Source organism: Dipodomys spectabilis, unplaced genomic scaffold (genome assembly GCF_019054845.1).
Source record: "Dipodomys spectabilis isolate Male_0828 unplaced genomic scaffold, ASM1905484v1 ptg000329l, whole genome shotgun sequence".
In the NCBI taxonomy this organism is placed as follows: Eukaryota; Metazoa; Chordata; class Mammalia; order Rodentia; family Heteromyidae; genus Dipodomys; species Dipodomys spectabilis.
The window spans coordinates 292,212-569,141 of record NW_024871006.1 but is presented as its reverse complement, the minus strand read 5'-3'; the positions used below and the strand labels follow the sequence as shown (position 1 = coordinate 569,141).

The 276,930-nt window shown below is 39.9% G+C and overlaps 2 protein-coding genes across 5 annotated transcripts; one reads left to right on the top strand and one right to left on the bottom strand.

Moving 5' to 3' along the window:
* Positions 1–9,460: 9,460 nt before the first annotated feature.
* Abca5 (ATP binding cassette subfamily A member 5) lies at positions 9,461–84,936 on the bottom strand. 2 transcript variants are annotated; one of them, XM_042702708.1, is made up of 39 exons: positions 84,818–84,930; positions 70,535–70,654; positions 68,917–69,121; positions 66,587–66,748; positions 64,072–64,160; positions 62,917–63,146; positions 61,169–61,310; positions 59,702–59,890; positions 57,903–58,050; positions 56,645–56,813; positions 55,130–55,188; positions 49,063–49,173; positions 47,454–47,629; positions 46,786–46,905; positions 44,912–45,050; positions 42,685–42,775; positions 42,360–42,499; positions 39,748–39,867; positions 37,190–37,391; positions 34,271–34,440; positions 31,633–31,760; positions 31,165–31,302; positions 27,764–27,877; positions 22,567–22,737; positions 21,077–21,190; positions 20,550–20,684; positions 19,541–19,615; positions 18,820–18,911; positions 18,211–18,337; positions 17,546–17,663; positions 17,360–17,451; positions 16,414–16,589; positions 15,647–15,722; positions 15,429–15,523; positions 14,154–14,273; positions 12,934–13,083; positions 12,277–12,356; positions 10,477–10,532; positions 9,461–9,765 (listed from the first exon to the last, which is right to left on the bottom strand). In XM_042702708.1, exons 2-39 carry the CDS (start codon positions 70,634–70,636, stop codon positions 9,658–9,660), a joined length of 4,929 nt encoding a protein of 1,642 aa, XP_042558642.1. In that variant the 5' UTR covers positions 70,637–70,654; positions 84,818–84,930; the 3' UTR covers positions 9,461–9,657. The 2 variants fall into 2 exon arrangements, with proteins under 2 accessions (XP_042558642.1, XP_042558643.1); XM_042702709.1 differs by lacking the exons at positions 9,461–9,765; positions 10,477–10,532; positions 12,277–12,356; ... (2 more) ...; positions 15,429–15,523; positions 15,647–15,722 and having other exon boundaries at positions 16,502–16,589; positions 17,360–17,453; positions 17,547–17,663; positions 84,818–84,936.
* Positions 84,937–121,844: 36,908 nt separating this feature from the next.
* Map2k6 (mitogen-activated protein kinase kinase 6) lies at positions 121,845–235,718 on the top strand. Of its 3 annotated transcripts, none has more exons than XM_042702686.1 (12): positions 121,845–122,170; positions 198,847–198,913; positions 205,862–205,910; positions 207,115–207,228; positions 210,845–210,964; positions 211,233–211,349; positions 212,242–212,293; positions 214,587–214,714; positions 217,223–217,300; positions 219,187–219,326; positions 228,930–228,975; positions 234,967–235,718. In XM_042702686.1, the coding sequence occupies exons 1-12, from the start codon at positions 122,155–122,157 to the stop codon at positions 235,042–235,044; spliced, it is 1,005 nt and encodes a 334-aa protein (XP_042558620.1). In that variant the 5' UTR covers positions 121,845–122,154; the 3' UTR covers positions 235,045–235,718. The 3 variants fall into 3 exon arrangements, with proteins under 3 accessions (XP_042558620.1, XP_042558619.1, XP_042558621.1); XM_042702685.1 differs by lacking the exon at positions 121,845–122,170 and adding an exon at positions 122,454–122,582; XM_042702687.1 differs by lacking the exon at positions 121,845–122,170 and adding an exon at positions 195,113–195,190.
* Positions 235,719–276,930: the final 41,212 nt, after the last annotated feature.

Genomic DNA, 276,930 nt, shown 5'->3' with positions numbered 1-276,930 from the left:
ATCAGATTGGGGGATTACAGTCAGGTCTTTATTAACAAAAACCTTTTCTGAAGCTTTTCTTTCACTATCTTGGCTCAACCCTCTTCCAGTTATTAACAAAACTTTCTTTGGGGATGAGGAGATGGTAACAGGTTTTTCTATCATTTGGAGATCTGAAAAGTTTCAGAAGACTCCTTATCAAAAGAAGCCAGGTGCTGGTAGCTCATGTCTATAATCCTAGCTACTCAGGAGGCTGAGCTCTAATGATCATGGTTACAAGCCAGTCCAGACAGGCAAGTCCATGAGACTCTTCATCTCCAATAAACTGCTCAAAAAAAACCCTGAAAGTGGCACTGTGGCTCAAATGGTAGAGTGGTAGCCTTAAGGGAAAAAAAAAGCTTGGGACAGTGCCCAGGCCCTGAGTTCAAGCCCGGGGACAGGCAAACCATTTCTGTCCTTCAGAACTTCTGGCTGTTTGCCTTCTTAAGTTTCACAAGTAGTTAACAAGTAATTGGAGCTATCTTCTGGCCCACTCTGCATTGTGTGTCTTTCATTTTGATCCCATGGACTCTGATACGAAATGGCAAATGATTTCCCAAGTGAACTAGTAATTGAGCGACCATTTCATTCGATAGAGTTCAGCCTTTGGCTTCCCAGAGGCTACCTTGCTGGTTCTGCCACAGTTTCAGCCGCCCCACGGTCCTTTCTGGGACTGACAGTCCTCTGCTGACATCTTGTGGTCAGAGCATTTCAACCATTTCTTACCCCAGCCTCTGCCAAGGCCTGGAGCTTGTACTAAGTAGGCTTCCCCTTGACAGGATTAGAAACATTTCCACGGCCTCTGAGCCTTTTTCTTAAAAGACAGACTTTATTTGTAAAGTATTTGTAAATAACCTTGTCACAGACAATGGTAATGACATTCATTCTCCCTAGCACAGGGCTCTAAATTCAAATTGGAAATTATCATGGTAAATCCTTTTGATTTTCAATCAGACAAAAAGGCCAAAAACCTTTAAATGGTTTTCTACATGATTTAGTTCACTTTTTGTCTGTAGTCTGCTGAATGTGTTTTGTTTACTCAGCTACATGGGAACATCCATGAAGACCAAAGTAGTACTGGGGTGTGTATCTTACAAAAATATATGTGATTATTTTAATGGCCAAAAGTCAATCAGATAGTGCCAATGTTTGTTGGTGATGGGTTTAAATTCTTAGCCTCTAGCTTACCAGGTAAACACTCTTACTACAGACATGACTCTAGTCCTGCTTTGCTGATTATTTTTTAAAGTCTTGCTTCCTGCCCAGGCTTGTACCTGGGCACACTTGAGACAGATGCAGACTCATTGAAAGACATTTAGGGAAGTACAATTGACATGGTACTGCCTCTTCCTTTTAGAAACCTATTTCTTTCTCTGAAATAGAATGTAGATACAAGAATTAACTCAGATCCAGAAACTAGGTCAGTGACCATGACAATTTATTGAGGCAATTGCTTTTAATCTACTCTTACATTTATAAAAGAAAGAACCACCCCTGCTGACCTACTCATTTGATACCCCTCCCCAAGGTTAGTGTTCATCCATTATCTCTGTAACTGTACAGGTCCTACTTTCTACTTCCCACAACCTACCTGTTGTCAAGGTAAGTATGGCCTCATATTAAAGCAGATAATACAATTTGATTTGGTAAATACCAATAGTATAAGAAAGAAGAGAGTTCCTTTCCAACCTGTACAGAGGTGATTTAGATGTTAAGGGGAGAGAGGTTCAGCAGTTGAAGAAGTAGAGAAGTATAAAGAGGTGCTCAGTGTGTGTGTTTGATTAGGCCACCTGTGTTTGGCAGCTGGCAATTACTAAAATTAGGATATCCTCCCAGAGCCTGGGAGGCAGAAGCTTTGTCTTCTGTAGTATTTATATTTAAAAGAAATGGTTCTCAGGTCTGTGAGAAGCACCTGAGCTGCTAGCAATGTACTTTCTAGGAAAGTATTGAGCTTTCTCTTGTTATGGAAGGCTGGAGTCATCCTACAAGTATGTGGTTTTGTTGCTAGAAGCTATACTAGTTTACCAAGTACAAAACTGTTGTCCATCAGTGTTCATTACAATAATTGTATCCATGTGGTTTGGGGTTGTTAAGCACTGCCAGCTAGCCAGAATTAGTCAAAACTGTCATTGCCTTTATTGTGAGTCCAATACCATGCCACCACTGAATTCAGCGATGCTAGTGTATTCCCAGTGCATTCATTGTTGCTTGGCATTTTAGTCATCTTTGTTTTCCAGCCTTATGTAGCATACCCACTTGTCAGCATGCCCAGTTTTCCAAGTTTATTCATCCTTTTTTCTCTACTGCATGCCATTTTTATGTGGCATTGTGTGGGCCATGGCCTCTTGTGCTTTTAGCCATGTTCACTCCATCTCCTAGGTTCTGGCCAAGAAAAATCCTGCATACCACAATAGTGCTTCCTAGTAAATTAGTCCCTTGCTCAACTTTATTTTCTGCATTACCTGATCAAGCACCCTCAGATCCAGTCCCAAGCACGTTCTCCAAGCTCATGTAGGTAGCTAGGAGTTGGTCAGGACCACACTGCATCTTTTGCTCTATTGTTCAGTTACCTGTTAACTCAGTTATGAGTTCGGAGACACTAGGTCTTCAGCTCTGGTATGATAGTCCCTTTCCCTAGGCAAGACTAGTAGAATTTTTACCAATGTCTATGACTTATCCCTTATTGTTGGGCTAATGGCCAGGATGGGAAGTTGGAGTAGTTTCTGGAAGAGAGCTTGGATTCCTAAAGGTGCCCTAGGGAGTTGAAAGCTGAAATCTTGTTTGCTGGGAGTGCTCTCAGAAGCTGGAGGGAAAAAAGTTTATTTCTGAAAGGGAATGCAGATGGCTCATTCTAGCATCCATTACCACTAACAACAGTGGGCCTTTCTCTGGACCATATGACAGAAAAGAGAGTTTAGAGTGACTAACTCAATGTCCCAACTATAGCACTCTTCAGTTGGTACAGTGAAATGCAATTTCTTTTGTAAACAACAGCATATGGGGAAATTTTTCATGGTTTGTTGTCTGTGATGTTTTTGTAGAACTCTGGCTACCTAGTTTGTGTGTTACCATGGATGGCTTTCCTTCCAAAGTTGTCTTTCTAGTCCACACAAGGACCTCAAAAAAACCATCTGGGCTAGTGCACATTACGATTTCTTTCCTTTCAACTCCTTAATAGCTAACATTTTTGTTCAGTTTCTCAGATCAGTTCTTAGGAGTTGCGGACAGACTCTTGCTTTCTTGACAGTTTCCCTCAGCTGATGTTATCTCCCTCACTTATTGTCAGGGCCACACTACACACTTTGCTTTACTGTTCCGTTACCTATTTACTCAGTTATAAGTGGACTCCAAAGCTAACAGCATCTGCTGTTTATTTCCTGTTTATTTCCTTTGTCCACTGGACATCTCTACTTGGATAAGCATCTCAAACTTAATAAATCCCAAACTGAATTCCTGATCTTGCATTCACATCCTAAAACCAACTTCCTCATCTTCATCTACTTGATGATACTGGTAGAAGATGGAGTTAGACACAAAACAATTGATGATAATTCTACCCTGTTAGTAGTTGAGACAAAAACAAAGCAGAGTCAATGAATATTTTCCCTCACCCCATCTTCCTCCAAAACATTCAGAATCTGACCGCTTCCTACTACTTTACTGGTTTAATTCATCATCTCCTCAAATCAAATGCGGTAACCTTCTAACAGATCTTCCTTACAACACCCCTACACTCTTCCTGGCAGATGATATCACACTCCTCAGAACCCTCCAATCACTTCTGTTTTGATTCAAATTTCATAAAATTTCCATAAGGACCCCTCTGTTGTCTTCCTATCTTATCTTCTCCTAGTATCTATCCTTGATCAGTTCACTCAAGTCTCACTAGTCTAAAATGAGCAAAAAAACAGTAATGGTAACAACAGAGTTTAGGGTTGCTTATCAATTTAAGCTTGACTAAAATTATTAATTTTAGTCCTATTCAGTTACAAACTTGATTTCACTTATAATAATGTTTGAGGATTCAAAGAAAAGTCAATAAAACTATACAGTAATTACAAGTGGGCCGGAGGTATAGCTCAATGATTAAGTGTTTCTTTAACATAAAGCCTAGGTTCAATACCCTGCACAATATAAACAGTAATAGACTATGTAGTAATTATATAAAATATCAGACCATAACTGGGCCCAATAAATTACTAGTGAACAAATAACTAGTACTCAGGATCTTTTCCTTTATGTGACTCATATATGTATATTAATAACAAATAGATAAGGGAACCTCAAACAATAATGGCATCATTCTATCAAGAATATAAACCATAGCATTATGGTTCATGACAGTTATAAGAATTAAAAGAGGTCCAAGGCACCTCTTTTAGTGGTACAGTGTATTTTCGTATGCACAAAGCCCCAGTTTAACTTCCTAGAACCAAGAAAAAAAGAATTGCAGTAGACAGCAGAATTATTACATTATGTTCCATAAATCAGCAGTTACTATGTGTTAAAAATAATTTTAAGCAAAATTCTAAAAGTAAAACTGTAACCTCAAGTAAGGAATTCATTTAGCTATTCTTTAAAATTATGCTACAGCAAGAACACAGAACTTGAAAAATTCTATTTAATAAAGCTAATTGATATCTTGTCTGTAGGTAAAAAAATAATGAGCTGCAAAAACCTGAAACTGAGATTGCTTCCATCACAGTTGCAAGCATAAATATAAAAGTCTGAATAAACAGGAAAGGCTAGCCCAACAACTGACAACTGAGAGCCAAGATTCTGAAGGTAGATCCAGTTTATGTTTATCCTACTATTTACTTCACAGATAGCTCAATTTGACCCAATGATTAACTAAGCAACTTCATTAGGACCTATTTTTTGCTCTCAGGTATGGAAGAAGTAGATTTTGGTGTTTAACAGATCACCTTTCATTATCAAAAGTCTAACATGGGAAAGCATATGATAGATATAGGTGAAAAAAATAATTATTCTGATATACTGGCACTGTGATAATGCAAAAATCCTCTATCTTGATAGTAAATCTTATAATTGGTTAGTTTGTATATATTATCTAGTTGTACGTGCTTGAAATTCTTGAGAACTTGATTTGCTTAATTTTAAAAAGCAATTGCTATGATTCACTAAAGTTGTTTATGTGCTTGTAGAGCATGTGGTCACTAAATTAAAAATATTGCCTAAATGTTTGAAAAAAATAGATTTTAAAATTCTAAGGAAAGAGTAAGTAGTGCTAAATAAATGGAAATAATTGTTAAATGTAATAAAGTATACGGGAATAACTTTCATATTTGTACAAAAATTGAAATCTATAACTTATAAAAAGATCTGTAAGTTTATAGTATGAAAATGAATTAAAACTCACTTATTGTCAATGTTCTAATACTTCAAAAGTCTCCCCAATACTTAAAAAAAAACTACTAACAAATTTCATGCCAGGGTTTTGCTTCAATTTTAATATGAGCCACTCTCCCAAATATCAATGCTAAATAACAAAGAATCTATTTCAGTATACAAAATGAAGAGTTTGTCTTAATTTTCAGGTCTTAAGAGATTATTAACAGTATAAGCATATTCATTTTTCTTAAAGGACAGCATTGTGAATTGCACATAACACATTGTGAATAAAAATAAGTAATTTTTAAAATAGCTGATATAAAAATAATTCACCTGAGAATAAATTCATTCATTGTAATATACATTTTCAGAAAAGAAAATGTAAAACCAATGGGAACAATATTAAAAACATATAAGGAATAAGTAGTTATAAAGCTTATCTAGTTACAGAAAAATATAGATGTTATTTTAACCAACTCAAAGCACAAAATATTGATCGACCAACAGAATCACAATAAAAACAAAGGCAATGCTCACCGTAGATGGAATAATTGTACCCCTACAAAATACTATTAGTACTACTTGCAAAGCATTCATCACAGTATAGCTAGTTAAATGAGAATCTATCTTCTGTCTGCTGGATTTTAAGATCTTACAAGGCCAAACTGAAGAACCTATTGCTAGAAATACAATCACTGAAATGTTTGCTGAATTAGAAAAGCTACTCCAAAAATGTTTTAATGAATCAAAAACACTGACTTAAGACGTTTTGCTAATTTAAAAGGAAAAAATGCTTTTCAAGAAAATTATAGCCTTGGGCTGGGAAGGTGGCTCAGTGGTAGAGTGCTTGCCTTGCATGCATGAGACCCTGGGTTCGATTCCTCAGCACCACATAAGCAAAAAGAAAAAAGCCGGAAGTGGCGCTGTGGGCCAAGTGGTAGAGTGCTAGCTTTGAGCTGAAGAGCTGAGGGACAGAGCCCAAACCCAGAGTTCAGGCCCTATGACTGGACCCTCCCCCCCCAAAACACAACAAAACAAAACAAAAACTATAGCCTTTTACAGAGAATAAACTAGAAAAACAATAAAAGGTACACTCAAAATGTTTTTCAGTGTTACCGAGTGGTTCCAAATGCAGCAGAGCCTTATTAATGATCAGCCATTCAGCAAAGCCCAGTCTTTACTCCACCTTTACAATCTGATTGTGACTGGACAATACAGAGTAGATAAGTAATGCTGGGTGTTTTTTTCCATCTCTTGCCTAAAATATGTATCCATTTATTTACTTTCACTTATAAGAACATTACTAAGGTTAGTAAGTTAACCCATTTTAAAATAAAGACAAGGAACAATACATATTGAACACAATAAATAATAAGCTTCTATTTGACTTTTTGTCTTTTCCCCTCAGCTCACTTACCCATGCTTTCTTAAGAATTATGTAAGTTACACCTGAGTTAGAACGACATTGTCACATTACAAAGAGGAACTGAACATCCCTACAAATATCTTAATTCATGACCAAAATACATTCCCTCTGAACATATAAACCTAAAAAAATAATTTAAATGTCTTATGTAAAATGCTTACAAGAGTATGTATTCATATACAAAACAGTAAAAGAACTGAGCCTAAGCATTAAGAACATGATTAGTCAGCATAATTGACTTTCATTTTGTAGGAAAATAATTTACTTTGTACTGGTCACAGATTCACAAAATGTTAATAGTTTCCAAGTCTACATGAAAGCAAAAAAATGTTCTATGTTAGTCATGCTGCTCTATTTTATAAACACATTGTAAGCCAGGCACAGAGGCTCAATCCTAGCTACTTGGGAGGCAGAGATCAGGGAAAGCTATTTGAGACCAGCCTACAAATGAAAATTCAAGAGACTATCTTACTCAGTGGCTAGGTCTAGTGCATCTATTCTCCCAGCTTATTAAATAAACACTATGGCTTGGCTCAGTGGTGCACATCTGTTATCCTCAGTGACATGGGGAAGTCCAAGTAGGAGGATCAAAACTCAGACTCATCTAGGTATAAATCGAGACTTTATCTTGAAAATAACCAAGGCTAAAAGATACTGTGGGCATGGATCGGGTGTCAGAGCACCTGCCTACCATGTCTGAGGCCCTGAGTTCAATTGCCAGTACCTCTAAAAAATAAAGTGAGTAAAGTAACATTTCATTTTTTTTAGAAGAGCCAGGTACTTGGGGGAAAATATTTTCCAGTGACTGCTCTAGCAAACAATGAGTATACACTTTTGTTTCATATACTGAGTATACATGCTCAAGGTAATATATAATCACAAAATCACACCCAAAGGAAGGCCCCTAGGTGCTTATATAAGTACTGAATATTAAAGGCTATCTCTTTAGATTTATGGCACCATTTAGCAATGACTTGCTTAGAAAATATAATGTGCTATTTATTAATTTATCCACCAAGGTAAAGTTTCTGTAGTAAATGTGTCTTGATTGTGTTCTTCATGCAGTAGTATTAACTAGATGTAAAAGTAAGATTCTCGGGTAAAGAATCCAAAATTACAGTTTGGTTTCATGAAGCAAGTGCCTGCCAACTAAATCTTGTAAGGTGGAAACTTAGCTATAGGCTGTAAAATCCAAGTAGAGCCTTGTAAGATGATTCATTTAGAGGAGAGTACCTTTGTAACAGTAAGTATCTTTAGGAATTGCTAAAGCAATTGTGAGAAATATGAGTTGTGTGCTTTGTGCTGAGATAAAAGCACTATTTTAAATCAGTTGCTATAGTCTGAAATCATGGATATTGTATTATACATTAGAGACAAAGAATTAATAACTTCACTGAAGAGGCTGTCTATTTAAAGAAAGTAAGTTCCACATCTTTCTGTTGTCAATATTGTTTTCTAATGCACTATTCACATTCCCTATATACTTTTTGAAAAGACAGTACTTTTATACACCTGGTTAGAATATAATACCAATGAAAATTATTTATGTTATAGCAATGGTACATAAATTGGCTATGTAAGTAAATATTTCTAAGACTATATTACCCATATCTTATTTCAACTCTTATCACAGAGTGAATTTCTGGTTCTTATTAAATAAATTTATATATATTCTAGTTCCAACTTTTTTATCATGAGATATTAAATAAATCTACAGGTTGATTAAGTTTAAAACTATAGAAGAGAAATTTGAATAATAAAATTTACCAAGATAAATGGTGATCCAATAAATTATCCAAAAATAAAATTAGATGTACCCTTTGTGAAGAAGAGAATAAAAAACTTCTATCTTCCATGAAGGGTTGGGGAGAAAGTCTTCAACCTCAATCATTGCAGCAGAGAATCATACTGCTGCATAATAACTGAAACATCTATTAATTTTACTATAAGCAAAAGAAATATAACTTCTAAAACCTAATGTCTAAAATCACCTTCTGGACCAACATTTCACCTAATGCATTGTGACTGATGACTGCCACCTAGTGGATGTAACTTCTCTCAGTTTGCTACATTGAGAGTTTTATGGCTTACAAATTAGGATTTGGTGGGGACAGGGAGGGGAAGGAGCAGGGGAGTTGGTCCTGGGGCTTGAACTCAGGGACTGGACGTTGTCCCTGAGCTCTTTTGCTCAATGCTAGTGCTCTACCACTTCGAGATCCACTTCTGGTTTTCTGGTGGTTAATTGGAGATAAGGTCTCATGGACTTTTCTGCCTGGGCTGGCTTTGAACTGCAATCTCAGATCTCAGCCTTCTGAGTAGCAAGGGTTACAGGCATTAGCCACCAGCACCTGGCTACACATTAGGTTTTAAAAGGTGAGAACTTCCACTAAAAGTTCCTTTCCAAATTTAAAAGTGGAAAATTAAAAACTTTTTCAATGCCTTAGTTATTCTCTCTATGTATTAGTTATGTACTTATTTTTATTTAGACTGGGATGTTACATAGTTATGTAAAAAAGGGTACAGACTTTCAAAGATACCTATATAATGTGAAATTATTCTATTACTATTTCTTTAAATCATAAATTCAGAAACACTATTTTTCCAAAAGTGTAAAGGATGATATACAGACTACATTCAATATACTCCAAGATATAAACATGCAGGTTCACTTAATTATATATCAGTTTTATTTAGAGAAAAGTAAAATACACAACCACAAAATATTAATGAAAGAACTTAGGAAAATCCCAAATACTTTCATGTTTCTCTAGTTATTATTCAAATAATAAACTTTTAAATCAACATTAAAATAAAGTGAAGAAATAAGTTCAGTATCATTAATCAAAGTGAGCAACACAAACTCAAAATACTACTCTGTCTTCCTGTGTTCTTTCCCACCAAAGTGTGCTATTTAAAGTGCCACAATTATTGTCTTCTTCCTCTTGCTCTTTGGTGAGTTCAACAAAAACCTAGATGAAAGGAAATAAATGAATAAAGCATTACATATCTCAAAGAACTTTTAACTAAATTAGAAATGGTATAAGGTCATGTCTAATTATACTAACAAGTACCTTTAATACTATTCAAACAAAGTAAATTTCTTCCTTAACTACATATGTGTGAAGATGAGTGGTTCTTTAGAAGACTAATAGATTATTCCCCTAGTTAATATGTCATGTATGATTTGCATAAAAATAATACATTTAGACAATTTTAGATGTTTTAATATGAAATACCATCATCATGAATTATTTTCTTTAACAAGCTGCAAGCTCAGCTATTCTTAGTAAGCAAATGAAAAGTAACTTCAATTATTCAATATTATATAAATTGCCCACTGCACCCCATAAATATATAGATATGATTTTCCAATTTAAAGTATTTTCAAAAAAAAACAGAAAAAAGAACAAAATAAGCAAAAAGAGAACCTAAAGTGAGGTGTGGTGGCTAAGTCTGTAATCCCAGCTACTTGGGACATGGAGACAGTTTGAAGCCACCTAGGGTAACGCACAAGACCCTATCTGAAAACTAAATGAAAAGCAGAAAGGACTAAGGGTGTGGTTCAAGTTACAGGCTCTGAATTCAAGCTCTAGTACACTAATACAGCTCCCCCAAAAGATTATTCTACATAAATTCTTTAATATGAAATAAAATATTTTTTGTAATTAATGATGTGGTACCTGTTCCAATGTTGCTTGAGAAAAACTATATTCTTCAATGGCAAAAGTATGTTTAGCTATTAAAACATAAAAACAGTATTACTTATCAATATTTTTAATGAATAAAATGGTAGTAACTACTAGGGTAGCAAACAATGTTTTAAATGACTCATTTAAACTATAAGTGGCCAAAGCAGTGCTCAGTCCTACTCTTCTTTCTTCCCCATGTTGGCTACTCCTCTGAAGCCCAAAGCACTTTTAAGTAAAACTTAATTGTCCTACTTCATCTATTTTCACTATGTCTAAGACTTTTCCTCCTTTTGTCCTTTTCCCTCATCCCTGTTATTTTCTTTCATTTTTTTCTTTGTCTCTTTCTCTTTTTTTTATCCGAAACCAAGATTCAAACATGGTATCTGATGCTTTGACTCATTAGCTGTTCTCTAATACCTGAGACATACTTCTGACCTAGCATATCTTCTTTTACTTCCTGTTCCCTACCTCCCATTCCACAACTTCAGTAGCCTGTTCTTGGTTCTTGAAATTCTTAATATTAGATCCACTTTTCTATATTACAGATCTTTTTGCAATCTAATAACATATGTTATTACAATTACTGCCTTCATCTTAAGTAGCTCAGCTGTTTTTTTAATCATAAAATCCCCAGGAAAGCAGGTACTTTACATAACTATGCAATTGCATAGTCAGGTCCAAAAGTAATTAATTGGTGCTCTTAGGCTGAAAGATATTATGCTAAAAGACATAGCTATTATGGGGATTTGTGAGATATAGGGAAATATTTTTGTATTCAGCACTTGAAAAAGTAATAATCAAAGAAGTTTTATATTTATGATACAGGTAGATACAGGTTGGTTTTCTACTTACAAATGTTATAAAATAACCTGTATATGAAACTAGCACAGGCCAGGAACTTACCCCTTTCAACTGCTACCTGCATATATTTATTGTATCTACCATTTGGGGAGTGGTTTTGTTGTTTTTGTTTTTTGTGTTGGTCCTGGGGCTTAAACTCAGGGCCTGGGCACTGTCCCTGAGTGTTTTTACTCAAGGCTAGTGTTCTACCACTTGAGCCACAGCTCCACTTCTGGCTTTTTGCTGGTTAATTCGAGATAAGAGTCTCAAGGTCCTGTGTAACTTGTTTTTTATTTTTTTTTTCTTTTGTCGGTTGTGGGGCCTGAACTCTGGGCCTGGGCGTTGTCTCTCAGCTCTTCAGCTCAAGGCTAACGCTCTACTACTTGAGCCACAGCGCCACTTCCAGCTTTTTTCTTTTTGCTTATGTGGTGCTCAGGAATCGAACCCAGGGCCTCATGCATGCAAGGCAAGCACTCTACCACTGAGCCACCTTCCTAGCCCCACTATCACTTGTTTTTTAATGCTAAATTTCAACACACTTCTTTAAAAACTTAGTGCCTATTTCCTGCACTATGAATTCTTTCCTCTGTCTTACTACCATTAGAGGCTTGATACGATTGCTACTTAAATGGCCCAGTAGGAATCAAGGATTCAGTAACATAATGCTCCTGGCTACTGTAATGAAGTGCTATGAGACTAGCTAATCCTTCCTATGGGCTCTAGTTGTGATCAGCTGTAGCACTGTCCACTAAACATTCCAGGTTTAGATCAGAATATAGGAGTTTTAAGAAGTCACTGACATTTGTTATCTCTGTCTTAGTCAAACAAAAGTTTATTTCTTAGATGTCACAGTTTCAACAATAAGAATGATTATCCAGTTTTAAACTTTCTAAACAAAAGATTTTATTAAATTGAGAGCTATCTCTTACAATATTGCCAAATACTACTTACCTTCTTCCAGTTTAGAAAAACATTGCGAAAGAGACTGAACATCTTCCTTAGGAATTTTATATGCCAGAATAGAGGAAAAACTGAAAACGAAGATAAAAAAGAGGAAAATTCAAAAGCTGTTATTACTATATTCCAGGCTAGTTCAATTTTCTTAATTCAAAATGAAACTCTACTAATCTCTTTGTATTTATTTAAATAAAGTGTGAAATGAAGAATAAATCCATGGATAGTAAAATAATTATCATTCCTATTAAGTAAGAGCTAAATAAGAACTATCAGAGATAGCACTTAAGTTTTTTACTAACTCTAAAGATATAACTCTAAATACAAAACTTTATTTATTAGATTTCATTAGTTCTATATTAGATAGATGACAGATATGGTGGAAGTGGGGCTGTGGGTTAAGGTAGTGGAGCACTAGCCTTTAGTAGAAAACTCAAGGACAGCATCTAGGCCCTGAGTTCAAGTCACAGGATCAACAGAAACACAAACAAATAAAAAGATAGATATGTTCATCATGTAAGACATATAGAGATATAGATACAACCTGTGACTGAAAAGACCTTTTTCCCAATCCTTAATATAACCTTTTATGATTACAGCTGTATAAAGAAAAATAAGCACATTTTAAAAGTTGTGTGTGTATGTGTTTTTTACCTTTCCTGACGGCTTGCATTTGGGAAAATATATTGAATTTCTCTTTGAAGACGATCTATTTCTATGTTTTCTATCCAGTCTTTTAATTTAATTTCCAAAAAGTAGCCTTTTCCAAATTTACTCTTTAGATGTTGTACTGTCCCAATGCATCTAAAGTAATTTTTAAAAGAAAGATTAGATATAATATGGGTTGACAGTTTCAAAGCATGATTTCTCTTTTTTTTAAGATACAACTATGTTGGGAAACTTTACACTTCTAGGAAAGTTGCAAAAGTAATCCAGCATCCCATATGCCTTATCAAGTTTTAGTTTCTCTACTATTTTCATTTTATATCCCTATTGTAAACTTGCTAGAATCAAGAAACCAGTAATATTACATGAGCATGAACTAAACTTTAGGCTATGTTTTCCTCTAGCATTCTTGCTTCAATTCTAGGATTCTGTTTCACATTGTACTTAGTTATGTTTCTTAGTTTTCAACTGTCTGATAATTTCTTACTCATTTCTTTGTCTTAACTGCATACTTTTGAGAAGTACTAGTGTGATGCTCTTTTGCAATGTTCTTCATTTTGAGTTTGCCTAATAGTTTTCTCCAGATTAGAATAGGTTGTGAATTTTGGACATGATACTACACCACCATGTACCTACACTTCTTATCCAATAATATCATATTAAGGAGAACATGATATATATTCAATGTTGCTTAGTTAAGGCATTTGTCAGGTTTCTCAACTGTTAAGTTGGCATACTTCCTTTTCCATATTAAAAACCTCTAAGTGCAGCACAAACATGGAATTGGGGAAGATTAAACTTTCCCTTTTTGAGTGGCCAGTATCTACATATATATTTAGAATCATTCTGGAAGGCAAACTGCCTCTTGCCTCTACTAATCATTGACTGATTCATTCATTCAAGCACTGTGTATGTAAAAACTCTGATAAATCCAAAACGCCTAACTACTTTTAAAAATAACAAGTATTAAACCTTAAAGTGACATTCTAAGTTATTGCCAGTTACAAATGACGTAACCAGCCATATTTTTGAAAAATTAATATATTTCTAACAAATTCTAAAGGGAATTAACTAGTTCAAAAATCTTTAAATAACCCTCTTTTTAACATTGAAATAGTAAATATTTTTTTTAAATGTTACTGAAAGGACCACATTCAAAATGAACCTCCACTCTCTTTCCCTGAAGGACGTGCTGTTTAGACATCTACCTTAACTGCCCAGACACCATAATAGCCACTCGGTCACAGACAGCCTCTGCTTCTTCCATATAATGTGTGGTCAGAATAGCAGCCCGTTTTTTGTTTTTAAAAGCAGTTCGAATTGCTCGCCTACAAAAGAGAAATAAAACCAGAAGAAGAGGAGCACAAATATACGTTAATGAAAATAATGCTTTGAGTTTTTTAATTTTTCTCTCAGTCCTAGGACTTGAACTCAAAAGCCTAAGCTCTGTCTATGACCTTCTTTATTTTTTTTGCCAGTCCTGGGGCTTGGACTCAGAGCCTGGGCAATGTCCCTGAGCTTCTTTTTACTCAAGGCTAGCACTCTACCACTTGAGCCACAGCACCACTTGTGTGGCTTTTTCTGTTTATGTGGTACTAAAGAATCAAACCCAAGGGCTTCATGCATGCTAGGCAAGCACTCTACTACTAAGCCACATTCCCAGCCTCCTGAGCTAGTTTTGTTCAAAGCTAATGGTCTACCACTTGAACCCCAGTCTACTGCCAGCTTTTTTGGAAGGTTAGTAGAAATAAAAGTTTCATGGATTTTTCTGCTCAAGATGGCTTCTAATAATGATCATCTCAGCCTCTTGAGTAGCTAGGATTACAGGTGTGAGCCACCAGCATTCAGCAAATCATGCTTTTATTTAAAACCAGTTCTTTCACTAAAACTTACAAACATTAGTTGCTACAGCTATTATATTAATTATATGTTATATAGCATACTACATATTCTATAATATATATTAATATTACACATTATATATTATATATTATTTAATTTTTCCATTCTAATTTATTTTTTGTACATTTGAATAGCTGACAAATATCTCATGATTTCAAATGTTTATGAGTTAAAAGTATAGTAAGTGGGCTGAAGTACAACTCAGAGGTAGATCACTTGCCTACCATGTGCAAGGCCCTGGTTTCAATGCCTAGCACCACAAAATAAACAAACAATAACCAGTATTTTTCAGAGAGAAGAATCACATATTTTAATAATTATTCATATACTAGTTTCTTCTCTGGAATATATAAAATACTATGAACACTTCAGCGAAAATAGGATAAAATTTAAAAGGTCAAGGAAATAATTTTATAAATCTAAATTTTTAATTATTATTTTGTCAGTTATATAGAATTTTAAATCAAGATGTACACTTAACTAATGTACAACTACTAGATAAACTAAAAGACACTATTCTCTTCCTCTACAGGATAACAAAAGACAATATTTTTGTCAAGTGTTTATAATACTATACTCACCACATGTGTTGTTTGGCTTTAGGGTCCATGCCTGTAGATGGTTCATCTAACAGAGTAACTGAAGGATTCCCAAGCATGCTTAGAGCAAAGCATAACTAGATGGGAAGGAAAAAGAGAGAGATGAATGGGTAAGGATTCAATGTAACAAGTCTTATCAACTATTAGTTACAGGCACTGAAGTATCAATATAATTGATACATTACTAGTTTAAGAAGTACCTTTCGCTTAATTCCTGAAGGTAGTTTCTTTATGGTTTTCTGAAGATGTTCTTTTATATCAAGAGCATTTGTTATTCTGCAAAGTGAGTAATAAAAAACAAATTCACCATAACATATCTATATATATATAAATTAAATACAAATTAAATGATCATTTAAATGAATTAATGATTCACAAAAAAATGATTCACTTTAAAATATGGTTCACAGACAAGCATAGTGGTACATATCTGAAATTACAGCTACTCAGAAGAATGGTGAGTAAATGCAATTGACTTAAGGGTAGAGAAGGGAGGAAGTAAATGGAGGAGAACAATTGAAGGAGAAAGTTGATCAAGATTCATTGTACTCATAACCTAACATACAGAATGTTAATCTCATTCTACAATTACTTATATTTTTTCAGGCAGAGGCAGGAGGATTGCACTTTGAGAATAGCTTCAGAAAAAGAGCAGGAAGAAGTCGTCTACAAAAGTAAAATAATAACTATACTGGGGAAGAAGCTCAAGTGGTAGAGTGCTTGCTTAGGCTACTATGCAAGTACTGGGATTCAGTCTCTAGTAACAGAAAATAAAATCACAAAAATTTACTGACATGTTCATTTTATAAGTGAAAGTAGAAAAAGTGCCTTTTCATTATCATCACAGTTTTGTAAAGAATATAGTAAAAAGTATGTTTAATGAAAATGATTCAGAAATGTCAGAAGTTAGAAAATTGTGGTATAAACCTTCCCAAGTACAAAAGGAATCTAATGAAAATTACTTTACCGACTTATTACTTCTTTCATGTCACTGGCACTCATTCCTTTCACAGCTCCATAAACTTCAAAATGTTCCTGCAATGTAATATCTGGCCACAATGGGTTTATTTGAGGACAGTAACCCATACACTTAATGTAATTATCATCTTCAGTTGTGTCTGGAGTATAATCTCCCAGAAATACCTACAGAAATACAAACCAATTTCTAGTGAACATTTCTGCTTAGTTTCTATTGTGAAAGGAATAGGAAGTAGAGAAACTAGAGTATTATCAGGTCAGATTTCCACTGCTTTCTGATGATGGAAGATAAGCTGCAGTTCAGTGACATGGATGGAAACAGTGACTATACTGCAATTCTATGTAGGAAAGCAAGCCACCCTTGTAACTAGGAAGATCAGACGTCCTCAGCATCATATATCTGAGCCATGGAGTTAAGGGCATTTAGTCATTTAAATTTCTTAGGAATGAGATAGATATATAGGAAACAACCAAGGTCAAATCTAAAAGAAAATATCATGTCTGTTATTGTCCAGGAAATTAAAAGGGAAAGAGATGAGAAATAGGACCAGGATAGTTTTGTGAAAATTTTACCTAATGGTAAGTGACTGTCTTATAAGTAGAGACTAACAGATGGGTCAAGGCTAGTTTCCCTTATTTCCTAAAATATAATTGCTTCTCCCATTAAATAAGTAAATAAATTACTCATATGTAGTAATTACAGAAGCAAAAATGTCAATATATGTGTATGTTTGCAATGTGGGAGTAAAAACTTCACTGTATGTATTTTCACAGAGCAAAAAGATTAATAATTTATCAAGCTACACTAAAAATGGTGAAAATACAAAGCTTGAGCATCAAAACCTTAGTCTGCCATGAATTAATTTATCTTAATTAAGCCTATAAGTCATATTAAACAAACCTTACACATATATACATATATGCATATGTCATACCTGGCCTGAAGTTGGCTCGACATCACCAACTAGAATATTAATAATTGTGCTTTTTCCTGCACCATTTGGACCTAACAGTCCCAAGATCTCTCCTATAAGAATTGATAGAAAAAAGTTAATATTCAGATCAAACTAAAAATTGAAATTACTCTTCTGAAAGTTATTTCAAGAAAAAGAAATGCCAACCTTTTTTCACACAGAAAGAGATGTATCTAGTTGCCACTTTCTTTACTTTCCTTGAATGCAGGAAATCTTTCTTGTCATCATATTCTTTATGCAAATTGCTAACCATGATGGCTGGCTTCTAACAAAGGAGAGAATTTTAAGAGACATAAAATAGGTACACATCATTTCATGACCCTGTTCATACCTCATGTCTGTATCATGAGAATTATTTCACTTAGAGGTAGTGTACCAAAAATCTTCCACTTAAGATTTAAACCAGCCGGGCGCCAGTGGCTCACGCCTATAATCCTAGCTACTCAGGAGGCTGAGATCTGAGGATCAAGATTCAAAGCCAGCCCAGGCAAGAAAGTCCATGAAACTCTTATTTCCAATAAACCACCAGAAAACCAGAAGTGGCACTGTATCTCAAGCGGCAGAGTGCTAGCCTTGAGCTAAAGAGCTGAGGGACAGCGCTCAGGCCCAGAGTTCAAGCACCAAGACCGACAAAAAAAAAAAAGACTTAAACCATAGCCTATTAAGAAGTATGCTCACAAAAGCATTTATTCCATGAGTGACTGTTTTCAGACTGATTCATATGCAAAGAAAAACATTCTTCAGACTAATTCCTATACACTGACAACTTATTTTCACACTTAATATAAGTTAGGCAAAAATAACTAAATTACCTCTTCACAGCACTGGCAACTCATCAGTTCTTTGACCTTCAGTCTTTCAGCTCTAACATCTTCATCTTCATCCTCATTATTTGGAGGATCTGGAAACTTCTTGTTTTTGGACTTTCTGGAAAATGTCCTAAATACATAAAAATAGTATATCTTGAAATGAAATAGTAAGTTTAAAAGCATTACATAGAGAAAAGATTTTTAAAAGTACATCAACATGAAAGTTGGAGATATTGCTGAAAGTTGAAATTAAAAGAGACACTTTTCACGGATTTTGGCAGTTTAATTATATGATATAAATCTATCCAATAGTCATCATTAAATGCTCTGAATAATTGATACCTCCCAGAGGCATATGACAAAATATATGCTCAGACAGTATAGATTATATAATTCCAGTTGCATGAAATGTTTTTAGAATAGGAAATCTCAAAGAAAGATAAGATAGATTTGCTGGTTACTAAAGGCAAGAGCATGAGGAGACAGAGAAGTGACTGTTAATGGGTACAATTTTGTTTAGGAGTGCTAGAATTTTTTAAATTATGTTATGCTGATAGTTGCACAATTGTGGAGATACTAAAGAAAAAACATTAAGGGAAAAAAACACCTGACCTGAAAAAGGGATCCTGCCTTATTGATCTGCCTCCATGTTTTTTCTCATAATATTGCAGGAGGAAAATCCACAGAATACACTGAAGGTAAGGCTAAAAGAAAAGCATGTAACAGTTCATGACTGAATGTGACTAAAGTGCATTTTAATTTCCCCAACAGTGCCAACAGTATTTAGAAAACATACATTATGTTCCTTACCATCACCAAGTAAATTTTTAATAAGAATTATGTTATGTTTACCATGACTAATTATAATTAAAGATATTCTGAGATGGGGTTTTGTTTTGTTTTGGTGCTTTGTATTAAACCCAAAAACCTCATATATGTAAGCACATTCTCTACCACTGAATTATATCCAGACCTAAATTTTAATACAAACTAAATTTAGTTTTAATAAAATTATCCTTCACATATTTTCTACCTCTGTAATGTTCATGTGCTATCAGTTTCATAAAATATAATCAAACACAAAAGCCTTGCTTTTGCCTTTATGAATGACAGAATTGTAATTAATCAGAATTTATATTATGAAAATTCTAGGTACATAAAAGTGAACAGAGTAAATGAAAGATATTATCAGTGAAATGCAGATTAGGTAGCAATATTTCTTAGGTACCTTGTTTTTTATGCAATAGATAAAGACAAACGTAACTAAAACCAGACAAACTAGTCATTCTTAAGGTTGCATGTTAATATACAAAACCATTGATTTTTTTCTTACCATTATAACTGCTACTAAAAGCCTATCCCATGGATTGAAAGTCTTCTCATGTTTTGGTATTGTCTTCCAAGAAACCTAAAACAAAAGTTTTAAGTGTATATACTATATATGTAGAAATATTTGGATTAAAGTAAATTTTTTTCAGCAAATCAGTACTCTCCAAAAGTTATATCCATAGTAATAAGCTTTATTTTGAATCTAAATTAAATTTTCTTTGCCATAATATATGATGGCAGGTATAAATTAAACATATCATACTGAAGAAAAACAGTAACAAAATGGGGTTGAGCAATAAATAGTAATAAATAATCCTAAATTAAGAATTTGGGTAGACCTCAGTGGTTCACACCTATAATCCTAGCTACTCAGTAGCCTGACAGCTAAAGATTGCAGTTCAAAACTAGTCCAGGCAGGAAAGTCTGTGAGACTCTTATCTCCATTTAACTACCAGAAAACTGGAAGTGGTGCTCTTGCTCAAAATGGCAGAGTTCTAGCATTGAGTGAAAAAGTTTAGGGATAGCATCTAGGCCCTGTGGTCAAGCCTCATGAATGACCAAAAAAAAACAAAACAAAACCGGAATCAATAACTTTTTTCCCCTAATCACATGTAAATTTCTTTCAATTATCCAGTTTTACTAAAATTAATTTTTTTGTTTTCTTGGGGAAAAAAACCTATCTTACTCTTTGTTTTCTTACATCCCTTTATAGTATTACACATTATTTGATGCTGCAAAAACTTTTACAAACACTGGGAGACATCAGATCCTATTTATATTTATCTGCATCATTCTGAGCATCAAAGGATGCATATGAACAAAATTCTTCTCTTTTGACAATCTGTATCTAGACATATTTGAAAAGATCCACAATTACTTTTAATTGCTAAATTATAACTATTCAAGTACTAACAGTTAACTTGACTCATTTTACTTCTTTAGTATAAGTACTAAGATCTCAAAGATCATACAATATGTACTTATACTTTTATAATAAAATATGTAAAACTTACCTTTATAAAAGAAATGAGGCAACCCAGAAGTGGATAGATTGGAATGGCTATACAAAAAGTGTAATGAAAAACAGCTGTAACTGTATATCCCATGAAGAAGGTTATTTCAGTGATTACAATACAAGTCAATGCTGTCTGAAGAAAAGCAATGAGAAAACAAGTAAGAAAGATTTAAAAACTACATACACACTTACTTGTAAACTGCTGATTCAGCATTTACTGTTTCAATCTAATGAAACATAAAGCCAAGAATCCTTAACCAGGAAGCATCAGCTGGCTAGGCCCAATAGTTTGTAGCCACTTTTTTTTTTAGTTAAGTCCTAGTTAAGGACTTTTGGTAACCCCTTCCCCCCCACCCCACATCCCCACCCCCCATTTCTGGAATGGATTATGTGGGAGATAAACACACAAGATGTCACCAGTTCACTCTCTAAATTCTACACTTACACACTGAGTATGATCATGAGAGTTCATGCCTCTTAAATAAGATGCAATAAGAAATTGAAATAATAGGAAATGTCACTTACCACAGAATAGATAAATGACCAAAATTCTTTGGTATTTAAAATTTTCTTAAAGGTAAAAGAAGCAATGTAAGTGAATAGAATAACTGATGGAACATAACCAATAAGGCAAAAAACCTGCAAAGTAGAAGTGTGTACATTTCTGTAAAAATATCAATTGCTAGCAACATTTAGCATATATTAGCTAATAACTAATCTTCACATTTTATTCCTCCACAAATCATGATAACGCCTAGAAACTGGTTACTTGAAGAGTTATCACATTTTACTCAGTCAGTAAAAACCATGCTTTTAATATGATAATAATACAACATTGAAATTATAATTTAAGATAAATACTATTTTCATTTTGAGAAAGTTTTTTTGGCATTACTGGGGATCACACCCATGGCCAAGTCTACCTGAGATTATACATTATACAAGCCAGTCCTACTTTTGCTTCATATACCAAGTAAAATGCTATCTTTTCATTGTTTTATTAGGAAAAGAAAGTGTGGCTGGTTACAATTGTGTCTCTCAACTATTAGCTATTTTACTGTAACAAACTCCATGTATTAGCATGACTTCTGCTTGTTTTTTTTTGCTGGTAGATCTCACACTCGCTTGTCTTGCTCCACTGGCGTTCTATCAATTGAGCTATACTTCCAGGCCATCTTTTTGCTGGTTATTTTGGAGATGGAGTCTTCTGGATTTTTCTGCCCAGGCTGACTTTGAACCATGATATTCCAGATCTCAGCATCCTGAGTAGCTAAGAGTACAGGCACAAGCTGCTGGTGCTAAGCTTCTTAGTATAGCTTTATATATGGCAGAAACTAATATATCAGGGAAAAAGTGATAAGCATTCTTTCAGTACTAACATCACTTAGCCATTCTGTCTAGAGCAAAAAAGCTCTGGGACAGAACCCAAACCCAGGACTGGTACAAAAAGAAAAAGAAAGAATCTGTATAAGAAAGACCACTATTTTCAAGGAATTATTCTTAAATATTGTTACCGTTTTAAAAGATCACATTATGAGGCTGTAGGCTTGACTTAGCTAATGCCTGCCTAACAAGCACAAGACAGAGTTCAATCCCCAATCTGCCAAAAAATAATCACTGTTAGCAATAGCAACTGAACTGACTTAAAGTATCACATACAGCTGGGCATTGTTGGCTCATGCCTATAATCCTAGCTACTCAGGAGGCTGAGATTGGAGGATCGTAGCTCAAAGCAAGCTCTAGCAGGAAAGTCCTTGAGACTCTTATCTCCAATTACACAGAGCTGTGGCTCAAGTGGTAGAGTGCTTGACTTGAGCTGAAGAGCGCCCAGCCCAGAGTTCAAGCCCCATGACCAACAACAACAACAACGAAAAGTATCACATACAAATAAACAGTGCAGTGGCTCCTATTTTCTTAAAATAAAAAAGAATGTCCATATTACTCAACCAGACAGCTCTCATATAACTAGTTTTCTAAAAATGATTCCTATAAATTGCATGAATATAACAACTTACCACAGCAAGAAATTTTACAGCATAAAAATATAGTCCATGATGAAATGCAAATAAGCTTCCTAGCATCAAAATGAGAACAACAAAAAATAAAGGGATATCAACAATTGCTTGTCCAATCCAATATGCAGATGGCAAAAGACCTGAAAGTTTAAGTTGCGTATAAGCTTTGATCTAAAAGAAAAAAAAAAGGAGAAAAGTATCACAACTTTAAACATTTATCAAAGAAGAGTTAGAAAATTCAATAAATTATTGTAGAGCTTTTAATTATATATCAACAAAACAAAAAAGTCACAATTCAGGTGCATAGATAGTAGAAGTACTCCTGACACTATTCATTCTACACTATTCATTCTACATTGAAACCAGGCATGATGGCACACATCTATATTCTCAGCAGTAGAGAGGCAGAAGGAAGAGGATGATTTTGAGGAAGCCTAAGCTATGTAGTGAGATCCAAGTCAACTTGGGCTCTAAAAACGGACTATCTCACAAAAACAACAACAAAAAAGAAAATTGTGGATAACAGATGGAAAAATGTATTTTAAAAAATAAACCTGTAACTAAAATATTAATAAATTACCATATACCCTCTGGATTTACATAAGACTTCAATGTGAAAGTTTGTGTAGAGGTGATATATTTGGAAGCCTTTTGCCTAAGGTGGTATAGTACATCGTGTAACACATTCTCACTACTGCAGTAAACAGCATTTCCACATTAACATGGAGCTCATTTAAGAGATCTCATGAGAGACTGCCAATCTCTTGCTTTTAAATTTTAAATCATTCACAAGTCTGAATACCTAACAATCTTCTTCAGTTTATTTCTGTCATTCATAAAAATTTCTATTTCTGATGATTATGTGTTATATAAATGAGCAGGCAAAGGAAACTAAGAAATAAACTAAGAAATAAAGGTTCCAAGGGAACCTACAAATAAAGAGGCTAAGAAAAGGGGAAATGTACATATTTATTGTTCAATGAATGAATTACAGGAACATCAGACATGTCTAACATCCAATATGAGCATGAAAACATAAACCAAGTCAATACAATTATTTTGGTTTTGTTCATTCACACATTGCTGGTAGAAATATAAAAGTATTTCAGAAATAATTTGGCAATTTCTTATATTTATTTATTTATTATATTTTTGGTCAGTTGTGGGGCCTGAACTCTGGGCCTGGGCACTTTCCCTCAGCTCTTCAGCTCAAGGCAAGCGCTCTGCCACAGCACCACTTCTGGTTTTCTAGTGGTTTATTGGAGATAAAGAGTATCACGGACTTTCCTGCCCAGGCTGGCTTTGAACCATGGCTCAGATCTCAGCCTCCTAAGTAGCTAGGATTACAGGCATGAGCCTCCAGCACCTGGCTGGCAATTTCTTATAAAACTAAATATGAAACCATTGTTTAGCCTTTTCTGAGCATTTATCCTAGAGAAATGAAAATTCATGTTCACCCTAACACCTTTGTGCAAATGTTCATAGCAACTTTATAACAGTGAAAATGTCAAATATCCCAGATATTTCTAAACAAATGTCTAAACAAACTATGACATATCTATACCCTTGAACAATACCTCTACAATAAAAAAGGGATATTAATACATACAATTTTCAAAAGCATTAGGATAATAAGGGGAAAAGCCAATCTCAAAGAACTATAATGGAATTTTATATTTACACATAATAGAAATATGAAAGTTATTTCAAGGGAGACAAGATCGTCACCAGACCTCACTTAGAGGTCAGTTAGAAGACTGTAGTGAAGTTATGTGGCTATGAAAGAGCAACAGTAGCAATCTCTGTACTCAACTGTGTCAGTATTAGTACTTGTGACACCACACTAGAATTTAACAAGATTATCACTGGGTTAAAAGGAGTAAAAAGTACTTGGCTCTCAGTGTACCTGGACTCACAATGAAAATATTATCTACAAAAGCATTTCCAAATTGGAAGAAAAAAACATAGAAACACCAGAAGAATGGCAAGTTCAAGAAGCTTAATTCTCACAGAAAATAACTAGGCAGTAGAGCAGATAATGAAGGACCTAAAAGAAAAGATAGTTCTCAAGTGCTTTAAAAACACTATTGTCAGGTGCCAGTGGCTCGCCCCTGTAATCCTAGCTACTCAGGAGGCTGAGATCTGAGGATCACAGTTCAAAGCCAGAAAAGTCTGTGAGACTCTTATCTCCAATAAACCACTAGAAAACCAGAAGTGGCGCTATGGCTCAAGCGGTAGAGCACTGGCCTTGAGCTGAAGAGCAGAGCAGAGGGGCAGTGCCCAAGCCCAGAGTTCAAGCCCCACAACCAACAAAAAAAGAGAGAGAGAGAAGCCATCAAAAATGATGAATTAGAAGGCAGAGAAATAAAAAACAAAACAAAGTCTTGATGATAGATGATATAGAAGATGGTTTCATGAACCAAGGACAGATTAGATTTAATAAAGAAGAGACAATTATCCAGAACCAATCCAAGAAACAAGAGAAAGCTTGCAAGAACCTAAGGAATAAATCAGAAAACATAATTTAAGAATGGTAAGTTTTGAGGAATAAGAAGAGAAGGCAAATAAAGTGAAAAGACACACATTTAACAGAATTCTAACAGAGAACTTCATGAACATCTAAAACAGTAAGGCTGTTCACATATAAAAACCATTAGAACTCCAAACAGACCAGAAAAGAGCATCACAATGACACATTGTAATCCACACAGGATCAACAGAGACCAATGAAAGGATACTTAAAGACGTCAGTGAAAAAGACTATACTTTGTCAGATTTCTCAGCTAAGACTATAAAAGCAAGGAAAGCCTAGTGGCAAGTACCAAGTCCTAAAGGGAAACAACTACCACCCAAGAACACTATGCCTAGCAAAGATCTCCTCATAACCCAAGGACAAATAAAAACTTTCCATAACAAAGAAAAGTTGAAACAATTTATCTCCACCAAACCAGCATTACAGAAGATACTTAAAGAACGTCCTCCATATAGAAAACCAACAAGAACACAATATTGGCAGAGAAAATGCCCCTTAACTAGAGAACCAGATAAATGCCATCAAAGAAATACTACTTAACCTAAAAACACACATAGATCCAAACACATTGATTGTTGGTGACTTCAACATATCACTGTCTCCCCAGGATAGATCATCCTGGCAAAAACTCAACAGAGAAACGTCAGATCTAAATAACTGCTTTGACCAACTAGACTTAACAGATATTTACAGAATATTTCACACAGAAACATCAGACATTCTTTCCAGCAGCAAATGGAACATTCTCCAAAACAGGTAATATTTTATGTCACAAAGTAAACCTGGGCATTTTTTTTTTAACTGAAACGATTCCCTGCATCCTGTAAGACCAAGGGAATCAAATTAGAGTTCAACAGCAAAAGACATCACAGAAAATTCTCTAACTCATGGACACCAAGCAACACATTGTTGAATGATCAGTGGATCACTGAAGAAATTCAAAATTCAAATGTTCACAGAATTTAACAAAAATGAACACACAAAATACCATATACTTTTGGACACAGCCAAGACAGTACTCAGAGGAAAATTCATAGCTCTGGAACCTACCATCAAGAGAAGAGAAATCTCAAATCAACACTTTAATGATGCACACACCTCAAGTTCCTTGAGAAACAGGAACAAGCCAAACCCCAAACCAGTAGATGGAAATAAATAATTAAAACTGAATCCAAAATAAATGAACTAGAGACTAAAAAAACACAGAATCAACAAAACAAGAATCGGTTCTTGAAAATTTGACAAAATTGATAGATGCTTAGCAAACCTGACCAAAAAAAGAAGACAATATACTCCAAAAAAAGAAATTAAAGACAAAAATGGGGACATAGTGACAGAAGCAAGCAAGATTCAGAACATTATAAGGGAACACTTTCCAAACTTCTATGCCCCATTCATAAGGAAATGGAAAGATTTGGAAAAGTTATATGAAGTGAAGTAAATAATACCCAAAGAAAAAAGAAACTACATAGTTTTCCTCATTTGTAGTCATTAGAATCTGTTTTGAAGAGGATAAAGGGGAGCACAGAAATGGTGGACAAAAGGTGAACTAATGCAACAGTGATACTCATGAGACACTATGTTGAAAATTATCTATACAACTTGCGGGGAAAGGGGGTTAGGAGGGAGAAAATGAGAGAAGAAATGACACTGTTCCAAAAGAAATATATTCATTATTGATTTATGTAACTATAACCCCTCTGTATATCACATTTACAAAAAAAAAATCTCTAGTAATTTCAAAGCTTAATTTACGAACATTTAAATTAAACGTAAGTTTTAGCATTATGTGATGGGTGATGTTGTTTTTTTTTACCATCTTTATATTTTTTGATATTTTCTATATCTCTAAAATAAATGTATACACTAGATTTCTTTTTCTTAAATCCAAGACACATATATTACTTCTATGCTAAACAAATTTTCAATAAAAATCAAATTAGATTAGAATTATTGAAATGAATTACTGAAATAAATTATGACCTATTTTTATTAAAATTTTACCAAAAATTTCAAATAACTTTATTCTTATTTTATAAGCTAATTTAGATAAACTTGCTTCTGGATATCTTTCATAAAAAAAACTAGAATTTTAATTAAAGGAGTTAAATACAATTTCAGTACAGGGAAGAGTAGAAGATGAGAAGGGTTAAATATAGAAAGATAAGGAATACCAGAGAAACTCTGCACAAGTTGCAATCACTCCTGGATAGAGTGATGGCAATTATTTTCTATTGATTTGTTTTTATGAATATGAATCAAGTGTTCTGTACATTCATTTACTAAGTTTACTAAAGGCTAATGGGGAGAGGCAGGTTAGTGTGCCAGTTAAGAACATATGTACTATATATAGTCAGCTCCCAGATAAACTATTTAAGCAGTTGAAGTCAAACATTTCATTCATCATTTCCTTAACTATTAAGTAGATGAATGAAACTTACATTACAATGTTATAAGGGTAGAGAACACAATTTTTAAGGCATTCGGCAAGTGCTCAAGTAACAATTGTCAGGACGATTATAATAGTGAATATATTTATACTCCATTTACTTACCCCTGACATAATAATGAAACTTAAGATAGGCAACCATGCATATGTTGCAACCATGCATGTTATTTTTGTATATTTCATATGGTACACCATACCATTTTTTCAGGTATTACCTTATGATTCTCTGCATTTTCCATTGCAAAGTAAGGAGGCATTGCAGTAACAATGATTCCAAGCAAAGCTGCTTGAAAGTACAGCTCAATTTTAAACACTATGTCAGTAATTTCCTGAAAGACAACCACAGAAAGAGAAATGGAACTTAGAATCACTTTATATTACCTTAGTATGTCCTAAGAGTACCAAAGACTCTGAAGGATATTGACCCCAGGCATAGTCTATATGAAAGAACAGGGTCAGGTTTATTAATAGATAGTAGTTGACTAAATCAGCTCTGCTACTAATTAAATAACTATGTGATCCTAAAAAAAAGTCATTGTATGCTTTTTTATTAGCTGAAAAAATAACATGGAACAATTTGGCATGTAAGTTAAGCTTCATCATTTAGTAAGAACAATAGTATGTATTATAGGCAATTAGATGCCTACCCATGGACCTACACAGTAAATAATAAGATTATTACTATCTATTTATTAGTTGTTTAGACTATGCCAGCTGGGTTCATGAGCCTTTCTTCTCTCCCTGGGAAAAGCTGTATCTGAGCTCAGGTTCTTATGAAACCAGGAGCTTCTCCCAGATAGTCAAGACTTTAACTCCCACATGTCAACCAAGAATCAGTCAGCTAACTTCCCCAGACAATGTAGCAACTAGCTGGTATTCCAAATACCCATTACCTGAAAGCAAGGTTACTATTTTACCCATTACCACCATCAATGCCATTTTCCTATCCTGACTCTATAGAAACACAGATTCATGGTGAAAGGAAGGCATTCTGCACTAGAACCCAATTCCATGTCTAGCAGACACTTTGGTCTACCACATCTCTCCATAGAATCCTATGGTAATAGTGTCACCTAGTCTCCTGAAATTTGCTGTTTGAAAGCAAGGCCAATTTCTTGATTCATGACAAATAATTTTGCAGAAGTTTAAAATTTAAAACTGACTAGAGGCTGGGAAGGTGGCTCAGTGGTAGAGCGCTTGCCTTGCAATGCATGAGGCCCTGGGTTCGATTCCTCAGCACCACATAAGCAAAAAAAGAAAAAAGCCAGAAGTGGCGCTGTGGCTCAAGTGGTAGAGCACTAGCCTTGAGCTGAAGAGCTGAGGGACAGCGCCCAGGCCCAGAGTTCAGGCCCCACAACCGGACCCAAAAAAAATTTTTTTTTAAAAAATTAAATAAAACTGACTAGAAATAATCTATAATTTTGGTAATTTCAACATCATCTATGTAGTGGTCACTTAAAACTACTTATTTCTTGTCCACAAATTTCTCTAGATTCAAAATGCTTACTAAAGCCTACCAAGAAAATGCCACAGGATAATCAATAGGTTAAAACTGAAATGACTGTTTCCATTTCAACAAAACAAAAATCTCTCTATGTTTTTTAGAATATACCATATCACATAAAACTCTAAGAAATCCAAGGTTTTTTCCTTTCAACTCTTGTTATTTTTAGAATCCCCACAGCACTCTTGCTTCTCAAAATACTGATTATCCCTTCTGATATATTTATTATTACTATATTGCAATGCTTGGAATCAAGCTAAGTGCCTTGCACATGTTAACCAAGCACTCTATCACTGACCTATTCTCAGTCTTTGTCTCACTACATAGTGTAGGCTAGTATAGAGCTTGCTAAGTAGTCCAGGCTGGTCTTGACTTCATGATTTTCCTACCTCAGCTTTCTGTGTTTTAGGATTATAGGGTGTAACACCATACTTGGCTGGCAACTAGATTTCCATAACTAAAAGAATTACAGTATGATCATATATCACAACTGAAGTCCTAACTTCTAACGAAAATGTAGGAATAAGCTCTTTTTTAAAAGTTGGCATATTTCTTGCTATGATACCCAAAGTGCAAACAATAAAAGAAAAAAATAAAATTTCATCAAAATTGAACAACTGTACTTCAAAGGGACCTGAAGACAGGAAGAATGTATCTGATGAGGGTCATGTACATAGGATATATAAAGAGTCCAGCCCACTCATAAGAAGATAAATAATGCAGTTTAAAATACACAAGTATCTGAACATTTTTCAAAGAACATATAAGCAAATGAAGTGAATCTCAAACATGTCAGCCATTAGGAAAATAAAATAAAAATGAAAGTAAGACACTTCTTTATACACACTAATAGTGGGAATGGAAAATGCCATAACTACTTTGGAAAACAGTCTGATATTTCCACAAAGTGTTAAGAGTTACTACATATCTAGCAATTCTACCCAAAATATACCATCGAGAAAAGTAAAAACATACTTTTCTACAAAAACTTATATTTGAAATATCATAGCATTATTCATAAGCCAAAAAGTAGTAACAATGCAAATATCTAACCAAGAATAATAGATAAAGAGAATGGTTCCATGTACCCTTCATATAGTCTGTACAATGGAATACTGCTAGGTAGTAAAACAAAGCCAAGTACTAATACATGCTGCACATGTAAGACACTAGAAGGCAGGTAAAAACATGCATACTATATGACTCTATTAGATAAAATGATTAGAATAAATCAGTCCACAGAGACAGAAAATAGATTAGTGGTTGCCAAGGATTAGGACTAGGTATGGGAGGAAGGAGCATTTACTAATAAGAGGAGGAGCTTGGAGAACAGTAATAAAATTCCTAAAATTGTAGCAATGGTTATAAAGTTCCATGAACACAATAAAAGTAACAAGTGTATACATTATATAAGTCAGTAAAAATTTATTTCAATAAGACTGTTAAAAACTATGGAAAAATTATGACACTAGGAAATCTTAAAAATGTCATTATAAATATTTGTCCTAAGGCTGGGAATGTGGTTTAGTGGTAGTGTCCTTGCCTAGCATGCATGAAGACCTGGGTTCGATTCCTCAGTACCACATAACCAGAAAATGCTGGAAGTGGCACTGTGGCTCAAGTGGTAGAGTGTTAGCCTTGAGCAAAAAAGAAGCTCAGAGACAGTACCAAGGCCCTGAGTTCAAGTCCCAAGACTGGCAAAACAAAAAAACCAAAAACCAAACATGTCCATTTATTTTTCAGTATACTGTATAAAAAATCCAAGGACTAAATTTAGGGAAACAATGTTAAGTATTTTTTTGAAGTTGATCTGTTATTAACCATTCATTCAACTGTCCTACCTAGAATGAATTCTCAATGTTTTTTCCCCATACTCTTCAATATCCAGATTTGAAATAAAAATATTTTTAAATACTCTTATATATTCTCCTATTATCAATACAAAAAATAATTAGTTTAACACACACACACACACACAGTGCATTGCTAAATCCTGAAGCAAATCAATCCTGGAGATTCCTAAACGTTGATATAAACCATTTATCTCCCACTCAAGTTTTAAGCTTAGGAGATACTGAAAGATGAATTGTACCTATGTATATGTTTGCTTACCTGAAAGAATGGGGTATTCCAAACCTGGATAGTTTCTGTCACATTTAAATGATAAAGGTAGTAGTTACTGATAATATTCATCAATACTGGTAAAGAATAAACCATAGTACTGTTGAAAACAGCTGTGAAAACATAGTCCTATAATAGAAAAGTTATTGTATATTTGAAATAAATGGAAGTGGTTATGTCCTTGTCATGTATCAAACTTTTCTTGTCTATTAACCTAATCCTCATTAATGATACAGAAAAGTTACTTCAACAAATCATTGAACTATACCAATGGTAGTTAAAGATAACTGACTTGCAATGTAGAGATATCTGATAAATAAAAATATAAAAGATAATACACCATAAAAACAGCTAGTTATCTCTAAAAGTAAATTCTAATTTCCAACTAATGAAATCAGTTCAGATATCTTAATCTTTACAACTCTTACGGGGATATTCATTTTTATGCAACACTCTTACCTTTTCTGAACGGACCACATTTAAAGCTGCACTATGGGGAGCAGCAGATACATAGTCACTGTCGTTAAACATTGTCACCATTATGTCTTGGTATGTGAAAAAGTTAATAACATCACTGATATCTGAGTCTAGTATTAGAAAATAAAGAAATAATAAAGAATCAGTTTAAATAGGAAATAGAGACTTTTGAAAACACTGTAAAGACTACTCTCTATAGAAATATTTTTTCTTCAACAGCCAATAATTAAGAACATGTGTTCTCAAGCCAATCAGCTTGGATCTGGATCCAAATTATATTATTTACACTATTTGTCTACTGCTCTTGACTTCTTTTGTAAAGCACAGACAATAAATATATTTACCTTATCTATATGGTAGTCATAAGAATTCATGACTGAATATATAAACAGTAATGGATATATTCATGAAAAAATACAGGCATATAATGAAAATTTCATCTGCTACCACATTAGTAGTACTGTTGATATTTGGTCTAAAAAGCAAAAATAAAAGGCTACTTTGCAATTTTAGGTAACAAGATAAAGGTAGTGACTAGGGTATAAAAGTATCACTTCCTAGAGAAATTCTGTATGCTTTGAGAAGACAAATTTTATAAAATGTCAATTGCAGTAAATAAGTCAAAGTATTCACTTAATGAAGACAATATGCATAGTCTCTAAAAGGCCTTAAGCCTAAGAAGAGATTCTGAATTCTGTCTGAGGTTCAAATCTATACAAACATGCCTGATGAAGACAGTAACTTCCTATCATCACAAAAATGAAGGTCCAAGAAGGACAAACATGACTGAGAGATATCCAAATCCTAAGAAGAAAAATATATTAACCTCTTTTTTTAGCATGACAGGGTGGACTACTCATATCACTAAATTTGAATATCATAAATGTGGTACTTTTAGGTACACAATGAAATTACATTTAATCCTAACCTAGTTCCTTAACTTATCTTTTATCTCAAGTGTGCCAGAATGGCAATGTAGTCCAAGGACAGAGTTTACTATAACTGAAGTAACTATAGCGCTTAGGCACTGCAAGAAGGCTAAGAAATCTTCCAATATAAACACACAGAGAACACCGTGATTAATAAAGAAAAAGTGGTTTCCTTTGGATCAGGAATAGAGCCTAGGAAAATATAGCACACATAATCAAGAAAGTTTAAGAAAGAACACCAAAGAATAAGGGGAAAAAAAACAAACCTTGAAAACACTAGAAATTCTACAAATGAGAATGAAATCAAAGCAGAAAGAATGGAGATACACATGCAATTTCCCAGATACATTTTGAAAACTTCAAAAGATGGGATTCTATAAACAATTATATTTTAATTCATAAAATGTATATTAAAACTAAAGTCAAAATTCTAAATGTTCCACTCCTGGGCATTTATTCAAAAGATCAAAAACCAGGTTTACAGTTAAGCCACCAGCACAACTATGTTCATTAAAGCACTAGACATCATAGCCAAGATATGAAATCAGCCCAGATGCTCTTCATGGATGAATGTATCAAGAAAATATAGTATATATACACACATGGAATTTTAATCATCCATTAAGAATACTTTATCACTTGTAAAGAAATGTAAAAGTTTGGAAAATGTTATATTAAATGAAGTGAGTTGAGCCCAGACAAAGAATTTATGGTTTCTTCATATGTGGAAAATAAAATTAGTTATAAACCTACAAGTAAACATGTTGGGAAGCATGCAAGAAGATACAAATATATTAAATAAAATATGGTAGATTGAAGGGAGAACTCTAATAGTATAATTCATTAGAAAGGCAAAGTCCAAGCCCAATAAAATAAGTAGCAGGATGTGGGTACTTGCAAGATGTGTATGTATGAGTGTGTATATATATGTGCGTATATATGCACATATATATGTGAATTCATATGTGTATACATATATACATATACATATATGTATATGCGTGCATATATGTATCTGTGTGTGCATACATGTATACATATATGCAGCACTGATATATACACATATGTGATATATAGCATATATGTACTTGTATATATTTACAGCCATGTACAGTTATGTATATATACACTTACATATAAATATATTATATATAGTCTAAATGAAAGAATAAAATTCAAAATATCCTATATTTTGTGTTCATAAGTAATATCTGCCTTATGTGCCTCTTCCCTAGAGAAAAAATGAAGGTCATGTAATATATTTATCACCAAAATTTAACAGTAATGATTTTAAAAAGAATTTATCATCTTTTTAAGATTATTAAAATATATGTAAATATGTAAGTGCATATATATTTTATATAGTAACACTAAAGAAAAATTTATGTCTCAATTTTGCTCATCAACAACTGATAAAAAACAAGAAAGCTGTTACTTTTTTAAAGAACTTAATGATCACAGACAGTATAAACTATAATTTTTTAAAAAAATATCAATTATATGTTAGCCAAAATTTCATTTCTGTAATATATCATGTTCAAAATAGGTAATATAAACATGTACTTCTTTTTAAGTTAATTGATCATGTCTTTACCTTAAATATATTTCTAATTCCAAATCTCTGAATTGTATCTACCCCTCTACCCTGTGCTCCAACCAACACACATTCACAGACCTTCACACACTCTCACCAGTAGAATTTTGAAGAAGCAGGCTTGTTTTGTACTTATGGTGTTTCTCTCCAGGCTTTAGTAAATATAAGTCTGGAACAAGTTTGATGGGAACCACAGCATTTTTAAAAGAGTGATGTACCAAAAACATAAAAATCTGAACTGCAAAAAATATTAAAAGCAGAAGTAACCTGAAAAAAATAATATAGAGATTGAGGTACATTAACATACAACTGTAATCTTCCTTGGCCATTGGTGTAGATTTAAACCTGAAACAGGTTAAAAGTAATTATTGAACAAAACAAAGAACAAAACAACTCTCAAAAAGAAAAAAACAGAAAAAAATTAGTTAAAAATACTACTCCCTAGAATGATATTGTCCCATTTGTTAGGAAATGGAAAGGCTTGGAAAAAATTCTATTAAGTGAAGTAAGCCAGGCCCAAAGAAACATAGGTCCCATGGTTTCCCTTATTTGCAATATCTAGTATATGTCTGAGTCAAGCAGAAAAGGTCAGATAAGGTGATGTTAGGGAAATGAACCCTAAGATATGTATTCAAATGTTTTTCTTCTTTCATGCGATCGTTTCTAACACATTTATAAGATTATTTCTTTGTTGCTGTATATGTCCCTCCCCCACAGTATAACCCCTGCTTTCACTGTATTTGATGTCGGTATAATTTGTGGAGGGAAAGAGGAAAAACAAATCATTTAAATAGGGATACAGGTGAACCCATTGCAACAATGAGATGTACAAGTTGTTATGTTGAAAAACGAACTTTACAACTTTGGTACGGGGAGGGGAGGAGAGTGGGGGGTGGAAAAGAGGATTGGGGGGGTGGGGGGAGGAGGGGAAGGGATGGGAAGGGGAAACAAAGGAGGAGGCTACAATGCTTGATAAGAAATATACTCATTATCTTTTTTTTTTGGGGGGGGGGGTCCGGTGGGGCCTGAACTCTGGGCCTGGGTGCTGTCCCTCAGCTCTTCAGCTCAAGGCTAGTGCTCTACCACTTGAGCCACAGCGCCACTTCCGGCTTTTTTTCTTTTTGCTTATGGGGTTCTGAGGAATCGAACCCAGGGCCTCATGCATTGCAAGGCAAGTGTTCTACCACTGAGCCACCTTCCCAGTCCCTGTACTCATTATCTTGTCCATGTAATTGTAACCCCTCTGTACAGTATTTTCACAATAAAAATAAATAAATAAATAAAAAGAAATGTACTCATTATCTTGCCCATGTAATTATAACCACTCTGTACAGTATTTTCACAATAAAAAAAAATTCTTCTCCCCAAAACTGACTTTAGGACATCACTGGAAAGAAAGCCAATATTGAATGACAAAATTAAAAACTTGTAAAAGTCAAGAAAAGGAGGAGAAAAAATGTTATGAAAGTATATTTCAAATCAGAGTCACCCTTAAATTACTTCAGGGTATATAAACATGTATTTATAATTATTAAAACCCTAGACATACTTACAAATATTAATTTCTATGCTCTTAAAGGAACTTTTTCCTGCTCATTCTCTATTGTAAACATTATTTTCTATATACTCATAAAAATACTTAACAACAGTGAAGAAAATAAAAGTACAGTGAAATTTTAAATCTTTTAGATTGCAACCTAATGACAATTTAATTATGTAAACTTCCACTGCTCCCCTCATGTACTATACCCCCTAATGTCCTTCATTATATACAACTAAGCATCACAAATACTGTAGAGCTTGTGATGGAATGAGTGCCCTTATGAAAGAGATAGCAAGAATGCACCAGTCACATGGGCACATAGTGAACTGTACTCTTCTGCTAGGCAAGAAGACAGTTTTCACATTCTGACTCTAAACTCAGACTTGCAGCTTCTAAACTCATAGTTAAAAAGAAAAGAAAACATATACTAGTTAGAAACAGTCAGATAAGTTGATGTTAAGCAAAATGAACCCCAAGATAAGGACTCAAATATTTTTTCTTTCTTGATTGTTTCTAACATAGTTATAAGATGATTTCTTTGTTGCTATGTATGTCCCTGGCCCATGATATAACCCATTTTCACTGAATTTGATGTTGGTATAATTTGTGGAGGGGAAGGGAAAAAACAAAATGTTTAAATAGGGATACAGGTGGACCCATTGCAACAATGAGAGGTACAAGATGTTATGTCGAAAAACGAACTTTACAACTTTGGCGTGGGGGAGAGGGGCTTGCTGAGCAGGGGACTGGGTGGGGGGGAGATGGGAAGGGATGAAAAGGGGAAACAAAGGAGGAGGCAACAATGCTTGATAAGAAATGTACTCATTACCTTGCCCATGTAATTGTAACCCCTCTGTACAGTATTTTCACAATAAAAAAAAGAAATCTCTGTTGTTTAAGCTACCTAGTCTGTGTCAAATTGCTATACCAGTCTGTGTTGTTTTCCAGAGAGTAGTTTATCAGAATGGTATTCAAATAAATAAACTGAACAAACACTTTTCTTTCAGTAACACTGACGGAAATAACTGATTTACTTTTGATGCTACATGAACTGAGTCAAAAAAAGCAAATAGAGTCAATCTAATTCAAGTATATAGCAATACTCATTCTTGATTATTTTTTTCCTACGACCATTTTGTGTTTATTATTGTAAGTATATAGTAAATGAAAGTAAGAATATTATTTCCAATAAATCAATTAGAACCCTAAGAAGATAGGGTGATGACAGAAGTTAAACTCAGAGAATATCCATTTTAATGCCAGATCAATTAGTTATATAGTCTTCTTTTATATTTTAATATCTTCATTTGATACATAGAGATAAAACCTTTACTGCTACTTACAAAAGGCTGTTCTAAAAATTAACTAATGTATACAAAAATTAATGAGTTCAATCCCCACAAAGAATAAAAGAGGGGAGAATGAAAGGGAGGAGGTCAATTTCTTAGGCAGAAGAATGATAATTATACTTACACTGATCTCACTGATTTACTTTCACGTTTCAAGTTAAGGAAATGAAACTTTGCTATTGTAGACACCTGCTGTTTCCAAAGACTCATGGTATTCACTAGAGAAGCTTTGGTTTCAGAAAGAATAAGTAAGCTCTGTTCCACTTCATCAAAAGATTTTGAATCCATTTCTTCCTCTGGTGGCTGCTGTGTAAATACACTGTAATCTATTTGCCAAAACAAAACAAGAAGGATACTGTGGTAAATTCCTTAACAAAGACAACAACCTTTTAAAACATGTCAATTTTAAAGAAACACATGTGGCAGTGATGTTGAACAAACAGAATGCATATATAAGTTTGTACTATCTATTAAAGCTGAACATATGCATAATTAATGATACAGGAAACCTATCTCAACAGGGCTCACCAAAACACATGTACAATAATGATCACAGTAGAGCTCTATTCAAACTTTTCACTAACTAGAAAGAATCATCTGTCAACAGGTGAATAATAGTTATAAAATATGCCTGTAATCAATGATATGAAGCAAAAAAATGACTGTTTAGCTACACATAATGAACAAATGACGGTTTAGCTACACATAACGATAGGGTCTAAGTATCACACACAATGGTGAGTCAAAGAAGCCAGAAGCAAAGAAAACTGTATGATTTCACCATCAAAAAAAAAAAAAGACTGGATACAAACTCACAATAAAGATTTTGTTTTTCCTACAACTGTATATTATGGGTTTTGGGGGTTTGTTTTTGTTGTTGTTGTTGTTGTTTTGTTGGTCATGGGGCCTGACCTCTGGGCCTGGGCGCTATCCCTCAGCTCTTCAACTCAAGGCTAGCACTCTACCACTTGAGCCACAGTGCCACTTCCGGCTTTTTCTGCTTATGTGGTGCTGAGGAATCGAACCCAGGGCCTCATGGATGCAAGGCAGGCACTGTACCACTGAGCCACCTTCCCAGCCCTAGATATTAGTTTTTATGTGAACTTTTCCTTTCTGATTACAAGTAAATATCAAGTTCTCAACAAACACTTGGGATCTTGCTTTTCTCCTTAACCATCCTTTCCTGCTTTACAGGATTTGTCAAGTTTACCACTATTTTTGACACTTCCAAATTCATGTCTTACAATGTTTCAAAAGCTTGATGTTCTGCCTTCATTTTTCACCAACAAAGAACTAAGAACTTTCCACATCCTCTCCTAAAACATTCATTCTCTTTTGTACCTCCATTCTTTCTTTCATGAATAAAGAAAAAATAATCATTATTCCTTCTCAGCCTGTTTGGATTCCTTTTCCACAACTCACCATCAAGTTCTGCCCCTTGACTCTTATTCATATTCTCTCCTTAAATGACTTTACCCAGTTCTACAGCACATGACTATGTAACTTCAACCCCAACATCTTCACTTAGTTCCAGATACATCTCAAATAATACAACCAAAATTCCTGTCTGCTTCCTCATGGTCACAAACCTATTTTCCTATTCTCTGGAAATGGTAACCCCATTCTCAGGTTTCAAACAAAAAGCTTAGGACTAATTCCTGACTTCTTTCTTTCCTGAAGCCCAAAAAATTGTCAGCTAGTCAGCATCACTACAGCTTATTAGCTTATTAGATTTTATTAAATTCCCAGATTTCATTACCATCCCAGTTTAAGACTAAAATGAATAATTTCCTAACTGTACTTTCTGCATCTGCTTTTCTTTAAAAATACTCTCAACATTATTGAAACTGGAAAGAAAAAAAATTATGTTCCTCTTTTCCATTAAAACTTTCTGATAGCTTAATATGACAGTATGAGAACAAATTAAACTCTTCCAAATATTCAAAGACAAACAGGATCAAGCATTTTACAGACCCTCTGCTAAGCTGGTACACTAGACTGGAAGTACTCTACCACTGAGCCCTGCCACTGAGCAACACCTACTTGTTTTACACACCCTTTGACTGGACTGTTTGTTACCTCTCATGACTCCAGCATCAGAGGCCTTTTTTTTTTTCTGTCCCTTAAAGATATCAAACTATTTTCTCAATTAGCATTATCTGTAGTAGCAGTTTTTTCCTGGAAAGTTTAGTCCTAAAATCTTGGCATGTCTGAACTTTTCTTACAGCAAATTTCTTCCCAAAAAATTCTGACAGGGCTGGGAAGGTGGCTCGGTGGTAGAGCGCTTGCCTTGCTTGCCTGAGACCCTGGGTTCAATTCCTCAGCACCACATAAGCAAAAAGAAAAAAGCCGGAAGTGGTGCTGTGGCTCAAGTGGTAGAGCGCTAGCCTTGAGCTGAATTGCTGAGGGACAGCGCCCAGGCCCAGAGTTCAGGCCTCACAACCGGACCCAAAAAAAAAAAAAAAATTCTTCTGATAATACAATCTATAGTCACTTCATTCCAAGAACATTTATTATTTCCTTCACTACCCCAAGAGTAAACACCTCATTTACTTACTTACCTGTTTATTTCTGCCCTTCATTCCATGGAATCATTTAAAGTTCACATGATTATAAAATTACAGGACTTGTTAACCACCTGTCTATTCATTGCGTAAAATGTTTTGTTATTTCTCACTTTACCTGCTTGGTCAATCTCCGCTTCAACTTCTAGTTTTAAGAATACATCTTCTAAAGTCGTCATGGAAACACCGTAAGAAATAACACCCAAATTTGAATGAATGTCTAGAGCAGAAAATAAACCTAGTAGGACCAAAAAAGATAAAGCAAACTATGATAAATTAGTCTAAAATATTTAAAAGCAGGATCTAAGTACAGTGATTCTCAAACATCTGTCTCAAGACATTTAACATTCTTATAAATTGCTAAAGACCCAAAGGAAATTTTGTCTATGTAGATATATTCATCACTTATTTATCACATTATCAATTAAAACTAAGAGCTACTTCACTGTGCTTGAAATTAAAATTGAGGGTGTTACTGGAACAGAATTATATTAGAAAACATAAAACACCAAATTATTCTTTTTTTTTGTCAAATTATTCTTTTTAAAATAACAAAAATAACCCTATTACATTAACATTTTATTTTTAAGAAACACTATTTTCCAGGACAAAAAAATTTAGTGATGACGTGTGTGTGTGTATGTGTGTGTGTGTGTGCGCGTGTGCACGTCTGTGCGTGTGTGCATGTGCACTCCTGCACTGGTCTTGGGGCTTGAGCTTGAACTCAGAGCCTGGGCGCTGTCCCTGAGCTCTTTTACTCAAGACTAGTTTTCTGCCATTTGAGCTACAGCTCTGTTTCTGGCTTTCTTTGGTGGAGTCTCAAGGACTTTCTTGCCCGGACTGGCTTTGAACCACAATACTCAGGTCTTAGCCTCCAGAGTAGTTAGGATTATAGGCATGAACCACCAGCACCCAGCTAGGAAGATTTTTTTTTTTTTTTGCCAGTCCTGGGACTTGAACTCAGGACCTGCACAATGTCCCTGAGTTTCTTTTGCTCAAGGCTAGCACACTACCACTTGAGCCACAGCACCACTTCTGGCTTTTTCTCTTTAAGTGGTACTGAGAAATAGAATGAACCCAGGGCCTCATGCATACACGAAGCATGTTACCTACTGAGCCAACTTCCCAGCCAGACAGAAGTCTTAACCTCATGAATTCCTTCAAGAAACCTTAAGGTAATTGCCCTGGAGAACTTAAACACCTTTGAAATACAGTGAAACGGTGTGACAATTTGTCAAATCAAGAAAGGAGATAACAAGGGCTGGGAAGGTGGCTCAGTGGTAGAGCGCTTGCCTTGCATGCATGAGGCCCTGGGTTTGATTCCTCAGCACCACATAAGCAGAAAAAGCCGGAAGTAGCACTGTGTCTCAAATGATAGAGTGCTAGCCTTGAGCTGAAGAGCTGAGGGACAGTGCCCAGGCCCAGAATTCAGGCCCCACAACCAACCTAAAAAAAACAAAATGAAACAAAACAAAAAACAAGGAAAGGAGATAACAAGGTAAAGAACATGACTTCTTCATTTCCCACTTATTACTTCTGTGAGTTCCTTAAATCTATCTATACTCCATTTCCTTGTTTAGAAATAAAAGCAGTAATAGTATTTATCTGATGTACATTTTTAAATATTGTGAAGAGTAAATTAAAGAATCATGAAAAGCACAGGACAGAATCTGGCACAAAATAAACACCACACATAAGTTTTGGAACAGTAAGAGAAGGAAGAGTGTAAGAGGACAGAACAATAAGCAAGCTGCATAAAACTAATACATGTATATCAATATGGTTTATCAGTAATTTCTTTAAAAGAAAAAAAAAAAAGAATCAGGGAAGAGGTGTTGTGGCTCAAGTGGTAGAGTGCTTGCCTTGAGCTGAAGAGCTCAGGGACAGTGCCCAAGCCCAGCGTTCAAGCCCCACAACTGACCAAAAAAAAAAAACAACAACAGTTAAATTGCTATAGAAAATATGTTTCTACTTATAAGATAAAAGCTATCAGAATTCTTTATAACATACCTGTACTAATAATACCCTTAGCCTATTAGATGACTCTTTAAACACAGAGACTGAATGTAAGTTCCTCATCATTATAAACTTGAAAAATAGGGCTGGGAAGGTGGCTCAGTGGTAGAGCGCTTGCCTTGCATGCATGAGGCCCTGGGTTCGATTCCTCAGCACCACATAAGCAAAAAGAAAAAAACCCAGAAGTGGTGCTGTGGCTCAAGTGGTAGAGCGCTAGCCTTGAGTTGAAGAGCTGAGGGACAGCACCCAGGCCCAGAGTTCAGGCCCCATAACCAGACCCAAAATAAATAAATAAATAAATAAACTTGAAAAGTAATCTTAAAATTATTAACAATTCTTCAACAAATATAACTTATAATCTAGAAAGCATGAGAACAAACAAAAACAAGTATAATACATGCCTTTTTGTATATATAATATAAACTTGGTACAATTTCTTCTTTCTATACAACAAAGCAAAGGTGATTTTAAGTATTAAATCAAAATTTTAAGATTATTAGTCTCATGGATACTGTTTTTAAAAAATAAACCTACAGTAACTGAGTTACCTATAGTAACTCAGGTTTTCAAAAACAAAATAAAGTAGCAGAAATAGAACATTAACCCTAACCTCCTGAGAACTCTGAAATATTACATATACAAATATAAAAAAGAGAAATTAAAACCTATTTGCAATGAAAAATTCTTATTTAACCAAAAAGTTAAAAATAATACCTGAAAATTTGTCCATGTCTTTGAAAGGCAAGCTATATACAAGCTGTTGGTCATTCTGCTGTAATAAAGTAGCTCCAGGTATGTGTTGTCTGACCAATGAAGAAAGAGATTCAGTGGCACAGTATCTGTCTATGTACATGCTAGGGAAAACCAGAAATCATACTTTAATGGTAATTCAACAAATAACCAAAAGTAAACTGTATGTTTTAAATTAAATTTAGCATCATAAAAATGGTCATGATACACAGTATGGCAAATCCTAAAGATATTAAAAGCAGATCAAGGATAAATATGAAGAATCAAGTCAATAAGGAATGAATGATACCTGAGGCGATAGCCGATCCCCCATTTACTTTTGAGGAAAATTGAAGAGCCAACACATTTCAACATGCCTTGTGATATGACAGCTTTCCTATCTGTAAATAGATTTAAATTCCAATGTCTTAGTACCAGCATTAATATTGAGCATTTATGTTATGGATTATCACAATAATCCCATGTGTTATCTTCCTAATCACAACAACCCTCTGTACTAGATGATCATCACCTGAGAAGACTGAAGTAATAAGAATATAGACTGATTACAGTTTCACACAGCTACTGTGAAACAAGCCAGTAACTGTGCCCAGGCAGGTTTACTCTTCAGGCAGTTTTCTTTAATACTACTCCAAATAGTTCAGATGTGTCTTAAAACCATTGCTAATGCAGCAGCTTCCACCGATTTCCGTTTTTTTTTTTTTTTTTTTGGGGTCCGGTCGTGAGGCCTGACTTCTGGGCCTGGGCGCTGTCCCTCAGCTCTTCAGCTCAAAGCTAGTGCTCTACCACTTGGGCCACAGCGCCACTTCCGGCTTTTTTCTTTTTGCTTATGTGGTGCTGAGGAATCGAACCCAGGGCCTCAGACATGCAAGGCAAGCGCTCTACCACTGAGCCACCTTCCCAGCCCTCCACTGATTTCCTTTACAACCAAATGTACCAAAAAAAAAAAATCAGACCAAACAATAAATATTAGTTCATTGGTAGCCTTTTAACAAAGAGACTACTAATGAGATAAATGATTTATCCAGTTTATTGTACTAAAAGCTTGAAAAGAATCTCCAGAATTTCAAATTCCTGAATTTATCATAGGTATTAAATATCATGTGTTAACATAAATCTGAATTCTTTGTATGTGTGTATGTGTACAAAATTGTGCAAAAGCCCTACTAACACAGCAAGCCTTAAAATGCTACCTTTATAATGGCTTATTTACGTGAATGGCCTTTGGCCTGTATTTGGGCTGTATTTAGAAACATCTTTGTGAGGAGGGATCCCAATATTCTCAAAACAAACTGTACAACAAACTGCCTAAACTGTACAAACAATGTGGGTCATATTGAACACCTGCTTTTCTTCCAAAAGGCTGAAATTTTGGCTCAAGCTAGTCAGAGAAGACCCATATGATCAGCACCCAGTAAGAATTCAGGACACTGAATCTCCCTAGAAGACAGTGTTTCACATAGGGGAGATGCTATCCAAAAAGAAATAAACTCTTCATCTGACATGTACATAATTGTAAGCCCTCTGCACTTCACCTTTATAATAACAAAAGTGAACAAATGCAGCAGTGGTACTCATAGATACTATGTTGAAAATGAACTATATAAAATGTGGGTAAAGATGAGAAGGAAAAATGGGAGAAAGCAAGGGAAGGGGTAACACTATCAAAAAGAAATGTACTCTTTATCTTACTTATAAAACTATAACCCTTTTGTACATCAGCTCTATAAAAATAATTTAAAAATTAAATTTAAAATTTTAATTAACAGCATGACATCCTGTGTGACATCATTGGGAGTGGGTTCTAGGTAGACTGCTCCTGCTTTCCTCCAGACTTTGCCCAATACAACTTATGCCTTGCTAATTTTGCTTTCTATCCTTTTGCTGAATCAGATTCATGAACAATGAACATGACTGCTGTGAGTTCTTCTAGGAAACCACTGAACCTCGGGGTGGTCTGGGAAACATCCAACACAAAAATATAGAAGTTTCAATGTTTTCAAAGCATTCTGCACAGACAGGTGCTAGTAGCTCATACTTACAACCCTAGTTTCTAGTCTAGAGGTATGGCTCCAAGTGGTACAGCACCAGCCAAGAAACTTGACTAAGTATAAAACCTTGAATTCAAACTTTAATACCAGGACTGGGAATGTGGCTTAGTAGGAGAGTGCTTGCCTTGAATGCATGAAGCCCTGGATTCCATTCATCAGTACCACATACACAGAAAAAGCCAGAAGTGGTGCTGTGACTCAACTGGTAGAGTGCTAGCCTTGAGCAAAAGAAACTCAGGGAGAGTGCCCAGGCCCTGAGTGCAAGCCCTAGAACTGGCAAAAAAAAAAAAACACACACACAAAAATCTTCAATATCAGTGAAGGAAAAAACAAAACAACAACAATAAAAACTATTAGATATCGGTTTTTCTAGTCACTCCTTAGGATTTAGCTGTTAAAAAAAAAAAACAAAACCTATGTCCCTCCTGGGTCCATGGCCTTATCTTTAAAATGAAGCATTCTCACCCGCAAGAATGTCAGCTTCATCCATGAAGTGAGTGCTAAGCACAGTCACTCGGCTGGCTTTTCTGTACTTTAAAAGATTCCAAACAATATGGCGAGAACAGGGGTCCATTCCAGCTGTTGGCTCATCTAGCAGCAATATCTGTGAGAAAAGATTGATGTATTATTTAAATTTTATGTGGACTCTGTAAAGCTTCTCCATTTAAAATTATAATTTTCTTTTTTCTTTTTAATTATTTTTTTTTCTTTTTGGTCAATTGTGGGGCTTGAACTCAAGGCATGGGTGCTGTCCCTGAGTTTTGTTATGGGTTTTTGTTTTTTGTTTTGCTCAAGGCTAGTGCTCAACTACTAGAGCCACAGATCCACTTCTGGTGTTTTGGTGGTTAATTGGAGATAAGAGTCTCAAACTTTTCTGCCCAAGTGGGCTTCAAATCACAATCCTCAGACTTCAGCTTCCTGAGTAGTTAGGATTACACATGTGAACCAGCAGTGCCTAATCATTTTTTATTATATTTAAGTAGTTGTACAAAGGAGTTTCAATTCAAATCTTAATCAATGTCACCCCTTCATCATTCTCCCATCTTTCCCAACACAAATATTTTTAATTGGAGCTATATTCAATCCTATTTTAAAATAAATTTCAAAAATCATAAATATTTTCCTTGGCATAATTTTTAAAAAGTAATGTCTGAAATATGGAAGATCAATAAACTGAAAAGCAAAATATTAAATATATTGTTGTTCTTAGTTAAAACTTAAAAACCTAACAATTGCTTTTTATAAAATGATCTACATTACTATTAGGGTAACAATTTCTTCCAATACTATTTTTAAATTTTGTAAAAGTGGTATTGGAGTTTGAACTCAGATCAACAATCTTCCTACCCATGTTTCAGGTGTGTAACAATCGTTTTTTACAGAATAATCTGCGTTAGTCTTAGGATAACAATTTCTTTCAATACTATTTTTAAATTCTGTAAAAGTGGTATTGGAGTTTGAACTCAGGCCACGATCTTCCTACCTATACTTCCCAAGTAGCTGGAGTTACACCCATACCCACGATACCCATCTTGTTGGTTGAGATCAAGTCTTATTGACTTTTTGCCCACGATTCCCTCAAATTGCAATCCTCCTAATTTTAGCTTCCCAGGTAGCTGAGATTATAATGTGTACCATCCAAAAGAAATATTGATGGGAGCTAGAAGGAAGATGAATTCAGTCAACTCAAGTTACAGTAGAAAGTATTACAGCAGGATAGAAAACATCAATGAGGATCCTAACTGCAGACATATAAATTAGGTATTCTAGCATTCTGCAATGAAGAAGATCAGCTGCATATGTTTCTATGGGCTGGCAAACAGAACAAAGCAAACACATGCAAAAATAAAGCAGCAAGGCAGTGACAAACTGAACTATGACAAATACATAAAAAAAACTATAGAAAATAATAGACAAGGGTTATAACACCATTCAAATATGTCATTTTTGCCATTTTTTCTTCTTTTTTTTTTTTCTTTTTTGAAGATCTCACTGTGAAGTCCATGCTGGTCTTGAACTTGTGGACTTAAGAATCTACTTGCCTCAGCCTGGAACTGCAGTCATATGTCACAGTACACAGTCAGATTTAACTAGAACTGCAGTCATATGTCATAAGCACCCAGCCAGATTTTTTTGAAAGAAATGAAACACTGCAGATTGTAACTGAATTCCATTGTCTCCATTTCCTAGCATCACAATATTAATATTTCGGATATACCCATAATACAGATTATCTTGTGTATATTTAAACATTACAACATGTATTATGTATTTTTTCACAACTGGATTTTATATTCAATTAAAAATGATCTTACCCATGAAAATACTGTTTTATTTACCTTTGGATTCCCAAGAACAGCAATTCCTAAAGACAGTTTTCTTTTTTGACCACCACTTAATTTTTTAGCTTGGTTATCTTTGATGGCCTGCATGTCTAAATCTAATAAAACCTTTTGTACCTGTCAAAATAAAAACATTATTTTTAATATCACATCAATTACCAATATTCAGCTAAATATTTTAAGTTCTGAATTATTACTTATTATAACTTAGTGCTTTAACTATTTTTAATATTAACTTTTAAAAATCTTTAATTTCATATGGAACTTAATGTTTAAAAATATTCATATACAATTCTGAAAGATGACAAGTACCAAGATTCTTGAAAGCAAGTCTGTTTTATTTTTGTGTCTTTCTGAGAAGTGGAGAAGGAAACAGATAGAATAAGCAAGCAGGTGTATTGGGGGTGGGGGGAGTGAGAGGAAAGTGAGGAAGGGGAAACGGAGCAGAGAGAGAGGGAAGAGGGGAGAAGCAAGTATCTTCCAGATGAAACAAGGAGTATTTATGTATGCTAAAATATTTATTCTGAATTCTAAGTCTTTGTAATAATTTTCTGTTAATGGCTCAGAACAGGTTTTATATATAGATTTTCAAGCATATTTTATTGTGCAAGTAATTACCAAAGCTTATAGAACATATAGTGACAGTTTCTATATTAGTAACATACTTCTTGTATTATATTGTTAGCTGGTATTCCTTTGATTGAAGCCAAGATTGATAAATTTTCTTCTACTGTCAAAACATCAAAATGTATATCTAATTGTGGACAAATGCCAATCATTTTTCTTGCTTCAAACATCTCATCTATTTCTGAGACTCTGTATCCATATATAGATGCAAACCCTAAAAGCAAAATATTTAAAGTAAAAGTAATTTTAAAACGCATATGATTTAATACATCATAATAACTTAATGATGTGGTTGCAATAGATACATAAAGTAGGAATACAAATTTGGAAGACAGAATAGCCCTCACTTCCATATTATTGTGATATGCTTCCACTTAAGATTTCAATCTCATTTTCCTTCACTGTAAACTGTATTACATAGTGGAGAGATTAAGGAGCTACAGACTTAACACTAAATATAAACAACATTCAATACATTACGTACACTTACATTCCAGTAATGATTTTCCTTTACTTCTGGATATGATGCAAAAATATAGATATAATAGAACTACAAGTTTTATCCTAGTTAGCTATGTGAACAAATCATCTCTGAAATCCACCTTTTCCTTATATAAACTGAATATATTATTTCATTATGTTTACATATTTTTATTATATATTATTTTATTATATTTAATATATTCCACTGAAGAATTGTTAAACTAATGAAATAATGTGTGAAGAACTTTAACATCAGATACACTTAAGGGAAGATGTTATCACTAATATCAAAGAATGGCAACAAGTAGGGAGAAAGAACAAATTCTAACTTTAAAAATTAATCCAAGCTGGGCACCAGTGGCTCACGCCTATAATCCTAGCTATTTAGGAGGCTGAGATCTGATGATCATGGTTCAGAGCCAGCCCTGACAAGAAAGTCCTTGAGACTCTTATCTCCAATTAACCACCAGAAAACCAGAAGTGGAGCTGTGGCATAAGTGGTAGAGTGCTCGTCTTGAGCTGAAGAGCACAAGGACAGTGGCCAGGCCCAGAGTTCCAGACCCATGACTGACCAAAAAAAAGAAAAAAAAGTTAATCCACGTTTAAAGCGTTAAAATGCAGATTCAATACAGCTTGATTCTTTCATAAGGTAAAACATTTTCTTTCCACACTATTCAGGTAATATAGAAACATAGGCATCCGTACTGAATTTTCACTGATCAAAATTATACCATTGAGGTACTGGTCTTCAACTCTTATTTTAGGAGATGGTGCTGATATTTTGCATTCTTTCCTCTTGAACTAGGATTGTATACTTAGAAATCTGAATTTATTTTCTCAATGTGAAATAATCTATGCTCTAATTTAATTTCCTATTAGTTACTGATTTATCCTTCCTTAAAATAAAGAATAAAACCAAATTAGATTATTTTTACATTACTAAACATGGTGGGCTCATTTTTATTTCCTATGAGAAACAACCAAATATGTACAGTTAAAAAAAAAAGTAAATACCTTTGCAGAACCAAAGATTGATCCCAACTCATAAGCAAAGTCACTCAGAATACATTTAAAATGGAAAATACTTGCCATACATTATGATATTTTGGTTAATAATAATAATACAATAATGTAAGACTCTTTTTTAAGTTAGAGAAGTCTCACCATCAGAAGGCGGGCATAGTCCACAAAGAATATTCATCAATGTACTCTTTCCTGTTCCACTATGGCCAAGTAATGCAGTGATCTGACCTTCATAGATGTCAAATGACAAATCTAGTTCAGGAAAAAAGAAGACTCAAGTGTGATTTTTATTCTATTCAGCTGTACAAGGTAATTCATAATACTGAAACAACCTTTAAGTAAGACAATAAATTTCAAGAAAGGTGTTAATGTATTTTAGAGGTTAAATCACTTCTTTGTTATAGACAATGGAATGGAGATTAACAATAAAAAATAAATTTTCATAGATTACTTTCATACATTAACATACAGTGTACACATAAAGTATGTGATGGTCTCAAGAATAAAGAAGAAACAGACATTGGGAGGGAGAAAGGGTACTGTAATATAAAATGAGGAGAAAGCCTTAGATGGTCAATCAGTAATCCAAGTCAAAAGAAAAGGAAATGGCAAAGAGAAATAGGATGCAGGAAGATACTGAAGACCTTGAATTATTACCTCACGAGAGGTAATAATAATTAATAATAATAATAATGACACACTAATACACTGTGCCCACACACATATAGTTCAGTGAAGTATCCTCTTGAGGTTTAATTGCTTTACAGAACAAAGTATATGAATAAGCTGAAATAAATTCTATAACCCAAGAAAAAATAAGATTCATTTTCTGACACCTCTGTATAAGAGGAAAAATAATAAATGAATATTTATTGTCCACATTCTTGATATTCATATTGTCATTCTCATTCAAGAATGAGATGGAATCTCAATAAAGTTTCAATTTCTTTTATGGCCAAAGATGGTGAGCATTCTTCATGTATTTGTTAGCCATTTGTACTTGTAAAAAGTATGTTTAGCTCCTTTTATATTCTAGTAATTAGACTCTTGTCAGAAGTATAGTTAGCAAAGATCTTCTACCATTTCACTGTGCATAAGCTATTTATTTAACTTGATGAAATTCCACTTTTCCATTTACTTTCTTATCTGCTGAGCCTCTGGAATTCCAGTCAGAAGTTACTGAATATGTCAATAAGTTCCAGTATTTTCTCTACTCTTTCCTACAGTAGTTTCAAGGTTTTAAGTCTTACATTGAGATCCTTGATCTAAATACTTTAAACTATTATTAGGACACCTTAACACACAATAGAAGATCCAATTTCAGTCTTTCGCACATATATGTTGTTTCCCTACCAAGGTACTTTGAATAGGCCATCTTTTTTCCAACATATATAGTTAGCATCTTTGGCTTCATTTCTGTGTCTTCTAATCTGCTCCACTGGTTTTCAGGTTGTTTTTGTGCCACCATCAAGCTGTTTTTGTTACGATGGCTCTGTAGTAAAACTTAAAGTCTGGAATTGTGATCCTTCCAACATTTTTTTTTCCCTCAGAATTGCTTTGGCTATTCAAGACCTTTTGGATTGATTTTTCTATCTATGAAGAATGATGGGATTTTGATAGCTTTTGTTGTAGAAACTGTACATTGCCTTTTGCAAAACAGCCTTTTTGTGTTGAGCGCCCATCCTGAGGCTTGAGTTTTGCTCAAGACTAGCACTCTACAACTTGAGCCACACACAGCTCCACTTCTAGCTTTTAGGGTTTAATTGGAGATAACAATCTTACAGACTTTTTTGCCTAGACTGACTTTAAGCCAAAATCCTCAGATCTCAGCCTCTCAAGTAGCTAGGATTATAGGCGTGAGCCACTAGCACCAGTCAATACAGTTATTTTTACAATATTAATTCTACAATCCATGAACACCGAACTTTTTCCTTCTCTTGCTGTCCTCTTCAATGTTTCTTCAAAGATTTCACTGTATAGGTCCTTTACATGTTGGAGCAGATTTATTCCTTAGCATTTTTATGCTACTGTGAAAGGGAACTTTCTCCTAATTTTCTTATCTACCAACATTGGTTGGTATACAAAAAAGCTACTAATTTTTGTGTGATTTTATATTATGCTATTGTACCAAAAGTTTTTAGTAGGAGTTTTGGGTGGAGTCTTCAGGATCCTTTAGATAAAGAATAATATCATCTGAAAATAGGGATAGCTTGACTTCTTTCCCTAGTTAGATCCCTGTTATTTGTCTTATTGCTCTGGCTAGGAATTCCACTACTGTATTTAAAAAGGTGGAGAGAGTAGACACTATTGTCTTGTTTCTGATTTTAGAGGAAATAGTTCCAGTTTTTCTCCATTTGGTACGATGAAGGCTATAGGTATATCTTTCTTACATTGCAGTATCATCCTTTTATTCCTAACTTCTCAAAGATTTTATCAGAAAAGAATGCTGGATTTTGCCAGAGGCCTTTTCTACATCTATTGTGAGGATCATGTGGTTCTTATCCTTGATTTTAAGTGCTATATTATGTTTATTGATTCACAAATGTTGAACTAGCCTTGCATGTACCTGCGATGAGACCAACTTGATCATGATGGACTTTTTTTTTTTTTGGGGGGGGGGTCCAGTCATGGGGCCTGAACCCTGGGCCTGGGCACTGTCCCTCAGCTCTTCAACTCAAGGCTAGTGCTCTACCACTTGAGCTACCTTCCCAGCCCCATGATGGATATTTTTATCAGTTCCAATCTGGTTTGCAAATGTTTTATTGAAGAGTTCTACATCTATGTTCACCAGAGAGATTCGTCTATACTTCTCCTTTCATGTTTTGTACTTGTCTAGTTTTAGGTTAAGTATAATGTTGGCTTTGCTTCCCTGAATGAGTTTAGTAGGTATGTGTGTGGTATGTTTTTTGTTGTGGTTTTGTTTTCAGGGGGGTGTTTTATTTTGTTGAGATATGATCTCATTATGTATCCAGGGAGGCCCTAAAATTTGCTATGTATCCTGACCTGAATTTAAACTCAAGATCTTTTGCCTCACCTTACCAAGGGCTGGGATTATATCCATGTGGTATTACTCAGTTTCCTTCACATAACATGTTTTTGAGGTTCACCTATGCTGTAGCATATACTAATGGTCCATTCCTTTTAATTGCTCAATAGCATTTCACTGTATTTATGTATTATATTTCTTTTATCCATTCATCTGCAAGGCATTTGGTCAATAATCTATTTTTGTCTTGAACTCAGAGCCTTGGGCTCTTGGCTTGGCTTGCTTGGCAGTCACTCTATCACTCGAGCCACATACCTCCAAGACTGATCATTTTTCTTCCCTGAAAAAGATTCTGTTTAAGTATTTTGTCCATTTACAAACTGAGCTGGTTTCTCATTGAGACCTTTATAATTGTAAATACAAGTCCTCTGTTAGTTATATGATATACAAATATTTCCTTTAAGTCCGTTTTTTTAAATTCACTTAATATTTACCAAGGGCAGAAAACTTTATTTTTAAAAAGCCCAATTTGGGGACTGGGAAGTTGGCTCAGTGGTAGAGCGCTTGCCTTGCATGCCTGAGTCCCTGGGTTCGATTCCTCAGCACCACATAAGCAAAAAGAAAAAAGCCGGAAGTGGCGCTGTGGCTCAAGTGGTAGGGCACTAGCCTTGAGTTGAAGGACAGCGCTCAGGCCCAGAGTTCAGGCCCCACGACCGGACCAAAAAAAACCAAAAAACAAAAAACTACCAAATAAAAAGCCCAATTTGTCAATTAGTTATATATGATTTGGTTTTCGGTACTATATTTTAGAAACATTTATCTAATCCAAAACCTTAAAGGAGTTCTCCTATTTTGTCGTTTAAGTTTCATAGGCTTAGATTTTACATTTAGGCATAAGACCCATTTTTCTGTATCTTTTTGTATATAACGGACCACAACTCACTTTTTTTTTTAAGTTGTTTTTTTTTTTACATGTCCATGTGATTGTTTCAACATTTTCTAAACTGTCTATTAAATTATTTGCATATTTGTTATATGAGTACTGTATATTCTCCATTTCAAAGCTAAAACTACAGTGACTTTATTATTGTAGCATTTCTCTGAAGTCTTGAAACAAGGCAATTTAGTATTCTAACTCTGTTTTGCCTTTTTCAAAATTGTTTTGGTGATTCTAGTTCCTCTGCATTTACATATAAATTTGAGGATTTGTTTGTCAAAATTAGCATAATAAATAAGTCAGTAACTCTTAGTAGGATTTTGCCTGAGACTGAATCTACTACAATTTGAGGAGATCACATTCATTCATTCATTTGTTTATTTAGCAGCAGTGAGGTTTGAACTAAGAGTCTTGCATTTGCTAAGCAAGCCCTGTACCCTAGTCATACCCAAGACATACCCTAGTCTTTTCTGCTTCTACTTATTTTTCAAATAAAGTATCAGATTTTTTGCAAAGGGCCAGCCTTAGTGGTCTTCCTAGCTCTACCTCCTGCTGAGGTGAGATTACAAATGTGTATAATAATGCCCAGACTATTTTATGACATAAGGTTTTTACTAACTTTTCTGCCCAAACTAGCCTCCAACCAAGATCCTCCGATCTCCACCTCCCCCTTCATTGTGATTACCGGCATGTCTACCACACCCAGTCTTAGAGATCATATCTGAACATCTATTGCAGTTTAGGTAGAACTCACATCTAAACACTGAGTCTTCTAACCCATGAACATGGTATTTCTCTTCATTTGTCTACTTCCTCTTTAACTTCTCTCAGCAATGTTTTGTACTTTTCAAGATGCAAGTCTTCTATATCTTTTGTCTGATTTATCTGTAAGTATATAATATTTTTGATGCTATAATAAATGCTTTTGAAATTTTTACTTCTGTTGGTAATAAATATATTATTGATTTTTCTTTATCTTGTCACCTTTCTAAACTCACTCTTAACTACACTATCTTTAATGTAGAGATCTAATGAATTTTTTAAAATAAATGATCATGTCAACAGTTTCACTGCTTCATTTCCAATCTGGATGCCCTCTCTTTCTCTTTCCTCTTTGTATTGGTAGTAATTTCCTGTTGAATATCCACACTGGAAACTATATATAAACCTCCAATTTTAAATAAAACAAGACTTAAGCCACTGTAACCTAGTAAGTTGGACTTCACCAAGAACTTGTGCTCATCAAAGGACATTACCAACAGAATGAAAAGGCAAGCTTCAAATTGGGATATTTGAATACATTTATCTAACAAAAGTCCTGAATCCAAAATGTACAAACCTCTTAAAAATAGGTAGCTTCAGGAAAAAGAATATCCACATGCCAATAATCATATAAAAAGTTGATCAATAGCATTATTAGGCAAATGCAAATTAAAATCAAATTAACACATCACTCTACACTATACAACAGAATAAAGTTGAAAGGACTATTGCTGTTATTGGGTGAAGTGATTCCTAATGCTAAAATCACTACAATTCTCATGATGATTCCTCACTACAAAAAAATTTTCAAGCCTAAAGCATCAGTAGTGATGAAGCTGAGACTCCCTATGTTAAGCCCAAAAGCATTTTTAAAAAATAAAATAAAAAAGAGGAAATTAGGGCTGGGAAGGTGGCTCAGTGGTAGAGCACTTGCCTTGCATGCCTGAGGCTCTAGGTTCGATTCCTCAGCACCACATAAGCATAAAGAAAAAAGCAGGGGGGGGGGGGAGGGGGGAGGCTGGGAAGGGAGGTGAAGGGTAAACAAAGGAGGAGGCTGCAATGCTTGGTAAGAAATGTATGCATTATCCTGCCCATGTAATTGTAACCCCTCTGTACAGTATGTTCTCAAATAAAATAAAATTAAATTAAAAAAAAAAAAGAAAAAAGCCAGAAGTGGCGCTGTGTGTCAAGTGGTAGCGCGCTAGCCTTGAGCTGAAAAGCTAAGGGACAGGGCCCAGGCCCAGAGTTCAGGCCCCACGACTGGAACCCCCCCCCCAAAAAAAAAAAAGAAGAGGAAACTAACATGTATACAAATGCATGGTAATAAAACAAAAAGGACACAAACTTGTTCCAACTGTTGAGTATTTTGTTTATCTTAAGCAATACTACCTTTTGTGGATTTTTTCAAATTGTAAGTTTTATTATGAATCCTAATCACAAAAACTGATGGATGAGAGAAATTATGGCAAAGAAGTTTAAATTTCCCAACAACTATGCAAACTCTAATACTATGGACTACTTACTTCTCAAGGCCTCAACATTTTCACTTTTCCTTCGGTATGTCTTCTGAATACCACTTATTCTGAAAAACATAGTTTTCTACTGAAAATATTTAATGAAATTTTTAAGTATGTGCTTACATGCATATTTCTATAAAAGCTAATTTTTTATTTTAAAATGTATTTTATAACATTTGAAATGGATATATTCCTTAACAACAGGAGGTATGATTTCCTGCACTATTAAGGGAAAAGTTGTATATACCCCTGTTGGGATAGAATAGGTTACTTAAATTTTGTAAAAAAATTATTTTTGGTCTAGAAGATATTCTGTGATAAGAATAAACTGGCATTTTATGCCCAAACATAAAAAGGAAAAAAAACAACAAAAGAATACTGTCATAATAATAGAAAGTATCTTTCTACTAAAATAATGAACCAAAGAAAATTGATAATAATTATAAAATTTTAAACTATAAAATATAACATTCTGTTTTACATGTTATTTGTTCATTTTTCACACAGCGCAAACTTCTAAAATTAAGTAATTAGCTCAAGCAATTCCCTCTGTTTAATTATATATGTGCTATATTAGTTAAAAGAGATAAATCAGATGTCATTTCATATCAACATACATATGTAGCTCCTGGTTAGTGTGAAATGATTGTTTTATTCCATTTTAAACTTATATACATCATTTCTTAATGAAATAATGGTGTGATATGTTAATCAGTTTAAAGTTCATCTTTGAAATGGCAGGTCACTGTCCCACTAATTATTTCTAAAGTATTTTGATGCTTACTTATTCACTTATACACTCTCCTTAAATTAAAAACCACATTATACATTATTTTCCCCAATGTGTCTATTATTTCCTTTCTTTCTACTTTTTATAAAGTTTAGTGGTGACAGTAGTGAATGATATAACAAGAAACAATAATGAATCTCTTTGATTCTTAAAAAGTTATATTCTTTTTTTTTTTTTTTTTTTTGGTCATGGGGCTTGAACTCTGGGCCTGAAAAGTTATATTCTAATAATATCAGAAACACTAAAAGTCTACAAAATTAACAGAAGACACTTTGTAATATATGACACTGTTGCATAAATCCAATTATTGAACTGGTTTTTATTTCACTTCAGTCAACCAAATAAAAACTTTAAGCAGCCTAATTACATAAATACTGGGTCTTATTTCTCTTAAAATTTTCATTAAATTACAGTATTTCAAAATTACCAAGAAACAAATGTAAAAAGCTAAATCTGGTATAATTTATTACACCCACAATAAGAGTAACCAAAATGGGTCTTTTCAGAGCACCCAGGCCCAACTTTACCCTAAATGGTTTCAAAGAAAGCAATTTAAAAGAAAAATAGGATAGGAAGTTTGATTTAAGAAGTTGAGCACTAGCTGAGCAAGTAGGCCAAGCAAGTTCAAACAGGCATCTCAATTATCTACTAAATCTAAGATAACATACATACTTACAAACACAGCACTTTCATCAGTTGTTTTTATATATACACTAAATACTGAATCATACCTTATGGCTTCTTTTCCTACAAATTCTGAAGAAACAGGCTCAACTATTTCACTAAAACTGATATTTCCATTAACATTGCCTTCTGATAACTCTTTATAATTTCTTTTGCTCTTTGACCAATATGATGGCTTTAGAAAATATAAAGATGATCTCCTTAAGCCAAATTCCCCTGAAAAGTAAAAATGAAAGAATGGATTACAACGAATTAAGTCAGAAATAAAACAAATCATAAATGCAGGAAATTAACTGTAAATTTATTCAGTCTTAATTTTAATATTAAAGGCCACATGGGATTATGAGTTACCATTTGAAATAGGCCTAAGAGCAAGACACCAGTGCCTCCCACTTGTAATCCTAGACACCTAGGAGACTGAGGATCAAAGATGAAAGCCAACTTGGGCAGAAATATCCTCACAACTCTCATCTCCAATTACCCAGTGAAAAGCCAGAACTAAAGGATGACTCAAGTGGCAGAATGCTAGCCGTTTTAAGAAACAGAAACAAGCAAAGGTAAGGCCCTGAATTTGAGCCCTAAATACTGACACTGACACACTCACACACACACACACACACACACACACACACACACACACACACAAAAACAAGTCTAGGATATGGAAAAAAGAAATTAGGAATTTAAAGAAAAAAAAGGAGATGTTAAATATTATACAGGCATAGTAAGAAATGAGGGGAAGCAGTAGAAGTTACTCGAGTACTACACAGTTTTAGACCTAAGAGGGCAAAACAATAAAATACTTCAGTTTAAAAAAATTGACATAAACCAGACACAGGTGGCTCATGCCTGTAATCCTAGATACTCAGGAGGCCGAGATCTGAAGATCCTGGTTCAAAGCCAGCCCTGGCAGGAAAGTCCTTGAGACTCTTATCTCCAATTAACCACCATAAAACCAAAAGTGATGATGTGACTCAAGTGGTAGAATGCTGGCCTTGAGCTGAAGAGCTCAAGGACAGAGCCCAGGCCCAGAGTTCAAGCCTCAGGACCAACCCTCCCCCACCCCCCCCCCCCAAAAAAAAAACTCATATAGGGAAACACCGGGTTAAGAAATTCATCTAGGACCTTGAGGTTTTTGAAATAAGATTTTCTACAGTTACTTATACAGTCTCCTTAAGTTCACTAGTGGCTAAGATTTAAGGTATAAAATATAAATATTTAAAATTAAATAAAGTTCACACTACTTGGGGAAAAAAGTCCCTAACACTCTTTAAAATAAAATCTAATTAATAACCTACTGCATACCTGGAATGACTTGATCAAGATAGACAGCCAGAAGAACATAGAAAATGCTATTAAGTGCTAGCATGATCATAGTAATAATTAGAGGATATGGGCCTTCAGTCAAATTAGAAAATAAAGCACCTTCATTAAAGTCTTCTAAATGCATGACCTGAGAAAAAGAAACAGCAACTTTATTACATAAAGATAATTAAAACAAGCAAAAGCTAATAGTTCTTAGTATAACTCATTGTATCATAACCAGAGTGATAGCAACTAAACTGTGCCTTTGGACAGATTAGCAATATGAATTTATTAAAAAAAATAGATTACATCAAATTGAAGTTTATCATAACAACTCCTTTCAAGCATTATTTTCATTCTCTTAAAATTATATACATCAATGTCTGGGAATTTAATTCTAATTCAATGACTAGTATGAAATAAAAGTATGATGTTAGCATTACTGCTTACTTATGTAAGGAAAAGAGTTGTAGCCACATAGAAATCAAGTAAATTGAGTATTAGAGGATAAAATTATGGTTAGCATCACCCCAGATTTGAAAAAAGAAAGGTCATATGCTTAACTATCCCCTTCAACACTGTAATTACTGACATGTTCATTATAAATATATGTGAAGTAGAAAGAAATGTTATGGAGTTAAGGCCTCAATTAGGTCCTTGCTCTGCTATATGTGAATTTTAATTACACCACCCTAAATGTTAATCTTTCCACCTAACAAATGGAGATAGTATTAATGATACTGATAGGCCCTCTTAAGGAAAAGTTACGACTCTAAAATCAACTTTTCCAAGAAAGGGGGCATTTCTTTCAAAATGGGTAACAATAGCTTTTAGTCTTCAAATAATTAAGAAAATTTGATAGTCTATCTTAAAATTAGTCTCACATTGCTTTTTGGTGTTTTGGTCAAGATCAAGTATTAATTTTGTCTTACAAACCAAAATATTCTATCAAACCAACCAGCATAAATAAATCTCAGAAACTGTAGCCAGGCACCAATGGCTAACACCTGTAACCTTAGCTACTCAGTAAGCAGATATCTGAGGATCATGGTTTAAAGCCACCCTGGGGAAGAAAGCCCAAAAGACTGTTAACTCTAATTAACCACCAAAAAGCTGGAAGTGGAGCTGTGGCTCATGTGGTTAAGTGTTAGCCCCCAAAAAACACAAAAAAACATAAGTGGTCAGGCACTGCACTAAACTCAGTGCTCAGGTTCAAGCACCAGAAGCAGCACAAAACAGTAAATGAAGAAAAACCGTATTTTCTTCTTTGTATGTTAGCCAAATTTAAGTTCTACTATATAAAAGTTTCTCATGTGATTTTTTTTTTACTTAGAAGCTAACTGAATCTGCTAGGAGAAATAAATATCAGATTATAAATCTATTATTTAGATGAATGACAATTCTATGAGGCTTAGACCAATAAATACACCAGGCCTTGATATTTCACTAGTATACTTGCAACAAATTTGCTCTGCTCCATACAGGCATCATCCTGAGAAAAGTGTATAAATGGTAGCAATGGAGCAATCTTAAGTGAATAGCTTCTAACAGACCAAGTAATTACACTACAATAGGTTACTAAAATGCAGTAAATAGTTAACTTACAAATAAAACATTTGAGAAATTAAAATTGGAGAAATTATAAATAAAATCTGATATAAAATGCACTCTACTACATTTCATTCTTGTGTTGAATTTTAATTTACTTTTTGCAAATCAAAGGCCATATTCATGATAGTATGTTACATCAAACTGAAAAGAAAATAGTTGGTAAATACGTGATCAATGTTAATACCTACCTGTGCAATACCAATCAAAAAAGTACACTGACAGAATGGACTTAAAAGCCAAACTAACGACTTTGGAAAACTTTCCATCAGGACTATCAAAAGCCCAATAAATCCAAAAGCCACAGTGACAAAAAATTCAACTATTCCCACATGTTTTGATTTTTTAAAAAGTGGTGTCAGCATTAAAGCAAAAAATACCTGTAAAACATAAACATTAAAGTTAATGCATGTTCATATACACTGATATGAAAACAAAACTAAATTTTGCTCATAAAATGTTATTTTTATTAAAATATATGTCATACACATGTCTAGGGAACAGAGAAAAAATGATTTATTCTGATTAAAATATAATATATGCATATCTGAAATACTATAGTGAAGTCCCTTGGTGCACCTAATACACACTCACATGCAATAAATAAAAATGAGAGGAAAGTAAAACAAGGCTCTATAGGTGGGCAGCAATCAGCGAAAGAGGGAAGGATAAAAGGAGAGGGGAATGAGTATAAATGTGGTCAAAATATTTTATATGAAAACAGAACAATAATAACTGTTGAAATTGCTTTCAAGGGGAAAAGCAGGGGAAGAAGGAGAGTGATAGATGAGGTGAGTTTGATTAGTATGCATGGTGTCCATGTATGGAGATGTCACAGTGAAATCCTCCCTTGTACAACTATATATGTAAGATTTTATTTTCATGTAAGTAACGATATCACTTATTTTTTGTAAACTAACAAATATTAAAGATAGCAAGTATGATTAGACCTATACTGTAGAAACCATAACAAGCCATGTGATTCTGCAGTTAAATACATGACAACAATAAATAAGCTTTTAAAGATAAGATCCATTTTTAAACTCAACATAAATAATTATATTAAAGGTACATGAAGGGGTTTTTTGTAATTTATCATTTTAAAGAGCAGTGGTAATAGTTAAAACAATCTTTCACAACAGGCACATAAACAAACTAAACCCAAGGAGAGAGGAATGTACTGACAACACACAGGTTAGTCATTTATTCAGCCTATGCAAATCAATGTTAAGACTAAGCGCTACATTTACAAAAACATCTTTAGTCGCTCTATACCACAACCTAACTGGAAACAGAATTTCACAAAGACAAAAAAGTAAAAAGGTCCAATAGTGTTAGACAATCTTAAACAAGTAATTATGTAATAGCAGTCTAATGTAACATAAACACAAGTTAAATTTAAACTTGAGACTACTTTATAACTTTTCTAAAACTATGGAAGTACAATGATGTTATACCATCTATTATTATTTATCAACAACTTAATAACAATATATCTTTGGTGGGAAATTGATAGTCTGCAAAAAAAAAAAAACAAAACTTGGCTATATTGCCAAGTATTTAACATTCAATTCCTTCACTGCCATTACAAGTTAAAATATTTACAGAGGCTGTGTAACTAATGTAAGCTAATGTAAAAATACTGAAAAAACACTTACAGAGGATAATCCATATAAGAAAAAGAGTAGAAATATTACAAAGCTGCTACTTTGAGGAAATAATGAAGAAGCTGTTGCAATGACTGACATTAGAAGGGACATAAGGAAAATCAAGCTTGTATACAGAAGCACCCAGGAAAGCCTAAAACGAGAATGCAAACACCATTTATAAACAAATGTACAGGCATTAATAGTTTAAAAAAATCATTCCAAATGAAACTTCAAATTTTAACCATCTTATTAATAAAGTCAAGTATATTTCTGTTTTATATATTGAAAATTAACACTTCTAATTAATTACAAATGTAGTTTATATAAAATTTTTATATAAAAAACTAATCAATTCAGAGTAACATCATATCTTTCAGAACCAAAATAATTTTTAAAACTTAGTAGAAATTCATGATTAATTTAAGTTATATATTCTCAAAAATCCAATAGTGGTTATCTCTGATTTGCTTAATATGCAGTTTTAATGAGTCAGTGTAATGACAAGGGATATGCTCTAATTAAACTTCTGATGCCTTTTTCTATTGTAATCAATACAAGCTCTTTGCAAATCAATGACATAATTACTATTTTTACACAATGTTCTTAAGGGTATGATCAACAAGCACAATAACAGAGACATTATTTTATCCCAAGATTCCTCTTAAAATCAGAAATCAATGGAATTGCTACAGCATTTAATGTAATTTTATCTTTTGCATTATGGTTGAATGTACAATATCATAAAATCAATTAGAGTTAAAAAACAAGCAAATTAACAAAATTGAATATATTTTACAGAGGCAAAATTTGAGTGTTTGACAGATTGATTTGCCTAAATTCATCCAGCTATTTCCCCATAATGTAATAATGTAATGCATCTTAACATCAATCACTTCCAAAATTAAGAAAAGAAAGCTGCCCCAAAAGCAAAGAAAATGTATTATACACAGTATCTCATTATATAAAGTGCTATTATTATTAGATTAGGCCGAGTACAATTGTTTTCAAATAATTTAAAACAATAACATACATACGGAATATTAACCTTCCCTTCAAATGAGCTTAAAATAATTTTTTGGTGTTTTTTTTTCTTTTTCCAATTTGGATACAGGCTGACCTGAAACACTCAGTCCTCATGCCTTAGTGCTGGGCTTACAGGTGTAAATCACCACACCTAGCTTAAAACAAATTTCCTTATTATGTAGCCTGAAAAAATAAGGAATCTATACTTAGAAATATTTATAAATGTGTCTATAAAATTGTCATTGTACAAAAACAATGTTAAAGCTTACAAACTTGTTTCACATGTCTGCTCTACAAATTACTTATATAATCTTTATCTTCATTTATCAAAAAAAGCCTCTGGAGAAATGTCCAGAAATTACTTATGACTTTTGAAGTATATAATTGCCCAGTATCATGAATACACTATTTATCAGGGAAGGAGATAATCAGCCAATCTCTAGCTTTCTCTAATCTCCTACCTTCAGAGCAACGAAACAATAAAATATACAGAACATGTTCCATAAGTTCAAACAAAATTTAAAGGTACTGTTAAATGCTCCACATTCTTTTCTGTATTAAAACAAACCAACTGGGAGCTAAAGGTTATTGACTAATCTCAAATTTCAACATAAAGGCAATCACTAAGAAAACAGCACCTCATCAATAGACTAATAAAAGTAAAACTCTGAAGATCTATAAGATATTTAATATAATTATAAATTATAGTGAATAATAAGCCTTTGATAACATACCAAAAGGCAGTGTCATGAAGTCCCATTATCTTTAAAAATTCCTTTAACTTTTTTTCTTTTTCTGCTACAATATGAATTGCCAAGAAGTAACCAAAAGGTGAAAATGCAATAACCAGGTATATTAAAATGACTCCTCGGGGAAAGGTATCTATTTCTATAACAGCAGTTTCCCCCATAATAATAGCTTTAGTGGACTCCAGCTCTTTCCAAATAGAAACATTGGTCTTCAACTGTAATGAGAAAATATAAAAACAATCACTTCATTCTGACAGCAGCCTCTAATAAAATACAACAATTATACACTTTTAAATTTAGTAAATAACTTGTACAAATAAAATCCTCAAAAAGTATATATTTGAAATAAAGTGATTAGTAGAATATCATGAATCAAAGTAGAATACTGCTTTTAATTCATTTTAGAAATATATGATAAAGTCTAAAGTTGGTGAATATATAAAATTCTAATTAAATAATTTGCCAAGGAAAATAAAACTCGCATTATTTTATCTTAGACAATTATCAGCATCCCAAGTAATCCAGACAATGTTAAAAAAAAAAGGCTTAAAAAAAGAATGCTTTCCTGTTCCTTTAAAATCCATGCAAACAGCACATACATATAGAGAGAATCATACAACTACTTATGCTGCATGAACTTCTAACATTCAAGTGAAAGCCTCAATTGAAATTTGTATTGCCTATTCATCCAATGCAGGGCTGGGATGTAGCTCAGTGGCAAAGCACTTGCCTCGCAAGTGCAACATCCTGGGTTCGATCCCCAGTACCAAAAAAGAAAAGACAAAAAAAATACAGTTAAAAAAAAAAAACCCAATGTAGTCTGAGTTTAAATACTAGTCTTGGGCCAACACACTCTTAAGTGCTACAATACCATCAATGTAAAACAATTAGTAGTATTCATTATCTCTACTTTGAACTTCTGTACTATGGACACATATCCCTGTATTATAGGGTTGTAAGATATTAAGTGGGTTAATAAACAAGCATAACTTAGAACTAATGTTTAGTAAGTGACAAATACTTAATAAATTAGGAGTAAGATAATAAAAAACACTCATATTCATTAAGTGATACGTATTCAAGGAGAAAAGTCTGTAATTACTAGCATATGGTTTGTTTTTCTTCCTTTGCCACTTTTACCTGTATGATGGCAGCATCAATGGATGCCTGTAAAACTGTAAACCCGGAGGACCAGTACTGAGCAGCTTCACATGATTTTGAACAGCCAGCTACAGGGAGAAAAATGTAAGACATAGATTTGGTTCTAACATTGTTGAGAGCTACCAAAGCAGTATAATCAATAAATCTCCATAGGATTAACAAAAACACACTGTTCCCCTTAAAAGGCAAATTGTGTCTCTAATATTCCCAATTTCTTATTTAGAATGCTGAAATAAAATTACATTTTCAAAAAGTATGTAATAATTAATATCCTTTTCCCAGTATACAGCTGGGTATGACGGCTCAAACCTATATTTTTAGCTATTTGAGAGGCAGAGTAGAGGGGATTACAATCTGAGGCCAGCCCAGGAATAAAGTGATACCTCTGAAAATTAACCAGTGTAAAAAGGGTTGACAAGAGTGGCTCAAGTGGCAGAGCACCTACCTAGCAAGTGCCAGGCCCACCAAGCAAAAAACAAAAAAAACAAAAAACAATTGAAGGATAGTAAACTAAATAATGACTCCCAAAAATACCAAGTTCTGATCTCTAGTCTCAAAAACACTGCTTTATATGGAAAAAGGATCTGTGCAGATGTAATCAAAATAAGAATTTTGACCTGAGGAAAACATCCTACGTTATCTATATAGACCCTAAAAATAAGTCACTAGTGTCTGAACAACAGAGAGAGAAACTTGACATCCACAGAAGAAAAGACAATGTATACAGCAGGGCAGAAGACTGGAGTGTTGCTGCCACAAGCCAAGAAATGCTGGCAGCCACCAGCAGTTGGGAGACACAAAGAAGGTATCATCCCCTGAGCTTCCAAACGGAACATGGCTCCATCACATCTGTATTTCCCTCAGTGACACTGATTCTGCCTTTTGGGTTCTAGACTATGAGAAAATCAGTTTCTGTTGTTTTAAGCCACTAATTTGTTAAGAAGAGAAAACAAATGTAATTATTTTTGTTGACTCTGCTTGCTATAAAGATCCTCCTCAATTTAGGTTATGTCCTGATAAGCTCAGTATAGGTTGAAAATAGGAAGAAGCATGGCTCACACCTGTAATTCTAGCTATAGAAGGCTGAGCTCTAAGGATTATGATTCAAAGCTATCCTGAAGAGGGAGATTCTATGTCCAATTAACCATCAAAAAGCTCAAAGTCAAGCTGTGGCTCAATTGGTAGAAAGCCAGCCTTAAGCAAAAACACTAAAGACAGGAACCAGTTCCTAGGTTCAAGCACGCACACACACACACACACATAAATAAATAAAATAGGGTTAAGTAAAACTGCATGTTGACATTATCCAAAAAGAAGTGTCAAGCACACACACACACACACACACACACACACACACACACACACACACACACACATAAATAAAATAGGGTTAAGTAAAACTGCATGTTAATGACATTATCCAAAAAGAAGTGTACTCTTTACCTGACTTATGCAACTGTAACCACTCTGTACATCACCATTATAATAACAATACATTTTTTTTTTTGGGTCCAGTTGTGGGGCCTGAACTCTGGGCCTGGGCGCTGTCCCTCAGCTCTTCAGCTCAAGGCTAGCACTCTACCACTTGAGCCACAGCACCACTTCCAGCTTTTTTCTTTTTGCTTATGTGGTGCTGAGGAATCGAACCCAGGGCCTCAGGCATGCAAGGCAAGTGCTCTACCACTGAGCCACCTTCCCAGCCCAATAACAATACATTTTAATGCAAAAATATATATTTTAGAATACTGAATGGTAAATGAATAAATATATAAATTTAGCTATTTAAATAATTACTTGAAATATATCACTTTCTGTTTTAAGATGTCATTTCATAAAGACTTTGTTTCAATGTTCACCAAATTCCATACTTAGCACAATGACTTCAGTGTTAATTAAATAAACCTCTTCATAGGTTTAAAATTGAAGATTATTTTCCATGTTCCAAATGTAAAATTAATAAAGTTCACTGGTGGGAGACCCTGAGGTTTTAAACACCTGTACATACCGTAAAGGAAAAGACTTACATAGAAGAAAAAAAATAAAGTCATACACATTTTATATGTTATTAGAAATAACATTTTACATTAAAATAATTTTACATGACATCTTTGTGTATGCATGTTTTTGTTTTTGTTTATTTTGTCAGTCATGAGGATTAAACTCTGGGCCTGGATGCTGTCCCTCAGCTCTTCAGCTCAAGGTTAGCGCTCTACCACTTGAGCCACAGAGTGACTTCTGGTTTTCTGAGAGGTTTACTGGAGATAAGAGTCATGGACTTTTCCTGCCTGGACTGCCTTTGAACCAGGATCCCCAGATCTTAGCCTCCTGAGTAGCTAGGATTACAGGTGTGAGCCACCGGGCTTGCATAAATGTTTTTGTACTAGAAAGGTTTTCTATCTGAACAGTTGAAGATATCAAAGTTGGATCCTACTCAATTTTGCACATAAACTGAGCAGCAAAAACAAACACTTAATTAACTTCAATAATTAGTTACCTCTTGAATCCATATAAATGGAAGATACCGGAATCATATCAGGAAAGAAACGAAGCTCATAGGACATTGAGTCTTTAAAAACCACACCTACAAAGTTGCTGGATTTAAAATGACTTGATGCTACCATTTCTTTCTCATTTTCATACTCCTCAGTGATTATGACTATAAAAATAAAACAATGCAGTTAACTCATGTTTTCTATGATAGGGTATATTGATTTTATAATTATAGTTGGTAAAAGGACTATTTTGTAAGCACTTTGCTATATTCTCTTCCTTAGAAGATAATTCTTCTAAGAAAATATTTGTAACTTTAAAAATGCAATTTTACAGACACTAAGTTCTCATTTTATACTAATAAATTACATATCAGCATATTATAAGTATTATGAATATAAGGCATAGTGTAAAATACTCATGATCTATTTTATCAAGAGCTTGCTATTTCTTGAATCTCAACGGCTTGTAACAAACTTTACTGTGGAGTAGTTCTGATACCATGTCCACTGTTTACATCCCTGACAGCATGTTTACATGTTTACATTTCTGACAGCAATCACTGTCAGACAAGCTTAAATTTAAGATTTGCAGCAGTAATGAAATGCTTTTGTTTTTCTTTTTGTCAGTCATGGGGCTTGAACTCAGGGACTGGGCACTGTCCCTGAGCTCTTTTGCTCAAGGCTAGCACTCTACTACTTTGAGCCACAGATCTACGCCCATTTTTCTTGTGGCTAAAAGGGTCTCAAGAACTTTCTTGCCCAGGCTGGCTTTGCACCAAGGTCCTCAGATTTCAGTCCTGGTGAGTAGTTAGGAGGCATGAGATACCAGTACCCAGCAGAAATAATTTTTTTACTCTCTCTCATCTCCACCCATGAGTTGTGTTGTTCACTTTCTTCCAAGTCCAGTGAGCTCCACTGCTACATTTACCACCCTTTTCCCTTTGTGTTCTGTACCCTTCTCACTACTCTCCCAAAGATAAAACACTTGAATACATCAAACATAAAGATGACAGAATAAAGATATGAAATTCTTAAAATGACAACTTACTACCTCAAAGTAAAATTTACAACTTCTTGATAAATATTTTTAAATATTCCTTCTTATAAAGAAAAAACTTTAATCCTACTCAGAAACTAATTTTGTCAACTATACCTTCTTTGAATAAAAATTACCACTTAAGTCTAAATATTCTTTATTTCATTTTAGAAGATAAATTGAGAAAATTCTACACAATCACTCACATTGAGATATTTTTCTATGTGTCTGCTGGTCCTGAGATTCTGTCCTAAAGCTTTTTCCACCCAAGACTAGCCCTCTACTACTTGAGCTACAGTTCCTCTTCAGGCTTTTTGGTAGGTAGCTCAACCTCCTGAGTAGCTAGAATTAAAGTAGTGAACCACCACCAAAATAGGACATTTTAAAATATTTTCTTGCAGTTTTGTTTATAAACAAGTCATGTTTACTCAGGAAATTCCAGAATATGAGGTCTAATGGAAATAACATAAGACTGGTTCTTTGTGTTGGCATACAGTAGTGATTTAAATCATTGTCTTAAAAAAAAAAAAAGCACATGGAGAAAGACAGCTCTAGGTAGGAAAGCCATAGTCCTAGCCTCCAAAGTTCAATTTTTCTTCAGATTATACCATATGGTCCATAAATAAGCAGAGCAATCTGAAAAGAATACTGTGGTAGGTAGTCTTTACCATAGCTTGTTAATTATTATGATTTAGAATCAAAAGAAATACTATAGCTTTTATTTTATACATATGTACTTAATGTTTAAATATCCAAGAAATATAACATATAAAAATATAAGATATGTATCACCAAGAACATAAATTAGTGTTTCACAAAAACATCAGGGAGCAGAACTAAATGTTTTAAAATTTTTTGTGAAGCTAGATTTTGGCAAGAGAACATATCTCTCAGGGCCAAGAATATAGTTACAACCAGGCAATGGTGGCTAACACCTGTAATCCTAGCAACTCAGAAGGCTAAGATCTAAGGATCATGGTTCAAAGCCAGCCAGGGCAAGAAAGTTCATGAGACTCTTATCTCCAATTAAAAAACAGAAAGCCAGAAGTGGTGCTGTGGCTCAAAGTGGTAGAGTGCTAGCCTTGAGCACAAAAGCTCAGGAACAGTGCCTAAGCTCTGAGTTCAAGCCCTCTGACTAACCAAAAGGAAAAAAAAAATGTGTGTATGTGTGTGTGTGTGTGTGTGTATAACTTACTCATAAAGCAAGACAATCATTATTTGAAGAGTTCATGTTATAGATATACACATATTATATATAAAATATATATAAGAAATACATATACAAGATAGAAATACCATCTTGAAGGTGATCTGTAGACACTCTCTGCATGATGTCACTTGTAATATTTGTTACTGGAGTGTATCCAAGAATAAGATTAGAAAGGATAGACTTGTCCATGGGATTAAGTTCTGTATCAGGCACTTCTCCATATTTCTTATTTGGATGCATCATACTAATTAATATTAACCAAAATAAAAAAAACAGTGGAAAAAGAATTTCCTATAATAAAAGAAATAAAGCAATTACAAAGTATAGTTATAAAAGCAAATCAAGATCTGCAAATAATTTAGTACTAAAAAAAATCATGAAGAATTTGGTCATCTTCTATTATATACAAAAGATAAAAGCAATTCTACCTCAAAAGAATTATTATATTGAGCATATCACCAAACTCAATAAGGATATTGCATGAAATTTGCTCTATATTCACTTCTGCTAAGATATTTTAAGATTCAAGTACACAATAAGGTGACATAAAATGTAATATTTAATTATCTTAAATTAATAAAAATAATACAGTAATTCATATTCTGTTAAGAGTAACTTGTAACAACTCTATGGATACCACAAAAACATTTTTATTCAATTCTGAATTAGAAATCATACTTCAGTAATATAATCTGTTGAAATAAAACAAGCAAACTTGTTGGGGGTACTAAAAATCTTGGAAGGGTATAAGGAGAGTGGCACTGAGGGTAAAATTGAGTGCAATACAATATAAACATGTGAAGATAAAACAATGAAATCCCCTCTCCTGCCCCATGTAATTGATATAAGCCAACAAAATGCTTTTTAAACAACAAGCAATAATACCTAAATTTGTATTACTGAAACTATATTCAATTAAGTTCTATGGTCACTTTTGGTAGGGATGAACTACCATTTACCTCATTATTTAATTGTTCTGCTGATTTCAGGGAAGACAAACAATATATTTCTGACCTTTGACATTATTACAAGCTGGTTTACTAGAGTTCTTACTTTGTTTTACCCAAAGCAATCCATGCTGAGGTACAGATTTGTTATGCCATTTTAGTATTCTTAGACAACTCAATCCAGAAACCATAAAATGTGAAGGTGCAATGCATAAAATTGTGGAATGAAGCCAGGTGCTGGTGGCTCACACCTAATCCTAGCTACTCAGGAGGCTGAGATTTGAGGATCACGGTTCAAAGCCATCCTGGACAGAAAAGTCTATGAGACTGTTATGCCAACAAACTACTCAGAAAAAGCTGGAAGTGATGCTGTGGTTCAAATGGTAGAGCACTAGCTTTGAGAAAAACTTGAACAGTGCCCAGGCTCTGAGTTCAAGACCAAGGACTGGCAAAAAAAAAAAAAAAGCGGGGGGAGGGGAGGGAATGAGACAAAGGTATGTGAATGCTGAGAAATATATCTAGGATTCAAAATTAAGTACTGATAAAAGAAATTAAATTTAGTAACCATTAATAAAAATCTTTAACATTGGAAAATGGGTAATTCAATGACTTTTCCCACATTAGTATAATGAACACAATTAGCTTTACTTTACAAGCAAATTAAACAAAGCAAAGGAATTAAGTTGTAATAAAAAATTTAGACAGCAAAACTGATAAACTACAAGTAGGCATAAAAAAAAATAGTATTCTGACTTACCTGAACACTACTTTTTTTAGTCCTACATTTAATTAGATAGTTCTTCAGTAGAAGTGTTCTGGTCTGTCTCCAAACTCCAACCTCCCTAATTGCAGTGGCCATGTTTTCTGGATCAGCCTACTAAAAAACAAACAAAACCAAAAAAACAGCTTTAAACCATATAGTAAATCACATATTCTTAATGGCAATAATACACAAATGCTCCGGTCCCAAATAAGATGAAGTTAAGCATATTGTAAGCTCCCTCTCTTCCCTGGACAGGTGCATTGAACAGCTATTTAACAACTATCAAAAGAAAATAACTGTGTGAAAAAAAAAAAAAAGGAAAGCCAGGCACTGTTGGCTCACACTGAAATACTAACTACTCAGGAGACTCAGATCTGAGGATTGTGGTTCAAAGCCAGCCCAGGCAGAACAGTCTTGAGACTCTTATGTCCAATTCATCACCAGAGTGTCACTGTGGCTCCAACTCGTAGAATAGCACAGGGACAGCGCCCTGGCCCTAATTCAAGCCCATATCATCATCAACAACAGAAAGAAAGAAAGAAAGAAAGAAAGAAAGAAAGAAAGAAAGAAAGAAAGAAAGAAAGAAAGAAAGAAAGAAAGAAAGAAAGAAAGAAAGAAAGAAAGAAAGAAAGAAAGAAAGAAAGAAAGAAGGAAAGAAGAAGGAAGGAAGGAAGGAAGGAAGGAAGGAAGGAAGGAAGAAGGAAAGAAGGAAGGAAGGAAGGAAGGAAGGAAGGAAGGAAGAAAGAAAGAAAGAAAGAAACAAAGAAACAAAGAAACAAAGAAAGAAAGAAAGAAAAAGAAAGAAAGAGAGAGAGAAAGACCAGAACTGAAATTCCACCATATCAGCAGTGAGCTTACAGACTATTTGTCTTTGGTAACTCTAAAACTAAACATATAAGTGGACACCAGAACAGAGATAAACTCTATGTCTAGGATGAGGATTGAGAAAAGTTTGTCTTAATACTCAATGAGAATTCAGAAATATCAAATCATTTTTTTCATTGTTTTTTTCCTGTGTCTGTATCACTAAGCAATCTTGATGGCGGTATCAGACTACAGTAACTGAAAGCCCAATTAATGCAGACTAAATTCTGAGGCAAAAGCACCTTCTCTCTCCATTTGGTGGAGCTATGGCTCCAAGAGCTGGGCTAATTTCCATTCTTTTCTCAACTACCATTCTTTTTTCTCTACCTCCTGCCATTGGGCCCCAAGTATGATAGTTGTAGATATATATAGTCATATGTGGCACAACAGGACTTTGTGACTGGAGAAAAGAAACAACTATAGGGAAAGACAGTTCAAGAGAGATCAAGAGAAAAGATGAGCTCAGGAATGCACCAGAAAAAAAAAAAAAAGGTTAAGCCAGGCTTACTCTTGTAATCCTAGCTACTCAGGAGGCTGAGGATTGAGGTTCAAAGCCCACCAGGGCAGAAAAGTCCATGAGACTCTTATCTCCAAAAACCACCAGGAAGTGGCCCTGTGGCTCAAGTGGTAGAGCGCTCACCTTGAGCTGAATTGCTGAGGGACAGCACCCAGGCCCAAAGTCCAAGCCCCACAACTGACCAAAAAAAAAAAAAAAGGTTATTATCTTCTAAATTAACACCAAGGGCTGTGAAGGTGGCTCAGTGGTAGAGTGCTTGCCTTGCATGCATGAGGCCCTGGGTTCGATTCGTCAGCACCACATAAGCAGAAAAAGTAGCGCTGTGGTTCAAGTGGTAGAATGCTAGCCTTGAGCTGAAGAGCTGAGGGACAGCGCCTAGGCCCAGAGTTCAGGCCCCACATCCAAAAAATAAAATAGAATAAAAATAAAAATAAATTAACACCAAAACTGGACATACATAGATTGTATCCTGTTTGTGCTAATAAACTGAACTAAGAGACAGAGATAGAATCCAGTCTGGGCCCTGTGTGGTACCCACAAGACAGATCCAAACAAACTAAATGGCAAAAGCTTTAGAAAACTAAACCAAAATTACAAACACAATTCAAAGAATGTGAGGGAAATTTACAACCAGAACCTAACCAGGTTGACAGTCTACTAAAAGATACCAACATTCCTCATAAGATTAAACAAAGCCTAAAGTCTCAAGCAACTCAAAATTATTTGGCATATGACACATGCAGAAAATAGTACTCTACTAAACAAAAGAAAATCAATGGATACCACAATCAACATGATAGATTTTGGAAAACTGACAAAAAGTTTAAAAGTAGCTGTTTAAAAAAGTATTTCATTTTATGTGGTAGATATATATATATATATGTATGTATACACACATGCATACAAAATGGAATTCTATGCCTCCATCAGAAAGAATGACACAGCCTCATTTGTTAGGAAATGGAAAGACCTGGAAAAAACTATATTAAGTGAAGTAAGCCAGGCCCAAAGAAACATAGGTTCCATGGTTTCCCTTATTTGCAGTAACTAGTATATGCCTAGGACAAGCAGAAAAGTTCAAAAGCTATGTACATATGACCATATAAGATGATGCTAAGTGAAATGAACCCCAAGATAGAGACACAAGTGTTTTTTTTTCTTGCTGTTGTTAATGTATTATAATATACCATGTGATTTTTTTGTTTCTTTTATATGTTCTTCCCCATGGTATAACCCCTGTTTTTACTGTATTTGATTCTGGTGCCCTGAATCTTGTATATACATTTTTCTAATTTGGGGAGGGGAAGGGAAATAACAAAATGCTGAAATAAGGTTACAGGATGACCCACTGTAACAACAAAATGTACAAGACACTATGTTGAAAATGAACTTTACAACTTTGGGGTGGGTGGGGAGGGATAAGTTGAGGAGGTAGGGAGGGAAGAGATGGTAGGGGAAAAACAAAAGAGGAGGTAACAAGGAAATGTACTCATTACCTTACTCATGTAACTGTAACCCATCTTTACAGTATTTTTACTATAAAAAATATATACAAAAATATTTCATTTTAGCAAGCAATAGTAAGCATTCTAGAAAATAACAAAAAAGAAGAAAAGAAAATGTCAGCAAAGAAAAACAAAGTGAACAAAATGGAAATTACAAAACAGAAAACACTGTGAGAGATAAACAAAATTCCTGGAGTGAGTTCAAATGCAGAATGGCATCAATAAAAAGCCAAACACTAAACTTGAAGGCCTACCAGTTGAAATCATCCAATCTTTTTTTTTTTTTGGTCAGTCGTGGGGCTTGAACTCTGGGCCTGGGCGCTGTCCCTCAGCTTTTCAGCTCAAGGCGAGCACTCTACCACTTGAGCTACAGCGCCACTTCCGGTTTTCTGGTGGTTTATTGGAGATAGGAGTCTCACGGTCTCTCCTGCCCGGGCTGGCTTTGAACCGCGATCCTCAGATCTCAGCCTCCTGAGTAGCTAGGATTACAGGCGTGAGCCACCAGCGCCCAGCGAAATCATCCAATCTTAACATAAGATAGAAAAAAGATTTTTTTTTAATTAAAGCTTTGGAGAAATGTGAAACATTATCAGAATGCCTAAGTTTCATATTATCCGAGTTTACAGGAGAGAAGAAAAAGTGCCAATGATGAAAATTAATTAACTTTAGCTGAATACATCCCAAATTTGACAAGAGATCTGAAGTTATAGGTTTCAAGAAGCTTACTAAGTCCCAAAAAAGATGAAATGAAGGAATCTATGTGCATACAAATCACAATCAAACTGCCTCAAATTAAACACAATGAAGAATCATGGAAGAAGTCAAAGAATGATAATATATACATACAGAAGAATAAAGACTCATAAAAAAGAATGAAATGCTGGTATCTACTGCAATGCTGATGAGACTCCAAAATATCATGTTAGGCATAAGAGGTCAGGTACAAAAGATCAACTATTATATGATGACACTGATATATGAAATTTCCAGAATAGATAATCCAAGGACAGAATATAGATCCATGAGCTGGGTGCCAGTGGCTCACGCCTGTAATCCTAGCTACTCAGGAGGCTGAGATCTGAGGATCGCAGTCCAAAGGCTGCCAGGTCAGGAAAGTCTGTGAGACTCTTATCTCCAATAAACCACTGAAAAACTGGAAGTGGCGCTATGGCTCAAGCGGTAGAGCGCTCGCCTTGAGCTGAAAAGCTCAGGGACAGCGCCCAAGCCCAGAGTTCAAGCCCCATGACTGACCCTCCCCCCCAAAAAAAAAAGAATATAGATCCATGGTTACCACCCAAGACAGTAGATAATGGATAAGGGTAATAGAAATGAATTTTACCTCAATAAATTATCTTTTAAAATAAAACTGTTTTTGAATCACTGTAGCTATCATAGGTGCAGCATACCTGTTCAGGGTATGTACTCTGAAGACCACTGAAAATTCTTCTGCCCACAGACTTTATTTGAGCTAGCTCAGTTATTCATAGATCTTACCTTATAGTCTCAGAAGTCTGTATATAAATTTCCCTACCCCATACCTTAGCATCTCTACACAACAATAGGTTTGGAAAGAATAGCTTAGGGGACAAATACAAAGAGTCCTGTTAAAGCTTCCTTTAGAGGAATTAGTGCTATCTTGTTTTATACAAACCTACCTAAGTAATACGGCCCTTGATAACTCTTCCTCTTTTAAAACAAGGACAAGGTATTCCAATGTTATTGACCCTCTGCACACAGATAAACATACAAATTTTTAGAGACAGTTTGGGTTATCCAAGAAACTAAATATAATTAAACTTTGAATGATCATTTTTCTTTTTTTCTTTTTTTTGTCAGTTGTGGGGCCTGAACTCTAGGCCTGGGTGCTGTCCCTCAGCTCTTCAGCTGTAGACTAGCACTCTACCACTTGAGCCTCAGTCCCACTTCGAGGTTTTTTTTTTTTTTTGCTTATGTGGTGCTGAGGAATCGAACCGAGGGCCTCATGCATGCAAGGCAAGCACTCTACCACTGAGCCACAGTCCCAGCCCCTGATCATTCTCTTTATACACACAGAAAAATAAAATACTGGGAGACTAGAAAGGTAATGGGATTACAAACAACTTTTACTCTTCATGTTTTTCTAGATTTTACTTTTATAAATATTAATAGACTGTAAAAATATTGAAATGTGTTATGAAAATATTAAGTGAATAAATTTTAACTAGCAAAACAAAAACAATTTAGAATGCATTGATAATCATCTCTAGGGCAAAAGAGAAAGGGAAGAAGAACTCACTCATCCAAACATGATTTGCTACCAAACAAACACAGAAACACTAGCATGATCTTTCTCAAGTTACCTGCCAAAACACAATGATTTAGTAGATACCACTAAATTATTCATTCAAATTGAATGCTGAATGTTTGATTTTTAGCAACCAGGTCTGTCCCTAAAAGAGTATCTGACAGATTCACAATATTTGTTCTTCTTTAAGACTCAGATTAGAATCTCTAATGGCTTTGTCTGAAGCTTATAAACCTACCCACTTAACCTCTAGTTGGTGTCTTTTCAATAAAACCAAACTAAATTATATTTTCCATACACTACCTGACACACACATTATCACTGCCATCACTACCACTTCTCTGGATTTATATTGGTTAAAGTTCTCCTTAGCAGTATGGAATTTTTAATTAAGAAACTCAAGCGGGGCACTGGTGGCTCATGCTTGTAATCCTAGCTACTAAGGAGGCTGAGATCTTAGGATCACGGTTCAAAGCCAGCAATTCAAAGCCAGCCAAGGCAGGAAAGTCTGTCAGACTCTTATCTCCAATAAACCACCAAAAAACGGAAGTGGCGCTGTGGGTCAAGTGGTAAAGTGCTCACCTTGAGCTGAAGAGCTCAGGGACAGCACCCAGGCCCAGAGTTCAACCCCCACAACCAACAAAAACAAACAAACAAAAAAAAAAACCTCGCAAAACTGGAATCCATAGAAACAGTTTCATTAAAGAAAGTGCATTCATTTTTCTCTAATCTTTTCTAGTTAATACTTAAGTGTATTCAAAACTTGATTTTTCTTCCTTAAGGTAAGTTAAATGCCCTGTTACCATTACACTGTATTTTTATTTTTATGAAGGTAACTAAAATCAGATTTTACTTTTCACAGCTAAAAGCACCTTACCAAACTTAACAAAGTTATACAAAAGCAACAAAGACAGGAATTACCAATTCCTGAAGTGGATATAGAGTAGCTAAGAATATGACCTCTCCAACAAAAGTAAGTAAATCTGACACTAAGTAGTAGCTATGGAATCTTGAATATATTATTTCACTCTTCTGTTCCTTGGTTTGTCATCTGCAAAGTAAGAATAATAATTGTACCTACTTTTTTGGGTTGTTAAAATGACTAAAAAAATTAACACATATAACAATGAAATGGTATCTGGTAAATGGCCAGTATACAGGTTAGTCACTACTGTATATAAAATTTGTAATAGTGACAAAGGAATAATAGTGTACATCATATTTATGGGGGAAGAAAAGATGAGAAAAAGGCAATTAGTAAGCTTGAAAATAAAATAACAGACTAACTAGAATAAAACCGCATAAATGAGGTGAATGGCCTCTAAAGTCAAACTTGTGACATAGAATGAAACTGCATGAAGAGAATTCCCCAGAACTGATGGCAAAAAAAAAAAAAAGAAAAAAAATGATGAAGTATGAATTCCATCATACATGTGGGTGAATCCATATTATGAGTTATTTCAACAACTCATGCTTTTATTCAAAAGTATGTCTAATTGTGTGAAAATGTTAACTTTCAAAAACCTTGAGCTATTGATGTTACTTAAAACAAAAACAATAAGTCCAAATTAAAAAAAAACTCTTTGGGGGGGGGGGGAGGATTAGGTGGGGGGGTGGGGGGAGGAGGGAAGGTATGGGAAGGGGAACAAAGGAGGAGGCTACAATGCTTGATAAGAAATGTACTCATTATCTTGCCCATGTAATTTTAACTCCTCTGTACAGTATTTTCACAATAAAAAAAAAAACTCTTAAAGAAGAAACCTCATTTGTTCACTGGTTTTCTTCCTAGCAAGAAATGACAAGTACGAATATCTGATTGAAAAAGAATGAAATGTTCTTAATACTGATTCTTCATAAACCTTTAAAGTTTAATATCCAGCACACAACAAATCAAAAGCTCTCATCAGGTCTCTAAAGATGACTCAACAATTTACAACTGTTCTCCTTTAATTGCCTGCCCTCTTCAACCACAACACTCCCACCACAGTCTACAGGGTTTCAGCAGACATGAATTGGAAAGAAGTATAGGGAATAAATCAAACAAGGACTGCTCTGCATACTAATGTGAAGTGCTAACTTTACTATCAAGATTCTCTGCCAATTACGTTTGGGAAAATTGTTTGTTCTTCAACAGTTAGTACTACAATGTCACTGAGAATTAATGTTTGCCATCTGGGAAGAAGACAGAGGAAGACAAGGGGAAAAAAAAGAAAAAAAACATGCCTGCAATGCCAACACTGGTAGGGTAATCACAAAAATCCTCTCCTAGCCTAACCAAATGCCTATGGTACCAGCTAGTCAGGAGGCTAAGTCAGGAGGATCATTTTAGCCTAGGAGTTCAGGGCCAGCCAGAGCTATTTGGTCTCAAAAGTAATTTATTTTGATTTTTTCCCCCTCACCTTACCCTCTCTGTCTATCTTGAGGGAAAGTTAGGGGAAGGGATAAACAGTGCTCTTCAATATTGAAGACCTCACCCAAAGGATAAATGGATAGTGTCCTTGAGGTGAAACCATCTCCTAAGGGTAGTGATATTAGGTTTCCCTTAAGGAAAGATGGAACTTCACAGCAGGGGAAGTGGCATGCTAGTGTTGCTTTTGATAACTATACATCTGAAAACAGACATCAATGTCAGAATAATATAGGGCCTTAACAAAGACATCCATGAAGGGTAGATTAACTTCTCAGGCACAGTTTTCTGTGGATCCCACCAAAAAAAAAAAAAAAAACAAACCACACACACACACATACAAAAAAAACATATTTAACACACACAAAAAAACATTTAGCACGGGACTATAAATTTCTTCTTCCTAGATTATAATTCCCAAACTTTAGAGACTATGTGTCAATGTCTGAAACAATTTAAAGGAAAGGCAGTGAAACGTTTCTTAGCCTACTCCAGGCGTAATACTAATTACAAGTGGAAATAGATTTCTACAGACAGACATGTAGGAATTCATTCTCTAATGTCACAGTTAATACAGATCACAGCATACAGTTCCAGTTCAAAGTCCTGCCAATGAAATATTGTAAAAACTCACAATGCCAATTCTTAACTGCAATGGCACAGACACCAACAAGGGTACACATTTATAAAAACTACTTCAAAGTTATTTTTCCAATTGTTTCACATGGGGACATATTAACAGGCTGTTGTAGGGCTTTAAATAATTAGATAAGATTTTAACACTTAATATAGCTAAAGGCTTAATTAAAGTTTTAGCTTTCTAAATTCCCTAGATAAAAAAATTCACACTAGCCAGGTACTGGTGGCTCACACCTGTAATCCTAGTTACTCAGAGGCTGAGATCTGAGAATCACAGTTCGAAGCCAGCCAGGGTAGGAAAGTCCATGAGACTCTTATTTCCACTAAAACTACCAAGAAAAGTCAGAAATGGAGCTGTGGCTCAAGTGGTAGAACACTAGCCTTAAGCACAAAAGCACAAGGATAGCAACCAGGCCCAGAGTTCAAACCCCAAGACTGGCACACACACAAAAAAATTACACTGAATCTAATAAATTAGAGAGGGGATGGGGGAGGGAGGGAGAGAGAGAGAGAGAGAGAGAGAATGAGAAATGCAAGTCTACTCATCTTCCTTTTCCAGTGCATTTCAATCCACTTAATATGAAATATTACATAATTCAAACTATCAAAACAAATTTGTTTATTAAATATTGGCTATTATCTTTCATGTGCTATAAAGTATGTTCAAACAGAATGGCTATAATTTTGAAAATCCAGATAAACTTTAAAAAATATTGAATATAAGAAATTTTAAAGCTGCATTTTTAAAATCTAAGACATTCCTGTCACAACAGTAAGTGCTTTTGTTAAAAGCAGTGCTTTTCTTGTTTTCTTTCATTTGGGGTTTTTTTTTGGTTTTTTTTTTTGGTCCATTGTGGAGCTTGAACTCTGGGCCTGGCCTGGAAGCTGCTGTCCCTCAGCTCTTCAGCTCAAGGCGAGCACTCTATAACTTAAGCCACAGAACCACTTCAAGTTTTCTGGGTTTGTTGGAGATAAGAGTCTCGTAGACTTTCCTTCCAGGGCTGGCTTTGAACTGCAATCCTTGGATCTCAGCCTCCTGAGTAGCTAGGATGACAGGCCAGAGCTAGTGGTGTCCAGCAAAGCAGTACTTTTGTTTTTTGTTTTGTTTTGTTTTTTGGGGTCCGGTCGTGGGGCCTGAACTCTGGGCCTGGGTGCTGTCTCGCAGCTCTTCAGCTCAAGGCAAGCACTCTACCACTTGAGCCACAGGGCCAGTTTCGGCTTTTTTCTTATGTGGTGCTGAGAAATCGAACCCAGGGACTCGAGAGTGCAAGGCAAGTGCTCTACCACTGAGCCACCTTCCCAGCCCAGCAGCACTTTTCTTAAAGTGAACCTCTACATTTAAAAAAGAATTTATCACTTGCCAAATAGTACCATTACCTGCCAAACATTTTCAGTTAGTAAAACAATACACAGTACTGAAATACACTAACATATGTGGGATAAACAATTTCACTGTATTATGAACCACACTAAAGAAATCTTGAAAATTAATATTGGTTTTTACATGTACAGACCTAACAAAAACAAATTCTTGTTTACTTGTGTGAGGAATAAATTAATTCTATCCTATAAAGTAAGCTATCTTGATATTCAGAGTTATCCTGGTACGAAATGTTGTCAGTAACCTTGCATACTTGAAAGATTCCTGAAATGCTCTTAGTTGAAAATCTATTTCGGGGGCTGGTAAGGTGGCTCAGTGGTAGAGTGCTTGCCTTGCATGCATGAGGCCCGGGGTTCGTTCCCTCAGCACCACATAAACAGAAAAGCAGCCCTGTGGCTCAAGTGGTAGAGCGTTACCCTTGAGCAGATGAGCTCAGGGACAGCACCCAGGCCTAGAGTTCAAGCCTCACGACTAACCAAAAAAAAAAAAAAAGTAAAGAAAATCTGTTTCCTACCTCTAGAAGACTGTTAGAGATCATTGCTGGCCAATTCAAGCAGAGCTAATCACCACTCTTTTGTTTTACCTCTGTTCTCAGTAAACTGTAACTGTCATACTGCATGACTATTATTTCTTTATATTCTTTACCTTAAACTTAGCAATCAGCTACATGATGAAAAAAATAACTAATTTAAATTTGCTTCTCTACCACAAAAGGCAGTATTTTAACCAATATTATCTTACTGCAAATTTCCTAGCAAGCCTTTCTGAAAAGCCTTACAGACCATGAGTATGCCAAATAAAATGGAGAAGATGGGGCTCACAGCCTGTTTTTCAGAGCCCATGAGTAATGGGTTTTCTACATTTTTAAGTGGTGAGAGAAACATAAAATCAGAAAAAATATCCTGTGACAGGTAAAAACAACATAAAATTTGTTTCATTCTCTATAAAGCATTTGAATACAGTCATGCTCATTCATTTATACATTCTTTTACTGTTTTGTACTACAGTTATTGAAACAGACACCATGCTGTCGGCAATATCTAAAATATTTACTATCTCCCTTTACAGTCTGCCGACTCTTGTTACAAATTAATGAAGGCAGGAGGGGAAGTGAGAAAAGTGGCATGTTAATTTAACAATTATTGTAAGATGTATGTATCAAATATTGCAAGACAAAAGAGAGTATGAAGATAGTGTAACTGATAAAACTAATTACAATGTTATAACTGCATTCGACAGAAAGAGTTTGGAACAGAGTGGAACAGAATTTCCGGGCAGAGATAAATCTTGGAAACGTTTGGACTCCCCAAAGGGTCTGAAATGTAAATGCCAGGTATATGAAATATGGCAAAGCATTTCATAGGTCCAGCGGTACTTACTGATGTAGGCCCTAGATGACACCACAAATACTGGGTATGCAAAATTAGGCACCGTGTTTTCTGCATCTCTATCCCTGGCAGCGCTGTCAGATTGTACACTTGCACTACTGCATTGAAAAAATGGAAGCAATGGAAATATTGTCCATTTGTCTTTCTATCACCTACCAACTTCGGTGTATAAAGTGCATTTCGCAATGTACCATTCCAATCTAGATGAAGTCTGTTTTTATCACAACTCTGAACCACAAAACCACAAAAATTGCAGTGAAATCTGATATTAAGTGTACTTTCAAATTAACATTTTTTTTTAAGGAGGAGTTAAAGCACTTATCTGGGACATGACTTGAAAGAAATCCCTACCAGCTACATTATCAGCTTCTTAATTTATAAATTATGACTTTTAATTCAACAGGAAATAAATTATGAATGCTTTTTTCTGCTTGAATGCTTTAAATTTTACTGTAGGGGTGCAATTATAAAACAAAACACTAGCTGAGTGCTTGTGGCTCACGCCAGTAATCCCAGCTACTCAGGAGACTGAGATCTGATGACCACGATTTGAAGCCAGCCCAAGCAGAAAAGTCTGAGACTCTTATCTCCAAGTAACCACAATAAGCCATCTGTGGAGCTGTGGCTCCAGTGATGAAGTGCTAGCCTGGAGTAAAAAAAAAAAAAAAAAAAATCTCAGGCACAGCTCCCAGGTAAATTGAAGCCTCAGGACAGACACACACACACACACACACACACACACACACACACACACACCACACAATTATACTGTACACACACACACACCACACAATTATACTGTTCATAGAACAACCTAAATTTTATGACAGTATTTCTTGCTGAAGGAGGAAAAAAATCTTCAATTGTACCCATATAGTATACATCCATATTATAGCTGGTCAGGTATAATTTTTCTTATATATAATATATTCCTAGAAGCTTGTACTTGAAACTTTTTAATTCAATTGATTCACACACTTGGTACAATAACCACTTTATTATGAGATTCTTTTATATAATTACTCATATTCAATAGACAGTGATTATAAATTTTATTCGTCTTGCACAAAAAATAGTATCTGGAACATAAAAGACACATGTAATGTATTACTGTGGTCTTATCATGAATGTAGGATTTTTCTATACCTTTGAAGTTTCTTCAGCCCATAACCATAAACAGCATAAACTGCTGGGTTAATGCTTATTATGTCTGGTTTTATTCTTTTTTTTTTTTTTTTTTTGGTTGGTCATGGGGCTTTAACTTGGGCCTGGGTGCTGTCCCTCAGCTCTTCAACTCAAGGAGAGTGCTCTACCACAGTGCCACTTCCGGTCTTCTGGTGGTTAATTGGAGATGAGTCTCACAGACTTTCCTGCCAGGGCTGGCTTTGAACCGTAATCCTCAGATCTCAGCCTCCGGAGTAGCTAGGATGACAGGCATGAGCCACCGGCGCCGGCCGGTTTATTTTGTCTGTTTTTAATGCAAATCCTCTCAAAGCCCTAACTGTCCTAATATCCTTCTCTCCTATCAGTCTCCCATGAAAATACATATCGTAGTGCAAGCACACACAAAAGAACCAGAATTAAGAATCTGACATCCCTGAGTTGGAACCTCAGCTCCAACTTCGTTTTTTAAAACTTTTTACTAGCTGGGACCCTGAAGTTCTTTAACCTCTCTGACCCACGTCCTCCATCTGTCCAACTAAGGAACATCTCCAACTGCTAAGAGACGCTGTGGGACAGAATTTAATGAGATCCCACAGAGCCCAGCGCATAGCCGCAGTCCAACCATCTTTTGTTTTTCTTTCTCCCTCTGAGAAATGTCTTCAAGAGACAACAACCGTGATCAACTTTATTTCCTTTCATTTCAAAGCAGAAATCAAAGGGGGGGGGAGGGGAAGGGAGGGGAAGGAAAGGGAGTGGGGGGCTCAGTAGAAACATCCCCTTAGCTTATGAATACCACAAAACGAGATCGATGACGGATGAATGGACAGATGGATGGATGGATGGATGGATGGATGGATGGATGGATGGATGGATGGATGGATGGATGGTCGGATGGATGGATGGATGGATGGATGGATGGATGGATGGATGGATGGATGGATGGATGGTCGGATGGATGGATGGATGGATGGACGGATGGACGGACGGATGAATGAATGGATGGATGGATGGATGGATGGATGGATGGATGGATGGATGGATGTCTGCAGCCCACTTCGCTCTCTCCGAGCCTGGAATATTCCACACACTAAGGGCTTCAGGAATTTGTATATTTATCACCTCTCGCCTAAACTCCTTTTTAATGCACACGACCCCTTCCGCCGCCACCCTACTTAGGAATAGAGAGGGCTAATGAACTCATCCATTTTTCCTCCGAGGGGGAAACTGAGTCAACCTCGCTTGCACAGCTTGGGGCCTTGGCCCACGTCCAACCCGGGGCCACAGCCGCGGCCGCCCGCCCGCCCCAGGCCCGAGCCGGTCCCCCGGGATCCCCGGGTCCCCGCCCGCCCCAGGCCCGAGCCAGTACCTCGGGATCCCCCCCCCCCCCGGTCCGACCCGGGTCCCCGCCCGCCCCAGGCCCGAGCCGGTCCCTCGGGGTCTCCCCCTCCCCGGTCCGACCCGGGTCCCCGCCCGCCCCAGGCCCGAGCCGGCCCCTCGGGATCCCCGGGTCCCCGCCCGTCCCAGTCCCGAGCCGGTCCCTCGGGGTCTCCCCCTCCCCAGTCCGACCCGGGTCCCCGCCCGCCCCAGGCCCGAGCCGGTCCCTCGGGGTCTCCCCCTCCCCGGTCCGACCCGGGTCCCCGCCCGCCCCAGGCCCGAGCCGGTCCCTCGGGGTCTCCCCCTCCCCAGTCCGACCCGGATCCCCGCAGGCCCGAGCCGGTCCCTCGGGGTCTCCCCCTCCCCGGTCCGACCCGGGTCCCCGCAGGCCCGAGCCGGTCCCTCGGGGTCTCCCCCTCCCCGGTCCGACCCGGGTCCCCGCCCGCCCCAGGCCCGAGCCGGCCCCCCGAGGCCCCCGTCCGCCCTGCGGTCCTCGTCTTCTCGCCCGCCCCACACCTCAGCATCTTCTGAGGGACTCCAGCAAGCGAACCCCAACCTCCACCGGGCCTAGGCCTGTGGGTGTCCCTCAGCCCCGCCCGGACGGGTCCGGGGTCCGCGGCACCCCTCACCTCAGACGCCCCCACTCCTTCACCTCCCTCCCGCCGCGCCTCCGCACCCCGCAAGTCCTCTCCACGAGGGCCGGCGTCTCCCACCGACAGGCCTCAGACGCCGCGGCCCTCAGCGACCTCCTCACCTTCCTCGGCGTCGCCCGCCGCAGCCGCACAGCCGTTAGGCCCCGACGCGGCGTCTCGGTGGACCGGGCGCAGGTGACGGAGCTCCGAAATGGGTGTGAGGACGCCGCCGCGACTGCGCGCCGCCGCAACTGCGCGCCCCCGCCGCTCCGCCCCGCGCGGCCCCGCGCAGACCGGGCGGGGCGCGCGCCCGCCGGAGCTGCCTGACGCCACCAAAGCCCCGCCCCGCCTCCGGACCGAAAGCACCTGAGGGCGGGGCTTGAGAAGACGGAGTGGGCGGGCGCGCGCGCGCGCACACGTCCCCGCCCCGCCCCTCGCCTTTGGCGCTGCGCACCTAGGGGCGGGGCGGGCGTGGGCGTGGTGGGCGGGGATAGGCAGGGGGCGGGACATCGAGGGGCGGGGACCCAATCCCGGAGCGTCTCAGCTGGCGCGTGCTCGGGACTTCTTGAGCCCAGTTGTCTCCTGCGAAGAGATCTCGCCACCTTCTCCCCAAGGCACAAACAAACAAATAAACAAACAAAAAACAACAACCAATGTGTTCGAAACCCAGCCTCCGGTTGTAGTGAGAGACCTGCAGCCTCTTGACTGGGTGATCTGGATCTTCTGCCCTGTCCTCTGCTGGTCGGGTCTGCATTTGGGAATCCTTTCCTGGCCTGCGCCCTGGCGGGTCCATTCCGAGACTGTATGTAGGAGTCTGTCTGCAGCCCCACCTCTAGACTCTGGAGACTGCGGCCTTCCTTCACCAGCCTTCTTAATCCCTCTGGACACAGACCCAAGACATCAGGACAGGTCTGGAATGTGGCAGACCCTGGGTTTTTCTTCTAAACGCCTTGACTTGTGGCACCTGTCGGAGACTACACCACACTTAATTGTGCTCAATAGTACGATCTGGTGTTTTGAATATCCTTACCTAAAGGGACCTGCGTGGGGGTCAAAAGTTATTGCCGGGGAAACAGAAGTTCACACGGTATAAACTATATATTTCCTGCCCGTATTTATTTGCACAAGTATTTTAAAGACTTCTCCGAATTCTGTAACTCTGCACACGTCATTGTCTGCTTGTCAAACGGAAACCAAATCTCGTCGACTTTCATTCTGCTTTAAAAAAGAAAAAAAAAACACTAAAGAGTCAATATTTTATTTTACATGTCTTGCTGAATATGAGTTGAACAGCAAATTCAAAAGATGGTTCGTTGGGATAGATGATTTAAAGAGTTGGCAGGGGAGTGAAGGAATGGAAGAGAGAATGTCTAAGAAACTGTACCATAAAACCAAAGAAGGGAACTAGGTGCTGGTGGCTCACACCTGTAATGCTGGTTACTCAGGAGGCTGAGAGCAAAAACAGCTCCATTTACAGCCAGTCATGCAAGAAAAGCCAGCAAAAATTACCATGTGAAGACATGGCTTATGTAGCAGAGCACCAGCCTAGCCACCAGGAGGCTTTAAGTTCAAACCCCAGGACCTCAAGGAGAGAGGAGGGGAGGGGAGGAGGGGAGGAGGGGAGGAAGGAAGGAAGGAAGGAAGGAAGGAAGGAAGGAAGGAAGGGAGGGAGGGAGGGAGGGAGGGAGGGAGGGAGGGAGGGCGGGCTGGGGTTTCTTATGGGGCTGGAGTTGAGTTTAGTAGTAGAGCACTTGACTAACATGCACTAAGGCCCAGGACCAAAAAAAAAAAAAAAGGAAGAAAGTAAATTTCTTACAGCTAATGTGACAGTGATAGAGTAGGAAAATAACTAACATAGGAGCTGGGAAGGTGGCTCAGTGGTAGAGCACTTACCTTGCATGCATGAGGCCCTGGGTTCGATTCCTCAGCACCACATAAGCAAAAAGAAAAAAGTCAGAAGTGGTGCTGTGGCTCATGTGGTAGAGTGCTAGCCTTGAGCTGAAGAGCTGAGGGGCAGCACCCAGAGTACAGGCCCCACGACCGGACCCCCCTCCCCCCAAAAAAAAAGAAAAGAAAAGAAATAACATAAAAAGAATACTAAACACGGCCTTTTAATTAAAATATTACTGCAAAATAATGCTTGGACCATGGTATGAGCTAATGTTTTTTGAGGAAGGCCATTTATCAGACTACTTGTATCTTGTAAACAGGTTAGCCACATAATCTCTTGAAATTTCCATGTTACCAGCCATTAACTTACCAAATAAGTAGCTGGTGAGAAGATGTTCCTTCCTGAGTTTCTGTATCTAGGAAATAGAAACCAGCCATACTGCAAGGTTGTCATGGTGGCAACTCAAATCCCCACATCTCATTAACAGATCATCCAGACAAATCACATGAGAATACACAGAGCACTGAAGTTGTAGCCTGAGATTTAACAAGGTATCTAACTACAAAGTTAACAAGGAACCTGAAATTTGGCACTATCTAACTAATGTTGAGAAAGAATAACATTGTAACTCTCTCAACTCACTGCCTAAACTCTGGCTAATGAAGGAAGGAATAGTCTATGTGTGGTACTATTTTGGCATACCTATTTGAATGGATTTTCTAGGATCATTTGTAGAAAATTATTAGGATTGCTGTACAAAATTAAGAGAAACATTGCTACATTATTATAGCAGATTTTGCTAATATCTTTAGTATATTATTTTGCATGATTAAGATATTGAAAATCATAACCACCATTTAAAGTTCCATTGCTGTTCAACAGTATTATTTTTTGTGCTTAAACATTTGCTACTTTTTTATGCTAGTCTTGGGATTTGAACTTGTTCCCTGGGCACTGTCCCTGAACTTTTCTGCTCAAGACTAGTGCTCTACCACTTAAGCCAAAGGTCTATTTAAGGATTTCGGTATTGTATTTGTTGCTGACTTTTCTTCCCAGGCTGGATTTGAATCTTGATCTTCAGATCTCAGTGTCCCAAAAAGCTAGAATTACAGATATGAGCCATTAATGATTGGCATGTTTGCCATTTCTATAAACTAAAGAGAGTGCCAAGAAAAGTGATGTGGTTTCTAAATTCAAGTTAATATAATTTTAAAGAATCTCAAAACTGGCACCCATGTCTAGAATGAGAGAATGAGGCAAGGCAAATAGAAAATATCCACTGCAGTGATAAAGTAGAACAATAATTAAGCATCTCTAATGTTAGGATTCCCTACTGTGGCTGAAATTGTTATTAAACAGCTTATGAAAATGATTACTAATTGTGAAGGCTTAGAGGGGAAACAGAAGGGACCAACTTGTGATGGTAATTTTAGTTTTGTCTTAATGCAATACTAACAGCATTCCCACTGCTTTTTTAAAATATACAACAAAAAGAATTTCAAGAGTATCACCCTTTGTGTTTCTCCAAACAGAAAACTTTGGCAAGGAAATTGATACTTGAGGAATGCAAAACCAAAATTTGTGCTTTAAACTCAACCATCCAACAAATGTTTATCAAGTGTCTGGTATTTTTGCTTAGTAAGAATTTAAAGAACAGGGTGTGGTAACACATGCCTGTAATCCCAGAACTCAAGAGGATCAGGAAGATCAGGAGTTTGAGACCAAGAGCTATGTAGTGAAACTTTGTATCAAACAAACAACACTAAGAACAAATGTTCTGGGTGAACCAAAGTGTGGCACATTCCCATAGTCCCAGAACTCAGGAAGCTGGGGCAGGAGGATCACTTGAGCCGAGGAGTTGAAACCAGCATAGTAGATACCTAGTGAGATTCGCATCTCAAAAACCAACAAGCAAAAACCAGCAAACAATAGGAGGCAATATTTGTTCCACTGATAAGTTATATGATACAAATTGCAATATGCTATGGAAAACTCAACTAGAACTGAAATTACCTAGTCACTTCAAGAAGAAAAGAGGGTAAGATCAGTTTATTTAGATTGAAGAATATACTTGAAAGGAGAGAGGAATGCATGGGTTTTTACAAACACAAAGCTAGCACTTTACCTAAAAGGATTAGGTGAAAGCTACTAGGTTCCGTTTGTATTTTCTTTCATTCTTTGGGGGAAAAAACCTGGGCTTTAAACTGGAAAAGATGAAACCCTGTAGGAAGGAAGCGATATCTGAGAGAGGGAAGAGAGGAGGTGGTAAGGGGACACCTATCTGTTTCAGATGAGTTCATGTTTCCAGGCACAAATTACATCCCACAGCTGTTCACAGGTAATCTAACACCCAGGGTTGGTAAGTACTGAGAAATTGTAAAGAAAAGAATGACCACACATCGTTTCTTTAATACATGATTTAAAAAAATAACATGGGATTGGGAATGTGGCTTAGTGATAGAGTGCTTGCCTATAGTGCTTGCATGAAGTCCTGGGTTTGATTCCTCAGTACCACACAAACAGAAAAAGCCAGAAGTGGCGCTGTGGCTCAAGTGGTAGAGTGCTAATCTTTAGCAAAAAAGCTCAGGGACAGTGTCCAGGCTCTGAGTTCAAGTCCCAGGACTGGACAAAAATCAATCAATCAATCAATAACACAGGTACTGAAAACTTTAAACTAAAAAAGCGAAACTCCAGAATACATCATTTAAGAGGTCAGGGATTCCTAGGAACTGGACAAGCAAAAACGAGCCATTCCATATTTCTTTATTCTTTGATATTTAAATTATAGTGGAATTTGATCATAATGATATAAATTAATCTCAGCAAAAAATTTAACCTAATGTTCTGTGATATTTTTGTAGATAAGACCCTAAAGGAACAAATAGCTTGATATAATTAGGTAGATTCAAAGTTAGTCAGCTGAATATACCAGGTTTTTAGCCTATATTTTTTCATCACCTTCCTAGGTGAAGGCAGAGGAAATCACTCTGATCAAATCAGAAGATGAAACAAAAATAATGCAGTATTAAAAATATGTGATTGGAGGCAGAAACAGAAAGTGAACTAGTTTTATTTGAACAGTTTAAACTCCAAGATAAAAAAAAAAACCTAAGAGATAAAAATGAACAGAGCCACATAAAAATTCTACATTGGTGTTGAAGAGTTAAACTCCACAAGCACAAATTAGGATAGATGGTAAAAAGTAAAATAACATCAGAGCCCGGTGCTGATGGCTTATGCCTGTAATAATACTACTCAGGAGGCTGAGATCTGAGATTCACCATTTGAAGCCAGCCCAGGCAGAAAAGTCTGAGACTCATCTCTAATAAACTACTGAAAAAAAATACCAGAAGTGGAGCTGTGGCTCTAGTGCTACAGAATTAGCCTAGAACCAATTAAACAAAACAAACAAACCAAAAGCTCAGGTACAATGTCTAGGGCCTGAGTTCAAGCCCTAGGACCAGAATATACATACATACACACACAGAGTGTGTGTCAAGGTCAAGGTATATTCTAGTTATCCCTCTAATGCTTCTACTGGAAAGCATTTTTTTTGTGTGTGTGTTGCCTCTTTTCCTTTGCCCCTCCCTGCCACTACTATTTCCTTAGGGTTCACTGTTCTAGAATAAGTTATATAATGATCTACCAGAGATGCCCATATCATATTCCTTAGAATCTAGGAAGATGTTACCTTATGTGGAAAAATGGAATTAGTGTTCCAGGTAGAAGTAAGATTGTGACACCAACTGGTTTTTAAATGAAGTGCTTATCCTCAATTATCTTAGTGGAACAATATAAGCAGAAAAGTCCCTAAAAGTGAAAGAAAATGGCAGAAAAAAAATGATGAAATCAATAAAACCAACTCATCAGAGGCTCAAGACCTTAAGAAAAAGAACCTTCCCAAACTGCCCTTTCCAGGTGTTAACGTTTACTCTGGAAGAAGCATCCCACTGCTGTTTCTATGAAGGAGGTTGAAATGCCGATGGCCTCAGGAAGTTGGAAAAGGAAACAGACTTGCCATATTCCCTCCATACTCAGGCATACTACACACTGCATATTGCACTGTGTGTCTCTCATTTAAAGTACTTTTTTTCCTCTCTATAACAACAAAATGAGCTATACACTATTTATGTATGTATATATTTATTTATTTATGTCTGTCTTGGGGCTTGAACTCAGGGTGCTATCCCTGAGCTTTTTATGCTCAAGGCTAGTGCTCTACCAGGGGAGCCACAGCATCATTTCTGGTTTTTAGGGTACTGTATTGGACATGAGTCTCCCAGACGTGCCTGCCCAGATTGGCTTTGAATGGTGATCCTCAGATCTCAGCCTCCTGAGAAGCTAGGATTCCAAGTGTGAGCTAGCAATGCCCAACTTCTCTTTATTTATTTATTTATTTAGCTACCAAGATCCAGTGAAGTTACATGCTCTGAAAATAATAAGCAGCACAAATTACAAATACCCTAACATTGAGAATCAATATATGATGAAGAAAACAATAAACTTTTGAGAAAGGATCTCATGACATAACTGGCCAGTACAACCTCAAAACATTTTTTTCTCCTGCCAATAATTACCTGGAAATGTTTGATTTCTTTTTTTTTTTTAATTTTACTTTACTAATGTTAACTTTCAATATTTGTACCTGGAAGATTTCCATCTCACTTACTTTTTCTATTATTATGAATCTTTCCATCAATAACTGTTTGTGGGGTACCTATCACATGCAGGCCCTACTGTAATTAGTATTTGGAGGTAGACAGGTGCATGAACAACTATGGTACCTCCTGCTAAAGCAGTGTGGATGGAAACGGTGACCTGACATTGGACTCTGGGAGAAGCTTCACAGGGATGGACATTAGTCATTATCTAATCCAAACATAGGATGCGCACAACATCCAAAGAAACTCCTATCAAAATGGAGATCCACAGACTAAGGAGGAGTCAGGCAAAAGACACAACATTCTAGAAGAATACTCCTCTCTTCAGTATTTTACCCTCCACCTCATTCATCTTTGACTTTGCTTACCTCAACTCTCTCTCTCTCTCCAAACTCAAAAAGGTCCTGCCTACATCAGGATTCACTCTCCCACATTCTTCATGGGGATATTTCAGATGTTCTATAATTCATAAGATCTTTCTCCATAATTCATTGTCTGGCCTTGAGTCCTTTTTATTAAAAATTTAAATTGTTATTATAAAGGTGATGTACAGAGGGGTAAAGAGTACATTTCTTTAATGTCACCCCTTCCCTGGAGTTCTTTTAATCCAAAAATCAAGCACGTTGCCACATTAGACTGCATCATTACTATATACAATTATGACAAAGTCCTCAATAATTAATCAAAATATAAATAACCCGTGGAAAATAATGTCAAATTTTTCTTGTGGTTACTACCTTTTGCCACTAGATGGTACTTGTTTGCTTGAGAGATAAAAGTGCTGATTTAGTTGACCTAGCGAATAAAGAAACTAACCAATCAGGGGATTAAGACAGTATAGAGCCAGGCTCAGTTGGCTCTAACTTGTAATCCTAGCTACTCAGGAGGCTGAGATCTGAGGTTTGTGGGTCAAAGCAAGTCTGGGCAGGAGAGTCCTTGAGACTCTTATCTCCAATTAACACCCCCCCACACACACACACACACCCCATGATAGAAGTATGGACTTAAGAGACAGAGTGTCAATATTGAGAGAAAAAGCTAAGGGACAAAACCTAGTACTGCCACAGGAAAGAAAGAAAGAAAAAAGCCAGGTGCCAGTGGCTCACACCTGTAATCCTAGCTACTCAGGAGGCTGAGATGTGAGGATTGTGGTTCAAAGCCAGCGGGGGCAGGAAAGTCCGTGAGACTCTTATCTCCAATAAACCACTAGAAAACTGGAAGCGACGCTGTGGCTCAAGCGGTAGAGCGCTCACTTTGAGCTGAAGAGCACAGGGACAGTGCCCAAGCCCAGAGTTCAAGCCCCACGACTGACCAAAAAAGAAAAATAAAAAAAAGAAAGGAAGGAAGGAAGGGAGAAAGAGAAAGAAAGAAAGAAAATCAAGGAAGAGGGAAAATTTGACTAAACCGAAGGAACCATTTTAATTCTCCATGTTCATACACACACACACACACACACACACACACATCCTGTAGTATGTTACTCAGGATAAGCTGCAAGACCAAATAAAGCAACTGATCCAGAAATTCAATAGTTCAAACACGATGGGTCTTGATTTCTCGCTCATAGCATAACAGTTTAAAAGAATGCCCACAGCGACATTGATCAAGGTGCATTGTCCTCAGGATGTAAGTTGACATGTTGAATTGAAACCCCTTTGCACAACTAAAGATCATTTAGAAAACATACAATAAAGAAGGATGCCCACGGCCTAACTAAGCATTTGGAAGATAGGGAGGTTGGAAACACACAGGTGCACGGGGACAGCCACCACTTCTGAGTTTGGGGAGCAGTACCATGTGACCGACTCCATGTGTGGGGAGCTGCCAACTGCATAGACGCCTCGGAGCAGAATCTCCCAATTAGGGGAGGAAAACCTCAAACCTTCAAAAACAGCTAGCCACGTTCTTTCTGGAAGATGTTATCTTTCAATGCCTCTAGGTTGATGAGCTATCTTCCTCTGGCATGTCTGTGGCAGCCACACCATGTAAAATGTCTCCTTTTTCTGCCCTTCACCAAGTCTCTTTTATGTGGCATATGGGAGCAAATGGTTGGGCCTGACATATAGAACTCATAGTTTGGCTTAATGACCTAAAACTCTCGTTCCACTTGGAGTCAGTGGGAATCTGGGAGAGGAATAGGAAAGGGATAAGATAGATAAATGACAGGGAGGAGGTAAATAATTAGACTTGATTTCTGGAGCAATCATTCAGTTCTGCTATTGAAGCCAGAAAACAGCCACAGATGATATGTAAACTAACAAATGTGGCTGTGCACCAAACTACTCATGAGCACAAAAATCTGACTTTTTTCCTTTTTTTCCCGCTAATCACTAAAATATGTAAGCATCATCATAACTAGTGGGCCATTTAAAAACAGGATTTGAGATGGATTTTGGCCTTGGGTTGTAGTTTTCAATCTTCATAGTAGATGTTCAAAATAAAAAGAATGAATAAAGGAAGTGTTAGAAGGATCTTTGGTCATGGGACTTGAACTCAGGGTGCTATCCTTGAGCTTTTTCACTCAAGGCTATCACAATACCACTTTCAGTTTTCTGGTGGTTAATCGGAGATAAGAGGCTCGTGGACTTTCCTGCCTTGGCTGGCTTTGAACTGCCATCCTTAGATCTCGATCTCCTGAGTAGCTACGATTACAGGCATGAGTCACTGGTGCCCAGACTTTTTGTTGTTGTTATTGGTTGTGGGGCTTGAACTCAGCCTGAATGCTGCCCCCAACTCTTCAACTCAAGGCTAGTGCTCTACCACTTGAGCCACTGCGCCACTTCCGGTTTTCTGAGTGGTTTATTGGAGATAAGAGTCTCGCCGGCTTTCTTGCCTCGGCTGGCTTTGAACAGATCTCAGCCTCCTGAGTAGCTAGGATTACAGGCATGAGCCACCAGCACCTGGCTCCCAGACTTTTTTAAACTGGTAAAACTATGAGTCACATACAAAATAATGTTATAATTTCATTTAGTTCTTTAAATAATGGAATCGGTAGAATGTTACGATTGACTCAAAGGAAAATTCAAGCAATAGATACATGTACAATATGCAGATACACAAAATCAAAAATGTAGAAACAAAAGTACTATTGGATATAAAATTGGCCAGTACCATTTCCACAGGGTAATCATCTCTTGTATTCCTCTAGAGAAAGAAATTATTTGAATTTCTAGAGACCAGGGTGTTGTAATCTCAGCACTCAGGATAGTGAGGCAAGAAGGTGGTAAATCTGAGACCCTATCTCAAAAAACCAACCACAGAAACAACTAAAGGAGTCATCTGCTTATTCCAACCTTATTTTCAATGTGTAAAGTTGCCTTTCCTGCCCACACACAATAGGAAAACTGAGATCAGGTTTCTCAGGAATAAAATCAATCACATTGAAATCTTCAGCATAGCCTGGTTTCATACTATCAAGTTGATGCCTTAATACTGCTTTACAAGGAATGAGAATAATAATGTCATAATATTTTCACAATATAATAAACGCAGAAAACATTTTATTCTATGTACTTCAAGAACACTTCTCCTCCTCCTCCTCCTCCTCCTCCTCCTCCTCCTCCTCCTCCTCCTCCTCCTCCTCCTCCTTCTTCTCCTGCTCTTCTTCCTCCCCCCCCCCCTTCTTGTGCCAGTCCTAGGGCTTAAATTCAGGGCTTATGTACTGACCTTGAGCTTTATAGCTCAGGTCTTCTACTTGAGCCTCAGCTACTTGTAGTTTTTTGGTGGTTAATTGATTAGTCTCCTGGACTTTCCTGCCTGGACTAGACTTCAACTGCGATTCTCAGATCTCAACCTCCTGAGTAGCTAGGATTACAGGCATGAGCCAGAGGCACCTGCCGAAGAATCCTTCCCCAGAGAACCACACTCAGTGTCACAGCAGCACAGTGACCTTCAAGATCTATACTCAGATCTTGATATAGGCAGATTTCCAGCCATGAAGGCTACAGAGATAAATGAACATTTCAGTGCCCATGTATTCCTCTATAAAATGTGGCTACTACTACTATAAACAGTAAATAATTTGTAGACCTATAATGAGAATTAACAACAACAAAACAAAAACAAAAACAAGCAAGTAGCACACAGCTTGCAGTGTGGCACAATGTAATTACATGTTACATTGCTATTGTTATTCTTCTATGTACTATTCTTCAGGGCTTGATAGCCTCTAATTTGTCTCAAATTTACACCAGCATTCTTTTCATCTTGATAAAGTTCTGAGTGACAACTTTTATGCCCCATTTATGTGTCTTAGAGAACGTTTCCTTGTAGGCACTGAGAGATAGCAATATATGGTATTGTCTATATCCTGAATGAAGTGGAATTTCCAGGGCTAAGATCTCCTCTGACATAATCTGTCAGAAGGGATACATTTTGGTAACCAGAAAGAGGAGAATCTATCTGATCTGCAAGACATGCAAGCCTTTTGCTCTTAAATGTCTTTATTGAAAATATGCAAAAATGATTTTTCCAGTATGTACTCCATTTGTTAGATATTTATTGTAATATAACATCATTTTTGCTAAGACTAAAAAATGGCATTTTCCACATAACAATGGCCATTGAAAAATAATTAAATCTGAGACTACTTTCATTCCAAATAAATGATAAGCAATTACATCTTCTCTGTTTGGTTTAAAGCACATTTGACATAAAAGAACATTAGAATCTTCTAGGTGCTTGTTTCTCACACCTGTAATCCTAGCTACTAAGGAGGCTAAGATCTAAGGATCATAGGTCAAAGCCAGACGAAGCAGTGAGACTCTTACCTCCAATTAACTAGCAAAAAGACAGAAGTGGAGGTGTGGCTCAAGTGTCAGCTTTGAGCAGAAAAGGCTGAGGGAGAGTGCTCACTCTGAGATCAAACTCCAGTCGTAGCTCAAAAAAGAAAAAGGAAAGGAAGGAAGGAAGGAAGGAGGGAGGGAAGAAAGGAAGAAACAAAAGAAAAAAAGGAACTGGTATTTGATATCTGGACTTCTACATTAAACCAAAAAGGCACTGGTTTTGTTTTGTTTTCAGATCCAGAAGTATTTTTTTCTGAAATAGGATATTTTCTTTTCTTTTCTTTTTTTTTTGGGGGGGGGGCCTGAACTCTGGGTTTTGGGCACTGTCCCTCAGCTCTTCAGCTTAAGGCTAATGCTCTACCACTTGAGCCACAGTGCCACTTCTGGCTTTTTTCTTTTTGCTTATGTGGTGCTGAGGAATCGAACCCAGGGCCTCATGCATGCAAGGCAAGCGCTCTACCACTGAACCACCTTCCCAGCCCCTGTTTTGTGGGGTTTTATCCCCGACTTATAGACTTTGAAGCTGGGCGCCAATGACTCACGCCTGTAATCCTAGCTACTCAGGAGACTGAGATCTGAGGATCACAGTCCAAAAGCCAGACTAAGCAGGAAAGTCCTTTAAACTCTTATGTCCAATTAACCACAAAACACCAAAAGTGGAGTTGTGGCTCAAGTGGTAGAGTGCTAGCCTTGAGCAAAAAAGCTCATGGACAGACCCCCCAGGCCCTGAGTTCAAGCCCAATAACCAGCTCATACACACGCATTGGATGGTTCTTGTTTAGCCACATAGTTGGCACTGGTGAATTCTATTTTCTCTTTCTTTATTATCAACTCTGCAGGTGCCTTGTCCTATGAAACCCAGTCAGCTTTCTAAGGATCAGGTAAGAGAGAATGGCTTTTGAAGTGCTAAAATGTGAAGAAAAAAAAAACAGTTTGAGAATGTTACATGGTAAGAAAGACTGATGAACTGACGTGGAAGATATTTTCATCTTAGTGTATTTGGTGCCAAGTCAGGGCAAAGTTAGGAAAACAGTGTGCTGTGTGCTGTAAAATAATACTGAATGGAAAAGTGAGTCACCATTGTGAATTTGTCCTTAGGATCACGAGCACAGAACTCACTGGCAAACTGTTTCTATTTAGTGGTCAATGAGTTTAATGTTACAAATATTTGCATTGTACCAAGCAACCTAGTTTTGTACAAAACTAGGTGGAGAAGAGAACTTTGGTTCTTCCTTCTAACCCATCTCAAAAGTCATTTGTTTCCAGGATGGCAAATTATTGTTCATGAAATGTGTAATGTCTTTAGGTACTTAGCTAGAAAAGAGAATTGTCTAGTAACAGCTTCATTAAAAGTCATGATAAAGTTATAAAGGGAAGAGGATGTTTTCTGCTTGTGTGTCACGGATCCCATATGACCATTTTCTAATGAAAAAATCTTTATGTCCAAATAGGAGAGCTTTAGATGGGAGGCAGCCTATGAGCTGGGGGTGAAACTCAGCCATAAAGCACCTGCTTTGGATATAAGAGGCCCTGGGTTCGATTCCCAGCATACACACACACTCAATCACATAATCAGCCAGGGTCTGGGTGATTTGATTTTTTTGGTGAAGGTTCCCTTGATGGATGGTTGTCCTCTTACTATATCTTCACAGGGAGAAGATGGAGAAATCTAGTCTTTGTAAGACTACCGTCCTCTTAATATTGGTTAACCTCTGACCTGATTCCTTAATGACTCCTTTGCAGATGTAGTCACATTGGAGAGGTAGGTCTCCAATATATGAATTTTGACAACATTATGCAGTTGAAGGCAAAGTTCTTACTCTTTGACATAGTAATACGACTTCCACTAACTTCTCTTTTGTGTGTTATAAGGCCGGGTTGGGAAGAAGTGAAAAGAAGCAACTGGAAAAGTAGGAATGTATCCTAGGTAACAGTTTATAGAGATTCAACATATTAGGGACTATTCATTTCTCTATGATATATTGAACTCAGAACCTTGTGCATGGACTACTTGAGCCATGCCCCAATCCCCCTTTTTTTTGTACTCATTATTTTCAGGCAAGAATTTTGGACCTTAATTCTCCTACCTATACCTCCTATGAAGCTGGGATTACAGTCATATACCACATTCAAGCCCTAGTTGTTGAGTGCCACTAATGTGATCCTCAGGTTGGTCTCTGACTACTGGATCTCCCATCCTGAGTAGCTGGTATAATAGGCATGAGCCACTGTGCCTGGTCTTATATTTTTTATTTATAATATACATACAATGGGAAAACATACACAGTATTTAATAATGTTAATAACTGGGTGTGTTGTGATTACAGCACAGGAAAATTAGACAACCAATAAAAATGTTTTTGTAGATGTTTATTTTATTTATTTGTGTGTGTGTGTGTGTGTGTGTGTGTGTGTGTGTGTGTGTGTGTATGTATACATAGGCTTATACCCAGGAACTTGTACTCTTTTTTTGGCTTTCTCACTTTTAGTTGGCACTCTACCACTTGAGCCATGGCTGCAGTTCCAGCTTTTTGCTTGTTCATTGGATATAAGAGTTTCTCAGATTTGTCTGCACCTATTGGCTTCAAACTGTAATCCTCCAATCTCGGCTAGGATTATAGGTGTAAGCCACCAGCACCCTGCAAAAAAGTAGAAGGTAATACTGGGATTTGAACTCACTTGCTTGACATGTGCCCCATCACTTGAGCCACCCCGACAGCCCAATGGTAATCTCTTTTGCCTTCTCCAGTTTCATAGCAGTTATAAACAGCACTTCTGGGAACAAATTAATTCATACTCATAATGCACTTCAGATAACAATAGCAGTTATTTAGTAACCACTTCCTTATTTCTCTTTAGGCTGCCTTTCTCTATGTCATCTATCTGCATACACCTCCTCCAAAAAGACAATTCACTAATCTATAACCCTTAAAGAGCCATCTAAATAAATGCCCTGATATATCTTCCAAATACGAGTAAGGGATTTCATTGCCCACTGCTTACTGGTCATTTTCTCCATTGTTTTCTGCTTGTTTGTTTTGTGGTGCGGGGCACCAAATCTAGGACCTTTCATATGTAAGCAAGTGTTCTACTACTACTGAGTATACTGCAGACCCCTTTGTCCTGCCATCTCAAATTCATTATGTCCCAATGCAAACCATTAACTGCCTAGAAACAGAAACAGATATTTTCCTGGAAACTTTACCTGACTCTCTCTCTCTCTCTCTCTCTCCAGCATAATCCATCAACTAGTACTTATGGCTAATCCATTGGTATTTAAGCCCATAGTAAAGGATGGAACAGGGGCTGGGAAGGTGGCTCAGTGGTAGAGCGCTTGCCTTGCACGCATGTGGCCCTGGGTTCGATTCCTTAGCACCACATAAACAAAAAGAAAAAAGCTGGAAGTGGCGCTGTGGCTCAAGTGGTAGAGTGCTAGCCTTGAGCTGAATTGCTGAGGGACAGCGCCTAGGCCCAGAGTTCAGGCCCCATGACTGGACCCCCCCCCCAAAAAAAAAAAGGATAGAACAAATTATATATATATATATATATATATATATGTATGTATAGTTTAACATATAGATAGATAGAGATATAAAATATTAAGCTGGTAAGGTGTTTGATTCATAGTAGCTTAATATAATACATGTTATACATTATATATGTAGAATAAAACATATTACTTTCTTATAGCTGCTTACTAGCTAACCCTATGACATCTTAATTTCATGTAACAAATATTAAAACTTTTTTTTTTTTGGTCATGGACCTGAACTCTGGGCCTGGGTGCTGTCCCTCAGCTCTTCAGTTCAGGGAGATAGTGTTCAACCACTTGAGTCACAGCGCCACTTCTGGCTTTTTCTGCTTATGTGGTGCTGAGGAATCGAACCCAGAGCCTCATGCGTGCAAGGTAAGCACTCTACCACTGAGCCACCTTCCCAGCCCACAAATATTAAACTTTTGGAAAAAAAATTTCTCACTGATTAAATCATCTAAATGTTAATGAAGCTGTATTGACTCTTTGTGTTTGCATCTCAGCAACCTAAGTGGCTGAGAGAAATGACTTGCTCTGATAACAATTGGATACCTGAGTCAAAGCTGAGTATGATTTCATCTTTAATTGAAACACTGTAGCATTCAGGTAGTTATCTAGGAGATTCAATGTCAGGCACATCCTTAATTTACTAAATCAGCCTTCATATCTGTAATTGAAGTGATTTCTTCGATAATGTATCTTCAAGGCAAGGGAATATTTTGACTTAATTAAAAAGAAAATGTCAGATGATGAGTCTGCCTTCTCAGAAAATGTCTCTGGGTATACATTGAATCAAATAATCAGCTCAGTAAAATTTTGCAATTGGAGAACATACTCAATTTTTTAAATGATTATAATTGTGCAATTAAGCACTGTGAATTCATGATACCTTGATGGGAGAGAATCAGTTTACCTAAGAGCAAGACAGTGTGGTCTTACTCTGTGCTATGACCTTAGGGAATTTTTCTAACTGATGTTTGCTTCAGTTTATTTTTATCTTACAGGGTTAATTCATTAAAGGTAATAGAGGGGCTGGGAAGGTGGCTCAGTGGTAGAGCGCTTGCTTGCATGCCTAAGGCCCTGGGTTCGATTCCTCAGCACCACATAAGCAAAAAGAAAAAAACCGGAAGTGGCGCTGTGGCTCAAGTGGTAGAGCACTAGCGTTGAGCTGAAGAGCTGAGGGACAGCGCCCAGGCCCAGAGTTCAGGCCCCACGACCAGACTCCTAAAAAAAAAAAAAAAAGGTAATAGAGTTTAAGGTGCTTATAATCTATAGGTCTCAATTATTTTTTTTTTTCGGTCATGGGGCTTGAACTCAGGGCCTGGTCTCTGTCCCTGAGCTTTTTTTTAAAAACAAGAACAGCACTCTATCAATTTGAGCCACAGCTCTACTTTTGTTTTTATTTTTGTTTTTTGGTCATTAATTGGAGATGAGGAGTCTTACCAACTTTCCTGCCTGGGCTGACTTCACACTGTGATCTTCAGATCTCAGCCTCTTAAGTAGCTATGATTACAGGCATGAGCCACTGACTGGTACCTGACAGTTTTAGTTTTTTATTTGTTTCACTTAATAATAGTCTAGGAAAAAATCTGAAATTTTTTGCTTATTTCTTGACTAACAGTAGCCAGTTTTCTGATTTGGAGCAAATTAGTTAACCTTGGCTTCTTTCATCTATGAAATATGAAGTTTGATACCTCAGTACTTATTCAAGTTGTAGTATTTTGCAATTATCTAGCTGAGGGCGTAGCTCAGTGATACAGTGCTTACCTTTGCTATTCAAAGCTTTTGCTATACAAGGTATTTTACAATACTACATAAAATAAGTAACAATCATCCACAAATTGAAGGTGCTACATAAGACATTTTATTATTATATATAATAGTATATATGACCTATTATGTTTAATATTACATATTATTTATAATTTCATACATATAATTATATATTAGGCAGTATATTATGCATAGTATTATACTTTATGATATTTATTATAATATATAAAATTATATATTAATATTTTATCTTGTAATAATTGTACCTATTGACTTTGCAATGAAGGGGCTCTACATCTGGAGATAGTCAAACTGATATGTTTCATTCACTTTTTTTCTTTTTGAATGAAGGATTATTGGGAATGAAGGATTATTGGGAATGAAGGAAGATAAAATGAAGATATAATGAACAATGAGCCCTACTCCCTCCAATGCACCGTGGAGAAGTGGCAAGAATTTATCTGCACTGTATTAGAGCAAGCACAAGGTCCAGACAGAGCCACTCCAATAAGTTGGTAACTATGAATATGAGAGAAGGTAATGTGAGACAAAGAGCTACCTCCTGGGAAAGCAATAGAGTTCAAGAATAGAAACAATCAATAGAAACAATAATGATAATAGGCTACAAAGTTATGAGATTCATATACTTAAAAACATTTCAAATTTCTAAACAATGTCATTACAAAATTAAATAAAGAAATTAGAGCTGGCACCAGTGGCTCACACCTGTAATCCTAGCCACTCTAAAGGCCAAGATCTGAGGATCTCAGTTCAAAGCTATCCAGGGCAGGAAAGTCTTATCTCCAGTTAATCACCAGAAAGCCAGATGTGGAGCTGTGGCTCAAATGGTAAAGTGTTAGCCTTGAACACAAAAGCTCAGGGACAGGGCACCCAGGCCCTGAGCAGCATAGCCATTGTTGAGAATGGAATCGTTAATATAGTGGAAATGCTCTGGACAAGCAGCCTGCACATAACACATATCAAGAGAATAAATAAATAAATAACATTAAGGCATCCACCACACATCAAGAAAATCCAATAAAAATGTTTCTCTATGAAGTGAGAGCCCCAACAGATGATACAGAATATGTCTATGAAGATATAATTCAAGAGCAGATCTTATAAACAAAGAAAAAACTATATTACGTAATTTAAACTCAATCTTCTTTTTTTCAGGGAGGTGTAATAGAAAAATTTCAAATCCAGTGTGATCACTGAATCCCAGTAAACAACCTTCAAGAAACGGGGATCACATTTGCTTTTTTCCTTTCCTTCCTTTCCATTTTAGCTTTTGTTGTGCTGGGGATTGGACCCAGGACCTCATGCATGCTAAGCAAGTTAAGCAAGTACTCTACCACTGAATCAAATCCCCAACCTTGTAAGTTTCTACCAGCCTTTAGAGTCTGGAGGTTATTAAACAAAGTCCACAAATATGCTCTTTACAGTGGGGTTTTCAGATTTGAGTATTTCTTGGAAGCTTGTTTAGCAGAATCTCAAACCCAATGCCAGGCTCAGTGAATCTTTTTTTTAAAGTGTCCCCATAATTTCTATTGTAGTCTGAGCATCAGTAAATCATTTACAGAAAAGAAGATGTTGCTGGGATCATTGTATTACAGTTGCTCTGTCATTCTGTTGACCGGATCAAATTCTCGAATATGAAATTACTTAGGCACTAGCATCCCAGGGCCCTTCAGAATGCCTGAAAACAAAATTCAGATTTCTCAAAAACAAATCCAGGAACAAAGAAACAAGAAGTAAAAGTATGGTCTCCACTTTGACCCATTGGAACACAGAGCTACACAGCCATGAGTTGCAGTCAAATAATTGCCTGTGTATTTGCCTGTGTGATGTAAAATTAAATAATTTAACCCTGGATAAGAATGGAGAATGAATATTCCAAGCTGTTAAAGGACAATCCATTGTGAATACTGTCTAAAATTGAAATGCATCATGCTTTAAAGCAATCAGATTTTGTAGCATGTATAGTGTCATAGGTTGGATCTCAAGCATCACAAACAAGCAAAATAAACAACAGGAAAAAAATTACAGTAAAACAGCAGAATGACTCTTGAAAATCTTTAAAAAAAAAAAATAACCTTACAAACATGGTTCAGAGATTCTTCTGTGGTAAAGGCATGTGAAGGTTAACCATTCTCACTTTCACTTTCTTTTATTTTTCTTATGCTGCATTTAAGAAATTTGAACATTTTAATTATTATTGCTTTGAATCTGTGTATTTTTATTTAACAATTTTATCAAACTTTATGCTACAATTTTAGACTTTCCTTGTGGCACTGGGTATAAAACCCAAGGGTTTTCGCATGATAGTCATGTACTATATTCCCAGCCTTTGTTTTTGTTTTGTTGAGACAAAGTCTTGATATGTAACTCAGGCTGGATTTGAACTCATTATCTTCTTGCCTTTACCTTCCAAATGCTGAGACAACAGTGTGGACTTATTTGCTTAAAGCCATTTATTTGTTGTTGTTGTTATTTGTTGGTTGTGGGGCTTGAACTCTGGGCCTGGGCACTGTCCCTCAGCTCAAGGCTAGTGCTTTACCACTTGAGCCACAGCACCACTTCTGGCTTTTTCCACTTATGTGGTGCCGAGGAATCAAACCCAGCGCCTCATGTATGCAAGGTAAGCACTCTACCACTGAGCCACCTTCCCAGCCCAGCTTAAAGCCATATTTGGCCTCAAACATACACATGCTCATTCTTCATGCTGGGTTTCAGTTCCATGGACTTGAGCAGAGTGATGGTTAGGTAGAAATAAGGGAATGCATCTATAGCACAGTGCCTTCGAGAGATCCTTACCTATCTTATTATCCGAGACTCCTAAAATGTATCCACTGTCAACATCAAGTCATCTCGCTGACTTGTACAGTGCCTCATCCTAAGGGTTTCCTTGTCAAGGAAGAGAAGGAAATAGGATGAAGACAAAATTATTCTTCTTGACAAGATAACACCACAGACCAGCAGTTTTACCCTCTGGATAGGCACAGCTCAGAAAGGGCAGAGACCATATCAAACCTTGAAGTTGGTATATAATGTCACCAATTTGTTAATGCCCTCAAGTGTTTGAAGACACAAATGCCAAATCTCTCAGGAGCAGGCCACAATCAGCTTAGCCACTGAATAATTCTCACAAAGTTTTTCAAGGACAGTGCTGAGCTGTCTCATCAATGATCACTGAGACACAAGGTCACAAGACACCAGGAATGAGGACCAATAGCAAGAGTGCCACAAATAGCCAGCTGCATATCTTAAAGCAAATATCCTCAACAGAATAAGGAATCCATGACAAGGTAAGACATAACAGAAACTTGAAAAATATTTGCAGGATGCAGGAAATGACGACCTTGTAAATTCCAAAGAGATCCAATCAGAATGTTTCAAAATGAAATATGTAATAGCTGAACTAGAAAGCTCAGTGGATGTGTTGTAGGAGAGAGATAAACAGAAGAATTAAGGGGAAGCTGACAATAAGTTGAATCTCAGCACAGGGAAAAGAAAAACACAAAGAAGTGCAGAACACAACTTAAAAGGTGTGGAGAGGTAAATGATGCAAGTGTGAACAAATGAATATTCAAAAGTAAACACTAGAAAAGTACAGTAGCCGAGCTCACTGGACACTGATGGAAGTGAACTATAGAACTTGTGGGTGGAAGCCGAAGGGAGGGACTGGGAAAGAATGAAGGAACAGTACTCATTACCTGACCCAGGTAATTGTAATCCCTCTGTACATCACCTCTATAATAACAATAAAGTAAATTAATTTTTTTAAAAGCAAACACTACAGCCAGGCGCTGGTGGCTTATGCCTGTAACCCTGTGAGATCTGAGGATTGTGGCAGAGAAGTAGATTGGGTAGAGAAGTCCACTTTAATCCCAACTATAAAGCAAGAATTGGAGCATGACTCAAGTGGTAGAGTGCCAGCTTTTAACTAAAAAGCTCAGGGACAGTGCCCAGGCCAAGATTTCAAATCCCAGGATCGGCAGTAATAATAATAAACAATATTACAATTACTAGCAGAACTCAACAGGCTGGCTGCTAAAGCTCTTCAGTACTCCCTCTTTTTTATTTTTTGGTTGGTGGGGGCTTGAACTCTGGGCCTGGGTGCTGTCCCTCAGCTCTTCAGCTCAAGGTGAACACTCTACCACTTGAGCCATAGTGTTACTTCCAGTTTTCCGGTGGTTAATTGGAGATAAGATTCTCACAGACTTTCCTGCCCAGGCTGGCTTCAAACCGTGATCTGTGATCCTCAGATCTCAGCCTCCTAAATAGCTAGGATTACAGGTGTGAGCCATCAGCATCCAGCAATACCCTTTTTCTCTTTACCTCTTGGGGAGATCTTGAAGTGCTAACAAAGTCTTGTACTACCTAACCTTCAAGTATTCTTCTAGTGATAGTTTAGTTCTCATAATTTACAATTTTAATTTTCCCCTCTTGTTTGGCTCCAACTAAATTAAGTTATTGAATGAGATGAGCCTCGTAGTTGTATACGTCTGAAAGAGCACACTAGCCTCTTGGCAGCTTGAATATGAGAGAGGTATGCCAACTATTGGCTACTAAAGAAAATTATTACAAATTTTTAAAACAAGCCAGGGATTGCTGGCTGTAATCCTAGCTACTCAGGAGGCTGAGATCTGAGGATCAGAGTTTGAAGCCAGCCTGGGTAGGAATGTTCATGAGACTCTTCTCTCTGATTACCCAACAAAAGGCTGGAAATGGAGTTGTGGCTCAAGTGGCAGAGCACTAGCACTAAGAATGGCAGAAAAACAAAGCCTTTGGAACAGCCTTAATTTTCCATACTCCAGACTCACAGAGGTTTATCAGCTCCTATGCTTCCTGCCTTAATTTCCCTCTATGATTTTGTGACATAGTGACAAATAAATATGGTGAAATGAATAAAGGAACTCTTCTACAAGGTTCTTTTTTTTTTTTTTTTTGCTAGAAATGATAACGTCGTAGATTTTGTTCGTTGATTTAACTGGTTTTGGACAAGGTTTTGCTCTGTAGCTCAAGCTGATCTTGAACCTATGCTCCTCAATCTTAGCTTCCCAAGGTCTAGAAATACAGGTGTGCACTACCATACCTGGCTTCATGGCTAAGTGTGGCATTCACCTCTTACCTCTTCATAGTTCATATGCAGGCACACAAAAGCATTTATAGCAATTACATAACACAGTCCCGGGCAAGGGCAGAGTGTTTCCACAGGCAGAACTCTGCCCTGCAGTGTGGAATGTGCTAGAAACAAGCTTAGGCAGGACGGTGCCCCCCAAACATGGGGCGGGGGGGGGGGGGGGAGGGAGGGGGCGGGCTTCAGTGGAAGTTCATGGAGAAAGAATAACTGTCAATCTCAGCATTGTGTTCATCCCGGTTAGATTCTATGAAAATGAAAGAAAGCTGTGAAGCGGGTGTAGTTCTTGCAACGTGTGCATTTCCACATTTGAGGATTTGTCAGGCGTGTTCAGCACGCACACATGTTGGGAGAGAAATGGTTCTCCCACCTCCACAATACTAGTATAATTCAAGAGCAAACAATGCCAAGTCAACATGCAGGGAAAAACACAGACAGAGCCAAGTCTCCAGGCGACCTGTGAACTTTGGAATGGCCTACATTGCTATGTGCATACAAGGCAGGCTGAGAGCCTGAGCAGAGTCAAGTGACAGGCCCAACTATAAGGCTCTCTCAGCCCTACACATCAACCCAAAGGAAAACAAAGCAAGTCAAAAGGCTTTGAGCTGCCAAAAGGTTTCACAGATGGTCCTTACTTGATCTGTCTCCCAGCTTCCATTGGAAGGAAACAGGTGGTTTGTTTCAGCCACACACACACACATTCTTGTCCCCATCCTGAAACCTAATGATCAACAGATCGATTGGATACCTGTTTTTTCTAAGAAGAAAGATATTCATGTATCAGAGCTGATTGTCTACATCCTTTTATCATTCCATCTCCCACAACGCTCACTGTTAAATACTACTTGTCAATGTTTGTTAAGGACTGCCTACATCCACTCTCAGGAATCTCCAACTGAAAATTAATATACACAGTGGGTACGCTTCCTGAGATACCTCGTGGAGACTCGGTAAATCTAGCACATTTCATTATCTCAGTGTGACAACAGGAAAATAAATACTTTTTCTCTTTTATTTGTAAGATTCCAAAGTGCTCGTAACCTTCAGGGAAATTGGTCTCTGCTCTCAGGGCACCACATAAATTGTCTGTTCCAATGAAGACAGAAATAGAACTAAGGGTATGTGCATATAGCATCTTAAAAAATGACGTCATATTACTTATTATTCTGCTTCCGAAGCATTGAACAAAACTGATTGAAAAACTGGAAAATCACCTACCTCAGAGCAGGGTTACTGCTCAGTACTTCATCTTCTGTAAGATTTATTTTCATTTTTAAAGTATTGTTGGGAAGATTTTTTTTTTCCAGTCCTGGGGCTTGAACTCAGGGCCTGGGCCTTGACCCTGAGCCTCTCTGTATTCAAGGCTAGTGCTCTACCTCAGAGTCACAACATCACTTCCGGCTCTTTCTGAGTAGATTATTGGAGATAAGAGTCTCCAGGACTATTCTGGCTTTGAACTGAGATCCTCAGATCTTAGCTTCCTGAGGATTTAGGATTACAGGTGTGAGCCACCAGTGCTAGGTTTTACTTGGTCATCTCTCACTGTGGAGATTTCTTTATTGTTTTTGAAGGAATCACAGACACAGTGAATTATATTTCATATCTTAAAATTAAAATTATATTTGATATGTTAAAATCTCTTTTTATTTCTGGCTAGATGTTGGTGCCTTATGCTTGTAATCCTAGCTACAGAGGGTGGGGTGGGGGTGAGGCAGAAATCTGAGGATTATAGTTCAAAGCCAGCCCAGGCAGAAGAGTCTGTGAAACTCTTATCTCCAATTAACTACCAGAAAAAAACAAAACAAACAAACAAAAAAAGAGTAGCAGAGCTGTGGCTCAAGTGGTAGAGTGTTAGCGTTGAGCAAAAAAAAAAAAAAAAAAAATCTAAGGGACAGGCTGGGAAGGTGGTTCAGTGGTAGAGTGCTTGCCTTGCATGCATGAGGCCCTGGGTTCGATTCCTCAGCACCACATAAGCAGAAAAAGCTGGAAGTGGTGCTGTGGCTCCAGTGGTAGAGCGCTAGCCTTGAGCTGAAGAGCTGAGGGACAGCGCCCAGGCCCAGGCCCCATGACCGGCAAAAAAAAAAAAAAGAAATCATAAATATATATATATATAATGGAACATAACCCAGGCCCTTATTTCAAACCCGAATACTAGCTTGCACATATGTGTTTCTCTGTAAAGCCTTTTGTTTATTAACATACATTAGATTACATTAGATTTTATTATTAGATCTCCACGTGTGTTTATATGGTATTCAAACCATTTTCACCCCTTCTATCACCATACTCTCTACCCTCCATTTTCCCCACAAAGCAGTATCCCCAACAGGTTTCCTTGTTTCATTGTCCTAGTTACAAATTATCTATCAGTTACTATTGAAATAGTAACCTCTTTAATTCTCCCTGTCAGCCTGATCCCTTCCAGCTGCCTCCCACACCCACAGTCTATCTCCACCCCCCCATAGTAATCAACAGATTAAAAATACTTATTTTCTGTACATGTTTTTCACCTCAGTGTGATGGAAAGTAGGATATTTAATTAATAAAAGTAACCTAGGTTTTCTTTTCTTTCAATATTTTTACTGATTCACTCAGAGACTTCTTTTGTTTATTTGTTTATGTGGTGCTGAAGAATCAAACCCAGGGCCTCATGCATGCTACACAAGCACTATGCCAGGAAGCCACAATGCTAGTCCCTTTCTTTTCTTTTTTTGTCCTTTCCTTTTATCCCTGGGTATCTCCAAGCAATGCAGGTATTAAGCAATTATTTTAAACACGACTCAACAAATCTTTAGTAAGAATGTCTCCATTTTAAATAATAATAATAACATGCTCTCTCTGCTATTGATTCGTAAGATAACTAGGAAAACTGAGGAAAACCTATTTTGTGATTTTAAAAGTATGCTATATTTTATGAGGGAACTAAAGGGTAAATTAATGAGTAAAAAACGACTACAGTGGGCTGGGAAGGTGGCTCAGTGGTAGAACGCTTGCCTTGCATGCAGGAAGCCCTGGGTTTGATTCCTCAGTACCACATAAGCCAGAAACCAGAAAAAGCCGGAAGTGGCACTATGGCTCAAGTGGTAGAGCACTAGCCTTGAGATGAAGAGCTGAGGGACAGCGTCCAGGCCCAGAGTTCAGGCTCCATGACCAACAAGAAAGGAAGAAAGAAAGAAAGGAAGGAAGAAAGAAAGAAAGAAAGGAAGGAAGGAAGGAAGGAAGGAAGGAAGGAAGGAAGGAAAGAAGGAAGGAAGGAAGGAAAGGAAGGAAAGAAGGAAGGGAAGGAAAGAAAGGAAAGAAAGAGCAAGCAACCATAGTATGGCACTGGTGACTCATGCTTGCAATCCTAGTTACTCAGGAAGCTGAGATGTGAGGATCATGATTCAAAGCCATCCCAGGCAGGAAAATCCTTAAGACTCTTATTTCCAATTAATCACCAAAAAGCCAGAAATGGAGGTGTGGCTCATCCCAGGCAGGAAAATCCTTAAGACTCTTATTTCCAATTAATCACCAAAAAGCCAGAAATGGAGGTGTGGCTCAAGTGACAGAATGCTAGTTTTCAGTGAAAAACCTAAAGGAGAGCACCCTGGTCCAGAGTTCAAGCTCCAGTACAGATGCACACAAGCCCGCACATACATGCATACATGCACACGCACACACACACACACACTCACACACACACACACAGTTTATATTAATACAACAAATACAAAATACATAGATGGGATAAATAAAATGGAAGAAGGTCGAAATGCATTCAGATGACTTGAAGAAATCAAAACAATGTCATTATCATATTTCATTTAAAAAGTGCTAAGTAAGATTGTACAAAGGAATTGTCATTTAACAAAGCAGCTTAAGAAAACAATGTGCCTTGATCAATGTCATCCCTTTCAACATTCTCATCCATCTCTCCCCTACCTACCCCTTCCCTCACTTTCCTTCATTTTGTCAGATATATATTGTGATCTTGACTGTATTCTCCCCCTCTTCTCCTCTTCATTTGTCTACCCCTTTTCCCTTGATACCACCCCACCCCTTTTGAGTATCTGCTTTTTAGTGTTTTATTTTGCTGAACTTGGAAATTTTGGCTTTCTAAGGAATTACACTATTTGAGTTCTCCCCCGAATCTATTGTATTTCAGCTAATAAACGTGCATACACTTGCATACCACCTGATGTAGATACGTATACGTTTATAAGCTAAATCTACTTTCCATATGCATCCTTTGACTTTCAGGGCCTGACTTACTTCACTTAACGTATTTTTTTCCCTGGGTCTTTGCATTTCTTTAAAAATGGTACAATAGCATTCTTTCTAGTGGATGAGTAAAAATTCCATTGTGTATATACACTGTGTTTTCTTGATCCGTATGTCCAGTGAGGGGCAGTATATTTCTTTAATAAACTATATGGTAAACATCAATTATGGAAGCTGGACAAGTCTTTCCACTTCTCACTAACCCCCACTGCGCCCCCTGCTGTTCACTGTGTTAATCCCTGACATTATAGGGCCCAAAGCCTGTGTAATTTACATGCTAGCTACTCAACTGTTCTTCAAATTCAATTCCACACTGTGGAATGGAATTGTTTTCACCAGATGGTCTCCATTTCTTCTTAACAAGCATCCAACAGTGTTTCTGATTTGCTGAGGCAAAAAAAAAATTATCTTCTTTTCCTCTTCCATTAGACTAAGTGTTTCTATCCTTCATTCCTCATGCTATGGTTGACATTCCCCTTCTTACAGAACTTTCTTATCTCTGGCCTTTAAAGACCTGTAAAACATGCATTCTTATATTGAATTTTTCTGTATATCAAATACAATATTTTCATGATCAAGAAGGGCAACAGTGCCTAGAACTTCATGGTAATAGACAATCAAAATCTTCATCAGACAGGTACTGGTGGCTCATGCCTGTAATCCTAGCTACTCAGGAGGCTGAGATCTGAGGATGCCAGTTCAAAGCAGCCTGGGAAGATGTCTCCATGAGATGCTTATCCCCAATTAACAACTGGAAAACTGAAAGTGGAGCTGTGGTTCAAAGTGGTAGAGCACTAGCCTTAAGCAAAAGAGTTCAGGAACTGTGTCCAGGTCCTGAGTTCAAGCCTGACAACTGCCAATAATAAATAAATAAATAAATAATAGATAAATATTTTTTTAAAGCTTCACCAGTTAACTTCCTTGGAGGACAAATGTACCAGGTATTCCTCTTGTCCTTGGGAGATGTGTTAATTCACTTAATCTTCTCAACATCCCATGAGGAAGATGGTGTTATGGTCATAGATTGAGGTATAGAAGTGTTTCACTTAGCTGAAGGTCACAGAAATGAGGAGGTAGAATTAGCTAGAATTATGGAGCTAATCCAAACGGAAGAGCAGCAATCTAACATGAGAAGTCAGGCTCAAGAGCCTATGCTTGATTTATTAAATTATTAATTAACTTAAATTCTCTTCCCAATAAAAGTGAATGGCCAAAATTTAAAAAACAGCAGCTATGCTTAGAATAATTTCTTCCATGTAACATCTGTTGATGACTTATAAAAATGGTTTTGAAACATATGAGATAAATTATATGGAAGGTTACTTGAATAGACTTTTCATTCTTCTTCCAAAACACTTCATGGGTTTTGTTTATTAAAACTTGGGATAATAAACCATCTTTTTTTTTTTTTTTTTGGTTGGTTGTGAGTCTCTTGAACTCAGGGTCTAGGTGCTATCCCTGAGCTCTTTTGCTCAAGGCTAGCATTCTACCACTTTGAGCCACAGCTCCACTTCCAGTTGTTAAGTGGTTAATTGGAGATAAGAGTCTCATGGGGACTTTTCTGCCCAGGGCTGGCTTTGAACCTGGATCCTGTCAGCCTCCTGAGTAGCTAGGATTACAGTTGTGAGCCTGTGCTTACCAGTGCCTGGCTAGCACTAGATAGCATATTTTAAATAGCTACTATTAGAAGCTTCTATAAAATAATGCTATTAAATGAGAAAACTAGGTGTTGGGGGGGGGTCATAAAAGACTATGTGGTATTTATTAAGCTCAAATATCTATTGAAAACTTATAAAATGAGGTTCTCAAATCATGGAATGAGCTAAGGAAATTGTAGCAAACTTTCCTCACAATTTCCTTTAAAATTTCCACATGCATTTCAAAACATATTCACTTTGCTAGGTGGTGTTACCATATTCCACAGTAGTATCCGATTTGGGAACATGCCCATAAGATGTTTAATAAATGTATTTTGATATTTATCTGGGTTATAAAAATATAGGAACAAAAGATTGAATAGCTCTAAGATGAAAATCTCCAGTTGTCTTTAGGAGATGTGAGGTTTTTCCTCTCTATTTTTTGGGGGGGAGGTCAGGGGGCACTGTCCTTGGGATCTCTTTGCTCAATGCTGGTGCTCTACCACTTTGAGCCACAGCTTCACTTCTGTTTATCTGGTGGATAATTGAAGATAAGAGTCTCACGGGCTTTCCTGCTTGGGTTGGCTTTGAACAGTGATTTTCAGGTCTCAGTCTCCTGAATAGCTAGGATTACAGGTGTAAGGCATCAGCACCTGGCAACATTCTTGAATTCTTATCTAAAAGTTGATAGGATAAGCCTGGCACTGGTGGCTTATGCCCATAATCTTAGCTATTCAGGAGGCTGAGATCTAAGGATTGAGCTTCAAAGCCAGCCTGGACATGAAAGTCCACCAGTCAGTTATCTCCAATTAGCCAGCTAATAGCTTGGAAGTGGAGATGTGGCTTAAGTGGTAAAACTCTAGCCTTGAGTTAAAAATCTAAGAGACTGTGCAGGCTCTGAGTTCAAGTCCCAGTACTCCCTGCACAAAACAAATAAATGAATGTGAGCAGTTTTATACTACTTGTTTCTTATTTCTGATCTAGTACAGTAAGCCTTGTGGAAAGGAACTCTGGAGGAGACTGCAATGGAGTTCCAGTGGTGGCAGATGCAATCTCATATATCTGCTATTTTACTCCTTATACTGAAGGACTGAATTATGACAGTCATGTAATATATAGACTCATACTATATGTATAAACATATAACATATGGACTCCTGAATAGATTAACCTTGGCTTTCATGGATAGTGGAATAATGCAAGCTATGAGCTTCCATGCAAAGTGCTTTCATTTACAAATAATTTCTTTTCTAATGTGATCTAGTCATGTAATACTTGTGAAAGTATTAGTGTTAATTCAAATAAACAGAATCTATTGCTTCATTCTGAATTTTCCCTACAAAGAAAAACAAGAACCTACCAATCTCAAAAAGAGAGTAGAATGAAAAAAAAAGGTATTATTTTCTACTTATTTGCTGGCCAGCATTTGGAAACTCATCCATTTTAAGTACAAGTTTCGTTATTATGTTGACTTTCTGAACAACTCTTCTTCAGACGACTTCTTAATTTCCTGTGGACTTTGAAAACTTTCCCTAAAACTTGTAGATGTCGCCCAGCTAGGAAATTCCCAAAGTATGTCATAGTGGGTTTTTTTGTTTGTTTGTTTTTTAAGTGTAGCAGGTCATTATGGCCTGAATTATTCAACTCTGTGAATGGAGCCCAGAACTATCTATTAATATCAATGTAAACAGAGAAAGCAGGCATGAAGGGCGCCTCACCATTCTTAGCGCTGGTGTTTCTCACGCATGCGCAAACAGCATTTGTTCACTCCACCGTCTTGGCCAACATACAAGGTGCAGTGGATGCAGTCTTCTGATGGCTTTTCGTAGTCGTGCATGGAGCCTGTCCCATTGATAACTAATGTGAAACCAGACAAAATGTTGCCAGATTACTTTTGGCCTTAAAAGGATACCTTCTGTGTGTGTGTGTGTGTGTGTGTGTGTGTGTGTGTGTGTGTGTGTGTGTGTGTTGTTTTGTTTTCTTTTTAGAGCACTTGCTAGGAGTTACCTAGCTCAAAACTAGATGGGATAGTTTATAGAAAGGAACGAAGCATCCAAATTGGAGCATTTTAACATCTGCAGTTGACATTTAAGTCACATGCTTGTGTTTTTCATCTTGTACAAGTAAAGCTGAGTGCCTCCCATCTCAGCCTCCTAAGTAGCTAGGAATACAGGCATGAGCCACCAGAGGCCCAGCTTTCCTTTGTCTTTTTTTGCTCAAGAATGGTGCTCTCCCACTTGAGGCACACCTCCACTTTGGGATTTTTTGTTGATCAACTGGAGAAAAGTTGCCCAGGCTGGCCTTGAATTGTGATCCTTTGATCTCAGAACCCTGAGAGGGGTCCAGTCATGGGGCCTGAACTCTGGGCCTGGGCGCTATCCCTCATCTCTTCAGCTCAAGGCTAGCGCTCTACCACTTGAGCCACAGCGCCACTTCTGGCTTTTTTTCTTTTTGCTTATGTGGTGCTGAGGAATCGAACCCAGGGCCTCAGGCATGCAAGGCAAGCGCTCTACCACTGAGCCACCTTCCCAGCCCCTCCTAATTCTTTTCTAAGCATAAGCTTAATATTTAAATATTCTAGGAGATTTTGCTTTTCATATATATATATATATATATATATTACTTTTTTTGCTTTTCATATATATACATATATATATATATCAAAATAGAGGAAAGTCAGATATAATCACAGAGAAGTAAGCAATAATTCTTTGTGTTACCAGATTCATTATTCTTACTATAAATAATAAACTTATATATTCTACCCATAACTGTTTACCATCTACTCCCTCCTGTGCTTTATCAGATCTCTAAGGTCCAAAAGTGTCCTCAGAGATTTTGAAGTTTAATAGTTCAGTTACAGCTTTGATATTAGAGACAATTCAAGTATAATATGATTCCTAGAGAACCAACACTTTTGGAAATGTATTAATGAGTAACTGGGGACCAGACATGCACTACTGGCTTCTCTTTATAATACAGAAACAGCTATACACAATACAGAAATGATTGGGCCTACCTATCTTCCAATAAAACTTTATCATAATAGCCAATAGGCTGGATTGGAGCCCAAACTGCAGCTTGATAACCTTTAAGTCTCCAGCTCTTTCTATAATTTAATAAATGACCAGTATCAACATGTCACATCACTAGGTCATGAAGAATTACCCCAAGCCTTTGGTCATATATTACCTTTGACAGCTGAAATGACAGCCACAATGAGATTCTTCCTTTCTTTGTGGGTTAAGGAGATGTACAAATGAGATTCTGGAAGTATCCTCTTTGGAAAAATATTGCAGAGAAAGATAAATAGTTAGGGACCTGGGTGACAGTGTGCAACGCTTTTTCAATTTCCCTATATAACACAAGTGATTAATAAAATATAGAAATCAATTAAGTGTGTTACAAAGGAATTCCAAAATCACATGTAAATAAAACTTCACATTTAAAACCTAATTATTTATTTGGCTTTCTATACAGCAGGGACATATGATTAAAGATATCTTTATGGAAAAGATAACTTTAAGTCATGAATGAAGAAAACAGGCACTGATGGTTCAGGCCTACAATCCTAGCTGCTTAGGAGGCTGAAATCTGAGTTCTGAAATCAAAGTTCAAGGCCAGCTGGGGCAGACAAACCCAAGTGTCCCTTATTTCTAGTTAACCAGAATAAAGCCAGAAATGGAAGCATGGTTCAATCTTGAGCAAAAATGCTAATCAAGACCACAAGGTGGGACTGGGGATGTGGCTTAGTGGTAGAATGCTTGCCTGGTATACGTGAAGCCCTGGGTTCAATTCCTCAGTACCACATAAACAGAAAAAGCTGGAAGTGGTGCAGTGGCTCAAATAGTAGAGTACTAGCCTTGAGCAAAAGAAGCTCAGGGACCATGCCCAGGCCCTGATTCAAGCCCCAAGACTGGCCAAAAAAAAAGAAAGAGAAAAAAAAGAAGACCAAGGCTCTGAGTTTGAGCCCTCTTATTAGCACACAACGGAACAACTGAAATAAAGGGTAGAATTAAGAAAATAAAGATTGAAGGGGAGATCAGAAAAAGGCTAAGGCATAGGAAAGTCTGAGTTACCATATGGTAGTGGTCACATGTAAGCTAATTACTGTAAATTCATGTCCTAGCTGCATAAACACTCTTGACTAGAGGGCTGAAGGGCAGTTACCCTGCAGTAGACAGGGAGACACAAGGATAACCAGCGAACCAGGCCTAACTTGTGGGAGACATAGGAGGTAAAGCTGCAGTCATACTGGGATTTCCCAAAATCTCTGCTGGCAATCATAATACTGCGATACGTGGAGTAAAAAAAAACAAACAAAAGAAATTATTAAACATAAAGATATTACACAACAGCAATCTCCATATTCAATTTCCTAAAAAAGAATCCCCTATGTTTCTCTCAATAAACCTTACTAAATATATATATGACATAATATCTAGTATATATACTTACAAGTAATATTATATATACATGTAAGCATAATGTATGTATATATAATTAAATGCATATGTAATATATACAGTATACATGCATACATAAATGTATATAATATATGCATGCGGATATAGAATATAGTAGATATGTGTATGTATTATATATGTTTGCTCTGGCTAAGAACTCAAATATGTATACTATATATTCACATAAGAATATATTTAAATATTGTATTTCATATAGTAATATATGATAAGTATAATATATATAGCATATGTCATACATACAAAATACAATATGAAATACTATATATAAAATATACTTACATTTGTATTTATTATATATATATGTATGTGTGTGTTTGCATACACAGAATGGTTATGTGTGTATACATAGAAGGATTTTCTAGAATTTAGGAAAGGTTCCTATTCACATTAAATTTGTAGCTCTAATGTTCACACCCTCCTTTTTCTTGTTCCAGACACTCATTCCTATAAGCACTTTTGGAGAACATTCTGATATGTCATGTGCAGATTAGTATGGCTCCCTGAGAGGTCATATTACAAAGAGTAATATGAATATGCCTTGTCTCATCTCTCAAGCGATGTTATGATAGTCAGTGATTGTCTTGCCAAAGCAAGACAGGAATTTGTTTTTTCTTTTTTATTGTGTGGGACCTAGGGCTTGAACTCAGGGCCTGGATGCTGTCCCTGAGCTTAAATTTTTTCTTTTTCTCTTCTTTCTCAAGGCTAGCATTCAACCACTTTCTATCTGCTTCTTGCTATCTTCTATGTGCTACCAGCTTCTGTCTGGCTTCTTGGTGGTTCATTGGAGATGAGTGAGAAGGATTTTCCTGCCTGGGCTGGCTTAGAATCATCCAGATCCTCAGATCTCAGTCTCCTGATTTGTTAGGATTACAGACATGAATCACTGGTACTGTGCTAGAAACTCAAACATTTTAACTCCCAAATATAAAGATGTTTATCTGATGTAAACCCAAAACAAAACAAAATAAAAACAAAAAACTAAACAACAGCAACCACAAACCCCCTCCATGTTTAAATTGTTAGTAATTTTACTCAGATCTGAGAACCATAGAGATGTTACAAGTAGAGGGGGCTTGGGAAAACCCTCTGTGCTCTACCATGGAACCAAAAGAGGCACAGAAAGTTGCGGTGATAAACTCACCCCTGTAATCCTAGCTACTCAGGAGGCTGAGATCTGAGGATCACAGTTCAAAGCCAGCCAGGGCAGGAAAGTCCGCGAGACTCTGATCTCCAATTAACCACCAGAAAACTAGAAGTGGTGCTGTGGCTCAAGGGGTAGAGTGCTAGCCTTGAGCTGAAGAGCTGAAGAGCTCAGGGACAGTGCCCAGGTCCAGAGTTCAAGTCCCACAACCAACTAAAAATAAGCTTCAGTAATTTGCCTCAGGAGACACAGCTGACATTGACAGCCCAGAGACTGTGATCTAAATATCCTAGATTCTAGGTCCAAATAATTAGAATTTTCTGAGTCATTAACGTAAAACAACAACAACTAGAGCTTTCAGTAGCTTTCCAGATATAAAATAAGTTTCTCAAATTTTACACGCGAATCACAGAATTCCTTGTGGGAAGGAGGGGCTTCCTATGGCACTCCACTACATGCTTATCACATTTTTTCTCTCTGTCTCTCTGTCTCTCTCTGATCAGCCATGAGTCTTGAATGGCTGAGTAGCTAAGATTACAGGTGTGAACCACCAGTGCCTGGCAATGATCTCATTCTTATTCCTATCCACCACATGCCAGCGTCACTGCCTTTGTCCCACTGTGACCAAACATCTCCAGACATTGGCAAATGTCCCCCAGGAGGCAACATTGCCCCCCAGGTGAGAAGCTCTATTACCGAAATAGATGCTGTTCCTGACCCAAAATTGTATGGGACCACTTCATGCCACCACTTCCCCTATTCAGCATAGCACATAGTTGTAGAATATTCCTTTAGAAACTGTAGGGTCTAAAGGACTTCCACTCAAGAATTTCAAACCTCTCTAACCGAATGGCATAGGGCTTGCCCGACAGCACCCCCCCTCCTCCCCCGGGCAGGTACTCTGTTTTCTTATGAGGTGGTAACTACAGTGCTGGAATCTAGTCATTCCAGATTAGCCAAGGTTACAGGTCCTTGCTCCTTCTGTTCATTATTTCAACAGACATTGGAGCACAAGATGTGCTAACTACTGTCCGGGGCACTGGAAAAGGTAGAGTTAATAAATAACATTTCTGATCTCCACTCCTCCAACCTCCTTGGAGACACATACATGTATGAACTCCCATCAATCCTGTGAGAAGTATGAGGAAAGATGTATGTGTGGGATTTTAGGGAATTAGGGGGTGTATGGGATTGACACTGAAGGTGGTCAAAGACAAACCAGAACACCTAAGTAGATAAGAGAACAGGTTTGCCAGGCAGGGAGAACAACACATCTAAAGAAGAAAAGAGCTAGAAACGGTGGCTTTTGTATTAATCTAGAAGAAACAGCTACAGCAGAGTAGGCAGGGCTCAGGTCTGGAGGAACCAATTGTACTGAGTTAAGGACTTTGGAATTGATTCTGAAGATAAACAGAAACAGGGAGAATACCATCAGATCTGCATTTGAGAAAGATCTAGAGTCCAGGAAAATCATAAAGGTGGTAGTTAGAACGCACAAAAACAAAACAAAAAACCCAACCCAACCCAAACCAAAGCAAAACAAAACAAAACAAAACCCACACCAGGTTCACCTGCAGGTAAACAATGTGCTTTCAAAAGACCAGTTTTTCCAGAAATCTCTCTAGGTTTCTTACTCCATCTTGGGAGGGATTCCTCTCCTAAGAAGGCTACAAACTATGAAGACCTGGCAAAGAGGCCAAGGTACAGCCTCTTCTACCACGCAGGAATGTGGGAGGAGGAGGGAGGCCTTTTCAAAGCCAGAAGAACTTTTTTCTTCTGGAAGCTACAACTTCCCAGCGAGGTTGGGCTCTCTGTCATCTAAATTCCCTACAAAGAATTCAGGATCTACCTTTACCAGGAAGGAAAAGAAAAAAAAAAAAGTAGCTAGTCACTGGGGCTGCTCATATCACACGCCAGTAATTCTAGCTACTCAGGAGGCTGAGATTGGAGGATCAGGCTTCAAAGCCAGGCTGGCCAGATAAATCCCAGCGATTCTTACCTCCAATGAATCAGCAAAAAGTGGTGTGGTTCAAGTGGTAGAGCATCAGCCTTAGAGTGACAAAGCTAAGGGAATGTACTTTGGCCCAGAGTTCAAGTTCTAAGACTAGTACAAACTAACTGGAACCATTGTTTAGGCTCTGCCTGGGCTAAGCAGGCCTATGTGAAGCTCAATAGATTACCCCAAGGCCTTTATGAAGCAGATGTTCTGTTTGGAATGTCAATTGGGTATGTTGAAATGGTTGTCTGTCCTGGTTAAATGAAACTCAGGGGAAAAAAATGCTAGATGTGCAAGGCTTTGAGTTTGTCTACAGAACAAATGGCCCTAAAGGCCATAAGAGGAGAGTTAGAAAGTCCTTGAAACTGTGCTCCTAGGACAGAAAAGCCATCTTCTCAGGCCCAGAAGCTTGTCCCTTTGGGTGTGTGAGGCTAACTAAACTAAATCTCAAGAATGCCAGTTAGGAGGCTGGGGCTGTCAGAACTAGTGTTAGGCCCATAACCCATTGCTTGCTTGCTCTGGAAGCTGACTTGCTGATTTGCAGCTGACACAGAGTGGCCTTCTAGCTGATTCATCCATTACTCAGAGGGTCTTGGCTTCCAAACAGTTTCACCATCAAATCTAGGTGATTTTTATTTATTTATTTTTGCCTCCAGTGACATTTATCTCCAGCCTATCCCAGTTTTAACCTACCCTATTGGATTGCTCAGGGCAAATCTGCTTTGATTAGGTCCCACCTTTTTTTTGTTGTTGTTGTTTTTTAAACCTAGTAACTTTGAAGTCCAACCTTCTAAGCTCTAGAGTCCCTATAGGCAATGTGGTTATCTTCCAGAACATTCCTGAGGGTGGTTAATTTCTTTCACTTCTGCTCGTGATCCTTTTTGGGAATTCTCCATCTCTAGCTAACAAGTGGAGAGGACATTGCATTTTATTATTACTATTTTTTTTCCCAATAGGATGTTGCTCACCTCTTAGCCATGGACTGTACAGCATAAATTGGACAAAACCAAGGCCCTAAAGAGATCTCTGGCTCCTTAGAGCTCAAGGAATGAAGATCTGTTGATCTTACTGACCACATTGAAGATATTCCACTTGGTTCACTGAAGATTTCCACCTGCCTGTTTCCCTCCCCACTCCCCGGCTTGGTCACATCCCTCTCAATTCCCATCCCCCACAGGTGAAAAGAATGGGGGGGGGGGAATGGAGCTATCTTAACATGGGTAAGATTGGCCTACACATATAAAATGCAGCATTTCCTCTGTAAGAATTTGGAAGAGGCAACTTTTTAAAAAGATGCCTTTACCCAGTTTTTAGAATGCGAACTCTTCAACCTTCCCACCTCAGCCTTGCCTTGAAAATAACTTACCTGGATCCTTTGGTCATTAAATTAAACTTGCATTTTTTTCCCTTCTCTGCAGGTTTAAATCAAAAAGGCTCATGTGAGGAAAAAATGTCTTGCTTTCTTTTGCTTTTTAGGTGGGTGGCGTTTTAATGAACTAACGGCAGGAGCAGTACACAGGTGTTAAAAAGCAAAATGCACACATCGAACATGCAGACTTCACCTAAAGGGACCCTAAAAGCTTTTTAGTTACCTTAAGGGTCTCTAGTTGGTGTTTCAGGAGCTTTTCTGGCTAATCTTGCCATTTCTTCCCCTCTCCTTCCCCCACCCCGTCCTTCAATGATTACTTCAGGTGTTATCTATGTGTTTATCAGAACTTGTCTGGGTCGCGCCCAGTCACCTCTGTCAGCCAGAAGCAAGACCACGTTTCCTTAAATCAGAGCCCCGAGGACTCCACCTGGGAACTACATTACCCAGAAGCGCCCGCGGCCTTCGCAGGAAGGACGTCTGCGCACTAAGATACTCAGTTCCAAGTTTGGAGCTTTTAGCTGCCAGCCCTGGCCCATCATGTAGCTGCAGCACAGCCTTCCCTAACGTTGCAACTGGAAGGAAAATCACTTTCCAGTCTGTTTTGCAAGGTGTGCATTTCCATCTTGATTCCCTGAAACTCCATCTGCTGCATCGGTCAAGAGAAACTCCACTTGCATGAAGATTGCACGCCTTCAGTTTGCATCTTTGTTGCAAAACTAGCTACAGAAGAGAAGCAAGGCAAAGTCTTTTGTGCTTCCCCTCCCCCATCAAAGGCAAAGGGGAAAATGTCTCAGTCGAAAGGTAAGAGGCTATTTGCATTACTTGCAAAAATGCAAAGGGTTATGCATGCATTTACGAATGCATGGATGCAATTTTCGCCTCGTGATTGCATTTTTAAGTTTGAGGTTTTCCACAGCTCAGTTGCATTTCCTGTTTAGTATGTCTTTTTTTTTTTTTTTTGCAGACACAGAGAGTTCCTGTAAGGCAGGGCTTGCAGTTCAGCTGTGCATTGACGTTATTTGCATTCTTCTGCTAGGATTAGTGAGCTCTTTTTGCCTTTTGCACAGTCAGGAGAGATATAGCAGGTTGGTAGAGTGTAAATGTGCAATGCTTTATGTAATTGTTCAATTATTTAGCATGCACACATATTATAAGGCATTTTGTATGCAACAGGAATACAAACTTTTCAGAAGTCTGGAGGTGAAGATGAAAGGTAAAACTTGAGTGAAAGTACTAGGAAATTAATGCAATCGTATATTCTTTTGGGAATAAACCCGTTGGGGTGTCAGCATTTAGTTAAATTTCCTCTGAGTTCGCTTTGAACAGTAGGCGACTTTTGATTTTTAAAGTAAGTAAAGGTGAAGTGTGGAGAACAGCATATTAGAAAAAGAAAAGAAAAAGCAAGCAAGAAGTCTTGCTCTCCCGAGATTTTGTACTTACACACCAATTGCTTATTGGCTCAAGGTATTTAGAGGTAGCTGTGGGAACCTTCGATGTGTTTGCTTATTTGGGGGATGCTTTGTGTGTGTTGGGGGAAGGAAATATGAGGGGGGGAAACTGTACTATTGCACTAGCAACCATAATGCAATCTTTTAAGTGTTGAATGAGATATATTTACTCAGCTATACTAGTTCAGAAGTTCAGGATTAAAGTGGCTTGCTTGCTTTCCTCCTTTTCCTCCTTAATTTCTTCTTCTTTTTTTTTTTCTTCCAGAGTTGTATTTTCCAGGCTTAATGTAATCCTGGGGGGAGGGTAAGAGGGGGTGCACTTAAATCAATCTTCATGTGGCATGGGTTTGAAGGGGTGCTGTCACATACCTGGGGGAACCTATCCGTCACCTGTTTCAGAACAATTCCTTCTTCCCCACAGAGAAAGCATCTGCTATCTGAGAATATAGGAAAAGGAGAGGTAGTTTAGGTACATTCAGGATACCTGGGACAACGATTATTAAAGTATCTAATAAGCTTTTTTTTTTTTTTCCTGCTTTTCTTCCTTGCCACTTTTGTTTGCAGTTGCACTAGTTTTTAATTTTACCCGGTGAAATCACCTAGCTGAGCCCAAGAAGAAGGTGATGATTCTCTGGATTTCAAAGGAGAACTCTGCTTCTCTTTGAATATCAGGGGAGAATGAAATTCTGAGAAAAACCAAGAGGGCCTTAGAACCTAGGGATTGGCCTTTTAGGGTGGAGATGCCCCTTACCTGAAGAAAATCTAAACTCAAATTGAACCCGAGAAATAATAGTTTTGAAGAGGGAGTCCCATTTCACTATGACATATTCAAGTCATGGCATCTGCCTCCTTTTTGTTTGGTAAACATCCAGTCCTTCATCCCATTTCATTTCATAGATGCATAAGGCATAGCATGACATAAGTTTTATGTATGGATGTATACATATGTGTAAATGTATGTGCAGACAACTTGTATGGGTTTTTGTGTGGACGGAATTTGGTGTGTAATCCTAGGGTATCTCACATTCACTCTTTTCTGTCAAGGAATTTATGTGGTTGGTGGAAGCAGGCAAGTCTTTCCCTTGTCCTAAAACACCACATAAGAGGACAGGTATAGAATCAATGAGTGTTGGAGCTTCACGGCTCTTGTGTGTGTGGGGGGGGGGGAGGGGGGAACTAGTCAGGCCTTATGAAGAGGGTGTGGGCTGTGAATTTTGTTCTTTGGACCAGAGGGGCTCAACTAAATCATGTTCCTTTCTGCCTGTTTCTGGCTTCTTACTAGAGCAAGCTTTGCCCTTGGGAAGTGGACACTGCCATAGAGGGTGTGCCTATAATGGATTAGATGATCCTTTAAATCAATTTCCATTTACCTGGCTGGGCTTTCTGAACAGTTTGAAAAGTATCTGATATGAACATGGGGTTCTTCTCCAAAGGGAAAAATTATTGGTGGGCAGGGTGTATGTGTGTGTGTAGGAGGGGGGGAGAAAAGGGTGATCATTTTTGAAATGGCATAGAAGACTTGGCATGGGTTTGGAAAAATGGGGAATTACCTTCATTCAGCCAGGAGACTAACCTCAAATGGCCCAAACGGATTTTTACAGTACTAAACTTCTTTCTAATAGGCTAGCCAAATGAAATGGGAGGAAAAGTGAAAGGTGGATACAATCTCCCTGTATTGAAGAATTTAACAACATGTTCAATTCCAGGCCTTTTTTTTTTTTTTGACGAACTTTCTAGATCACTATAATTCAGTTTTACAGACCTCTAATTTAAGGCCCAGCAGGGGCAAAGAATTACAGACTGCTGGAAGCTGCAAGGACTGGGTCACTTCTTTTCAGTGTTACCAACTGTTGGGATTCCCAGAAAGAATTTCTTAAAAAGAAATTTTGTTTTCCTCAGTTGTAACTTTAGGTGCTATTGGTTTTCAGCTTGTTTATATGAGCTGTCTGGAGTTGAGCTGACTTCAAATTTTTTTTCCCCAAATATTAAAACAGGAATATGCTTTTTGAGGAAATCTGAAATGTGAGTTAGCAGGAAGGGCATTCAGAAAGTGCAGGAATTCCTGAACATTACAGGAAGACAAACTACAGGAAAAAATGTGTCATCTATACTAGCCAGGAGGGGGGGAAAACTCCCCCAACAGACCAACAAGTATTGTTATCAGCCAGAATGGTCTTGAGAGAGAGGGAGAGAGGGAGGGAGGGAGAGAGGAAGAAGGGGGGGAGGTTGGGAAGAGGGGCATCTCCCAGTCCCAGTTCACCTGAAAAATAGGCAGAAAGTTTGACCCAGTTAAAATACACTGTTTCTCACTTCTCATTTAAGTCACCTTCAGAAACAGCAGTTGATTTCTTTTTTCTGGTCTACTGTTGTACTAAGTCAGTCATGTAAGAAATAGCTCTAAGGCATAATTCAGAAGCACGTAGAGTTGAAGACCCACCTAACCCTACTGAGTGCTATGCTTCTGTGATTCATGCCAGCCTGGGAAAGGAGATGTGTAAATGTCCCATTCTGTGTAAATTCCTTTGTTAGGTTGTACCAGACGGCCTTGTCACATTTAGCCTGTAATCTGAGCCAGTATGTTTTATAACTCCGTACATCTCAGGACACAGAATCAGAATAGGTATCTTGAGTCTTCGGAGTGCTTGTTCTGTAGGAATGTTGTTTTCAGTTCTTTGCAGTGTGAATGAAGCACATTGGCTGAAGGAGGCTTTGGGGATGGTCTCTGGGTGGCACCTTCTGTGATAGATCCAAGTGGTGAGACTCTCATGGTTCTGTTCTTCACAGATTGGGATCATTTTAACTCCTCCCTAATATTTTAAAACTTGGAAAATGTACAAGGATTTCCCCCCCAAAAAAACGTAAAAATGTAAAACAACTACTATGTCAAATGATACGTGTTTTATTATGGAAACATCTGAGAGATAAAGAAAATAAGAATGGCTAGTTACTGAGGTATATATTTTTGGCATATAACCTTTGGGTGTTTATTCTATCTGTCTATGTATGTATGTATGTGTGTATGTATGTATGTATGTATGTATTGCCTATGTATCTATGAATAAAAAACCCAGAATGAGTGTAAAAATCTCTTTATTTACCTTTCATTTCCTGTACCCAGATACTGTGAAATATTTCCAAGTTAATATATTTCTATGTTCATAACATCTAGTTCTATTGCAGTTATTTAATCAGAATCTTAATGTTTAATAGTATATTAATGGTCATCAGTATTGATACATTGTTGTTAATTATCAATTATTCATTACTATTTATTAATACTTATGGATATTACCATGATCGTCATTATACACATACATTACTGTCTTATACACTAAATTCCAGAAAGTGAATTACCAGTAGTGAATGTACAACTCTTCTTCTAACATCTCCTCCCTCCCCCATGATTTTCTCTACCTTTGAAAATAGTTTTTTTTCTTTTTTGGAGGTAGTCTTGGAGCTTTGAACTCAGGAGTAGGATGATATCCTTGAGTTTATTTTACTCAAGGCTAGCCCTATACCACTTGAGCCATAGCTCTACTTGCAGTTTTTTCTTTGGTGGTTAGTTGGAGATAAGAATCTCAAGGACTTTCTTGCCTGGGCTGGCTTTGATCGGTTTATACTTAGATCTCAGCCTCCTGAATAGTTAGCACCAGCTCCTAGCTGAGAATGGTTTTTTTTTTTTTATTGTTATAAAAATGATGAACGATCATTGGAAAATTTAAACCAAAGGGAAACTCCTGATAAGAATATAAAAATTCAGTGTCACACTTCTAAGAGCTAGTGCTAATATTTTTGCATGTGCCTATGCATACTTATACATATTCTTTTATTGTATGTGATATTTCACAGCTTGCCCTTTTGTGATATGCCACCATACATGTATCTTGGACATCTTTCCATCTTGATACATTATATCTCATTCTCTGCCCCAATTACATGTTTTAAGTTCCTAAGAATGTCAATATTTATGTACTCAGTCTCCCTTTGCATATTCATATATTTTATTTACAACATTGAAGCTTCTAAATATTTTCTGCATGTTCACCCAGTCATTTCTTTAAAATCATTCCTAGATGTGCAAGTCCTGGGTCAAAGAGCATGCGTAGAGCTGTTTTCCACATGCCCTCCACAGAGGTCAGCTGTGATGTCTGGAAGTGTGTGTCGCCTTTCACATCTTATGTCAAATATTGCCAAATAAATTACTGTCTGGGAAGATTATGCCTTTTCTTGATCCTGCTTATAATACCTTGAAAAAAGAAAAAAACAACTTTGCCAATTTGATTTAAAAATATTTTGAGCTGGATACCTGTAATCCTAGCTACACCGGAGGCTGACAGCTGGGCATTATGGTTCAAAGCCAGCCCCAGCAGGAGAGTCTGAGATTCTCTTTTCATTAATTCGCAATTAACCACCATAACGCTGCAAGTAGACATATAGCTCAAGTAATAGAGTGTCAGCTTTGAGGGAGAAAGCTAAGGGACAGCTCCCAGGCTTTGAATTTAAGCCCCAGTATCAGCACAAAATCCCTATCATCTATCTATCTGTCTATCTGTCTGTCTGTCTGTCTGTCTATCATCTGTCTGTAGTATTTCAACTCCATTCTTATTATTTTTAGTAATGAACTTCTTTTTTTTTTGACATTTGTGTTTCATGTGTTTGAATTGCTTCTTTTCCCCCATAAAGTGTATCTTTGAAACTTGAATTTGAGGATCAAATTATTTAAGTTAGGCCAGAAAAAACCCAGGACTATAGCGGTGAGTCAGTTATGGACTGGAAGTTGGGATGTATACATCTATACAATTTAATTTCTAGATGAGTTCTATTTTTATTTTAAGCCAAATGTCCTATGTAAATATCACATATTTTATAAACTCATTTTGTTTATGCTGTTTATAGCTATCCAGACCCACATAGTAATAATAAGAAGAATGTAATGATGTGATTTAAATTCCAGTCTGGGAAAAACTCATTTTCTGTTCTTTCAGTTGTCTTTTCTTGAATTTATTTTTATTTTTTGCTGGTCCCTGACCTTGAACTTTGGGCTTGGGGTGTAGCAAGTCCCTAAGCTCCTTTTTGCTCAGGGTTAGTACTCTATCACTTGAGCCACAGTGTCACTTCTGGCTTTTTCTGTGATTTTCATTAGAGATAAGAGTTTCACAGACTGTCTTGCCCAGACTGGCTTTGAACTGTGACCCTCAGATCTCAGCTTACTGAATAGCTAGGATTACAGATGTGAGCCACTGGTCCCTGGCTTATTGAACTTTTAAAATAATTGTTATTGTAAAGGTGATGTACAGAGGGGTGACTGTTATATGTCAGGTATTTTCTTTAGCTTTATAAACAATTCTTACACAGCATCTGGTTGTGTTGTGTTATGTACATTGTCACTGGAAACTTCATTTCTATAGCTTCATGTGCAATGCCTAACTAAAAAATTACTGGCTTTTTACTAGATTTGTTAGAAAACTAAGGCTAGGATTGATTTTGATGAGTTTTGATGACCTAATTTCTCTAAGTCAGCCAGGTGGTCACATTTTCCTTCTACCTTCCTTTCTTCTTTTTTTCCTTCCTGCTCTCCCTCTCTCCCTCCTTCTCTCTTTCCCTCTTTCCCTTCATTCTTTCTTTATTTCTTCTTCCTCCATATTGTTTGCTGGAACCAGGTTTGAACTTGCTCACAGGTGGTGTTGTGCCACTTGAATCATGCCTCAAGAATGGCCTTTTGCTGGTTGTTTTGGAGATGGAATCTTTTCTTCCTTAGGCCTTGAACCATGATTCTCTAGATCTCAGCTTTCTGACTAGCTAAGATTATAAGCATGAGCAACTGCACCCAACTAGGTGAGTGCTTCTTTGGCCTTCCATAATACGTACCTAGTTTTGCAGCTTAATATTCTATGATGGAATTCAGGGATGTGAAATAATTTTATAACCCAGGAACTTCATTCAACAAGCAGGCTGACTGATGTACTGCAATGAGCAGTTTACATGAAGACCTGAGAGCCATAAGAACATTTAACTCTCCAGATTCTCTTCACAAAGACATGCACTAACATTTATATTAAAAAGTCACATTTGTAATTAATTCACATTTATAATAAAATATCTTCAGAACTGCTAGTATGTTACATTTTTTTGTTTGCTTTGTGTAGCACAGGCTGTCAAACAGTTCTGATAGAATCAGCACAGATTATTATTACGTTTTTTTTTTTTTTTCTCAAGAAATGATGAAACAGTTGGGTGATGATGACTCACACCTATAAACCTAGCTACTCAGAAGGCTGAGATCTGAGAACCAATATTTGAAGCCAACTCGGGCAGGAAAGTCTATGAGTTATTATTTCCAATGAACCACCAAAAAGCCAGAAGTGAAGATGTGGCTCAAATGGTAAAGTGCCAGCTTTGAGTAGAAAATGCTAAGGGATGGTGCCAGTCTAGGCACCAGAAAAAGATGATACATAAATTATGCTGCCAAAAGAAATTTCATAGATGCAGCCATTTTGATTCCCAGTGCCTATGTAGAAGGGCTTTGAGTTTTATTCCCTGTTGTTGCTTGTCATTTATGGGCCATTGCATTTGAAAGCCACTGTAGCATTGATGAAGTTCTTGTATGTCTTTCCATCTTCAGCTCTTTCAGTATTCTGCCTATAAATAATAAGTGCTCAGCCGGGTGCCAGTGGCTCACGCCTGTAATCCTAGTTACTCAGGAGGCTGAGATTGAGGATCACGGTTCAGAGCCAGCCTGGGCAGAAAAGTCTGTGAGACTCTTATCTCCAATTAACCACTAGAAGTGGTGCTGTGGCTCAAGCGGTAGAGCGCTTGCCCTGAGCTGAAGAGCACAGGGATAGCACCCAAGCCTAGAGTTCAAGCCCCATGACCAACAACAACAACAACAAAATCCAAAAAGCTCAATAAATATCTGACAATGGTTATTTTTTATCAGTAAGAATAGTTATCATATGTTCTCCCTCTTTATACAAGATTTGAGGTAATTAGATAAATGTGTTGTTGTTGTTGTTAATGTTATCACCATTATTGTGACAGTACTGGATCTTGAACTCAGGGCCGTGGCACTGTCCCTTAGCTTTTTCACTGAAGGCTGGCACTCTACCATTTGAGCCACTCCTCCACTTCTGGGTTTTTCGTGATTAAATGAAGAGTCACACAAACTTTCCTGCCTGGTCTGGCTTTGAACCCTGATTCTTAGATCTCAGCTCCTGAGTAGCTAGGATTACAGGAATGAGCCACCTGCTCCTGGCTTGGGTAATTAAGTTACAATGCAATTTCCTTCCTGTGCTTCCTTGTGTACATTAATAGTTACATTGTTTCTTTGCTTGGTTATTTGTAAGTTGTAAAAAGAATATCAAAGCAACCTAAAATGACTGAAGAGGGGCCATTTTTCATACAAACTTGAGGGTTGAGTGATTCTTTGCTAGCCATTTCTTTAAAAAATATGTAGAATTGGGGCTGGGAAGGTGGCTCAGTGGTAGAGTGCTTGCCTTGCATGCATGAGGCCCTGGGTTCCATTCCTCAGCTCCACATAGGCAGAAAAAAAAAAGCCGCAAGTGGTGTTGTGGCTCAAATGGTAGTGTGCTAGCCTTGAGCTGAAGAACTGAGGGATAGCACCTAGGCCCAGAGTTCAGGCCCCACGACCGGACCCCCTCCTCCCAAAAAATATGTAGAATTGTCAGGTATGGTGGTGTATATCTGTAATCCCAGTGATGTAGAGATAGGAAGGTGACAGTTCTAGACTACCTAGGTAAGAGCTTGAGACCCTATTGGCAAAACAAAGGAAAATCAAAAGCACTGGGTCATGGCTCATGTGGTAGAGCCCAAGTGTCAGGTCCCAAGTTCAATCCCTAGAACCACAAGGTGAGATGCGGGAGGGTGGTAGAAAAGAAAAGAAATAGCAGAATAAGATGGGTATGTAGCTCAATGGTAGAGCAAGTGCTTCACATGCATGTGGGAACTTGGGTCCCATTCTTGGGACCCATAAAAGGAAAAAAAATTAAAAAAGCAGAAGGAAGATGGGCTGTCCACAGAAGCCCCTCTGGTAGGACCATGATGGTTCCTGGAACTGGTTATGGGGCCTCCAAAGGGTTGTCAGAGGTGATGTGAAAAAATGCGAACAGTTGACAAAACATAGGACTTTGCTAGGGCAATCCCCAAGTGATCACCCACTTCCTCCTGACACTGCCGCTCCCATTGCTCCTCTTCCTCCTTGGGCTTTATTTCCCACTCGGTCTCAGATGAGTTGGGCCAGCAGGTGAGTTTGTTCTACATCCCGCAAACCATTTGTACAGTGCACAGGATATTCAGGTGATGAGAATTCATGCACAGTGATATCTACCACAGATCATTAGCATTGAGTTAGCTCTGGTCTGAGTTGATATTAAATAGGCACGGTGGGACCCCCTGTCCCATACATTTTACATCAAATCTTTCGCCTCAGCCTTAGGATGGATGTTGAACCCCAGATATAGAGTCTAATCTCCCACATTATCTCTGATATAACCATTATCATCATCACCACCACCACTGCCACCATTTTCATGGTCACTATTTACCAGTCACTTTTCATGTCTATTGTTCTTGTGTCACATAAACCCTACAGGAAGACACTGCTATCCTGAATTCACTTACAGATAAATTAATTACCATTGAAAATTTTCTATAGTGGAACAGGCCAAGGAAAGAGGTGGGAGTTACAGCCAGCCTGACTGATTGCTGATTATAACTACTACAACTACTACAACTACTACATCCTCTGGGCCAATTAAATTTTTTTTTTTTGGGTCCGGTCGTGGGGCCTGAACTCTGGGCCTGGGCGCTGTCCCTCAGCTCTTCAGCTCAAGGCTAGCACTCTACCACTTGAGCCACAGTGCCACTTCTGGCTTTTTTCTTTTTGCTTATGTGGTGCTGAGGAATCGAACCCAGGGCCTCAGGCATGCAAGGCAAGCACTCTACCACTGAGCCACCTTCCCAGCCCCGCTCTGGGCCCTCCTTCTGAGCTAAAGTGCCCTCCTTTATTTTGGAGGTATCAAGGATTGTACTCAGGGTATCATACATGCTAAGCATATGCTCATCTACTGAGCTACCTCCTAGCTGTAGTTTTTATTGTGTAGTTTACATAATATTTCTACTTATTTTAGGGGTATAGCATGCTACCTAAGTGTACACATTATATAATGATTAAATTAGGAGAATTAGCATTTCTATCTCTTTAGATAACTATCATTTCTATGTATTGAAGTCTTTTAGATGCTTCTCTAGTTGTTTTGAAATATATAAAAATTGTTGTAGGGTATAGCATTTTTACAATGAAAAATGTACAAAAAATTAAAAGCTGGACCATGGGCTGGGGAAAAAAGTAATTGTTGTAGGCTAAGTGCTGGTAGCTCATGCTTATAATCTTAGCTCATCAGAAGATTGAGATCTGAAGTATATGGTTTGATGACAGTCTGGAAACATTCTCTAGACTTCATCTTCAAAATAACCAGTAAAAAGTTGGGCTGGAGGCATGAATCAAGTGGTAGAGTGCCATCCTAGCAAGTGTAAGCTCTAAGTTTAAATCCCAATACTTCTAAAAGTTTAGGGGAAAAAATAAACCAAAACGCTATTGTGAAGAATTAATTACTCTGTTGTGGTGTACAACATTGGAATGCTATCTAACTTGAATTTTGGTACCAATTTCCACTTAATGATTATATAACAAGATGATAATCTCATGACAGATGAAAATTACATAAAATTCAAATTCAGTGTCCACATATAAAGTTTTATTGTTACACAGCTATGATTGGTTGTTTATACTTACCATTTCCCATGGTTCCTTTTGGTCCTACAATGATAGAGTTGAGGAGTTACAACAGAGACAGTATGTTCCACAAAGCCATAAATATTCACTGGTTCTTTGCAGGACCTGTTGGCTGATCCTATGCTTCATGATTTCATTCCACTGAGGTGTATGGGGTCTTCTGAGGGAGGGCTCCCAGATTGCAGTTCCCTTTGATTGTCACTGGAAGTTGTTAACGGGGTTCTACTTCTCCAACCACCCCTGTGGCCAGCACACAGGAAATGTCTGAGAGGTGTTTCTCCTACTTAGGAGAATTCAGGTCACTGCACATTTCCGCTGTAATAAACCACCCATCTCTCTTGGTCCATCCAGGGGTCCTTTCCTCTTAGCTATGCTCTTCCTGTTGGCTTAATATTTCTTTTCTTTGCCCTGCACTGACAAGCTCTCTCCATGAACCTTCCTTCCTTATTCTCCTCATCCTCCCTCCCCTAATCCTACTTTTTTTTTTTTTTGGTCCAGAAAACTAATGGGGGGGGGGAACCCACACAACTTGTCACAGTGTCACAGTTGCTCAGACTTTGTTGATTATCATCATCATAAAGCTCAGAGGTCCCACCATTTCCTTTGGGTGAAGATGAAAGTCTCTCTTCTCTCCATCTTCAAAAGAGAGGGCTTTGGTTGTCATCTCCCCAAACATTAAAAACGGTTTTGTTGTAGTTGGGTTTTTATAAGACCCCTCTAGCCTTTTTGGATGATGGTTGATGGCAACTTTGACCTTTGCTTACAGAGGTGATTACGTCACATGGATGGTGGATATGTAGGAAGGAAGGTTGGGGATAAAGATTCTGAGAGTCTGGGAAGGTGATGGCACACAAGGACAGAGTCGCTTTGCCTGGAGGAGCACAGATTTGTTTGTGAGATCCAAAAGGAGGGTAACTTAAATTACCTACCACGAAGTTCTGACTCCTACCATCCCAGATGGTATTACTGCTGTGGATTCTTTCTGTGTTCTAGATTCTGTGCTGAGTTGATGGGTATGAATTCTATCCTTAACTCTGACCATTGTTCAGTGGGTGTGGTACACCATTTTGGATTGGAACAGGGGCCAGACAGGTTAAGAACTTCTTGGCTTAGATGTGAGGCTTATGAGAGAGAGAGAGAGAAAGAGAGAGAGAGAGAGAGAGACAGACAGACAGACAGAGACAGAGAGACAGACAGAGAGACAGACAGAGACAGAAAGACAGAGAGAGATGGGGGTAGTAGTTCTGGATTCTAGAACCTGAGCTCTTGATTGCTCTACTTGGGTGGTCATTCCCAAATGTTTTCATGGAACCCTTGGCACAGAAGTCATGGTTGGCAATAGAAAATGTTATTCAGATACCATAGGAATTTAAGTAGATATGGGAATGTCAGGGCCACATGTGGTAATTAAGAGGGGCTGACTTGTGTTTGGCTTTTACATTTCTTCACCTTCTAAATGGAGAGACTGACATGTGTCCCTTTAAGTGTCTGGTTATAGAATTCTGAGTCTGACTCATTCTGACTTTTAAGGTGGCATTCTAAGTCTAAACTTCCCATTGCTTGAAAGAGGCTGACTATAATTGGTCTAATTGAGATACTCAGGTGTGTCTGCTGGAACTTTATGTTACAATGCAGGTAACAATGATCAATTCCATTTGCTGATTGGGGGATATATCACACAGAAACCAATTGCCACTTATTGTGTTTCTTTGCATATCTAAGTTGGATTGCTTTAAAACACAACATAGCCAGCTGCAGCTCTCCTTTGGCTTAGTGATTTCCTTTCTTCTTGGTTATTTCTACATAAGCAGAACAAGTGCAGTTTCCTTGAAATTATGAATGAAACAGCCTCTCCACCGTTTCCCTCTTATGCTGGATAATGCAAAGGAACCGGATGTTGATTGCCTTTGGGTGGAAGAGAAGGTAGAAGGGAATGAATCTGCTTTTTGGAACCAATGAATTCTTTTTTGCCTTTCCTTCCAGCCCAAATAGAACAGCCCATACTCATTTTTTTTTTTTTTTTACCAGTTGTCACTCATGATCCCTTGTTCAAGCTATGGAAAAATAAAAAGGGTTAGATACTGAATGATGAGTTATTTATTTCCTTTTACTCTCTCTCTTCTAATTCCACACAAGATATAATGAGTTAGAAAGAAATGTAAGCTAGAATTCAGGAACAAAATGGTTAGAAACACAGAAATGATTCTGCAGGAAGTAAGCAGAACCCCCTTTTAGATGATATTTGAAAGCCTTGCAAGGTAGTTTCTCTCTTCATTCATCCCTTCTGGACCCTTCTGTTTCTTTGCCATCTGAAAAAAAAATCCTAAATACCCTGGGCATATCTACAGAGAGAACTTAAATAAGAGGTTTGCTCAACCAATAAACTTATGATTATTGGTTATGTTTAAGACATTGTGCTAAGTGGAAATAGGCAGAAGTCATGCAAATCTACTTCTCTCTCTCTCTCTTTCTTCTCTTCCTTCCTTCCTTCCTTCCTTCCTTCCTTCCTTCCTTCCTTCCTTCCTTCCTTTCTTTCTTTCTTTCTTTCTTTCTTTCTTTCTTTCTTTCTTTCTTTCTTTCTTTCTTTCTTTCTTTCTTTCTTTCTCTTTCTATCTTCTAGTCTGGGGCTTGAACTCACCTCAAGGCCTGGGTGCTACCCCTTTGATTCTTTGTGCTTAAGGCTAGTACTCTACCACTTGAGCCACACCTCCATTTTTGGCTTTTTGGTTTTTTTTTTTTTTGGTGATTAATTGGAAATAAGAGTCTTGCAGACTTTCCTGCTTGGGCTGGCTTTGAACCATAATCCTCATATCTCAGCCTTCTGAGTAGCCAGGATTACAGGTGTGAGCCACCATTGCTCAGTTTAGGAAGGAATCTTTGCTTCCAATCTCCAATTACAGTAACTGAATGTTAGTTAACATAGGCAGAGCAGATTGCTTAGAATTAAAATAAATGATGCTCAGGAACAATTCTTTAAAAGCAACAAAGTAGGCTGGTGACTCAAGCCTGTAATCCTAGCTATTTTGAAGCCTGAGATCTGATGATTGTGGTTCAAAGCCAGCTCAGATTGGGGAATCCCATGAGATTCTTCAATAAACAAAAGCCAGAAGCGAAGCTGTTGTTCAAGTGATAGAGGATCAGTTTTGAGTGAATGAGCTCAAGGACAGTGCCTAGGTCCTGAATTCAAGCCCCAGTACCAGAAAACTAAATAAAGATAAAGGTAAATAAAAACTTGCCCTAACACAGAAGCTGGAATTTAAAATACTTTACTTATATTTCCAAATTCCTGAAGATACTATGTTTTTTGTTTTGCTTATGATTACAATCAGTTAAAAGAATCATAATTATATTGTATCTTGTACTTTTAGGTGTTTTCAGGTTGTGGAAAGTCCAGGAGATCTAGAGGTTAATAGTTAAACAAGTACATCATATCAGCCAGGTTTATAGACGCACTGTAATTATATAAGCAAGCTGTTGCTTCAGCAATCAACATCTACCCAGGTCAGGGAATAGCTTCACACATGACCACAGCTGTAATTTCCACTTTTTTTCCTTAATAACCTGCCAACGTGCCAACCTACCTCTTTCATTTCTTTGTTCTTTTCCTCTTTCCTAGAATCATCTGAAACCAGTTTAAGAGGAGGAAAATGCCTCAAGTTACTTTCTGAATTCTCACTTTGCCTTAAGAGTGTTGCTCTAGAAACTTCTTTGTTTTGCCCAACTCACTCTCAAGTATAATATAAATACGGGCAAAGAAGTATATATATATATATATTCATCAATTATGCATGCTCATATACTTAAAGATAAATTGACTTAAAATAATGGATAGAATACATTATTTCCTCTTCTTATCTTGGTTTCAGAGTGACCTTCAGTTTGGGGTATCACAGTGACCTGCCACTCCATGAGCTTAGTGGTTCATTATCATCTTTCCCCTCAGTGACTTCACACAATCAGACCCAGAACCATGGGTGAAGGAGTGTATCTGAGCCTAGTCATCCCCAGTTAGAATTGTGCATGCCATGGGACACCCTCACCTTTTTGTGTAGTTACAGAGAGCTTCTATCCCAGCATCCAGTGTCCCAGCGTCCCAGGTAGATGAGACCTGTCAGCCATATTCTTTCATCCAATTGGCTTGCCAAGTCCTCTCAACTTGGGTGTTTGCCCCTAATAATGAGCTTTTGTGTTTATAAGGAAAGTGGAGGTTGGGGGGGGGGGTTAATTCTGGAACTGGTGTGTGAATGATATGGAGACAATTTGATCTATTTGGGTTAAAACAATTTTCCCCATCCAATCTTAGTCTTCCTGATGTGACCATCTAAGGATGCATCAGTGTTGAGAGGGATGTGAGTGGCAGACTTTCTCTCCTTTGTGGTTGCATTTAACAAGCATCACAGACCAGCTAGCCCCATCACCTGACCTTGCTCTGAGCTAGGTGAACACAGAGATGAATGACATCTATTTCTACCTTGAGAGGACTTACAGTCGAGTGGAATATATTGGTGTGTCAAGATGGCTGTACAGAGTACTACCTGCTGGCTCGACAGTTCTCAAGGTTAGAAGTTGAAGGTCAAGTAGACAGTAAAGTTGACCCCTCCCTGCTGAGGGCTAGGTGGAAGAAGAATCTGCTTCAGGCCTCTCCCCTAGCTTCTGAGTTACTGGCTTTGATATTCCTTTCCTTATGGGATCACCACCCTGATCTTTTCCTTCCTGTGCCCTTTGCATTCTCCTTGTGTGTCTGGATCCAAAATTTCCCTTTTTATAAGGAAGCCAGTTATACTGAAACAGGGACCCATATTCCTCCAATGACATCATCTCAATTAATTATATGCAACACCTTTTTTTTCCCCCCCAGTTAAGTCACATTCTGAAATGCTGGTTGTTAGAACTTCAACATATTAATTTTGTAGGGATTTAGTTTTAACCCCATCATGTGGAAAGCAAACACCAATGCAACTATGGGTAGAAGACAGATAAGCTCTGGTACAATATGCTTCAGGATACTGAGGAAGGCCAGGCTCCTAACTCTACCTTGGGAAGATTGTGAAGTCTCTGTGTATGTGTGTGTGTGTGTGTGTGTGTGTGTGTGTGTGTGTGTGTGTGTGTGTGTGTGGCATAGGAAAGCCTGATGTATGTTTTGAAAGAGAATGTAAGTCTTGCTGTGTGATCCTGAAGCAGATCACCTGCTTGTTCTTTGTTTTCTGTCATTAAGGATAGACTGGATATTTCTGCGATGGGTGTGTTAGAGTAGAAACTTTGTGCATAAGCTGTAACCTTAGTATATAGGAGGCTGAGTTAGGAAGATCACAGGTTCTAGGCCAGAATAGGATATATATATATATATATATATATATATATATATATATATATATATATGGAGAGAGAGAGAGAGAGTGAGCCTGGAACTGGAGGTGTGGTTCAAGTGGTAGAGTGCCATCATTGAACAACAAAAAAATAAAACCAAATGAGAACTGCTGGGAGCTAAGGGTTTATACCTATAACTACTCAGGAAGCTGAGCTCTGAGGATCATGGTTTGAAGCCAACCTGGGCAGGAAAGTCCAAAAGACTCTTAGCTGTAATTAACCACCCAAAAGCCAGAGGTGGAGCTGTGACTCAAGTGGTAGAGCACTAGCCTTGAACAAAAAACTCAAGAGCAGTGCTGAGGCCTTGAGTTCAAGCCCCACCATTGACAAAAAAAGTAAATAACCCCAAAACCCAACAACCCCCAAAACAAACAAACAAAGAATAAACCAAGTGAGAGAACAAGTCTCTGACTTCAAGCATGAAGTCTCTGACTTCAACACAGAATGTTGTTGTATTGATTCTTCAAAGTTAATTGCTAGTTAGCAATAATGAGACCTACAAAGCACTTCCATCGTTTGTCATAAGAAACTTTGATGTATAGCTATGGGGACAGAGCTTAGGGGCTGGGGGACTGGGCATCCTTCCCATGCAATAAATTGTCCCAGACCTAATAAAATAAAGTTTAAGAGGGAAAGGGAGTAAAATCCAAGAATCTGTAGCCAGATGAAGCATATTTTTAGAAAAAGCTGTTAGTCTTAAAAAAAAAAAAAAAGAATTTGCAATGTTGATTTTTTGTTTTGTTTTGTTTCCTGATGCTGAGGATTGAACGCAGGGATTTTCATCAGCTGGAGACTGAACCCAGAGCCCTTGTACTTGCTGTGGCCTTTGCCTTCACTGAAACACAGAGCTATACCTCCAGCCCTTGGTTCTTAACAAAAGGCTTTTACAAATCTGTCTGAGCACATATTCAAGCTAACAAGCAGCTTTGGTTTCTTAATCTGATCTCTGTATGATTATCATAAAATTATGTATCTAAATACCAGGAGCCACTGAGTGCGAGGTGGATCATGAGGAAAGAAACAGCCTGGTGCGTTAGATGAGATAGTAAGGGGTAAAGTTCAAGACCCAGGGATCCTTCAGAGCTAAGGGCTTGGTCTTGGGTCAGATAACCCAAAGAACAGGTGGGAATGCAGAAGATCAAGAATGAGAGGAGTCAACCTGGAAGGAGAAGAAAGATGAAGCAGAGAGATCAAGTGGAAAGCAGGGAATCAGAGAGGAGAAGAATACAGGCAATGATGTTGGCTTTAATTTGTACAGTATGCATTGAAAACTGCATATCAATTCTGCCTAAGGGAAGCAAGTATCCATCTCATCTGTTCCTTTCAGCTTTAGAGGAAGGTTGTTCTTCTGGCTGATGTGTGAAGAAACTTGTGGGAGCAGAGGTAAAGAAAAACCCCAAATTAGTTTGGGACTTGTTGAGAATGAGCCCAGACTTCTATGTTCTCTCTGTGAGAGAAACAAGAAGTAGTGAATCTGATGGATGGATGGTTAGAATTCTCTGTTTAAGGAGAAAGTAGCTACTGATTTTCTCTTTCAGGCTAGGAAATACACCCAGCCTAATACGGAAAAACAACTCTGAGCTCTAGACACAGAGTCTGAGGTTGCTGGAAAGCAGTACAATTGCTAGTAGAAGGATTCTCTTCCAGAAATTCTGCTCTAGAAACACACCAGGCATTCCAGAGTGATTTCATAGTCTCTCTACAACTTTCCAGAGTGTTCAAACTTTGAACTGAAGAGAAGCAATTTGACCATTGTGCTTGCTAAGTGCCAATGATGCGCAAGGTGTTACCATAGTCCTTTATTCATTCAGCACTTAGAGCTTTGTGACAGCTCTAATCCTTATTAATACCGAGAGGTAGGTAAAGTTCTTCCCATTTGACAAAGGAGAAAATGGGAATTCAAGGGAATATTTGTCCGGGATCATACAGTTAGAGCTGGCATTTGAACCTAGTATATAGATAAATGTATATATAATACATATACATATACTAAATATATGTGTACATTAAGTTCATTTGGCATTTGAATCTCATTTATATATAATATTACATATGACATATATTCATATATCTTTTCTTTTCTTTCTTTTTTTTTTGGGGGGGTCCGATTGTGGGGCCTGAACTCTGGGCCTGGGCGCTGTCCCTCAGCTCTTCAGCTCAAGGCTAGCGCTCTACCACTTGAGCCATAGCGCCACTTCTGGCTTTTTTCTTTTTGCTTATGTGGTGCTGGGGAATCGAACCCAGGGCCTCAGGCATGCAAGGCAAGTGCTCTACCACTGAGCCACCTTCCCAGCCCTTCTTTTCTTTTCTTTTTGCCAGTGTTGGAGATCAAACCAGAGCCTGGCACATGCTAGCTTGATGCGCTACTTAAACAACATAACCCACTGAATTCACTTAAACTCCAAGTTCATGCTTCTTTCTTGGGCTCTACTACATCCACATTATGGGGGAAAATAATTTTTTAAAATGATATACAAATGGATTTGGCAATGAAGCTTTGGCATGTGTTCTTTTGCTGAATTCATCCGTTTTTTGGGGAAAGTGGGGGGGGAGTGGTGGCACTGGTTGAATTGGCCTGGGTACTGTCTCTTAATTCTTTTGCTCAAGATTAATGTTCTACCACTTGAACCATAGCCCCACTCCTGGATTTTTGGTGGTTAATAGGAGATAAGAATCTCATGGACTTTGTTTCCTGGGCTGGCTTCGAACCATGGTACTCAGATCTCAGCTTCCTGAGTAGCTTAGATTACAGGTGTGAGTTGCTGACACCCAGCTGCAGCATTCTTTTAATAAGGACTTACTAAGAATAAGAATGCTGGGTGCTGCTGGCTCAAGCCTATAATCCTAGCTACTCAGGAGACCGAGATCTGAGGATCGTGGTTCAAAGCCAGCCCAGGCAGGAAAGTCTGTGAGCCTCTTCTCTCCAATTAAATACCAGAAAACCAGAAGCGAAGCCTAACCTTGAGCAAAAGAACTCAGGGACAGTGCCCTGGCCCCGAGTTCAAGCCTCATAACCAACCAAAAAACAAAAAAAACCAAAACATAAAAAAGAGGAGGGAAGTAAGAAAGAGCTCAGCCTTATTTTTAGGAAAAGAGTTGCCATAGGCTGTTTAGCAGTGAGTATAGTTTTCTTTACCATTTGACGACTCAATTCATCCTGACACTTTGATGGCACTGGGCCAACTTACATTTGCCTCTGTGCTGTAGGCCATTCCCGGAGCTCTGATTTTATGGTTTTTATTTAGATAGCATGTCTCCCACTCTGATTTGTTTGTTTTTTAGCAAAGTAACTTGACAACCCCGCCTGCCAGGGGAGCTTGTTGGCTCTCTCCCATCTGCCTCCTGCCAGAGGTCACATTAGCTGCCATCTTTGAGCACCCACCATTCTGCAGGTTTTATGAAGCAGAAGCTCAGCCCCTGTATTCCAGGGCCAGAGACCCTTTGGATCTTGGGAAATCAGACTTACTATTGAAAAGAGGAGCGCCCTCTGGGTTTCTAGGCCCTACAGACGTGCAGGAGGAGAACCTGGGGGGAGGAGGAAAGACAAATCTAGGCCTTACAGACGTGCAGGAGGAGAACCCAGGGGGAAGGGGAAAGACAAAACTAGAAGTAAAGTGGTCACTTTCAAATTGCAGATTTTTCCCCCCTCTTGGAAGCAACTTTATCTGAGTATTGACTTTTTATCCAATCAATCACTTTGTCTATTAGGTGAAGAATTTAATGTATTTTTTAATTCATTCACTTATTTTTTTTAATTTTTAACAATTTTATTGTAAAGGTCATGTACAGAGGGGTTTTACAGTATGTAAGTCAGGTAATAAGTACCATATCCTTTTGAACAGTGTCCCTCCCTCCCTCATTCTCTCCCAGTTTTGTTTTGTTTTTTTGGTCCGTTGTGGAGCCTGAACTCTAGGCCTGGGCGCTGTCCCTCAGCTCTTCAGCTCGACTAGTGCTCTACCACTTGAGCCATAGCGCCACTTCCAGCTTTCTCTGCTTATGTGGTGCTGAAGAATCAAATCCAGGGCCTCATGCATGTAAGCACTCTACCACTGAGCCACCTTCCCAGCCCCCTCTGCCAGTTTTACTGATCTATTTATTTTTGATGGTAGAACTGGGAGGTGAGCTCAGGGGCTTAAGCTTGCTGAACAAATGTCATATCTCCTATATATATATATATATATATATATATATATATATATATATATATATATATAATTTTATTGTATTGTAAAGATGTTATACAGAGGGGTTACAGTTACATGAGTAAGGTAATGAGTACATTTTTTTGTTGAACATTGTCAAAATTTCCAATTATTTTTGTGTTACGTTTTTGCTTCTGTGTCAACTTGAAATTTCCCAAATCTGTATCTATAGCTTTGCTTAGTTCTTAGCAACAAACTTAGCAACACATCAGAGAGGATCACATTGACTTGTTTTTAACTAGATCTGTAATGTCATCCATATCATCTAATCTCCTTGAGCCTCAGTTTCCTTTTCTGTAACTGGATAGCCACTCTATTCTATCCTTCTAAATAAACATCCAATTTGGGAAAATACAGGCTATATAGAGACTCTACGTCAATGCAGAAGAATAAAACTAAGGTGAACGAACACTAGCAGATGAAATATTTCATACATCTCACCTTCCTTCCATTCCCCTTGCTCTCAGAGCAATCTTTTTTTTTTCTTTTAACTGTGTTTGGTAGAAGTTTGGAAGAGATGAACTACTTAATGAAACTGTTGATAGCAACCTGAATTTATACATAGCTGATTCTTGATCCCCACCTCCCCCCACCCCAAACAAACAAGATGTGATCCATCTTCACTGTGCCAGAATAAAAGAACCTATAGGGGGCTGGGAAGGTGGCTCAGTGGTAGAGCGCTTGCCTTGCATGCTTGAGGCCCTGGGTTCGATTTCTCAGCACCACATAAGCAAAAAGAAAAAAGCAAAAAGAAAAAAAGCCGGAAGTGGCTCAAGTGGTAGAGTGCTAGCCTTGAGCTGAAGAGCTGAGGGACAGCGCCCAGGTCCAGAGTTCAGGCCCCACGACCAGACCCCCCCCCCAAAAAAAAAAAAAGAACCTATAGGGACAGTGGAAGAATGGTCTGGGTGGAACGCAACCAGGAAAGGTTGTGAAGTCTTTAAGACAAGCATTGGCTTTGTGAAGCTAGTGCTTCACAGCTTTGTTGGTATAGCTCTGATGTCCCTCAAAAGGAAAGAGCAATGCAAACTATATTTTAAGCATATGGAATTAATTTAAAGAAAGAAAAACACAAAGGTGAATCTGCTGCAAGCAGCATTAAATTGTTAGATCGTAAACAACTCTTGAAGAGCAGTGAACAGCTGCCAGCCTTCTCTGCTCTGTAGAGATTCGGCTTGGCAAAGATAACAAGTGTGCAAATGAACAGCGCTCATCCATCCTTCTTTCTTGGAGCTTCTGCTACCTAAATTCCCTCCCTTCTCTTTCTTTAGTGTGTGTGTGTGTGTGTGTGTGTGTGTGTGTGTGTGTGTGTGTGTGTGTTGGGGCTTACACTTAGCCTTGCCTTTTGCTTTTCTGCTCAACACTGGTGTCTGCCTCTTGAACCACAGCTTCACTTTCAGTTTTTTGCTAGTTAACTGGAGATGAAGGTTCTCACAGACTTTTCTTTCCCCAGCCCTCAGCCTCCTGAGTAGTTAGTATTATAAGCGTCAGTAACCAGCACTTTGGTAAGCAATACATTTTAATGGCAAAATCTAAGACACAGGGAGACTGTCCCACAGGAGCAGACTTTGTTAGTGTCACAGAATTAGATATTTACAACTGGCTTGATTCTTGTAAAGATGTGTCTTCCAAGAACCTATGGGCCTGGGAAAAGCTGCAAATAGCATAGAGGCACACAGGTTATGTTCCAGGTTTGGTTGGTAGCTGTCTGTGTGGCCTGCAGAGTTTCTGTAGGTTCAGTGCTTCTGTTAGTTGTTTAACAGCTAGGTTATTATAGGTTTGGCTTTGTAGTAAGCTCAATAACATGCATCATTTCATTTTATCCTCCCCCAGATTTATGTACCAAATTCATAATTTTATCTATATTCTGTCATTGAGAAGTTTGTAAATAGGAGGTGTAGAAGCCGGAATAACAGAGCTGAGGGGCCACTTCTCATAAATTGGGAATATAAAAATCAGGCCAGATTTTATAATCAGTTATGGAAAGGGTTAATACTGAACAAGCCTTGTTTGTCAGTTTTAAAGCTGAAATGGTTGATACATCAATTATATCATTATTATTATTATTATTTACTGCTACTAGGGTTTGAACACAGGGCTTCAAGCACTTGCTTGTCTTTCTTGCTTACAACCAGTGTTCTGCCACTTAAGCCACGCCTCCACCTCCTGCCTTTTACTGGTCAATTGAAGAATAAGAGTCTCACTCCTTTGTCTGCATGGACTGGCTTCTAACCTTGATCCTCAGATCTCAAACTCCTGAACAGCTAGGATTATAAGCTTGAGCCACCTGTGCCTGGCAAATTAATATATTTTTAAGGGCTTGGAAAGAAATCGAAAGAAAAAATATTTCTTGACATGTAAAATTATATGACATTTGGGTTTGCATGTTTATAAATAGAGTTTTATTGGGAAACAGCAGCACTCATTTCTTGCATATTATCTCTGCATTTGTGTGAGTTATGGGGACAGAAACTCAAATCCCCAGATTTACTCTTCAGCTCTTTATAGGAACAATTTTCTTGTTTTCACTTATAAAATGGAAAGAGAGAAATAATTAAAAGATTGCTGCAATGTCTTTGAACTTAGTGTTCTCAGAATTACACAGAAATTTGCAGCTCTTAGCCGGGTACCATTGGCTCATGCCTGTAATCCTAGCTACTTGAGAGGCAAAGGTCTGGGTATCACAGTTCTAAGTTACCCTGGGCAGGAAAGTCCGTGGGATTCTTATCTCCAACTCATCACTTAAAAACAAAAAACCTGGAAGCAGAGCTATGGCTCAAGTGGAAAAGTTAGCACTGAGAAAAGAAGCTCAAGGATATTGTCCAGGCCCTGAGTTCAAGCTGCAGGCCCCACACATGCACACAACACACACACACACACACACACACACACACACACACACACACACACACACACACACACAGTTGCAGCTCTCTCTGCCCTTCCTGACAGCAGTTGACTTTGTCCTTTGCTAAAAGTCCAACCAGCCTCCAGTCATAAATCCATGCCCTGCTCTTACCACTCTTCTATTGATTCACCTGAAAAATGGCAACTATTATGAGTTAGTAGATGTTTGTGATCACCAGCATTCAATAGGATTGTAGGTGGTTCAGAGGTGGTATTTGTGAGGTCACCCTTGAAATTTCCGTTTTGGGAATAAAAGAGGTGAAGCTTGGGGACGTCAAATTCCTCCTTCTTCCTCCTCCTCCTCCTCCTTCTCCTCCTCCTCCTCCTCCTCCTCCTCCTCTTCCTCCTCCTCCTTCTCCTCCTCCTCCTAATTTTTGATGGTTGTGGGGCTTGAATTCATGGCCTGGGTGCTGCTGTCTCTGAGCTTTTTCCACTCGAAGCTAGTGCTCTACCACTTTGAGCTACTTCTGGTTTTCTGGTGGTTAATTGGAGATAAGAGTCTCACGGACTTTACTGCCTAGACTCGCTTTGACCCACTATCCTCAGATCTCAGCCTCATGAGTAGCTGGAATTACAGGCCTGAGCCAGATGGGTCCAGCTTAAATTCCTTCTTCAGCTATATCTTAGGTAAGTTGAGGTACTAGCACTTGATCACCAGCATTTCCAGTCTGGTGGATATTACATGTTCTGTCTGATATTTTCTTTGCCTTCTTTGCTTCTAAAGCTCTCTCCTTACCTGACTCCTCTGAAAAGCCCTCTTTATCTCTCCCCACTCTTTTGTAGCCATCTTTTCTTTTTGTATTAAATTTTTATCCTAAGAACAGCATTCCTTTGGGCTAGTGCCTTTTCTGGCTAAAATAGTTCCTTTAACTCCCCCCAAAGAGGACTAACATGTTTTCAACCACTGCATTTGCACAGCACACACTGTGCTAAGAACCATCTAAGTATTGTGTCCTGTAAGTCTTATAATAACTTTATGAGGTTGCTATAATTACTACTGTTTAAGTAGAGGGGAAATCTCAGGTTTGAAAAGGGTAAGAAGTTATCCAGTTTAGGAACAGATTGAGTAGTGATTTGGACCTCTGAGCTTTTTTGTGTGTTTGTGTTTCACTATGTAGTCCAGGCTAGTCTTGAACTTGTGATCTTTCTGCCTCAGCTCCAGAGTTCTGAGGTTGTAGATGTGTGTTACCACATTAGCTCCTCTTATTTCCCTATGACATACTTGCTCACACTATTCCACTCTCCAGCCCAAATGCTTTCTTTTCTCTTGAGCCTTTGTGGTGGATTTCTCTAGCTTCTTCTGATTTAATTCTGTCCATTCTTTTCTCCATCTCAGTCTGACGCTTACCTTACTTTCTTCACACTACTGCTTTACTTTTATGGCTCTAGTGAATTTCTTTTAATCATTTTCTTTCAGTTTAGGGACTTCTTAAGATTTTTTTGTGGGGGGAGCTTGGAATGTGGCTTAGTGGTAGAGTGCTTGCATAGTCTGCATGAGGCCCTGGGTTCGATTCCTCAGCACCACATAAACAGAAAGAGTCAAAAGTGGTACTGTGGCTCAAGTGGTAGAGTGCTTAGCCTTGAGCAAAAAGAAGCTTAGGGACAGTACCCATGCCCCAAGTTCAAGCTCCAGGACTAAAAAAAAAAAAGAAAAAAAATTGTTTTTATTAATAGTTTCCCACCATCAGAAAAAGTCTTGATTTCTCTTTCATTCAGTTTTCTTAAATAGAAGACATTGGTTTGGCTGATTTATTGTAGGATTTGAAAAAAACAAAAACAAACAACAACAAAAACATGCCAGTTCCAGCCGGGTGCCGGTGGCTCATGCCTGTAATCCTAGCTACTCAGGAGGCTGAGATCTGAGGATCGAGGTTCAAAGCCAGTCTGGGCAGGAAAGACCGTGAGACTCTTTTCTCCAATAAACCACCAGAAAACTGGAAGTGGTGCTGTAGCTCAAGTGGTAGAGCTCTCGCCTTGAGCTGAAGAGCTGAGGGACAATGCCCAAGCCCAGAGTTCAAGCCCCACAACCGACCAAAAAAAAAAAAAAAGCCACTTCCTTTTATCTCCTTACTTTCTGATCAGAAATCTATCGTCATTCAACTTCTTTCCTTCTATGTGAAATATGTTTTGACTACTTTCAAGAATTTTTTTTCTGTAGTTTTTGGAAGATTTGATGTGTTTTGGCATGAATTTAGCCTGTTCCGGTTTTTGTAACAAACTATAGGGGTATGAATCCATAGGAGTAAAATGCATAGGAGTATATATACATATGCTTTTTTTCTCTCAAATTTGGGAAAGTTTGCCAGGCACTGTTAGTGTACACTTGCAATCCTAGCTACTAGGGAGGCTGAGATCTGAAGATCATGGCTTGAAGCCAGGCCAGGAAGGGAAGTCTATGAAACTCTTATCTCCAGTTGACCAACAAAAAGCTAGAAGTGGAGCTGTGGCTCAAATGGTAGAGCATCAGCCTTGGGCAAAAAAAGCTAAGCAAAAGCTTAAGGCCCTGAGTTCAAGTCCAAGTACTGGCAAACACACACAAACACTGGGAAGGTGGCAGCCATTACTCTTTTCTTTCTTTTTTGGGCCTGGGCACTGTCCCCGAGGCTTTTGTGCTCAAAGCTAACACTCTACCAGTTATACCACAGCTCCACTTCTAGTTGGAGATGTGTCTCACCAATTTTCCAGTTACAGCTGGCTTCAAACTGTGATCCTCAGATCTCAGTCTCCTGAGTAGCTAGGATTACAGGGGTGAGCTACTGGTAAAATATAAATTCTTTACATGATTTAGTTGACACCTAGAAGGATGAGTTCAGTCTCCTTTCCAGGCAAAAACTTAGAACTCTATGGTTGGCAGGGACCTGCTTACTGCTGCCCCATATGGCTTCCACAGATGCCACAAAAGGGATGGCTGTGTTACCTGCAAATGGTGGTAGAAATCCTGACCTCATTCAGCTTTGTCTAACACTATCACAATGGGGTGAGGAAGTGAATTCTTTTTTTTTTCTTTTCTTGATATAGCCTTTGAATTTTATTGACTCTCCTCACTTACTGGAAATCCATTTGGTTATTATTTATTATATATTAATAAAAAGAATGCAATAGTTTTTTCTATCTATAGGATTACTCCTTTTATTACCTTTCTTGGTGCCTCTATCTTCCACACACCAAATGTGGATCCATCTGAAAGTTCTTCTCCCGACGTAGCCTGTCTCTTCTTCCACAAGTAGCTCACGGATTCCAGACCTCTGAGTCAATCCCTCATCATTTTGCTGCTGCCGTCTCTTCTCCCCCAATATCTTTCCTTTCTTTGAAGTTTAAATCCCAGTGGGTCTCTGTCCTGGAAAAGCAGTGCTAGCTATTCCTCTACCCTCTCTTTGGACTTAAAACAAGAAATGCATTTGCTGTTCTGCTTCTGTTTGTTCCCAATTCTATTCTCTTACAGATTTCCCAACCTCTGTCCATAACATTATCCCTATAAGCCAGTGGGCCTTAGATCACCCTGGTACCTTGGTGTCTCCTCTCCATTTGATTCTCAGCATGCCTTACCTAAGGCTATATTTAGACATCCAAGGAGGGCAAGTTAGATCTGGTTCTGCCACTTGTAAGTTGCAGGACCTTGAGGACTCAACTTAATTTCACTACATCTCAGTTTACCCATCAATTAAATGGTGATCATAGCAACCACAGAGGTTAGATTCAAGGATGGAATGAGATCATTTATGTGTAATGTATGTGCTTTCATGAGACTTTGTAACAACTCAATAATTGTAGCTTTGGGGTTCTATTAATAGAAAAAACCTTTTTCTGTCCCTATTGCTCAATCTTAAACTCTGGAATTCCTCTGTTTAGTTTTCTAGGGAGTTTCATTGTCTTTCCTTCCTTCCTCCCTTCCTTCCTTCCTTCCTTCCTTCCTTCCTTCCTTCCTTCCTTCCTTCCTTCCTTCCTTCCTTCCTTCTTTCCTTCCTTCCTCTCAGGGCCTGAGTACAGTTCTTTAGCTTTTTGTTGTTGTTGTTGTCAATCAAGGCTTGTGTTATACCACTTTCTTCTTTTAGTGGTTAATTGGAGATAAAAGTCATGGAGTTTCTTTTTTGGGCTAGCTTTGAACTGAGATCCTCAGATCTCAGCCTCCTGAGTAGTTAGGATTGCAGGCATGAGTCAGTGACACCTGGTCTCATTGTCTTTTTTTCTACCCAAACTATCCAATTCAATTTATAGGCATCTTATTTTTCCCCCTTCTTCACATGCTACTTTTCCCTCTAGTTAGCCTCCTAACTTTATTTCTCTTCAATAAATTCTGTCATACCTTTTCTCATTGTAGAATGACAATTTTCTCCTCCTTTCCTTTGTACTCTATGCATTTGTCGGCCTTCAGCCAGAATGTTCAGAGGCTCTTTCCTGATGTCTTGAATTTTTTTTTCTGAACTTCCTTTGGTCTTGGAATAATGTTATAATATCAGTAATTTGCTATAGATGGCGGCAATGTGGGCCCCCTGGAAACTCTGTATGGCCCAATTACCTGCCAGGGTGAAGGGCTTTCATAAAGTCCTTGTGACTGTCAGACACTGCCCTCTCTATAACACACACATGCGCTCTGAATTTTGTATCCCCTCATGCATCCTGCACTATTCTAGAGTCAACAAAACTTGGAGTGCTGGAGAAAGATGGGGAAGGACCTGGTTCACACACTTTCCCTTGAGAGTGAGTGTCTCGTTAACGTTTAGGCCCTAGATGCCTCACTTGCTTTGCCCTGATCCCATTTCTAGGAAGACTTTGCTTGTCCCTGGAACTCATAACCGTGGAAAGGAAAGAAAGGGAGGGCCATGGATACTCTCGAAACCAAGGAAAGCATGGTGGTCGTCCCAGAAAGCCAAACAGCGAGGAGAAAATGGTTAATGATTGGGACAGGGGTCAAGGGACATGCCATTTGAGCTGGGATTTGCAGGACACAAGTTCCCAAGCAAGGGGTATGCATGTTAGAGAAAGTGACAAGCTCTGAGTTGTGAGTTCCTTGGTACAACTGAGGGGTGTGTGTGTGTGTGTGTGTGTGTGTGTGTATGGGGGTGTGTGACTCATGACATTGGAGAAGCAGTGACAGAGTGAATGAACAAAACTCAGGTTTATTTTTAGCTAAAACATTGGTAGTCTTCTATGATCACATTCTACTTTTATATTAAAGGTCTTAGTAGAGCTGGTCCTAAGCTATTTTTAGAGAATCTAATCTGCTAGGTTTGTCTTCCTTACCATTGGACTATAATTTGGTTACTTTTCTGGTTTTTTTTCCCCCTTTCTCCCCTCCATCTCTGTGGTTAGCCATATTGTGAATGGAGAGGCTGAACATGGCCATGAGGTTTTATGACACCTCATTTGGAGCTTTCTGGATAGAGCAGGATGTTCTGCTAGTTCTGTTTGATTGCTTTGGCTTTGCGGATAATTTCTGAGTCAGTGAGAGGATGTGTGTGTGTGTGTGTGTGTGTGTGTGTGTGTGTGTGCGCACGCGCGCACAAGAAGTTACAGGAATCGGAACTTTCTGATTCAGGCAAGAAAAGAATCCATCGAAAGAACTGGAAATAGCACAATCCAGAGGACCAGAAAGCTTGACTCAGAGGTGATGGAGTTGAAATAGAGCCTGCAAAAAAATGCCAAAAGCTGGGGTTTGGTGCAGATATTCTTCCTGGAGGTTACCCAGGTCAGCTTGGATCACTTCTACTGGATGTGGGGGTATGGTCATCATCAGATCTGCTGCCTCTTTAGAATCCTCAAACCAGATCTGAGATGCTACTGGTCATTGTCAAGCGCGGGATGGGTCCTGTGCTGTACCTCTCTGTTCTCCTAGGGATGGTCACCATTTTGAAACGGTTGCCCTTGCAAAGGATTCTGAGAGAGAAAGTATCCAGCAATGGTAGCATCAGTAATGGATGGCAGCTCCTGCCTTAAGAATGAGAGGATTTCTCAAACACAGGAGACTTAGAGATCAAGTACACATAAACCTTGTTCACTGCCATCTCCCAACTGCTTACTGCCATCTTTGTCTTACTGGAGTTTCATGGGAAACCCTTCCTGAGACAGAGGAAGGGAAGTGGCCTCGGAAATTGAGCAGTGGAGAGAAAGCCTGAGTCTTAGATTACTTACTGACCTCAAAAGTAAAAGGGCTGGCTCAGCCTTAGCTAGGTCTGTGAGGGAGCTAATTCTGGTATACTACACAAGAGTGAAATTTAAAATGTAGACATTAAAAATTTTTAATGTGTCCTGATTTGTGAATGGGTTTCAGAAATCATAGATGAAATTATGTGTGTGTGTGTGTGTGTGTATGTGTGTGTGTGTAGTTTTGTTTTGTTTGGTCCATGTTAAGAACTTGATGAAATAGAACAAATATTTTTTTCTTCTTCTTCTGTAGATAGGGAAACTGCTGTATGTTGAAATGAAGTAGCTTATGAGGGAATTATATAACGTCCAGGTGTTAGGAGTCATCAGTCTTTCTATTTCATTATAAGCACACTCAGAGCACCAGGAGCATTTCTATGTAAGAACTCCCTTTTGTTTATACGATAAATGAATTATGCCTGAAGTCTGAATCATAAGGAGTATGAAAAGGAGCCTCTGATTTTTATTATGTATGATGATTATGCTGACAGGGCATAATCACTGGCTTTATTTCACCAGCATGGTTATATGGCTAGAAAAAAGGAAATACTCTCATGGTCTCACTGCTTTGGTTTGAGATATTCACATTGTCCACTTGATTTTCAAGTCTATAGATAGTAGGTTTAGTTCAAAGTCTGTTCATGTCATTAAAGTAAGTATGTCATCTTGCATAAGAAATCACATAAGTGCTTAAACACCTAAGGAGTTAGAGTCTAAACAAGAAAAAAGAAAACTGATATATATTTTTTTAGATCCTATAACAAAGGTATTTTGGGTAGGTAGCATTTGTTTTACCAGCTGCTCCTTACCTCTTGTACCATTAGGTTTGTGCTTATTGCTTTAGTCTCTTCTGATCATTAATAGAAACTGGAATGAAAGGGAGTGGGTGAATCTATCATTTTTTTACCTAAGAATATCACATACATATAATGATCAAGCCAATAATTGACAGTTTGCTCATTAAGCAATGGAGTCTAGAATTTCCTTAGGGAATACAGCCCCCCCCCCCCTTACAAAAAGCCTGGATTTATTTATTTACATTCATCAACAAGTTGTTGTTGTTGTTTTTGAGAGATACCAGGAAGCCTAAGTGAACACTGGGACAAGATTGAATTGCTGGATGAAGACTCCTATTACATGGAGCTAAATCAGTAGACACAGTACGAAGCTGGGCTAAGTCAGTTTCTTTACCTCTGTTTCTCCACCTGTGTTTGCAAATATTTGCTCTGTGTCTAATCCATCCTGAGTGTTAACTCCTCCCTCCCTCACCAGGAACCTGATAATTGTGCAGGCTGTGTTTTTCCCTTTTACACAGGTGAGAACACCAAACCTCAGAGAGGTCCAGTCATTTTCCTGGAGGCCATAGAGCAAGTAAACAGCAGAGTCAGCACCCTAGAGACATTTGTTTCTGCCTACCCATCCATGGCTTTCTGACGTCATGTTAGAGGGCCCTTCCTAGATGCCCCCCTGAGAACTCCCATCCGTTCTTTTCTTAGTTGCTGTTTTGGGGGTAAAGAGTACTGAAAGCAAAAACAAAAACAAAAAAATAAACAAAACACAAACCCAAAACATAACGAAAAAGAAACCCTGAAACACCGCATCTAGATTTAACAATGACTTTCATTTTTTGAGATCTTAAATTATGTAATCTGTGGAGTATCATTCATTTGATACTTGTAACAGATGTGGGTGTTTGATAATAACTTCCTATCTTATTGTGATCTTTGTTTGCTGCATGCTGTCTTCAGGAGGCCCTGGGCTTGGGAATTGGTGGTGATCACCGGAAGGCAGTTGAGTGAAGAGCTGGGGTGTCGGAAGAGAGAGGAGATGGAAAAAGGTGGAGCAGAGCAGTGGGGTTCATTTAGGACTGTAAGAGGGATTTGGAAGGTGGGCAGAGGGAAGTGGTATGATGGGAGCCAGCAGGGGCTGAGGGGATCATTTCTAGAAAAGACTGTGTACTGGGGGGCTGGGAAGGTGGCTCAGTGGCTTGCCTTGCATGCCTGAGGCCCTGGGTTCGATTCCTCAGCACCACATAAGCAAAAAGAAAAAAGCCGGAAGTGGCGCTGTGGCTCATGTGGTAGAGCGCTAGCCTTGAGCTGAAGAGCTGAGGGACAGAGCCCAGGCCCAGAGTTCAGGCCCCACGACCGGACCCCCCCCCCCAAAAAAAAGAAAAGACTGTGTACAGAGATTAGAGAAATGCAAAGCTCTAGGAGTATTGGGGTCACATGACAGGCTGACCTGTTTCAACCCAACATGGAGAGGCAATTCTAGAAGGTAGGAGGAGGAGGTCAGGTGATCTCATGGTAGGTTGAAGGGAACTGAGCCATGAGAAACTCACCTAAATATTACAGTGTACCTATGATTTGTTTTGCTCTTTCTAAATTACATCTCCAGGACTGTTTACTCTACCTTTAAATCAGGTGAAGGGTCAATCATCCAACCTTTAAGGGCAGAAAAGTCATCTGTTGTTTGCTTGTTTGCTTTCACACCAGGACGGGGGTTTGAACTCCAGGCTCTCACTGTCACTTGGCTTTTTCACTCAAGGCTGGCATCTGACCACTTGAGCCACACCTCTCACTTCTGACTGGTTAGTGGTGAATTGGAGATTAGAGTCTCACAGACTTTCTGCCTTTGGCTGGCTTTGAACTACAATCCTCAGAGGTTAGTCTCCTGAGTTTTCAAACTCAAAGTTAGTCCTCTAAGTGCTGGGGCTTTATATATATGTGTATATATATATATAATATATATATATTATACACACACACATATATACTTCATGAAACTTTCTGAAAGGAACGTTTATAAGTCATTTCGCTGGTGAGTACTCTAAAGATTGTCTGTTAGAGGTTGGTAAGGGGTGTGCTGTTCTCTTCTCAGCCTGGGGCTGGAGGGGTGGAGGGAGAGGCTGTGCTCTCCCCACAGCTGTTACCAATGGCTCCCACTGCCCATCCTGGCCTCGCTCCCAACCATGGCTGTTCTGTTTTCCTTCTGCCACTTTTCCCCAGCTACATCTCTACCGTGCACAGACTGCAGGTAATTTCTGTAGCAGTCTCTAGGTAACGAGAAGGCTCCTTCCTCTTGGTCAGGGAGCTTGGACTGTTTGCAGAGCCCCATGTCCTGGAGCCTGAGGGGGGCTTTACTTCTTGCTGGCTCTTGGCCTTGTTGTTTAGAGTCCCCCTTGGAAGGAGGTACCCTCTCTCCCTCTCTTTCTGCTTTCTTTGGACTTTCTGGCTTTTCTCCTGCACTAATGAGACATGATTGGTGTTGACAGCCTGGCTGGGCGTGGCTACCAGAGGTCATGAGCCCAGGTGTGTCATGCCAAACTTAAGTCAAAGGCTACCTCTCCTAAGATACTATCTTGGAAAGGGACACCAATTATCCTTTGATGATACTGGCAAGTTATGACAGAGACTACTTTGCATTTTCCGTCAGTATCGTTTTTATTTGTTCTTGCGGGTCAGGGACTGGGTGCTGTTCCTGAGGGTCACCCCCGTCCCCCACTCAAGGCTAATACTCTAACATTTGAGTCCTACTTCCCCTTCTGGCTTTTGGGTGGTTCACTGGAGATACAAGTCTTGCGGATTTTCCTCCCTGGGCTGGCTTCAAACCATGATCCTTGGATCTCAGCCCCCTGAGTAGTTAGGATTACAGGTGTGCCTGGCTTCTGTCAATAATATTAAGAGCAGGAGCCAACCACCCTCCTAGGTGAGATTGAACTCAGGCTTCCTGGGTTCAAGTCCTTTCATTCCACTTTCTATTTTATGTCGCTTTTTCTTGGCACTTCTTTTTTTTTTTTTTTGGTCCAGTCATGGGGCCTGAACTCTGGGCCTGGGCGCTGTCCCTCAGCTCTTCAGCTCAAGGCTAGCACCGGCTTTTTTCTTTTTTTGCTTATGTGGTGCTGAGGAATCGAACCCAGGGCCTCATGCATGCAAGGCAAGCACTCTACCACTGAGCCACCTTCCCAGCCCCGGCACTTCTGTTTTTAATCGATAAAATGTAGCTAACACTTGCCGGGCACTGATGGCTTACACCTGTAATTCTAGCTATTCAGGACGCTGAGATCTGAGGATTGCAGTTCAAAGCCAGCCCAGGCAGGAAAGTCCATGAGACTCTTTTCTCCAATAAACTATTCAGAAAAAAGCCAGAAGTGGTGCTGTAGCTCAAGTGGTAGAGTGTTTGCCTTGAACACAAAGAGGCTCCAGAACAGTGCTCAAGCCCAGAGTTCAAGCTCCAAGACTCACAAAACAAACAAACAAACAAACAAACAAACAAACAAAAAACTCACACTGGTTATTTAAATTTGGGTTTCTAATAGAATGCCCTTTCTGCCAGGCATTGTTGTTTTATGCCTATAATCCTAGCTACACAGGAGGCTGAGATCTGAGGGTCATAGTTCAAAGCCAGCCCAGGCAGGAAAACCCGTGAGACACTCATCTCCAGTAAACCACCAGAAAACCAGAAGTGGCGCTGTGGCTCAAGTGGTAGAGTGCTAGCCTTGAGCTGAAGAGCTGAGGGACAGTGCCCAGGCCCAGAGTTCAAGCCCCATGACCGACAAAAAAAAAAAAAAGTCTTTTCTTTCATGTTTCTAAGTTTTATATTCATGATAAAGTTATGCTGGGAAGTAAAGCAAGTGTTTTTAGTTTATTCAAAGGTATATTTTGTAAGCATACTCTTCTGCGCACTAAAAACAGAAATAAGACCCTGGCCTGCTGGCACTTGCTAGTGCTTATGGTTTAGACAATAGAGTTGTATAAACATATATAAGTAATAAAATGTAATAGAAACATGGCACCTGGTTGTGCAAAGGAATATTCTATTTAACTTTTCAGGGAAGATGGATGGAAGGAAGTGAATCTTAAGATATTTGTGCAGAATTTTTTCTTGGTTTTCCCTCCCTCCCTCCCTCGCTCCCTCCCTCGCTCCCTCCCTCCCTCCCTCCCTTCCTTCCCTTCCTTCCTTCCTTCCTTCCTTCCTTCCTTCCTTCCTTCCTTCCTTCCTTCCTTCCTTCCTTCATGTGAGGAATTGAACTCAGGGCCTTGTACTTACTAGGTGAATGCTTTACTACTTGGACTATCCTCCTAACCTTTTTGTTTTTATTTTGATTTTTTGGTGCCAGGCTGGGGCTTGAATTAAGGTCCTGGACACTATCCCTAATCATTTTTGCTCTAGGCTTGCACTCTACCACTTAATCCATAACTCCACTTCTGGATTCTTCTGGTTCATTGCAGATAAAGAGTCTTATGGACTTTTCTTCGGCCTAGGCTAGTTTTGAACTCCAGTCTTTTATATTTCAGCCTCCTAAGTAGCTAGAATTACAGACATGAGCTACTGGCACATGACTTAAAAAAATTAATTTTGATTTTTGAGATAGATTCTCAAAAAAAATAGTCTTTGCCTGGGCTAGCCTGGAACTTATGCCTCTGCCTCCTTATAATTGGATATTGATTGGTTGCCTGGCTTGTTTTTATTTGCAGGTCGAAATTCAGAGCATTGAGTAGGTATTCATGAGTCAGACAGGGAAAGGAAGCTTAGCCGAGACAGAGAAAAAAGCAAGAATGAGGGCACAGAACATGAAAGCTCTCTGGCGGTCTGACCATTGCAAGCATTTATTTAGGTAGGAGTGTGCAATGCAAAATGGGGACAGGCTCCAAGAGACCTGTGGAGCTGGCTTGTGGTTGGGTCTTGAAGGTGGTTATTAAATAGCTAGTAATTTTGCAAGCTGGTGTTGAACCATTAGCAGCTTGAAATCTTTGGTAGCGGGAATATTTTACACCAGGGCAATTAGCAATTATCTCCTCCTCCTCCCATTGGCATACCATTGCCTAATATCTCCCCAGTTCACTCCTTCCTTCCTTCCTTCCTTCCTTTTTTCTTATTTTTTGTGTGGGTACTGGGACTGGAACTCAACCAAGATTGGTGCTCCACCACTTGAACCACACCCCCACTTATGGCTTTTTGGTAGTTAATTGGAGATAGAGTCACACGATAGATTCACAGCCTGGAGCTGTGAATCTCAGATCTCAGCCACCAGGATTACAGGCGTGACCACTGGAGCCTGGATCCAAAACTTAACTCTCCAGAGCTTTCCTGTGTAAGTTGTGGAGACTGATGGTTGGCTGGGGAACAACACAGTCAGATTTATAACTTAGAAGAATACGTCAATGCTTTGGACTTTGTCCTTCAGAAAAAAAAAAGGATCCAAAGAAGAAGATTGGCAAGGACCAGTTTTAATGGGGAGTGTTTTGGGAGTCTGCTAAGGAAGCAGGTCTGGGCAGCATGTGTTGTTGAATGGTGGTGTGGCTGTTAGTCTTTTCTGGGTCCCTCTAGTAAGTTTTCCAATGGTCCATTGAGGGCATTCTCTGCAGAGATCCGGGGCCTACTAAAGGTAGCTCTTGGAGAAGAGAGAGAAGAGAGAGAGAGGAAGAGAGGGAGAGGGAGAGGGTAAGAGAGAGACAGAGAGAGGCAGAGACAGAGACAGACAGAAAGAGAGACAGAAACAGAGACTGGTCAGGTTGAAGGTGACTCTGGGTGGTGCAGCCCAGCCTCTAGTTGAGAGGATGTGTGAGACCCGTGGGAGGAGAACGGTGAAGAGACTCTGTTAGGAGTGTCTCTCACAGTGCTGGGTAGACCGGATGCAGGCCCTGGGCGTTGGTGAAGCCCATAAAACAGGCAGGAAGTGAGGGTGGGGCCATAAGGGGGCTGGGCGTGGTCTAAGGGAGGCCTAATTTTCCTAAGCCAGTGAGTGTTGTGTTTCTCAACTGAGGTTGAGATGGGGCTATTTTGGTGATGTCTTGTAAAGTGGAATCTCATTTCCATTTGAAAACAGAGAGGGAAGTAGGTGAAAGCAAACCAAACGCCAAGGGGAGAATCTCCTGTTCTTTTGCTGTGGAGGTAAAAGTTTTGCAAAGACAGACAATTCTGAGGATAATTTTAAGATGCATTTTGGTGCTGGAGGTGTGGCTGAGTGGTAGAGGGCATCCTTAGCTGAGTTCAATTCTGAGCACATCCCTCAAAAAATAAAGACAAAAATAAAGCCCATTGTTTAGGGTTTAGCAAAAGCAAATGGCGAGGGTTTGGTTTGATTGTGTACTGTCTAAAGTTGATGTGGATGTGGGAGGTTAGAATTTCGATTATGGAGAGGCACCATATAAAATAATATTTTTTTTTTATCATGGGCTCAAGCACTTAGAGTCATTGGTGAGACGTGGGGTACTGTTTCTCATTTGGCTGAAAGCTGGTTATTGCGCAGTGACAGAGGCCCGGAGATGTCACCAGGCAGGTTGTTGGACCAGATGACTCCCGGAGACACTGTGACTTGCTTTGCTGAGCCTGACAAAGTGGAGCAAAGGCATGTGATCCAGGCAGAGTTGCTGGCTTCTGGAGTGAGCACCAGTGAGAGGGAATAAAAGAGCAATGCAGCCATTGTTGGACTAGAAACTAGATTACAGATTAGAAGAGTGATCTGAAAAACTTTTTTTTTTCTACAAAGGGACAAATAGTAACTAGTTCAGGTTCTATAGGCCATAGCGGGTCTTGGTTGTAATTCTATGACTGTCATATGAAAAGCAGGCGGATGAATTTGACATGCAAATGAATTTGAGTATTACATTCTGATAAAGCTTGATCTAAAGAGGTGACATGCCAGTTTTTGCCGTTGGATGGTAGTTGGCTGACCCCCCGGATTAAAGTCTTGAGGAACAGAAGGCACATGCAAAAAATGATGTGCTACTCTGAGAATGGTAGATGCAGGCCTATAATTCTAGCATTCTGGAGGCTGAGACAGGATAACAGGGAGTTCAAGGCCCGTTCTGGCTGTCTACTGAGATTATCCCTGGGAAGTGGGGAGAGACTTGTTGCACTAAGGAAGGTGTGGGGATGGGGATGGAGCTTCGACTGTAAGCGTTATCATGATTTGAGAGGTCAAACATATTCATCTTCATGGTTTAGTCTCGTTCTCCTCACCATCTCTGTCCTTTTAAAAATAGTTTGCAATGCAAATATATGTATTTCTTATTGATTAATAATAATTGACTTTCTCAGAGTTTGCAAGTGTTAACTAGTAGGAGGAACACTTTCTAGCTCTCTCAGCCCTTTGTAAATGCAGTTACTTCTTGTTCTGTTGGGCTTAGCTCTTGTCATGTTTCTTGTTCTTGCCATTGACCTTGGGTCAGCTTTCGACCTTGACTGTATATTTGGATCACCTGAGGAGCCTTTTGGACCTAGAAATGCCCAGGCTGTGTGTGCAATAGTGAATCAGAGAGCTAGGCATCATTCTGCGTTAAAACTCCCTGGAGGACTTGAGTGTGTAGCTTAGTTTCAGTGAGAGTCACTTCCTGGGATTTAAAGAAGAAGATGATGACTTTGTAGTTGTTAGATACTGAAATAAAGAGGGAGATTTACCTCTGTGGGTAACTATTATGGCACACAAGTTACAAACACAAAAATAGGAATATTCCAATTTTAAGACCTCCTTTTTTCCTCATGACATAAACTCTGTGTGTGTGGGGGGGGTGGTAGAGGCAATAAAAATACATCAGGATGCTATTGTGACTTGGTTGATTTCTGTATTTCTAGCCAAAAGCTTTTCTTTTTTTTCCCTCCATCAGTGAGTTAGTTAAGTGACAAACCTTTGAAGCTGTTGAAAGCTTCCAGGTTCCAGTGATTAAGTCATTACTCACAGAAGGCAACCTTAGCAGAGAAAAATGATCAAGACAGATGTTCTGTGTCCAGAGGGAATAATAGCCTTTTACAACTGACGTGGGTGCACGTGTGCGTATTTTGGAATATTTCTCAACCTCTCTGACCAAGCTGAAAGAGACTTGTTGTTGACTGTAAGGAGCCAGAGGACAATTCAATAAGTAAATGGAACAATGTTTTGTAAAGATACTTGGAATTGGGTTTGATTATGTAGATGGAATACATGGGGTCCTTTTTCCATGGCATTTTGTTCACCCAGGTCTTCCTTTTTTCTCTTCCAAATGGAAGGTTTTAACCAGATAACACTGGGTCACTTCAGCATTGAACAGGCCTTGTTGCAAAGACTTAGTGCTTTCTTTCTTGAGTGAGAGTTAAGTCATGATTTTCTTGGAAGAGGGTTTTCAGCTGTGAGCAAACTGTCTCCTGCTCTTTCTCAGGACCCACTCTAGTAGAGATGTGAGTAGAGTTGCTTCTTTTAGTGTGGGTTGATGGAAAGAAGATGGGATTCTTTCTACTACCAGAGGGGTTGCTGTGGTCTCAGGTTAGTGTTTTTTTTTTCTGTAAAGATACCTAGAGCTGTGTCATTCCAGGGTTGGGTGAATTCCACACTTTGTATGATGTCTCTGAAATTCATGACTCATGTGACTTTTCTTTCTGGTCTTAGGCTGGCTACCGTTGCTCTTAAATAGTATAATATCCTATGACAGAACAAAAAGCAGGAAGAGAAAAAGGACATTTCTCTTCTGGGTCTCATTATTATTATTTTAATCTGGGAGGAAAATCTTTCCAGGGGCACCTGGCAGACTTCTCTCAGGTTTCAAACCTAGAACAGGAACAAGGCCTGTTCACTCTGAAACCTGATTGGCTAACGTGCTTGGCCTGGGGATGGGCAAACTTCCTGTGAGGATTAGATCATGAATATTTTAGGCTTGGTGGATCATATATAGTCCTTCTTGTGTCGTCTCTTTGTTCCCCTCAGCCCTGCAAAGATATAGAAACAATTATTATTATTAACACCAGAATACTAAGTACGTTTCTTTTCTTGAGCCTAGAGGGCCTTACCATTCCTGCACACATGGCCGAGATAGTTTTTGAATGAAACTGTGATTTTTGTTAACAAACACGGGACGCTAGTGGTGTTTGCCTTAACATGTAATTTTTAAAATTACAATAATTAGGGGCTGGGAAGGTGGCTCAGTGGTAGAGCGCTTGCCTTGCATGCCTGAGGTCCTGGGTTCGATTCCTCAGCACCACATAAGCAAAAAGAAAAAAGCCGGAAGTGGCGCTGTGGCTCAGGTGGTAGAGCGCTAGCCTTGAGTTGAAGAGCTGAGGGACAGCGCCCAGGCCCAGAGTTCAGGCCCCATGACTGGACCAAAAAAAAAAAAAAAATTACAATAATTATTAAATGAGATACTCAAACTAGCAATGTGGTACCGAGTGCACCATCAGCTCTCATTAAATAGTGGCAACTTACTATTGTTCTGTTCTTTTTAATATTCCTGTATTATGCTCGGACATTCTGTCATCCAGACTCCTCTTCTGTGTGCCTGGCATTCTGATTGGACTTGTAATAAACCATTATTTTGTTGTTTTTGACTTCAGTTTCCCTCCACTGTGGGAAAACAGTCTCTTAATTCCGTGTCTTGTCCATTGACATGCCAATTTTAATTTTTTAGTGGATAATGTGATGGAGAAAAATTGAGAATTTGTGAATTTGTTTGAGCATTATTTTTATTGGGATACTATTCTGACCGTGTTGGTCAGGTTAGACCATAGGGAAAAAATAAACCTCAGAATCTCTATGGCTTATTACAAGAAAAGCTGTTAGTTCTCAGTTGAGTTATATGCCCTCTGCAAATCAGCTCTGGGAACCTCGCTTTACATGGTGACTCTAAATGAGGCTCCACCCGCATGCCCTCCGCTGTATCATCTGGAGCACATGGTCTGCTCTGTCACCATGGCCAAGGACAGGAGATTGGAAAATCTAGAGCTTGAGGTTTTGGCTGCCTCAGCTTGGAAGTATCATATTTCATTTCTACTCATATTTCGGTGGCCAGAGTTAAGCACACGGGTCAACCCAACTACAAGGAAGAAGAGGAAATATTGAGAACATATAGATATTGGATGAGTCCCACCATATTAGAAATCTTGCTTCAGATGAAAGAATCGATGAAGTTGTACCACTGTAAACACCAGTAGTTTCTAGCCCTTCATATCTTGTTTAAACCTTTTTTTTTTTTTTGGTCAGTCATGGGTCTTGAACTCAGGGCCTGAGTGCTGTCCCTGGGCTCTTCAGCTCAAGGCTAGTGCTCTACTACTTTGAGCCACAGCACCACTTCTGGTTTTCTGGTGGTTCATTGGAGATAAGAATCTCTTGGGACTTTCCTGCCTGGTCTGGCTTTGAACCTCTATCCTCAGAACTCAGCCTTCTGAGATGCTAGGAACAAGGGTGAGCCACCTGCACCTAGCCAGCTTTTTCTTTTTGTTAGTCTTTTTCTTTTTTTATTATTATTAGTTGTTGGTGAAGTTGAATGAATGAATCAGAAAATGAGAGATGAAAGGTATGTCAAAAGTCTTAGGACTTCAATATGGAAATTCAATAAGATTGATAATTATGATTTCAAAAATATCTTCTTTTGCTCACCCAGTACTTCTGACACGATGGTTATCCACTGGGAGTCCCATGGAACCCACAAGACAATGTCTAAGAACAATTTCTTCGTCCTAATGGAGTTGCTAGCAGCATGTAGTAGCAAGTGGAGGCCAGGCATGCCTCTGTGAACACTGTATCCTGTGCAGATCAGCCTCTGACAGGAACCACCAGGCTTCATCTTCACACAAGTCTGAGACGGGAAATATTGTCCTGTTTTCTTATTAATTCTTTTTTTAGATCTTCATCTTCTTGCACAATCTTTTCATTTTTCATGATCCCAACTTTCAATCTTTGTGGAATATAAACAACAAAAAATGTATCCCCCAGACTGTATCTTGTGAGTTAATTCTTCATCAGGTTTTGTGATTTCTCAGGGTGTTGAGTACAAAGCAATTTTTCATCATTTCACTTTGCCCATCAGGAAATCTGAACTATATTGATGAAGTGCTAAAATGTTTCCCATTAATTATGCAAGTCAACATTGTTTCCAAGTAGATAAACATGTGATTCAGAAATGGAAACCCATTTGTACATCTACTTAAAGACAATTTAGAAAAGTTTTAAAAAGTAAAATAAAAACCCACAGCTGGGTGCTGGTGGCTCACACCTGTAATCCTTGCTACCCAGGAGGCTGAGATCTGAGGATCAAAGTGCAAAGACAGACTGAGCAGAAAAGTCTGTGAGACTCTTATCTTCAACTAACCACCAGAAAGCCAGAAATGGACGTGTGGCTTATGTGGTAGAGCTCCATCCTTGAATGAAAAAGTCAAGTGAGAACACAAACACAAGGCCCTGAGTTCAAGCCACAGAACCAGAACACACACACACACACACACACACACACACACACACACACACACACACACACACACACACACACACACGACTCACATAGATATGTTGTGATCAATACATCAGAGGCTTATATAGTTCCTTAATGAAAAAAATAACACTGGCACATGGGAGAATTTGAGAGACTGATTTATTTTTCTCGAGAAAAATAAAACTTGAGTCTGAGATGTTTCTTGTCCTGTCATAAGGAAGGTGTTTGGTTGGGATGGCCTGGTTTGGATTGAGTCTTAAAGTTTGGCAACTTTCTATCTTTAGAACTTTTGAAAATCTTTTGATTTTTAGAAATTGGCTTAAATTACTCTTACTCTGGAATAATCAGGTTTGGAAACTCATGATAGTTCTTATTGCCTGTCTGTAACTTTCCTGAGGTAGTTCTAAGAATTGGAGGGTGAGCCCGGCACTGGTGGCTCACGCCTGTAATCCTAGCTACTCAGGAGGCTGAGATCTGAGGATCACGGCTCAAAGCCAGCCCAGGCAGTAAAGTCTGTGGGACTCTTATCTCCAATAAACCACTAGAAAACTGGAAGTGGCTCAAGCGGTAGAGCGCTTGCCTTGAGCTGAAGAGTGCAGGGACAGTTCCCAAGCCCAGAGTTCAAGCCTCACGACCGACTAAAAAAAAAAAAAAAGAATTGGAGGGTGACGGTTACTACAGACAAAGAAGTGTTTGATAGGGACCAGTAGTTTTCCAAGTGGCGTATAGGAAACTTGAGTCATCTTTGTGCTAAATGATTTTTACCTAGTGGTTTCCTTGCCATTAAATTTCATTTTTTTTTTTCTGTTTAGATGCTTCCCTTGGCCTTCTGTCATTGTTCTAAAATGCTTTGAGTACTGATTATTCTGGATATTCTTATATGATCTGCCCTTATGTATGAACTGCATCAGCCTTTTATGTCCATCCTCCACCTTGTTGTCAAATAGCACCAATTTTTTGCTGTTTAATTTTCCACCTGCTGCTTTGTTTGCTGTTATCAAAGTCAAAGCTCACTGCTTGGAATCTCCTCCTGGCCTCATCCTTCGGAGACCACCCACTAGCCTCTCCTGATCTGTGTAATTACAGATGTCATTCCCTCCTACTGCATCCCTGCAGCAGGAATGATAACACCATCTCTTTTTCTGCGCATTCTGGGTGCTGTTTCCTGTGACACTTCCTTTGTGAGAGTTCTCATTTCTCTTGGGCTGTGGGCTTGGCTCAAGTAATAGAACTCTTGCCTAGCAAGCTTGAAGCCCTGAGTTCAAACTTCAGGACCATCCAAAACCAAAGAAAAAAAAAATTCATTAGCTCTTTTTAGGGATGCTTTTTCTGTTGAAAAAGAAAATCACTTGGGGATTTAGAAGATGAAGTTATGACTTCCTAGTAGCGCCTCTCATTTCTTTTGAGGGCCAGCAAGGGGCCTTTGTGGAGAAATTGCTGTGCCAACATGGTCACAACATTTTCCTGTCTCACTCAAAGCCTTTTGGCCTATTTCTCCCCAGCACTGAGAGATGTTCATCCAGAAATCTTCAGCGCTTTGTTCGTAGCAGGTTATGTATTTATTTTTACCTGAGTTCTCTAGGCTGGCACTGTACTGTTGAGTCATGCCTCCAGTTCTGTTTGGCACTATGTTATTTTTAGGTCAGAGTCTCGCTTCCTGCCCAGGTATGCATCCAAACCTCGATCTGCCTATTTTTAGGCTTCTTCATTATAGTTTGGGGTCACAGACAGGTGCCGTTGTGTCCGGTTCCCTGGGTGGAATTATGATCTTGTCGACTTTTCTGCCTTAACCTCCATCCTCCCATTGCCAGCCTCCCTAATTCTTTGCAGGTTTGAGTCACTGGTGTTGGCCATAGTGGGTAGTCATGTGAATACTTGAATGACCTCTCTCTCTCTCTAATCTATCTATCTGTGTGTGTGTGTGTGTATGTGTGTTTGCAGTACTGTCGTTGAAACTCAGGTTAGACAGCAAGTTCTCTACCACTTCAGCTATGCAACCAGTTCCCTCCTTTTGTCTTCAAATACCTATTTACTTTACCACCTTATTCCTCAGGAACCACAAAGTGGAAAGATCCAATGTATTTTAAACCAATACCCAGGGTAATCCTATCATGCTGATTTTTTTTTTGGAGGTGGGGGGGCAGGTTTGGATGCAGGTCCTTGTACTTGCTAGGAAATTACAACTTGAATCACATTCCTATTCTTTTTTTTTTTTTTAACTTCAGTTATTTTTGTAACAGGGTCTCATGTTTATGCCCAGGTTGGCTTGGACCATGATCCTCCTTTTTTATGTTTCCCACATGGTTAAGGTGACAGGCTACTACATCTAGATTTTACTGTTTTTGTTGTTGTTGGTGTCAGTCTTGGCGCTTGAACTCTGCGCCTGGGTGCTGTCCTTCAGCCCTTCAGCTCAAGGCTAACACTCTACTACTTGAGCCACAGCGTACTTCTAGTTTTCTGAGTGGTTTATTGGAGATAAGAGTCTCACGGACTTTTGTGCCCAGGCTGGCTTTGAACAGTGATCCTCAGATCTCAGCCTTCTGAGTAGCTAGGATTATAGGTGTGAGCCACTGGCACCTGGCTTTACTGGTGTTTTTGAGATGGTAGTCTCTCAAATTTTTTTTTGCCTTGGTTGGCCTTGAACTACCATTTTCCCAATTTCCACCTACTTAGCAAAGGCAAGACCCTGAGTTCTAACTTTAGGAACTGTCAAACAAATAAAATAATAAAATAGAATGTAGGGTCTGAGTCTCAGGAAAAGGAGAAAATATATATTTTTTTTCCTCTTACATCTGTGGCCATTGCTTGTGACTCCCATTTCTCTCTCTCTCTCTCTCTGTGTGTGTGTGTGTGTGTGTGTGTGTGTGTGTGTGTGTGTGTGTGAGAGAGAGAGAGAGAGAGAGAGAGAGAGAGAGAGAGAGAGAGAGAGAGAGACTGTAGGGGTCAAAGTTCATCATGTCTTGCCACAGTCCTGCTCTTTTGTGTCTCAGTATGCATTGATCTCCTTGTCCCTGGAACCTGGTTTCTTTCTTCATTTCTCTGTCAAAACTCTTCTTGAAAAGGTCACCAGGGGCATCCTTAGATTCACAGTCATTGACCTTTTGGAGCACTGTAAAGCCAACCTCTTGGAGTTTGGCAGCCTTATAAAAATCATGCATTTGGTTCTGACCTCCTTTGCTCACATGCGAAGCTGAGCACGTATCCCTGCCTCCAAGCCAGGGGAAGCGGACTTACTGCTATCTTCACTTGTCAACCCTTCAGGCAGGAAAGTAGTCCCTGAAAATACTTTCAGCTGGCTTGCTCATTCTTTCTTTCTTCCTTCCTTTCTTTCCTTCTTTCTTAAAAATTATTATTTGGCCAACTATTTTAGTTTCTAGTTTCTTTCTTTTTTTTTTTTTTTTACTGAATTTCCTCAGGAAAATTAGTGCCTGTCCTTTTTGAGTGTGTGTGTGATGTTTATTTAACATTCTGTAGTTCATTCTGTAGACCATCTTCCCTTGTTTTGTAGAATATGTCCATATCTTCAAAATGCAAGGAAGGGGAAGACTTAGAGCAAAAGGAAATAGCAAAAGGTACTCACAGAATTCAGGGTGTGTTTCTGAGAAAAACTTTCCTCCCTTCTTTCTTCTGTCCTTTTCCATTTTCCCTACCTCCTCTCTTTTTCGTCCTTCTTCCTTTCAGCAAATACAGCTACAAATCCCTGGGACCCTGGGATAGGTCAATGGAACAAACATGGCCCCTTGCTTTTTGCCTCCAGCTTAAACTGGGGGCTGGTGGCTCATGCCTGAAATCCTTGTTACTGAGGAGGCTGAGAACTGAGGGTGGAGGTTCAAAACTAGCGTAGGCAAGAATGTCTGTCCATGAGACTCTTATCTCCAATTAATCACTAAAAAGCCAGAAGTTGAACCCTGACAAGTAATAGAGCACTAGCATGCATACTAGCCTTGAGCAAAGAAAGCTAAGCGACAGTTCCCAGGGCCCTGAGTTCAAGTCCCAAGGCTGGTGTGCATTTGAGCACATGTATACACTCACACATGCACACACTCACATATGATGCTCCTAGTTTAGCACAAAAAGGGCATGTCATTAAAGAAATAAAGCAGATTGCTGAACATACAAGGACAGCACAGATCTAATGGGAGGACAGACAAGCTGAAGACAGGGTAAGAGGAGAATTGGGTGGAGAGGACCATCGGAGAAGGAAAGCGAGTCTGGCCTGACTGATTCCAAGTTGTCCTGTGGGTACAGCGTTGGTGTTTCAGGCTCCACAGCGGTTTGAGCATAACCCAGGAGGGTGAGATGATCTGGTGCTAGGAAGGAGCCCCGGGTGATGGGGACGATGAGGGTGGGAAGTGATATAAGCCAAGGGGAGCCCAAGGTGGACTGGAGCAGAATGACTGCGTTTGCGTGACAGCGAAGAGAACTACGGAGCAGAAAAGTGCAACCTGAAAGAGAGTTGCTTGGAGTTCTAGACCCTGTGAGGAAAGGTGAGAGGCGAGGCGTGAGAGGCGAGGCCAGGGATGAGTGAAGGACGGGGTCTTAGATCAGAACAACCTCTGAAGGCGAGGAGCGAGGAAAGAGCTACTCGGAGAAGGAAGATTTCAAACATCCATGTCCACCCGTTCTGACTAGCCATTATGAGAAAGCTCATTTTTATGGTGATGGGATGGGTGGACCCTTCTTCCTTTGCCTTTTATTTTATATATTTATTTTTTTGGGGGGGGGTCTGGTCATGGGGCCTGAACTCTGGGCCTGGGCACTGTCCCTCAGCTCTTCAGCTCAAGGCTAGCGCTCTACCACTTGAGCCACAGCGCTACTTCCGGCTTTTTTCTTTTTGCTTATGTGGTGCTGAGGAATTGAACCCAGGGCCTCATGCATGCAACGCAAGCGCTCTACCACTGAGCCACCTTCCCAGCCCCTTCCTTTGCCTTTTATAGTAACCCAGAATAGATCTGATCTCTTTCCTCTTTGACAGATCTCGAAATGACTGGAAGAAAGCTCTCTCATGATTTTTCTTCTTTTTCCTCTTCTTTTTTCCAAGGTGTGTGATCTACTCTGGCTTTGCCCACTTGTCTCTGTGTGTTCTGCTTTCGAAACCCCTTTTCTTCCTTCACCAGCACAGCCAGCCACACATGTTCCAGATAGAAAGGGAAAGAACAAGTATTGGGAATGGGGCTTAGTGGTGGAGTGCTTGCCTAGCATACGTGAAGCCCTGGGTTTGATTCTTCAGTACCACATACAGAAAAATCCACAAGTGGCGCTATGGCTCAAGTGATAGAGTGCTAGCCTTGAGCACAGAGAGACTCAGGGACAGTGCCCAGGCCCTGAGTTCAAGCCCCAGGACTGGGGGAAAGAACAAGGCCAGTGGCTCCCCTTCACTTCCACCCTCCATCCCTTTCTCCTTCTGCAGAGATTTCCTCCTGCCAATTTTTGACGGCGGACTCCGAGTTGCTAGGTCAATGAGCCCAAAGGGGAGAATAAGACAGTTCTGGAAACACTGAATAGGCTTGCTCTGTCTAGTGACATGTTTTCCGGACTGCTTATGGTGTCTGACAGAGTTCTTTTTGTTCTAGGAAGGGCTGGTTTGAGAAAGCGGGCTGCTGAGAAAACTGGGGGGTTCTACTTCCCTTTGAGACTATCTCCAAGTTTCTCTCATTCCCCTTCCTCCCCTCAGGAGCTATGATTTAGTATCTTGGAGGTACCCCTTGCTCATGAGGGTCATCTGAGGCCTCTACATCCTTGTCCAAGCCTTACAGAGAGAGAGAGAGAGAGAGAGAGAGAGACAGAGACAGAGACAGAGACAGAGACAGAGAGAGACACAGAGGGAGAGACAGAGAGACAGAGACAGAGAGACAGAGAGAGTCGCCAACTTAAGACATCATTGATAGGAGTCCAGGCCAGCGGGGTTCTGGGTTAATCATCCATCACACATTCCCTCACCCCTGACACTCCCTCCTCGTTTCCCCACCCCGGGTCCCCAAGAGAAAAACCAAGAAAGAAGAAACAAAAAGAAAAAAAGAAAAAGGCAGTAGCTTGTGTATCATGTTTTGATAACTTTCCCTCCCTGGCTGGCAGTCACATTGCTTGCTTTCATCAAAAACCCCATGTCAGTTTTACTCAGAATTTATGTGTAGAGATTTGAAAGGGGGCAATTTGGGAAGGAAGGTGAATGAATGAGGTTTTCACTTCACATGTGGAATGAATTACACATGCTGGGAGTTGAATGCTGCAGGTCCTCTGGCCTTAGAGCGTCGCCCGGGCCGCATACAGAAGCATCCACAGGCCAGCATTGTAGGCCGCAAGATGGGGTAAAGGAACCCAGGACCGGCGCCTCAGGTCGCAGGGTACAGTCCGCATCTCTTCTTTGCCAGGAAAGGACTCTGGTCAGCTTTTCAATGTGGCCAGTACATGTTGGCAGGGAAGGGCTCCCGGGCCGGTCTCTGTGGCTGCCAGCACACGCATCCCTCCATAAAAATGACACCACAGTGTGCTCCCTTATGCTGCATGCGCCCTTGTTTCTGCAAGTGAGCTCTGGGCCAGCAGTCTAAAGAATTCTATCCTACTTTGGTTTGATAAACTATAGGTAAAGTTACTTGGAAGCAGTTTCATCTTCTGTCTAAATCGGATGGGTATTTCGTGTGTGTGTGTGTGTGTGTGTGTGTCCCTGTGTGGTGTCTCAACCTCACTCATTTCTGGAATTACCCTCCCTTGTCTTCCTCTGCCATTGTTCTGCCCTTCACCTTGACTTTCTCCGCAAGTCCTGCCAACCATTCCTCCTTTCCTCTCTCTGCTTAATGCCTTCCATCCTTTAGAAGCCATGGTTTTAAGACCTAGTTCAAATGGAGTCTCCTGCATAGTTTCCAAAGATTCCTTACCACTTAGGAATGCATGCTGGGAAAATGGTGAGATGATACTACTACTAATATCTGGTATTGGTTTCAAGACGTCTAGTGGGAGTAGAGTGTATGTGAAACATCACTGGTAATTCCTTAATGGGATCATAATTGGTCCCTTCTGTATGCTTGGTCCTTCCTTCCTTCCTTCCTTCCTCTTCCTTTTTCTTTTTCTCTTTTTCTTTCTTTCTCTCTCCCTTTCTCTTTCTTTTTTCTTTCTTTCTCTCCTTCCTTCCCTCCCTCCCTTCTTTCTTTCTCTCTCTCTCTCTCTCTTTCTTTCTTTCTCTCTCTCTGTCTCTCTTTCTTTCTTCTCCTCTCTCCTCCCCTCCCCTTCCTTCCTTCCTTCTCTTCTTCTTTTTCCTTCCCTTGATTTTTGTGCTGGCACTGGGGCTTGAATTCAGGGCCTGGACACTGGACACAGGTCACTTGAGCCACAGTTCCACTTGCAGCTTTTTGGTAGTTAATTGGAGATGAGTCTCTCTCACAGGCTTTCCTGTCCAGGCTGGCTTCAGACTGCAATTCTTAAATCTCAACTACTGAGTAGCTAGGATTACAGGCATGTGCCACTCTTACCCAACTGCTTTGTTTGCAGTGTCTTAGAATGAAAGGCTAAGCATCATTAAAAAAAAAAGTTTTCTTCATTAACCAAGCCTGGGTGATCTCTCCCACACATATCTGAAGCTTCCTGGTAGAAGGTTCTTTTGGACATCTGCTTCCTGTTATGGCTGTTATCAAGCAAGTAGAGGTCAGTCTTTAGAAGACCGAGCACCCTGACTAAGCCTGGACAGTCTTTGTGTCCTGCATTCCAGCTGCGTAGCATTTACCCCAGGTCTTTATTTATTTATTTTTTTTAACAAAATATCATTATTTAATAGTTACCTTACAGTGAACAGGGCCTTATAGACTTACCAGTTTTTTGCTTCTAATTTCTGTATTCTCTCTTAAGGTGTGAGATATAAGGGCATTAACTACATTTTTTTAAAGAAATCTTTAAGTAGTACAAAAGGGTTTTCAATTCAACTTGTCGGTTCATGAGTTCACAATGCATCCTAATCCATGCCCATCCTTCTCCCGCCTCTCTCCCAGCCCCTCCCATCTCTCCAGGTTACCGGCTTCCATTTTCACATATGTACATTGAATATCATGACTATTTACGCACCCTTCCTCTCTCTATTTGTCTTCCCCTCTCTCCCTGGTTCTTCCCCATCCTGACAGCATGTTTCGGCTTCTTGTTTTTGTTGTTGTTGTTGTTTTTAATGCATGATGCATCCACAAAAGACTCAGAATTGACTTTGGAGGCTTTTTTCTTGCCTTTCATGTCAGCATGCAGAGTGCTTGCTGGCTAGTAAATCTGAGGATTTAGGATTGGCTTTTTCATGGCTTTGGTAGAGGAAGTGATTCCTGCTGATTCCCAGGTGTACCAGCCATTGGGCGAAGTTCCAAGCTGAGCTCTATGAGGCTCAGTGTTCAGAAGCTTTATGACTAAGAAAATGATTTAAAGTATGTAAACACGTGCCAAGAAAAATTACTCTGCTTATGTTATTTTATCATGTTTGGATAACCAATAGAAAGTATTTCCCCTACATTTGGCTTTCATGTGCATATATCCCTGTGTATGTTATAGATATGTTTATTTTTATTTCTTTATTTAGAAAGGGTGTCATATAGGCTAAAGTCTTAAGGTTCACCACTATAGTGAAACTGTTTTGTTCATTGATAAATATTTTAAATCTCATGTCATTTCCGATTTATTTTTACATCACCATTCACTTATACAGATGTTTTGTGTGTGTATGTGTGTGTGTATGTGTGTGTATGTGTGTATGTGTGTGTGTGTGTGTGTGTGTGTGTGTGTGTGTGTGTGTGTGTGTGTGTTGAACTCAAGTCCTCACACTCTTGCTTGAGGCTGGCACTTCCACCATTTTGGTGATTTATTGGAGGTAAGAGTCTTACAGACTTCTCCTTCCCCAGGCTGTCCTTGAACCTCAACCCTCAGAACTAAGTCTCCTAAGTAGCTAGGATTATAGACATGAGTCACAAGGGCCCAGCTTACAGAAGGGTTCTTGTTTTGAGGATAAAGTACATGATTTCCTTACTTAATAATGAAGAACACAGATTCTGAAGGTAAACTTTTGACTCATTTCCTAATTCTGGGACATCTGGTTTCCTCTTGGGCTTTTCCTCCCTGGGTATGAATTTGCTCAACTGTGTAATAAATACAGCAATAATAGATTACAAAACTTCCATGAAGACTAAACTCCTTATTGAATATAATGATGTTTAGCATGGTGTGTGTGTATGTGTGTTTTGTCAGTCATGAGGCCTCAACTCTGGGCCTGGGTGCTGTCCTTAAGCTCTTCAGCCCAAGGCTAGCACTCTACCACTTGAGCCTCAGCGGCACTTCCGGCTTTTTTCTGTTTATGTGATGCTGAGGAATCGAACCCAGGGCCTTATACATGCGAGGCAAGTACTCAACCACTGAACCAACTTTCCAGCCCTGGTTTTTTTTTTGTTTTGTTTTATTTATTTATTTATTTTGAGGTTCTGGGGCTTGAACTCTGGGTCTGGGCACTGCCCTTGAGCTTCTTTTGCTCAAGGCTAGTGCTCTACCACTTGAGCCAGAGCTCTACTTTTGGCTTTTTTGGTAATTTAGTGGAGATAAGGGTTTCACAAACTTTCCTGCCTGGACTGGCTTTGAACTGTGATCTTCATATCTCAGCCTCCTGAGTGGCTATGATTACAGATGTGAGCCACTGGCATCTGGCAATGTTCTCCAGAGCCTGAATCATTAGAACGCCTTAAATGTATTAATTCATCAAGTGAGTGATTGAATGAATGATGGACAGCTCTTGTAATGGTGGATGCCCTGTGGAATGATTCAGGTTGTAGTCAAAGATAGGACCTTGTCCATGCTGAGTGTCAGATTCATCCTGTCTAATCAGCATTAGAAGTCTTAAATAAAAGAACGTTTCTACATTCTATGAATCTCTAAGCTATAGCCTGCTTACTTATTTCCTGGTCTTACATTTTCACTGCCCTGTGGAAATTTATCTTAAAAGCAACTGAATTTGACCCCTAAAACTCAATACAGGCTGGGCACTGGTGGTTCATGCCTATAATCCTTAGCTACTCAGAAGGCTGAGATCTGAGGATCACAATTTGAAGCCAGCCCAGGCAGGAAAGTTCCTGAGACTCTTATCTTCAATTAACCTCCTCTCCCCCTCAAAAAAAAAAAAAAAAAAAAAGCCACAACTGGAGCTGAGGCTCAAGTGAGAGTGTGCTAGCCTTGAGCAAAAATGTGTGTGTGTGTGTGTGTACTGGTCCTGGGTCCTAGGGACAGTGCCTAGGACCCAGGACCAGTACACACACACACACACACACACACACACACACACACACACAATAAACAAGCTCAGCACAGGCAAACATTTACTCATTCAAGAGCCCCAGTATATGTGATATAGATTCAAGGGCTCCTTGAGCATCCTTCCTTGTACTTTAACCACAGGATGAAAGAAGAAAGGCCACTTCCTGGGACTTCCTCATTGCTAAGGAGATGTGGGCCTTGGAGGAAGAATTCCTTCATCGTGACAATGCTACATCAGTCTTTCTCTGCTTCTTCCTAGTACTATTTGGGCCTCCTCTTTTCCTTTCTGTTCCTTACAAGATTCTCCCCTACTTCTGTTCCCCTCAGATGAAGACACTTGAGAAGGAAAGAAGTGAAAAATATCAGTGGTTCCTCTGTCTTTTGTTGCTTTCATTAGGATTTCAGCTTTCTTAGGAAGTGTCTCTAGCTCCATTTCTCCTGGCCTTGCCATCAGCACCACCCACATTCCCCCCTATGGTTTGCAACTGGAAAAGATCTGTGTCCAATGTCACAACAAAAGGGGGAAGTGTGAGCTTTTGCCTAGCATTTCCAGTCGAAATCCTGTGAGCATTTTCTCATAGAAACTTTCAGTTCTACTTGGTGGGTATGGTGGGGAGCATTAGTCACAGGATTAATGGGATGACCTAGCCCGACCTAGGTCATGACTAGGTCAATGACTTCCACTCAATCACTGAAGACATTCCATTTTGGAAGGACTGTGATTTGTTTTGGGGGTTGTATATTGGGGATATTGCCTATCTGTGACAATGTTTTCTGACTAAATAATCACAGTAGCAAGGGATCTTTAGATATACAATCTGTTTTTGCTAAGGGGGAATTCTGCTGTGGGTTCTCTTGCAGGGTGCTGGTAACAGAGACATAGAGTGCATAGTAGTATTTACATGGATGACAATAAAATGCAATCATGACTCATGAATGGCTATCCATCCTGTCCGTCTGGCGAAGGGTTGGCTTGAAGCTAAATATTGCTCAGCCAATTATTTCTTCATCCCTGTATCCCAGGCAAGAAAACAGGGACCTCTAAAATAAAGGGAAGAATAGGAGATTAGAGTATTGCTGTAGATCATACACATGATCTAGGAAGAGACCAGAATACGTGAAGCATCCTGTGTTTGATACTTCTTAGGGTGAAATCCTAGGCTCTACTACTTAAAGAGGTCAGAGTGGTCGGCTAGGTAGGGGTCAGAGCCGAAGGGAACTCATGGTGCTTAGCTGGGCTGGTGTTTGTGTAGCCAGGAGATTTGAGATTGTCTGGAGGGAAAAGTTGGAGGAGACTGCGTTGTGAGCAGCTCTGAAATGCCATTGTAGTGAGTTTCCTTCCATTGTGTTTTGATTGGCCCTTCAAGAGCGGGTTCTGTTGCTAGGTTAGCTACTGAACAATGCTTTTAGGCTTAGACTTTTTGACTAGGTAACTTTTTGACTAGGTAACCCAGAAGAATTATACTATAAAACCATTAATGTGTGTATGTGTGCATAGTGTGTGTGTGTCTATGTGTGTGTGTGTATATATATAGATATATATATAAAATTATATCCACACACATACACATATATTAAACCCCTAAATTTTGGTTCCCCATCGGATCCTTTCCTTAAAGTTTAACACTATAACATATAGTTGTTTTCTGGATATTAATTAATATTATTATTATTATTGCTATTATTTTGTGCCTGTCCAGCAGTTTGAGATCAGGGCTTGGATGCTGTCCTTGAGCTTTGTTTGCTCAAAACTAGTGCTCTATCATGGGAGTCACAGCTCCACTTCCAGCATTTTTTATTTTATTTTTTGGTGTTTTGTTGTAAGAGTCTCTCTGACTTTTCTGTCTGTCTGGCTTTGCATCTTGATCCAAAGATCTCAGCCTTCTGAGGACCTTAGAGGCATGAGCCATTGGCTTCTTTGCTGGAATAAAAAAAAATCTAGTCCCTTCTATTTCAACCTGAATTCATCCCTTTTTATCTTCCTAGATTTGCTTTCCCTGAAGATCTGCTTGACATCTGGTACCCGCAGTTTTTCTAGAAAGACTTTTTCAAAATAATTCACAGTTCATCTTCTCCTTCTCTACTGGATCATCAAGTTCACACTTTCTACCTCTCTTCTTTGGATTTCTATCATATTCTCCCACTGGTTTTCCTTTATCGGATAGGTTTGACTTTTCCCTCCTAGGGCACATAGTCCAGGGATTTTTTTAAGGAGTGTCTCCCTCTCACCTAATATGTAGGAATCATTGGACTTAAAAACCAAAGTTGTGCTGAATGCTGGAAGCTCACGCCTCTAAGCCTAGATACTCAGGAGGCTGAGATCCAGAGGACTGCAGTTTGAATAAAATATGTAATGCACTAATTCAGAGTAAATAGGTTGTTTGATTTTTAAGGTGAGCCAAATTACTATAGCTGAAGTCAGCCAGATTGATGTTGGAGTAAAGAAAGTTACTTCCTTATGGGCAAGGAATTATATGTTATATTGTGCTTTTGGTGTAATGTGTTAGGGTGTGATCGTATGCTAGTTTGTTGGTAATTGTTTGTTCCTTTTCTTTATATATTTGATGCAAAGTATTTTTACATACTTATTTATTTGCAATGTAGTAGATGAATGAGAGACCAGAGAATTGTATTTATTGATGAGTAGTATGTTTCCTTGGAGAGCTCTACTTTGCAACCCTTGACTTGGTTTAATCAGTATCTTATCTGTCTGTCTCTTTCTGTCTGTCCGGCTCTGTTTCTGTGTCTGCCTCTTGTTCTGTCTCTCTCCGATATGCTAGAGATTAAACCTAGGGTCTCCTTTGCTGGCAACTGCTCTGCCTCTAAGCTACAACCTCAGTCCTTACCAGCCCACTAATGACCCTTTTTCTTTTAAATTCGTAAAACTGTCCCATTTGGGATGATCATTTCATCCAGCCACCCTTTGCCTGAATTGGCTATTTCAAGTGTTCTGAATTTCTGATTTTGTGTCTGTCTGCATAGCAGTTGTCAGCCTGGCAAAAAATGTAAGCAGTCTACCCCAGGGCACAGTGTTTACAAAGCCCCATTTCGCCCCCCTTCTTCCTCTACATAATGGCTGCTGTGGAGGCCTTTGTGCTGAGCCTTTTCAGAGAGATAAATAGAACTGTTGGAGGAGCCCTTGTGGATTAAAGCTCCGGACAAGTTGATCTCTTTCTACTGTCACAGCTGTTTCAGATGCTGGTAAAACTTCTAGGGTCCTGAAACACTGCATTTGGGGCTAATAGGACCCAACAGTGAAAAGAGAAAAACAAAAAATCCCGAGAACTCACTGAAATTGACAAGCTGCCTTGCTTGACGTTTGCTCTTTGGCTTCTGAGCCCTGCGTTTATTTCTTCTTTATGGCTGTTTGCACAACTGTTTCCCTTATTCCTCCAGGGACTCCTGCTCCATCTCCCTTTCTTTAGAAGAATGGGAGTCTGCAAGGCAGCTTGTGTAATCCAGGGAGGATTTAGTGCTCCTCCATCGCTTTAGAAGCCTGAAAAGTCAGATTCTAGGAACAAGCTGAAGAGGGACTCAAATTGAGACAAGCATTTAACTTGTTGACAAAAGGCCCGGTGGTATCTTCGGCTTTAGGAGCTGAAGTGCTAGCGATGGGATTGAGAGAACACTTCCACTTTCTGAATTGGGGAACTGAAGTTCCTGGAAGCCATTGCCAATGGAAGGCTGTGTGAATTCGAAAGACAACTAGTCCTAAACGTTTCTGGGCTTACAGAGAAATCATGTACACACAAAAGAAAATGTTCACGTAGAATTTCAGAAGTTGGATGCAGCTGGCTCCTCTCTGTGGATTATTGGTGGATGTGGTTGATAATGTTGCTTCTCCATTGTTCATGCTCCTTTTTTGATACTAGAACCCTATTTTCCTCAGGTATCTCCCCCCACCCCTTTTATGCGATGGTAAACTTGTATAGGTGACCCCAGGCCTAGGGGTGGTGATGGTGGGGTGGGGAAAGGTTGATAAGGATGAAGATTGCTCTGAATTAATCATCAAGGACCCAGGTCTCATTATTGGTAAAATGAGATCCAAGTCAGGTGACCGTGGCTCTTGCTTTTAATGGTCTACTCAGGAGGCTATGATACGGAGGATCTCTGGCTAGAAGTCCAGCCTGGCTAGAAAAGTTTGCTAGACTCTATCTCCACAATAACCAGCAAAAAGCAGAGCTAGAAAGTGGTTCAAATGTTTGAGTATCAGCTGAGGGAACGAGCCGAGCAAACGCAAGGCCCTGAGTTCAAACTCTAGTTTTGCCCCAAATAAAGAGAGGACCATATCACCATCTGGATATTGTAACTGTGGCACTCTCCTAGAGGAATCATATAGGATTCAGCAAGTGAAGGAAAGCAAAACAAAACCCCAAACCTGAAACACCAAACTAAGAAACACCGAACTAAGAATACCCTATGGTATGGATTGGATTTGGCAGCTTGAGGTGTGATGAAAACATTTGACATCTAGGTCTTGACTCCTTTACTTTCTACAAGGAAACAAGCCTCTTGCAGAAATTCTAGAGCTGAAGCATCAGTCAGTGATGTGATTGTTTTGACAGCAGGTCTCCCTCCCCTCCTCTCTCCTCCCCACCCTTACCCTCCCCTCCCTTCCCTTCCTATCTTCCTTCCTTCCTTCCTTCCTATACTAGGGGTTGAACTCAAGGCCTCGCACTCACGCTTAGCTTTTTGGCTAAGACCTGGTGCTCTATCACTTAAACCACACCCCCACTTTCCCGCTTTTTGGTGGTTATCTGGGCTTATCTCTGGGCATTGTCTGCCAGCGCTGGCTTTGTACAGAGATCCTCAGATCTCAGCCTCCTGCGTAGCTGGAATTATGAGCTTGTGCCACCAGCCCTGGGCTGTACGTTGTTTTCTTTGAGCCAGCACTCTGCCTATCCACGCTTGCTCTACAGGTCAGCTAGCTGTTTTTGAATGCTGAGGTACCTTGTTCAAACCAACGACAGTCCTCAACGTATGAGTCAACTCACGATTTTTTTTTTAAACTTTATGATGGTGTGAAACCGACATGTGTTCAGTGGAAATAAAATAGCACTTTGGATTTTGCTCTTTTCTTAGACAATATGCTGTGTGGTAGTCGCTCCTGAGGCTGGACAGCAGCTGCAAGCCCAGCTCTCAGGCAAACAACCCATTCGGCTGCTCACGGTGTTGCTAAGTTAGAAGGCTTGGCAGGTCAGGTGTATTCAATGTATTTCTCACATAGGCCATTTTTCAATCGGCAGGGGGCTTAGGAGAACCTGAGGATATCTTGAGTCAGAGCATCTGTAATGGACTCCCATTATATCCCATTGATGGAACTCTGTCCTGTGGTCTGAAGTAAGCAGGCAGAACAGAGGCATTTTGTGTCTTTCCAGAGTGGTGCTGGAAGTAGGGTGTGCCCCAGGCAGAGAAGACCCAGCCGGAAGTGGAGAAGGTATCAGTTCTACCCAGGGAGAGCTGCTGTTGTTCTGTGGGAATTTGACACAGTGATACAGAGAAGCCACATTTGCAGAGGTTGAATAGGGAGTCTTCATTAGAAAGCCAGAGATTGCCACTGGACACATGATCTCACCTTCACCCCTCCCTCCCCCCAAATCTGCAGCCTCGAATACACTTCACCCTGTTAGGAAACTGAGCCACGAAGGGAGTAGAGTAAAAACAGCTTCCCCAGACCTCATCCACTCTCATGGAGTGGGACGCCATGGTGACCTGAGGAGTCAGGAGACACCAGGCTTGGCCCAATGGCCGCAGGGGTGGTGGGGCCTAAATATGGTCCTGGTCAGGGGGCAAGGTCACCGGGAGCTGAGAGTTCTAAGAGTCTCACGAGTTCAGAATACAGGTCTGACCGGCCCAGTAACCTATTGTTCAAGTCCCTGCACCTGCTTCTAGGAATTCGGGCGTGCCTATCACCTGGGGGGTTGGTTGGGGTGGGGCCTCACCCCGAAGAGTTTTTGGAAAGCCCATATCATCCACCAAGATGCCAAGATGGCGCTGGCTAGACCCAGTATCCCATATTTCAAAGGAACCTGCAGTGTTGGGCCACGGCTCTGCCTCTATCCCTGCCACTCAAGCCATTCCCTTGGAAGGGGTGGTGGGGGGGGTGTTCATCATGCCAGCCTTGGGGACAGATAGCCACGGGGGAGGCGGATTTTCTACTGTGCACTGTGGGATCTGCTGAGGCGTGGCTCGCACACACCTCCAGTGTCACAGCAGATTGCACCACGGCCGATTGCGGCTGAGGCCTCTCTTGCTTTGGACCACATTTCTACTAGGGGTCACTCTGAGGGTGTAGCTTGAAATCGAGGCTGGTGGTGTGTGAGTGGCTTTTCATTGTGATCCTAAGAGGCATGGAAGACAGGGGGATGAGTCAGGGAAGGAAGGAAGGCCATGACCATGGTCACTGCTAGGGACAACCGACACTTAAAGCGACTGTAAGAGCTACAGGACTAAAGGGCTTGTTTATTATCTTCTCTTCCCCTCCCCTCCCCTCCCTTCCCTCCCCTTCTTCCCTCCTTCCCTCCTTCCTTCCTTCCTTCTCTCTCTCTCTCTCTCTCTCCCACCTCCTGGGGCTTGAACTCAGGACCTGAGCACTGTCCTTTAGCTTTTAGCCTTGTCACTCAAGGCTGATGCTCTACCACTTGAGCCATAGCTCTACTTCCAGCTTTTGGCTGGTTAATTGGCAATACAAATCTCATGGACTTTCCTGCTTGGGCTGGCTTTGAACTGTGACCCTCAGATCTCAGCCTTCTTGGTGGCTAGGATTGCAGGCGTTCCCAGCTCAGATTACTTCTTTGCAGACGTGAGCACTGGCTTCAAGCACTATTTGTTGATCTCAAGAGTCTTCACATGCTGTAGCTCCCAGGTTGTGCATGTGAGCAGGCCCAGGAGCTTCTGGCAGGTGTCAGAGAATTCTTCCAGCAGGAATTCAGCACAGAAGAAGCCATCTGGTGTGACTAAAGATGAGCTAAGTCCATGTCGAATTGCATCTGTTTGGAAGTTGATCAAAAACCTAGGCTGGGTTGGAAAGCCCCATTGGAGACTGAACTAAAAGAAAGGTGCAGAGAAATCAAGAAGTTTGCATAGATGATATCCTGTGCACATATCATACTTCTGATTGTCCGGTGAGGAAAAATGCAGGCCCCGAGCAAGTCAGCAAGACACACCTGCTGCTCTTATCAAAGTGTAACTGCATGGTTTATTTACCTGCTGGTTCTAAAGTTCAATTTCTCCTCTGTACCACGGGGACAACTCACTGTGCCACTGAGAGTTTAGGAGAGGTTTTATCTGTTAAGTTCCTGGCTACTGTTAGTAACTGCCGCCCCCCCCCCCCCCCCCCCCCCCCCAAGCAACACAGCAGATGCACAGATAACCTTCTAGCCTCCTAGGTATGGAGCCAAGGAAGGAGATTAAAAAAAAAACAAAACCATAAAGTGGAAGAATAAGTGGGACTTGATGCAGGGAGAAGAGCTCCTCAAAGCCACAGGTGTGTAGTTTAGGGGAAGGCCCAGGTAAAGAAAGTAATTCTAGGAGGCAGGAATACAGCCCAGACTAAGTTAGAGGTGTCCAGGGAAGCAGAAATAACTTGTATTAAACTTCAGCTTTGTGATTTCTGAGGGGTGGAGGAGATAGAACTTGGTGCAGCATGGGTGGATTTTTTTTGTTTGTCTGTTTTTCTTGCTATGCTGTTCTTATCCTTTGGAACCTTCTTCCTCCAGCCTGGTTTTTCACCAGTTATTTTTGGGTTGTTTCCCCCCACCCTCCCATACTACCTGTGCTGCGATCTGCCTACGTCTAGGCATTTATTTCTTTCCTTAATTACCCTTTTGGGTGACACCGTTCACTTACGTGGCTTCACTGGGAAGATATTTGCCTTCCTTATGCCATGGTTATTTGGAAAGAGCCAGCCAGCCCACCGTCCTTGTTTTGCAAGATGAGTTCTCTTAAATCTTGAGGAGAAGGACTTCAGGCTTGTTTTGAACTTACATACATGTTCCATATGTGTGTGTTCGTTTTCCTTGCTGGGTCAGATCAAACTGTGTCTTAGCCTGGGCTTGCACAATTCCTCGGTTCACTAGAGAATAATGCCGTTGTGTAAATACTCAGAAGGAGGCCTGGGGAGGCCAGCGATTGCAGCTTCTGTCAGAATATCCAGTACGGGATGCATTCTGTAATGAAAGAGCCTGCTTCAATAGACTTTGCTATTTATTTTATTTGAAAAATGTGTTAGCCCTAGTGAATGGCCTACTTATTCCAAGGCGTTATTAAGTACAACAGAGTTCCAGTACCCCACAGATTTTTTTTTTTCTTCCTTTGAGCCATGTTGTGGAGTTTTATGTAACAGATTTTGATTGGCCGTGAGAATATTTGAGGGCTAAACCTGAGAAAAGTTCTTTTATTTATTTATTTTTAAGATCCTATATCTCTAGTTCATTGAACTTCTCCAATCAGGGTTTAGAGAAGTAATCTGCGTACTTGCAGGTTGGGTGTTTTCTTATTTGTTTGTAACATTTCAGGATTAAAAAAAACTAGGATAGGTAGATACACATCATACGGCCATCCAAGGGCTTTTATTCTTGAAAACGAAGCATTCCAAAGAGCTTAGCATCACTTTCTAGAATTTTCCAAATCTCACCCCCCCCCCCCCCCCCTTCCTCCCTTCTTCCCAGCTCCTGCCTGTGGTTTCGCTTTGGTTCCCAGCACGTGAAACACTTGATACATGCTGGCTGGCTGGCCGGCTGCCCTTCTCGCTCGGGCCACCTCTGCACTCCTCCTTTATTTTTTTTCACAGGACATTCCGTTCTTCCCACCCAGTCTCAACCTGTTTGCAACTTGGCAGACATAGAGAACAGGACTCTTTGCAAAGTCTCAACCCCTAGGACGGAACTAGTTTTCAGCTTTTCGAAGAGCCAGATAGCTTTTGGCTATTGAGACAGTGGGAGAGGAGCGTATTGTCAGTAAAGCCTTTAGCTTCAGAGAATGTAGTCTTTGGCTCTGAAGAAGGAAGTGTTCTTGCCATCTCTCACCAGAGCTGCTGGGTAGATGAAACATTCCATTTCATTCTCTTTTCTTCCCCCCCTTGGAGGTGTGTGTGTGTGTGTGTGTGGGGGGGGGGGTGATATTCCTGAAATGTGAGGCCTTAGAGGCAATGCAGAATATAGAGATTGGTAGGGGAGACAGTGTAGGAATGATGTATTAATATGACTTATTATAAGTAACTTTCCAAAGACAGCTTATACCTCCAGACAAGGCTTGTTGGGAACAGAGAATAACCTGAAAACAACCTGAGTCTGGAAGTTATAAGTGTTTATTCTTGATTTCAAATGGGATAAAAAAAAATTAGTGCCAGCATAGAAAAGTATTTCTTATAGTTTGGGCTTTATATTCAGACTGAAATGGGCACACTGAGTATTAGAACTTCAGGGAAGCTGGGGTGCTGGTAGTTCCCTCTCTCCCTCTCTCTCTCCCTCCCATGCTTCTCACCTTGTTTGTTCCTTTTTCTGTTTCTCTCTTTCTTTATTCCCTCCCTCCCCTCCCCCTCACTTCTCACTTCTCATTTCCCTTCCCTTCCCCTCTCCTCCCTCCCCCTTCCTTCCTTCCTTCCTTCCTTCCTTCCTTCCTTCCTTCCTTCCTTCCTTCCTTCCTTCCTTCCTTCCTTCCTTCCTTCCTTCCTTCCTTCTTCCTTCCTTTCTTTCTTTCTTTCTTTCTTTCTTTCTTTCTTTCTTTCTTTCTTTCTTCTCTTTCTTTCTTTCTTTCTTTCTTTCTTTCTTTCTCTCTCTCTCTTTCTTTCTCTCTCTCTCTCTTTCTTACTCTCTCTCTCTCTTTCTTTCTTTCTTTCTCCTCATAAATACACTAGTTGTATTGACTTAGGACCTATCCTAATGGCAACATTTTAACTTGACTACCTCTTTAAAGACAGATCACCAAATTAGTGATGTTCTAATTTCTCCTAGGTATATAACCAGAAGAATTAAAAAGAACAAGCAAGCCTAGCAAGTATGTAGCTCTTGAATTCAAACTCCCTGTACTGGTAAAACAAAACAAAAACAACATTAAAAAATCGCAGATGAATGGAGAGAAGACAAGTGGGCGAATGAGCTCATAATCATCTTCAGTGTACTTTGTGAAAGGGGAGCCCTGTTACTATGGGGTGAGGATGGGGGTGGGGTTGGGAAGGAAGAGGTGACATCGATGAAGATGCATTGTTCCCCTAAGCTGACATGTTCAATCGTACAACGTTGTACAACTAAAGACAATTAAAAAAATGTCTAAGGGACAAACCTATATTTAAAGATCCTTTAAGAACAGACTTGCTAAGATTTCAAGAAGAGCAAAATGTGTCTTAGAGTTGCATGTGATCTTTGCTACACGGGGAGTGTCCCGTCTGAGTCCTGTCTGAGATTCTTATGAGGATCTGCTTGGGACTGGGGGAGCCTCTTCCTTAGGAGAAATAGGAGAAATAGAAGTCCTAGATCCGGCCTACTTGCCATTTCGGCCCAGTTTGTGTTGCCGGGTTGAGTTTTCTCTGGATGCTTCTCATCTACTTCCTCAGAAGCTTGTCTATTGTAAGAGCACCAGGTTAACATTTCATTTGGAATGGCGGGAACTCCTCTTCTGGCTATTTCTAAGATTTCTTGGCTTCATGCTTTCTGGGACCCCTGTGGGAAGTCTTGGCAGAACACCGTGTTTTACATCAGTACCCAGTGCCTTCTGAACTGCCTTTCACAGTGGATTTTCTGCTTGTTGTCACTATTTTTTTTCCTCCCCTACTTGTGTAAAGGTTGTTTTCCTGGAGAGTCTATGGCTCTGCACTGTGCATTTGATCTCAAGGTGTTCGTGAAGACTCTAGCCCATTATTTCTGTGGACCCCTCAGGCTCTTCGGATCATTTCCCTTTCTGGTTCTTTTCTTGGCTGGAATAGTTCTCAAATTTCCCATCACTTAAAAAAATAATAACAAACATCATATTTTCTTAGATCTCTCATTTATTCCTCAATATACTGTGCCCTGTTCTCTCTCTCTTATTAATTTATTTATTTATTTTTGTGTCAGTACTGGGGCTTGATCTTAGGGTCTTGAGCTCTGACTTGGCTTGTTCTACTCAATGCTGGTGCTCTACCACTTGAGCCACAGCTCTACTTCTGGCTGTTTGCTGGTTGATTGGAGATGGGAGTCTCTTGGATTTATCTGTCTGGGGTGCCTCTCAACTGGGATTCTTAGATCTCAGGTTCCTGAGTAGGGAGGATTACAGGCATGAGCCACCAGTGTCTGGCTGTTATTTCTTGTAGTTAACTTTTTTTTTTAAAAATAGCGGTTCTTGTTTCTATTGATGGGACTATTGATTGAAAAAAGAAATCTTGTGCTATAACTGAATTCTAGAAGGCCTCCTACGTAGGCATTCAGCATGTGAGGGAAAAGATGGGGTCACAGGTGGTGAGGGAACATTTCCCTCCATTGTTTTTCCCAGGCACTGACCAAGAACCCAGTACACTGGAGACTGGGATGGATGCATTGAGGATGTTATTTAGTGAGAAGCCATCTTGGTTATTTATTTATTTCATCATTTATGCACTAGAGAATGGGGCAGTTTCTTTGTGGAGCAGCTACCATCTTTGATGGGAAGAGCTAGGAGGTCTTTGTATTTAGGAAACAGCATTAGACAGTCGGTAGGATGTATTTGATTTTGAGTATTCATTTAGTTTTGAATGATGAGGTCTCTGTCATAATGTCAGATTTTAGAGGCTCAGTCAGTGGAGTGGTTGAATCTTCTAACAGGAAGGGGAGAGGAATCAGGTTGGGATAAGCATCAGGGTAAATAAATGATCCATGAATCCATTAAGACACTAAAAGAGCCAGGTGCTGGTTGCTTATGCCTTTAATCTTAGCTGATTAGGAGGCAGAGATCTGAGGATGGAGGTTTGAAACCATCCTTATCTCCAATGAACCAACAAAAAGCCAGGAATGGAGCTGTGGCTCAAGTGGTAAAGGCCAGTCTTGAGCAGGAAAAGCCAAGAGAGAGCACATGCAGGCCCTGTACCAGTGTGCACATGCATGTGCCCATGCGTGTACACACACATATACACACACAACACTACCAGTTCTTTGATATTTAGAGTGAGAGCCACCACACATAAGATAAACATCCATCATCCATTGTATCTTTTACACAGGGATCAGAGTCCCAACTTCGCAAATAGTCACCAACTATTTATGTCAGGTGAGGAATAGATCTCAATTTCATCAGCATTGCCACATTAGGGAAGGGATGTTAGTTTGTACACTCACCAAGAATAAAAACCTTATGATCTCAGCTATGAAGCTGATGTAGTGCCCTTCTCAAATACCAGAGCATCATTTAGTGAGAAAATTAGCTGGCTGGCTGAGCAAAATGTTTTCCCTTTTAGCATGAAGGGAACGGAAGTCCAAAAAGGTCACAGTATTTTGAGGCAAGGTCATGGTAATACATAGCTTTCTGATTGTGTGACCAGGGCCTAGGTCATGTCCCAGCAATCCCTGGTAAACATCTTGATAACCTGCACGTGTTATTTAGAGAAGCCCAGTCATCTGAGAGGAAAGCCTGTACAGTGGATTTAGTCCAAGACATTTTCCTTTGGGTCCCAGAATTTATATATAGCCCTGACATAGTTCAGCAACAATCCTTCCACACAAGCTAGCAGAGATAGGCTTGTGATGAAGATCCAGTCCAGTGAAGGACTAAATGGAATTATAATATAAGCTAATGCTGACCACTCTCTCTGTATCTGGACAAGGCCCTTGAAATAGTGGGAGTAACACTCTGTGCTGTTTGGGTGAGCTTGAAGTAAGTCATGTGAAACATTGAAGGCTGTGTCTTGTGTATAGTAAATACGACTTTTCTCATGAGCAAGCACTTGTTAATATAAAAAAGTAGCAGTGCAAAGTCAGGTGCTGGTAGCTCACGCCTGTCATCCTAGCTACTCAAGAGGCTGAGATCTGAGGATCCCGATTCAAAGCCTGCCCAGGCAGAAAAGTCTGTGAGACTTCTGTCTGCAATGAACCGCCAGAAAACTGGATGTGGCGCTGTGGCTCAAGTGGTAGAGCGCTAGCCTTGAGTGAAGATCTGAAGGACAGTGCCCAGGCCCAGAGTTCAAGCCCCATGGCCAAAAAAAAAAAAAAAAAAAAAAAAAGTAGCATGTAGCTGACTTGCTAACTCCCAGCATTCATTGATTGAATACATATTTATTAAGAGTCAGGACAGGGGCTGGAGGTTTAGCTCAGCGGAAGAGCACAAGGCCCTGAGTTCGGTCCTCAGCTCTGGAAAAATAAAATAAAATAATAAGATTAAGAGGCAGGACATATATTTCTCGGCTACTTAAAGCTCATTGAGGTGGATATTCGTATTCTTATTTCAGGGATGGGGCTTAGGTTAATAGCTTTTCAGGGTCACACAGCTATGGGTCCTTTCCCATTAGACCCCTGTTTCACAGAGTCACATTGAGATGCTTTTTAATTTACCATATGTATTTTTTTCAGAGGCCTATTTATATCTTCCTTCATTCATTCGTTTACTTGTATGTAAGTGTATGTACCCATGTGCATGGGGAGGGAGCTGGGGTTTGAACTGAGGCCCTCATGCTCTTGCTTGGTTTTCTCACTTAAGGCTGGTGGCTCTACCACTTGAGCTACAGATCCATTTCTGGTCTTTTTCTGGTTAAAGGGTCTCATGGATTTGTGTGCCTGGGCTAGTTGTTGAACTGCAGTCCTCAGATCTCAGCTAGGACTGAGTAGCTAGGACTCCTACAGTGAGTCACAGGTGCTTGTTGGAGACTTAAGTCATCTGAACGTGCGTGCGCAACACACACACACACATACACACACACACACACACACACACACACACACACACACACACACACACACACCTTTTATCTTGCTCCCCAGTAATAAAGACTTGTGAGAATTTTGATTAGTAACACCCAGTTAAAATCAATCCAATAGAAACCTACAAGTGAAAAATATTAACAACAGTAGTATATCCAGGGCTCATTATCGTTGATCTCTTCTTGGCTACTAAAACCAATTTGGAACATGGTTTAGGTATGAAGGTATGAGACACAGTGGAGCATCTGTGAACCTATTCTTTTCACTCACAGCACTGTGATCACATAGGTAGGTGGAACATGGTTCTGCTTTAATAGAAAATTTCTGTGTGTTTTTCTTGTGCTCAGCCTTGGTGATGAATTAATTTACATGTTTCCAGATGGCCGCCTGAATCGCTAGACTTATTTCCTAAGACTCTAGAACTTCAGTTCTTTTGACACCCTGAGTTATAGCATTGCCTGAAGCACTATTTGTTAATTATCGTGATGGTGGTTTGTTCAAAAACCAGAACATTTCAGTTTTTCTGTCAGACCATGGAACTTTCTGTTAAGAGGTTGTATGAGGATCTGTGATAGTATTGATTATTAGTGCTTTGGCATGAATACATTGTTTGCTTGTATAGATTAGCTTTCTCATTTTCAGAAAAATCTCATATTTACATTTTGTGGTTTCCTTGGAATGATTGCTTAGTCTTTGCTTTTTATTTTCTTTTTTTCTGGTCTTGGGCTTGAACTCAGGGCCTGGGCACTGTCACTCAGCCTCCTTGCGCTCAAGGCTAGTAGTGTTCTACCACTCGAGTCACAGCACCACTTCTGTTTTTTTTTTTCTGAGTAGTTTATTTTTATTTATTTTTCTATTTTTGTCAGTCTAAGATTTTTTTTTTTTTTTGGGTCTGGTCGTGGGGCCTGAACTCTGGGCCTGGGTGCTGTCCCTCAGCTCTTCAGCTCAAGGCTAGCGCTCTACCACTTGAGCCACAGCGCCACTTCCGGCTTTTTTTCTTTTTGCTTATGTGTTGCTGAGGAATGGAACCCAGGGCCTCATGCATGCAAGGCAAGCACTCTACAACTGAGCTACCTTCCCAGCGCCTTGTCAGTCTACTACTTGAGCCACAGGGCCACTTCTTGCCTTTTCTGTTTATGTGGTGCTGAGGAATTGAACCCAGGGCCTCATACTTGCAAGGCAAGCACTCTACCACTGAGCCACCTTCCCAGCCCTCTGAGTAGTTTATTGATGTTAAGAGTATCATGGACTTTTCTACCCAGGCTGGCTTTAACTGTGATCTTCAGATCTCAGCCTCTCAAGTAGCTAGGATTGCAGGTATGAGCCACTGGTGGCTGGCAGTCTTTGTTTTTTTTTTTTTTTTGGTTGGTCATGGGGCTTGAACTCTGGGCCTGGGCACTGTCCCTGTGCTCTTCAGCTCAAGGCAAGCACTCTGCTGCTTGAGACACAGTGCCACTTCCAGTTTTTTAGTGATTTATTGGAGCTAAGAGTCACATGGAGTTTCCTGCCTGGGCTGGCTTTGAACTATGATCCTCAGATCTTAGCCTCTTGAGTAGCTAGGATTACAGGCGTGAGCCATGGGTGCCTGGCAGCCTTTGCTTTATAATTGACCATCGTGGACCTCTAAATGGGAGTATCAGCAGTGAGAGGGGTACTAAAGCCAGGAAGACATGTAGCAGAGCAAAAGGCAAAGGCCACTGTGATCTTTTGCCAGACTATGTTTTGCAAAACACAACTCTCACAACCGTGCAGCTTTTCGGTAGAGGATGGCAACCAGATATTGTAGAAACAGCCACCGGGCAGAGGACTAGGTTGAACTTAACCTGCTAGAGAGGGTGAGCGACAGGGTAAAGAATCCTTTCGTATTTTTTGGCCTTCTTGTTTCTTATTGGCAAGGAAGACGAGCCATTTTGGAATGTGCCAAAGGCCTGGGGAAAGAGCTAGATTTCTGTTTTATGATTCCCACCCCCCCGCCCCCCACTCCAATTTGGCATTGAGTTAGAAAGACCTGGAAAGAGGTCAGTAGCAATTCTTTTGCCTCTGCACAGATGAATATAAGTCACAGTGATACTTTGTGTGTGTGTGTGTGTGTGTGTGTGTGTACATACATATGTTTATTCACTATTAAATTGACTACAGGATGGGCAATATCCTGCCTTACAAATAAGCCAATAAGAATATCAGCCTACACTGAGAGGAAGGGTTGGTAAATGCAATCATAACATTCAATGCATATATGTGGAACTAGAGCTAGGAAAATTTAGGGGATAATGGGGTTGGGAGAGATGGTGCGGGAAGGATGGAAGAGGTGACAGGGATCAAGATACATTACACACATAAACAGACATGGTGAATTGAAACCCCTTTGTACAACTACTTAAGGATAATAATATTAATAAATAGATACATAAGCCTAATGTAAACACAGGCAAGTGATTCGAATAAGCAGTTTGCAGGAAAAAGGATGCAGATATCAGTCAACATAAAAAGTACTCTGCTTCATTAAATATTTAAAAAATGTGCTTAAAAGCGATCAAACTGACAGATGAGAATATTTATTCATTACTAAGTGTTCTTGATGGATTGTTTTCATTCTTTTTCTTCTTTCTCCCCCCCTCCTCCTCTTTCTCCTCCTCTTCCTCCTCCAGCCCTCCCCTTCCTCCTTCTCTTCTGCTCATTCCTCCTTCTCTTCCTCCTCCTTCTCTTCCTGATCATTCTCCTTCTTCTTACCAACAACGCATTTCTATCTACATCTCTCTTTTTTTCTTTTCTTTTTGTCAGTCGTGGGGCTTGGACTCTGGGCCTGAGCGCTGTCCCTCAGCTCTTCGGCTCAAGGCAAGTGCTCTATTGCTTGAGCCACAGCGCCACTTCTGGTTTTTTAGTGGTTTATTGGAGATTAGAGTCTCACAGAGTTTCCTGCCCAGGCTGGCTTTTTTTTTTTTTTTTTGGTCGGTCATGGGGCTTGAACTCTGGGCCTGGGCGCTGTCCCTCAGCTCTTCAGCTCAAGGCGAGTGCTCTACCACTTGAGCTACAGCACCACTTCCGGTTTTCTGGTGGTTTATTGGAGATAGGAGTCTCATGGTCTCTCCTGCCCGGGCTGGCTTTGAACCGGGACCCTCAGATCTCAGCCTCCTGAGTAGCTAGGATTACAGGCGTGAGCCACTGGTGCCCGGCTTTACATCTCTTTTTATAGAGAGGGCATGAGGGAAGGTAATGAAAATCTAGAGCTTCATTTTTCAGGCATTTTTCATTGTGGTAGAAAGTAGCTGAATCAAATAAATTAGATTGACTTGATTGCGGTAGAATGTAGCTCAGTAAAATACATTAGATGGCGCTGTGCGTTTATCAGCTCCCTAACACCATGACAGTACCTGAGATAACCAACCTACAGAGCGGAAACATTTGTTTTGGAACAGTATTGCTGAGGTTTCAGTCTGTGGAATTGTTGGCTAGTTGTAATTGATCACATGGTGAGCAGAGCCTCATGGCAGAGAGTATGTGGTAGCCTGGAAGCAAGAGAGATAGTTAGTAGCTGGGCTCCCCAAAGCCCCTCCACAAAGCCCCTCCAGAATATGCCCCTAATGTCCCTCCAGGAGATTCAGTAACAAAATTGCCAAATGCCATCTTTAGGCAGCTCCATTCATCCCAAAGCAAGCCTTGAACACTAAGTCTTTGCCAACACTTAAGATCCAAATTGCAACAAGCTTGGAGAGAGACAGAAAAGATGTTACCAGTTTTTTCTAAGAAGGATCACTGATGAACTTACCTGTGCATTTCCTTGTAGCCTCTTGTCTTGAAGTGGCTGATTGAATCAAAGTTGTGTCCCTATTGTTTTATGTAGTTAGAAAGGACTGGACCACAATGCCATTAAAATTTCTAGTCTTTAGGGCTGGGGTGTAGAACAATGGTAGAGTATGTTCTCAGCATGCACTGAACAGCAACAGTGTTCTTGGATCTGATGGGAAAAAGAGCATGCTGAACTCATGAAAAAAATTCAACTTTCCTACCATATTCTAGAATTTTATTGGTACTTAAAAACTTTGTTTTGGGAGGGGAGGTGCTGGTCTTGGGGTTTGAATTTAGGGCCTGAACACTGTCCCTGAGCTTTTTATCTTGCTCAAGGCTAGGGCTCCACCAACTGTAGCCACAGCTCCACTTGTAGCTTTTAGGTGGTTAATGGGAGATAAGAGTCTCATGGACTTTCTTGCCTGGGTTGGCTAAAAAAAACCTGTGATCTTTCTATCTCAGCTTCCTGAGTAGCTGAGATTATAGGTGTAAGCCACTGGCACTTGGTGAAGTCCTGATGTTTTGAAAAGTTTTAAGTATGCTGAAAAGTAGACATCCTACTGAAATGTCCATCACTGTGTGTCAACATTCTAACCGATGACTAATCTTAATTGATCTATATCTCATCTTTCTATTCTCCCCTGTCCTCCTGATTATTTTGAAGTTGTGGAATCATATGATTTCATTGAGACACATTCCAATATTTTTCCCTAAAAAATATCAATTCTGTGTTTACACCCAACCGAAACTTGGTTCCATTGCTGAAAAAGATCAGCTGCGTGCCTAAATTTCCTTGCAATCTGTTTTTACAGTCTTAAAGTGCTGTCTTTATCACCCCATGACTCCATTTCCTGATGATTGAGACTCATGAATGAAGAGCACACAAAGGAGATGTGTTCAGAAAACGGGGATTCCCCACTGAACCACCCCCACCTGCTACCCCGCCTTGCTTCTACACCACAGCAAGGAGACCTGGGCTGTGATTTACCTTTAGATTCCTCAAGAACACAGAAGCCAGCCTCTCATTGTTAGCATGAAGTATCATACTTCATCTCCAGACCAAGTCTGAGAAAAAGGAAAGAGTTGATGTCACAGCAAGCTCATCCTTTGATAGGACCAGCAGACCTCACGTCCAACTCTTCTACCTCAACTGTTTCTTCTTCTCTCTTCTTGTGTCTGTGTCATTCATCTTTTTCTCTGTCAAGCCCAGTTGTCCACATGTCCCTGAGCCCCTGTCTTCAGTTTCCTTAGTCTGCTTGAAATCTGCATGTGTTCCTTCAGCACCTTAGAGTGAACACATCTGGGCTGAGCCTTGTGATCTGCTCTCTCCCCTCTGCCCGTTACATTGGCCTGGCTTTCCTCTTGCTTCATTTCACCTGGGTCTGGAAAGGCCAGATGACAATGATGATGGTGATAATAGTGATGATGATGAGAACAATGATGATAACAGTGGTGGTGATAACCATCATAATGATAGCACTTGATGATGGTGGTGGTGATGGTGATGATGATGGTGGTCATGATGAGGAGGGTGATGGTGGTGATGTTTGAAAAATGTCATTTAAAAGAAGAACAGATGATGGCATTGAAGACATACGATGTTCATAATTAGAGACAGTCTTTTTTTTAAAAAAGCACAATTAGTTTACTGGTGGTTCACAGCTGTAATCCTAGCTACTCAGGAGGCTGGTAACTGAGGATCACAGTTCCAAGCCAGCTAGACAGGAAAGTCTGTAAGACACTTATCTCCAATTAACTACCAAAAAGCTAGAAATGCAGTTGTGGCACTAAGTAGCAGGGTGCTAGCCTTGAGCCCAAAAACTCAGGAACAGTTCCCAGGCCCTGAGTTCAAGCCCCAGGACCAGCACACACAAATACACACACAAATGTGTGTGTGTATATATATATATATATATATATATATATATATATGCATATGTATATATATATACACACATACACATGTATACATACATACTTGCACAATCATGGGAGGGAAGAAAGGAAGCATTATGGGGATTGAACCTAGGGCCTCAGGCTTGCTAGGTAAATGTAAACATTCTCTCACTTCAGCTACATAGGTAAGCTCCTAGGAGATTCGTTCTGTTGCCTTGAAACCAAAGCAACTGCAGGTTTTCAAATAAGCTTTTCAGTTTTATTGCCCCAAATGCCATGTGACTTGAAAATAAATGTGTTCTGCACAGACTCTCCACGGTGCATGAGATCCAGGGGTTCGCGGGGGACGGAAGAGGCCAGGCCCACATTCACATAGCTGATGTAAAGCCAGCCTTCTCCCTGCAGCCACTGTCTTCGGCCTTGCCCCATGAGTTGCTTTGCCCATGATCATCGCAATTTAATAACATCTAATGACACTCTGGTGCCAAGTACACTTGGAACTTAGGTCCAGCTGCAAGTAGGAAAGAGAGGGCAGCCAAGGCCTCTTGAGTTGCCAGTTCCTTGGCTTGAAATGCCATTCGTGTCGGGAAACAGATTTTGAAAATGCATTTGGCATTGGCAAGAGCAGCATCCTTTTGTGGAATTGTCTCAATAATAATAAACCCAGAGAGTTACCCTCTGCAACCCTGGCTCGAGCTGACAGACCTGGAGGTGTGTCTTCCTTCTGCTGACCGGGTGAGGCTTTCATGCTGTTTGGATTGGCTCTGGGACACAACCTTCTGTTTTATGTAATATGGTGTATCAGAGAAGGCCTTTGTGCTCACCCTCTCTGAGCAAATGTGGGGCAAAGCCTGTGTCTACCCCATCATTTTCCTCACTGTCCAAGTAGCCAGCATTTCTTCGGTCTATCTTTCTTTCCGTTGGCAAAACAAACAAACAAACAAACAAACACTTTTCTTTTCCCACTGCCATTTTGCTTCAGGCCAAGATGATCATATACACTGATCCAGCTATGGGGCAAGATGAATTTTGCAAATATAGGGATATGTTGGGATCACATTCTTTTCAAAGCGAACAGGACCTGGCTTTGACATGGAGCTCTGTAATAATTGGCTCCATGTTCACCGGTTGGCCTGTGGGCAGCCTCTTTTGAAGGGTGGACCAAGGAGAGGATTAGAAGGACACGGGTCCTTTTTCCCGGATGGCTTGTTGCTCCCATGGGAAGTGGTATAAAGCCCACTTTCTGGCTTTTGCATTTTCGCTTTTGAATATCCAGGCACAAGATGCTTTGGCATACCTGGCCACTTAGTATTGATTTCTCTGTGCCACACCCAGTTCCGTGTTAGTATCAGGTCTGGCGTCTTTCCTAGGGGAACAAGTTGCTCTGAAATAAACATAGGTGGAAACTCACCCCATGTTGTTTGTTTGTTTGTTTGTTTTTTGGGGGGCTTGAACTCAGGGCTTGGGCACTGTCCCTGAGCTTCTTTTGCTCAAATCTAGCACTCTACCACTTGAGCCACAGCACCACTTCTGGCTTTTTCGGTGTATGTGGTACTGAAGAATCGAACCCAGGGTTTCATGCGTGCTAGGCAAACACTCTATCACTAAGCCACCTTCCCAGCCCTCATCTTGTTTTAAAGAGGCATGTATAAGAAGGCCATTGCCCAGTCGAGAATGACTTTATGGATTCATTTCTCCATGTCTGGTTAATGATTCATGGTGCCCCCTGGGTGTCCAAAAGGATGTATTTCCTTTCTCCCTCCCTGGGCTGCTGGTTTCCCAGGAACAATGAGCTGGCGGAGTGGCTGCAGGCCGGACTTGAGCTGGAGGTGGAGTCTGCGTAGTTCTCTCCCTACCAGCTCAAGTGTGTGGTCTCTGCAGTTAAGAATGATTCCTCTGGGTTTTATTTTTTTTCTTCCTGGTAGCCCTGTAAAGAACCTCCCCAGAGTCACTGACTCCTTCAGAGACAGACAAGTAAGTGGAATCTGAAATACGATTGTGTGTGGCGGTTGAGGGGTTTTGTTGTGTCTGCTCTCCCCCCTTGAAGACCGAGCATTCTCCGACAGCATAATGCGACTTGATTTTCACTTCTCCTGGAACAGTTTCTGTCTTGCTGCCATCAGGAGGTGGGATGTTTTGAAATATGAGCTGAAAACTTGGAAAACTGTGCACATCTCTGACATCTGTGTAGTATGGAGACAAGGGGACTGGTCACCTGTCATCCAGGAGGCTCCACATGTGAGGAGGAGGAGGGGTCGGGGGCTGGTGGCTGGGCATCCAGGTAAAACGGAGGGAGGGCCGGAAGAGCCAAGGACTTGCTTCTTTCACAGGAAGCCTTGTTGTTGTTGTTGTTAGTTAATTCTTTAGTGTCTATGCCAAAAGGTTTCCTTCTCTCTGTCCATCTTTACCCACTTCTCTCATCTGTTTGAATAGATATTTTGACGATTTATTGAGTTTATAACCAACTGTCATTAAGAATTATTCCACATTAATTGCTCTGTTCAGTTTCTTCTGGGGAGGTTTGTTCAGTACATAGATAGCTACTATCGCTTTTTGTATCTCTCCCATAAAAACTGAGTTGGAAGGAAAGCAGAGAGAGAGACAGAGACACAGAGAGAGAGAGAGGGAGAGAGAGGTTAGAATTTAAACTTGCACTTTGGGTTTGCTTAAATGACCATTGAAAAGCCTTTTGTCATGGGAAAAAAATATATCTTCTTTTGTGTTTTGTTTGAAAAAGATATAAGATCGTGTTTGTGGAAGCTACCCGGCAGCACCCGAGTGGAATCTAGGAGTGGTGGTTAACAAACTATCAGTCATTCGTTCCTCCGTGGACTGTCTCATTTCAAATCATGTTTTCTGTCTGTCTGAGGCCTGAGGAGGAGACCCAGTGGAAAGGGGCCATGGATCTATTTGGGTTGTCACAAGGCTCTGACACCTTCCAGCCTTCCTGATACATAGTCAAGCTCGAGGTGCTGTCAATTGACTTTGTGTAGTGTTGACTTAACGTAATCAAATTGACTAAATTGCTACCTGAGATTTCAGGATAGGAAAACAAATGTGAGTTTCAAATATTACAAAATGTATAGGGAGCAAGGAGGGGAGAACTGAGGAAATAATTGTTTTACTCAAGATGTTCCTGAAAGGCGTTGGCCAGGTTCTTTACTGACAAACATTTTCCCCCCTTGCTTTATGCAATACAGAAGAATTGATCTAGATAGTGGATTTTTGAAGGAGTAGAAAGTAAATAATTCAGCCAGGTACAGGTGGCTGAGACCTAGAGAATTGTGGTTCAAAGCCAGGCTGGGTAGAAAAAATCCATAAGACTCCATCGTAAATGAATGAGCAAGATGCCAAAGTGGAGGTGTGGCTCAAGTGGTAGCGTGCCCGTGGTGAGCAAGCAAGTCATGTGAGAATATGAGACCTCTGGATTTGAGCCCTGGCACTGGCACAATAGAAAAGAAAAGAATATTGAGAGTGCTCAATGATCATTGGTATTGGGTCCTGATAACAAGACTGGTTTTGCCATAAGTTTCTTAAATTGAGTAATTTTCTCTTTCGTTTTTGTTTTTGTTTTGTTGGTACTGATGTTTGGACTCAGCTTTCTCTACCCCTTAAGCCACTCCTGGACTTGTTTTGCTTTGCATTCCTTTTTCAGATGGGATCTTGCATGTTTGATTGGCCTAGCCTGGGACTTACCCTCCTACCTCGGCCTCCCAAGTTGCTGGGATTACAGGAATGCACCATTAAGTCCTGCTTTTCTTAAAAAATTTTTTTAATTGAGGAGAGAGTCTTACTAGGCCTAGGCTGGCCTGGAACCTGGATACTTTTATTTCTGTCTCCTCCATAGGTAGGAGTATAGGGGTGTACAACCAGCCCTTTCTTAAATTAAATTGTTCTCTATTCTCTAGGAGTATAACTAAAAGCGACTATGGGATCTCAGCATTGTCTGATTAGATTCACATATTGGTCCAGTGAGGTAGATACTGACGTTACTTTCCTATTGTACAAGTGAGGAAATTGATAATCAGATGGAAAGTCAGCCAGGGGTAAACTGGAATGGAAGAACCCGATAACTGCTGGTATTTTTCGAACTCTCTATGATGCCACATTCCCCTATGCTTCTCTCTCGGGCCATTCCTGTGATTCTACCTCTCAAGGGTAGTGGGAGGAACTCTGGTGGGGGGTGTCAGGAGATGTGGATTCTAATTCTGAGGAGTTCATTGCTGGCTCTGCGATGTTGAATGTGTCACCAAATCTTTGGTGACAGGCCATGTGTGTGGAAGGCGTTTACTTTCTCTGATGTCTTGTCGCTTTGCAGTCTTGGGATGTGACCCGGGACTTATCAGAGGCTTGCAGGAGCTCTGTGGTGCTCACTTAAACAAGGGAGAAAGGATTTAGAATGGCCTCTGTGCAGCTCTGATCATTGCTTTCCCTGCCTAACTCTAGGTTCTCATAGGATGGTTTTTTTTCCCCATCTGCTTCCTGAGCTGTTCAGTCTGTTCTTTCTGACTCACCAACAAACACACTTGAGACAAGTTCTCTCTGGTCATTTGAGCCCAAGAATGAATGACATCAGATTACACTCCTATCTGCCTTCCAAAGAAGTGATAACCTCCTGGTATGAGGCCATCTGTGAACAGTAATCCTTTTTTGGGGAACAAAGCAAATGTCAATAAACATTACTGTGGTCAGGGTTTCAAAACTATCTCTTAGAACAACCCAGTTCTAGTGGCTCATACCTGTAATCCTAGCTGCTCTGGAGGTCAAGATCTGAGGATCATGATTGGAAGCCAGCCTGAGCAGAAAGTTTGTAAGACTTGTATCTCTAATTAACCAGCAAACAGCCAGAAGTGGAGGTGTGGGCTCAGGTGGTAGAGCACCAGCCTTGAAAAGCCATGGGTTCCGTACTGAGTTCAACTGTCAGTACTGGCATGTGCATGTGCATGTGTGCGTGCGTGTGTGTGTGCGCGCGTGCGCGTGCGTGTGTGTGCGTGCGCACATTTATACACAGAGACCCAAAATCCAAAAGAGCTTCTCTATCCCTGTCTACCTCTCCCTCCTTCCCTCCCTCCCTCTCTTCCCCCCCCCCCCCCTTTCTCTCTCTTTTGGTCAGTCATAGGGCTTGAACTCAGAGCCTGGGGGCTGTCTCTTTTCACTTTTTCACACAAAACTAGCACTCTACCACTTTGAGCCACAGAGCTAAATCCACATCTGCTTTTCTGGTGGTTAATTGGAGATAAGAGTTCTCACAGGCTTTCCTGCCCTGGCTGGTTTTGAGCTATGATCCTCAGATCTCAGCCTCCTGAGTAGTTAGGATTACTGGCATGAGCCACCAGCACTCAGCTCAAATACTGGATAATGGTGACGGTGTTGTGTTGACGTTGGTAAGAAAGGAAATAACAGTAACTGCCATCTGCCATTGTGATGATTGTGTAAAGGTTGACACGGAGGACCTGGGCACAGAGGAAGGACTTGTTTCAGAGAGTTGCACTTTGGTGCACACCGCCCTCACATCATTCCTCACCCCGCCTTGCGTTGAGGAGCAGTGCGCCATGCCCACCGCTGCTTTGGTTCTGGTTCCTCATGATTCGATGAAGACCTTAATTTGTGCTTTTGTCCTTTTCCCATAGGCAAGAAGAAAAATCCTGGCCTTAAAATTCCGAAAGAAGCATTTGAGCAGCCTCAGACCAGTTCCACGTAAGTTAGCAAAGCTATCGTTCTGATCCGAACGCGTGTTCTGTGGCCATCCTTCCAGCGGGCGTTGGTTTTTTGGACTGGTGAGCCTTGGACTTTGAGCAGTGTTATTAGGAGGAAAAGCTGGCCTGTGAGGAGACGAGAATTGCCTGCTGTTCTGGGCCCTGAACGAATCAGTCTGTCAGTCAAGCTGGTGTCTCAAATGATTGGTTGAGTAAGAGTTAGGGGACACGTACTAGCTGGGGTAGCCGAGGTCAGAGATATAAAATCAGAAAAGTCCCTGGAGATGGACTGGCTTCCCTTTTCGCTGTAGATATGAAATGAGCAAACCAATCCCTGTGAGAGCCGTGACTCCTCTAAAACTTGGGTTGAGCTGCAAAGATGGCATTGGATGAGTTACCACATCCTCAGGCCTCAATCCTGACCCACACAAACAGCAGGAACGGTGAGGTGAAGGAATACTTCTTTATGAGTGAGCTCCAGTCGGGGTTCGGCAGGCCCGCTCTCTCCTGGAGCTTGCTTGGTGGTTGGTTCTTTGTCTCAGCAGAGGAGGGAGGCATCTCTTATCTCCCAGAGAGGATTGAACACCTGTCCAAAGCATCTGCCTGGGAGGATAGACATTCCAAGGCAACAAATCACCGCAGAGGTATCAGAAAGGCAGGGGGAAAAAAAATCCCCTCAAAGGGCATCTCAGTGAAATTTTTAAGATTTTCACTTATGTCGCCCTTTGTAAATGTTTTTGTGACCTTAGCTGTGGTCTACCTTACCAGCACGTGCACCCTCTAGCGCTGAGAAATGCTCATTACAACGGTCCCAGGCTTGGTGCAAAACTGTTGGAGCCATTGGTCTTGGTTGGCATGGTACGCAACAATCTAAAGAAATGTTCTACCCAGGCAAGAGAAAGCTGGGTGCCTGTGGCTCAGTGCCTGTATTCCTTGCTACTCAGGCGGCTGAGATCTGAAGCTTGTGGCTTGAAGTCAGCTCAGGAAGGAAATTTCTCATGGAGAGATATTTTTCTGGAACTTCTAAGTTACAAATCCAATTTTCTAAATAGATAGAGGGCTATTCAGATATAATATTTCTGGATGGCTGACCTTTGGTAGTATGTGGTTTTTGAAGAGTTGGTCCATTTCTTCGAAGCAGTCAATTTATGAGAATAAAGCTGTCACAAGATTTCCGGATCATTCCTTCAATGGCTGAAAGATATCTACACACATCCTGTATTTTCCCTGATGTTAGTAAGATGTGCTTTCCTTCTTGTTATTGTTGTCAATTTTTTTTGTTTTATGGAGTTGTTTTATTTTTAAGAATCAGCATTGTTTTATTGAGTTTTATTTTTTAAAAAAGAATTAGCATTGTTATTTTCCTGTTTTTAGTTTCATTGCTTTCTTCCTTTATTGTCAACATTTCTGGACGTATATTCTTACCTTGGGCTGGGTTTATAGCTTGGTTTCTAGAATATTTTCCTAGCATGAGTGAGGCGCTAGGTTAAATCTCCAGCAGTGCTAATCTACGTAGCTTTCTTATATTCCCTCTCTTCTTAAAATTTTTCATTCCTGGTATGCATTAGTTGAATGTATTTTACAAAAACATTTCTGGGTATAAACAAATGCATAAGAGCTGAGGCCAAGGTGAAGGAGTTTCTATTTCTCTTCTCTGGGAGACCATGCTTTGAGCCCTCTGAGCACCCTTTTTGGCTTTGGCTTGGAAACCAATCATTTCATGCTTGTGGTCTTCTCCACTTGCGCTCACAAACTCTTCTTCTTCATACCATTATTTTCATACCAAGGCTTACTTCATACTATTATTTTCAAACTGAGGCTTACACATGGACCTCCAAGGAAGTAGCTTCCACATTTTGTATTTCCTCTGGCCACTTTTTAGTGTTGGCGTGGTGATCCTTGCCACTTATACTCTCCTGCTGTGCTGGACAGAAGTTGAGGGGTGGGGGAGGAGAAAGCCGCATTCATTCTCTGGTTCAGTGCGTGTGTGTGGTCCATCTGCTTGAGCTCTTTCTTTGAGTTGCCAGGGCCAGTGTGTTTTTGTCTCAGCTTTCTAAGCTGTCCCGCCACGTGACTGGACATAGTTAGTTCTAGGTCAGTTTTGTGCTGGTCGGTATCATTTCTTTTCACCTTGATGGGAGACTCAGGACACAGGGTCTGCCGCGCTCACCCACGGAGTGAAAGATGGCAGGGGACAAATGCTTCATGTACTTGTGCCCTATAAGCATCACGGGAAGCGTTTGAGCTCCAGAGCCCAAAGGTTTATGTGTGAGATCTGAATGTCACCAACTGAATACTTTAGGCAAGATACCTAATTGGTGTCAGCCTTAGTTTCCCCTTCTAAAAACCAGGAATAAGTGAGACCGTGTGAGGGTTATGGAGATGAAGTGTCCTCATTTGAATCTAGCCTAGTCTAGCTGGGAGTCTGGTCCATTGTAATCAATGAAAGGTAGCGCTAACTTGTTTATCATTCTGGCACAACTTCTTCTGGGTAGAAGAGCTGGCGCCTAAACCCAGTCAGTGCCTGCCCTTAGCTCTCTATACCTTGGACTGGGTGAAGCTTGAGCACATGTTTATGGCTAATGAGGTGGTAGGGGAGGGGAGAGGGAGGGAAGATTTTGCACTTGCAAAGTTAAAAAGTCACCTGTTGCAGTACTGGATCAAAATATTATCTCAATGAATGAGCTGCAATTATTTAATGTCCTAATGTCTTTGCATTGAAATAGAGACAAAAAATACCTCTGAGAGCAGTAAAAATTAAATAGGTTATAGATATTACATATTATATATAACACATGATAATATAATGTAATATATTGTTATATATTACTATATTTAATACATTATATATATTTATACTACACATATAGTATTTATAACATTCATAAAATAGTTATAATATATAATTATAAATTATAGATACATGTAAACATATACATATATACATATACAATCTATACACATATACGTATTTACAATACATAATAACTTATACATGATAATTTATAATAGAATATATAATAGATAGATATCATGTATATATAATCTCTCTAATATATATGTATGTATATATACACATATATAAAGTCTAGCACAGTCTCTGGCCCAAATAAATAGGTGCTTCATAAAACTCATTAATGATGTGAATGAAAATTTCAGTAATAGCCAGTGAACTGACTATACATATAGAATTACAAGTTAACAGTTTATTTTTATTTTTTATTTATTTTTTTGGGTCCGGTCCTGGGGCCTGAACTCTGGGCCTGGGCGCTGTCCCTCAGCTCTTCAGCTCAAGGCTAGCGCTCTACCACTTGAGCCACAGCACCACTTCCGGCTTTTTTTTTTCTTCTGCTTATGTGGTGCTGAGGAATCGAACCCAGGGCCTCATGCATGCAAGGCAAGCACTCTACCACGGAGCCACCTTCCCAGCCCCAACAGTTTATTATAATAAATCACAGCTGGTTGCTCCTGTTAAACACCAGTACCAGGTGACCACTGGGATGCCTTTGGTCTTCCAGGGAAGTAATTTTGTCTGTCATAAGCTTGATTCTTTCCCCAGAGGACTAAAACTATGGAATCACTGACAGAATGTCCACCCACAGAGTCTCAGCGCCCCAGGCAAGCTAATACATCCCGTTCTGGACAGGAAGAACACCCCGTCAACGAATGCACTGTGCACCGTCAGTCTTGGCCCCGTTCTTTGCTGCGTTTGGCAGCCTAGATGAGCCTCAAGGCCTGAGGCCTGTGTGGGTGAATCATTTCCAGGAGGCCTGGGTGTCTGGGGCAAGTCCCTTGATTCAGTCCAGGCTTGGATGGGAACCATGGGAACTGGTAAAGCACTTTGTCCAGGGTTTTCCCTTCCCCCTTCTCTTCCTCTTTCCCTCTTCTTAGGTCAGGGCTGAGATTTAGGTGACTTGAGCTTTATTTTCAGCTCTATGGACAACAACCACACATAGCTTCCGTAAACCACCCAGCTTTCCTGGATTTCAATTTTCTTCATCTGGAAAATAGCGGCATGGCCTTCTGGACTGGAAGGTTCAGGTATAAGGCGAGGGTTTGTTGAGTGAAGATCAGCAAACTTTTTGCAAAAGGCCAGACAGTGTTTTAGGCTTATATAAGCTACAATATTGTATCCTTTATTTAATTAATTAATTTATTTAATCTATTTATCTATTTTATTTAATTATTCATTTAACTTATTTATTTGCTTATTTTTGGTTTGTTGGTTTTATTACAACAACTGAAGCTGGACTATAGACTGGAATTGGACTAAATATTGAGAGAGGATATAAACATGTTATTCCTGAGTTGTTTTTTTTTTTTTTTTCCTCCAGTATTCTTGGTAATTGGAAAGAAAGGGGCTGTAGCTCCAAATAATTAGTGCTCTCTCTCTCCCTCAGTTTTCTTTTCTTTTCTTGTAAAGATGCTGTCCAGAGGGGTTACAGCTACCTGAGTGAAGCAATGAGTACATTTCTTGTCGAGCACTGTTACCCCTTCCCTTCTTGTTCTCCCACTATCCCTTCCCTCCCCCACCTCCCTCACTCCTCTCCCTGCCCCACAGTTGTAAAGTTCATTTCCAACATAGTGTCTTGTAAGTCTCATTGTTGTAAGGGGTCATCCTGTGTCTTTGTTTCAGCGTTTTGTTATTCCCCTTCCCCTCCCCAAATTAGACAAATGCATATACAAGATGCAGGGTACCAAAATCAAGTACAGTGACAGCAGAGGATATACCATGGGGGGAAGGGAAGAACATACAAAGGAAACAAAAAAAAATCACATAGTATGTGAGAAACAACAACAAAGAAAGACCTCTATATCTTGGGCTTCATTTCACTTAGCCTCATCTTATATGGTCATATGTACATAGCATTTGAGCTTTTCTGCTCATCTTATAAAATTATCCTAGATGTATACTGATCATTGCAAATGAGGGAAACCATGGAACCTATATTTCTTTGGGTCTGACTTTCTTCACTTAATATGATTTTTCCTCCCACATAGTTTTATAAAAGCACTTTGATGAATAATTGCAAGGACATGAAAAATTCAGCTGGGCATCAGGGGCTCATGGTTGTAATCCTAGCTACTCAGGAGGCTGAGATCTGAGGATTGTGGTTCGGAGCCAGCCTCGGCAGCAAAGTCTACGAGACTCTTATCTCTAATTAACCTGCAAAAAGCCAAAAGTGGAGGTGTGGCTCAAGTGGCTGAGCATCCAACTTTGAGCAAAAACATTCAGGGACAGTGCCTAGGCCCTTATTTCAAGCCCCAGGATCAGCACACAAACAAATTATAGTGGTTAAATGTTTCCAGTTCTTTTTTTGCCTATTTTTCAAAGTGCTGTTGCATTTAGTATAGTGAAACAAGTTAAGAAAAACAACTTTGGATATTATAAGAATGAGAAATTAGATTTTGAGAAATTTGATTTCTTCTAGAAACCTTTTGTGAAAAATTTCCCACTGAGAAACACTAGATACACAAAAGTATCACTACCGTGTATGTGTGTGTGTGTTTGTGTGTGTGTGTGTGTATTGTTCTTACTCTTTGACTCCCCCCTAGACACTAGTCTGAAATTAGTACAGAAAGCCCTTAATGTGTTCTTTATCTATGAAGGAGATTTCAAGGTGAGGGAAAGAGGCAAGTCTTGCCATTAGATTCATATTTGTATCTGTGTTTGTGTTTCTGCTTTTCTAGCATGAGAGAACACTGAGGTATAGAAGTAAGTGCACATGAGGAGGAGACACAGGCAGCAGGCCTCTGCCTCCGGAGTGCTGGGCCCGTGAATATTATGTTTACTATGTACAGAACGAAGGTCACTGGATCTGATTCAACAGCCTGGCGGAAGAGAAAGATGCTGTGAATGAAATCAGGAGATGCGGGGCGAGTCATTTCACCTCTGCAGATCTTCTGTCCAGAAGATGGGAAGATGGGAAGAGATTTGGAATTATCATCCTGGAATTACCATCACTAGCTTCTTCCCTTCCCTTCCCTCCCTCTCTCAGTCTCTCTTTTTGCTTTATCCTTTCCTCTCTTTCTCCTTTCTTCCTTCCTTCCTTCCTTCCTTCTTTCCTTCCTTCCTTCCTTCCTTCCTTCCTTCCTTCCTTCCTTCCTTTCTTTCTCTCTCTCTCTCTCTTTCTTTCTTTCTTTCTTTCTTTCTTTCTTTCTTTCTTTCTTTCTTTCTTTCTTTCTTTCTTTCTTTCTTTCTTTCTTTCTTTCTTCCTTCCTTCCTTCCTTCCTTCCTTCCTTTCTTTCTTTCTTTCTCTCTCTCTTCCTTTCTCTTTCTCTTTCTTTCCTTCCTCCCTCCCCTTCTTTTCCTTCCTTCCTCTGTGCTTCCTCCCTCCCTCCCTCCCTCTTTTTTCCTTCCTTTCTCTCTTTTTAATCTATCTTTCTTTTCCCCTCTCTCTTTCTCTCCTTCCTTCCTTCCTCCCTCCATCTCTCCCTCCCTCCCTCCTTCCCTTCCTTCTTTCCTTCCTTCCTTCTTTCCTTCCTTCCTTCCTCCCCCCCTCTCTTCTTTCTTTCTTATTTGGAAGGAATAGTGGAATGATAGGGTATATTTTGGTTGCTACAGTTGGATGACAGAAAAACTTTGATGCTAACCACGATAACGTAAGATCGCAATAGCTGCATACCTATGGCTCTGAATTACTGGATATTTACTGGGTGCTAGGTGCGTCACTAAGCATTTTATTTAACTTGAGATATCATTTCTACTCCACAAGATAGGTAGATTAATAGCTTCATGGTGAGGAAGGAATACAAGCTCAAAGAGATGAGGTGTTTTAAACCCAAATAGATGTTATTCCAAACCCTGTTGTGTCCACATGCTGTGCTGTTTTACATGACCCATGATTCCCACCTCCTTTGTAAGGGAAATCCTCTTGAGTCACACGAGATTTGAAGAGGACAAACCGGAGTAAAGCGCTCATGCTTCCTTTTCTCTCCTGTTTCTTAGGCCTCCTCGAGACTTAGACTCCAAGGCTTGCATTTCTATTGGAAATCAGGTGAGGAAAGTCATGTTTATCAATCTCTCTCTGCTTTTCAGTCTCTCTCTCCCTCTCTCTCTCCCTCTCTATCTCTCTATATATATACTTTTATTTCCTTCCTCCTTCTTTCCCCCTTTTCTTCCCTTCTCCCATCTTTCCTCCCTCCTTTCTTCTTCCCTTCCTCCCTTCCTTGGTTCTAGAGTTTGAACTCGGGGCCTTGTGTTTGCCAGTGCCTTACCAATGCAAGCTCCTTACAACTGGAGCCATACCTCTAGTTCTTTTGGCTTAACTTCACTTCACATAGCCTCTTGCACTTTTGCTCAAGACTAGCCTCAGACCTTGATCCCTCTTTCTTCATCTCCTGCAGAGCTGGGATTGCAGGCAGCGTGGACCACCACCATGCCTGGCCCTGTACAGGTGTTTTCTGACTGTCACACTGAAAGAATTATTTTCTGTACCATGTTGTGAGGAGATGGATTAAAAACAACGATGTCTGACTTTAAGGGGAAATGACACAGGGTACTTTTATTGTTTTGAATTGTAAATTGAAATCAGGCTCTTGTCATTCTGAGAAAATAACTTTCACAAGAGTAGATGAGTTCCCTTGGGAGGCCATATCATCTAGTTGCCCTAGTCCCTAGTAGATTATAAAGAAGCATGGTGTAGGGAGTTTCAACCGAGCCACTGCAAAACTGAATTCGATGGAGCGTGTCCCTGTATTACTGGTGGTTTGCAGGTGGCTCATCGGTGGCCGGGGATTTCACTAGTATTCTCTGCTTGCAGTGGCACCTTGACATTCTAGAAGAACTCACGGCGTAGACATAACCCTTAGAATATAGGGAGAGGCCAGTATGGTGGTACAGGCGTGTGGTGTCGGCTACTTGGGAGACTGAGATGGAGTGGATAGTGGGTAGACTACAGAAAAGTCAGCGAGAACCCCATTTCCACAAACATGGCCTGGGCAAGTCTGTGGAAAGTGGGATAGGAGGATTGTGGAGTGAGGGTAAACCAGACAACATGGGAGACCCTATCGACGGAAGCATCAAAGGCCTAGGAGTTTGGCTCAAGTGGTAGATCACCTGTCTAGCCAGTGAGTGAGGCCTGGGGTTCAAATCCTCATGCTGTAAAAAGAGGGGGCAAAACCAGAGAGCGTGCAACCATGTCGCTGTCCAGTGTAATGTTCACTCCCCTGTTGCTATCATGCTGCTTTTCCCCGTTGCAGAATTTTGAGGTGAAGGCAGATGACCTGGAGCCCATCATGGAGCTGGGGCGAGGTGCTTATGGGGTGGTGGAGAAGATGCGACACGTGCCCAGCGGGCAGATCATGGCAGTGAAGGTAGAGTGGACGTTCTACGGGTTTCTGTGTGTCTGTGGTCTAGATAGTTTGTCAACTCTTCTGTAAACCATCCCCCTTCATAAAAAGAAAAAAAAGATCTTCAACAGGGTGGAAGGGAAAGATGACTTTTTGGGAAATTGCATTTCTGTGTCAGTGTGTGCAAATGCCTTTTTTTTTTTTTTTTGGTCTGTGATGGGCCTGGACGCTCAGCTCTTCGGCTCAAGGCGGGTGCTCTACTACTTGAGCCACTGCAACACTTCCATTTTCTGGTGGTTTATTGGAGATAAGAGTGTCAGGGACTTTCCTACCTGGGCTGGCTTTGAACTGCGATCCTCAGATCTCAGCCTCCTGAGTAGGATTACAGGTGTGAGCCACTGGTGCCTGGCCCAAATGCCTTTTTGGAGTTCATTGTACTTACTTTCTAGTTAGTGTTAAACCTTAAAGTCCCCCTTGCTCCACCATTAAATACACACACACACACACACACACACACACACACACACACACGGCCACTGTGTTATTAATCACACTGAAAAGAAAAAGAATTCTTTTTCTTTTTGTGCTGGTCCCAGGGCTTGAGCTAAGGACCTAGGCATTGTTCTTGATTTTATTTTATTTTTTGCTCAAGGCTAGCACACTCCCACTTGAGCCACAGCTCCCTGTCTGTTTTTTGTTTGTTTGTTTTTGTGATTCATTGGAGATAAGAGTCTCAATGACTTTCCTGCCCAGGCTAGCTTTGAACCACAGCTCTTAGATTTCAGTTTCCTGAGTTGCTAGAATTTTATAGGCATGAGCCACCAGTGCCTGGCTTTTAACAATTCTTTTTTAACCTAACTGAATACCTTTTCCAAATTAAGATTTCGTTTATCTCAACGTGTCTTTGTTGTTCTTTTGATTTTATAAAGCAGCATCCTCACCAGGGCTCAGATATCACACACAGCTGTTAGGATGCACAGATCTCTCATATTCTCTGTTCTATTGCATTTATAATTAATTTTTTAGGGCTTGAACTCTGGGCCTGGGCGCTGTCCCTCAGCTCTTCAGCTCAAGGCTAGTGCTCTACCACTTGAGCCACAGCGCCACTTGGTGTCAGTACTGGGGCTTGAACTCAGGGCCTTCTGCTTTTTTCCTCTTTCCTTTTTTCTTTTTTTTCTTTCCTTCCTTCCTTCCTTCCTTCCTTCCTTCCTTCCTTCCTTCCTTCCTTCCTCTGTCTGTCTTCCTTTCTTCCTTTCTTTCTTTCTTTCTTTCTTTCTTTCTTTCTTTCTTTCTTTCTTTCTTTCTTTCTTTCTTTCTTTCTTTCTTTCTTCCTTCCTTCCTTCCTTCCTTCCTTCCTTCCTTTCTTTCTTTCTTCCTTTCTTCCTTTCTTTCCTCTCTCTCTCTCTTTCTTTTTTTTTTGCGGGGGTCTGGTCGTGGGGCCTGAACTCTGGACCTGGGCTCTGTCCCTCAGCTCTTCAGCTCAAAGCTAGTGCTCTACCACTTGAGCCACAGCACCACTTCCAGCTTTTTTCGTTTTGCTTATGTGGTGCTGAGGAATTGAACCCAGGGCCTCATGCATGCAAGGCAAGTGCTCTACCACTGAGCCACCTTCTCAGCCCCTTTCTTTCTTTCCACCTTTCTTTCTTTCTTTCTTTCTTTTTTTCTTTCTTTCTCTGTCATTCTTTCTCTCTTTCCTTTTTTTTTTTTTTTTTTGCTTAAGGCAAAAAAAAACCCCACAGCTCCATTTTCAGCTTTTTGCGTGTTCATTGGAGATAAGTAATTCATCAGTGATGCTCACTAGACATGCTGTTGGAAATTAATTTGTGGGGGATGGGAACAACTGGGAGAATAACAGGGAGAGGGGGACACTATTAACAAAAGAAATGTACTCATTACCTGATTAATGTAACTGTAACCCCTCTGCACAACCCTTTTACAATAAAATTTTAAAAAGGAAAAAAAAAGACAAAAAAGAATCTCACAGACTTTCCTCCCTGGGCTGGCTTTGAACTAACTAGGATTAAAGGTGTGAGCCACCAGTACCTGGTCTAATTTGAATATCCAGAAATCAGAAATTTCAGAGAGAGAAATCAGAGAGAGAAAGAGAGGGGGAGAGAGGAAGGGAGAGAGAGAGAGAGAGACAGAGGAGAGAGAGACATACAGAGAGATCTCTGTGGAAACAGGATAAGGCTGATCTAGAATGAATTTGCATTGTTGTTGATGTGAAATCATGTTTCTTGGACAGAGTCAGGAAGGATTCTTTTTTAATTTTATGTGATTGTAAAGATGCTATACAGAGGGGTTACGGTTACATGAGTAAGGCAATGTACATTACTTGTCGATCAATGTTACCCCTTTCCTTTCTATTGTCCTACTATCCCTTCCCTCTCCCAGTCATCAGGAAGGATTTTAAACAGTGAACTTGCCTAGAAAATTTATTAGACCCTGAGTCTTGCTTAGGAATGGGTGCCAGCTTGGATCCCTTTGCTTTTAGAGAGTGGAGATCTCTTCTCTGGCTTGGAGATTTTCCAATCTGTTCTATTGACTGCTCAGTAGGCAAAACCTGTGAAGATCTAGGGCTACTGTCCCTCCCTTCCTGGCCAGCTCATGATGTCATAATCACATCTCTGGAAGGCTGCAGAGCTCTGCCTGGCAGGACAGGTTTTTCTTCTTTTAGCAGCTCTGGCTAAGAATGATCATTTTCTCCATTTCTCTGGATCCTTCTTCTATTGTCTACAGCTGGACATTTCCTGTTTATTCCAGATCCAGTCAGCCCTTTGTCCTTGTGGGTTCTTCATCCGTACACTCAAATATTCGAAATTTTTAAAAAAAGGACTAAATACATAAAGACTTTCTTTCTTGTCAACACTTCCTGAACAGTGAGCAGAACAAACTATTTGCATGGTATTTACATTGCATTCCCTGCCATAAGCAATCTAGAGATGACAGAGAAACACGTGGGAAGCTGTGTGCAGGTAATGTGTGCAGACTACACCATTCTACAGAACGCTTAATCACCAGGAGATTGTGGTTTCTGAAGCGGGTCCTGGAACCAATCCTCCACAGATGCGGATGGCATGCTATAGTTCTGGTTCTCCTATGTGGGAGAAGAGTCTCACCCCCTCCTTTTTTTACACCCTCTTAGGACCCCAAATAAACAGTCATTATATGGCCTCTTTGTCCTGTATAGGTGTCATTCAGTAAGCTAGATGGTTTTTGCACTTTGGAAATGCATTTCGCAACTTTCCCCCAGTCTCTCAAACATACTATCTGTTTAGTTCTTTCTTTTTTTTGTGCTGTATTGGGGTCTTGAACTCAAAGCCTGGGTGCTGTCCTTGACTTTTTTTTTTTTTTTCTGGTTCAAGGCTGGTTGCTCTACCATTTTGAACTCAAGCTCTACTTCTGGCTTTTGCATGGTTCCTTGGAGATAAGAGTCTCACAGACTTTCCTGCCCAGGCTGGCTTCAGACTGTGATCCTCAGATCCCAACCTCTGGGGTAGCTTAGAATTACAGGTGTGAGCTGTTGGCACTTGGCTCTGTTTACTTTTTTCCAGGGGCTGGCAAAACAGATGGTTTTGCCTTACAAATTGACTCATCCTCAAAATGGTTAGCATCCATCTTTCCCTGTGTTTCCATCCAGCGGATCCGAGCCACTGTAAATAGCCAGGAGCAGAAAAGGCTACTGATGGATTTGGATGTTTCTATGAGGACAGTGGACTGTCCATTTACTGTTACCTTCTACGGCGCGCTCTTCCGAGAGGTAGGTGATTCTCCCATCCAGGTTCTAAGGAGAAAGATCACTTCCACTTCTCGGAATATGTAACTATCTGCTGGGTTACTTTTTGGAGGAAAATCTTGCTCATTGCTAAATACCTTTGGGATCTTGATGGAATATTGTCCCTTTCATCCAAAAAAAAAAAAAAAAAAAAGCCAGAAAGGAAGAGTGCTTCAGGACAATGGTTAGCTTGTTTTTTCTTCTGAGTCCCTTCCCATCTTCGTTAACAATGCCAGAATGTGTTGGTTTCCAGGGTGATGTTTGGATTTGCATGGAGCTCATGGATACATCGCTAGATAAATTCTACAAGCAAGTTATTGACAAGGGGCAGACGATCCCAGAGGACATTTTGGGAAAGATAGCAGTATCTGTGAGTACCCCTCCCCCCCCGCCCCCCCCCCCGCCCCCGGATTCCACTACAAAGAAAATGAGAGGGGTCTAGGCCAAACATGACTTTTTTGGTGTTAGTACTAGAGCTTATACTCAGGGCCTGGGTACCCGTCCCTTAACTTTTTCCACTCAAGACCTGGTGCTCTATCACTTGAGCCACAGTAGCACTTCTGGCTTTTGGAGGATTAACTGGAGATAAGAGTCTCATGAAATTTTCTGCCTGGACTGGCTTCAAACTGTGACCCTCAGAATCTCAGCCTACCTGAGTAGCTAGGATTCTAGGTGTGAGCCACTGGCTCTCTGCTCAGGGGTGTGAAGAGACACTACCTATGCCATAACCTCCATCTGGTCCATGTTTGTTGATTGCATAAGGGCATTGGTTGGTGGATAAATAAGTGCATTTCTTTCTGTATAGCAATGTTGCTATGAACCTGGTTTGGTTAACTACATTAAATGACTTTTTATCTGGCCATTCTCAATGATCCTGTTTTGATGGGAAATATACATTAGTTCAGTTAGATTCTGTAGAGTTTTAAAGGTTTGCTTGAGACTGGTAGTAAGAGAAGGCATGAAAAGAAAAAGGAAATAGGAATATTTACTACATTTATGACTGCTGAGATTCGGGGATGGGAGGGGAGAGAGAGAGAGAGAGAGAGAGAGAAACAGTTTTGAGGCAAATGGGAAGAAGATAGAGAGACACCTTCTCTGCCGTCTGATGGGCGGGATCCAACTTGTATTACTTCCTGCTTATTTTCTTGTCTGGGGCTCTGGTCTTTGAGAAAAGAGTTCACCCTTAAACCCAGACATAATAAACCTGGATATACTTAACATCCAATTTCTTTCCATAAATCGACTCTGTGTTTCTCTTGCAGATTGTAAAAGCATTAGAACATTTGCACAGTAAGCTCTCTGTCATTCATCGAGGTGAGCATTCGTGTGGATAATGAGTTCTTTTTGTTGTGTGAGAGCCTCCCGGCTCCCTTCCACCCATTTCAGCTGCGGGTGGAATTGAGCCAGGCTGGGGAATTAAGGAGCTTTCCTTTGGGATTCCATTGAAATTTATCTAAGTAGCTGTGTTAGCTTTCTGTGATTATAACAAAATACCCAAGGTAATCAAGTTATAAAGAGGAAAGGATTAATTTAGCTCCCAGCTTTGCAGGTTTTAGCTCATGTTTGGTTGGCTCTGTTACTTTTGGGCCTGTGGGGAGGGCAGCGTATGTTAGTAGGAGCAAGAAGATTATCATGTCAAAAGAAGTCTGTGCACCTCAAGGCTGGGAATGAGCGAAAGATGGAGAGATCAGGACCTTTCAGTCCCCTCTGAGGCCAACCCCTCTCCCCATAACCCAAAACTCCTCACCAGGCTTCAACTCGTAAAGGTTTCCTCATGTTTCAGTAGCACCAAGCTGAGGACTAAACCTGTCATACATGGGGTTCTAGGGGACAGTGAAGATTCAAACTATAGCAGCAGATTAGATGATGATGATGATGATGATGATGATGATGATGATGATGATGATGATGCCAGTACTAGGAACTTAGGGCTCCTCAGATGACACTCTACCAACTGAGCTTCAGCTCCACTTCTGGATTTTTGCCAGTAAATTGGAGATAGGAGTTTCACAGACTTTTCTGCTCAAGCTGGCTTTGAACCGAGATCCTCCTGAGTATCTAGGATGACAGGCATGAGCCACCAGTGCCCAGCTATTATCATTTTTAATAATATTATGAATCAGTAGTGTTAAATGCTGAAGAAAAACAGGAGGCAAAGAGAAGAAAGTGAGAAGGAATCTGAGCAGGAAAAAGAATAAATTACTCAGAGAATGTGGAAATGATTTTTAAAGTGTTTATTTCAAAATTATGAACTATTTAATTCCTATCAGAGAACCCATTTAAGGTTCACTGTCAATAAAATGACATTTGTTCTATGGATCATTTTTTTAGAGAAAAATTAGAAAGGATAGTTTATAAAACTTTTAGAATTAGCTTTTCTTCTTATTTTCTGTATATTTTGAAGTGCTGAAAAGGAAAAAAAAAGGAACTGTAATGGCTAATTTCATTATCCAGTGATAACTGGTTCCTCTTTTTGGGTCTGTGAGTATAAGGTTTCATTTAAAATCTCTTCAATAAGACCCCATCTTCGTGACCAGCTGTGGTCTGACGTATATCGGTTTATAACCCTTTACCCTGGGGTGGCATTTTCACCATCTCTCATGTGAATTTGAATCAAAGCTGGCTACTTTGACCGTATGGGATGCATTATTATTATTATTTTTCTGTGTTGGTACTAAATCTTAAAGTCGGGGCCTGGATGCTGACCTGTAGCTTTTTCTCTCAAGGTTAGCACTCTACCACCTTAACTCCATTCCCGCCCCCCCCCCTTTTAAATTGAATATTTGTTTTTTTTTTTTTTAGTTTGGAGGCAAAGCTTTGGCCTAGCCCTCATTCTCTTTCATATTGTCTTCTATTACTTCAGTAAAGAATAGACATTGATTATTTAATAAACGTCTGCTGAAAGAACAAATGTTAATTGAGTTGACTATGAAAGTAACTTATTGATATTAGAGTTGACATTGACGGTTTGTCCAAGTACTATAGGATTCTAGGGTTATACACTGCAACTTCACATGCTTAAGTCGGGATACTGAAGATGTATATAGGAACAATAGCCAGGCATGTTGGAATATACCTGTAACCCCAGTATTCATGAGTCTGATCCTGGGAAATTGCAAGTTTTTTTTAACTGATTAGTTGGAGATAAAAATGTTGGCTTTGAACCACGATGTCAGACCCCTGAGTAGGTAAGATTACAGGCTTAAGCTGTGTTTACTATATTAGTCTTTTCTTTTCATTCCTGGATTTTTTATTCTCTCACTAAATACACAGTAAATATCATTTTCAACTGAATATTCAATGAAGTCCATGGTAATCTGTCTTTAAGTTCTTATGTATAAAGGTAGTAGAAAAAAATGCTAGGTCAAGAAGAAACAGATCTTTCCATGTGGTGATTCCTAAGTCTGTAAGACACTGACAAAACACAAAGAAAGACGAACCCAACTACTAGAAACAGTATGAGTTTGGCCGCTGGGACAATGGGTACACATTTGTGTTGGGGGAAAAGAGCAGGCGAAGGACTGACATAGACTTCACGCCCTCTGCTGGTAGAACAATGAATCTGCAAAGCAAGCTGATGTGTTGGAATGCTGGTTCTTGCTTTCAGACGTCAAGCCTTCTAATGTGCTGATTAACACTTTGGGCCAAGTGAAGATGTGTGATTTTGGAATCAGTGGCTACCTGGTCGACTCTGTTGCAAAAACAATTGATGCAGGTTGCAAACCATATATGGCCGTAAGTATAGAGGAGGTGGGGGGAGGCGAGGAAGGGGGATTGTGGCAACTAGAAGTGACTCTACCTAAAGGAAAAAAAAATATATGCTGGAAACGAGGAAATGAATGGCCTCAGAGGGAAAAGCGAAATGTGTTCAAAACCTAAGATATTCTGCATCATTTTGTTTCTGTGAATACTTCGGATACAAAATACTCAGAAGCTTGCCACTTTTATTTTTCAATTTGTTATCGTAAATTTGTTATTAGAAGTTTAACTGCCATTTAACAAATGAATGTAACAAATGATGAATGGAATGCATCTTTACCAATGTCACCTTTCCACCTTCTCCCCCATCTCTCCCCTACTCCTCCCCCGACTCTTCTTAATTTTGTAGGATGCACATTGGATTCTTGTCTGTGTTTCCGCCCCCCTCTTCTCCTCTCTGTCTACTCCTTCCTCCTCAACCCCATCCCACCTTTTTTGAATACCCACTTCCTGGTGTTTTATTTTTTTTTTGTCGGTCGTGGGGCTTGAACTCTGGGCCTGGGCGCTGTCCCTCAGCTCTTCAGCTCAAGGCGAGCGCTCTACCACTTGAGCTACAGCGCCACTTCCGGTTTTCTGGTGGTTTATTGGAGATAGGAGTCTCACAGTCTCTCCTGCCCGGGCTGGCTTTGAACCGCGATCCTCAGATCTCAGCCACCTGAGTAGCTAGGATCACAGGCGTGAGCCACCAGCGCCTGGCTTTTCCTGGTGTTTTATTTGGCTGAACTTTGATTTTGGTTTCTAGAGAATTCACCATTTGAGATCTCCCTTGAATCTACTGTATTTCAGTTAATACATTTGCATACACTTGCATGCCACCTGATGAGTTTACTTATAAGTTTGTAAGCTCAATCTAGTTTCTACATGTAAGGGAAAACATGCATCCCTTGTCTCTCTGGACCTGATTTACTTCACTTAGCATACTTTTTCCTAAGTTGTTCCACTTATTTACAAATGGAACAATATTATTCTTTCTAATGGATGAGTAAAATTCATACACACACACACACACACACACACACACACACACACACACACACACGTACCACATTTTCTTGATCTATTCATCCATTGAGGGGCATCTGGGCTGACTCCATACCTTGGCTATGGTGAATAGTGATGCAGTAAACATGGTTGTGCCAGTGACTTCACTGTATCCTGGTTTGTAATCTTTTGGGTAAATGCTCAGGGGATGGAATTGCTGGATCACAGGGTAGTTCTGTGTTTAATTGTTTGAGGAACCTCTGCACTGCTTTGCAGTGTCCTGACATGGAAGAAGGGATGAGGGACTCCCATAGCTTCTTTTATAAAGGCACTAACCCAGCTTATGAGGCTGCAGGCTGCACTGATAGTCTCATTAGCACTTCCTGTATGGCCACCTGCGTGAAATGATTGAGACTTTGATTTTGATGGACATAAACCATCAGATTTTAGTTTATATATTACTCTCAATAGTATGATAAATGGGATACATCCGAAATACATATAAGAAATACTTACTGACTGCATGATTTTCCACACTGAGTTGTAGGTTGGGAACACAGTAGCAGGGAGAATTTAACTTCCCTGCACAGGACAGTTGGCTTAGTCAGGAGCAAATCCCATCATTGTGAAGATTCATTGCCATCAACAGAGACACTGGGATTCTCTTTAGCTGAAAGATCGAGCACTATGCTCTACTTGGAAATAGAATTGTGTTTGGAACTGAGAAGCTTCTTAAAAATTGGTTAGATTGGGGCTGGGAAGGTGGCTCAGTGGTAGAGCGCTTGCCTTGCATGCATGAGGCCCTGGGTTCAATTCCTCAGCACCACATAAGCAGAAAAAGCCAGAAGTGGCGCTGTGGCTCAAGTGGTAGAGTGCTAGCCTTGAGCTGAAGAGCTGAGGGACAGCACCCAGGCCCAGAGTTCAGGCTTTCCCATGACTGACCAAAAAAAAAAAGCAACAACAAAAATTGGATAGATATGTTGAACTCCAGATAGTAGCCTAAGATTTCCTATGGGTTCTTTCCACTGAGTACTGGGCTTAAGGTGTATTTAGCTAGTCAGTATTTTGTAGTGTGCACCTCTTTCTTTCTTTTCTTTCTTTCTTTCTTTCTTTCTTTCTTTCTTTCTTTCTTTCTTTCTTTCTTTCTTTCTTTCTTTCTTTCTTTCTTTCTTTCTTTCTTTCTTCTGTTTATGTGGTGCTGAGGAATCGAACCCAGGGCCTCAGGCATGCAAGGCAAGCGCTCTACCACTGAGCCACCTTCCCAGCCCCCACCTGTTTCTTTTTAAAGCAACATTAAAATTTGTTATGAAGGGCCTTTGATCAATTGCTGTCTCTTAAGAAAAAAAATGAACAAAAAGAAAAGAAAACCCACTGAAATATTGCATGATATAGGAGGCATTCTAACAACTTAGAGGCTGGATCTGTCCACCCCACCCTGAGTCACTATGGTGCTACAAATGTCGCTTGTCTTTCCTGTTTCTCAGTTTTTTATCTTCTTTCCAGCCTGAAAGAATAAATCCAGAGCTCAACCAGAAGGGATACAGTGTGAAGTCTGACATTTGGAGTCTAGGCATCACCATGGTAGCGTATGAGACTCGGCGTGGGGCTTTGAGATTCTGAGCATGAGTCTGGGATGGGGTGGGTTTGGGGACCATGGAGTAGCTGTATCAGCGTGTGTGTTGGGCATCCTTTATAGCATGCAGTGGGAGGTGATTCTTTGGGGTTTTGAACTCGGAGCCGTGCACTTGCTCTGCAGTCAGTCACTGTTTTGCTTCAGCCATGTCTCTAGCCCTTCTTTGCTTGTAGTCATTTTTTCCAGATAGGTTTTCTTTACTTTTTGTCCATGGCTGATTTCACAACTTGATTATCCTACCACTGTGCCTGGGCTTATGTGTTGAGATGAGGAGGGGGAGGTCTTACTAACTTGTTTGCTTGGGCTGTCCTTGAACCATGATCCTCCTCTTGCTGCCTCCTGAGTACCCAGGATTCCTCGTGTGTTAATTGTTTGAAATATGATTTAGTAGAAATTCTGGAGTGGGTTGGGTCAGCCAACTTTTATTCTGCTTCTTACCACTGGTTTCCCCTTGAATGACATGGCTTTCTCTTTTCCTCCTGTAAAGCAAGAAGGTCTGAGTTCATTTCTTTCGGTTTCAACTACATTAGTCTAATCAAGGCAAGAAGCCTAAGCTACACCAAAGGTCCTGACGTGTGTAGATTCTGGTGTGACCACCGTGTTGTTTGGCTGTGATTCTAAGTTATTTTTATATAAAAATCTTGGCTGGCCAGCACCGGTGGCTCACACCTGTATTCCTAATTACTCAGGAGACTGAGATCTGAGGATCATGGTTTGAAGCCAGCCTGGGCAGAAAAGTCCCTTTGAGATTCTTATCTCCAATCAACCACTCAAACACTGGAAGTGGCGCTGTGGCAGAAGTGGTAGAGTGCTCGCCTTGAGCACAAAGAGGCTCAGGGACAGCTCCTAGGCCCTGAGTTCAAGCCCCACAACTGACCAAAAAATAAAAAATAAAGTCTTGGCAGTTTAGGTTAGATATAGCCTCATTACAATAACCAATAGAGTAACGTCCTTATCCCACTCCTACAGTTGAACCATTAGTGCCTTATTCATAATTTTGTAGATCATCAGTTTTCAGTGTGTCTCCAAGGTCTGGAATTATCCACTGTGGTCCAGGCTCCTGACCAGACACAGCAGATGATCAATCCCAGGAGTTATTCCTGCCCAGAAAACACGTGACCCTATAACGGCAAAGTGGCCTTTACTCAAGTCCAAAAAGAGATGAGTCATTTGGTCCTAGGCTACTTAATTTTTTTTTTAATGTTTCCTTTTCACCAAGTGACCTGCAGGTGGCAGCAAAGGAACAGTTCTGCAGAAGTCAGACAATTCCTTTTTGGACTAAATGTGTGAAAACCTGGTTCCTTTAGATCTTAAAGCCTATTCATATATTTTATTATATATATCTCAGTATGTATATATAAGTATTTATATTTGGTTTGGTGCTGGGTCTCATTTAGCTTTTTTGCTCATGGCTGGTGCTCTGTATCTAGGTTTTTGCTGGTTAATTGTAGATAAATCTTTTGTAGATTTGTCTGTCCAGGCTGCCTTTAAACCTTGATTCTCAGATCTCAGCTTGGGTTATAGAGATGAGTCACTGGCACCTGGCTGACATAATTTTTTTCTGTATCAGTATAGTATGCTGGAGAAACATTTTAGAAAGGTTTAAATAACTGTCCCTAGTAAGATATAGGGTTTTTTTTTTTTTTTAAATAATCTCCAGCATTAAGAATGTGAAGGAAAATTGCTCCAGAATAAGTTATTAGTTTAATTTTTCCCCCTCTCTACTCATACCTGAATTTCACCTTTGACGTAGCTGATTCTCCTCGAATGGATCACAGCTGATCCTCTAGGGAGCTCTTTCCACTGGTGCTCACCTGTTTCTTCTCCATTCTAGATCGAGCTGGCAATCCTCCGGTTTCCCTATGATTCATGGGGAACTCCCTTTCAGCAGCTCAAACAGGTGGTTGAAGAGCCATCACCGCAACTCCCAGCCGACAAGTTCTCCGCAGAGTTTGTTGACTTTACCTCACAGTGGTAAGGGCGCCCCCGGGCCAGCGCTGAACACCATGCTTGCTCAGGGATAACCTCTATTGGTTTCTATCCATCAAACACTATCATTTCAAAAGCATCTGTTATCTGTGCCTTCCATTCTGGGGAACACCGTGGCTACATCCCGTTCTCTGCCATCTCTGAGCTCCGAGTTTACTAGCCAAGCCTCATAAATTGATAGGTCCAGCGGTACATCATTATAAGTTGACAGGTCCAAAGCTATAGATATTTTTAGGGTATTTTTTTTTAGGGGGGGGAACTCCGAGGAAAGGCATTGAGAGAGTTTTTTTTGTTTTGTTTTGTTTTGTTTTCCTGAAGAAGATGAATCTTGAGCTGAAGATTCAGGAGACATTTTCCAAATGAGTGGGAAATAGAGAAGGAAAGGTATTCTAAACCAAAGGAGCACTTATAACCCATAGGGACACAAAAATAAGAAACGCCTCCCTGAAAGCTGTCAGCAATCTAAGGTCAATTACAGCATAAATAGACCTGCTGGAAGTGTAGGATGGGGAAATTGATGCCAAGAATTACTTCCTGGGAGGTCAGCGGGTACCACAATAGTACTGGAACTCTTGTACAACAGCAGAGTCTACAAACATTTGATAACTATGGATCAACTTGCCCAGTAAGGCATAGTAGGCAGGGCTAAGAGTCTGGAGAGAATCTTGGAATGGAAAGAGCCACATGACGGTTGCAAACTTTTTGTTTCCATGGACATTACAAATGCATTCAAGGAACGTTAGGGAGGGGCTAGCATATTCTGCACGGTAGCTGGGGGTAGGGGGTGCTGGATAGGGCTGGCAGTAATGACAGTGCCGTGGAATGAAGGAAATCGAGTATAAAACACAAAGTGAAATGGAGTTGGTTTATATGGGAAGCTGGAGGAGGGGTAGGAAGGAGAGGCCCAGCTAGTAACAATGTCCGCAGTGATCTTGGGAGGGGAGTAATATTGGCCACTTCGTTGATCTAGAAGGACTTGGAAAAGCCGAAAGCTCTTCAGGGTTACACGTCCAGAGCCTCTTTCCTTGGTTTTGTATTAGTTTGTTCTTTGGGGAAAAAGTGCCTTGAATCCAGCTTAAAGCAACTGGGTATTTCTATGAAACTAAGTTCCTCTGGAGTTTTCATGAAGTGTGTTTGTCTTAAGTCCCTTTTTACCCATGTGGCTTGTCTTTAATGATTCATGAGGCTGGCCGACCAACAAGGGTTTGTTTTGGTTTGGGCTGAATGGCCACCCTAAGCTCTAATGCCTCTAACCTCTCTTCAGGTGTGCCTTCGTGTCTGTCTCCTTCTCTTGTGAAGAAGGTGATATCTCAGCCAGCTTGAAAACAGGGTCATGGTTTTCCCTCTCGATGGAAAGACCTTGGTTTTTGTTGTTTTGCTTTACTTTCTTCCTCCACTCTTTCCCCCGCCCAGCGCCACCTCCACCCATCACTTTATCCCCAAGTTGGTAAAAGGTAAGTCATCTTGGATAGTTGACACCCATGGTTCTGGAAGGGGCAGTAAGGCAGGGAGGATCTTCCCTGGGGAGGTCTCTCCAGATCCTCCGTCTTCTTGTCCTTGACCTGGGAATATTTTAGGAAACACCGGTAAGAGTTAAGATATCGGTGCTAAGTTTCGGAAAGCAGAGTCGTTCTTTGTTAACTGCCAGTTTCATCCAGTAATTTTTCTTCTTTTTTTTTTTTTTTTTGTTATGAGGTTTGGACTCAGGGCCTGGGCATTGTCCCTGAGCTCTTTCATTCAATGTTAGTGCCCTACCACTTTGAATCACAGTGTTACTTCCCATTTTCTGGTGGTTTATTGGAGGTAAGAGTCTCATGGACTTTCCTGCCTGGGCTGGCTTTGAACCATGATCCTCAGATCTCAACCTCCTGAGTAGCTAGGATTACAGGTGTGAGATACTAGCACCTGGCTAACTCTGGCTTTTTATAAATCTCTAGCTGGCTTTCAGAAGTACTGTCCCCTAAACCTTGCCTTCAGTAATTCTAAATATTATTATTTTTTTTGGGGGGGGGTCCAGTCATGGGGCCTGAACTCTGGGCCTGGGCGCTGTCCCTCAGCTCTTCAGCTCAAGGCTAGCGCTCTATCACTTGAGCCACAGTGCCACTTCCAGCTTTTTTTTTTTCTGCTTATGTGGTGCTGAGTAATCAAACCCAGGCCCTCATGCATGCAAGGCAAGCACTCTACCACTGGGCCACCTTCCCAGCCTCTATTGGTTTTTTTCAAGCATTCTTTTTTTTTTTTTTTTTGTCAGTCATGGGGCTTGAACTCAGGGTCTGGGTGCTGTCCCTCAGCTCTTCAGCTCAAGGCTAGTGTGCTACCACTTGAGCCACAGCACCACTTCTGGTTTTCTGAGTGGTTTATTGGAGAAAAGAGTCTCATGGACTTTCCTGCCCACGCTGGCTTTGAACCATGATCCTCAGATCTCAGCCTCCTAAGTAGCTAGGATTACAGGCGTGAGCCACTAGCAGGTGGCTTTTCTCCCCCCATCCCCTTTTAACAGATATTTAAAACATGAAGACCTTGAGGTTGGGACTATAATTCAGTAGTAGAGTCCTCTGTGAGGCCCTGGTATGATCTCCAGCATACTCTCTCTCTCTCTCTCTCTCTCTCTCACACACACACACACACACACACACACACACACACAGACCCAACAAAAGAAGAACACTATCAAGAAAAACAAAAACCAAGCCTTGTCACGTACGGTGCTCCCAGATGCCCACATTATTGTGATCATCACGATGCCTCCTCCCCGTCTCCCACCTGCACCTATAATGTCAGCATGGTGGATGTCCCTCGGAGATCTAGCTTCATTTCTCTAGTTGATCTTAGTTACCATAATCCATTCATTTAAGTATTTTTTTTTTGGGGTCCGGTCGTGGGGCCTAAACTCTGGGCCTGGGCGCTGTCCCTCAGCTCTTCAGCTCAAGGCTAGCGCTCTACCACTTGAGCCACAGCGCCACTTCCGGCTTTTTTCTTTTTGCTTATGTGGTGCTGAGGAATCGAACCCAGGGCCTCAGGCATGCAAGGCAAGCGCTTTATCACTGAGCCACCTTCCCAGCCCCTCATTTAAGTATTTTGAGCTATAGATGTGTTTCAGGGGATGCCCACCCCCCTTCTATGCACCTTGTTTTATCCTATGTCAAGACTTGCCTTCTTCATGCCGTTTATTGACCATGATAACAGTAGGAAAAAAAAACAACCCACAAATCATTTCACTTTCGAAGTTGCCAATGGGCAGATTTTTTTTTTTTTCCTCTGGCCAGCTTTGCAGCTGACAGCGCTGGTAGAATCTGATCCTGGGGAAGGGCAGCTTCGTACACTGGCGAGTCACTCCTGGTGAGATGGGAGTTTGGAAATGGCAGGAAAGCATTCATTCTGACTTTTATGAGCATTCTTACTTCTCCTCAGCTAGGCTTTAGGAGAGCCTCCAGTTCCCACGACAGTAATGTTTCTGCTTGCCATAAACCACTGAAGTATTTTTCTTTGCTACCCCCTAAGGATGAGCATTAAATTATTTTGAAGCCAATGGAGTTGAAAATTGCACTGATATTTTTCTTTTATAGATCTTATGACTGGCTTTATAGACCGACTTCTTTATGGAAGAAATGTCTTTTTTTTCCCCTCATAAATATTAACACATGGGCATACACCTCCACTCAGCAACGATCTAGTTAATGCACTTGAAGTGCTTCACTCTTTCTTTATTGTTACCAAAGAACACCTATTTCTTGATAAAGAGAAGAATATAGTCTATGAGTAGAACTCCTGCTGTAGGCTAGTCTTCTGTTTTCCTGATCCTAATCTGTACTGTTGAATAGCTTGGTGCTAGAGGTTCATGCCTATAATCCTAGCTCCTCAGGAGGTTGAGATAGGAGAGTCACAGTTAGAAGCCAGGCTGGACAGATAAATCTGAGAGACCCTTATCTTTGATAAAGGAGCAAAATGATGGCAGTGGAAGTGTTGCTCAAGTGGTGGAGTGCCAGCCTTGAGGAGAAAAACTAAGCAAGAGAGAGGCTCTGAGTTTAACCCTAGTACTGGCACATGCACACACATAAAGTAAAGCTGTACTATTGAAGCTTGCTTGCTTGCTTCCTTCCTTCCTTGATTTCCTCCCTCCCTCTCTCCCTCCTTCCCTCCCTCCCTTCCTCTCTCTTTCCCTCTCTCCTTCCCCTCCCTCCCTTCCTTCCCTCTTTCTCTTTGCTTTTACTGGGGCTCTGACTCAGGATCTCTTGTTCTTGTTTAGCTCTGGCCTCATGGATGGTGCTCCTACTTGAGCCATACCTCCCCTACAAAAACTTGTCTGTATAATATGCCTGCTGCGTTGCATTGTACAACACAGCCCAGTGGCGATCCTTCACAACTTCCCCACAGTACCTCACAGCTTGGTGAGAAGCAGGAACAAAGGCTTAGAAAGCCAGGCTTTGAATCTCAAAATTCAAGATGGATAGAGCCATGTGTTAAGGCCTGATGTCTGTATTTGGATTGAAGGTAGAGGAAGGATGCATCCCCCTTCTCCTGGGGAATCTGCTGGAGAATTTGGGGCCTCCTTTGGGATGAATGCTTGCCTAGGCGTTGGATCACCTTACCTTTGTGCATGGTGCCTGCATACCTGTGCACACGGGGTTGGCTTGGTAGCCACTGCCTACAGGCCCACCTTTGTGTCAGGTGATGGCAAGTCAGTCTCTGGACTGGCGAAGAAAGCACTTACAGGTTTCCTCATCAGACTCGAAGTGAGCTCTAGAGTCCAGATTTTAGAGGCTGCATTTCTTGTGCAGTAGTAACACCAGAAAAGGTATAGAAGGAAGGAAGATAGGGAAGTATGGGACTGCCTACAAATGCTTCCCTCCTGTACTTCTTTTCAAAGAGGACTACTGAGTGGTGTTTTCATCTTCCTTTTCCTGTATGTATTCTTTTCTGAGTTCCTCAGGCGGGTAGTGTCAACCACATACGTAAGCTTTGTTTTGAGATTCATCACAGGGGAATTGAATAGAAAACCTTATAGTCTAGCCTTAGGAAGGGTTAACAAATGAGTTTCTCTATCTAGTGGATTTGTAGCAGCCTTAGGTTTTCATCGTAGCTGCTTTCCATAGGTTCATAGAAGTCACTGCAAATCAACACCCTCTGGCAAAATAGCTAGACTTATTTTTGCTTTCCTTCCAGGCTTATTTAAGAGACTCAAGGCCCCTCTGACCAGCACCAAGGCCTATTGGAGTTTGTTAGGAACTCTTCCAGTGGTCAATACTATCTGACTCAGGAAAATGAGTATACACCAGGGACAACTCCAATTGTCTCCAGCTTGTTCAGAAAGGACAATAAAAAGAGGCACTGGATATTTATTTAGCTTTTGACATATGTATGGCTGGAGAGGCTCGATGTGTTTTTATTCTGTGGACAGACCAAATAGTCCTTCTTGGAAATGGTCAGTGGGATTTCAAATGTGCAGAAATCTTCCGGTCAGCACAAAGGCCAGGCTAGCAATTCTCAAGGCTGCACGAAGCTGGGTTTTAGTGTCAGCTACGGTTAGAAGCGTGTTTTGTGGCATTTGGAGAGGAATTAGGGCAGCTAGCCAATTGTGTGCTTGAAAAATGACAAGCTACGTGAAAATTCAGAAGTCTGGAATTAAATCCCAAAAGAAATTAGGGTAGCTTTGAACTTTGAAGTGGTTATTTTATACTGAATTTCGAGCTCTTCCTATTAGATGTGGAAAAATATACCCCTCCTTCTCCCACCTATAACCCTATCTTGGGTATTTTGTGATTGTTAGTGAATGTTTTGAAGTGTCCTTAAGTTAAAAGATGGAGAAAATGGGTTCTATCAATTGTAGGAATTCAATAAACAACATTGCTTTGCTTTTTTTTTTTTCCTTCCCCATCAATATGCTATAGTAGAGCTTTGGGTAAACTTTCCTTTTTAATCAAGTGTATAAATCTCTGGGTGCTGGAGCCTCATACTTGTAATCCTAGCTCCTCTGGAGGCTGAGATCTGAGGATCACATTTTAAAGCCAGCCAAGACAGGAAAATCCAGGAGGTTCATCTCCCGTTAACTACCAAAAAGCCTGAAGTGGAAGACTTCCAGTCTTGAGCAAACAAGCTAAGCAACAGCACCCAGGCCCTGAGTTCAAGCCCCAGTACTGCCACACACACAAAAGAAGGGTATAAATAAAAAAAGTGGTCCCTTGACTAGCAAACTCTGAGTTTTCAGGAATATGAAACACTTTATGATCAACTTGGGGTACTTTTTTTTTTAAATACAGACTTGTAAATGAAAGAATATTTCTGGAGAAAATTCCCTTGACACTAATGGCAGTGAAATGATAAAATAACTTGGCTCAAATTATTGTAAATTAAAAGTGGAAGAGTTTAAGCCCTTCTTCCTCTGCTTCTATTGGGAAGAGAGGGATTCCTTTCGTTATGTACTGATGTAGAGATTCAACAGTAAGTGATATTACAAAGATCCTTGGTGAAGAAGCTATTGTTTGAACATTTGAGAAACAGCACTGATCTGGCTGATTATTCCTTTAGCCAGACACTGGCTAGGTGAGTGTGTGTGTGTGAGCTCACACCTGTAATCCTAGATACTCAGGAGGCTGAGACCTGAGGATCACGGTTCAAACCAGCCCAGGCAGGAAAGTTTGTGAAACTCTTATTTCCCAATTAATCACAGAAAAATCTAGTAGTGGCACTGTGGCTCAAGTGGTAGAGTGCTAGCTTTGAGCAAAAGAAGTTCAGGGACAGCACCCAGTCCCAGACCTCAAGCCCCAGGACTAGCATTAAAAAAAAAAAAAAAGAAGCATATCAATTTTAATATGCAATTAGGGTCCAAACAGAAACACTGGAAGCAAATCCCTTGACTATTAAATGTGGATTTTATGTTATGTTTCTGCATCTTGCTGTTGATTTAGCAGGTTAAATTGTTCAACCTTTAGAAAAGAATTTCTGGCCTTTGGTTGGCTTTGAATAAAAGCTAGAAATTCAGTGCTTTTCTACATTATTTTTTACACAGCATCAGTATGCAAATGAGCAGTGCCCACAGATCACGTTTCCTCTGTGTTTCTTTGAACTAGCTCCTGAACTTAGAAAAACTTTGCTTCTAGAAAAATGGGGGAAAAGGATAGAGAGGCAGGAAGTGGTAGTGATGACACTAATGTGCCTACATCGCAGATGAACCAGCTATTACTTGCAATTTACATTGCAAGCTGGGTGCTGGTGGCTCAGGCCTCCAATTGGCTACTCCAGGAGGCTGAGATCTGAGGATTGTGGTTTGAAGCCAATCGGGGCAGGGAAGTCTGTGAGACTCTTCAGCTAACCACCAGAAAACCCGAAGTGGTTGCTGCCGTTCCAAGTGGTAGAGCACTAGCCTTGAACAAAAGAACTCAGGGACAGTGCCCAGGCCCTGAGTTCAAGCCCCATGAATGACCAGATTGCAACCCAGAGAAGATGATAGGAAGTTAGAGTAGGAAGATCTCTCCTAGGATGTCATCCAGGGTTTCCTGCCCTTGGTGCAGAGGGCATTTTGGAGTGGCTCATTTATAGGATGGTCATCAACCACCCCGGGCTCTACCTAGTGGGGGCCAGGAGCAATCTGGCCACTAGTTATGACAACCCAAAGTGACTCCAGACATTGCCAAATGTCCCCCTTTGGGTCAGATCACCTCCAGGTGAGACCCACTGACCCGGGCTCTCTGGATCCAGGTAGCTGGCAAAGCACACGTGAAGTTATTCATCCATTTCACACAGGCACACCTTCCCACGTCAATCCAACATTGAGAGTGGCCAGCCATTCCTCTTATTCTCAGTCGAGATGGACTTTCTTCCCTAAGTTGTGTGGTCTCTGAGCTCACGTAGGTTCTAGGTCTGCCCTCCATCCCAGGTTGCAACTTCTGTCCTCACGTCTACCTGTGCTCTGTCTCACGTTCCCTGGCATCTACCTGCCACACTGCCTGGAATCAACTGGTAGGCTGCTTTTAAGTTGTTTTAGTTCAACACAGAAATGAACACAAACCCTCCCTCCTTCTCATCTTGTTTATTAAACCATAAATCCTCCAAGTGTCCCAGTGGCTTCTTTTTCTCATAGTTCTGCACTTTGCCCTTTCATGATGAGTTCTCAGCTCCTCAAAATGACCCGCTAGCACAACTCCTAGCAACCTAATAATTAGTCACATTTGACTTCCTTCAATACCAGGCTCAGTTCCTTTCCATTCCCGTATGATTTTGTGGCCCAGTGTGCACAGGATAACTTGTAAACCATAATTTTTCTCCTTTCTGTCATGTGGGATTATAAGTTTTCTCTTTTTTTTTTCTGGGGGTGGGTTGAGGACAGGGGTGAAGGGCTGGTCTCTTTCATCTTGCAATTTTATTATTATTGCCTCTAGTATCCAATGTTATTAAATGTCTATGTATGCAGAGATCCAAACGACCACTTGTTAGTAGTGCATGACTGCAAAGTATGTCTTAAGAAGAATAATTGCTGACTTGCTGACTAAATGTGCTTTGCTCTTTTATCAGCAAGGATGAAGTAAAGAAGTAGTGTTGTCTTAGAAACGTGATGGGTTTAGTTAGGGATATATGAAAACAAATTATAGTCGGACACTGGTGGCTCATACCTGTAATCCTAGCTACTCATGAGGCTGAGATTTGAAGATCAAGGTTCAAATCCAGCCTGGACAGGAAAACCCAGGAGACTTTCATATGTAATGAACCACCAAAAAAGGTGATTTAAGTGGTAGAGCTTCAGCATTGAGTGAAAATCTTAAGGGACAGCATACCAGGCCTTGAGTGCAAGCCCCAGTACCACTACACACACACACACACACACACACACACACACACACACACACATACACACACACACACACACAAGGAAATTACATATAAATTCAAGGGAACTAGAATCAAGGAGAACCAAGTAGTTGAAGATATAGGAGAGATAATGAGTGTATTATCTAGGGAACACTTGCCCATTTCTTTGCCAGTTGGGGGTAGGATTGAATGGTATTCAGAAGGAAAGTAGATAGGTCTTTGTAATGGCCGTAAGTCAGAAAAGTTAGTCTGAATGTCACTGGTAAAGTATCAAAGAAAAGTGAATACAATACGACACACACACAAACTTCTATTTTTTTAAAAAGATACATTCGTAGTGATTGAAGACATAATTTATAAGTATAGCAGCAGGCAGCATCAGAAGGCCAAATAGGAGGCCCTTGTACTCCATACACTTTCTTTTTTTTGGGTTGGTCGTAAGGCTTGAACTCTGGGCCTGGGTGCTGTCTCTCAGCTCTTGAGCTCAAGGTGAGCGCTCTACCACTTGAGCCATAGTGCCACTTCTGTTTTCTGGTGGCTAATTGGAGATAAGAGTCTCATGCACTTTCCTGCCCAGACTGGCTTTGAACCATGATCCTCAGATCTCAGCCTCCTGAATAGCTAGAATTATAGGTGTGAGCCACCTGTGCTCGGTTTCTCCATACACTTTTAACTACTGTAGTTAAAGTAGTTAAATCAATTTTCTGTGGGTTCCCAGTTCTGGTTTTCTGAAAGATAGGTTCTAGAGTTTAATGTGATTCTTTTTTTTTTGTTGTTGTTGTTCAGCTTGAAGAAGAATTCCAAAGAACGGCCTACCTATCCAGAGCTTATGGTGAGTATTAGCCATAGCAAATCCAAATTAATAAATAAATAGCTCCAAAGTAGTAACTAGTGAAGTAGTTTTGTTGTAATTAAATCATCACATTGGACAAGTTGATCCATTGAGATATGATTAACAGGGATTAGATTTAAGGAAAAGAGTTAGGAGTCCTTTATTCATTACACATCCTTTTGCAAACTATTATTTGTACAAGGGGGTTTTATTGCAGCATTTAATACAAAGTAGGATCATGTCAACTTTTTCAGCAAGTTTTTTATAGGCTGATAAACCTGTCATGATATAGACTGAGTTATGTCTATAGAATTATAATTTCAAATATAAAGGATACTTGTGGTTAGAAATCACAATATAAGCATAAGAAAGTTGGGTGCTGGTGGCTCCCGCCTATAACCCTAGCTGTTCAGGAGGCTGACATCTGAGGATCACAGTTTGAAGCCAGCCTGGGCAGAAAAATCTGTGAGCCTCTTATCTCCAACTAACCAACAAAGAGCTGGAAGTGGAGGTATGATTCAGGTGGTAGAGTGTCAACTTTGAGCTAAACAAACAAACAAATATAAATGAGCATACAAGGCCCTGAGATCAAACCCCAGTATGGGCCTCCAAAAAAGGAAATAAATAAAATCAAGGAAAGCATGACTGAAAGAGAATCAAATGATAAGAGACACTTAAAAGTTATATAGTGGGGGCTGGGAAGTTGGCTCAGTGGTAGAGTGCTTGCCTCACATGCATGAGGCCCTGGGTTTGATTCCTCAGTGCCACATAAGCAGAAAAAAGCCAGAAGTGGTTCTGTGGCTCAAGTGATAGAGTGCTAGCCTTGAGCTGAAGAGCTGAGGGACAGTGCCCAGGCCCAGAATTCAGCCTCCACATCCAACAACAACGAGAAAAGTTATATAGTGGGCACCATCTTTTGATGAAATAGTTGGGATTAATTAGATGAACTTCATTTTGGTGGTGACAGAGTTGAAGAAAAGAATCACTTTTCTCTCTTGGCCTTTACACGAATGGAAACACACTGTGAGAAACCATTCTTAATTTGAATTTTGCATCCATTCATAAGCACTTGTTCCATTAGTGAAAAGAGAGATGAAAACAAAGCTTACTGCTGTTTTTTTAAAGTAGTCTCCTTTAGATGGTAGTCATCAGTGTTCTAAGCTATCAATAAATGATTCTTTGGTGCAGATGGACAAGATTTTGACCTTCCCTCTACTCTATCTAAGCCCTTTTTGAATGTGAGGTAAGCATATTTTGGGGAGAGGTAGACTATCCAGACCACTTAGGACCGACTCAGTGTTAACCTCGACCCCCTCGTAATTAAGGTTTGAATTTTTAGCAGAGGAAGGAGAGAGTTAGCATTCGTGTCCAATTTCAAAGAAAGAAGAGAAAGCATTGAGAGTGTCTTTTCTGTACGGAGTGGTTATCGGTAGTCTCGGAATGTTGTTCACTCCCATTCTTTGCTGTCCAACATCTGAGCTGACTTCATGCCCAGCTCAGGGTAGCAGAGATGTGCAGGGTCCTATACCAGATGGAATGGCGAGGTGGTGGTGATGTGTGAAGAAACACAGCTTGGAAGTGTCAAGTCACAAGAGCTACACAGAACATGGTCCAGGGCCAAGTGAGAGTATCACAGCCAGTCATGTGGACTTTCAGTTCTTTTTAAGTCGAGATTATTCTCCAGTTGGATGAATTGGAGTCAGGATCATCTCCTTGGGTCTCCACTGTTTCCTTTTAAAGAACATAACCCAGGGCTCAACACTCAACAGCTTTATTCCCCTAAGACCTAAAATTAAGAAAGGAAAAAAGAAAACAACAAGATGAGTAATAATTGAGACAATCCTAGCACTCTGCATACTTGGGTTGAATATTTTCTCCCTGATTGTTATTATTATTATTTTGGTTGTTTTGTTTTTTGTTTTTGTTGGTCTTAGGGCTTGAACTCGGGCTGCCCCTCAGCTCTTCAGCTCAAGGCGAGCGCTTTACCACTTGAGCCACAGCACCACTTCCTATTATTATTATTATTATTTTTAAAAATGGTCATTCAAAGTCTTTTCAGTTCTGGCTACCCTTGGTGGGATGTTTGGGGGACCTCTAAGGCATTTTAAAATGAATTTCACACCAAGTATGAGAGACATTCAGTGATTCCTGAAGAATTCGACAGAATTTGGAATCTGATTTAAAGTCTCCCTGTGTTGTAATTAATTTCAGATAAAATTATATTTTTTGTGTATAGTTCCAACCATTTTTTTGGGGGGTGGGGTGGGGTGGGGGAGTTGGCTGTAGGGCTTGAACTCAGGGCCTGGTGCTGAGTTCTAGCCATTTTTACATGCAAAACGCTCTCCACTCTACCCCCCTTCACAGTGGCTTCTTATCAGAAGTGTCATCAGAACACATTTAAAAAAAAAGAAAAAGAAATGCTTACTATACATTGGCCTGCTGATGTTGAATTTTCTCTCCCCTTTATGTTCTAACAAACACTGATGTTTTTGGCAAACACATCGATGTTGTCAGATGGTGTGGGTTTGCCTCTTCTTTTCATGACATTAATCTCTGTGGTCCTGGAAATCAGCTTGCCTTTTAAGCCCATTGCTATTCCCTGCTTTCCTGTGGAATTGAGGTTTTTTAAATGGAAAATCTGAGTCCATTGGGAAACACATGGTGGGTGGCTATTATTTAGATTTCAGGAATTCATAAAGAGTTAGGGAGGAAAAATCCATCATTTTTTTTTTTCTGGGTGAAAGGTAGTATACTAGTCCATCAGAGGCACACCCCATGTCTCTTCCCAAATGATTTTCATCCTAATTAAGATGGACAGCCATACATACTTTTTCAATATATAATTTTATTGTTATTATTAAAGTATTGTATAGAGGGACTGTACAAACTTTTAAATCATCTCATTAATTTTTTAAAATTGCTATTATAAAGATGATATACAAAGGAAGGATTACAGTTACAGAGGTCAGGTACTAAGTACATTTCTTTTTGGACAATGTTACCCCTTCCCTCTCTCTCTCCCTCTCTCTCTCTCTCTCTCTCTCCCAGTTTTCCCCTCCCATTGCTACCCACAAGTTGTATAGCTCATTTTCAATGAAATATCTAGTTAAATCATCTGGAACTTCTGACAGGGAGTGAGGAGGTCACTGTTCTTCCAGAGGTGGTAGCTTTTTTTTTTAAGCTTGCTTTTTTGTAAAAGTTGAGATAGTAGTTTAGTATATTGTGGGCCATCTCATTGGTGGTTCTATTGAACTCCCTGTTGCCACCAATAAAAGCCATATTCAGTATGTGAAAGGAAGGCCAGAGTGTGGTCATGTTCCAGTAGACTTCGGTGATCAGGCAGTGAGCTACATTCAGCCTGTGAGCCAGTTTGCTGACTTCTGTCTTCAATGGTAAATACCAGCCATGACAGCCATGTCATGTCGTTCATGTGATTGATAGGTCATTTACATGACGGGTAATTGTAGTCTCCACATGCCTTAGGATATTTTAGTTTGAATTGTATTGTGAAATAAGGATGCTTGAACCTATAGAAAACCATAGTTTTGCTGGGTGCTAGTGGCTCATGCCTTTAATCCTAGCTACTCAGAAGGCTGAGATCTGAGAATCCCTGTTCAAAGCCATCCAGGGCCTGAAAATCTGAGAAACATTTCCAGTTAACCACCAGAGAGCCAGAAGTGGAACTTTGGCTCAAGTGTTAAAATACCAGCCTTGAGCAGAAAGAGCTAAAGGATAGCTCCCGGACCCTGAGTTCAAGCCCCAGTACCAGCACACACACACACACACACACACACACACACACACACACACACACACACACCAATGAAAACCATACATAGCTTTGATGGACAAGGGATTGTCTGTAGGATATTCCGGAGGCCTGTTGATGCTTGAGACCTATCCCTCTGCTCCTAGAAGCTTGTCCATGGGTCTTGATGCTTCCTGGAGTCTCACTACTGTTAACCTAAAGTGGTGTAAAGTCCTTCGTTCCTTATGTAAAGGAATCTAAGTCTGGGGCTACAGTCTGGAATTATTCATCCTGTCTCATCTGCTCATCTCCAGGCTCTTGCCTTGCTACTCTCATTCCATTGCTGACAGAAGGCATCAAATCTCCCGGCATTCTTTGGCCCCTAGGCCCACACAAGACAGCAAATCACACCTCCCGTGTGACATGTCTGCCCTCTTGTCCCCTGGCCTGTGGCTCTCTCAGCATTTTCTCAGCCCTAGAATAAATGGAAAGATGCTTGAAGATTTTTTTTCCCCCTTTTTAAATGTAATGAAAGTGTGGTTGTTTCATTCATGCGGACTTAGGTTGCATCTAGTGAGCTGGCAGCAACCAAGCAAGAGGGAAAGTGGGGAGCTGGGGTGGGGGAAATGGGAGACACTGGAAGTCATCACCAGGACAATCTGAAGTTTGTCTTGTTTTGATAGTAAAAGGCTTTTTAAGTGCATTAAAAGATCTCCAAATGTCAAGAGGATGTGGGAAAGCTAATAGGCCCGGTAATGGCAAAACGCTTGGTTAAGTGCACTCTGTGAGCGGTTAGTGATTGAAAGCCATGCTATGATTTGATGATTTGGCAGTTGGAGGAGCTCAGGGTGAAGGTCTTTTGCCTGCAGCAAGTGACCCTCGTGACTATTGTTGGGTGTCAGCTAGCAGCTAACCTGTATCCTCCGATGAGCAAGAAGAAGACCTCCTTTCCGTTTTTCCACCCTCATGATCCTTACCAGCGACCACCTCCTTCCTTCTGGGTTTTATTTCTCGGTTCCTTCTCCATTGCATTGTTTCCTGAAACTTCCATGGGTGGGCATTCAGTTCTCCACAGCACTGACTCATCCAACCTTCCCTGGTCAAGCTGAAAGCAAAGGCAGTTGGGAAAACCTACAGCTAAGTCACAGGAAGGTTGTAAACGAAATCCCTCAAGTCAGGGAAGCAGAATGAATCATCTCCCAGTCTGCGTGCAGAAATGCTCACAGTGATCTCTTCAGCTAGCCCTGGGAAACATTATCTCCAGACCATGGTGTGTGGGGGTGGGTGTAGACATGTGGCAATAGGCTCTACCTAAATGAACTGTTCTTCTGGGGTTGTTTGGCTGGTCCTGTGCCCACTGTCCTACGGCTTGTGTTCAGATGTATCTCTTTCGAACTAAAGGTAGAATGTTTTACTGTTACAGCCTGGCCCTCACTCTTACACGGTTGGGAGGATGCAGAGAAAAGTGGTGAATTATTTTTGAAATAGGTGGCCTTCTTGCTTCATACCTTGCCTCTTCCTCTAGCAAAGTGCAGGTCTAGATTTGATTTTTTTTCCCCTTAAAGTTTACTTAATGTGAACTGCGTGCATGAAGACCATTTTCCCCCTTCCAACATTTACTTCTCTATGTTGAGATTTCTCTGTACATACCGATAGTTTGGCAGTCTGTGTTATTTTCCAGATGGATCAACTCTTCATCACGAGAGAGACATAAGCATAACTCTTGGCTGTGGCTAAGACTTAGGAAATGGCCTTAACTCTTTCATTCTGAACCAGTTTTCCAAAGGTGTTTTCCTGGCACATTTATTGCTGGGCAAAGCTGGCTTCTTATTTTACCAATTTTTCTTTGCGAAATGAAAGTGCTTGGACCTCTGAAATGTCAAACTATTTTACTATTATATCAGTATAAAGTGTCTTTGTAAGCAGTCTCTATGCCAGAGTTTTGGATGGCCTTTGCCAATCTTTGTATTTTCACGTGATTGGGATTTACAGAGAACTCAGAGTGCAACAGATTCTTGTGGTAGAAACCTAGAGATGTTAATCTAGGCAAGAAGGAAGAGATATCTTCAGAACAGCTACAACACTAATGTGTGCTTGATTTTGCAAGGGGTCAGAAGAACCCAGCTTACCCCTGGTAGGGATAGTAAATCTGTTTATTAAATGGAGCTATGAATTTGCTAATCTCATGTATCATCGTTGACAAATATTAATATCCTGTATTGTTTTTGTCTTTTCTCTCTCAGCAACATCTATTTTTCACCTTACACGAATCCAAAGCAACAGATGTGGCATCTTTTGTAAAACTGATTCTTGGAGACTAAAAAAGCAATGGACTAATTGGTTGACGCTGCTGCGGATTGGTGGGTTTACAGGGGCGAAGCAAGTTCACTAAAGCGCAATTGAAAGTCATCTTTGAGATAATTGAACCTTGCCTCTTTGAGGGTTTTTTCTCCCTAGTTTCTTTCCTTTTTTTCCCCTCGTGAGGGGACCTTGGAATCGATAGCATAGGATGAACTCTCTCTAGATGGATGAAATATGACAACGGCTTAGGACTTAAAAAAAGGTGATTAATTATTTAATGATGTGTCATTGTAAGTCCTTAAGCTTCTCAGCTTTCTCCTGTTCTTTACAAAAAACGAATGCATTGTTGGCCCTGGCAAAAACAAAAACAAAAACCAAAAAGGTGCTACAGTAGTGATGAAATTGTAAGTAGATGTGTAGTTTATCCCACTTATTATTTTAATATTTATGTTTAAGCGCTTGGTTGGAAAGATACCATTTTATGCAAGAAAGGAGCTGCAAAAGAAGGAAAGGTTGGGTTGGCAATATTTATAGGGCTTTTATTTTTTAAGTTCAATCATGTTTGTGGTCCAGAAGAAATTATTTAATATGCATCTTTAAGAATATTATAAAAAAAATCTCAAAAAAAAGGAGCTCTTTTTGTGATGTGTCTATTACAGTTGTATCACAGCTTTGAATGCTGCTCCCAAACTTCAACTCCGTGCTGGGTCAACACCATATCTTTTAACTGAAGTGTCTTCCTGTTTCTCCAGTTCTGGAAAACATGAGACATTATCACTTGTGTCAAAGCTCAAAAAGTAAAGCCTTTGGTTCCCTTGAGATTTGTAGTATAGTATTAGTGGAAACTGATTTGTGGTGTGATTTTATATCTACTGGCCTATGTATTTCTGTGTGTGTGTGTGTGTGTGTGTGTATGTGTGTGTGTTTGGTAAATCAAATCCTGCTAAGTGGCTTCTATGAACATCTAAGTTTAGTATGAAGGACATCTGTCAATCATGAGGGGAGAGAGATGGCAGACTACAGAGAGAATTGTGCCTTCTTCTGCCTTTGTCCCACTTTCATTGGATAATGCCTTTGTAATTGATGTCTCCTCTGCTTTGTTTGTTTTTGTGTTCAGTGAAGAAGACTTAGTATTAGTGGAAGGACTGACACAGAAGGAAATTAAAAACAGTAGTCCTTAGAGAAACTGAAAAAAGACCAGGGAAGGCTGAGTAACTACTCGTAGTGGACAACCAAATTTCCATAGGTTGAGAGGTTGCCTCCTCTTCTCTTTAGCAGAAGCTAATCCCGCCTTGAATCCCCAGCAGGTTGACTAGGCAACCTAAATTCTATTATTTATTCTTCCACATGGCGAAAGACATCCTAGGGTTCTTGGATTTGGAGATGCATATTCCTCTAAGATCAAGAAGTGGAGTCACTAGCAGGGAAAATACTAAGAAACCAGGAACCATCACTTTTGGGCCTTGACTTCATATAAAGGTTGCTCATGAAATACAAAGACAGAGGAGGTTGTTTAAAAAAGGAATGATGGAAAAAGAAAAAGAAAAAAGAGAAAGAAGGAAAAATAAATTGTTTCTCTTGTTTTCTTGTGTTCATCAAAGGGAGAAAGAGACTACTTCACATTCTCCCTCTTCCTTTTAAGTTTTTAAATGAAATATCTATGTTTTTCCATCTTTACTTGATTCTTGCTCATGCAGTGAATACAACACTTATGTATCCTTTGTAGTTGGTTCCAAAAGATACCTTTTTTTTGTTGTTGTTATTGTTGGTCGTAGGGCTTAAACTCAGGGTTTGGGTGCTGTCATGGGTTCTTTTGCTTAAGGTTAGTGCTCTACTGCTTTGAGCCACAGCTCCACTTCCAGTTTTCTGGTGGTTCACTGGTGATAAGAATCTCACACACTTTTCTGCTGGGGCTGGCTTTAAACCATGATCCTCAGATCTCAGCCTCCTAAGTAGCTAGGATTTATAGGCATGAGCCACCAGTCCCTGGCTAAAGGAAACCTTCTTTTTTGTTGGTCATGGGACTTGAACTCTGGGCCTGGGTGCTGTCCCTCAGCTCTTCAGCTCAAGGCTAGCGCTCTACCACTTGAGCCACAGTGCCACTTCTGGTTGGCTGGTGGTTTATTGGAGATAAGAATTTCATGGACTTTCCTGCCTGGGTTGGCTTTGAACCTCGATCCTCAGATCTCAGCCTCCTGAGTAGCTAGGATTACAGGCATGAGCCACCAGCACCTGACAAGGATACCTTCTTGAGTGAGCATCAGCTTCATCTGCTTTGAAGATATGTCTGTTTTCCTGGTTATTCTAGCCAGAAGGGGGTCTTACCCTTATAAGTATAGTCAATTTCCCACTCATTTTCCCACATCTGAAATCTCTCTTTGGGACTGAGAGAATAGTCACAATGGTATTTTCACCCTGTTTACTCATTTCATGAAAGCAGCAAGTAGTGGGAAAAAAATCTGGGGTCCCCACATTACAGCTTGTGAAGTATTTTGATGACATATTTAAAGCCAACCAGCTTTCTCAGCTGGGTCCCATTGCATGCTTACCTGCCTTTCTACTTTGAAATATCCTGAACAATGAGTATATTTCTTAATTGTCCTGTGCAGTCTGTGAGCTCAGGGCTAGAACCTGGAACAATGGCAGCAGTAAGGAGAGAGAATTAGCCTTTGGTTCAACCCTGGAACACTTGGGAATCATCTAGAAGCTTATGAGCACTATTAGTGCCACAGCTGTAGTCCCAATGACTGAGGTTAACTTGGTCCATAGTGGGGTCTGGGAATTAACCTTTTTTTTTTTTTTTTTTAAATAAGCTCTTACATGATTGTGAGGTACAGCAGGGTCAAGAACATTGGATTAGAACCATTGGAGGAGATAATTAACTTTAAATTACCTTCTCTTCAAATCTTCAGAGTGGAAGGTGACTATGAAGAGGAATGGGAGCTGTGACTCTTTTTTTCCTGCCCATGACCAGGGGCCATTCTTGTCACTCTCAGGGAAGGCGTGTCTACAAGAGGTTATTTGAAGATTGAAAGAGTATTTTCCCGGAGAAGCAATATTATGTGTGGCAGTTGAGGGTGTTATGGATCGAAGTATGACTCGATCATCTCATGAGTCTAAATTTTAAAATATGATCATATTTGGGGAGAAATGTATGTAGTTTCTAGGCTATCAACTTGAAAAATAGTCATTATCTGTGGATGTAGTTCAGAGATAAGAGACCCTGCCTGTCATATACAAGGCCTTTCGTTTGACCTCCAGCAACATAAAAATAATCAAGCTATATAAACTGCATAGAAATTGGAAATCTCTTATAGATATAGTCAGATCCATCCATCTATCTATCTATCTAGAAAGATATGTATAGCCAAGGATGAAATTTAAAATATTTAATTATCTACCCCCATGGACCATCTCAATATTATCTCTCTCTCTCTATACATACACTTTATTGTTATTGTAAAGGTGATGTACAGAGAGGTTACAGTTATGTAAGTCAGGCAATGAGTATGTTTCTTCTTGAACAGTGTCATCTCTTCCCTCATTTTCTCCCAGTTTTTTCCTCCCCTATCTATATTGGTCAATATAGATAAATCAGCATCAGTTTCCCAATATATTTGTTTTGGTATTATATTGCCCATATTATGAATTGTCTTATATTTATAAAAAAGTCTCTCTCTCATATAAACATGTGTGCATGCGCATGCGCATGCACACACGTATTTGATTTAAGAAAGTACCCAAAGCATAATGGTAATGGTTTTTAAGGCAATTACCATCTACACAAAATGCCATCAAATAGATCATATGTATATAAGCAATTTTACTGAAATGTTTTCACCACTTCTCTTTCTGAAATCCATTCTTCCCTTCTCCCCTTCTGCCTTTCCTCCCTCCCTCCCTCCCTCCTTACTGCTACTGGGGCTTGATTTCAGGGCCTCTTACTCTTGCTTTACTTTTCTCTCAAGGCTGATACTCTACCAGTTGAGCCATATCTTCACTTCTGGCTCTTTTATGATTAATTAAAACTCTCTCTCAAAATTGTCTTCCCTGCTATGGTTTCAAACTTAGTTCCTCAGATCTCAGCCTCCTGAGAAGCTGAGATTACAGCCATGAGCCACTGGTACCTGGCTTTATTTTTTTAAATATACATATTTTATTGTAGAGATGCTGTACAGAGGGGTTACAGTTACATGAGTAAGGTAATGAGTACATTTCCTATAGAACATTGTAACCCCCTCCTTTGTTTTTCCCCTACCATCCCTTCCCTCCTTATCTCCCCAACTCCTCCCTCCCCACCCTGAAGTTGTAAAGTTCGTTTTCAACATAGTGTCTTGTACATCTCATTGTTGCAGTGGGTCAACCTGTATCCTTATTTCAGCATATTGTTATTTCCCTTTGTTTTTATTTATTTTTTTATACAAAACTCCATACTAGGCATTTTCCATTTTGGCTTACTTGCTTGATTTCTCAGATTCAGCACCAGATTGTGTTTGGTCATTTCTAGAAATTAAATCTACCCTAAGAGCTTAATTCATTATGGAATCTTTGTAAAACATCTTATCCTTGGCTCAGAAGGTAATCTCAAAGGAGGATTACCAAGTCCCACCCCCAGTGGGTGCTTGTTTATTTACCATTCTCCCAGGAATACATGTAGACATCCTAAATGGCTGCTTTGAAGTGGGAAAAAAATCTCGTGCAGATGTATATATCGATAATGTATCAGTCACTGATTTTATACATGATATCAGTCTGTTAGCCATGATAAAAGGAGTCATCCGTGAATTTGCTCATACTGACAAAATTAGAATGAATTATTCTAAACGAGCAGATTTTATTTCCCTTAGCTACCTGAAATAAAAATGAATATATCTGGATATTCTTCAAAGTTATTTTTCTGGCTTCTTAAAAATAGCTTTTTATTAGCATGTATTAGTTGTCGAAAGGAGATGTTCATTGTGGCATTTCCATACATCCATATAATGTTCCCCCTCAAATTTCTTCCATCCATCTCTGTCCTCATCTCCCAGACTCTGGTCTTAATGTCAACAGATCCTTTTTTTTTCATGCGTGCATATGAAGTGCGTCAGCCATATTCACCCTCTCCATTTTTAATGGCTCTTGTATATCCTCCAACCCTATAAAAAATTCACCAGGAATTCCCAAACTCTCTTCGTTTATGGTGCTGTTAATTGACATAGTAACTTTTTTCATAATGCCCTTAGGCCAAAAGTATTTTATTGTTCAATATACACTAAGTATTAGCCCCTAAGGCTTAACTGTAATAGTCTGAGCCATGATAATACAGATGTTGTTGTGTATCTCTCAAAAATATACAACATACTATCCTTTCCCTGAGCTTGCTGTGATCCCTCACGATATTTCATGACATGATCTGGGGACTCTGGATATATGTTATGCTGGTGTTTGCTCTGGTTGTGGTCAGTGACCTTCAACATTGAATTAGTGGTTATGTAACCTTCCACACTATTTGGCTGTGTTTTGTTCCTGTGGTTATTTTTTTTTATTACCTATTTCTAATTCACTTTTTAAAGAGAGCCTACCCTTTCCTGTGGACCAGTCCTGTATTGCCAAATGCCATAGTTTAGAAGAGGAAAGGAATGAGCTTAGTAGTGAGGAGGCTTGTCGTAAAACTAACCATGTCCCCACCTTCTCCAAATGAACTGATTTTGAGTCTTTTGAGTACCATTCTGAAGGAGGCAGAGGACACCCATCCTTTCATCGTTCGGCAACACTAAACATGATTTTGTTGCCTAAGTGACTTCTCAGGGGGAACACTCTGTTTTCCCCCAAAATATCTCATTTAAATGCTTTGCCTATGGCCTGAAAAGATGGATACTAGTTCCTAATTTTCCATCCCCCTCCCTATTTTTTGGACTGTGTAACTCTCTCTGTCTTTGAAAATATAAGATTTGTATATTCATAAAATTCACCAAAGTCAGGCACTGGTGGCTCATGCTTGTAATCCTAGCTCGGGGGCTGAGATTTGAGGATTGTGGTTAAAAAGCCAGTTTGGGCAGGAAAGTTCATGAGACTCTTATCTCCACTAAACTTAGAAAAAGCCAGAAATGGGAGCTGTGGCTCCAATGGTAGAACACTAGCCTTGAGCAAAAGAAGCTCAAAGATAGTGCCTTAGCTCAAGACCCAGAATCAACACACACACACACACACACACACACACACACACACACACACACACACACACATATCACCAGAGCTGGTGTCTACATTTAGTGAGATGGATTACACTTCTATTTTGCTGAGATCCTTTTTGTTTTTTGCCTCTTTAATAGGTATCTATGACTTTAAGGAGATTTTTTAATTTTTATTTTTGCTAGTCCTGGGGCTGGAACTCTGGGCCAGGGCTCTGTCCCTGAGCCTCTCTGTACTCAAGGCTAGGGCTCTACCACTTGAGGCACAGCATCATTTCTGTTTATGTGGTACTGAAGAACCAAACCCAGGGCTTCATTCATGCTAGGAAAGCACTCTATCACTGAGCCACATTCCTAGCCTTAAAGAGATTTTTATTGAAAAGATACTTTAATGAAAAGATACTTTAGTGAAAAGATATTTAGATAGCTCTCATTTTTTTATGGAATGTATTTTTTTCTTCTCAAATGGATGATTTTCAACCAGTCTCTTAATAATTGTGTGCATTTGTGTGTGTGTCTGTGTGTACAGAGTAAAAATGTAGGAAAGTAGGAAGAAGCAGCTACCAAACCTAATGAGTAGGAAAAGGATATTTTATTCTAGAAACTTCATGATTTACTTTTCTCAGGGTATATGCATGTCTTAGCAGTGTTGGTTGTGCCATAGCTGAAGGTACTTTTGTTTTTATCTTTGCCCTTAGTTGGGACAGGCCGAATTCCTTTGGGAATCTGTTTCAAGCTAGGACCTTTTGCCTAGGAAAAGTGTTACCTCATGTATGAAACATAATTTTGCACATCTATCCTTGTTAGAAGAGGGACTGTGGTTTGTGGATGCCATAAGATCAATAATTCTGTTTAGTAGAGTTATTCATTGGGCTGTGATATCTGAGAGTCCAGGGCTGGCAAACTGTCTGTGAAAGGCTAGATAGTAAATATTTTTTGGTGTTTTGTATTTATTTCAGATGATCGTAGTCACATAACAATATGTAGATGACATAAGCAATATATAAATCAATATAAATCAATAAACAATACATAAATCAATCATCCATAGTGACTATGTAACAAAAAGTTTATTTACAAAGCCAAACATGGGGCCAAATTTGATCCACATGGAATACCAACAGCTGTCCATGACCTGAAAATTCCAGTTGATTCAGTATATGAACAGAATCTTTATTTTTTTGTTCTGGTCCTGGAGCTTGAACTCAGTGCCCATGTGCTGTCCCTGAGATTATCTGCTCATGGCTAGCTCTCACCACATGGCTAGCTCTCTACCACATGGCTAGCTCTCTACCACATGGCTAGCTCTCTACCATTTGGGCCACAGCTCTACTTCCAGCCTTTTGGTGGTTACTTGGAGGTAAGAGTCTCACAGGCTTTCCTGTCTAGCTGACTTTGGAACTGTGATCCTCAGATCTCAGCCTCCTGAAGAGCTAGGATGACAAGTGTGAGCCACCAGTGCCCAACAGTCTTTCCATGTAGTAAGTGTTCAGCTCACCTGCTATTACAGTTTAGGCAAATGGCTTATACTCAGAAAGGAAGGGGGTGCTGAGCCCCATGAAATTTGCTGATTAATTTCCTCAGGTGAACATTTTGTATTCTGGAAGCTGATGGGAATATTATTTTTCCTCCAGAGTCAGCACTACTTTTTCCCCCCTCCCCCATTTCTATGCAATTACCAACTGTAAAGTTTAAAGACAAAAGGCTCATCCTTTTATCTGTAAAAGGTGTCCTTGGCTAATGGCATCTTTTCATTTTCTTCCTGTCTGTGGTTTTAAGATGCACACAGGGAGAATTGTTAGCCTAGAGGTGAGCTGTTTTGTCTTCTTATCGCTTGAGCTAGTTAGTGAGATTAGAGAACTTGAGGGACCAGCGTATCTCAGAAGAAGAAGGAAGAAATAGTTCTCAATATTTCCCCATCCATCTCAATCATGTTTGTCCAGTTTTGTAGAAAGGAAGAAAGAATAGTGTGGGGGTCTGAATTCATGTGTGTGTGTGTGTGTGTGTGTGTGTGTGTGTGTGTGTGTGTGTGTGTGTGTGTGTGTGTATCCTGGAGCTTGAACTCAGGGCCTGGGCACACACTGTCCCTGAGCTTTCTTTTCTACCACTTGAACCACAGCTTCACTTCTGGCTTTTTTTGGTGGTTAATTGTGGAGATAAGAGTCTCATTGACTTTTTGCCCAGTCTAGCTTTCAACTAAAGATCTTCAGCTCCCAGTCCCCCGAGTAGTTAGGATTATAGGCGTGAGCCACTGGGACATGACTGGTCCAAATTCTTGTTTTCAAGTCATCTGAGAGTTATCACCATGGTTGAAGGTTCGTGCCACCCCTCCTTGTGTTCTGTCCCTACACTTGGGGGAGTACATTTTTAATCATTTTTATTCATCAGTAAGTTTCTGTACTAAGGGGACTATGCCAAATGCCTTCTTTCTGATGTGAAATTTGCCTAGGGAACCCAACTAGCTGGATTTGTTCAGCCTTCGGTGTCCTTGTGTCTGTCAGTATTATCACCTCTTTGCTGTACAGAATGGCTGAGTGCAGGGGACTATCACAACCAATGGCCTGCATTTTTTCCTCTCTCTTCTCCCAGAGCTCAGTAAACACTTTTCCCTCCTGCTGTATCATTAGGCAAACAGAAATTGCACTTAGACCCCTGGTCCTTTAGAGGGCATCATAAACATTTGATCTAGAAATTTACCCGAAAGATTTTTTTCTCTTCATCTAGGGGAATAAAGCCTGAATTCTAGAACTTTCAAAGTACAGTTATCCTGCCTAGGGAAGCATATGACCACACTTGGATCACTTGCCACACCTGCTCATGGCAACTGCTATAATATGTTCTTTTTTTCTGAGGTCTGGAAGAAGCATTGCTGGTTTTCTAATGGGGTTCTTTGTAATCAAGACTTTAGTTAGGATGAATGGTTATGGTTATAGTTCCTGGCCCAACCTCCTTTTGTGAGCAAAATTCTTCTAGGAGCTTCTCTCCCTTATTGAGAGTGAAGAGGCCTAGAGCCTAAGCAGAGACACCCAGCAAGATCAGGGACATTGTATTGAAGAATTTGCATTTTTAAAAAAAGAAACCAATATCACCCTGTGTATGTATCACCATCATGTATGTGTTCATAGAATTTGCACATATTTAGCCTAGTCTTGCAGTTTTCAGGATCTTGACATCAGCCCATTTGTGCTGTCATTTGAGGTTGGCATAGAGTTGCTTGATTCTTGGAACTTCAGTTAGGTTTTGAGAGATGTGACTTTATTTCCTTCACACAGTTGTCAGCATGAATAGATTTTTCACTTCTTGTGTGCAGTTCATCTTGACCAGCCCTAGAGTTCTCTCTAGTTTATGTCATTCTGAGATTCAGTATCTCTTTGATAGCAGCAGGGCTTTTACAGGCTGGATTGAGTTGAGGGAAAGTAAGGACCTGAGTAGGCACTTACTTTCATCTTAATGTGGGAAACAGAACTTCTGAAGTAACTAGATGCAGTCTGTAGTTTAGGTCAGGACATCAATTGCATTTTCCTCCTTGCATTTTGCTTCCAATTCCTCAGTGGGTCACAGATAACCTGTGTTGACTTAAATACTCTGTGGAAAGGAACTGATCTAACCATGGTCATGTGTCACAAATCAAAACCAGCCATTGGACACCCATCTGTCTCAAGGAATGAGAGGGATAGCTCAGACAACTTCTAGCAAAACTCTCATTCCAAAGATGAGACTGAATATTAAAATTCCATTCAAGCCAGCTGTAGGGCGGCTCACATCTGTCTGTCATCCAACTACTTAGGAGGCTGAGATCTGAGAATCAAGGTTTGAATCCAGCCTGAGCAAGAATATTCCTGAGCCTCTTAATCTCCAATTAATCAGGAAAAACTTGAGAGTGGAGGTACGGTTCAAGTGGTAGAGTATCAGCCTGGAGTGCAAGAACTAGGAGACAGTACCTAGGCCCTGAGTTTAAGCCCCAGTAATAACACACATGAAAATCTTCCATTTGGCCTTTAAAAAGACCAGGGATGAGGGACATCCAATTTCCTAATGTGAACAGAAATGAGTAATTAACATTTGTCCACTATCAACATAGTTGTGGCAGTCTGCAGGATATCTCAACACAGAAAGCCAGACTACTACTTGTTGGGGCTTGTCGCTAGACCTTGAAATTTCAGGTTCAACAGTGATGTGGAACTGTGTTTGGGGCTAGGGAAGAAATCAATGTGAAGAATAATACAAAGATAGGAGCCCCATAAAAGAAAGGCTGATAAAAGCAGCTGACTGTCAAGGTACCTTCTCTACCTCATTTGCTGTATAGTACTGAACTAGGAAGCATACTCACCTAATGGAATCCATTTGTTTTTTTCCCTGTGATTCTAATGTCAGTAAGAAGTGGAGGAATAGTTTCAGTCAACCAAATGCTTAAAGGATTTTGAGTATACACAGCTCATCCAATCATCAACTACTTTTGGAGTAAAGACATCAGTACAAAAATGCATGGTTCTGGTGGCAGGCAGGTGGTTAAGATGGGTGGGTATCAAAGGAGGTTGTCTAAAGAATGTTCTTAGACACACATGGCACATCTTTGCCAGGAGAACTAAGATTTATCATTTTAAAAATCTGACCCCCAAAACTAGTTTGAGATCTCAGATGTGGTGAGTGTTGGGGAAGTGGTGGTTTTTAAATTTTCTTCTGATCTCAGGGTTGTGTATCCCACTATGTGCTGAGTATTTTCAGAAGTTACAAGTGAAGAACAGCAGCGGAGTCCTGACTGTATTCAGTGTTGCTCTTGGGGAATCTTTCATTAGCAAAAAGGAGTGGGAAGTAAGATAAAGGCCACCTTTGCCTATGGCAACTCTCTCCAATCAGAATATTTGGCTACTGATCATCAGAAGTCTCTGTGGCTACTAAAACTTTGGGAATGTGGTAGCTACTTAAGGAATCTACAAAGCACCCCAATCTGGGAAATTTTGTAGCCAATCATGTGTGATTCCCTGCCTTTCCATGTATTAATAAGCTAACAGGGTTACAGGAGTTAGGATAGTAAGAAGATAGGACCAGCCATGTGCCAGTAGCTCATGCCTGTAATCCTGGAGGCTGAGATCTGAGGATAGTGGCTCAAAGCCAGTCTGGGCAGGCAAGTCCATGAGACTCTCATCTCCAATTAACCACCAGAAAACCAGAAGTAGCACTATGGCTCAAATGGTAAAGTGCTTACTTTGAGCCTGAAGAGTTGAGGGACAGCGCCCAGGCCCATAGTTCAACCCCTATGACTGACAGAAAAAAACAAAGAAAAAAGAAGACAGGACCATTTATTCTAACTTTAAGGCAGAAACCATTTCAAAGTAAACACATGCAGTCAGTATGTGGCAACCATCCCATGAAACTCCATCAGTGGGCTATTTTGCTAAAGCTGTGGAGAAGAACCTGGTCCTTCTTTATCCTCTTATTGGTGGGAAGTAGTGAGACTGGACTCTTGTTAGGCCCTGTAATGCTTAGATTTCTGTTTGCAGAGGAGGAGTTTAGATTCTTGTTCATTGGCCTATCATGAAGCTCACCAGGAAGTTGTAACACAGATAAAGTTCCTGTGAGGCTTCAGTTGACACGGCATACCCTGGCTGGACTGCCCAAAGCTGTTGCAAATGGACAAGGGTGATGGGAATCTGGTTTGGCTATTGTGGATGGTGTCTCCATCATGAGTTACACACAGGGGGATGCTTAGATGCCACCTGGTTTGTACCAGGTGCCTTCTTCCCACTCATAAAGAGTGACTGGTAAATTCTGACACTGTATATTTGCCACTAAAGGAAACTTAACAGTGTGAGTTTCACACAAGCCCTTCTGGAACTTTATATGTGCCAGATCCTTATATTTCGCAACCCTTTGTATGGTTCTAGGCTCATCTCTGTATTAAAAAGCATTTCTGGAGGTATGATTACGCAAATTCAGATAATTCATCTCTTGCATTACTGCTGTGTCTGATTTGTTCTTGAGTCTTAAATTTGTCTTCTGTGCGAGGTCATTGTTAGTATGGAGTGACTGATACATTTTAATGGAATAAGACCTATTTTCAGAGGGAGATATTACCTATATGGAATTAACATATCAATCATAAGAGTGTATTTCCTATTAGAACTACAAAATTGGGTCCTATTTAATGTTGAAAGAAGGCATTAGAGATGTCATTTCAAATTGTTTGTTTAAATATAAGGACAATTTCTATGGATCTTGTGAAAAATCTTGATGAGATACTAGGTAGAACTTTGCCATGGAATTGAACTTTACTGTAATAAAATAGGTGGATTTCCCCAGCTTCTTCTGTGTTTCAATTGCAGAGATTAGGATGCCAATTCTATTTTTTTTTAATCTAGTCTTTGTTAAAAAAAAAAAAACCCAACCAAAAACCAAAACCATAATAACCGTTGCTTGAGTTTCATGAATTTTATGCTAGATACATTTAATTGTACAAATAGTTGTTTTCCTGTGTTGCATCTCCATTTTATTTTTGAACCATGTTGATGGGGAAGAAAGCTGTTGGGTCTATGAGACATGCACAGATGCCCAACAAAGTGGGTCCGTATGGAAGTTAGGAGCCCACTGACTTCTTTTGGTATCTGAAACATTCCCAAAGTGGAGATTGGAGAGGTGTATCTCCTCCAGCACTTACAGCCAGTGTCTGCAGAGTGTGGAGTTAGCCTTCTCTTCCTCAGCCACCATATGAAGGATGCTGCTTGGCTTCCCTGGTTGGAATCTTCTCTTCTTTGTGGTCGTCATGTCTTCTCTTCATGAATTAGCAGGTTAGGCTGTAGAGTGTGATATTCCTTACAAGTTCCATCAGTAAGGACCTCTGAAGTGTGTGGGTGGGGTCTTTCTGTACATTTGAGTTGAATGTTCAATTTAACCTTTGGCTCTGGGAACTTGTGAGGAAAAAAAGGAAGGTGTTGCTTTGTGTTTTCATATAATGAGAATGTTTGGGGCAAGTTTCTTCAGGGAAAGAGGGAAGTCAGGAGTATCACAAATAATAACTTTTACAAAGCCCCAAGATTGTATTTAAAACCTCATTGGTTTGTGGGACAGGATACTTCTTCTTTGTTTTAATCTCTCTGTAGTGGCTCTGTTGGCCTTTTGCATTCTTGTTTTAGTTGAGCATTCCTAGTATCTATCTACTGAATTATTGCTTGTCATCATGGGTGATGGTATTTCTGAATTCTGCAATCCAGCTGATAGCTAGTGTGCAGGACCTGTGGTGCACATGAGCACCATGAGCACTGGAGTTGATGTGGGTCATATATGGATGGCTTCCAGAAACCTATGGAATGGAGGGATAATGTGACCTTGAAGAATTCATGCTGGTTTGTAATGTTTTGAGGAGCTACTTGCTCAAGGTGACCATTCTTGAGGAATTACCTTTTCACGTAAATACTATGGATAAGGGACATCTAATCGTCTGGATGATTGCTTTCTAGCGACTCATAACCAAGGATGATAATTGCCCAAACTGGAAATGGTTTTTGCCTTATAAGTGAAGAGGTCATTGTATGATGAACTTTCCTGTCACTGCTTCATGTAAAAAATGCATTAAAATTTTACTTTTCATCTACCTTTCCTATTTAAGTAAACTTCTGACATGCTGCAACCTATTTCTTTTTAATCTGTGTTTATTTTTGGCCAACGAAATGTGGTTGAGCTGTCAACACAGGTGGCTGTTGGATGGTTTACATGCGGCCCTGCCCTGTGTCTCCTCTCACCTGCCTCTCAACAGGGAAATGAAACTGGGAGATTGAGTCAACCTTGAACTCCTGTGGTTGAGGAGCTCTCTCTTTGATTTCCTATCTCAGGATATTCTTCCATCTCTAACTGCTGCTGAGGAGAAAAGGAATGAGTTGCAGACATTAACTGGTCTCCAGATGTTCATGTGTGTATATGTAAAACCCTATGCCCTGTGTGTGCTGGGTTCAGTGTCCACATCCATCTATGAACTCACTAGGAATCAGTTCAAAGATAGAGATGGTAAACAATCAATAACAAAATACACCTCTTTCTATCAAAGCCCTGGCTGGGAACTCACATCTGGAGCAGAGAAGATCAGCAACCAAGAGTAAGGTGTCCTTGAACAAAGTGGTGTCTTGATCTCATAAGAAAATGTACAACCAATAAAAGACATATTTAACAGTGTAGTGAGTCTGTATATTTCTTGAGCTGTTCATGGAAGTCCTGTGTCTATGTATTATGTAGCAGAAATGCTCTTGGTAAAAACATAACCTGGGTAATTTATTCTTTCTTCTTCCTCCATCATTGCTTCCCTCCTCCCCCAGCTCTCCTATACCACTCCTAAATAAAACACAGCAAACATAGCAATGCAATAGTAGTGCCATCCTGAAGACTCCTGAGAAAGTAATTCCATCTGTAGTGCACTTCAGACTTTCTCTCATATATATGTGTGTCTATATTATATATATCTATATACAAAATATATAAAGTATATAAAATAAAATATGTTATATTCTACATACTTATATAGTTATCTATAACATATAATTATATTTATATAGCATATAAATAATATATGAAAAAGTAAAAAGTTTATATATTTATAATATTGTAATATAAATATCTATATTATAAATAAATATTTATATACAGTTATATATAAATATATAATATGTATTAACACACATATATACATCTGTATGTATATATAAAATATAGTATGTATTAATACACATATAACCACATATAAAATATTTATATATTTATAAATATGTATAACTTATAAATGTGTAACTATAACATATAAATATACACACATATTTGTGTGTATGTGTGTGTGTGTGTGTGTGTGTGTGTGTGTGTGTGTGTATTCATAGGGTTTGATCTCAGTGCCTGGTACTGTTCCTGAGCTTTTGTCCTCCAGGTTAGCATTCTACCACTTGAGCCACAGTTCCACTTCTGGCTTTTTTTTTTTTTTTGGTGATTAATTAGAGCTAAGAATCTCATAGACTTTTCTGCCAGGGTTGGCTTCGAACCACAAGTCTCAGATCTCAGTCTCCTAAATAGCTGAGATTACAGATGTGATTCACCAGTGCCTGGCTCAGACTGTATTCTTATAGAACAATTCATTTTGGCTTTCTGACACTGAATGGTGAGGCCAACTAGTCATTTAAGTGTTATTTATTTATTTGTTTTTCCTGTACCTATAAGTGCAATAGTAAGCAATTGCTTTATAGGATTAAGTAGTGCCATGGTCCAGAAGTTTAGAAACTGAAGGAAATATTGGTACAAATATGTATGGTTGGGCCTGCAAAGTTCTTTTGGTTTGGCCTACATTCTGAGAATGGATTAGTTTGTATTCACGTGAATGTAGTTTAGAGAACTGGCAGACCTTCATGTTAATGCTGTGAATCTACACCATTACCTCCATCTTACTTTCTTTTGGGAGAAGTGAGTGCAGTACTGGGGTTTTAAACTCAGGGCCTTAAGCTTGCTAAGCTGGTGCTCTACCATTTGAACCATGCATTTAGTCTTTGTTGATTTGACAGTGGAGTCTAAGAAACTTTTCAGCCTGGATGGTGGAAGGCTCATTGTGCTTTTGTACATATTTATGTATTGTCGGTCACGTGGCTTGGACGCAGGGCCTGTGTGCTGTTGTGAACACTTTTGCTCTAGGATAACGCTTTACCAGTTTGAGCCACAGTTCCACTTCTGGTTTTCTGGTGGTGAATTTGAGGTGAGGCTCAGGGACTTTTCTGTGTGGGTTGTATTTGAACCACGATCCTTAGATCTCAGTCTCTTGAGTAGCTAGGGTCATAGCCATGAGCCACCAGCACCTGGCTTGTGTACATATTTATCAGGTAACTTTTTAATGAGATAGTGACTTAGAAATGATTCTCTTCAGGACTGTGTCATGGCATAATTGTTCTAATCACTCCAGACTTTTGTTTCTGTTTGTTTATTTGGGTGCACATCTCACTGTGTCACTCAGACTAGCCTCAAACTCATGGCCTTCCCGACTCACTCACCTATGTGCTGGGATTACAGGCATGTACCACCAGGCCCTTCTCAATCTTTCATCTTTAAGTGATAGTCCTTCCTTGGCATTTAAGAGTTGTGTGTTAAGTTCCTACAAGGGGTAGAGGTATGTGGGGAGGGCAGGCAGAAACAAACTTCTCCAGCATATACAGTCTTCCCTGTAGTCATAAGTGTTTCTTCTGTCGATGGGTGTAAAGCCTTCTTGTCTGCATACTTTTCATGTTGACTGCTACTAATTTGTCCCTCAACATGGCATCCTGTGCACTCAAGCTTTTGTAGAGAACAGAATGAGCATGGAGAATGGAGAAAGACAACTGGACTGAAGAATTTGGAGGAGGGGAAGTTGTTAGTTGGCCTTTTGTATATTGGAATGCAGTAAGCCTTATGCTTTTTTTTTTTTAATCCCTGGTTGTCCCAAACCTGTGGGATGACTGGCGTTAGCTGGGTGGGCTGGCTTGGTGTGTCTCATGCCGTTTGCTGTCAGCTGGTGGCTGGGGTAGAAGATTGAGGGCTTCTTCCTTCACTGGTTGGTGTCTAGACTAAGATGCTGGCTAGTTGGGCATCTCTTTCCTTCTTTCTTTCCATAGGGTGTCTAGCTTGGGCTCTTCCAAGGCTATCTCAGCATCACCAGCATTTATCCATAGCAGACTTCTCTAGAAAGAGCAGTCCAAGAAGCCTCTGTGTGAGGCACACAGTGTGGCATCCACGGTGAACACTGAGCAGGGCTTTACAGCTCTGTAAAGTGCTTTGGAAACCATCCTCCAGGCTTGCTGTATCTGCTAGCTAGAATATACTAGAAAGCAAAACCAAAAAATAAGATCGTATTCTTTCTCTTCTCAGATGACAGCCAAGAAGCAGTAGAAAATGAATTAAAATTCAGGATGAAGCTGAGTGCCCCTGCTCACACCTGTAATCCTAGCCACCCAGGAGGCTAAGATCTGAGGATGGCAGTTTGAAGCCAGCCCAAGCAGGGCAGGCAAATTTGCAAGACTATTAGCACCAATTAACCACAAACAAACCAGAAGTGGAGGTGTGGCCAGCCTGGAATGAAAAAGCTGAAGGACAGCACCTAGGTCCTGAGTTCAAGTCCCAGGACCAGCATTAAAAAAACAAAATGAGCCGGGCGCTGGTGGCTCACGCCTGTAATCCTAGCTACTCAGGAGGCTGAGATCTGAGGATCACGGTTCAAAGCCAGCCCGGGCAGGAGAGACCGTGAGACTCCTATCTCCAATAAACCACCAGAAAACCGGAATTGGCACTGTAGCTCAAGTGGTAGAGTGCTTGCCTTGAGCTGAAGAGCTGAGGGACAGCGCCCAGGCCCAGAGTTCAAGCCCCACGGCCGACCAAAAAAAACAAAAACAAAAACAAAATGATATCAGTTTTTCCACTGAATTGTCATTTGTAGTGTTATCAAGGGAGTTACTTTGATCAAAACAATGTTCTCTTATCAAGGGTAAGTTAGTCCCCTCTGCCTGAGCCACAAACCTTGGTTAGATTTAAAACATCCCAGGAGAGAGCTAAACATTCATGGGAGTGACTCACAAAAGTCCTCTCAGTACTTTTCTCCACCCCAGATGGCCAGGCTCCATAAATACTTGCCAAGGAGGTGTTGTTCTTTTAATTGGAAAGAGCTTTGTTTTATATTTTAAAATTAATGTATTTTGAGAATCTTTAGAGAATTTACATGCAGGAAAACAAACAGTATCTCCAATCCTGAGTTAATCATTTGTACATTAAAATAAACACACACACACACACACACACACACACACACACACACACACACACACACACACACACACACACACACACACACACACACACACACACACACACACACACACACACCCCTATTGGCTGCTGGTGGCTCATGCCTGTAATCCTAGCTGCTCAGGAAGAAGTAGAGCTTCAGTATAAGTGGTAGAACAGTAGATGAGCAAAAAATGCTAAGGGACAGCTCTTGGGCCTGAGTTCAAGCCCCTGGACTGGCACACGCAAAAAAAGAAAAAAAAACCCAAACAAATAACAACAAAAAACAAAACAAAAACTCAAAGACATAAATAAACATTCCATACTTCCCCTAGAAAACACACACACACACACACACACACACACACACACACACACACACACACACACACACACACTTAATGGGATTAGCATTATGCTACTAACTCCTTCCATGCTTTCCAAGTTATATGCAGGGCATTTTATGTGAATATAGACAGCATCCTTTTTAATGGCTGCATACTGTGCCAACCTATTCAAACACACATACATGCATATTTAACGATGCCCATATTGCTGGAAGTTTTGATTACGTCAGCCTTCAGGTTCTTCTATCTTGGCACTAGACTGTTGTAGAGTTGTAAAGAGCTATTTTTACTTAGTGTATCTCAGCACAGCTTTCTCCTTTCCTTCTGATGGCGGTGCCCAACCTGATCAGAAACCAGCTTTGCACTTCAGAGACTGGAATGACGGGGTAACTAACCAAAAAGCAGACTTCACTGTCCTGGAGTCTGCCCACATGCTTTGTCCTGTGGTCTATAGGTATATTCCAAAACAAAATGGAGTCATAGAGGACATCATGTTCAGGAAGAAGGTCTTGAAAGCAAAGAGCACAGGAACAGGAAAAAGGAATTTGCCTCTAAGAAAGAAGCAAATGTTTTTTGTTTTTTTAAGATCAATGTCACCGGATTAATACTGTCAAATCCATGCAATGGGCAGCCACTGGAAATTGCTGACCATCAACAACAACAACAATAACATATAAGCTAATGATTATATGATATCAGTAATAGGCAGAAGAAAAACATCCTATTTATCTGGTGTGCAAATAAAAGCATGTGTGTTTTTGTTTTTTGTTTTGGAGACAAGGTCTCCATGCTGTGACAGGCTGGACTTGAACTTCCAATCCTCATTGCTTCCACCTCCAGAATGCTGGTGTACCACCATGCCCAGCCTTCACATCAGTCTTCATGCAGCTAGAAGCGGAACCTTGCAGCAGGACAAGCAAACAAAATTGCCATGCAACAAAGGGGTTATTAGCCGTAGAAACCCTTAACAGATGTCCAGGGTTTTGAGAAGCCAACGTGGACCATGACTCATTGGGCCTCCATCTTTGTCATCTCCCAGGAGCTTGTTAGCAATGTGGATGAGGAGAGCCTCAAGTTCTCAACACCTGTCTTGGGGGAAAACTCAGATTCAGGTTGTGGTTTAGGCAGCATCAGTCTGTTCTTATCCTTACCCAATGCTTGCAGTTTCACTTGTCAAACCTCAACTATTACTGCCATGCTTATGATGTGGATGGAGAAGCAGGGATCTCTGGGAGAGGTCACCAACTTTATGAAGTTAGACACTTACGTTAGAGATACGCATAGGGAAATGTATCTGCACTCCATTGTTTGGTGAAAGACAGTTTCCTTTGTTCACTGCAGGATGATGAAGTAGTTGAAAGGAAAGAAGGAACTTTATCATTGATGAGATGAACACGGGTGGAAGCTGACATTATCCTATAGATGCCAAATGGAAGCTAGGCTTTACGGATGTGGACGTTGCATAGGCCTTGGTAGGAAAACACATCTGAATCTCAGGAGCTCCAAGAATGCCCTCCACATGTTCTGCACATTTGGTTTCTTCTTGGCATTGCCTGATCATCCCCTGTCTCCTCTTGGGGACCTTTCAATGCACACAGCCAGACATTCCCATGGCAAATGTTATTTCTATCCTCTCAGGAAGGATAAGAGTCTGACTCAGACCTCACACCGCTGGACCTACGAGTTGTCAGTTCAGCTCAGAGCAGTCAGTGTTCGAGTGAGCCAGAGTGAGCATGTGTGTCGGGAGCCACGGACTTGTTCTTAGACAAGAACTTGCTAAATCACTTGACCTTTGCAGACAGCTGCAGAACTGTTTATCGGGGAGCGTGCCATCTCTCTTGGCTTTTCTTTTTCTTCTGATTTGGCAGCCAGGAAAGTCAAGCCGGTGACACTGTGTGCTTTTGAAAACTCCCCAGCAATCCACAACTTCCACCCTAAAGTGGTTCAGTTAGTCTCAGTTGGTCAGATAGTTGATCCTTGGATGGTCCGTGCTCTCCTGGAGCTGATTGGCTTTTGGGACTCGTTCACTGGAAATCCAATGAGTCACGGCTGGAGATAACCATAAATGTTACCCACTTCCCAGTGCCTGCAACTCCCTAAACTTCAACTCATAAAGAATAGCTTAGGTCAGTTCCCAGCCACAAACCTAGGGCAAAGAGCAATGTGTGTCTGCCAATAACAAAGAACATGAACTCCCTTCCTTTATGTAAGCAAGTTCTTGAGAAGTAAAGAAGTCAGAGTTGGATTCTTAGCTCATCTGAAAATTATGGTTCAGCAGCAATGATACCTGTGATTCACTGTGTATCTCTGCAGGATCTGTGAGTTCAGCTAGGACTTGGAAATGCTACGAAGAAGGGCAGAGAGTTATATTATTTTATAATAGGACAAGTAATGGGAATGAAAGAAAGCAAGGAATGGAACCTGTGTTGGTACAGGGACTAAGGAGAGAGTTTAAATCCAGAGTCATAGAGGCTGGGTAAAATTTTGGCTCACACACCCACTATGAATGTGATGTTGGACACATACTGGATTCATCTGTTCCTCAACTTACCTCTTCTTACATGGAGATAATCATGAGACCAACCTCAGAATGCTTGTGTGTGTGTGTGTGTGTGTGTGTGTGTGTGTGTGTGTGTTTTGTTCAGTTGTGGGGCCTGAACTCTGGTCCTGCACTGTCCCTCAGTGATTCAGCTCAAGGCTAGTGCTCTACCATTTGAGCCATGGCACCACTTCTGGCTTTTTCTGCTTATGTGGTGCAGAGGAATCAAACTCAGGGCCTCATGCATGCAAGGCAAGCACTCTACCACTTAGCCACCTTCCCAGCCCTGCTTGTGAGAATTAAATGAAACGTGTCAGCATTTGCCTCAGGGTCTACAACATCATTATCACTACGATTTTGACTAACATTCTCGTCTGATCAACTTGCCTTTTCAACAAATATACTTCAGCAATAACATATATGAGGGTAAGATAGCCAACACTTTTCAAGTCTGAGCACTGTGTCATAATAATACCAGGCTTTCATTGTCCGGATGTAGTTTGAGCCACTGTGAAGCATTGTAAATAAATGTTAGATTACAAACTTGGTTCAAGCCAAGTGCTTGGTGTCTATGTGGCTCATGCCTGTCATCCCAGCTACTCAGAAGGCTGAGATATGAGGATCAGTTTTGGAAGCCAACCTGGGCAGAAAAGAATGTAGAGATTCCATCTGCAATTAAGCAGCCCAAAGCTGAGCTGAAGGTGTGGCTCGAGTCAAGCAAGCAAGACAAGCAAATGGGAGACCCTGAGTTCAAGCCTGGGTTACTAGCATGCATCAAGAAAAGCAACTACAGGGCTGCGAAGGTGGCTTAGTGGTAGAGTGCTTTTGTTGCATGCATGAGGCCCTGGGTTCGATTCCTTAGCACTACATAAGCAGGTAGTGGTGCTTTAGCTCAAGCACTAGAGTGCTAGCCTTGAGCGGAAAAGCTGAAGGACAGCACTCAGGCCCAGAGTACAAGCCCCATGACTGACCAAAAAAGAAAAAAGAAAAGAAAAGCAACAACAGCAAGAAAAATTCTGTTCACTTCCTCACATTTATGGTAAAGAGTATCAATGGCTTTCCAAACAAAAAATCCAATGGACATATTAGAAAAAAAGGCAGGCTGTTCATAGATTAAAATACATCACAGCAGAGATAAGGGCAGACAATATATTTTACAGAGATATTAAGATATTTTTAGACTATGTTTGGGGGATTGAATCTATAAAACTGGTTTTAAGCAAAAATTGATTTCCAATTTATCAATTGCTCGGGAATCTATTCCATGTGGATTCGAGACTTGGAGAAGCATGTGTACTTTGTAATTGTTTTATTCTCAGGGAAGGCATCAAACACATGTCTGAGGAAAGAGAAATGGGGTTTCAGTGTCTCCTCCACTGCCTACCTGCTTCTGGGGATGAGGGGAAAGTTCTCATGCACTCTAAGCTTCAGTTTTCATCAAGAGGAGAACGTGGGACTCTGAGGGGGACAGGGAAGCATGAACTGTAAAGATAAGAAGTAAATCACTGCCCACCATGCCCAGTCACACACATACAGAACAGTAAGAAAACACAACAGTCACTTTAGACATCTGCAGTGATAACGAGGCTCGGATTTAAGCCTTAATTCGTTTATGTCAGGAATGCATGCATTCTTGGTGTTTCCACTTGCAAGTGGAGAAATGGAGACACAGAAATTTAGTATAATGGCGAAGCCAGAAGGAAGAGGCAGGTCTCCAGTAGTGTTTAGATGTTCATGAACCTCCTCTTCCCCCAAACATACAATATTTTCTACCCTTCTTGAACCTGAGAATAGATTTTTTAGTCTTTTTCTTTTTCTGGGGGAAATTAATGTTTTCAATGGACCAGTCCAGAGGAGTAGACCAAATCACTGAAGACCAAGCTTTGGATGGAGTCAGACCTGACTAATTGAGCTGCTGAGGCTCTGTAAGGGGTGTGGTTATGAGAGGGAGTCGGAGAGCAGGCAGCATCCCAGTGTGCATGGAGAACATCACCAGGACTTCAGCAATGAGACAGCTTTCAGGAGGTGTCTTCTGCTAGATGACCGTAGACAGATGAGAGACCTGGGTTTTGATCAGAGTTGAAGAGAGGGAGTGCAGATAGAAATCTAAATGGGTCGACCAAGTAAGAAAGAATAGTAGGAGTTAGTTCAGGTAACCTGAGCTTATCCCTGTATACTTGGTCTCATGGAACGGAAGGGGATTATGGGAATGAAGGTCAGAGAAGCAATCCAATAACTCAGCATTCCCAATAGTAGGACCATGGAGTCTGGGATCCAGGGCTACCAGCTGTTGCCCAGCATGCAGGGAGCAATGGAGATGACCGATCCATCATTCTGTCATCAAAATTGTCAGTCTGGGACTGAGCCTGGAGAGGAAAGGGATCGGATGAGCCAACTGGAAAACAATGCAGAGATTGGTAGACTAAGGTGCACCATGGCAGAGTCTGTGACCTAGAACTTGGAGCAATGAGCAGAGAAAATTCCGTTTCCCAGCTGCAAGGGGGGAGGGGTGAGCTGTCACACAGCTCCCCTGCAAAGTGTAGGCCTAGAGGCTCGGGAAGAGGAGACCTCAGGTCATGCATCTGTTGCTGTCTCTGTAAGTGGAAGATGGGGTCACCCCTTGCAAGGTACATTTGTCTTTTAGAATGTGGGGTTTGCAGCAGGCAACTCTGTCCCTGCCATTCAGGTGATGGAGTGTGAAAGGAACATCAGATCTACCAGCAGAAACCTGTAGAAACTGGTGGCTAGAACCTGTGAACTACTTTTATCCATCAGTTCAAGGTCAGCAAAGAGAGAAATTCACTATTTAGTTTTTGTTCAATTATGGGGCTTACGCTCAGGACCTGGTAGGGTCCTTGAGCTTCTTTTGCTCAAGGCTAACACTCTACCACTTGAGCCACAGCACCACTTCTGGTTTTCTGGTGATTAATTGGAGATAAGAATCACATGGACTTTCCTGCCCAGGCTGGCTTTGAACTGCAATCCTCAGATCTCAGCCTCCTGAGTAGCTAGGATTACAGGTGTGAGCCACCATCACCTGGATAGCTGTTAATCTCATACAATGCCCAATTTATATATTAAGTTCCATCCGGGTGTGTGTGTTAAGGAATAATCACACAGTGTGTGAGATTTGTTACTATGCACAGTAAACATCATTCAATCAAGTGTCTCCCCCCGGATGAAGTTGCGGGGGAGGAGGGATGGTTGTACTCTTTGCTTTTTTTGAACTGTTGCAGAATTTTCTGTGACGTGACATTTTCTAGCCTCACACTGGGAGATCTGGGGCTGCAGACATTGAAAAAGGAAGCACAGATCCAAGCAGAAAACCCTATCCCAAGGTAAAAGCGGGGTGTTGAAGAGGCAGAGGTGGAGAGGCGTGGTTGGGAAAAGCTCCATCAAAACTCCCCATTGGCTCCTTAAAGGGAGCCAATTATTAATCCTTAAAAGACTTTTGGGCCTCTTCTTGTGGAAACGTTGGAAGCGGATGGAAGTGGTTTAAGCTGTGTAACAGCCGTGGGTCTGTGACATGAATCTGTTTCCTCGCAGGACCTATCAAAGCACAGCAGAGCTCTGTATTGTCATTTGGATGTTAGCAAACATTCAAGGGGGGAGTCGCCTTTTGTTCTGGGCGGTCTAGAAATGGCTGTCTGATCTGTGATCCATCTTCAGTGGCATTTTTTCCACGGTCATGTTCTGCTGTGAATCAAGGTTGTGGATAATCTTAACCGTGGCCAACTGTTCATCCAGTTTGGCAAAAATACTTCTCTTTTCTTTCCCACCCCTCAATTTCTCGAGGGAAGAAACGACCAGGCGCCTGGGAAACAGAAGAGCCACCCGCGTCTATTCCTCATTAGAAAGCTCGAGTCCCTTTCCAACTGTAAAAGTTATGTCTGGGAAGACATCCTGATTTTAGGAATTCATTGAACTAAGAGGGCCACTCCATAAACGAATGAAGTTGCCCTGGGATTGCAGCAGGGTTATCAGCACTAACATCATCACCATCATCATCATCATCATCAGATCTCCATGCTTCATTTCCATGGGCCCCTGGGCAAGGGAGTAAGGCTGCCTTCACTAACTGGTGGTGGTGAATGTGATTCAGAAGCACCATGGGACCCACCGCGTTGCACCTGCCCCATCACAGAACGGTAACTGACATCTGTTTGTCCTCATCACGGAACGGTAACTGACATCTGTTTGTCCTCAGCCCTGGTGGACCTGTGCTTTCCCCTCCCAGGTCAGGGATCTCACTCATGCCGCTGGGCAGCTCTGGAGATCCCGGGGACCACAGTGACCGTGGCTGTCCTGGAACCCAGGGCTTGCCAACCCTGTGGTGTGAACTATGCATATCTATTTTCCCTCTGAGATGGTACAGAGCATCAAAATCTTGCAATCGACGATAAAAGGCTACCATAGAATGCTTTTGTGAAATGCGATGTTCATAAAGAGTTCTATACTTATTATAAATGCTAGTAATGGGTCCTGTCTCCTATCTAGACCAGATAGCTAAATAGTTATAACTCATCAGTATTCAGACACCACCTTTTCCACCAAGTAAGGTCTCTGTATGCTTTTATATGCCTTCAATAATTGTATGCTATGTTTTAATATTATTATACTAATATAGTATATATCACATATATCATGTGTATTATATAGAATATAGTATCTATTATAAAATATGTAGTATATTGTCTATTTTACAATATATTTCATATATTGTGTAATAATCCATTCCATATCATACTTTATATGATAATAAAATACATTAATATAATTAACATAGGTTATATGACATATAATCATATTACTGCAATATGTTAACCTATACTTAATATGTAGCTAAATTATACCTATATACCTACACATTATAGTATTTAAGCTTCAGGCAACTAATTATCAAAGATAGACAATTTGCTAATTCACAAATGGCAGCGAGGGAGGATAAATTTTGACAAAAGAAAGAAAGCCAAGAAAAAAAACTCATTTTCAAATGTCTGTCATTATTTCCTAGTACACAGTTAATGGTTCCTGAGAGTAATTGTTTTAAAGTGTTGAATCTTTCTAGGAAAAAAAAAACTTGGTGTTCATGTGAAAGAGTTGCTTTGTGGAGGGTGTAGATATGAAAAGTTGCAAAGGAGAGGTTGATTGATGTTGAAATAGACTGACTTCATCTTAAACTATCACAAAATGATTTCTCTTGGATATTTCCAGGTATCTTTCCATTGGTTCATACATTTATTGGTGTTTTTGTTATTTTATTTTGGTATCATTTCTCTGCCCACTTCCTCCTCCTTCATCTCTTCTCCCCTACAAGGTGTGGAGGTTCGAACTCAGGGTGTCATACGTACTCAGCTTATTTGTTTACTTGTTCAGCTTTTGTTCTACCACTTAAGCCATGCTTCCAGTATGGCTTTTTGCTAGTTATTTTGGAGATGAAGTGTAGCATAACTGTTCTGTATGGGTTGGCCCCAAACTATGATCCTCTAAGATCTCAGTCTTCTGAGTATATAAGTTACAGCTGTGAGCCACTGGGGCCCAGTCAGTTGGTCTTTTCTTCCTTCCTTCCTCCTTTCTTTCTTTCTTCCTTCCTTCCTTCCTTCCTTCCTCCCTTCCTTCCTTCCTTTCTTCTTTCCTCCCTTCCTCCCCCTTCATTCCTCCCTCACTTTATTTTTTCTTCCTCCTTCCCTTTTTCCCTCCCTCCCTCCCTCCCTTCCTTCCTGCCTTCCTTTCTGCCTTCCTTCCCTCCTCCCCTTTTTCCCTCCCTCCCTCCCTCCCTCCTTCCCTTCCTTCCTTTCTGTGAGATCCAATTTATTTTGGTAGTGATAATTTAGGGCTTGATGTTCCTTCCCATTCCTTTCCTTTTTCTGAATTTGAAAGGCTGTACAAGGGAGTTACAATGTAATTTGTCCATCTAGGTGCCCAGTGCTTCTTGGTCCGTGTCATTCCATGATTCTCCTCCATCCCATCTGTTCCCTCCCTGTAAACTCCTTTCATGTTTCCCATTTCCTCCTTCCTCCTTCCTCCATCAGACTCTCAGCTAGGATTGTTACTCTAGCATTTCTCCAGCAGGGATGAGCAAAACTATGTCAGGATGATTCCTGTCTATGTATCTGCTACCTTGCTTGGCTTCCAATGGTAAATATTCACCTTGTTTAACCTTCTCAACGGGAAAGATAACATAACAATACATTTACAATCCTCCTGCCCTTTTCCGTGGGAGTGATCTATCACAAAATTTTGCCAAAAAGGTATGTCACATTGTAGAAGTCTCCATCAAACATTCTTTTGGAAAACAATTAAGAATTTAATCCTCATCATGCCATCCAGATCTCAATGAACATTCAACATACTAAACACACATGCATGTTTTACATGGGTGGTGTAACGAATGCAAACTTAGCCCTCCCCAAGGAGGAGTTTTAGTTGGACACATTTCATGCAGGTTATTCGTCACTTGAGGGAAGAGGGATTTGGAAGGGCCACAAGGGGGCAGCAAAACACATGAGATTCCCTTTACGCATGGAAGCAAGAACTGTGGTAGCAACTGCGGACTGTATGATTTGTAAGCATGGATGTGCTTGGGATTTGAGCCACCGGAGGGGGATTGGGGACCATGTCCCAGTACCACCAGATAATGAGCCACCAGCTTTCCAAGCGAGTCTGGGGAAGGGTGACTGAAACTGACATCCTAGATGAGCTCTAACCTGAGCGTCACTTTATTGTGCTTTCTAGCAAATAGTAAATTCTTCTTTATATTAAGATTTTTCTAAATCCCAGGAGCAGAATAAAAAATAACGGGATAGAATGCCAATTAAACGTTTGGGAATAGTAGAGATTCTCTTGCAGAAGCAGCTGTGATTGTTTATGACGTTTGAAACAGAGATCACTACACGAATGCAGGAGATCTTAGGTACTGGCAAAGCCTGGATTTTATTGTAGCAGCTTTGTGTAAATTGTTCAACCGTGAGCAGATTTCTTTCTTTTCTTTTCCCTCCTGTGAATATATATTTTTAAACTCGTTGAAGCATTTACATAGTTAAGTAGTTGTGTGAAGGAGTTATCATGCAAAAACATCAGTTTATATGTACAATGTATTTTGATTGATGTCGCCCCTTTTATTATTCTCCCTCATTTCTCCCAACCCCAAACCCTCTCCTCAACTTTCCTAATTTCATAGGACATGTATATATATATATATATATATATATATATATATATATATATATATATATATAATATCACAACTGCACGCTTCCCCTTTCTTCATTCATCTCCCTCCCTTCCCTTGAACCCCTACCCCACCTTTCAAGTACGTTTCCTGGTATTCATTTTGTTGGTCTGTGAGTTCATTTTTCTAAGGAATTACACCATTTGAATTCTTCCTTTCAAATGCCACATTTCTGTTAATATGTTTGTGTACACTTGCATACAACCCTGTATGTTTACTTTTGTATTTATAAGTCAATACTAGCTTGGGCAGATTTAACCCATTAGTTCTAATTTTGGACACATTTCTTAACCCATAGGCATCTTAGCTTCTTCATCTGCGGGATGGGGCAAATCCAGTAGGTTGTTCTAAAAATTGAGTAAAATAATGAGTGTCACCCATTTAGCTCAGTGCCTGCCACAAGATGGGAAGTCAATTAACTTGATAGTTATAAAATTATTACAATAAATGAGGGGCATGTGGTGGCATTCCATAAGTATTTCTTGGAAACTCAGTGGGTTTATGTTGTCATTTATTTCCCCCAAGTAGTATGGGAAATACCCTTGTGATACTCCAGCGTTAGAGAAATGAGAGGTTCGACATGGCTGATCACTGGCGAGTATAAATGAAAGAACTGGGAGTTGCATCTTGTGCTTCTGGTCCCCAAGACTGTGCTTATAGGCTGGGACTTCTAGACAGTTACCATCACTTCCCACAGCCACAGCGTTAGAAAACCCACCTGAAGGGCACCAACACATCTGTGTGAACAACCAGGCTATGGGACAAGACCAGCGCAGGACACAATCGAGCACATGCTTCCAGGTGCCAATCGGATGGTACAAGTGTGGGAGGGGAGAGCAGAACTTCCTTGCAATCAGAAGAGAGCAATGCTACCCAAATGTTTAAACCCAAACCGACCTCTGCTAGGACAGCAGTCCTTCAATCCAGGGTGGCGTCTACTTGTGAAGCTCCCACAGGATGGACTGCCATCCTATCTAGAGGGACAAGAGATTTTGGGGGATGATTGTCAACTTATTGATGGAAAAGAGACAGATAGCTGTCTGGGATCAGATTGAGCTCCTGAGGTCTTTCGGCTTTCTAAATAAATAATAACTAAATGCAGAGTTTTCCCTTTCTGGCCTCTCTCAGTGTACTGTACACCCGTTCTTTCTGTTACCCAGGCAAGAGCTCACATTTGTGTGTGTGTTTGTGTGTGTGTGTGTGTGTGTGTGTGTGTGTGTATGTGTGTGTGTATGTGTTAGTACTGAGACCTGAGCTCAGTGTCTTGAGATTATTGTTGGCTTTTTTTTTTTTTGGTACTAGATTGACACTTTAACCCCTTGAGCCACATCTCTACTTTGGACTTTTTTGCTGGTTAATCCAAGCTAAGGGTCTTTTGGATCTGTCTGCCTGAGCTGACTTTGAATGGGAATCCTGGATCTCAGCCTCTTGAGTGGATAGGATCATCGCACCCTGCCATCTTTCCATTTTTATCTGAAATGGTCTCCTCTGCTTATCTGCTCACAGATTGTGAGTCTCACCTTCTGAATTGGAGGACAATACTGGTGTACTGAAAAATCCAAAATGCAAACCTGTAAGAGTAGGTCAAACTCGCAACTCAAGTTAAAGCAACTTCATGATACACATATTCTTTATTTTAGACCGGCAATGCCCCCAGTAGGAGAGCTCAACGTGACAAAGGAGGAAGCCAACCCACCTGGATTTCCCCTTTTGTAAATGTCTTTAAAAATGTTAGCAAACGTCAATTGTAGACTAGAATGGGTTTAATTATGGCATCATTGTATGTGTCATTCATTCCTTGAGATCATTATTATCAACATGGCATGATGTTTATTTCTTTTACCTACTTACTTATTTTCACAGGTCACTGGGTATAACATTTTTGCATCCCTCCCTGGATAGAAACTTTCTTCTTCTGACTTCATCATTTGTACTGTCAGAGTTACAAAAGCAAATGGATTTGGATCAAGCTCCTTCTTGGTAAATACTCTGTTGCTGAAAAAGGTCCAAATGGTACTTTACAAATAGAAGATGAAAGCCCTTGAACATATCATCTTCAATATCGGTCATAGCTTAAAATACTATTCAATTATAGCCTAACTAGAAACTAACTTATTCCCCTTTTCAATGCCTTTTTGACATTGCCTTGTTAAGAGGTGGAGAGAATTCTAAGTGGACTTCTGTTTGTTCTTACTGAACAAGCATAACTCACTTTGCAGATCTTGGTCTCTCTGTGGGGAATCTGGGGTTCACGTCAGAACTGGAAAAGGAAGGTGTGTATTTCGAGCAGGGTCCCAGGCTGGCCTAAGGTATCAGCTCCATTCTTTAGTTCATTCTAGGGCTAGACATAAATACTGTGAAGAGGGAAGTCTACAAGATCTATGATATGTCTTTGGCTATTACACACCTGCAACTGAAGGTAGCGTGAACCATCATTATATGCTTAGTAGAGTCTCATTACTTGGGCTTATTGAAGAAGATAGGAATGAATTCAACAGAATAGGTCAAGAAGATGGGAAGGAACTCAACAGTCCCTCCACAAATATACCATGTTTCAAAGGTTTCTCTCATCATTCTTGATCAACTGTAGACTTATCTTTCTCTTGTGATAGATTGCCTTTAACAAGATACAAAGACATAGTTGTTAAATTTTATAAAAGAGAACCAGAGTTCAGGGTCTCACCATGAAAACATATTCATGACAAATGAGTAGGTTCCTAGAGGCTCTGTTTATTTAATCCAAAATATGTCTATACGGTCTCTCCCCAAATTGCCACCATTTGATGTATAACATCATGCTTCATTCCATAAAGTCTCCTTCTCTGGGGGAACTTTGATGTCAGTCAAAAAAGAACCAAAGAGATAATTGCTGCTGTTTATTTTTTCCCCTCCCCTCCCATCTCCTGTTTCCCCCTTGCCTTCCTTTCTCCCTTCCTTCCTTTCTTTCTTCCTCTACCTCCTCCTCCTTCTTTAAGGAGTGACATAATTTAAGGCATTGCCACAGATGACTTAAAACATATATTTACCTTCTTCTTTTGGAAATGACCTAAAAGGAAAATATGATGCCAAAGAAGAAAAAGACAGATGAGAAGGGAAGTCCATCCTTGCCTTGTTAAGTGCTGGGGTTTTGAATGGAAAGGTCAGTGTCCAGGAGTCTAGTTGATGGGACTGGAGGCTGGTTGGCAGGGTGATAGTATAGGCCTGCTTGGAAGATGGCCAGTCAGGTGGTTTAATCCTGTGTGTGTGTGTGTGTGTGTGTGTGTGTGTGCACATGTGTGTGTGACAGAACCATGCCCACAACCACAGGGGAATGTTTGTCAAATAAAGATGTACAAAGGAATGACCAAAGGAAGTACAATTGGGGAAGCTGAGGGGCGTGTGGCCACTGCCTGCCAGTCTGGAAGACCGAGTTCTTCAAGGAGACAGGTTCGTCCTAGTCTGTCTTTCTCACCTGATCTTTTGATTTTTCTTTCTCCAGTTCTCTTCCCTGATGATTGCAGATGAGAGCTGCTTTATTGGGTATGGAGATCAGCTGGAAAGCCCCCTGGGAGAAATCTTATTTGTCCACAAAGCTAAGCTTAAGCAGATAGAAATAAGCACAAGAAACAAAATAAAAATCATCAGTATAACTAACAAACAAACCATCGTTAAGGATTTAAGCAAGCCAAACCCAATCCAATAGCACGCTGGTTGTCAACTTGTAGCAGAAATTTTTTTTTTTTTTACATTATCATAAGAACAAGGACTTGCATGGAGAAAATGTCAGTAAACAAGTAGAAGGAATTAAAATTCACCTTCAACTGTGGCCAACAGAAATAACCTCCACTAGCAATTTTGGAGCACAGATTTTCAACGTGTGTGTGTGCATGCATGCGTGTGTGTGTGTGTGTGAGTGTGTGTATATGTATTGATTCTATCATATAATATACAGAAATAAATTCTACATCGAATATACACAAATAATTTTTGCTATCGTTTCTCTTTTAATAACTGGAAAGGATGTGATTGTATGAATGGACCTGAATTCATTTAACTATTAATTAGTTGTTGTTTGGTCATTGTTACTAGAGCCCTGCAATGTTTTGTGATTTCTTTTTCCTTCTTATAAATTGTTTCAGACAAATTGCTCTTGTAGTCAAATTTGTGTGGCATCCCAATTGCTTATTTAGGATAAATTCCTAGAAGTAGGGTTCATATGGCAAAAGTGAAGCACATTTGGGAAGCTTTCCTTCTCAAATAAGATCAAGATATCCACAAGTCTTCCTTACATATTTCTCTTGTCAGACGTGTAGGAGATAGCCCAGGTTCTCTCTAGTCTAATTGCTGATAGTAAAGGAAATACTTAAAGGTGTCCTTAAATATTTTTTTCTTCCAGAAGACTGACTTAGCGGTTTGACTTTGTTCTTCTGATTTTGTAGACTTCCTTATTGAACCCAGGTCTTTTTCTGGAATTCACTTGTTACCAAAGGCCCTTCAAACCGTACTTAGCACAGCAGCCTATAGGAGCGGTCATGCCAGGGGTGTTGTTCTGATGAGACTTATCAGAAAGCTCCCATCTTTCTTGTTTTATTCAAAGGGGCAGGAAGCTGGCCTGCTTCCAGGTAGGATATCCTGATTGGAAGGTAACTGTGCCACTCCGCTTGGTTCTTCCCTTCCCATCCTCTGGGTGTCGGTTCCTTACAGAAAAGCATGGTGCTTGCACACACACACACACACACACACACACACACACACACACACACACACACACACACGAGTCCCTGGGACATGTGATCTGCATTAGTCATCCAGCATGAGTCTGGGACCCTAGGAGAAGGGAAGGGGAAAGAGGCTGAGAAACTTGGAACTCCTTCCTGCTCAATCCATATCAAAGATGAGTGTTGGGCTTGGGAGCAGCTGTGAGGCTAATCATTCCAAGTAATAACAATGAGTAATAATTTTTAAAAAACCATGAGTGCCTGCCAACACCACACTGACGGCCATACAATATGCTTAGGTCAAAGTCCTTGTTAGACCTTTGGAGATTGCCTTTCAAGTCACGTGTTACTTTCTTCACGGTCTTTACAGTGAGGCCATGTTTTGATATTGGTTAAGATCATCCATGGTGGGTGAGGGGATTCCTTTTTGGAGTTTACCTGTGTTTGGACATTGCTTGTTTCGAAGAGTTTACTTTGATCAAGTATTTCATCCTATTGCATGATGGGAGCTAATAAAATATGCGTGATAGTGATGCCTACGGTCCATTTAAATAAATAGGAAAGATATAAAAGTTCCTATGTGACAAAATACACATTTCCCCTCACGCTGGTCCCTCCCAACATGGGGATCATTCCCCCCATGCTGGTCCCATCTAACATGGGAATGAACGTCTTGGGACTAGGAATTAGGGGAAAAAAATCCCTAAACATCTTTCATGCCTAGCTGGAAGTATCAGACGTGGTACCCTGGCTTCAATCCAGTGCAAAGGGGAATTTCAAGAGCTGGTTCGCATAGTTGTAATTTTCCAGTTACAGGCACACATTTCCTATTCTGACCATTTGCAATCCCTTGGAGAATCAAGGAAGTCACTTGTGCAGTAGGCTATAGCTTACGGGTATCTTCAAACCATAAGGAGTTGTGGGGTTTTTGTGGTTTTTTTTTTTTTTTTTTTGGATGCAAAATTAAGGGAGATCATTAGTTTTTTTTCTCTTTCAAATCCCTGTGTTGTTATTGACACACGTTCTAGACTTACAACGTTTTAGCAGTGGGGTTTTGTGTTATTAGTTTACTAGGAAAGTCATTATAAATTATAGATGCTGTCATTTCCACTAATGGGGAAGCATAGCAAACTGGAGGAAATTGGAAAAAAAAACAGATTATTTTTGGGGGGGGGTGGTTTGAGGTGTGTGTTTTGAATCCTACTTATGAGCTGTGGTGTTCTCTTATGTTGCTCTGGAAATCTACAAAGAAAGATTTGTCATTTTTCTGAACAAGATTCCAGAGCAGCTGACCAGCAGAGGAAACTTTAGAGAGCAGAGAGCCCCGCTCCCCCCCCCCCCCCCCCAACAAGACCTTAAGCTGTAAAACCAACTTGAAGTATGCGCAGCAAGTTACCTTGACTGATTGTCATGTGTGATCTGTCACACACGAAAAGGGTGAAAAAAGCAGCACCTAGAAAGGCAGAAGAAGTAAGGGCTAAGAGAAACCTCTCAGAAAGGCAGACACATGTAGTATGTCCCACAGGGGCTGCCTGGTGGGTGGGTTGTTCATTGTGAGTTGATTCCTGGCTCAACACTCAGCATTGCAATTAGGACTCTTGTAGAGATAATGGTGGCGGAAGGGCAGAAGAGCCACTGGTAGTTGCATAAGCAACACATGAATACTTCTCATTGTAAAAACTTATGAACTGGGCTGGGAAGGTGGCTCAGTGGTAGAGCGCTTGCCTTGCATGTATGAGGCCCTCAGTTTGATTCCTCAGCACCATAAAAGCAGAAAAAGCCAGAAGTAGCATTGTAGCTCAAGTGGTGGAGCACTAGCCCTGAGGTGAAGAGCTGAGGGACAGCGCCCAGGCCCAGAGTTCAGGCCCCAACAAAAACAAAACAAAACAAAAAACCCTATGAACTAACCTAAAGCCTGCCTTCCTTCCTTCCTTCCTTCCTTCCTTCCTTCCTTCCTTTCTTTCTTTCTTTTCTTTCTTTTATATTATCCTTAAGTAGTTGAACAAAAGAGTGCTATGGATATACTCTACGGTCATTTTCCTAGAGATATTTAGGTTTTTAGGATGCTTCTTGTCTGTAAAGAATAATTTCGGATTCAGTGCTCTTGTTAGTTATTTTTCTGTCCAGAGAGAGGAGAGATGATATTCCAAGAATGTCTAAGGTTGGTTGACTGAGTCAAGAAAATTAGGACTATCTGCTTGCCTGCCTTCCTTCCTTCTTTCTTTCTTTCTTTCTTTCTTTCTTTCTTTCTTTCTTTCTTTCTTTCTTTCTTTCTTTCTTTCTTTCTTTCTTTCTTTCTTTCTTTCTTTCTTTCTCTTTCTTTCTCTCCTTCCTGACTTTCTTCCTGCTTGTGCTCTCTCTTTCTCTCTTTTTCTCTTTCTTCCTCCCTCCCTCTATCCTTCCCTCCTCCTTACTTCCTTACTCCCGTTTTTCTTTCTGTGCTGGAATTGCAGCTTGAGCTCAAGATGTGGGAGCTCTCCCTTAGTTTTTTCACTCTAGGCTGGAGCCACAGCTCCACTTCTGGCTTTTTGGTGGCTTACTGAAGAAAAAAGTCTATCCTGCCTGGGCTGACATTACACTGTGACTCTCAGATCTCAGCCTCTTGAGTAGCTAGGATTATAGGCATGAGACACTGTTGTTCTTTTTAGATCCAGACCCCTGTTCATTTTTTTTTCTAAGCTTGAGACACAAGTAGATCCTCCATGCCAAGTAGAGAAAAATATGTGTGACCAATAAAGGGACACACTTAAGTGTATTCTACAGGGCAGTTAGATTGTATGATCATTTTGCATTTCTTCTGTACTGTCTGTAAGAATGATGGAAAAATAATTTTAGTGATGGCCTTCTCTAATACACACACTTTCATTACTTCTGCTTTCAGTAGATTAATAGAAGCAATTATTGCGAACTTTACATTTCAGCATTAGCTTAGGTCAAAATTTGTGACATATCTTTTCTTGTCTAAGTATTGGTGTTAATTTTTTCTTTTAATGATGTTATTCTCTTGTAAGTGAGACTTGGATACTACTGGGTCTGCTATGTGTATATCCTGAGAGCTACCACAAGAAGGTTCATTTTACTACTAAAATTACTAAAAGGAACTAATTCTATTATGGAATAGAGTGCTTTGATCACCTACTACGTCTATGACACACAGAGAGTGAGTAACTGAAGTGATTTAGATAAGAACATTTTTTTCCATGAGTTTCAAGATTTTATAGGCTTATATTCTCATTGAGCCAGAAGGGAGATTTGTTTTCCTAAGACCAAGTAGAAAGTATTATAGGTATTCTTGTAGAGTAGCATATAAAGGGGACATTTCATTCAAGGATTTAAGCTTTCCCTATCATAAGACATATATGAGATGTTTCATAGGTAATGAAAAATGGGCTTTGTGCTCATGACTTTAGTTACTGATTTTATTTGAAACAGTATAGTGATTTCAGCTCAGGGTATATGAGAGCAAAGAGTCAGGAGAAAATTGCGGGCAAATTTAACCTCTTTCTCCAACATTCTCTAAGGGTAGAGGTTATGTGGTTTATCTGGTCTACCTTATCTGGGAATTTCAGACCACTAAGAATCCTGATCAGAATGAGTGATCGGCTTTGAATTCTGACACTCAGAACAGAGATAACTCGGACTTTTTGGGGGAAATTTGATGATGGTGTGATGATGGATGCGTTTTCTTATCTGGAAAGAGGATAGTTGTTTTTTTTTTTTTTTTTTGAACTGTTGTTTTAAAGGAACTCTTTCTGAAAGGCTAGTTTAGAGTTTACTCATGCTAGCTTCCTGAACGTTGCTGGAAATGTTAACATCTTGGGGAATACTTGAGTGGCTTCTGCATGGTAGGGGAATCTTGGCTTTTATTCTCTGGCAGAAAGGTATGGCGTTTCCAGTTACTCAGATGTGGGAAAGTGAACAGTCTTCCTCCCGTGGGGGACTACTTCTACACCATTCACAGGCATTGGATGTCATGGGGAGTCTTTTGGCTTTGTGGTGCTAGTTTGAGAAAGGGGCATATGCTTCATGTCATTGACAAGAAGAAAACAATGGTGTGTCATCTCTCAGGCACTGTATTGACTGTGCAGTTCCAACTGTGCCAGGTCCTTCCAGGGACAGAAAGCTAAATTATCAGAAATTTTGGAACCACTCCATCCCCATCTTCCTCTCTTGCTAGACTTTCTGTTTATCTCTACCTGAAAGTCCCACGTCAGATAATATTCACGATTGTGTCCTGCCTTCCCAGAAGAGCCAGCCCATCTGTAGCTCTGGCCTTGTGGCTGTTTGAACTTGACTCCTTGCCCATTCTTTTTCCCTGTGTTCTGGAACCTTGGCAAGTCTACTGTTTTTTTGTTTAGTATTTATATAGTATATATATATATATATATATATAGTATAAGTATATATTTATATAGTATATATATAAGTATATATTACAAGTATATATTTATATAGTATATAAGTAAGTATACAACATATTATACTATAAATATATAATGTACTATAGTATATATTTATTTATATTTATATTTTATATATAGCATATTACATGCACTGTAGTATACTATATATACTATAGTATGCTATATATAATATGTACATGATATATACTTTATATAAAATATGATATATGTAGTGTATGTGATATATATCGTATATATATATATATATAAATATATAATCATATATTTATATACAGACTTGATGCTTACTTCTCCTTGTACATTCCAAGGATGGATCCCAGCTTCTCTGCTGATTGAACTCAACTCCTGTTTTCTCCTGTCTTCTCTACCGAGGTCTCATTTTGTTGGTCCCCTTTCTCATCCTGGACTCCAGATTTGTCTTCTTTCAGCTCATGTCCTGTTGCTGAACCGTGATTTATATCGTCATGGTATTATCTAGTCGTTCTCAAAGGGAGGCTGGCGCGCCTTCGTGCAGAATGACCATGTCTTTTGGGGAAACAGCCTGTTTACATTATTCAGCATAGCTATGCCATAGTTTGGAGCGTGAACATTCCCCCAAAGCTGGTGTATTAAGGCTTGTCCATCAGGGTGGTGCTTTTGTGAGGTGGTGAAATTTTAAGACAGGGGCTAGTTGGAGGTGTCTAAGTCATTGTGAAGGTGATTGTGGGACCCTGGTTCTCTCTCCTTTCCTCCCCCTACCCGACCACGAGATGAGTGGTTTCACTCTTCCATTTGCTCCTTGCTACTGCCATCCAACTCCCCTCCGAAGGCTTAAGGCAGTAGGTCTACATGATAAGGAGTGGGAAGGAACTTCTGATGCCAGCAGCTGAAATAACCCTTTCTTTCATTGTAAGTAGATTGCATCTGGTATCTGTGACAGTAACAGAAAGCAGACAAACAGGTGTGCGATGCCAGTTGTAGTTACTGCCTGGTCTTTGTTACCCTATCCTGGCATTAGCTAACTCTGCTTCTGTCTATTTTTCTTGGTATCTGTGCATCTGGGGAGATGTTACGATGCCCCAGTTTCCTCATATGTAACATGTGAACATGACAAATAAATCCCATGAGCTATGTATGCAGCATCCATACCATACAATGAATGCCTAGTAAACAATAACCATAGCTTGTACCATTACAATGTTAGAATTATCAGGTGCTACTCATCGCAAGCTTTTTAATAACTTGGAAGTGATGACATAAGCATCCTTAAGTTGTAATAAGTGGTATTTACTAGCTATCATGTGTGTATGAAGGATTATGTGAAGTACTTTATGGGGGCATGGAGTTCAACAGGAACAATATTGCTAGAAGACTAGATGTGATCAGCAGTCTAGGGGCGGAGGGGAGAATGGGAGATGTCTGAGCCTTCAGAGAAGTCTAGGAGGTCTTCATCAAGAAGACATTGGAAGTGGGCTTGGAAAAATGTTAGTATTTTTGGAGAAACAGGAAAGAGATGAAGGAATCTGTAGGGGTAGGAACAGAGGTAAGAAACCACATTTAGGGGAAAATGATCTTCACTGTTGTTTAGATGTGGGAAGTTTGTAAGTATACTACTGGGGACCATGAGTTTAGATTTTGTTATATTGTAAGCAAAGGGCATTGGGCAGGTTAGGGTAATAGGACATATTTAAGGGAAGATTGAGTAACAAATGCATGATGTCAATTGGAGTTAGAGCAAAATCAATGAGAAGAAGGAAGATATTGTTGTATTTATATAGGCAAGAGGAACACTAGAAAATATTGATAAAAAGTAAACATAATAATCATTTCAGTAGGAGCAAGAGAGTTGACTGAATGTAGCAGACAAGGATAATAGAGAAACTGGGTCCCATTTAAGTCTGGGAGTCTAAGAAGGTAGTAATCTCATTGACCCAGAAAGAGAAGGAAGGAGGAAGATAAAGACAGAGGATCCATCTTGTTCTGTGCATACATACATGATGTTCATACCAGTGGGGAATCTAAGTTGAAGTTATATAGCAGACAGGTAGAAAAGATGAATAAGTTAAGCACTACTCAGATCCTTTTATGATTGACTAGACTCTTTCTCATGCTTCCCTCATATTCAATAGCTAGTTTCTACATTTGGAGGTACATTTAGAGAAATGCTGATCCTGTTTGTGTGTGTGTGTGTGTGTGTGTGTGTGTGTGTGTGTGTGTGCGCGCGTGCATGCGAGAGAGAGAGAGAGAGAGAGAGAGAGAGAGAGAGGGATACAGAGTGTGATGTACACAGAGAAAGAGAAGAGAGGGGAGACAGATGCAAGAGAAAAAGAGACAGAGACAGAAACAGAGAGAAGACAGAGATAAGAGAGGCGGAAAGACAAGAGATACAGAGAGAGACAGAGTCATAGAGCAAGTGAAAGAGAGATACACACAGAGACAGAGATATAAGAGAGATACAACAGAGAAAGAAACCCAGAAAGAGTCAGAAACAGAGAGAAGAGATAGAGATAGTAGAGAGAGGCCTGGAGTGTGGCTTAGTGGTAGAGTGCTTGCGTAGCATGCATGCAGCTCTGGGCTCCATTCCTTAGCACCACATACACAGAAAAAGCTGGATATGGTGCTGTGGCTCAAGTGGTAGCCTTGAGCAAAAGAAGCTCAGGGATAGTGCCCAGGCTCTGAGTTCAAGCCCTGGGACTGGCAGAGAGAAAGAGAAAGAGAGTGAGAGAGAGAGAGAGATTGAGAGACAGAAGACAGACAGAGACAGACAGACAGACAGAGACAGACAGACAGAGACAGACAGACAGACAGAGACAGACAGACAGAGACAGACAGACAGACGGTCAGAGACAGACAGACAGAGAGAGAGAAAGAGAGTCAGAGAGTGGGGGAAGGGACAGAGAGAGATTATTGTAGCTTATTTTATGAGGGCATATGGGATCCTTTAGCTTACTTAACTTACCTGACCTCAGTTTCCTAACTGGTAAACTATGATTAATAATAACAACCTTATCTATTTCCTAGAATGGTTATATGCCCAAATTAGAATGTGGCTAAATACACAATTTAACTGCTAAATAAATAAAATAAATCGTGGTTATACTGATCATCACAGCCCATAGCGGATGTCTTTAGTAGGAGTTTTAAAACCTCTTCTCTTGTTGCTTCCTATAACATAGGAAATTACCCAATGAGAACTCCTATTTTTTGGGGGAGGGAGGGGGAGGGGGGAGGAAACACTACTGTGAACCACAGATGCATTTCTTTTAAAGCGACAATTCCAAACAAAAGAGGACAAACCTACAGTGCACAAACACATCCATTTCTATTTTCCACCCCAAGGGCATCACCCAAACCACAAACCCCAAATCAAATTTAGCTCCTTCCGAGAGCCCATGCCCAACTCCGTGGGCTCTCCCCGAGGTGACCTGCTGGGAAAGCGTCTGGGCTGCGTGCCCAGGCTGGTGCAGTGGCTTTTCCCTCCCCTCGCCCCACGCCTTCCCTCCAGCACACCTGTTTGCACGGCTCCTTTTCCTCTCTGTCCGGTCACGACCACCTGTTCAGGATGACGCAGGTTCAGCCCTACGCACATCCTCGTCTTGTTGCTGTCTTCAGGATCCCCAACTGGGTCCATTCATCTCACAGGACATTATTTTTAGCCTTTATCTCTCGGGGAGTTTTGTTTTCTTTCCGCCACCTTTTGACCCAAGGGCTGGAAATAAAATCCGCCTTCCATAAAGACGAGAAAGTTGTCAGCCATTTCCTTCCTGCCGGCCTAAGTTGCCAGCCCAGCAGAGGCTGGGAAGAGGATGAATGAGTCCCTCTCTGAGCTACCCACACTTGCAGGTACTTCTTTCCTTCCTCTCTGCCCTGCGCTCTGAATAGAGCCCTTTGCTTGAGGGTAGACAGCTCTTCTTCCCCAAAGTTATTGAAGGAGAATAGAATAGGTGTATTTTTTTCTTTTTGCTTCTACTTTTGATCGTGGGTAGCCTGCTTATGTCTTCTATTAATTAATTAATACATACAATAAAAAGAAATCCACAGGTGGGGTTGGGCATCTGGCTACGAGAGCCTTTGAAATTATACTTTTGTTGGACATGAGACCTCGTTAGGAGGGACCGTTTGGAAAGCTGTAAAATACTAAGGCTTGGAAATTATTCTTTGCTTCTGATTCTGCCACACACATGCATACACAATTCAAATAGAATAGAAAAATTTAAAGATGAAAAATACATGTGTCCCTGACATCTTTTTAATTGGAATCAATTTTTAGGCTTTCATAATACAGCCAGTTGCTTTCAATGTTATTTCTTTTTTTTTTTTTTTTTTTTGGGTCCGGTCGTGGGGCCTGAACTCTGGGCCTGGGCGCTGTCCCTCAGCTCTTCAGCTGAAGGCTAGCGCTCTACCACTTGAGCCACAGCACCACTTCTGGCTTTTTTCTTTTTGCTTATGTGGTGCTGAGGAATCGAACCCAGGGCCTCAGGCATGCAAGGCAAGTGCTCTACCACTGAGCCACCTTCCCAGCCCTCGATGTTATTTCTTTCACTTGCTCCTGACACTATGGCTAGTGATTTTTAATGTATGTTTGTCTCAGAGAAGTTTTATTTTGCCATTTTTCATGTTAAGTTCTAAATGTGAGTTACTGACTTGAGTTACACATATTAAAATATTTCTTATTGTTTTAAATTGTTATTATATAGGTGATGTACAGAGGGATTACAGTTTCATAAATCAGGTAATAAGTACATTTGCT

Excerpts from the sequence above, each read along its gene's own strand:
- Abca5 (XM_042702708.1), bottom strand. The coding sequence starts at position 70,636 with ATGGCCACTGCAATTAGGGAGGTTGGAGTTTGGAGACAGACCAGAACA. Across the intron at positions 58,051-59,701 it reads TTTTGATTGGTATTGCACAG|GTCATGCATTTAGAAGACTT; the intron begins GTAGGTATTAAC and ends TCTTTTTCTCAG. Across the intron at positions 18,338-18,819 it reads AGGCAGGATCCCTTTTTCAG|GACATTTTCCAGAAAGTCCA; the intron begins GTCAGGTGTTTT and ends TTATGTATTTAG.
- Map2k6 (XM_042702685.1), top strand. The coding sequence starts at position 122,477 with ATGCTTTATGTAATTGTTCAATTATTTAGCATGCACACATATTATAAG. Across the intron at positions 211,350-212,241 it reads TGGGAAAGATAGCAGTATCT|ATTGTAAAAGCATTAGAACA; the intron begins GTGAGTACCCCT and ends TTTCTCTTGCAG. Across the intron at positions 228,976-234,966 it reads CTACCTATCCAGAGCTTATG|CAACATCTATTTTTCACCTT; the intron begins GTGAGTATTAGC and ends TTTCTCTCTCAG.